The sequence below is a fragment of the Narcine bancroftii genome, chromosome 6, assembly GCF_036971445.1.
Source record: "Narcine bancroftii isolate sNarBan1 chromosome 6, sNarBan1.hap1, whole genome shotgun sequence".
Lineage (NCBI taxonomy): Eukaryota > Metazoa > Chordata > Chondrichthyes > Torpediniformes > Narcinidae > Narcine > Narcine bancroftii.
Genome location: NC_091474.1, coordinates 152,909,256 through 153,197,613, shown reverse-complemented (window position 1 = coordinate 153,197,613; position 288,358 = coordinate 152,909,256). Strand labels below are relative to the sequence as shown.

At 40.8% G+C, this 288,358-nt stretch overlaps 5 protein-coding genes and 3 long non-coding RNA genes across 12 annotated transcripts; 5 read left to right on the top strand and 3 right to left on the bottom strand.

The window, feature by feature from the left end:
• Nucleotides 1-54,630: 54,630 nt before the first annotated feature.
• Nucleotides 54,631-55,726, bottom strand: LOC138736606 (uncharacterized). Its single transcript, XR_011340432.1, has 2 exons — nucleotides 55,411-55,726; nucleotides 54,631-54,838 (listed from the first exon to the last, which is right to left on the bottom strand). It is a non-coding gene; the product is annotated as an uncharacterized lncRNA (long non-coding RNA).
• Nucleotides 55,613-57,967, top strand: sf3b6 (splicing factor 3b, subunit 6). Its single transcript, XM_069886390.1, has 4 exons — nucleotides 55,613-55,719; nucleotides 56,055-56,173; nucleotides 56,865-57,003; nucleotides 57,508-57,967. Exons 1-4 carry the CDS (start codon nucleotides 55,690-55,692, stop codon nucleotides 57,592-57,594), a joined length of 375 nt encoding a protein of 124 aa, XP_069742491.1. The 5' UTR covers nucleotides 55,613-55,689; the 3' UTR covers nucleotides 57,595-57,967.
• Nucleotides 57,968-128,954: 70,987 nt separating this feature from the next.
• Nucleotides 128,955-138,861, bottom strand: LOC138736602 (uncharacterized). Of its 2 annotated transcripts, none has more exons than XR_011340430.1 (2): nucleotides 137,574-138,861; nucleotides 128,955-131,583 (listed from the first exon to the last, which is right to left on the bottom strand). It is a non-coding gene; the product is annotated as an uncharacterized lncRNA (long non-coding RNA). The 2 variants fall into 2 exon arrangements; XR_011340431.1 differs by lacking the exon at nucleotides 137,574-138,861 and adding an exon at nucleotides 137,006-137,448.
• Nucleotides 137,619-160,983, top strand: LOC138736600 (tudor domain-containing protein 6-like). Its single transcript, XM_069886380.1, has 2 exons — nucleotides 137,619-144,055; nucleotides 158,824-160,983. Exons 1-2 carry the CDS (start codon nucleotides 137,674-137,676, stop codon nucleotides 160,212-160,214), a joined length of 7,773 nt encoding a protein of 2,590 aa, XP_069742481.1. The 5' UTR covers nucleotides 137,619-137,673; the 3' UTR covers nucleotides 160,215-160,983.
• Nucleotides 158,939-248,682, bottom strand: pla2g7 (phospholipase A2, group VII (platelet-activating factor acetylhydrolase, plasma)). Of its 4 annotated transcripts, XM_069886384.1 has the most exons (12): nucleotides 234,912-235,026; nucleotides 228,172-228,288; nucleotides 221,266-221,416; nucleotides 213,192-213,285; nucleotides 195,195-195,263; nucleotides 180,044-180,215; nucleotides 177,743-177,856; nucleotides 173,315-173,406; nucleotides 168,167-168,337; nucleotides 165,742-165,890; nucleotides 165,224-165,289; nucleotides 158,939-164,243 (listed from the first exon to the last, which is right to left on the bottom strand). In XM_069886384.1, exons 2-12 carry the CDS (start codon nucleotides 228,265-228,267, stop codon nucleotides 164,218-164,220), a joined length of 1,200 nt encoding a protein of 399 aa, XP_069742485.1. In that variant the 5' UTR covers nucleotides 228,268-228,288; nucleotides 234,912-235,026; the 3' UTR covers nucleotides 158,939-164,217. The 4 variants fall into 4 exon arrangements, with proteins under 4 accessions (XP_069742485.1, XP_069742484.1, XP_069742482.1 ...); XM_069886383.1 differs by lacking the exons at nucleotides 158,939-164,243; nucleotides 234,912-235,026 and adding an exon at nucleotides 248,560-248,682 and having other exon boundaries at nucleotides 164,268-165,289; XM_069886381.1 differs by lacking the exon at nucleotides 158,939-164,243 and having other exon boundaries at nucleotides 164,268-165,289; nucleotides 234,912-235,025.
• A 296-nt stretch (nucleotides 248,683-248,978) lies between these two features.
• Nucleotides 248,979-254,836, top strand: LOC138737635 (ankyrin repeat domain-containing protein 66). Its single transcript, XM_069888265.1, has 3 exons — nucleotides 248,979-249,118; nucleotides 251,082-251,310; nucleotides 253,123-254,836. The coding sequence occupies exons 1-3, from the start codon at nucleotides 248,980-248,982 to the stop codon at nucleotides 253,349-253,351; spliced, it is 597 nt and encodes a 198-aa protein (XP_069744366.1). The 5' UTR covers nucleotide 248,979; the 3' UTR covers nucleotides 253,352-254,836.
• Nucleotides 254,837-256,700: 1,864 nt separating this feature from the next.
• Nucleotides 256,701-261,716, top strand: LOC138737634 (uncharacterized). The gene is made up of 3 exons (XR_011341096.1): nucleotides 256,701-256,843; nucleotides 261,529-261,553; nucleotides 261,663-261,716. It is a non-coding gene; the product is annotated as an uncharacterized lncRNA (long non-coding RNA).
• A 185-nt stretch (nucleotides 261,717-261,901) lies between these two features.
• Nucleotides 261,902-285,019, top strand: LOC138737633 (meprin A subunit alpha-like). Its single transcript, XM_069888264.1, has 11 exons — nucleotides 261,902-261,938; nucleotides 262,032-262,107; nucleotides 263,185-263,302; nucleotides 266,215-266,390; nucleotides 266,900-267,121; nucleotides 267,223-267,369; nucleotides 271,357-271,572; nucleotides 278,926-279,387; nucleotides 281,565-281,738; nucleotides 283,555-283,738; nucleotides 284,845-285,019. Exons 2-11 carry the CDS (start codon nucleotides 262,062-262,064, stop codon nucleotides 284,996-284,998), a joined length of 1,899 nt encoding a protein of 632 aa, XP_069744365.1. The 5' UTR covers nucleotides 261,902-261,938; nucleotides 262,032-262,061; the 3' UTR covers nucleotides 284,999-285,019.
• The last annotated feature ends 3,339 nt before the right edge of the window (nucleotides 285,020-288,358 follow it).

Here is a 288,358-nt window from a genome sequence, read left to right as displayed (position 1 = left end):
CTCAGAAAAAGAAGATTTGAGCCTTGTTGTAGCATTAGATGATCTTTTCACTCATGGCTATTGATAAAATAACAATTACAGATGACTCCATTTAAAGGGGTGGTGCTCCCAGAAAACCATCCATAGTGCATTTTTCTGTCCTGTGCACTCCCATTTGTCACTGAATTCCTTGTAAGAAAGAGATGTGTTCCCAAGGGATGTTTTTCTCTCATGTTAAGCTCTTTTATTGGAATTGATAAAGTGACCCACTACAATTATTTACTAGCTAAGGCCAACATTAGACTTGAGGATTGAAAAACACAACAAATTTTGTCCATTATTATTTTTATTCACTAAATACTGTGGGGCAGTAAGAAGTGGATATAACTTCACTACATAATAAATTACTTTATGGAGCAGGGCATGGCCTGCTCCTGCTTTTCATAATGCAATGCACTGTTATTTGTTTCACATTTCATGTTTGTTTATTTATTTACCACATTAATTCCATAAGAGTAAATTTAATTCCATATTTCAAATTAATTGGGGTATGATTTGTGAATTCTGTGGGGGTGCATTTCTGAACAACTATAACAAGAGGGTTGTCTGTAAACTGTTATTTTCTATAGCTGTTCAGTATGAGACAAATTATTTTAAAATTACATTAAAATAACCAAATATAATTAATTTACAATGATTTACTCTGATGCCAAGTCCATTTATTTGTAACACTTTCGACTGTTCAAGTAAATTTATCGATATAGTTTATCTATTTGTTTATTTTCACACAGATTTACCTTTTAAAAATGTTGCAAAAATACATTCCCACAGTAGTATATTCTCTGCTTTGAATGTTTGTACTTTCCTTATAAAAATATGAACCATCCTTTGCTTTGAGAATGCCACAGGAAATCCTGAAGCAGTGCAGCATACTTCATTGCTGAATAAACATCCTCATCCAGCACTCTCTCTGGCAATGGACATTCTGACACTTGCCAAGTCTCCAAGGAAACTTTGTGGTTGAGAGTCAGCAGCATGATTGGCAAGTGCTGGAGGCAATCATGTGACTTGTAATCAAAAGCTCTATAGGAACAGAGTTTGGATATTGAAAATATATTAGCCATCAACAAAACCACGAAACCTCATGCTGATCCCAGCTGGACTGCTCTGGTGCTCCATTGGTCTTCTTGTTAAGGAAACAATAGCAACTTGACTTGTAAAGAGCCTTTAACATAATAAAACATATCAAGGCACTTCACAGCCTTAAAGGATTCTTTCTACTCCTCTGATCCCACTCTGGTGCCAAAGAGAACCTTGTCCTTGTTGGTGATTTCTAGCCGGTCCCTATTCACAATTTTTCACAGTAAGATTTTTAATATCAACAATCTTTGGCAAGGATTTATGGCACCAAAGCTGTGTACACATTACCCATGACAGAAGTTCAAAAGCGTAGGAACTCTTCAGCAGTTTTATTTTAGTTAGTCTTCCCTTTCCTGTATTTGTGTTCACTAACTCTTTGGTTTTTTGCTCTCTCTTGCAGAGTTCCTGCATCCAATTCTGCTCACATATGTACAGTATTCTTTTTTCCCCTTATTTTAATTGTCTGCCTAAGATAATCCTTGTATTTCTACCATGTAAGAATTACTTTAGATTCTGATGGTTTGTTTCCAATGAAATTCATACCCACTGCATTCATACATCGATGGAGATTAGACCATTTTGTATATAGATGCATAGCCTGTACACATTAGTCATTAGTTTCAAAAATTAATGTTTTTTTCTCATTCAACAGCACCACTTATGTTAAATATGAGAATATTCCTTACATCACTTAGTGCCAAGCATGAACTTTGCTGTCATAGGTCATTCTAAGCCATTTTAACCTGGTCAGTCCATCACAGATTTTGTCCTAATTTGTATAAACGTTTGAATTTCTGGCTACATAAGTCCCTTGGATATTTGCCAATCATGAACAGTACACACAGAAAACACAGACACACTCACCATGTTAAGTAGCATCAACGGAGAGAGAAAAACAGAGTACCAATTCAAGTGAGTGACTTATAAGGACTGGAAAAAGCTGCAGTAAAAGTGGAGGGTTATGAAGTGGAGAGGACAAGAAGTCTGTGAGAAACCAGGAGAGACTGAATGACATAAATGGTGATGGTGCTGGGTGAAGGATAGTGAATAACAAGTGCTGTGTCTGGAGAAGGGGGAAACAAGAGGAGACAAATTAAATCTGAAATACTAGATAAGGAGAAAGAGGAAGAAATTGAATGTGAGATGGAGGAGTAGAAAGTGAAATTGCTAAATCCTGAAGTCAAGTGAGAACATGAGGTGAAGACACAGGACAGAGGAGGAGCCTAAAGATGGAAAGGCCAGACTAGAACTGATATGGGGAATCAAAGAGACCACATCATGACTCTGAATCATCGAAGTAACATTGTTTCATCTGTGACTTCCAGAGGGAAGTGGCACCAGATGAGATAGGGAGTAGGTGTTAATGGAGATGGAAGAATGAGCCAAAGCACCATGGAGATTGCTTTAAAATGCTAAAAGAGGAAGGAATGGGAAGGAATGTCTGGTGCTGTAGAGCCAGTCATTTTAAATACTTACACATTGAAGTAATTTTCTGATCTTATGTTACCAGTGAGAAACTCAAATATTAACAAAGTATTTTCAAAAGTTAGTACATTCTGGTACATTTGCCAATAATTTATGTTCATTGTCACATAATTATGCCCTGAACCTGGACACCCACCAGGAAAAACACCCCACTAGTAATATGTAGGTGAGAAGTTAAGACATATACAGTATAAATAAATAAGGAGCCCAGTGATCCAAAAATCATAGAAAATTAGATATGTAAAAATAAATTGATTTGATGTAAGATCACGAACACCAACTTCAGAATCAGAATTTATGGTTGTGAGAAAGTCATGAAATTTGTTTTTTTTTGTGGCAGCATCATCGTGCAAACATTCATATTATAACCATCTTACAACATTACAATAAATAAAAAAACAAAAATAGTAATTCACGAAAAGTAAGGCAGTGTCTTTGGTTCATTAGTTATTCAGGAATCTGATGGCAGTGGGGAAGAAGCTGTCCTTGTGCCATTGAATGCTCATCATAGCAAAGCAAAAAGGACATGGCATGGGTGATGAGGGTATTTGAGGATAGTGACCGCTTTTTTAAGACACCACCTCATGTAGATATCCTCGATGGAGTGAAGTCTGGTGCCTGTGATGTCCTGAGAATTGGCGCCTCCATACGAGGCAGTGGTGCGACCAGCCAGAATGTTCTCCACGGTACACCTGTGGAAGTTTACGAGAGTCTTGGTGACATACCAAATCTCCTCAGACACCTCACAAAGTATAGCCGCCAGCGAGCCTTCATTGTGATTCCATCAACGTAGAGGCTCCAGGACAAATCATTGGAGATGTTGACAGCTAGAAATTTTAAGTTATTGACCCTCTCTACTACTGAGCCTTCGATGAGGACTGGGTCGTATTCCCTGACTTCCTCCTGAAGTCCACAATCATCTTGGTTTTGCTGACGTGGAGTGCAAGGTTGTTGTTACACCATTCAACAAGCTGATCTATCTGCCTCCTGCACGCTTCCATTGAAACTGTTTTTAAATTTCCAATGGTATTTGTAGTTGCAAATTCATTTTTAAGAGAATAAAATCTCTGGACTAAATTACAGTAGAGACGTGAGTTTCTTTTGCACCTAATGGACTGCACATTTGGTAATTATGAGGGCACTGCTGGATGGACTCTGAGGGATATCATATCGACTAACCCTCACCACTTGAAATACACATCATCTAGTCAAAATGAAAATGCAGTGTCTGTAATTGCTTTGGCAGAATAAGGATAATGAAATTGGGCAGTGCTTCAAGCTACAAAGTGCAAAACCATTTTGCTCCATTGTTTGGTTGCTGTTGCAGTGAGTATTGAAAAGGAACAGCTCTCATAGCTCCTCCAAAGCAAATGGAGCATTCACTTACATATTCATTCATCTGCATAACAACTCAATTTTAAAATCTCTGCAACACTGCTCAAATCTTTTCATGATTGTTTTTGCTTTTCACATCTGTTCTAAACAGGTATATATTATAACAGATACAACTTAAACATTGCAAGATACAGTTGAATTCTGTGATTTTGTTTCTTTCATGCTTTACAATCTTAAAGCTTGTCGGGTGTTGTGTGCGAACGCAGTGAAAGAACTGAGGCAGCAGGCTGTGATCTCGTCTAGCACAACTGATCCACTTTGAAGTTCGCGCTGCAATCTTTAAGGCCATTCCAAGCCCACCCCTCATGTCCCGGAACATATGCCACACTAACATAAGCACGTATGTGCACTTCTGGACTGCACCGGAAGAGACAGACCCGCAATACCATCTTTGCCGTAGCTACCCCGCTGACCACGCGTGACAAGCGGGGCCGGTTCACCGCTGCAATTACGTGCACTGCCACCAAGCAACTATTTTACTCTGAGGATTTGCTAGATATATCTGAAGATTTAAATCCCATTTTGTCATACAGTGGAATTGAATTTCCTTTCTGTTTAGTACCTCTGGAACTTTAATCAGAGAAAATGCATTTTAAAAAAAACAAGAAACACCACAAATGCAGATTCAGTTAACCAGCAAGTGGTACATGTCTCAATGAATAATAAATGATGAGATACATAAAAGGCAGAAATATAATAAAAATTAAAAAATATAAGAAAATATCATTGCAGTTTTGAAATTTATGATCCATTCTCCCACCTGTTCTATCTGCCCATCATATATATTTTCTAATGTACATATGAACTGAAATCCCTACTTGCTGCAGCTGAATAGGTACTTTGTTAAAATAACTAAAATAAATACAATAGTGTACTTGATTTAATTTAAAATAGATAATAAATACAAAAAAAAGCATAATAAATATTCAGTTATTCCAGTGCAGAAAAGTGGCTTAGCAATAATGGAGACAGTCCTTTGGTGGTGTTGGAGCAATCTATGATTAGTTTAACAAGAGAAGGTGCAGGAGTCTCATAGCTGTTGGAAAGAAATTGTTTTTGAACCTAGAGAAGCTGCTGTAGCTTCTACCCAAACGTAGCAGTGAGAAGAGATTGATGGGGCCCTTTATGACGTTGGCTGCCTTCTCATGGCAGTGCCTCAGGTTGATGCATTCCATGGATGGGAACCTCTGATGGACCTGCCTATGTTTGTATTCTTTATGCAGCCTTCTGCATTCCTACGCAGTCTAATTCCCAAACAAGGCTGTGATGTAACCAGTCTATAATTTCTAGTTATTTGGTCAACAATGGTGTTGCTGTCAGCAAATTTATAGATTGAATTGAAGCTGAACTTGGCTACACAGTAATAGCTTTATTGGGAATAGAGGAGGGAAATGAACAGACAATTTTGAGGTATCCCTGTGTTGATGGTCAGCTTGGAGAATGTGATGTTGCCAATTCTCTCTGATTGCTGTTCACCAAAGAGCAAGTCAAGGATTCAATTGCAGAGGGTCAAATGTAGTCCCAGATCCTTTAGTTTGATGATGTTTTGCTGCTATGATGACATTATCCCATGTACTTATTTACCCAAGTTTTCTTTCCCTTGGTTCTCCTTTTCCTCCTTCCTGGTTCCATCTGTTCACCATACCTTCCTTAACTGTTTCCACCTAACACCTACCAGCCACCATCAACACAGCTCATTTCCCCTTCCCCATCCCCTATCTGACTTCATCTGTCTGCTCATCATTCCCCTATTTGGTCTATCTGTCCTAATTCAAGATTCATTGTCATGTAATAAAACAGGCATAATATTACATGAAATTTCCTTTAATCTGCAGTAAGACAGACAGATTCACCTTCAGCAGAAATTGCCAGGTGCCTCTCACAGTCAAAGAAAGAGAAGTAAAAGAAAGCCCCTGTGCCCCCCGCCCCTCCTCCCCCCCCCCCCCATGTCATTGCATGTGCATGGACTAGCCTCCAGAGTAAATGCATCCTCTGCAACCACACAGAACCCAGTCCAAACCATCAGCAACCTGAGTTCCAGATCCAAACCGACACAATCAGGAAGCCTTCAGCGCCCTCAGCACCCTCTCGCATCTTGAATCCGATCGATATCTGGTACCCCTTTAGCCAGTGCTTGAGCTAGTCTCTTGCAGTCTACAGCCTGGTGTGAGTGCTATGACAGCGGTTCCCAGTAGAAGCAGCCTGAATAGGTTCCTCGCTTCGAGTTACCAACAACCTGCAGATCATGTTTCAGCAGCAGAGCTCCTCACTAGTCTGCCACTGTAGTCACCGTCCAGTAGGCTCGTCTCCTCTGCTTCTTTCCAAATGGGAGGTGGTCTCCCCATTTTCTGGTGCCCTGTGCCAGTTCTGTACTTCTCTAGGTCTGCAACCCCTCAGGGCTGCTGCCAAACATAGGCACTCTCATCTTGGGCCCAGATCCCATGGTTGCAGGATTTTAGAATAAACCACTGTCAGCTCCTTTAAAAGAATGTTTAAAGCTGCATGGAGCCATCGGTATGTGGACTGGGCAGTAGAAACCTGCAGAGGAGTGCTGTGTCTCCCCTCTTCGCTCTTCACAGATCTGCAACAGTGCCAGTGCTGCTGTTACAGCGCCACCCATTTTTTTTAGACTTACCAGTCTGCCTCACCCCTTTCTCTCTCTTCTATATATAATCTTCGCCCTACACGCTCAGTCCTGATGCAGGATCTTGACCCAGAAAGTCAATCGATCCTTTGCCTCAATAGATGCTGCTTGAGTTCCATTGGAGTCAGCTGAAATGCTAATTTTATTGTATTGGTAAAGAAAGGTCATTAGATGTTGAGTCAGCCTGAAAATCTCTGGTAACAGTCGTTAAAGATGTGGCATGACATTTAGGTGGGTCGTATTTGTCTTAAATTCATTTTAAACACTCTATTTCTGTTTGGATGCAAAAGCATTGGCTTAGAAATTGGATCCACACCATTTCTAAAAACTGTTAAGGGATAGTAACCACTGTGGTGCGCTGTTGGCCAGAATCAGACACACACAAGGTAAAGACTGTACAACAGGCCTCAATCCACAAAGGCTTCCTCAGAGGCAGTGGCTGTGGCTGCAGCAACTCTGAGTAAGGCCTCAGGAGGCCAGCGCAGGCTTATATCCCGGAGGGTGATTGACGCCTGACTGGGTGGGGCTTGATCCATTCAGGCCGACTGATTGACAGCCAGCCAGGTGTTGTCCTGTCCCATTACACTCCTGCAGGTACAGAGGTTGCCCCCTGCAGTAGGCCGGTGGTGTACCACCACAACCACTTCCTATTGAAATCTAGTGTTTCAGAAATTTGCTTCAGGCACATTTCACCTTGGTATGGTTAATGTTTATCAGGCATCATTCACACACATACATTTACTTCATGTTTATATCTGGAAACTGGAGCAATGTTGTACAACCGCAACCTTTGTTTTAACTGCCGTTGAACCAAAGAGCAAAGCTGAAAGGAAAGCTGCAAGGAAACATGAATTGAACAGTTCCAACTGGGAACTCGATCTGTAGCTGTCTGCATCAGCCTGCCTGAGTTCTTAATGCTCTGCATATTTCACATTTTATTGCTATGGCTCACAGCACTTATTGTTGCAAAGAGTACCAGAGATACTTCATGCAATCACTGCAGATTGATGGGCGCACAGTGCCTTAGGGCTACTCGTGGCGGATGCAAGATCAGTTAACCAAAAGACTGAAGTAACAGGAACTGAAGGCTTTCATTGGCAAGAGATGGACAGCATCCCTTGAGTTGCTGCCTCACACTGTCCCGGGCTTGAGCTGGGCGCAGGGTTGTGGCATGACAGCCTCTATGGGGAATAAAGGGGAGGAGTCATGAGCCAGCCAGTGAGAGCTGGGTCAAACATATAAGGTCATGGCATTTACATATGCAAGTGGTTTCACCACATTGGCAAAGGATTTAATGTGTGTTGATCTGGAGAATTGGGAGAAGTAAATGTTGTGATCATGCACAATGTTGGCATGTGTCCACAACTTCCTTGTGACTTTCCACACCTCTAAGCCAATCGTTTAATGCAGCTGCACTGAGCCTGCCATGAAGAAATAACATTACTAATATATATTTCTGCAGTAAAGACATGATAGCTGTAATCTCTATGGGGTGTTATTGTCAGGAACTGTGTAAATCACCATTAATGCAGCGACATGGGTGAAAGCCACCTGAAAATTTTCAAAGGTAAGCATTCACAATTTGATTTTTTTTTTCAGATCCCTTCTTGGGCTTTAAATCTAAATGCAGCAACAAGTTTGTGCAACAAATAACATTGGTCATTCACTCCAAATTCCAGGCAATTATTGACCTCAGTTTCAAACATTCTGTGATGGGATATTTACTGACTGTTCACTGGTTATTGGAATTATAGACAGCGTCAATGAAATATATTGGAAGACTCTCTGGGACATTTTCTGAAGGTCTGGACATAACTTTTCAAACATTTATTGCAAATGGTCTGGGAGGACCTCTGAGAAAAGACCATCTTTTGTGCTGTTCCATTTTATCAGTTATCTAATAGGTGTCATCAGGGAAAAGGGATGCTCTTATTTTAGGTATCATCATCATTTTGATCAAATGGCTTGTACCAAGGGGAGGAGAAAAGAGGGCAATATGATTCCAACTATTGCAATGGAGCCATAGAGAGAGGCAGTGGTGACATCAGGGCTGCCTCTTGCACCCAAAATAGGCTTGTCAGGTTCATCCACTTCACGTCCAACTTCCACCTCAATCTCAAACTCATCTGGTCCATCTCTGATAACACTCTCCCCTTTCTGTATCTCTCTGTCTCCATCTTGGGAAAGCTGCATCTTGGGAGACAAGCTTTCCACTGACATACACTACAAGCCCTTTAACTCCCACAACTACCTGGACTACACTTCCTCACACCCTGCCCTCTGCAAGGATTCCATCCCCTTCTCTCAATTTCTCCATCTCCACTGCATCTGTTCCCAAGATGAAGTCTTCCAGTCCAGAGCTTCTGAAATGTCTGCCTTCTTCCATAAACGTAACTTCCCCTCCACCACCATCATCTCAGCCCTCAATCGCTTCTCCTCCATCTTCCGATCATTTGCCCTGGCCCCCTCTGCCCCCCAGACACAACAAACATAGAATTCCTCTCATTATCACCTACCACCCCACCAGCCTCTGCATACAAAACATCATCTGCTGGAATTTCTGGCACTTACTGCAGGATCCCACCAGACACATTTTTCCCTCTCCTCCCTTCTTGGCTTTCATGATTCCATCATGCACTCATCCCTCCCCATCCACTGCACCCCCAGCATCTTCCTCTGTCCCCACAGGAGGTGCAACATTTGAGCCCACACCTCCTCCCTCACCACAGTCCGGTGCAAAACAGGCCTTTTTGTGAAGCAAAACTTCACTTGTACATCCAGAGGACTTATTAATTGCATCCGGTGCAACCTTTGTGGCATTCTCCATATCAGAGAGACCAGTCACAGACTGGGAGATTGCTTCATTCGCAACCACAGCGATTTCAACTCCAGGTCACACTCCTGCACTCATATGTCTGTCCATGGCCTTATGATCTGTCCCACCCTGATTCTTTGTAATAGACTTTGTAAAAGCACATTTGAAGTTAAAGAAAGATTGGGTTAGTTGTGTAGTAGCTTATTTTTTTTTAACTCTCAGGCAAGAGGTGTGGTTATTTTAGTTAAGAAGTATATTCCAATTAAAATACAGAATATTATGACAGATCCTGCTGGAAGATATTTGATGGTACATTATCAAGTATTTTCAGAATTATGGACACTTCTTAATCGGTATGCACCAAATATAGATGATGAGAGATTTATTCAAGGAACCTTTTGAATTTAGCAGAAGCCCATGATAATATTTTGATAGGAGGAGATTTTAACTTTTGTTTGAACTCAATTTTAGACAAAACTACAAGAGGTGCAATAAGAACCAAAGCAGCCAAAGCAACTCTGATTTTAATGAGAGATTTGAATTTGATAGGTGCTTGGAGAAGAGTCCATCCTGGAGAAAGACATGATTCTTATCCTAAAAAAATTGACTTATTTTTAATATCTGCACAAATACAAGGGTGGATATTGATTGCTGAATATAAAACGAGGATATTATCGGACCATTCACCTTTGTATATAGATGGAGATTGAACTCAACATTATTAAAAAGGAAAGATAGCTGTGATTTTATTAGAAGGCAAATTCATTTATTTTGTGATACAAATCTGAACTTGGTGAATGATATATTTGTAATAGGGAATGCCTTGAAACCTTGTCTGAGAGGGCAAATCATAAATTCACTACTAAAATTAAGAATGATTATATGAAAGTAGATCAGTTGGAGCAAGAAAAAACATTATTGGAAAAAGATCTTCGGAAGCAAAGCTGAGAGGATAGCATAGGCAATTGATTAATTAAAAACTTTAAAATAATACATTACAAACTTCAAGAACTGAAAAAAATATTTCAAAAATGATAAATATTATGAATTGGGTGAACGAGCACATAAAGTACTTGCATGGCAATTGAAATCTGACCAGGCCTCAAGAACAATTAATGCAGTTGAAAATGATTTGAATGTGATTAGTTATAAACCTTGAGAAATAAATGAAACTTTCAAAAACTTTTATTCTAAACTATATAGTTCAGAGTCTTTAGAAGACTCTGAATAGCTTGATACTTATCAAGGATGAACTTACCTACACTTGTCATGATAATGAATATGTATGAGATGTACCGGAAGTCACGTGGTAAGAGAGAGAGATATGAACACAAGCAGGAGAACAAAGGAAACGGGAAAATAAAGCCACTGAGAAGTTTACCTGATAAAACTTGTGTTTAGTGTTTCATTAACTTCACATTTCGGGCCACAAATGTGACATTGGCGACGAGGATGAAAGAAGCTTGAAGAAAATTAAAGACTAAACAAGATTACAGAGGATTACAGACAACTTCAAGGTGATAAGAATTTTCTCTTTGTCTCAGTACTTTTGGGGCTGAAATATTTCCTCATGGCTGGGGCAGATGGTGACTTTCTAACACATAGTGGAATTGCTCATTTTGACCCAACGGGTGATGCAAGCACTGTAAGTGTGAAGTGGAAGGCATGGCTGGAAGAATTTGAATCCTACGCTGACAGTCGTGGCCTATTTCTAGATACCGGTACAGTTGAACAAAAAGCGCAGAGGAGGGCATTACTTCTTTTCACTGCAGGACCCGCAGTTCGGGAAACATTTAAGACACTTTTGAATACTGGAAGAAAGGATGAGTACCGGAAAGCAGTAGATGCATTAAATGCACACTATGTAGTGACACCGAATGCTACATTTCAACGCCATTTGTTTTGGAGAACGAGACAAGAAGATGGCCAGACAATTGCTCAGTACGTGACGAGACTACGCCAGCTAGCTGTTGGATGCAATTACATGCCAGCTGATTTGGACAACCAATTATTGGATCAAGTCGTACAGCACTGTAGATCAGATAAACTCAGAAGACGTCTACTGGAAAGAGGGAGTGAGTTGGAACTCACCAATGCTTTAACCATTGCTGCTGCATTAGAGGGTGTTGAAGGGCAATTTCATACCATGACCCTGAAAGACAACTCAAGCCAGCAAATTAAGAGGCTCTCACATCGACATAACCAGCCAAGATATACGTCGACACATGACGTGGAGTGTTATCGATGTGGAAACCGAGGTCACTTTGGAAAAGACCCATATTGCCCGGCCAAAGGCAAAGTTTGCAGAAAGTGCGGAGGTAAGGACCACTTTGTAAAGAAGTGCAAAAGCAAGTCCAATGCAGACCAGAAGAGGAAGAGAACAACTTCCAAAGGCAAAGCCTGGGGGAAAGGAAAGTATCCTGGAAAGAAAGATACCATTCGCCAGATAGACGGTGATGATGATGATACCCAGGAGGAACAGAGTTGTTACCAATTTACGTTGAATGAAGTACGTCATGAGAAGGTCCCAGTGATCATTGGTGGAGTGACAGTGCAGGTCATTGTAGACTCAGGCAGTGACAGTAATGTGATTGATCGACATTTATGGGAGAAGTTGAAAAGGAAAAAGATCATCTGTACCTCAAAGAAGTGTTCCAAGAAACTGTATCCATACACAGCAACCAAGCCATTGCAGACCATTGGATGTTTTACTGCAACTGTTGAAGCTGGAGATAAGTATACCGAAGCAGAGTTTATGGTCATAGAAGAGAGGGGAGAACCATTGCTGAGTAGAAGCACAGCGCAAGACCTGGCAATACTTCATATTGAAGCTTGTGTCAATTCAATTCAGTCATATGAGGATATGAAGCAAGAATTCCCCGCAGTCTTCCAAGGAGTAGGAAAGCTGAAAGGTCGACAATTGAAGCTAGCGGTAGATGAAACGGTCAAACCCAAGGCACAACCAATGCGCCAAACTCCGTTTGGACTTCGTGGGAAAGTCGAAGCCAAAATTAAAGAATTGATCGAACAAGACATTATTGAACCGGTGGAACATTCGACACAATGGGTCAGTCCCGTAGTGATTGTGCCCAAACCAAAGGGTGACATAAGACTATGTGTTGACATGAGAATGGCCAATGAAGCTATAATTAGAGAACGACATCCTATACCAACAGTGGAGGAAATACTTCAAGAACTAACTACCAGCAAGGTATTCTCAAAAATTGATCTGAAGTGGGTCTATCATCAATTAGAGCTGGATCCAGGTTCCCGAGATGTGACAACATTTGTGACTCACTGTGGATTGTATTATTACAAGGGACTATAATTTGGAATTAATGCAGCTTCGGAGATCTACCAGTATGAAATCCATCGAGTGATTCAAGGCATTCCTGGAGTTGCCAACATTTCTGACGACATCATAGTCCATGCACCAACGAAGGAAGAGCATGACAAACGGTTGAGGCGTGTACTATCTAGACTACAGGAGGCAGGCCTTACCGTGAATGGAAACAAGTGCCAGTTTGGTGTGTCAGAAATGGACTTCATGGGACACAGACTTACACGGAAAGGACTAAACCCTGCAGAGGCCAAGGTGAAAGCTATTGCAGAGGCACGTGCACCTCAGAACGCAACAGAGGTGAGGAGTTTCCTGGGATTGGTCAATTTTTGTGCAAAGTTCATTCCTAATTTTGTTACAGTGGCAGAACCACTAAGGAAACTAACCAGGAAAGGTGTACCATTTCATTTTGGATCTGAGCAGAAGAAAGCGTTCACAGCGCTGAAGCAAAGCCTGACAGATGCAAAAACTCTTGGATATTACGATCCGGCGGCATCAACCAAAGTCATAGCGGATGCCAGCCCGGTTGGTTTAGGAGCAGTGTTGGTCCAGATGCATGATGGAGGACCAAGAATCATTGCCTATGCCAGCAGATCGTTATCAGATGTGGAAAGAAGATACTCTCAGACAGAGAAAGAAGCACTCGGACTTGTATGGGCCTGTGAGAGGTTCCATGCATATTTATACGGCATTGAATTTGAACTCATCACAGATCATAAGCCATTAGAGGTGATCTATGCACCTAGATCCAAACCATGTGCCAGAATAGAGAGATGGGTACTCAGACTACAACCCTACAAATATAAAGTAATCCACATTGCAGGGAATGCAAACATTGCTGATCCGCTGTCCAGATTGGTGAAGGATGGAGGTCCACAATCCAAGTCAGAATTGGGAACAGAAACAGAGAGCTTTGTACGCTTCGTAGCTATTCAGTCGACACCGAAAGCTGTGACTACGAAGGAAGTCGAGAGAGAATCCGAACATGATCCAGAACTCATGGAAGTAAGAGAATGCATACAGAGTGGACAATGGGACAAGTGTACTCACAAGCTTACATTCCCATTAGAGACGAACTTTGTTGCATCGGACAGTGTGTATTAAGAGGTTGCAGATTGGTGATTCCGCAAAGATTGAGACCGAAGATCGTATCCTTAGCGCATGAAGGACACCTAGGCATTGTTGGTACCAAGCAAAACCTCAGGACCAAGGTATGGTGGCCAGGTTGTGATAAAGACGCAGAGAGATTTGTTAAAACTTGTCACGGATGTCAAATCACAAGTAGGAGTAATCCGCCAAAACTGATCCGGAGTACGCAACTCCCGACAGGACCATGGATCGACGTAGCTGTTGATTTTCTTGGACCTTTACCAACGGGTGAATCAATTATGGTAGTGATAGATTACTACAGCAGATACTATGAGTACGTGGTGTTGAAGTCCACAACCACTGAAAAAACAATACAAGCGTTAGCAGAGATATTCGCAAGATATGGATTACCTGTTACATTATACTCTGACAATGGTCCACAATTCATTTCAGAGACATTTGCGGAATATATGAGGACCACAGGTATCCACCATCATAAAGTAACACCGAAATGGCCGCAAGCCAACGGAGAAGTAGAAAGACAAAATCAATCCATTTAAGAACGATTGAGGATTGCACACGCAGAAGGACAAAATTGGCGAGAAGCATTGCTATCTTATGTGGCTGTCTATCGAGCAATGCCTCATGCAACCACTGGAAAAAGTCCTGCAGAAGCATTTTTTGGGAGAAAAATCCGCACAAAAATGCCAGAAATAAAGGAAATCTGAGACAACCAGGAGATGAGGGACCACGATGCTGAAAAGAAAGGTGCAGCAAAGCTGTACACAGATTCGAAACGTGGAGCCAAGTACTCAGACATCATGCCAGGAGATAATGTTCGAGTGAGGCATGAAACTGGTGGTAAGCTAGACACACCTTATTACCATCAACCCTATACTGTCGTATCCAGAAGTGGCAGTATGGTGACAGTCAAGTCTCCGACTGGAGTCCTGTATAAGAGAAATGTATCAGGTGTAAAAAGGTACCAGTCCAGAGATATATCGAGTGAAGAGGTTGAAAGGGCAATACGAGATGCTGAAACTGAGAGACCTGATGATGTTCCAGAGGCAGTTACCAGCACTCCTGATGAAGTGACTAGAGCGCCAGAAACACCCGAAGCCGTGGCGAGCAGTATTTACGACGCCGAGAGTGAACAACCGAGAAGCGACGACAATATCGCAGGCAGGCCGAATCGAAACCGGAAAGTGCCCAAACGAAACGAAGACTTTGTGCCATAGTTTTAATAAGAACTTTGGGACAGTATTTAATCTTATATCATAAAGTGCATGTATGAGTGCTGTAGGAAGTAAATTTTATGTAGTTGAGTTATAGTATTACCATTAGTTACGATGTTTGTAGGTTTCCGAGTGAAGGTAAAGTTTATTTCTGATTAAAGGAGGGATGTCATGATAATGAATATGTATGAGATGTACCGGAAGTCACGTGGTATGAGAGAGAGATATGAACACAAGCAGGAGAACAAAGGAAATGGGAAAATAAAGCCACTGAGAAGTTTACCTGATAAAACTTGTGTTTAATGTTTCATTAACTTCACATTTCGGGCCACAAATGTGACAACACTAACCTCGAAAAAACATATAGAAATGTGCACATTTTTCACAGTTAGAGGTAAAGGAAGTAATAAGTTCATTACAAAGTAATAAATCTCCAGGGGAGAATGGTTTACTACCTGAATTTTATGAAGAATTGATGAAATGTTGGATCAAGCATCAAGAACTCACTCTTTTCCAGATTCCTTTTTAACAGCAACAATTATTGTGAAACCAAAAAAAGATAGAGATCCTTTAAAACCCTCTTCTTACAGACCAATTTCATTAATGAATGCAGGTTATAAAATATTTGCGAACAGTTACTAAATTATTGCCTAAATTAATAAACATGGAATAGACAGGATTTGTTAAAAAGAGGCAGTTGGCAGATAATGTAGCCAGTGTAGCAGCGGCTACTCTGCTCCTGCAATAACACACGGAACCAGATGGGTTGAGCTCAGTGAGCAGACTAGTTTATTGCAGGCTGCTGGGCTGCACTTATACTCCCAGCCCGGACCTGGCCGAGAACCGCGCTGGAGGGCGCTGATGCCACCCGGGCATCACGTGGTCCCCAAGCATGGGTTTCTGAGCCCTGAGCTGGAAGGAAGGGAAACCCCCCCTCTAACGACACCATTTTGGCCGGCTGACAACTGTGTGGCTTACAAGTGGGGCCGGTTCGCCTGTCTTGTGGTGAGCCGCCACACAGCCTCCCCAGAACTGGCACCAATGTCCTTTTCTTGCCGGGCAGCTTCGTTTCTTGGGCTGGGCAATGGCCATGCTCAGTGGGATTGAGGTGCACTGGCTTCAGCCTGTCCATGGTAAACAGCTCATACCTGCCGTCCAAGTCCTGCATGAACATTGAGCTGGAATACTACATAACCCTGTACGGCCCCTCGTATGGTCGGTGAAGAGGTGCCGCGGTCGGGCCACGCTGAACGAAAATGAATTCTGCGGAAAGCAGCTCACCAGGAAGGTGAGTTGGGCAGGTGCAATGCCTGAGTGGTGGTAGGGGTTCGAAGGAGACCAAGCATGCCCTGAGGTGAGGAAGTAATTCATGCGGCGACTGCTGGGGATTGTGAGGTGCGTTGACGAACTCACCAGCTAGTGCCAGCGGCGCACCGTAGACCAGCTCAGCTGATGACACCTGCAGATCTTCCTTGGGAGTGGAGCGGATGCCCAGGAGCACCCAAGGCAGTTCGTCAATCCAGTCTGGACCGGTGAGGCGGGCCATGAGCGCCAACTTAAGGTGGAGACGTTCGACCAGTCCATTGGCCTGCGGGTGGTAGGCCATGGTGCAGTGTAGCCGTATCCTCAACCTGTTGGCGAGCTGTGCCCAGAGTGCAGATGTGAACCGGATGCCCTGATCGCTGGTGAGGTGAGCCAGGATGCTGAACCGGGCGACCCAACCATGCAACAGGGCTCGGGAGCAGGAGTCAGTGGAGGCGACTGGCATCAGGATCGCCTCGGGCCAGTAAGTGGTGCGGTCCACCACCGTAAACAGGTAATATTTGACCCGGGAAATGGGTAATGGCCCGATGATGTTCATGTGAAAGTGGCTGAACCATTCCCGGACGTGCCTGTGCACCTTGGACATCTGGCAATGGGTGCATGTTCTGGCCCAGCCCGCGATCTGCTTCCACAGCCCATGCCATACGAACCGTTCGGCCACCATCCGGACCATGGATTTGATGGACGGATGTGAAAGGTCGTGGATGTGACAGAAGACCTGCCTGCGCCACTGCTGTGGAACCACTGGCCGCAGGGTGCCCGAGGAGATATCGCACAGGATGGTGCCTTCGCCGCTCGGAGTCAGGAGTTCTCGGAACTGCAGGCCTGTGATGGCAGTCTTGAAGGCCCTTGTCTCCTTATTAGCTTCGTGGTCCCAGGCAAGCTGGTCGAAGTCGAGGCTGGGCGTCAGCACGCAGATGGCTGGTTGCAAGAGTGCTTCGGCAACCACATTGTCTTTCCCTGCCTTGTGCCTAATGAAAGTGGTAAACTCCGACACGAAGGAGAGGTGACGCTGCTGGCGGGCCGACCAGGAATCCTTTGCCATCATGAGCGCCTGGGTGAGGGGTTTGTAATCGGTGAAGATGGTAAAAGTTCTCCCCTCCAAAAATTAGCGGAAATGCTGCACCACCAGGTACATGCCCAGCAACTCATGGTCAAAGGCACTATACTTGCATTCCGGCGGGCGAAGCAGGCGGCGGAAGAATGCCAGCGGCTTCCAATGCCCATTCGCTTACTGTTCCAGGATGGCAATGACGGCTATGGTAGAGGCATCGACAGAGAGTGCCATATGCACTCTCTGGTGTGCGGGTGGGCGAGCATGGCGTCCTTCGCGAGAGCGTCCTTGATGGCCTCAAATGCAGTGCAGGCTTCTGGTTTCCAACCGAGCGTCTTGTGCTTGAGTGCAATGAGGGTGAACAGCGGCTGCATGATGTGCGCAGCTCCCGGGATGAAGCAGTTGTAAAGTTGACCACACCCACGAACTCCTGCAGCCCTTGAGGCTGTTCGGGCGTGGGAACTCCCTGATGGCATCAACCTTTGCAGCGGCGGGTGTGGCTCCTTCGGCCATGATGTTATGGCCCAGGAACTGCATGGATTCTCCCAAACTGGCACTTGGCCGGGTTGATGGTAAGGCCGAAGTTAGCCAGCCTGGAGAAAAGGGCACGTAGGTGGGCCTTGTGTTGCACTCGGTCCTTGCTGGCGACAAGGATGTCATCCAAATAAATAAAGACAAAATCCAAGTCCCTGCCCTCATGGACCCTATGAGGTGCTGGAAGGTCTGAACAGCATTCTTGAGCCTGAACGGCATGTGCAGGATTTCGAACAGGCCAAAGGGGGTGATGATGGCCGTCTTGGGTATGTCCTCAGGGTGGACCGGGATCTGGTGATATCCACGTACCAGGTCAACCTTGGAGAAGGCCCTCGCACCGTGCAGGTTGGCCGTAAAGTCCTGGATGTAAGGGATGGGGTAATGGTCAGGAACAGTTGCCTCGTTGAGCCGTCGATAGTCTCCGTAGGGATGCCAGCCGCTGGTGTCCCTACAGACAAAGTAGACCAGGTGGTGCAGCGAGGCCCATGGGCTGTTGGACTGCCAAATGATCCCCAGCTCCAACAGGTGCGAAAACTCCTCCTTCACTACCTGGAGCTTGTCAGGCGGGAGCCGGCGTGCCTTGACGTGAACCGACGGGCCCTGGGTGGGAATGTGGTGGAACACCCCGTGGTGCGGCAAGGCAGCAGAGAACTGTGGCTTGAGGAGTGTTGGGAACTTGTCCAGGATCTGCTGGAACTCGTCTATGGCGGGCTGATCAGGGCCATCTGCGGTTGCTCCGAGCAGGAGGGATCGAGGCGAATGGCCTGAAAGGTACGGGCATCCACCAGGCGCCTACCTTGAATGTCCGCCAGAAGCCCGTGTGTGAGGAGTAAGTCTGCACCCAGGATGGCAGTCGGGAGGGACGAGACAGTGAACCTCCACGTGAAATTCTGTTGGCCGAACTGAAAGTGGACTGTCTTGTCTCCATACTTCCGGATTGCCGTTGCGTTGGCCACACGGAGGGGATGTCCATGAGGTCGGTTCCTGGATTCGATGGCTGTGGCCGGTATGATGCTGATCTGGGCTCCAATGTCAATGAGGAACCGCCGGCCGCTGACTGAGTCCCGCAGGTAGAGAAGGCTGTGTCCTTGGCTGGCCGCCGCAGCCATTAACCGCAGCCAGCCTGGTCATTTCCTTGGAACTAGCAGGGCTGACGACACTTCCGAGCCTTGGCTCCCCAGCGCTGCTGGTAAAAGCAGAGGCCTGAAGTGGATGCTGTGGCCTTGGTTATGCTCTTGGGGTGGGCTTGGCATGATCGTGCCCATGCCAGTGCCTCGTGACCTGCTGGACTGCTGAGCCTTCCGTGAATCATGCAAGCCATAGCTCTTGGGCCTTCTGGGCAGCCTTCCTCGTGTCAGCAAAGCTCACCTGAACCAGCAGCGGGTGGATGTCCCTGGGCATATGTTTGAGGAAGATTCACTCGAAAAGTGGGCAGTTGGTGTGCTCACCCATGAGCGCGAGCATCACGTCCATCAGCTCTATTGGGGACTTGTCCCCCAGGGCATCGAAGTGCAGCACCCAAGTGGCACGCTGGTGTCTGGATAGTCCAAGGGACCCGGTAAGCACTCGCTTGATGGTCTCATACTTGACCTTGGCAGATGGGTGCTGAACATGGTGCAGCACTCGTCTGGCGGTGGCCTAGTCCAGGGCAGTGACCACATGGTAGAATTTGGTCATGTCGGACGAAATCTGGTGGAGGTGAAACTGGGCAAACCAGGTCTCTGGCTCATGAACGCAGAATTCAGGCAGTTTCACGGCTATAGCGCTGATCCCAAGCTCGCTCATGATGGATTCAAAGATGTTTGAACCAGTCGGAGTCACCAATTGTAGAGGCGGCTACACTGCTCTTGCAATACACACGCAACCAGATGGATTGAGCTCAGTGAGCAGACTAGTTTACTGCAGGCTGCTGGGCTGCACTTATACTCCTAGCCCGAACCTGGCTGAGAACTGCGCTGGAGGGTGCTGATGTCATCCGGGCATCAGGTGGTCCTCAAGCACAGGTTTCTGAGCCCCGAGCTGGAAGGAAGGGAAACCCCCGATGGCGCCATTTCGGCTGGCTGCCCCACCGCGTGGCTTACAAGCGGGGGCGGTTCACCTGCCTTGTGGTGTGTCACCACACCAGATTAATTAGTAGCACAAAAGAAGAAAGATCTAAGTGCAACAGTTGTATTAGATGTGGTTAAATCTTTTGATAGATTGTAATGGGGTATTTTGTTAAAGAACTAGATAAATTTGGGTTTGGACAAATTTTTATAAATTGGATCATTATATAAGAATCGAAGCAAAAGTAGTAACTAATGAACAAATGTCTGATCCATTTTACCTGGTGAGGTCTAGTAGGCAAAGATATCCTTTATCCCCAGCTTTGTTTATTTTAGCTGTTGAGCCACTGCCTGAAATAATTTCGAAATTAAGGGATTCAAGGTTGGTCATGAGGTGTATAAAATTAGTTTATTTGCCGACAATGTTTTGATCTATTTGACTGAACCAGAGACTCCTTCGTAAATTATATTTAAATTTCAGGTTATAAAATAAATTGAGATAAAAGTGACGAAGAGATTATACTCTTTGCCAAACACACGAGGGTGGCCATGTCCTTCGTTGCGATTGGCCAAAAGAGGAGATTAAATATTTAGGGATTTAGATAAACAATAATTTAAATCATTTACAAAAACTGAATTATTTACTATTGCTTAAAGAAATTGAAGATTTGAAAAAAAATGGACTACTTTGCCAATAACATTAGTAGGTAGGGTAAAATGTGTCAAGATAAATATCTTTCCGCAGATACAATATCTTTTGCAAACTTTACTCATATTATTACCACAAAAGACCTTTCAAGAATTAAGTAAACAGATAAGAAAATTTATTTGGAAGGGTAAAATGTCAAGTAGCTATAGAAAAATTAACATGGAAATATGAATTGGGAGGTTTGCAATTTCCTAACTTCAAGAATTATTATCAAGTGGCTCAATTGAGGTTTCTTACTTCTTTGAGGGATCAGAAAAACCAGCATGGGTCAAAATAGGAGAGAAATCAGCAGAGAAATGTATTTACAAATGGGATTCAAAGCTAATAACTGGTGTGAATGAGGCACCTTTGCTTAAACATTTGATAAATAATGAAACCGAAACACCTTTGATTCAAAATAATCTTTTACCTTTTAAAAGATAACCAATTGTAAAATGTTTGGTTTCACAATGGTATCAAAAATGTAGAAGATTATTATGAACAAGGTCAATTGATGTCATTCAACAGTTAAGAAATAAATATGGAATTACTCGAAATACGTTTTTTTGCTATCTTCATTTGAGGGGATATTTGCGGGAAGAATTAGGTCCAACAATGTACTTATCAGCTTGTGGTGAGCTGAAGGTTCTTATCAGAAGAGGTTACACAAAGAAATTTATTTCTGCAATGTATCTTTTACTACAAGCAGGCACTATTAAAAAGGGAATATATTATTCGAGACAGAAATGGGAGATTGATTTAGATATTACAATTGATGAGAAAAGATGAGCAGAATTCTGTCAAGACAGTATGACAAATATTATAAATGTTAGATACAGTTTAGTTCAATATAATTATTTACATCAATTATATTTAACACCACAAAAATGGCAAAAAATGAAATTAGACTTTTTTTTTGAAATTTATTTATAGTATCTCCATACATTCATTTCAAATTGACTTAGTATAATATTACATAATAGATACTAAATAATTTTCAAATTTTCACCCCCCCCACCTCCCCTAACCCCTTAGGAAACCACCTTGTGGTGGTTAATTCCCAAAAACCCAAATGGGTGTGGTATAAACCACAAGTGGCATATGTCTTTCGGGAGCAGAAGTACCACCCCCTCCCCCCCACCCCCAGGCAGACAAAATACACGTATAAACCGAAAAATCATCATTTCTTATATCCATAAAACCCCAGTCCATCAATTTAACCAATCTTATTCATAAATTCTTTTTTTTGAAAATCCAAACTTGATATTAAATTTTGCACCCTTTCCACCCTCCCAACATTGAGTTAAACATTGTTTACAATCAATAAAAGCTTTTTTTAAAATTTTTTTTCAAGTCTTCCTGAATTTCATCCACTGAATTAAAACACCTCTGAACATCCAAGTTCAACACCGAATCTTCCATTCTTCTCAGTCTCAAGTTGAATTTGTAGCTTACTTTCAAAAAAAGTTTTTTCAAATCTTTTAAAATTTTCTTGAACATAATTCCTTCGGTCTTGATCTTCTAAAGCATCAATGTTATTCATAAGTTCTTTCTTCTATGTTTCCCAATTTAATATCAAATTTTCCACTTTGTCAATCTTCTCAATGTTAAGTTGAAATTATTGTTTATTTTCAAGAAAAACTTATTCAAAAATTTTAACTCTTCTTGGACATTGCTCCTTCGACTTTAATTTTATAAATCATCAATCTTGTTCATAGTTTCTTTCTACAGAGTTTCCAAATTTAATAAAGTTTCCGTTTTTTCCAAATTTCTCAATATTAAACTGATCTTGTTGTTTAGTTTTAAAAAAAACCTTTCCAAAACTATTAAAATCTGTTTGCAATGTATGCATACTCACAGATAATAAATTCACTCTTCCAATATTCCATCCAAAAAAAATCACTGATAAACCTTATTGCAGGTCAAGGAGTTCCATATATATGTTTATCTTCAGAAAATATTTCAAATATTTCAAATCAACATTCGTCGCCATCTTTCAAAAAGGAGTCCGAAATCAACTTTAATAAGTTCTGTTCTTGAGAAAATTCCAGCACCAACTCCGGCTCTGTCTGGGCAAATAGGTCAAATTTCTTCCAAAGTCAAAGAATGTAATTTTGTTCTGTATTTATAGATAATAAGTTCATCCTTCCGATATTCCATCCAAAAAAAATCACTAATAAACTTTAATGTTATCTGGATTTTTAAAACTCACGGGCAACCAATGCCAATTACTGCAATTTATCTTCATAAAACATTTCAAATCAATATTCATCACCATCTTTCAGAGGGGTGTCCAAGGCCAGCTTATCCGACAGTCCAATTAATGAGCTCCGTTCTTAAGAAGATTCCAGCCTTGACTCCGTGGTTCTGTCTGGGCAAGTAGGCCGAGTTTCTTCCAAAGTCGGAGAGTGTAGTTTTGTTCTGTATTTGAACTCTATTTTCCTTAATCTTTGTTGCCATTTTAAACTAAAAACAATTGATAAACAAAACAAAGACTTTTAACAGAAAAGAAATATTCTTAAAACGGGTATTTATATAACTGCCTGGGGGAGACCGGGAAGGCACGTCCGCTCCCTACGCCATCTTGCCACGCCTCCCCAAAATTAGACTTATCAGATAAATGTTTTCAATGTGGTGAAGAAGCAAGAACATTTTTGCATTCTACTTGGTCATGTTCTAAAGTTAGAGCTTTGGAAAGGAAGGGTATTGCAGTGACTTGGAAATCAGATGCACATTTAGGTATGGAAAGATGACATGTGGAAATTCAAAGTCTGATTCCTTTGGAGAAAATTACATATAATTTGAGAAATAAATATTCATCTTTTGTTCAAATTTTGAGCCCGTATATGCAAAGTTTAGGGATAAATATGTAAAATGTATTTCCAGCTTCTTAAGACCTCCAATAATCTTCCCTAAAGTTGTTTAATAGAAATACTGTAAGATCCCAGCATGTGAGCTAATCCTTTATGCAATCCATACTAATATTATCTTTTCTTTCCTTATATAATTATTTTATATAATTATACATTATTTATTTTTATCATTGCAATTTTTATAGAGGGAGGGGAGGGCAGGTAAAGAGGAGGGGTTAATACCATGTAATCGTTGTAATTTTAAATTTAACTAAATATTGACTCTGTACAATATATAATTACATGGATGGAAATTTTAAAATAAAATATTCAAAAAAAGGAGTTTGGCAGTCTGGAGGAATTTTTGGAGGTTGGTGTCATGGTTCTGCAGATTGTGGCCGAAAATGGTGATGTTGCCCAGATATGGAGATGTGGCCTGCAGCACATACTGGTCTACCATTTGGTCCATTTCCCCATGGAAGACCGAAACCCCATTTGTAATGCTGAAGGGAAGCCTTAGGAAATGGTAGAGGCAGCCATCTGCATGGAAACCAGTGAATTGGCAGTCCTCCGGGTGAATGGGAAACTGGTGATAAGCTGACTTAAGGTCGATGGTGGAGAAAACCTGATATTGCAAGATTTGGTTTACCATATCGGACATGCGGGGAAGAAGGTACACATCCACCTGCGTGTATCTGTTAATGGTCTGACTGTAGTCAATAACCATCTTTTTTTTCTCTCCATTCATCACCACCACCACTTAGGCTCTCCAAGGACCTGTGCTAGCTTCGTGCATTGAGTATCGCTGCACATCCAACCTTATAAAGGCCCTTTCCCTGGCACTGTATACTCTTACTTTTGGTGGCAACAGGTTTGCAGTTAGGGGCGAGATTAGCAAACAGCAGTAGAGGAGTGATCTTGAGGGTTGAGAGTCCACAGATTGTGCACCATGGTCAATCTTCGGGTTGCTGGCTGGAAACTGTGGGGGTAGGGGCCGGGTTGTTCTTGCTGGTGGAGCGCAATGGGTGATTTAAGAACTGCAGGTTACAGACTGTGAGAGGGGTGTGTGTGGCCCATAATACTCTATCATCACGCTTTTAAGGTGGCATTGAAAGTCCAGTCCTAGTAGTACGGTGGCTATGGGACATGTCTGTGACATCACCAGGAGTTTAAAGTCTTTGTAGACTGTGCCCTGCACAGTCAGGGTTACTACACAGTAGGCACAGACATCAGTCATATGGGACTTTGAGGCCAAGGAGACTGTATGACTCAGTGGCCTAACCACGAGAGTATCGCTGCACTGTGTCCAGGTGGATGAAGCTCTCCGTGTTCCCACTATCGAACAGGAAGCTTTTATGTGGCTGTTTACCTGGATGTCCATGTCCATAGTGAGTTGGTGAGGACTACCTTGATCTAGTGTAATGGAGGCCAATGTCAGATCACTGACTGTAGCTGTGGTGGAGAGTTCATATGTTCAGTTGCAAGAAGGTGGCATCCAAGATGGCAGCCCCCACAGCTTGCATGAGGTGCTGCTGGTTCTTGGAGATGGTGACATCCAAAATGGTGACCCCCCCATGGACTGCACACAGTGCTGCTGGTTGGGGTGACTTGGACTTAAAATACGCTTTCACATCCTGCTCTTTCTTCCCACAGTTGGAACAGACCACATCTTTTGCCGGGCAGTGTTTCCTTAGGTGTTTTCCCAAGCCACAGAAGTAGCACTTTGGGTGCTTGCGGAGTACAGCGGCTGTGGTCAGGTCGCTGGCGGTATGTGGCATTAGCATAATTAGGTGCTTATAAAGTACAGCAGCCGGAGTCCGATCGCTGGTGTAGCATGGTGGTGGTGGCACATCCCAAGATGGTGGTGCCCGGGGCAGCCACGAGGTGGCCGCATTGTTGGCCAAATAAGGTTCCAACATCTGAAAGACCATCTCCTGCTTGCCCGCCAGTTCGTGCACACTCTGCAAATTGAGCTCACCTTGCTCCAACAGATTCTGGCAAGTGTATTAAATCTGATGCCTGCAACCGCAGCTGTCACAACCTCGCAGTCACAGGCCTGTCCAAGAGGTCATAGGGCCTGGAGGTACTCAGCGCTCAATTCCCCGGGTTGTTGTTTTTGAGTGGCCAGGAGGTGTCTCACATAGACCTCATTTACCTTCTTCAAGTACTGGCGCTTCAGAATGTCCATCGCCTCCGGATACAACTTGGCGTCCCTGATCATTGAGTACACCAGGGGCCTGACCCTGGAGTGTAATACCTGCAGCTTGTCGTTCTCTGATCAAACGATGGCAGATGATGTCTGCAGGAACACTTCAAAGCAATGCAGCCGGAGTTCATAGTTGGTGGAGGCTTCAGGTGATTGAGTGTCGATTTTCATCTTCTTTGACTTCAGGATCTGCTCCATTGTCAAAATTCATTGTGAATAAAATTGATGCACCATCAATAACTCCAAAAGACAGAAGTTATGTAAAATTGATAGGCTTTTATTCACAATAGAATGGAGGCATGTCCATGCTGGTTGACTGACCTGAACAGGGGAGGGGGCTGTGGAACAGTCACCTTTATTCAGGAGTCTGTGGGAGGGGCCACAGGTACAATCAGCAAACACGTGTGCCCAGACAGATAAATATAAAAACAGTGGTTTATCACACTTACCACCCACAGATTGGAGGAACACCTTATTTTCTGTCTGGGCATCCTCCAGCCACATGGTATGAACATTGACCTTACTGCCTTCCATAGAACCTGCTTGCCTTTTCTTTCCCATCCCCCCTTTTCCTGTCCTTCCAGTTCTTTCACCCACACAGGCAAGTCATCCCCCCCCTCCCCCTCATTGCTGCTGTCCCCTCCCTCCTTTCTCCACCTATCATCTCCTGCCTTGCCACTACCCCTCACTTCCCCTTCCTTTTGTTCAGACGCTTGCTGGCATTTTCTCATACTTTGGTGAAGGGCTCAAGCCCGAAATATCAGTTATGTATTTTTTACCTTTGCTACATAAAGGACTACACAAAAGAGTCTGGAAAAACAACCAACTGAAAAACCACACAAAGATAAGCGTATACAGAGCCGTTGTCATACCCACACTCCTGTTCGGCTCCGAATCATGGGTCCTCTACCGGCACCACCTACGGCTCCTAGAACGCTTCCACCAGCGTTGTCTCCGCTCCATCCTCAACATCCATTGGAGCGCTTACATCCCTAACGTCGAAGTACTCGAGATGGCAGAGGTCGACAGCATCGAGTCCACGCTGCTGAAGATCCAGCTGCGCTGGATGGGTCACGTCTCCAGAATGGAGGACCATCGCCTTCCCAAGATCGTGTTATATGGCGAGCTCTCCACTGGCCACCGTGACAGAGGTGCACCAAAGAAAAGGTACAAGGACTGCCTAAAGAAATCTCTTGGTGCCTGCCACATTGACCACCGCCAGTGGGCTGATATCGCCTCAAACCGTGCATCTTGGCGCCTCACAGTTTGGCGGGCAGCAACCTCCTTTGAAGAAGACCGCAGAGCCTACCTCACTGACAAAAGGCAAAGGAGGAAAAACCCAACACCCAACCCCAACCCACCAATTTTCCCCTGCAACCGCTGCAATCGTGTCTGCCTGTCCCGCATCGGACTTGTCAGCCACAAACGAGCCTGCAGCTGACGTGGACTTTTTACCCCCTCCATAAATCTTCGTCCGCGAAGCCAAGCCAAGCCACATAAAGGACACTGTTTGACCAGCTAAGCTTCTCCAGCAATTTTTGTTTTTACTTCAACCACAGTGTCTACAGAATTTTGTGATTTTCTTGTGACCAAGATGAAGATGGTAGATTCAGAGGCCAATACCACCAAGGAGAGAGAAATCCAGGACAGTTACATCAGCAATGGCACCCACTCTTACTGGGCCCATGCCCAGAGTATTGACAAGAAACCACGATGAATGTATTTGATTTTCCTGTTGAAGTTGAAATACTACCAATATCATGACTGCTTTTTTTCCTATTGTTTGCTTAGTCTGGACCAACAATTAGAAGTTTATTTGTGTTTGCCTCTCCATGAAATATTTTTGATGGAGGGAACCAAGGAAAATTAGTAATTTCCAAAACCATTAAAGGTAAATTAACATTTATAAATTAGGATACTTGCTTTAGTCAATTACTGTTGGGAATGAAATAGAAAAATACTTCTCTGCCCACTAAGCCTTAATGTAACGCAAATTAACTTTCATCCAACATGTATGCCTCTGTAATAGAGTTGGCACCAGAATGAATATTAGAGTGGGCATTAGCGTGTTGGGGGGGTGGGCATGGTGCATAGCTCACAAACTCGCTCATGCTGTTACCATCATCTACACTCTCTATTGTAGGTGCCAAGAGTACTGCTTTTATGGTGTCAGGTGTCATTAGCCACTTGTGTCACAGGCAGGGGTGGGTCTGACGGCGAGCAATAGCTGTGACCGTATGGGGGAGCACAGCACCTCACTTTGGGGGCAATGTCCACAGATGCCCCCCCCCCCCCCCCCCACCCCCCGGCGCCAACCCTGCTCTGTATTTTCTACAGTTGCAAAAATACGGCAGCTCTCAACCACAGTCAACCTTTGTCTGATGTATCGCAGAAATCAAGGCTGAAGGCTGAGTAATTCATTATATGGTCAGAAAATGACAGTGCAAATCTGAAAAACTGTAATCAAAGGAGAAGTTGCTGGAAGCAGTACAGAAAACATTTGTGGACAGAGAAATAGACCTATTGTATCAAATTAGGTTACAAGGGGGTGGGTGGGAGAGATAGAAAAAGTGAACAAATGAGAGAGATCCTGGATGGATGAGTGGGAGTGGGAATCGAAAAAAGTGGGTGTGGGTTTCCTGGTATTATTTGTAGGCAACTACATGGAATATCAGATGTGACTCTACTAGTTTAACTTTAGTCTCGCCTTTACAGTGGAAAAGTCTGATGATGGAAATGTCAGTGTTGGAAAGTGAAGGGAAGTTAAAGTGGCATGCACCCGGAAGCTTAAAGTGGCTGGTGTGGACAGAGTGAAAGTGCTCAGCAAAACTGTCGCCTCAACTGTTCTTGGAGGCTACATCAGTAGATCAAATACAATAAACAAGGTGGAAGGAGGTGCATGTTCATCTCTGCCTCATCAATGCAGCTGAAGGATGAGTTTGGTTTATCAAGTTTGAGTTTATTGTCATGTGACTGCATATATAACTGGGCAAAACAGCATTTTGCCAGATCAAACACAATACAGTGAAATCCCGATTTTATGTGCTCCGATAATTCAGATATTACACAATGAATCATTGGACTCGGGCATTGGGCTCCAGGCAGGAGCGGGGACATTGGGCTCCCAGCAGGAGCAGGAAACTCGGGTACACAGCAGGAGTGGGGACATCAGGCTGCTAGCAGGAGTGGTGACCTTGGGCTGCTGGCAGGAGCGTGGATGTTGGGCAAAATCCAAATACAGAGAAACCCCAATTTATTGCGACCCCGAGCCCGAGATCTGATGGACCCCAATGATCATATTATAGTGGGGTTTTACTGTACATAATAATCACACATCTACATATATAATTTAAAATAAATAAATATGAATATTTTGGGATCATTTACTTGGTTATAGGGTACAGTTCATCAATCTCACAACCTGTGGAAAGCCGCTATTTCCCAGCCTGGCAGTCTTGATTTTGATGCTCCTCTTCCTCTTTCTTGATGGTAGTAAGTCAAAAATACTGTGCACTGACTCATCATTGTTGCCATTGAGGCCAACTATTGTTTTTATCATCTGCAAATAATGATTCTGTTAGAACTGAATCTGGCAGTGCAGTCATAAGTTAGAAGGCTTAGTCGGTGTTGCACACAGAACTCAGATGTGCCAGTGCTTAGTGTGCTGGGACTTAAGACTTTTCCACCAGCCAAGACTGACTTTGGTCTTTTGGTCAAGAAGTCCAGAATTCCATTAAAAGTAATGGAATTAAATATGTAGTGCTGAATATAACAGGTGGTTGATCCAATACTATTTATTTGATGCTATTGTTATGGTCCATAGACTGACCTTTTGGACTGTGGATGGTCATTGTAAAGGATGGATTTCTGCTAAGAACTCTGTGCAACTTGTGGTACAGCTGAGTGCTGGCTCGCCAATTGCTTGGAACATTCAAGAACAAAGGGAGAATCCAGCTGAGATGCACTGGATTAGCCACTGAATTAGAATCAGAATTTATTGTCTTGAACATGTCACGAAGTTCATTGTTTTGCAGCAATATCACAAATGCAGCTATAAATCACATTAAAAATAAGAAGAGCAAGTGAAGTAGTGTCTGTAGTCCATTGTCCATTCAGAAATCTGTTGGAAGAGAGGAAGAAGCTGTTTTTGTACCATTGGGTTTCTATCATCTGCCTGATGATGGTGTGCATTAACCAAATTTTATAGCAAGCAAGCAAATTGCTCTATAAATCTCCAACTACATCCTCCGGTTGAAAAAAAGCATGAGTTTTCCAATGGAGACCCTTTGTAATTGTGTCCAGAAATAAACAAAAAATGCACTTTTAAATGAGCAACACATTGCTTTCATTAAACAAAAAAATAAAAAGGCTCCTCTCCAAATATCCTGAAAATGTCAGCACAGCCAAGCATTAAAATAATAACACCCTAAGCAGTTTCTGAGTTACTTTCTTGACCAATATATAATTAAAGTCAATCTTTTAGAAAGCACCACATATAGTTAGGGGTTGACTAGGTTTCTCGCTGCATAGTTAATCATTATTTAACTATCTTTTAAAAGTGAATTATAGGCTGAATTTTACTGCAATTTCAAACCTTTGCAGCTAAACAAGGGTAAAGTTGTTATTCTTGGCAAAAATGTAAGATTCCTTTGTTTGCAGCTTTTTGAGAGAGCTCACGAAAAGGAATTAATCACAGAACCATGTTGCCTGTTGCTGATTTGTGAGAAATCTTTATCTTTATCCAGCGTCCAGTGCATGAAAATCTAGACTGCTGTCCCACTCAGGGAATGCTAGATGTCAGAATTGCTCTTTCAGTTCGAAATTAAATCAGAGGCCATGCTTCCAGACCTGTCTTCATTTCTTAATGAAAGATAATGTCATTATGGACACATTGTTGTTTGTGAGAGCTTGTCTGTGTGTAAATTGACAACCATAATTCTTGCATCATTCCTAAGTATGCCATTAGCTTACCAGATTTTGGACTGTAAAAGCTGCTATCTACATGTATGTCTTTTTTTTTTAATTATGACTTTAAGCTTAACTCCTGCTAGTGAACAGCTTTCAAGAAAATTTCACGCAAACTTCAGCAAAGTAATAATATCCAGGAGTAATTATATTTTATTCAAGCTCCTGATACAGTACAACATTAAACACGCTGCTGAAGATCCAACTGCGCTGGGTAGGTCACGTCTCCAGAATGGAGGACCATTGCCTTCCCAAGATCGTGTTCTATGGCGAGCTCTCCACTGGCCACCGTGACAGAGGTGCACCAAAGAAGAGGTACAAGGACTGCCTAAAGAAAGCTCTTGGTGCCTGCCACATTGACCACCACCAGTGGGCTGATATCGCCTCAAACCGTGCATCTTGGCGCCTCACAGTTCGGCGGGCAGCAACCTCCTTGGAAGAAGACCGCAGAGCCCACCTCACTGATAAAAGACAAAGGAGGAAAAACCCAACACCCAACCCCAACCAACCAATTTTCCCTTGCAACCGTGTTTGCCCGTCCCGCATCGGACTTGTCAGCCACAAACGAGACTGCAGCTGACGTGGACATTACCCCTCCATAAATCTTCGTCCGTGAAGCCAAGCCAAAGAAAGAAAGAATGAAGGAAGTCGGATGAAATTGACAACTAAGTTAACAAGCAACAGGGTTTGTTAGAAAAAGTACAGAACATTGAAGTTGATGCTATAATCAAAGGAATGAGTTAAAGAAAAATTTGAACTTTAAAGATAAGGAAGACCAAGAATGAAAAAAGTTAACTTTAAAGATTGGGAGGAAGATGGTGAAGGAATATCTTGCTAAAGCACATTGTGATTCCTGGGCAATGTTTTCTGTATGTATCGCAAAAACGTAGAATGGCTGAAAATTCAAAACAAAAATAAAAATGTCTTATCATCGTTGCTTGCATAGAATGGTATCACAGAATGAACTCCCTCGGCCTTCCTTTCTTTAAATGTGTGATAATTGCAGCCTGAGGAAGTTTGGAAAGAGAAGCCTACGCACTTCCCAGCTGTGCTGCGTTTCACAGCCTGAGATAAATAAAGCACAATGCATTTATTTATTACTCGGAGAACAAATACTCGGCCATTCAAATCACTGACATCTTCTGGGTGTTTAGACTTCTAGTGTGAAGCTTGCCATAGATACAAATAATTACTTTTCATCTTGTGGGAAGGAAGCTGCTGCAATTTTCTTTGAGCAGGAATTAAAAAGAAATTTTAATCAATAGTTGTTAAAGTGAAATTCCAGGAGGTCTAAAACAATTAAAGTCTTTTGTTGATTTGGTTTTTGTTGTATTTTGTCATTTCTCTCAGAAATAAATGATGAACTAAACATGTCTAAATCCCTTTCAGATAATCCACAAATATCTGCATTTTTAACTTAGCTATTCAACTAAAATTGTCAGTGGCAAATCATCAAATAATTTAATGTTTTGAATATGATTTTGACAGCTAAAATCACAGAGGCTTACTGTAACCTTATTTTTAAAGACATTTCAGATTCAGATTCAGGTTGAGATTAGAATACCACCAACTGAATATCTCGAACTTATCTGTTCCAATCTCAGTTACAAGGGAATCAACCATTTCTGCTTATACCTGTATTAAATTGGGAGGATCCAGCTCAAAGAGGAAATCTGAGGGGGAATATTCCATGATGCGAATTCCACCCAGCCCTCAATCCAAATAAGATGGTCTCCATTACTGAAAGTGATCCCCCACCCAACTTACATACGTGTTCTGACCAGACATCCATGCTCAGTTACAATGGGAATAAAAATAAAATCTGCCAACGAAATTTAGTGGTCATTTCTAAATTATATCTCTGATAGATGTACAACAGCTAGATAGTAAGGACTACAGAGAGGAAGTGGATGAATGTAGGATTTTACCTTCTGTTTTGAGTTGTCATATGGCAGGGATCCCAGAGGGCATTTTTTTCAGGAAGGCTTTGAGATCATTGTTGAATATATTCATCTGTCTCTAATGGGCAATCAGACAGCATTCCTGGGGTAGAAATGGTCAGTCAACATTTTAGGTAGGGCCACATTGCAATTGGTAAGACAACAGACATTGACTAACAAATTAATTCTTAATCCTGCAAAATCCTCCTCCCTAATATCAGGGATAGTGCCTAAATTGAGAAAATTCTCCCTTAAAGCACCATGGTCAGGATTAACTTCAAGTTCTTTGGCATCCAAATATCTGAAGACCTCTTCTGAAGACAGCACATTGAAACAACCATGAAGAAGGCACACCAGTGCTTGTATTTGCTGAGGAGATTTGCCAAGTTGTTGAATTCTCAATTGAACTTCCACAGGTGGACTATGGAAAGTATATGGACTGGTTGCATCACAGCCTGGTTTGGAAACTTGAATGCCTGGGAATGCAGAAGGCTGGTGGAAATGGTAAACATAGCCAAGTCCATTACAAACATTGACCTCATGTCCAGAGAAGACAAGTAGGCATGCAACATCATAAATAATCCCGATAATCCTGGTCATCCTCTCTTCTCGCTTTTGAAGTCTACACTTCTTAGTTCAGGAAAAAAAAAATTTCCAACAACTATCAGGCTCTTGAATGTCGCTGTACTACCTGCACCATGAAAAACTGCATGATTGCCAAATATCTGCCTCCACTATTGCACTTCTGCAACTATGAATATTTTTCCTCTCATAGGGCATTGAGTGATTTTAATTCATCCTTATTGTTAGTGTTATCATTGTCCTGTGTAGAAGCAGTAAGCAAGAATCAGGCGAGGTACAAGTTAATTATATCTGTACGTTGCATTATGTATATGACAATAAATTCCCATCATCTTTTATTATATAGTCATATTTTCAAAATAACTGTTTTCAGGTAAGAGCTCAGCCTCCTCTTTATCATTCTTTGAATAAATCTTGTTCTACTTGCAGGACAGGTACACCAGAGATAGGGACACAATGTATACAAATATGAATGAAAGACCCTGGGGATTCTCAGAATTAACCTCTGTCTCACAACTCAGCTTAAACATGGACAAGGAAATCTCCTTTAGATTAATTCCTATTTCCCTTCCTCAATGATTGATTCCTCACTCCAAGTTGAAGCACTTGGAAGATGCACCATGAGCAGGAAGGACAAGTGAACAGAATCCATCAGTGAACCTCTATGTCTGTAACCAAAAGGGTTTGATGGTATCACCATTAATCAAGCCTCTAGAATGCTAAATGGCATGAATGCACCCGTGGAAGTTCATTGGAGTTCACTTAAATAGTGATCTATTATGGACACTCAACATCTCCTCACTTGTCAGGAAGGCTCAAGGCTACCAACCACTTTAGAGCTCGTTGAAAGAATCAAAGACTTGTTGATCCAAACCAAGGCTTTTATTAGCAAAAGACAGGAGCTCTTCACAGGTGGCCGACCAGTCCGGAATGATCCGACCTGGCTAGGGACACAACCCTTTAGGCCCAGATAATAGGTGTGGCTTAGCTCTCAGCCAATCGCTGTAAGCACAGTCTAGATACAGTAACTATATTCACTATGTACATTGGTGATAGATCTGTACTATCACAACCACCATCCTGTCAACTTTCTAGAGGAGCTCTATTGAAAGCGCCCTGGCCGATTGCATCACAGTTTGGTATGGTTGCTGCAGTGAAATAGATTGGAGGTGAATCCATGGGGCTATAAGCATAGCAAAGAAAATCACTGGAATCTCCCTGCGCCCCCCACCTTCAATGTGATCTACTGGGATTGTTGTCTGAAGAGGCCATGCAAAATCATTGAGACCCCTTCCATCCTGAACACATTGTCTTTCAGTTGCTCCCATTGGGAAAGAGATGCAGGAACATCAGAGCCAGCACCTACAGGCTGAGGAACAGCTTCTTCCCATGGGCAGTGAGAATGATGAACAACCGAAGGAACTGCTCACACTAACTATTCAAGTCTCTCATATTCATGAAACAATATTTATTTATTTGTATATATTAAAAAATACTTGCCCTGCATATGTTGTTTGCCTGTATGTGTTATGTCTGGTCACGTTTCTACATTTTTTTCACCAAGGACTGGAGAAAGCTATTTCGTCAGGTTGTATTTGTACAATCAGATGACAATAAAATTGACTTGACTTGATAAAAATGCTAAGGGAACAAGTATGAGAAGAAATCCTTACACTTAGCAACCTGTCTATAGTAGATGTATCTATTGTTAACAGTATAGTAGGAACGATTAGTAAAAAAACTATTATTAAAGCAACATCCTTTTGCATTAGGGCCTCTATTGTGATGTATAGGTATACAATTATCTGAACTGGGTAATCATTATGTACCTGGGTCATATGCAACACCAGGATTGAAATCCACCCCAAACTGTAACCTTGTGGCCTGAGATTTTCCTCACTCACCATCAAACCACTTCAAAAAAGAATACTGAAGAGTATGCTTGGAGCAGCACCAGCTGTTAAACTTGCAACACAACTTCCCCATTAACCAATGGAAGCAGCAAGCTCTTAAACTAAACTAACATATCTTACAGCTAAAGAATCTGTTCAAAGCTTTGCGTGATCCCACACTATGAATGGCAGCAGATAACTAAGTAGCGAATGTGATAAGAAACACAAAGTCTGCAGCTCCATGAACCTTGAATAAACAGAAAGAGGCTGAAAGGACTCAATGGATCAGGTAGCATCCATGGAGACAAATGGCATATCATATAATGTGATTATTAATAATTTGGCTCCACGATTATCCCCATACTTGACAATGGCAGACTCCATCAGAAAAATGCAAAAGCCAGAGGTTATGTGACTGCAGCCATCTTCAGAAAGAAGTTCCAACTGGATGATTCATATCAGCGTATTCCTAGGATCTTCACAACTCTATAGAGACAAGTCAATCAGATATCCACCTGATAACAGATGTAGTCAGGAGTAATATTCCTTAGGGCACTCTCCAACCAGATGGCATTAACATCGACTTCTCTGGTTTTTGCTAGACCACTCCCCATTCTCCTTCTCTTCCCTCTCGCCCTGTCTCCTTTCCTCCACCTCTCCATCCCTTTCACTCTCCATTCACAGAGACATCCCCTCCCATTTGCTGTTGTGCCCTCCTTCTGTCATCCACATTACTACTTGCCCATGGCTCTATGCTCCTCCCCCTCCCCATGTCATTTTATTCAGGTGCCTGTCTACATTTTGCTCATACCTTGATGAAGGGCTCATGCCAGAAACATTGGTTATGTATCTTCATCTTTGCTTTAAAGTGCTGTTTGACCTGCTGAGTTTCTCCAGCATTGTATTTTTACCAAATGTAGTCAATCAATTTAGTTCTCTCCAACTGATAACATGAAACAACTTACTGCAAGGGTTTTGGGCCAGAAAAATATTCCAGTTTTAGGGCTATGAATATACTTATGAACAGGCTGAGCCTTTGGCCCAACTTGTAGGACCACATGGCAGTTATCCAACAATGTGGAATATTTAACAGATATTTCTGCCTATAAAAAGCAGGACAAATCCAATCTAGTTAATTACTGCCCATTGATCTGTTTTTTTGTTATCACATAAAGTAGTGGACAATGTTGCACAGGGCACTGTCAAGCTTACCAATCCTTCTTTTAGATTATAATACTGATTCTAGGTTTTGATATAACTGATTCAAATACAGACAAAATTCTTAAATTGCAGAGGTGGATGAAGGTAGCCTTTCCTGAATGTCGTACTAATTTGAAATATCTGGACACTGAGGACAGAATTTACTGCAGGTTATGTTACACATAGCATTAAATGAAATGATTGTAATGGATGGTGGCCAATTCCTGGGATACTGCTGCAGGATCCTCTCCCCAAATAGTTTCAATTTTCTCATAATACGTAAATAGTCGCAGGAGTTGCTGATGCATCCCATCAAGCCTTCTCTATTATTCAATGTCATGGCTGATTCTACGTCTTGTCCACCATTTCCACCCTATTCCCATGTCTTTTGAATTGCTTTCTGTTCATGGATTTTTAACTCACCCTTGAGGTTATGCAACAATTAAGCACCCTCAGCCTCTGAGGAAGACCCAAGAGACTTGCAAATATCTGGAGCAAGAAAACAGTGCTGGAAGAACTCAGTAAGTCAAATAAGGTCTCAGCCTGAAATGTTGACTATCCATTTGTCTTCAAATATGCTCCTCTTGGCGCTGAGTTCCTCTAGCAGTTTGTTTTTCCTCTGAGATAGAATTTGGTTATTTATCAATGACGCTTCCTCCAGAATTATGCTAGAATTGGGTATTTTCCTGATTATTGCAGTGTCCAGCAAAATTTACAATCCTCAGATTATGAAATTATCTTAGCCCTGATGCAGAAAGATCTGAACAACAACCAAACTTGAGCTGAAAATATTCATGCCACACTAGCATAATAGCCAACAGAAAAGAGAAACTGACCACACATCTTTGACATTTAAAGAGATTCTAATCTCATTTCAACATATTTGATGTTTTGGAAAGTAGGGAAGGGATAGTAACTATTGGCCAGGTACTTAACAGTGTGGATGAACAAAGGCATCTTGGGTTCCAAATCCATACATCCCACAAGGTTGCCACACAGGTTGATAGGATAGTTGTTGTTTGGCTTCATTAATGGGGGATTGAGTTCAAGAGTTGAGAAGAACCCCAAACAATGCCTACTAGATTCCCTGAAAAGGCTGAGGACCCTGTGATATCTGTCTATGAGGGCAACGACAGAACATCATTCAAAAGGATGGACCCTCCTGAGGCATGAGCCCATGATGGTGTAACTGGCAGGATACTGAAAATCTACGCCAACCAACTAGCCAGAGTGTTCACAAACATTTTCAACCTCTCATTGTGGCAGTCATAGATTCCCACCAACTTCAAAAGAGCATCAATCATCCTAGCATCCAAGAAGAGTAGCATGGGCTGCCTCAATGACTACTGCCTAGTCGCACTGTGATGAAATGCTTCGAGAGGCTGGTCATGGCCAGAATTATCAATGAATAATCAATGAACCAAGGATACTGCCTTACTTTTCGTCCATTAATATTGATATTCAGTAATGTCATAAGATGGTTATAATATGTATGTTTGCACGATGATGCTGCCACAAAACACCAAGTTTCCTGACAATAAATTCTGATTCTGATTGTTTAGATCTATTTGCCCCTGTACACTGGAAACATGTTCCCAACACATTGTGAAAATTACTGCACTTTTTTATGGCTGCAGGTATCAGGATGTCTTGTTGCCCAGCCATGAGTGTACAGAATATTTCATTAACATAATCAAACTAAGGATCTCATCATGAAATTGTTACTGTTATGGGTAGATAGTCAAGAATTTTATTGTGGAATTTATTAGTCGTAAGACCTGAAATGAGGTTGTCAAATATCAATTAAAACTCGTTAAACTCGCTTTAGCAGAGGACAGGAAATGCATAGCACAGGTTTTGCCTGCTGGAAGATAGAAATGCATAATTGTGTTCCTCTGGAGAAGATCACCTATGATCTCAGAAACAGGTATCATGTATTTTCAAGAATATGGAATACATACCTCAGGTACATTGGGGTAAATCTTTAATGATTCCCTCCTCCTGTCTCATCCCCCCCCAGTGCTTGCATCGCTGAGGACCCTTGATGGGAGTGGAGTTTATCCTAGGTGAAGCCAACCTTTTCTTTCTCTTTTCTTACTTTTTCTTCTTTCTTCTTGTTTCTTGGGGGTGGGGGTGGGGGAAGGGTTCCTCTTATTTTGTTCTTCTTTCTCCCTATTATCTTTCTATTATCTTTTTCTCCCTTTGGTTCAACATGAACATTGAATTTGCATTTTTGTAGTATTTTTGTAATTTTACTTTCTTTATAATAATTGAATCACATGTTGACTATTCTTTTCTCTCACTTTCTTTAATATTGACATGCAGATCAATATTTGTATTAATTTGTTCTTTTTCTTTCTTTTCTTTGGCTTGGCTTCGCGGACGAAGATTTACGGAGGGGTAATGTCCACGTCAGCTGCAGGCTCGTTTGTGGCTGACAAGTCCGATGCGGGACAGGCAGACACGGTTGCAGAGGTTGCAAGGGAAAATTGGTTGGTTGGGGTTGGGTGTTGGGTTTTCCTCCTTTGTCTTTTGTCAGTGAGGTGGGCTCTGCAGTTTTCTTCAAAGGAGGTTGCAGCCCGCCGAACTGTGAGGCGCCAAGATGCACGGTTTGAGGCGATATCAGCCCACTGGTGGTGGTCAATGTGGCAGGCACCAAGAGCTTTCTTTAGGCAGTCCTTGTACCTCTTCTTTGGTGCACCTCTGTCTCGGTGGCAGTGGAGAGCTCACCATATAACACGATCTTGGGAAGGCGATGGTCCTCCAATCTGGAGACGTGACCTACCCAGCGCAGTTTGATCTTCAGCAGCGTGGATTCGATGCTGTTTGTCACATTTGTGGCCCGAAATGTGAAGTTAATAACACTAATAACGCAAGTTTTACCAGTTAAACATCTCCGTGTCTTTATTCTCCAGCTTTCATTGTTCCTCCATTTCGCGCTCTTCTCTCTCTCTCATACCACGTGACTTCCGGTCAGGTGAATACATCTCATGCATATTCATTATCATGACATCCCTCCTTTTACCAGAAATAAACTTTACACCTCAATGTTGAAATGTAAACACCGTCACCTTATCAATATCCCTCGGAACCAACGAACAATGTCCAACAAACAAACAAATTCAAACTCCTTCTACACATAATGTAACATGAACATGTTGTAACTAACTGTTATACAATAACTCAACTAACTAAAATGTACTACATACAGCACTCATACACGCACTTAGATATATAATTAAATCACTGTCCCAATGTTCTTTTATCAATCCAACTGTCACACACTTAGAAATACGGCACAAAGTCTTCGTATCGTTTAGGCGCTTTCCTGTCTCGTTTCGGCCTTCCTGCGACACTATCGTGGCTACTCGGTTGTTCACTCTCAGCGTCGGAAACACTGCTCGCCACGGCCTCGGGTGATCCTGGCCCTCTAGTCACTTCATCAGGAATGCTGGTAACCGCCTCGGGAACATCATCTGGTCTCTCAGGTTGAGCATCTCGTATTGGACATTCAACCTCCTCGCTCGATGTCTCTCTGGACTGGTACCTTTTTACACCTGACACATTTCTTTTGTACAGGACTCCAGTCGGAGACTTGACTGTTACCATACTGCCACTTCTGGATACGACAGTGTAGGGTTGATGGTAATAAGGTGTGTCTAGCTTACCACCATTCTCATGCCTCACCAGAACATTATCTCCGGGCATGATGTCTGAGTACCTGGCTCCACGTCTCGAGTCTGTGTACAGCTTTGCTGCTCCTTTCTTTTCAGCATCGTGGTCCCTCATCTCCTGGTCATCCCAGATTTCCTTTACTTTGGGCATTTTGGTGCACATTTTTCTCCCAAAAAATGCTTCTGCAGGACTTCTTCCTGTTGTTGCATGGGGCGTTGCCCGATAGACAGCCACATAAGATAGCAATGCTTCTCGCCAATTTTGTCCTTCTGCGTGAGCAATCCGTAATCGTTTTTCAATGGACTGATTTTGTCTCTCTACTTCCCCGTTGGCTTGCGGCCATTTTGGAGTTACTTTATGATGGTGGATACCTGTGGTCCTCATGTATTCAGCAAATGTCTCTGAAATGAATTGTGGACCATTGTCAGAGTATAGCGTAACAGGCAATCCATATCTTGCGAAGATCTCTGCTAATGCTTGTATTGTTTTTTCTGTGGTCGTGGATCTCATCACAACGTACTCATAGTATCTGCTGTAGTAATCTATCACTACCATGATTGATTCACCAGTCGGTAAAGGACCAAGAAAATCAACGGCTACGTCAATCCACGGTCCTGTCGGAAGTTGCGTATTCCGGATCGGCTCTGGAGGATTACTCCTACTTGTGATTTGACATCCATGGCAAATTTTGACGAATTTCTCTGCGTCTTTATCACAACCTGGCCACCATACTTTACTCCTGAGGTTTTGCTTGGTACCAACAATACCTAGGTGTCCTTCATGAGCTAAGGATACGATCTTCGGTCTCAACCTCTGTGGTATCACCAATCTACAACCTCTCAATACACACTGTCCGATGCAACAAAGTTCGTCTCTAATGGGAATGTAAGTCTTGTGAGTACACTTGTCCCATTGTCCACTCTGGATACACTTTCTCACTTCCATGAGTTCTGGGTCATGTTCGGACTCTCTCTCGACTTCCTTCGTGGTCACAGCTTTCGGTGTCGACTGAATAGCTACGAAGCATACAAAGCTCTCTGCTTCTGTCCCCAATTCTGACTTGGATTGTGGGCATCCATCCTTCACCAATCTGAACAGCGGATCAGCAATGTTTGCTTTGCCAGCAATGTGAACTACTTTGTACTTGTAGGGTTGGAGTCGGAGTACCCATCGCTCTATTCTGGCACACGGTTTGGATCTAGCGGCATAGATCACCTCTAATGGTTTATGATCTGTGATGAGTTCAAATTCAATGCCATACAAATATGCATGGAACCTCTCACAGGCCCATAAAGTCCGAGTGCTTCTTTCTCTGTCTGAGAATATCTTCTTTCCACATCTGACAACGATCTGCTGGCGTAGGCAACGATTCTTGGTCCTACATCATGTATCTGTACCAACACGGCTCCTAAACCAACAGGACTAGCATCCGCTATGACTTTGGTTGGTGCAGCCGGATCATAATATCCAAGAGTATCAGCATCTGTCAGACTTTGCTTCAGCGTTGTGAACGCTTTTTTCTGCTCCGATCCAAAATGAAATAGTACACCTTTCATGGTTAGTTTCCTTAGTGGTTCTGCCACTGTAGCAAAATTAGGGATAAACTTTGCGCAATAATTGACCAATCCTAGGAAACTCCTCACCTCCGTTGCGTTCTGGGGTGCACGTGCATCTGCAATAGCCTTCACCTTGGCCTCTGCTGGGTTTAGTCCTTCCTGTGTAAGTCTGTGTCCCATGAAGTCCATTTCTGACACACCGAACTGGCACTTGTTTCCATTCACGGTAAGGCCTGCCTCCTGTAGTCTAGATAGTACACGCCTCAACCGTCTGTCATGCTCCTCCTTGGTGGGTGCATGGACTATGATGTCGTCAGAAATGTTGGCAACTCCAGGAATGCCTTGAATCACTCGATGGATTTCATATTGGTAGATCTCAGAAGCTGCATTAATGCCGAACGATAGTCTTTTGTATCGGTACAATCCACAGTGAGTCACAAATGTTGTTACGTCTCGCGATTCTGGGTCCAGCTCTAATTGATGCTAGCCCCATTTTAAATCAATTTTTGAGAATATCTTACTGGTAGTTAACTCTTGAAGTATTTCTTTCACTGTTGGTATAGGGTGTCGTTCTCGAATTATAGCTTCATTGGCCATTCTCATATCAACACACAGTCTTATGTCACCATTTGGTTTGGGCACAATCACTACTGGGCTAACCCATTGTGTTGAATGTTCCACAGGTTCAATAATGTCTTGCTCTATCAACTCTTTAATTTTGGCTTCGACTTTCCCACGAGGTCCAAACGGAGTTCTGCGCACTGGCTGCGCCTTGGGTTTGACCGTTTTGTCTACCGCTAGCTTTAGTTGTCGACTTTTCAGCTTTCCTACTCCTTGGAAGACTGCGGGGAATTCTTGCTCCATATCCTCGTATGACTGAACTGAATTGACACGAGCTCCAATATGAAGTATTGCCAGGTCTTGCGCTGTGCGTCTACTCAGCAATGGTTCTCCCCTCTCGTCTATGACAACAAACTCTGCTTCGGTGTATTTATCACCAGCTTCAACAGTTGCAGTAAAACATCCAATGGTCTGCAATGGCTTGGTGGCTGTATATGGATACAGTTTCTTAGAGCACTTCCTTGAGGTACAGATGATCTTTTTCCTTTTCAATTTCTCCCACAAATGTCGATCAATTACATTACTGTCACTGCCTGAGTCTACAATGACCTGAACTGTCACACCACCAATGATCACTGGGACCTTCTCATGATGTACATCATTCAATGTAAATTGATAATATCTCTGTCCATCCTGGTTATCATCATCATCGTCACTTTCTGGGTCACCGTCTATATGGCGAATAGTGTCTTTCTTTCCAGGATACTTTCCTTTCCCCCAAGCTTTGCCTTTGGAAGCTGTGCTCTTCCCCTTCTGGTCTGCATTGGACTTGCTTTTGCACTTCCTTGCAAAGTGGTCTTTACCTCCACACTTTCTGCAAACTTTGCCTTTTGCTGGACAGCATGGGTCTTTTCCAAAATGACCTCTGTTTCCACATCGATAACACTCCACGTCATGTGTCGACGTATATCTTGGCTGGTTATGCGATAGCCTCTTAACTTGCTGGCTTGAGTTGTCCTTCAGGGTCATGGTATGAAATTGCCCCTCAACAGCCTCTAATGCAGCAGCAATAGCTAAAGCATCGGTGAGCTTCAACTCACTCCCTTTTTCCAGCAGACGTCTCCTGAGCTTGTCTGATCTGCAGTGCTGCACGACTTGATCCAATCATTGGTTGTCCAAATCAGCTGCCATGTAATTGCATCCAACAGCCAGCTGGCGCAATCTCGTCACGTACTGAGCAATTGTTTGTCCATCTTCTTGTTTCGTTCTCCGAAACAAATGGCGTTGAAATGTAGCATTCGGTGTCACTACATAGTGTGCATTCAATGCATCGACCACTTTCCGGTATTCTTCCTTCCTACCTGTAGTCAAAAGTGTCTTAAAAGTTTCCCGAACTGCGGGTCCTGTGGTGAAAAGCAGTAACGCCCTTCTCTGCGCTTTTTGTTCCACCGTACCGCTATCGAGAAATAGGCCACGACTGTCAGCGTAGGCTTCAAATTCTTCCAGCCATGCCTTCCACTTCACACTTACAGTGCTTGCATCACCAGTCAGGTCAAAATGAGGAACACCTCGAAGTGTTAAAAAATTAGCTTCTGCGCCAGCCATGAGGAAACTTTTTTCAGCCCAAAGCCACTGAATCAAAGATCAAAATTCTTATCACATTTAAGTTCTAAAATGTTGTTGTTTTAATTCTCGTCGCCAATGTCACATTTGTGGCCCGAAATGTGAAGTTAATAACACTAATAACGCAAGTTTTACCAGTTAAACATCTCCGTGTCTTTATTCTCCAGCTTTCATTGTTCCTCCATTTCGCGCTCTTCTCTCTCTCTCTCATACCACGTGACTTCCGGTCAGGTGAATACATCTCATGCATATTCATTATCATGACACTGTTGGCCTCTGCCAACTCGAGTACTTCGATGTTGGAGATGAAGTCACTCCAATGAATGTTGAGGATGGAGTGGAGACAACGCTGGTAAAAGCGTTCTAGGAGCCATAGGTGATGCCGGTAAAGGATCCATGATTTGGAGCTGAACAGGAGTGTGGGTATGACAATGGCTCTGTATACGCTAATCTTTGTGAGGTTTGTCATTTGGTTGTTTTTCCAGACTCTTTTGTGTAGCCTTCCAAAGGCGCTATTTGCCTTGGCGAGTCTGTTGTCTATCTCGTTGTCGATCCTTGCATCCGATGAATCCCATTTCATTAATTAGTTAATATTATTGATAATGATGTTTTTATTTTTTATTATTATTTGTTTTGATTGCATGTTGATTTAAAATTCTCAAAATAAAATATAAAAAAAAGATTTGTATAAATAAAGCCAGAGCCTCCATTGCCACAGATCAGTTAACTGAAAATGAATATAGGATGAATCTGGGAAACCAAGCTGCTTCATCTGAGCATCATGGAAACTAAATAAACCACCATTACTGCTCAAAATTCCCTGGTTAATAACAATTAAACTATTGTTTTCATTAATATTGACATTTTGTTGTAATCCTGTAAGCAACTTTTGTGAAGCAATCTATTTAGTATGCTATTCAGCTTTGTACAATTATTTTTAAAATTACAGTATATTTTAAAATGTAATTGAAATTGAAGTCATTTGTTTTCATGTTCGAACCACATTATTTTCTTTGCAAGGGAGCAATTCTGCTTGACATTTAATATGCCGTCAATAGTATTAACTACTGTTATTAGTCAAACATTAGGAAATGTTGTAAAGTTATCATGAAGAAATTGTTGCAAAGCTTCAACATCCAATAAAAGCTTTGAACTAAGATGAAAATGACTTATGTTACGAGCCCAGAGGACCCAAAACCCAGCAGCAATAGACATTCACCAAGACAAGTAGTTACTTAAACAAAAGTTGTTTTTAATTATCTTTAAACATGAAAACAGAATCAAACTTTAACTTATCTCTATTAACTTAACTAACCCAACTTAACCCCCTTCTAATTCTAAGCGCACGTGTATGTAATGTGTGTGTAAGTTCAGAAAAGTTTGATGGTTCACAGTCCAATCTCAGTCCTCCAAGTTCATTGGATGCAGGCAATTCTTATACTGTGCACAGAATTTAACATTTATAAAGTTCACCAGGCTTTGGTGCTTGAAAAGTAAATGGTTACCACTCAGGAAGGTTCTTGTCAGTTTTCAGAGAGAGATTTGTTGTACATTTACTTCCATCAGCCATTTGCTGAAGAAACTTTCCCTTCCAGGGTTCTCCAGATGATAACCTATTTCTTTCAGATCACCACAGAGTTTCTTCTTGTTTCTCTTATCCCAAGTGAATCATTAGACAGCCAGTCCTCTCCTCCTGCATGAACCACAAGGGCTTTGACCAGGCCATCTTCCAAATGGCTTTCCACAAGCTTGCCATCTTGTCCTGTACCAGTCCCAGCTACTTCTGCTGGCTGTAACACTGTGGAAGTGATCTCTGTATGTGTCTTTTTCTCTCTTTCTCTCTCTCTCTGAGAGAAAGCCTGTTTGACTCTCTCTTCTTGCAAAACCATATGATTCTCTTAGAACATTTCCAGACAGAAGGCAGCTCCCACAATATCTTTCATCTGTTGCCTTTTGTAAACAATAATCCATTAGTGAAGTCTCTTGAGCACACTTCAAAGCTCTTGCAAAAGCTATGAAGCCGATATGTCTAGCATTAGCAGAGCTCCAGTATTTCAAATAAGATCTATTTTAAAGTGTTTGTATGTAACCTACTCTAACAAACCTTTCCCAATTTATCTCCCAAAAACATTTCTATATACTCTGTCACACTTAAAAATCATCTTAATGTAAAATATCAGTCTTACATTGCATAATTTTAATCCAACTATGAATCAATATATCAGTGTTGGGATTCAAAAATTGAAATTAAAATACGAATTACAAGGAATGATCTTCTCCATGAACTCTTGTGAAGAAAGAAATTCTATCTTTGCCTCTAAAACAAAAATCAAGTATACACAAAAAAAATGACACAATGGAAACCTTCTTTTGAGTTGAAAATTACCTTCTCCAATATCTTCGGTAATTAATGCAGTCTCTGCAGTTTTTCTGTTGTAAATGAAAAGATGATAAATTGCAGCTGCTACATGCATGAATGCAAACTTTTCAACACTTAGACATTGCAGCAGGATATGCTTGTTTGAGACAGGTTCCATATGTGCACTGATGATTCCCAGCTCTATTTCACCATCTCCCATGACCCTTTCATATCCTGATCTGACATAAGGTCCTGGTTGACCTGCAGTTTCCTGCATTCAAACTCCTTCACTTTGCAGCTGAGTCGTCATCATTGCATCATGCTCTTTGCAACTTTAGCACTGTTTTTGTGTTTGAGCTGAGCTTCCAAGTCAGATACTCTCTTACACAACGGTTGGCATAAATCTTAGTAGATATTCATTTTAAAAACTTTCTTAAACTCACCTCAACATTAGTCAGTTTCTTTAATATCAGCTTTAATTATAATGTCAGTTTTTGTCCATGGCCAAAATCATATTTTATCCATGAAATACTCTGCAACAATTGAAGGATTGCTTCATCTGCATCTCATTTCGTGTCATATGGAAAGATAAGATCGGAAAGAATATAGGACAATCACCACCAAGTTCCCCATCAAAATACACACCATCTTAACTTGTTCTTCAATTATTAATTATTTCTTGTTGCTCAATCAGATTCATGGTCTGGTTTAACCTGTTCGATATTCAAGGTCCTGGTGAGTTCCTGCACTCTCGACCTGGAATATCTAACTGTGAAATGCTGTCCCTTCTACTTGCCATGGGAATTTATATCAGCAATACAGATAGGTCCACATTCTACCTGAAGTGAACACAAAATTAGTGTTGGAGGAATTATTCTCCTCTATCAACATCCTTGAAATAAAACAACCAAAGCCATGCTCATCATGGCTGGAGCATGCCACCAGCTCATCACCTGTCCCAAAAGAGGCCCAAACATCCTTGACCAATGTTATACATCTACCAAAGACACGTATTGCTGTCCTACGACCACTCTAGGAAACTGACTACCAGTCAGTGCTACTCCTACCTGTCTACAAGCAGTAGCTGAGATATGAGGACCTGGCAGTAAAAGTCAAACATCGCTGAAACTGAGGAAATAGAAGACATCCCATGCAACTGCTTTGAGTCAGTCAGGCAGTCTGTATTCAAAGACTTAGTAACTGACTTTAATGAACACATCACCACTGCCACTGAGAGTACAGAGTGTGATGATGGATAGATCCAGTAGATTTATAATGGTACATTGTCAAATATATTCAGAATCCTGGACCCTAATTAATTTTTAGGCCATCAATATAGATGATGAAAAATTCATACAAGATACTTTCCTGAGATTGGCAGAAGTGAAACAGAATATTCTAATTGGGGGAGATTTCAATTTTTGTCTGGATCATGTTTTGGACAAGTCAACAAAAAGATTAGTGAATACAAAGATGGTGTGTGCCACTATTGACGGTATGAAAGAGCTGACTTTGATAAACCTATGGAGATGGAAGCATCCATGAGAGACAGACTACCCCTTCTACTCAAGGCAACATGACTCCTAGTCTAGAATAGATGTTTTCCTGGCTTCAGCCCATATAGAGTGTAGGATCATGGAAGCTCAGTGCATGGCAAGGCTACTTAGATCATTTGCCTTTAGTAGTCAAAATCGAAACGCAGGATAAGCAGGAAATGGTATATAGATGGTGTCTTAATGCATTGCTGTTAAAGAGGCTAGAGTTTTGTAACTTTATAAGAGCACAGATAGATCTGTTCTGTGAGGCCAAATGCACCTCCACTCCAGTTAAATTCCTTTTATGGGTCACCCTCAAAGCGAATTTGAGGGGTCAAATAATTGGATATACTAAAACAATAAAGTAAGAATATGAGGGAGGTGGGAGAATTGGAACAAAAAATCGCTTGTTTCAAAAAGGATTTTCAAAAATCGGGCTCAGAATACCAACATAGGGTCCTAATCAATAAGAAGATGAAGTATAATATGCTCCAAACTTATAATATTGAAAAGGCAATACTATGGTCTTGGCACAAATATTACAAATTGGGGGAAGAGAGCCCATAAAAGTCCTGGCATGGCAGTTGAGAACAGAACAAGCCTCAAGAACGATCAATGCAATACAATGGGGGGGATGGCAGGATCTCTTATAAACCAAAGGAAATTAATGACACCTTCCAGGAATTTTATGAAGGTTTATATAAATTAGAATTGAAAGGGAGGCCGGTTAAAATGGCTGAGTTCTTGTCAAAGATAGAGTTGCCAAACTTGGATCTGGAAGGATAGAATGGCTTAGTACACTGAACTCATTGTAAGCCAACAGGTGTCCAGGGGAGGATGGGATTCCAGTTGAGTTCTATAGGGAATTTAAAGATTTGTTAATACCCCTTTATATGGAGGTGATAGACCAGACTTCTAGAATCTTTCTCGACAGTAATAACTTTGACAATTTTGAAGATAGATAAGGACCCATTAAAGCCATCCTCTTATAGACCTATTTTGCTATTAAACATGGATTATAAGATAAATCTCCACACACCTGGCAAATAGATTGGCGAAGTATCTGCCAGAAATAATTAACAAAGATCAAATGGGCTTTGACAAGCAGTGGATAACATGGGCAGACAGCTAAGCATAATGAACCTGGCACAAACTAGAAATGAAAAGGGTCTTGCCGTGACTCTCGATGCAGAAAAAGCATTTTATAGATTAGTGTAGGACTTTTTATTTAAAGTCCTGTAGAAAATTCAGCTGGGGCCAACTTTTATTAATTAGATAAGGGCGCTATATCATGCACCAAAGACGAAAGTTGTGACAAACGGGCAGATTTCAGCCTTCCCACTCACAAGATCAAGCAGATAGGGATGCCTGCTATCTCCAGCTCTGTTCATGCTGGCAATGGAGCCGTTGGCTGAGGCCATTCGCCAGGATCCAGACTAAAGGATTTCAAGGAACACAAGATTAGTTTATTTGCTGATGACGTATTGGTATATTTGACAGACCCCAGTAAGTTCGTTGCCCAAGCTGCGCTCTACTCTGGAGGACTATGGGGAGGTCACTGGGTACAAAATAAATTGGGATAAAAGTAAGATTATGCCACTTATGGGAGGGAATTATAGTCAATGCAAAAAAAAGTTATCTAAAGTGTCCCCAAAATGAGATTAAGTACTTAGGAGTCAAACTTGATAATGACTTAAACAACCTATCCCCCTTTGCTGAGAAAGATTGAGAAGGATTTAAGTAGATGGATGTCCCTGCCCATAACATTGGTGGGCAGGGTCAATTGTTTAAAAATGAATATGTTGCCAAGTGTCTCTTTCAGACCTTGCCTGTGGCATTGCCCAGGAGTTTTTTTCAAGCATTTCTCTCATGAAAACTTTACCTGGGACTATAGACTGGGCGGATTACAGTTGCCAGACTTTAAAAATACTATGGGGCAGCCCAGTCGAGGTACATCCCCTCACTCTTTGAGGGGGAGAGGTTCTGTCCAGGGTACAAACTGGACAGGACTTGTTGGGAAAGAGGGTAGCAGAGGACTTTATTTATAAATGGGATGCCAAATTACTATCTGGAAATTATTAGCCCCATTTTAAGACAAATTATTTGCATTTGGAGTGATAATAATTGATATTTAGGAATAAAATTGGGGCCGTCTCCAAAAACACCCGACTCTGATCCGTTTAATACCCTTGATGGTAGGTAACAAAATCCTAGACACCTGGCACAGGAACGGAATCAGGTGCATAGAGGACTGTTATAAGCAGGGACACTGTCGAGCAGCTTAGGCAGAAATATATTTGTCAAATAAGACATTCCATTGCTACCTTCAGATAAGATCTTTTCTCCAGGACAAACTAGAAATGAGAAGGGTCCATGGTTGGACTTATGACCCTGCCAAAGTGCAGCGACATAGAGACCAGGATTCGAAGGGAACACATGAAAATTCATTTCAGCAATGTATTTCCTGCTCCAAGCGGAAGAGCCTAAACGAGACGTTCATAAAGTGAGACAGAGGTGGAAGTCGGATCTGGGAACAATTGATGAGTGCTGGTCCGACCTGTGTCTGATCAGCATGACCACAGTAATCAATGCAAGATATAGACTGGTGCAATATAACTTCTTGCACCATCTATATCTAATGCCGCAAAGGATTAGCAGGTCCAAGCCAGAACAGTTGGATCAGTGCTTCAGATGCAGCATTGAGACAGAAACCTTTGTGCATGTGACCTGGATCTGTACCAAGGTGAGACCCGTCTAGGCAGAGCTAGGTGAAGTTCTAGGAAAAATTATAGGTAAAGAATTCCTGCAGGATCCTGAGTTGTTCCTTCTGGGTAACATGACAGACATAAGACTTACAATGAAGCTGTCCAAATTCAATTTGTAATGATCATATTGGCGGTGGCTTGGAAGTGGATAGCAGTTACCTGGAAATCCAACTCTTACCTGAGCATTACGCAATGGAGCAAGAAGATGCAAGCATGTGTTCCCTTGGAGAAGATTACCTATAACCTGAGGGGAAGACCTTTCAAAAAATTTGGCAGCTGTACCTGAACAACACAGGAGCGTGGCTGTGTAAAGTACAATCTTGCCTTGAGGCCTGACTCACCCTAAACAAGGGGCCTGCCTTAGCCCAGCCAGGAAAAGACAGTGAACAAAGGGAAATCGGCCAGGTTCCTCCCTGCTGCACTGGACCTGACCCATAATTCCCCAATATGATTTATCCCTATATTTTGGATGTTTTGATGTTTAAATCTCCTTTTTGGTTATCCACGTGTCTGTGTTTTGAGTGTTTGGAGTGGGGGGAAGAGAGAGGATAAGGGGTATTAGACTTAGACAATTGTAAATTTGTATAGTTATGACATGGATTAGTGGTAATTGATGTTGACTTGTAATGACTATTACTGACAAACTGTAAATTACTGTGTCTAAACCTGAAAAACTATAAATAAAATATTCAAAAAAAGAGGACTGTGATTTTGAAATCTATCCTTCCCCTTTATTAGAAGAAGATGCGTGTAGAAACCTTACTCTTTATTAGAGGGCATGACAAAAATGGCCTTTGCTTCTTTTAAAGAGGTAGATTTTGTCATTCATTCTTGTCCTTTATCCAAACATGGAGATAAATTGAAAGGAACCAACAGCATCTCCTCACTTGTCATGAAGGTGCAACAGCGCCTGCACTTCCTGAGAAGACTGAGGTGGGCAAGGATACTGGCCACCATTATGTCAACCTTCTACAGGAGTTCTATCGAGAGCGTACTGCATCACAGTGTGGTACGGTTGCTGCAGAGCATTGAATCGGAGGTCAATCCACAGGACCAATAAGAGCAGCAAAGAGGATCACTGGGGTCTCCCTCCCCATCCCCCCACAACCATTGTTGTGATCTACTGGGATTGTTGTTTGAAGAGGACTTGCAAAATCATTGAGAACCCGTACCACCCTGCACACAGCTATTCCAATTGAGAAAGAGATGCAGGAGTATCAGAGCCAGAACCATCAGACTAAGAAACACCTTCATCCCATAGGCTGTGTCTGCTAAATGACTGAAAGAAATACTCATTGAAACCCTCCGAGTCTACTATTTATTAAACAATATTTATTAAACAATATTTATTTATTTTATGTATACAGGTATATGTGCTGCCCATATGTCTGTATGTGTGTTTGCTGTTTCATCTGGTTGTCCTTGGACAATTGGATGACAAACTTGAATTTGGAATGGATTTATCCCTGTTCGTGATGAAATCAGTAACAGCGCATTATTAATTTTTTTTATGTTTGACGAAGGCTATTAATAGCTTTGTTCACTTCCATATACTATTCAAAAAATTCCTGCTGAACAGAACAGTCAGACTCCAAAACAAAAAAAAAATCATAACTTGCTTTCAGGAAATTTCACTCTCTTTCTGTGTAAAATTTTATTCTTCTGATTTTTCACCAACACTGGCCACTGAATAAGCAAGATGGTTAAGTTGTCCATGTTTGCTTTTTGCAAACCACGAGCAAAATGCCTGTTCAGCAATGTTGCATTTTATTGTCAATATGAAGTTTCCTAGGTGAAAATAATAGTTTTACAAATTATTCTTTTATCACCTTATTCGTGGTACCTGTGTGGGAATCCACCCTGTCAGAAAACAAAGTATCAAGAGGGTGAGTTTACAATCATAGATATTACAGATCACTAATTAGATAGGAAAATTCATGCAGTCAGTTTATGGGGACAGTAAGGTGGTTTCTGTAAGCTATAGCACGTCATGGGCTGTTGTAGTCTCGTGCAGATTTTGGGCTGTGCATTTTCTGGTGAAGGGGGCACAATTCCACATCATAACTCTTTACAGAGATATCAAGCATCAATTTAGAGCTCATCTGTTCTCCAAAGCTTACAAAATCTTCTCAGATTTCTTGAAAGTAGAGTTGTTGCTTTGATATGCTGGCTCCAGGAGAGATCCTCTGACATGAAGACTCCCTGGATCTTCAAGGTACTATCCCATCAATAAAGACAAGAGTATGGTCCCTTGGCCTCCCTAAATCCATCATAGGTTATTCTGGCACCACCTAAACAGATTCTTGAACTCCATCCTGTATTCTGATACCATTTCCTGTTATTCAAACAAGAATATCATCATTGAATTTATGAATTGCTAAAGCCTACCCTGGCTAAACAATCATGAGTATATTGAGAACAGAGCAGAGAATTAGGCACAGAGTCTGAAGGTTTCGCAGTGTTGATGGACAGCAAGGAAAAGGGAGTGTAAGGAATTTTAGTGCATCTGTACATTGCATTTATGTATGTGATATTAAACTCACATTGACCTCATTCATCTCTTCATTCACTCTCCACTTAACGATGAAAACATTCAGAATAATTTAATGTCTCCCATATTTTGATAAAATAGATTTAGACATTGGCATTCAATCTGATGGCAAAATAATGGTGTTAAGAATAATAAATTTTACATCCAGATAATTAACCAATAGCATTATTTCTAAAGAACATTTTTTAATTATTTTACTGATTTGAGATACTGCACTGGTGACATTAGCAGAACTGAAGATCACTATTTCTAATGTGGGAATGCCTAAGTTGGCATGGTCATGAGTTTCTCATGAACAAAATGTTGAAAGCAGATGTATGAAGATATTGAAATATTTGCCACTTAGTTTTATTACAGTAAATGTGTGCTTCTATGATACAAGGAGCACGTTTCAGATATTGGTGGAGGATATTTAACCAGTTCAATCTGATGCAACAACACTGTTTTTCTCTCTCTACATTTGCTACCTGCACTACTGAATGTTCCCAGCTTTTTCTGCTTTTCTTCAAAGCTCCTTTCCATTTTGGTCTTCTAATCTCTATCTCAAGGTTTCAATAAGATTGACTCTTATTTTTCTCAACTTATATAACCTTTTTGGTTGTAAGATAATCCTTCCGTACCCAGTATCACCTGAATGAATCACCTTCAATTATATGTTTTTAAACATTTTAGAGATACACAACAATAATAGCCCCTTCCAGCCCATGGGCCTAAGCTGTCCAAATACACTAATGTGACCAGTTAACTTTCAAACTCCTTCTAATGTGGGAGGAAACTGGAGCACCTGAAGGAAACCCATATGGACACAGGGAAAATGTGCAAACTACTTAGAGACAGCTGTGGATTCAAAGCTGGGTTAATGGCACTGTAATAGCTTTGTGCTAACCACTGCACCGTGCAGTCCTTTAATTACATGTGGGGAAATAAAACTGTTTAAAGTATTCCAAGTGCAGTTTCACTAGTGCATTGTACAGCTGCTGGAAGACTAAACATTTCTGTTGCAAGCTCCTTAATCTACTTGCCGATATTCCATTAGACTTCCATGTTACTTGGTTCCCTTGTGTGTTAGCTTTCAAGGGAATTTGCAAGTACTACACCCTCATTACATTTCCTTTAAGACTTTAGGTAAGAAGAATATACTGAAGTATGGTAGCAGAGTGGAATCAGTCATAAGACCAAGCCTACAGTCTGTTGTGCTGTTGTGATATCCACCTTCCTCTAGTGAGGCATGGATAGTATCTAGCAGTTATTCTCAACAGGGGCCTTTCTGAGGCATACTGAGGGCATCAACACATTTAAGTGGGGGGGGAGGACAGAAAAAATTATTAAAGGGGGGGAAACCAAAGTGTACACAGTGTTGAATAGAAGAATGGAAGAAACCAACTTAACTTGACTGCTTCGAAGAAAAGGGAGCTCATAAACTTTGAGCAGGGTTCTCTGGGGGTCATAGCTGAAAATGGTTGAGAATGGCTGGTATACAGCATTACCATCTGACCAAAATACTTCATATCAAGTGGAAAAGGCAAGATTCCAGAAACAGTTTTTGTTTCAGATAAAGCTTTCCAACACCTACACAGGACAGGAAAAGACTACAAAGAGATGTGAACTTGACTTGTGCCATCATGCGCATTAATTTTCACAACATTAAGGACATCTTTAAGAGGAGGTGTCTCAAGAAAGCAGCCTCTATCATCAAGGACCCTCATCGCCCAGGCCATGCGCTCTTCTCACTCCTGCCATCAGGAAGGAGTACAGGAGTCTGAAGACCCAACGTTACAAGAACACCTTCTTCCCCACCACCATCAGATTTCTGAAAAGACACAGACACGACCTAACTTTTTTCTCTTCTTTTGCACTGATTTATTTTTTATTATTTGTCATTATTTTTTAAATAGTGCCTTTACGGAAATGTAATTTACAACATGTTCAGGACAATAAATCTGATTCTGACACTACTGAAAGAATCAGTTGGGCAGGACATATTAGAAAAATCTGTGATGACAGAATACCACAATAGCTGTTTAATGGAGAAAGGAGTGAGGGCAAACATTCAGGCGGCGGTCAGAAGGAGCCATGTGTAGAAATGGTCAATGTTTCAAGATGAAAGTAAGCATCATATTTCTCCTGAACGGTCTTAAACTCAAAGGCCTGAACAACGACTTTTCTAACTTCAGGAAACCCCAATTAATCTTTATCCGATCCCATTGTTTCTATACTTTCTCTACTCACTTCTATTCTTTTCTCTCTAACACCTCCCCCACCTACCCTCCCTGCCCGTAACTCGCGGCCTCTATCACCTGTCTGAGACCCTCCCCATCTTCTCCCCTCCTTGATGTACATCACCGCTTCCTAATTTAGTCCCAGTTCAAAATATTAACTGACCATTTCTGCCGATTATCGCTGCCTAATCTGCAGGTTCTCGTTGTTTTCTTGTCGCATTTACTCATTAACTTCGAGTAACAAATTTTAAATGAACAACTCTGCAGATGTTGCCATCAACTTTCTGACATCCTCAGAGACCCTGGGATTGCCAGAAGTGTCAATCAACGAGAACAATGATGTCATGACGCGGGTGACGCAAGTGATTGTTGAGCTTGTGATTGGGTCGCGCGAGATCGAGGTTTCTTCGGTCGACGCAGCAAGGCCATCGGAGCGGGCAAGATGGCGATGCAAGCAGCAAAACGAGCGAATGTGAGTGGGATGGTTGGGGCGGCAGCAACGAGGCCCCTGACTGAGCCTGGTAGATCAGAGCCGTCAGCACGGAGTAGGAAAAAAAAGATAGCTTGTTCCTCTGGGGATCAGTCCTACATTCCGCGGCAACTCTTCCCCCACCAGGCGGCCATTCCCTTCCTTCCTTCACCCCAACCCCGGGCTACCCTTCCTTATCCACTTCATCACCCCTCTCCTTCGGCCACCCTTCCTCTGCCCTCTCCCGTCTTCCTCCCCCAACCTCGTCCATCTCCACACGCCCTCTCCCGCCCCTTCTCCAGACACTATGTTAGTTAACAACTTCCTTCCTATTTCAGATTCGTTTACCTCCTGAAGTAAACCGTATATTGTACATAAGAAATTTGCCTTACAAAATTACAGCAGAGGAAATGTATGATATATTTGGGAAGTACGGACCAATCAGACAAATCAGAGTGTAAGTAAAAATAAAAAATCCTTAAGGTATGAAATAATTGAAGGTTCAGTAGTATCCGTTGGAAGAGAAGCAGTTAATGTATCAGATCAAAGACCTTTTGTTTGAACCGAATAACTTTTTCCCTTCCTACCCAAAATCCTTCTGGCATGCATTCAAATACATTGAAATCAGCCAAATTCAGAGGCCTAGATCCCTAGGAACGATGGTTTGAAGGAGGAGCTGCAATCTATGATCAGAAGTCTGACATGGATGTCCTTGTCATCCATTTACATTCATAAACTTAAAAGACAGAATACTTTGGTATTCTGTGCAACCAGTTACTCTGGGGGCCTTACCACCACAGCAAGCAACTGTGATCTTGAATCCTACTGTTGCGAGTGTGAAGGTTGATGGGCTGGATATGAAATGCATTCAGTCCCCTAGATCAGGATGCTCATGCTTTGAGCCTGAACCCAGTTCTCTTTAAGTAAGGGGAAAGGTCTGATATGCAAACAATTGCCTTCTAGTTGGTCTTTAGATTCCATGATACATTATCAAAGTATAAAAATCACAGGTTAGCTGACTTTCAATGAGAGCATGGCCTAAAGTTCTTAATGGGACCATCAGAAGAAGTGAAGTTATGAAACTTTTATAACTGACACTAATTTTAGCAATGTTTAATATGCAAATGTCATTTTTAATTGCATTGCAGTGGAAATACGCCTGAGACGAGAGGAACTGCCTATGTAGTGTATGAAGACATTTTTGATGCCAAAAATGCTTGTGATCACTTATCTGGATTTAATGTTTGCAACAGATACCTTGTTGTTTTATACTACAATGCAAATAGGGTAAGTGTTTAATACTTGAATTACAATTTTAAATATCAGTTCAATTATACATTTATAAACTTCTATATACATTTCTACTTTAAAATTTAACAACATGGGTGTAAGGAAGAGAGAAAAAATCTAGGAAATTGAAGAGAAGTGATTGTTTCTGAGGTTTATATTGTGAAATAAACATTTGGAGAGAAATATCAAAGAATATAAAGTGGCTTGAAACCCTCCTGCAATAAAGGACAGACAGGGAGGGCTGAAGGCTATATCTGAAATTAATGTTTTATGTTAGTGAAGATCATAGTGTGGTGTGATGCTGTGGATGGATTTTGTGGTGGAAATTTAGGTAGTATTAAAATCTTTTTTGCTAGCATGCTGTTTTACATAAAATATAATGGTTAACAGTTGAAGCATTAATAGTGATAGCTCATTTTCCACTGACACTTGTACACATTTAATTGCTGAAGTCTGGTTATTTAGTATCTTTTAATTTTATTTATTTTACCATGTAAATAGGCTTTCCAGAAGATGGATACAAAGAAAAAGGAAGAACAACTCAAAATTCTCAAGGAAAAGTACGGAATCAACACAGAAACAAAATGAACCATTGAGCCTTTTCCTATTTTTTAGTTGTAAATATTGATGAAAAGATTCTGAAGTATTCTGAATAACTTGTGATTGGATAAGTCTCAACAATTTGATAATTCAAAAAAAATAATTTACTTAGAATAAAAGTGGATGGTTGTTTTAAAAAGTGCCATTTATTTTGGCTTTCATTTTCAGGTCAATTAACAATCTCCTCCACCGCCCCCCCCCCCCCCGTAACTTATCCTGATTTAAAAGTGTGACCAGTACAAAAGTCATTTGTATTTAAATTTCTTTTATTGAACGATCGTTTATGAACCTTTTCTTATTGTATGGAATGTGCACACTTGTACTTAGAAATATGTATATTAAAATATAATTCTTCTTTTGATTACAATTGCAGTTTTTTAAACAGTGTCGATGCATTGAATTAGGTAGTCATAATACAGGATCATTTGTTTCTTTAGGAAGTTGAAGAGGAAGTATATGTAATCTCAAACTACAGCTTATTATGACTGCATTATATTAATCACCAAATTTGTTTTCCTCAGCAAAATGATTTACTGAATCTTAGTAGTCCTTTTCAAGTAAGAATGTAATAGACATTTTATTGCATTGAGTTGCATTGTTAACCATTGACATACAGTTGTTGCACAAGAAACCCAGGAAAACAAGGCAAATTATGGCATTTTTAGATGGGAGCTAGGGGGAGATCATCGAGGACAGCTGTTAGTGGGCCAACTCACTACTAAATTGGGAGTTGTTTAAGGACTAATTAAAGTCCAGGACCTGAACGTTCCAGTATGAAGGAAGGGCACGGATGGTAGGATGATAACCTGTGATGATGAGAGTTTGTGAACTTAGTCAAAAGGAAAAGGAGGCAAATGTAACGATCAGGAAACTACAATCAGGCAGGGCCCTGAAATAATAGAAACACTGCAGGAAAGAACTCAAGCAGAGGACATTGAAATAAGTTTGGTGAACAATATTAAAAAGAATCACAGCATTTTGTACTTTAAAACAAAAGGGAGAGGATAGGATCATGTGAGGACAAAGGAAGGAATTTGTACTTGGAGTCAAAGGAAATGGGTGAGATACTAAATGAGGACTTTGCATCGATGTTTACCAAAGAGAAGAATGTGGACAGTGATAGGGGTCGTATCCAGAATCCTCATATAGGGATTTTGAGATCAAAAAGATGGTGCTGAATTTTGAGAAGTTCTTAGCTGGAAAAGGCCCCAGGCCTTGACAAAGATTTTTGCATCCTTACTAGTGAGTGAAAAATAATGCATCTCTGTTCAAACATGAAATTGTCAAGGAAGTTGTATGTCAGTAAGCCTCACATCAGGAAAATAACTGGAAAGGATAATTAGGGATATGATTTATGCATGTTTAGAGAGTCATCAACTATCGTGACAGTCAACATGGCTTTGTGAGTGGCAGGTTATGTCTTAACAAATTAGTTTTGATGAGGTGTCAAGGTGGTTGATTCAGGTAGGGCAGTGGATATTATCTATATGGACAAGTTAGTTCATGGAAGAGTTGAACCATAGAAGAGGGTAGTAGCAGTAAGGTCTTATTCTGGCTGTGACCAGTGGGGTGTTTCACAGGAATCGGTGTTTTGACCCCTGTTTTTTTTGTGATATTCTATATATAAATGACAAAAAGTGGCGGTGCTGTTGCTGGTACTCCAAAGCATTCAACTGCCTGGTCCTAATGCTGGTGCCTCTGTACGGGGATCAAATGAATAGTTACAGGAGCTGACTGTTTTTAAATGAAATCCTGCAACTGTGAAAGTCTGCCCAAGATGGCGATGCCTGAGTTTTGCTTTGCTTTGCAGTAACCACAGAGGTTGCAGATGCTGGAATAGAGCACAGTCAGGGAGAACACCCCTCACTGAGAAAAAGCAGAAGAAACTGTACAGCATGGTGAGAGGCTCAGTGGCTGAGAGACCCACACAGGCTGTGGGCGACTCATAGGACCTACATGGGCTGCTAAGAGAACTAGTTATCAGAGCCAGGATTTGAGAGGGTGCTGAGGGCAAGAAGGCCTCCTGAAAGGTCTCAGGTGCTGAATGTGTCCTGATTCTGTTGAAGGTTTGGATCTGGAACTCGGGGGGGGGGGGGGGGGGTTTAAAATTTAAATTTAGACGTACAGCATGGTAACAGGCCATTTTGGCCCACGAGTCAGTTCCACCCAATTTACATCCAATTAGCCTACACACCCAGAAAGTTTTGAATGGTGGAAGGAAACTGGAGCACCCGGGAATTGTAGAGGTTGGATATAATATTGGAATCCATGGCAAACTTCGACAGATGTGTAGTGGAAAGTGTACTGACCAGCTGCATCATAGCCTGGTATGGGGGCACCAATACCAATGAGTGGAAAGGCCTTCTAAAGGTAATGAACACAGCCCAGCACATCACAGGCAAAATTAACAACCACCAAGAAAATCTTCATGGAACACTGCTGTTGGAGACCAGCAGCAATCATCAAAGATCCACAACACCCAGGACATGCTGTGTTCTCACTGCTGACAGTTTAAGAGGTATAAGGTGCCACGAGACTCATACCATCAGGTCAGGAACAAGTGCATCTGATAGTCCACTATCAGACTCCTCAATGATAAATTTAATTAAAGGCTCATTTAAAGGGCTCTACTTTTGCATGTTATTTATTACTGAAATTATTTTCTGCATTGCACAGTTAGTTTGTTTACATTTCCCTCTTTGGATTATGTATCTTTTTGAGTGAAGTTCACCATTACAAATGAGTAGAAATTTTTCCTGGCCCACAGTAAAAATAATCTCAAGATTGTATTCTGAAAATACATTTTAATTTTTGAACTTTGACATTCTCAAGATAGAATTTTGGGGCATTACTGCTAACAAGTTAGAATGGCAATGAGCCAATTCTTTTGGGCTGCAATCTGAGATCTTACACAAGACAACTAGCAGATTTTCTTTATCTAGCCTTTTTTTTATGAGTTTAAGTTCAAGTTTATTTGTCATCCAATTGTACCAGTACAATCCGACGAAACAGCATTTTCTGGTCCATAGTGCAAAGCATATACACAGTACACACCTATATATATTTTATATACACATATACGCACACACCTACGTGCACGCGCATACATGCATATTTATGTGTGGGTATATGTGTATATTGGCATGAATGGCGTAGTGTTTAGCGCAATACCTTTACAGCACAAGCAATCAGGACCAGACCGGGGTTCGAATCCTGTGATGTCTGTAAGGGGTTTGTACGTTCTCATTGTGTCTGCGTGGTTTTCTCCGGGGGCTCCGGTTTCCTCCCACCATTCAAAACATACCACTAAGGGTGTAGGTTCGTGGGCTGTAAATTGGGTGGCATGGACTTGTGGGCCAAAATGGCCTGTTACCATGCTACTGTATGTCTAAATTTTAAAAATAAATAAATATTCTTAATAAACATTAGTGTTGCAGAGAGTTGTTTGAGCAGTCATTCAACAGTCTCACAGCCCATGGAAAGAAGGTGTTCCTCAACCTAATGGTTCTGGCCTGATACTCCTGTATCTTTTTCCCAATGCAAGTAGCTGGAAGATGCTGTGTGTGGGGTAGTAGGGGGTCCTCCCAGATCTTGTGACCCTCTTATAAACAACGATCCTGGTAAATCTGGGGAAGGGGTGTTGGGGGGGGGGGGGAATGGAGATCTGCTGCCTTGCAGATTCAAATTAATAAAAGTCTGAAAACACTTCATTCAAAGGCAGCAGAAGTAGAGACAGAAAATATGAGTGATCATTTGTGAAAAAAAAAGTTCAAAAGACGTGGGAAGGGGTTAGGGAAGGATTTAAAAAGATGTAAGGTTTATGATGGATTGGAATGAAAGATATGATAATACAAGTCAAATTGGGGAGGATGAGATCAGCAAATTATGCATTGTGCATTGTATAAAAATGACTGGAGGATACACAATATATGACAGTCAAATTAATTTTGAGAATAGTTGAAATGTGAATTTGCTTCTCATTTATTGGGATAATGTGGGAGGCTGAGGACAGGAAAGTCAGGGGAGTAGGACTGCAAATAAAGTTATAGGTGACTGAAAGCTCAAGTTCATGATTGTGGATTGGATGAATATAATCTGCAAAACTACTTGATCATTCTAGTGTTTGGTGTTTACATATAGAGGATACTAAATTGAGTACTCAATTAAAAGTACAAATAAATGTGCTTCATCCCAATCCCCGAAGGGTGAAAAGAGATGCAGATGTGCCTCTACCACTTGTGTAGGAAAATGTAATGAGAAGAATGGATGTTGAGAATGATTGAGGTGTGAGTCTATGTGTGGCAGAGGGAAGGTTCTCAGAATGCTGAAATGGGAGGGGAAAGGACAATGCAGCAGAAATGTGGTGACAAGTGAGTGGACATGGTTCAGAGAAGGAGTGGAAAGTGTGGGAGAAGAAATGTGAGAAATTGAATTCACATAGTGTCCATTTGAAACTTGATTGTAAAGCCTTCTAAAGGGAAACATTAAAGGAAAAGGAAAATACATCAAAACTTTTGGTATTGTAATTGGCACTGTTAGGTAGAATGGAGGCACAGAAGCTGTAGGGAGGGCAACTGTTGTATGTGTTGCTGGATCAGGACAGTGAAGCATATCCACCAGGTACCCTCTTTGTCCTATGGGAGGGGTGCCAATGTCTGCCACCCTGTGGGTGATATTTCCTGCTGTCTGATATGGGCAAATTCCTGCTGCAATGGGGCTCTCAGCTCTGCCCTAAAAGAGTCAGGGGCCACTATGGGTGGGGGAGGAGCTGAGGGAGGATTGTTCTGAGTTGTGAGTGGAGACTTTGGAGCTCCTCCCCAACAGGGCTCCCCCACCCCCACCCCCCACCCCCCCACAGTGCTCTTTCCAGAAAGCATACAAAGCAGAGGTGGGGATCCCATGAATGTGAGCACACTCCACGCCATCGCACACCAATGCCATGCCATAAATAACTCTTTGTGGGTAAACTGGGGGCCCTTGTTGCCCAACCTTATCTTGGCCTTGCAGACTTGACTGGGTGCACGCCACTCTATGTGTTCAAGTCCTTCTAATAATCTGATAGCTTCCTGGAGAGTGTTCCTGGTTGCAGAACCCATGAGGACAACTTATTTTAGGTCAGGGCACGCTGTGCTGACTATGTAGCCCTCTAGAGCACAAATGTCAAACTCTGGCCCGCGGGCCAAATTTGGCCCACGATATAATTATATTTGACCCGCAAGATCATTTCAAAAATGTATTAGAGGTGGCCCGCCCTGCAGCGAGAGCCGATGCTGTTTTTTGGTAATGTCACCCCCACCATCCTCCCCCTTCATTGCACATCCTTCCCCATTGTAACACGAGAAATTGTAACACGAGAAGTCTGTCGCTGTCATCAGCCGGCAAGCCAGTTGGAAGGCTCCCCGCACAACCAGTCACTTCTCCCATCTGTCGAGCGGTGTGGCGGATGGGCGAGCGCCTGTGATTGCCTGTCGGCGCGACAGACATGGCAGGCTGCGCACGGCCCCCGGGCAGCGCGAGCCCTGCACGACTGGCACCAGACAGCCCTTCCACAGCGCGAGCGCACTTCTCCCTGTCGCCACGGCCTTCAGCGCTTGCACCCGCGCGGACCCCAGGGACGGCTGGTTCGGCCCTGCACGTGAAGAGGGAGATGGTGGCTGTCCGCAAAGGCTGATCGGCAGCGAGCTGGGCCTGAGTGGGTGGGTAAGCAGGGGTGGGCAGAGGGTGTAGGTGAGGAGTAATGGGCAGGGGAAGTTATGGTGGTGCGAGGGGTAGTTAGAGGGAGGGATGAGTAGAAGGAGGGGTGGATAGGGAAGAGGTAAAAGGGGAGGGGCAGGGTGAGTAGGGGAGGGGTGATTAGAGGGTGAGAGACGGGTAGAGGAACAGGTTGAGGGGAGAGGCAGTAGAGGGGCGTGTATAGGATGGGGTGGGTAGAGGCAGAGCGAGTGGAGTGAGGGGTGAGTAGAGGTTGGGTAAAGGACTGGTCAGGTAGAGGGATGGTGGGCCGATGGTGAATAGAGGCCTAGAGCCTGAGGAATGAGCAGGAAATGCTGAGTCCTGATGCAGGCCAAAATGGACACAGCCTGTGAATGCTGACTACATCTCCACAGAGACCAAATATGTTTCCCTCAGGTCAAGCAAAGGGTGAACTTGAGTCACCTACTCCTGACCTGTAACATTATCCTCCTAAAGTTATATCCTAAAGTTTTACATTACATATGCTGAAAGAAGAGAAAACATGCAGATGTTGTTGAAAATTTTCAATAGATATTTAGTTCGGCCCTCGACTTAGTCCAAGTTTTTAATTTTGGCCCTCCGTGAATTTGAGTTTGATACCCCTGCTCTAAAGCATCAGTCACCCTCCTGCTCTTAGAAATGGTGGTCATAGGCTCCCAAATGTCTGCCCATAATTAAAGCTCATTTCCTGATGACCCTTGTCCCATTGTTAATCGGGTGCCACTATGGCCGGGGTACAGGTCCCATTCTAGCAGACTTGGGTATCGGGCTTTCATTGCTGTCACCACCTAATCCCACAGGGAGGTGACATTGCAGACCCCTTCAGGTGGCATCTGCAGGGGATTATTAATTATCTGCTAGTTTATTAATAATTACCAATGTGGAAAAGGTTCACATTGGGGGCAACCTCATCCCAGAGCCTGAGCAGCCACCAGTCAGGTGTTTGCTCAGCAGCTGGTGATATCTGTCTCCCAGCACTGTCAGCTCTTTGACTAGATATTCCTGTTTCACTGTGTTCACAGCACCCGCAGGCATGTCCACCCAAGGTCCCCCCATTCTCTGTTGCTTCCCAATTCTTTAGGGTCATTGGGGAGCCCTCTTGGCAGGTGTACGACCACATGGCCATCAGTCTAGCCTGCAGGTGCTCGGGTGTGATGGGAGAAGGACTCGTGGGGCAGGTTTCGTCCTCCTCACTCTCGTTACCACCCATTCACACATTCCCCTCCCCTGACCATGTGTCAAGCCCATTCCCTTGCTGGACAATGGCCTGGACCTTAACCGGGTCTATCTGCCAGCTGTACCAGCGAGCTGCACGGGCTTGGGCAGTCTGTGCTGCCTCTTGTAGTGCACAGCAGTGCTGCTGGAGTGTCTCCACCTCCTTATTTTTCCGGGCCCTCTCCAAATCTTTCTATGATCTCACATTGGTTTATCAGGAGACACTAGCAACCAAAAGGCACCTCTCTGACTCCCCTTAATTTTGGGAACCCCCAACATTTTGAACAGGAATTTCCCATTTCAGGGCAAGAATAGGGAGTGGAACCTGATCAATCGTCAATGTTCTGTAAAAAGGAGATGGAGAGAGGATGTTTGTTCCTAGACAGAAATAAAGATTGTTCAATATTTCCCACAACTCTTTGGGGTTCCTATAGCAACACCTTTGGAGAAAGGGAGTGAAGTCAAAGAGCTAAAATTATCTCTTCAAAACATGGATTTTTAGCTGACATAAGGATCACGATGAGCAGAGAATATTGCTGGCTTATTTAATATTTGCTGATTTGTAGCACAAAATTAAGCATGGCATCTCTTTTTCTGCTAACAAATCTGTGCATGGATCATTAAGTATTATGAATAAACACCTAGGTTACTCGTGAAAGCAAGAAAACTCCATATTGATCTCAAGACACACAATAATTCATTTTAGATAAAATGTATTATAGAGAGTCTATCCTGTGAATTACAATAGATGTCAGAGCCCCAACATTTAAATTTGTGAATGGATCAAAAGATGAGTAATTAACCATCTTTGTGTTCAGCACCAATGGGCATGAGGCAATATTCTTCATAAAGCTATGTAGGTACTAATTGATTAAACAAAATAAGGCTAAAGCATATTTTTGTTATGCTTTAGTAGTTAACATAAGAAAGTCCAAGACCTATTTAACCAATAATAAAACTGAAGTTTTTTGCTCCTTTCCACAAAGTAACATTGAGAACCTATAATTTTAAAAATTATTTTCAAAATTTGTAAGATTAATTATTTTCTGGTTTATGACCCCATTGGTAACCTTTTAATAAAATTTATCAGAAGTGGTCTGTTCATGTTAAGCCAATAGCCTCTGTCGAGTGAGGTTTAATAAATAGTTTAATTTTTTTTCAACTTTTTAATATAACATAGGTTACAATACCATTGTATTACTATATAAGATTTGATAATATTCTATTTTATTCTCATGTACCTATGTACCATTTATATGATGAAACTAATGAAAATATTGAAAATAACCTATTAATTGTCTTTATTTTATCTTCGGTTTGTTCCTGCCTGCAAAAAAATTACAGTGGAAAAGGCATTAAAGAGAACAACCTAAAGCACAGAAAACAAAAACATTGAGAGAAGCAATTAGTGAGGTCCAGATATTTTAAATATTAAATCTCATTTTAGCATTCTTTCTGTCACTTTGACAGAAGAATAGATATACAGTAAGTGTTGCTGAGAGCAAAAAATAGTTAAGTTAATGAATTCACCCATAAGGTAATAAGGCAACCATTACCCAGGACACCTGAGGTAATCAGAAAACTGCTGTATCATTTCAAAGACTGCTGTGAGATATGCAACAGATTGAGTTCTCAAAGTCTCAGTTTGAAACTGACAAGTAAACGTCCACTTCCTGCAGGGTAGATGTCATCTTAAAATACCAACTGGCCCATCTTTGGACAGAGAAATGGTAAGTGGTCAAAATGTCAACTTACTGTCAACCGAATACACCACATGTTTGAGAAAGGTCAGTTAAAAAATTATTGGGTGAGATAGAATTGAACAAAGGCTTGGATTACAATAAAGCTGGGGTTGACCTTAAATGAGTGAAAAATTGTATTTTTAGCTCACTAATCAGGATCACATTGATGATTGCTGTTTTTCATGGACTAGTAGGGCCGAACTGGCCTGTTCTGTCCTGTAAGTGGTTATATGGTTATATGGTTATAATACGTGTGAAATCAATAATTGCTACTCTTTTCAGTCCTCCCAGAAAATAAACCAGATTTACTAATGCTATCTCATTAAGATAGCTATTAAGTTACCTTCTGAAGGATTAAAGAAGAACATGACCACATAATGAACTCTATTGTTTCAGTCCACGGGTTTGCATTAGGTAGATCTATATAGGCAAATTTCTAAAATAGGTCTGCTCATAGTGCAGCTAAAGCCTGAAATTAACATTTATCTGAGAAATGTGCAGACATGACACATTTGTCTTTTAGTATTCAGATAAGAATACTCAACATTATTCACTTATCTTTAGGAGTGCATCTTTCAATGGCTTCATTAATTAATCCCCCACATATAATTGTATCAGAAAATGAAAACCTGGTGAAGAATATCGTGGATAAGTGCACAATATGCTAATTCCAAAACTAAAGTTCCTTTTTAACAAGGAAAATGATGCACAATGCAAAATAGTTCTTTGGTTGATGGCCATTATATAACTGTCACATTGTGTTATATAAGATGGTAATGTGTTGCTAGAAATATACAGTGTCTAATCGTCTGAGTCATATGGGTGTGATTGCTGTCACAGTTCTATCTGTAAGAGACATGACTAATTGCCAACTACCACAGGTGATCATTACCATTTCATATAATTATTCATGAGTTCATGTGAAGGTCAGCAGGGAAAATACATTAGAATCCTCTGTTATTGTAAGATGAAATGGCAGAGAGAAGATATTTACAGTTATTTGGCAGAAGCAGTATCCAGGGTGTTTGTAACACACAGGAATATGATCAATTATGCTAGTTAGAACTTTGCATGACAATCATTTGCTGACATCATTGTATCTGGGAAAAAATGTTTGATGATTATAATGTATGAAAACAACAGAAAGGATATCGTATATTCCAAGTGGAAAGATATATGCTGAAAAGTGGTCAGAATTCATTGTCCACGCTTTTTTTTGATTCAACATCCTATTTATTTCTGCTAAATGCTTTATTTGCAGAACGACTGAAACAGATCAAGGTTCATGGACAAAAATCTGAAACACAAGAAAAATAGCATGTAAGAGTTGGTCATAGTGAAATGGGGAACAAACTCCAGGTTCTTCTGAAGCTTCAGATAAAGGCTTTTTATTCACATCAAAAGGATTGAGAACTAGTCCCCAATCTGACCTCAATCACCTTTCATTAGATGGAATATCAACCAGAAACATTGGTCTTTCAGTGATGATTGAAAACAGGTTTTAGCTAACAGAATGTCCTTTACTTTCCAATTTATATAAGGTTAAAATTTTGACCACACCCAGTGTTCCCCAATTTTATTCCTGAAAGTTCTAATGCTCTGGTTATGATATCCATCCCTATTCGCTCGGAATCCAATAATATTCTGATAAAACTCATTACTGTGAACTAATTACTGCACCATTATATCTTTTCTGAAGTGTGGTGTCTAGAACTCTCAATGTGACCTGATTAGTACTTTGTTTTGCTATGGCATATCTTCTCTCCCCTAGCACTCCAGTCATCTGGAAATAAAGGTTAGCATTCTGTGACATTATTTTTGTTCTTCCCATTACATTTTAATAATTTATGTACAAAAAACTAATGATTTCTTGTACCTACGCTGCTTCCAGTATTTTTTTAACCATTTCAGATGACAGATTTCAGATTTATTGTCAGAGTACATATATGACGTCACATACAACCCTGAGATTCCTTTTCTTGCGGGTGAGGCACAATTACCAGTTGCTGATAGGGTAAAAAAAAAACTGTACACAACGTATACATGTAAAGAAATAAAGGACTGTAAATAGATTAAAAAATGTAAATAAACTGACTGTGCAATAGAGAGAGAATTTAAAATAATCAATAGAGTGCACAAGTAAGAGTCCTTAGATGATTTAGTTTGTTGTTGATGAGTCTAATTGTGCAGGGGTAGTAGCTGTTCATGAACCTCATGGTGCAAGTCTTGTGGCACCTCTACCTCTTTCCTGATGGCAGCAGCAAGAACAGAGCATGTGCTGGGTGATATAGATCCTTGATAATTGCTGTTGCTCTCCAGTGGCAGCGTCCTCTGTAGATGTTCTCGATAGTGGGTAGGATTTTGCCTGTAATGTCCTAGTCTGTGTCCAGTACCTTTCAGAGGGCTTTACTCTCAGAGGTATACCAGACCATGATGCAGCCAGTCAGCACACTTTCCACCAAACATCTGTAGAAATTTACAGCGTTTCTGGCATCATACCAAACCTCCGCAAAATCCTGAGGAAGTACAGGCACTGATACGCTTTCTTCCTGATGCCATTGGTGTGTTGGAAAGATCCTCCAAGATAGTGACTCCTAAGAACTTAAATTTGCTCACGCTCTCCATGTCTGATCCCCCATTGATCAATGGATTGTATACCTCTGGCTTGCCATTCCTGAAGTCAATAATCAGCTCTGTAGTTTTGGTGACATTGAGTACAAGGCTGTTGTTGGTGCCCCATTCAGCTACGTTTTCAGCCTCCATTCTGTATGCTGACTCATCACGTTCTTTATACATCCCACTATCATGGATTCATCAGCAAATTTGTAGATGGTGTTATTGTCGTACTGAGCCACACAGTCGTAGGTGTAAAATTAGTAGAGCAGGGGTTAAGAACACAGCCCTGTGCTGCTCCAGTACTGATGGAGATTGTGGAGATGTTCTTACCAGTACACACTGATTGTGCTCTGAAGATGAGGAAATCCATGATTGAATTACACAGTGGGGTGTTGAGTCCCAGGTCATGGAGTTTGCTGATCAGATTGTGGTGTGGTGTTAAATGCTGAACTGTAGTTGATAAAGAGCATCCTGATGAAGGCATCTTTACTGTCCAGGTGTTCCAGGGGTTCGTGTAGAGCCAGTGAAATGGCATCCACTACGATAGGCAAACTGGAGTGTATCCATGTCACTGCTCATACAGGAGCTTTCAATCAACCTTTTTGACCATCCTTTCAGAGCACTTAATCACTGTTGATGTAAATGCTACTGGTTGATAGTTATTAAATCAAGTTACTACACTCTTCATGAGCACCGGTATGATTGATGCCTGTTTGAAACAGTTGGGTACCACACCCTGCTGGAGTGAGACATTGAAGATATCCATGAATACCTTGGTAAGTTGGACAGCACAGATTTTTAATACTCAGTCAGGTACTCCATCCAGGCTGATGCTTTCCTCAGATTCACCCTCCTGAAGGCAGCATGCATGTCACCCTCAGATATGGACAAGATGGGATCATCAGCAAATGTGGGGGTGTGGAGGGATGGTTCTTCGCTGTTACTGTCATCAAATCAGGTGTAGAAGGCATTGAGTTCCTCTGGGAGCAAAGTTTTGCCATCTGCTACTTCACTGGAATTGGTTTTGTAGCAGGTTACGGCATTTAGGCCCTTCCATAGCTGTCAGGTGTCCTTTACTATTTCCATTTTCATCCGGAATCTCCACTTCACCTGAGACATTCTCCTTTTGTATTGATCTGAATCTCCGAGCTGGATCTAACTCTCGGCAGGTTCCAGATTTACTTGTTCATCCAGGGCTTCTGGTTGGGAAACCATTGGGGAATGACTCAATCGTGTGACAGAGAATATAGATATGTTTCTGGGAGATAAATTGCGAAAGGTTTGTTAGTTGTAGGTCACTCTAACACTCTAAAACAGATCTTATTTGAAATACTGGAGCTCTGCCCCATGCTAGACATGTCGGGGCCTCAGAGCCTTTGCAAAAGCTTTGGAGAGTGCCCAAGAGACTTCATGAATGGATTGTTGTTTACAAAAAGGCAACAGATGAAAGAGCTTGTCGGAGTCACATTCTGTCTGCAGAGGAACTTGCTGTTCTAAGAGGGTCATGTGGTTTTGCAAGCAGAGAGAGTCAAGCAGCTTTTCTCTCTGTGTGAGAGAGATAGACACACACACACAGATCACTTCTACAGTGTTACAGTCAGCAACAGCAACTGGGACTGGAACAGGACAAGCTGGCAAGCTTGTGGAAAACCTCATTTGGAAGACGGGTTGTGAGTTCTTGGTTCAGTCTGGTCAAAGCCCTTGTGGGTCATGCAAGAGGAAAGGACTGGCTGTCTAATGTTTCACTTGGAATAAGAGAAACAAGAAGGATCTCTGTGGTGACCTGAAAGAAAGAGGTTATCATCTGGAGAATCCTGAAGGGGCAGGTTTCTTCTGCAAGACACTGAAGTGGCCGATAGAAGTAAATCTACAACAAATCTCTCTCTAAAAACCAACAAGAACTTTCCTGAGAAGTAACCATTTACCTTTCAAGCATCAAAGCTTGGTGAACTTTACAAATGTTAAATTCTATACACAGTATGGAAAATTGCCTGATACCAGTGAACTCAGAAAAGTGAAAGGTGAATGATTGGACAGTGAAACAAAGAACTTCTCTGAATGCATACACATTACATACACATGTGGATAGAATTAGAAGGGGGTTAAGTTAATAAGTTAAATATTGATCTTATTATGTATGAAGAAAATTAAAAATGTTTTTGTTTAAGTAACCATTGTCTTGGTGAATTTCTGTTGCTGCTGGTTTTGGAGTCCTCCGGGCTCGTAACATTTCTAATAACTGGATGCATTCAACCCAGACTCTGGAAGTATCCCTAGCTACTCTCTATCTACAGAAGAAATGTTTCCAACACCAACTCCTTCTGTAAACTAACTCTCTCTCTAGGCTTCTTCAGGTGCATTCTCCGCTGACAATGCAGAAGCGGAAGTGGACCTGTAAATTGCCGTTCAGGTGGCAGCGCTAAAAGTGCAGCACTGGCCATCTGAAAGGGACACCTGCACGGGAGGCACCTCGGAGCTCCTGTCCTTTCAGGCTGTCAGGGTTAGGGTGGCGGGCTGTCAGTGCTGGGGCGGCCGGCATGGGCTGTCCCCATACTTATCCCACTTATGAGGGACAAATTAATTTGTTGGTTTCCAGTGCAGGCACCGAGCACCAAATGTTTGTTGATAATCTGCCCATAGCCATGCCAAAGCTTGAGTGTTCAGAGAGTTTTAACTAGCAGAGGCATTGGGAAAAATATATAACCACACAGGACTCGGTGGTACAGAACAATTTACACATGAACTAGTTAGCAAAAGACATGAGGATGGCAAATAAAAACTCAGGGAGTTTGTCAGAGGGAAATGCAAACACCAAATATAATGAATATCTAAAACAAAGAACAGTACAGCACAGGAACAGCCAGTTTGCCCACAATGTCTGCACCAAACATTATTCCCCTATTAAACTAGCCCCATGTCGGTCCCCACACTGATCCCACTACTCTGCTCTCTCCCCATAGCCCCATGTCGGTCCCCACACTGATCCCACTGCTCTGCCCACACCAGCTGCCCCAGCATCCCGCGCCGGCCGCCCCACAGTGTTGGGACTGATACAAGGCTGTGGGGAAAGCATGGGGCAGTGGGATCAGTATGGGGACTGACACGGGGCAATGGGGAGAGAGCAGAGCATCTACAGCCTGTGCTGGCCACCCCAACCCCTACAGCCCACGCCGGCCACACCAACCCCTACAGCCCGTGCCGGCTGCCCCTGCCCTAATGTCCCATGCCGGGGGCAGGGGCAGCGAGGAGGAGGGCTGTCAGGCACTCATCAGGTGATTGTTATCCCCTCAGCAGCCGCTTTCAGATGGTTGCATTCAGGGGCCGGGGGAAACCACTGTGCTGCGGCAATTATCCCTCCCAGAGGAGGGTTACAAAGTTTGCCTCACAGGTGCCTCCTGCGCTTTCAAGTGGCCTCCTGACAGCCATATTTGGGCATAGTATGTGGCTTTACATCGGGGCATTTTGGCCACCTAAAAGTGCCTTCTCTCTGTTTAAAAAAACCGGATTGTCCCCTCTTAGAACACCAGACTTTAAGCTGGCCCCAGTTTTAATAGGTAAAGATTTTTTTATCATTTTGAGCCTGGCCGTTTGTTCTTTCAAATTTCAATTCAATTCTACAACATCAGTTCCATTAAGTGAAGTCTTCATAGACACTCTTCGTGACTTCTGTAAAGACATTGGCAGAGGCAGACATGAAATCTAGGCTTAGACACATAACTCATCCATCTCAAATGAGATGTCTTTTGTGAAATGTTACTGAGATGTCTTTTGGTGAAGTGTACCCAAACTAATATCTAAACCCCACCCCCCCCCTCGCCGACAATCTAACCTTACCCCTTAAGATATATTTTATTCCACAATTGTATTAACCTATTCCATAACAGAAAAGTCTCAGTTTTTGAACTGGAGCTGAAGCCAGAGTTTCTGTGTAGCAAATGTGTCCTGAGCTCTTGGAGGTGAGCATCCTTAGGGAGGTGCTCCCAGGATAAGTTTGCACAAATAGGAAAATAATTTGTTAACTCCAGGAAGAGTAAGAGCCAGGTAGTACAGGAGCCCAATTTGGATATTCTTACAGTAGATGTTTTCTCAGGGGAAGGCAGCAAGAGCAAGGTCTATAGCATCCACCAGTGGCTCTACTGAGGAGGAGAGAAGGACACAGAGTGGAAGAGATGGGGGGATTTGATACATATGAGCATTTCTGTGGCTGCAAGTGTGACACCAGCATCATGTGTTGCCTCCCTCTATTAGGTATGGGGAGGAGTAATTGTCAAGGCACTTATCAGTATCAACAAAATATGTTAAAAACATTAGATTTTTCTAGCAGACGATAGGGAGTTAGAAGAAAAAGAGCTTTAATGGTCATAATCTCAGGGTAAGAGACCCTCCTCAGAAATCTGTCATCACAGCAAGATGAATTTGGCTTTCAGCTTGAAAGTGGAAAAATCTTGGTCTAGAGCAACTGTGTTAAACTTAAATAAGGTAAATTGTATAGGGTAGGGGAGATAATTGGCCAAAGTTAACTAAGCAAATATATTGGAAGGTAAAACAGAAGTAAACCAATGTCAGATATTTAAAAAAGTAATTCATGACAAAGCAAAAATATATTGTAATGAGGATGAGGATTTTTATGTGGTGGAGTAAATCAACCTGTGTAAATAAGTTAGAGGGCATTAAGTTGAAGAGAAAACTTTGAAGGAGGCAATAATGTTGGAACCATAGTTAGGGAAAATTCAGAATTCAATCAAGAGGACTAAAAAGGTAATAAGGTACATCAGACGGCAAACTAGTGACAAATATAAAAACTGACAATAAGATCACATAAAAAAAGAAAAGGGGGACCAAAGTCAACAGCAGCTCCCTGGGAAATGAGGCAGGAGAAATACTATGTGGAACAAGGAAGTAGCAGTGAAGCATATTTTACGAAATTTTTCCACCAAAATATACAATAAACATCCCATTAACATTAAAAGATATGGGAGGAGGATTTAATATTATTGCCATCAGCAGAGAATAAATAATAGGTTATCTAAAAGGGTCAAAAACTGACAAATCCATCAGACCTGTTGGTTTTACCCTTGGGTCCTAAATAAAGCAACTACTGTACATATATTGGTTGTAATGTTCCAAAAATCTTTAGATTTTGAGGAGTTGCCAGAAAATGTACAAACCGCCAATATGATATTGTAGCGGTAGCTTCAAGGAGCGAAATTGAAAGAAACCACAAGCTGAGGTGAGTTTCAGTTTCAACTGTTTAATTGAAAGCCCGCGCGCTGCCCTTTAAGAGGCAAGCGTAAAACACGTCACCACGTCGGCTGTGATGTCATGGTGCAGCTGAAAGGCATGCATGATGGCCGAGGCCATGAGGAATTCCCGAACCCAATCTTAACGTGGCTGCTCTGCTACCGTTACCATCACACGCGGAGCCAGTTAGCCTGTGTTGAAATGTGCACCGCCACACAACACCCCCCGCAGATCCGGCTTTAGTGTTCTGATGCTTTGGGTGGCCACCCCTGTTCTTTTGTTTGTGCGGTAATGGCCAAGTGGTCTGCTTTTAGTCTGTCCACCGTGAACAACTCCTCTTTTCCCCCAATGTCTAGAGTGAAAGTCTTGCCAGAATGACGTAGGACCTTTGACGGGCTTTCATAAGGCCATTGGAGGAGAGTTGGGTGTGGGCCACGCCGAACGAACACAAAGTCAGCCATGGATAAGTCTTTGGGATGCACGCCAGCCAGTTGTTATGGTGGGGAGGGGATGCCAATGCTGCCAACTTGTCCTGCAAGTCCTGTAGCAATGCCTTTTTTCCGGTGCCCGAGTTAGGAGTCGGGGAGAAAAACTCACCATAGACCAGTTCTGCAGAGGATGCCTGAAATTCCTCCTTGGGTGCCATTCTGATGCCCAGCAGGACCCAGGGGAGCTCATCCACCCAATTGGGGCCATCTAGCTGAGCCATGAGGGCTGATTTTAAGTGGTGGTGGAAACGTTCCACAAGCCCATTGGCCTGAGGGTGGTAGCCAGTGGTGTGGTGCAGGGTTGTGAGTTGTGTCCAGAGCGCAGATGTGAACTGTGCACCTTTGTCACTGGTCATGTGTGCCAGCACCCCAAACCTCGTGATCCAATTGGTTAGTAGAGCCCTGGTGCAGGAATCAGTCAAGGTGTCCTTGAGGGGAATGGGTTCTGGCCACCTTGTTGTGTGGTCGACTACCGTGAAGAGGTAACGGGCATCCCTGGAGACCGACAGCGGGCCCACGATGTCAACATGGATGTGCTCAAAACGTTTTGATGTGGGGGTCAAAGTGCTGAACCAGGGACCTGACGTGGCGGTGGACCTTGGCTACCTTGTATTGGGTGCAGTTGCATGCCATCTGCGCGACTTGCTTCCTCAGGCCATGCCACACAAACCTTTCCACTACCATGTGAACCATGGTTTTGGTGGATGGGGGTGCAAGGTTGTGGACCATTTTGAAGGCCTGCAGCCTCCATTGTTGTAGCACTACTAGACACAGTATGCCCTTGGAGATGTCACACAGAAGCGGGTCGGGGCTGTCCAGCAACTTGAGGTCCTTGAAGCGGAGGCCAGTGATGGCTGTGCGGAATGCGTGCATCTCCTTGTCCCCTTTCTGTGCCTGCGCTAAATGAGAGTAGTCCAGGATGGGGGATAAGATCTGGATGGTGGGTCACGAGAGCACATCGACGACATTGTCTTTGCCCACGAGGAGCTGGATGTTTGTGGTGAATTCTGAGATGTACAACAGGTGGCATTGTTGGTGCGCTGACCAGGGGTCCTTGGCCATGGCGAGGGCTTGGGTTAGTAGCTTGTGGTCTGTGAAGACCATAAATGGCCTGCCCTCTAGGAAGTACCAGAAGTGCCTGATGGCTAGGTAGAGAGCCAGGAGCTCCCTGTCAAATGTGCTATATTAGACCATGGGGGGCGCAGGTGGTGGCTGAAGAATGCCAGGGGTCTCCACTGACCTTGCACCGACTGCTCCAGGATGCCTCTGATGGCTGTGGCTAACGCATCTACGGAGAGCGTGATGTGTATGTCAGACTGTGGGTGGACCAGTAAGGTGGTGTTCACCAGGGCGTCCTTGGTAGTAGTGAAAGCTGCCTCGGCTTCCTCCATCCACACCAGAGTTTTGTTCTTGGTGGCTATCATGGCGAACAATGGTCACATGAAGCGGTTGTAAAAGTTAACCAACCCGGTGAGGTCTTTGAGGTTGTCCGGTGAATTGGCGTATGGCTGCCACCTTCTCTGCCAATGGTGCTGCTCCGTCTGCCATGATGGTGTGGCCTAAGAACTGCATGGAGTTCTTGCCAAACTGGCATTTCGCCACTTTGACAGTGAGCTCGAACTCTGCCAGGCAGGCAAACAGCCTGCAGAGGTGGGCCTTGTGCTCATCGTGGTCCATGCTGGCGTTGAGGATGTCATCAAAGTAGATGAACACAAAGTCCAGGTCTTTTCCCACTGTGTCCATCAGGCGCTGGAAAGTTTGTGCTGCGTTCTTGAGGCAGAAAGACATGCGCAGGAATTTGAAGAGTCCGAAAGGGGTAATGATGGCCGTCTTGCTGATGTCGTTGGGGTGTACGGGAATTTTGTGGTAGCCCCGCACTAGGTTGACCTTTGAAAACACCCTCACACCGTGGAGGTTGGCTGTAAAGTCCTGAATGTGGAGAATGGGGTAGCGGTTAGGCATGCTTGCGTCATTCAGATGGCAGTTGTCTCTGCAAGGCCACCAACTGCCTGAGGATTTGGGGACCATGTGCAGTGGAGATGCCCATGGGCTGTCAGATCTGAGGACTATCCCCAACTCCTGTATTTGGGAGAATTCTTCCTTGGTCAACAGCAGTCTGTCTGGAGGCAACCTTCTGGTTTTGGCTTGGAGTGGGGGGGGGTCATGGGTCGGAATTTGATGTAGCACCCCGTGTTGTGGCATGGTGGAGGTGAACTGCGGTTGGATGATCACCGGGAATTTGTTGAGGATGCAGCCGTACTCATCATTTGGGGCGCTGACTACGGCTACGCCTGGGCCGCGAGCGGTCGTGGCCTCGAGGTGGACTGTCTGGAAGGTCTGGGCATGTACCAGGCGTTTGCCTTTGAGGTTCACCAGCAGACTGTGTTCTCAGAGGAAGTCGGCGTTGAGGATCGCTGTGCCCACTGTGGATCTCCAACGGAATTTCTCGCTTCCTAGTTGAATGTGTACGTTGTGCATGGCTAAGGTCTGGATGTTGGTTCCGTTGGCTGCCCGTAGCATGGGGCCTCATTGCCGGGTGTGGGTCTCTATTGCGGTTGGCAGGATGACACTGAGTTCGGCGTTCGTGTCAACCAGGAACCGTCAGCCGCTCGCCTTGTCTGTCACATGGAGGAGCTGTTGATGTGGCCAGCCATCGCAGCCATTAACGGTGGCTGGTCTGGTCGTTTTACTGAAGCGAGCAGGGTTGTCTGTATTTGCGTGACTGGGCTCCCCAACGTTGATGATAGAAGCACCAGGTGTTCTTCGGAGCCTCTGTTTTTTTGCTGAGTTGCGGTTGTGTGTGGCTGGGGCTGGGGCGTGTGAAGTGCCAGTTAATGAAGTAGACAAAGGCGGCGTACAGAGCATAATCATGGCTTTTATTAGCAGAAACTAATGGTACAATAATGAAAGACAATGGGCACGTACACAGTTATGCCCAAGGGGAGTATTCCAAGTGGTAGAGATAATACACGTTTAATGTCAGTAAGGCAGGGCTAGGCAGAGTGTTAGACTGACAGCTCAACATAGATTCACCACAGTGCATCAACTGACTCATGGCTGCTTTGTTTTCGAACTTTGTGCGCCACAGCACGTCCGCTCGGGCCACAACCTTGCATGGATCCGAGAAGTCCTCATCCACCAACAATAGTTGGATGTCGTCCGGCATTTGTTCTAGGAAAGCCTGCTCAAACATGAGGCACGGCTTGTGGCCTTCTGCCAGGGCGAACATCTTGTCCTTGAGGGCAGATGGCACCCTGTCTCCTAGGCCATCCAGGTGCACGAGCTTGGTGGCACACTGGCGTCTGGACAGGGCGAAAGTTCTGAGGAGGAGCTATTTGAGAACTGGGTATTTACCCTCCTCTGAGGGGTCATTTAGGTCATCCACTCTGGCGGCAGTCTCCTAGTCGAGGGTGCTGACAACGTGGTAGAACATCGTCGAGTCAGACCTGATCTGCCGGAGGCGAAACTGTGCTTCCGCTTGCCCGAACCACGTGCGCGGGTGAAGCTTCCAAAAGGGTGGTAGTTTCACGGTGACTGCGTTTACTGCTGTAGTATCCATGATGTAGAGGCCAGAATCATCTGTCTCATCGGGGGTCACCAATTGTAGCGGTAGCTACAAGGAGTGAAATCGAAAGAAACCACAAGCTGAAGTGAGTTTCAGTTTCAACTGTTTATTTGAAAGCCCGAGCGCTGCCTTTTAAGAGGCGAGTGCAAAGCATGTCATCACGTCGTCTGTGACATCATGATGCAGCCAAAAGGTGTGCACGATGGCCGAGGCCACGAGGAATCCCTGAACCTGATAGCGCCATCTTAACGTGGCTTCTCTGCTACCATGGATATCACAAGCGGAGCCGGTTCGCCTGTGCTTTGTCACGATGTGTGCCGCCACAATATCCCTTTTAATTTTATCTACAGTATTACTATTATCTATTTATTATGGGGGCACCTTGTTTATGACAACCACATTTTTGCTAATGTGTGGTTTTGTGTTTTTATGAGACCTCTTGTAAGCTCATACATGTGGAATTTATCCTGAAATCTAGTTTTTTTAAACTTATTTTTCACTATAACTTCCCATCTACATGAATAGCTATTGCAACTGTTAAAGTTGATTTTTGAGTCCAAAAATTCTTTATATGCATTGAAACAACGCTATGAAGTTTTTTGTCTAAATCTGTGATACTATCTCGCTTGGTTGAAAGAACAGATTAATTTTTCATGACTTCTGAGAGGAGGCATTCCAGAAAAGCAGCTGGCATTTTTCTAGAAGCTAGTGAATGATTATGTTTCATCCAAAGATTAAAAGGTTTATATCAAAATTGGTGGTTCTGAAAAATATATAGCATTTTAGCTTCCAAGAGTAGCTTTCAAGAACAGCTGTGCTATTGTAATTTTAAGACACCATTGATTATTGGGACAATTAGTCTTAATGGAAGTAATAACATTTATTTGAGATTTTTGTGTTAGAATAAAATTATATCCTATGACTGCAGTTTTAACTTGATGTGTTTATCAACCTTTGTGGCTCACTTATTCTAACTAAATAAGCTTGTTCACTAATGTGGTGATATGTTTGAAAATAGAACTGATTCAAAGCACCAACAATTAGCTTCCACAGCCCACAGATGTATGAGCTGAGTGCATGTCTAATTTGTGGTACATTGATTTTTTTTTAATCTCTCCAGCATGCGCCCAATATTTAAACTTAACAAAGTAAGTTAAACACATTCATGTGTTGAAAATAAATCATTTTGATCTTTATTTTGGAAGGCAATAAGGTCAGTTGATGATTTAAAAAACAATTGGTAAGCAGTGACCATTTGACTAACATCACTCTTCTGCGGTGAAAGCACCGAAGTACAAAGGACACATGAAAAAGTCTAGAAATGCTGGAGGAACTCATCAGATTGAGCAGCATCATTGGGAGTAAATGAATGGTCATTGTTTTGTCAGAACCCTGCGTTAGAAGGAAGGGATCTGCTACAAGCCCAAAGGACCCCAAAACCCAGCAGCAATAGAGATTCACCAAGACAAGTAGTTACTTAAACAAAAGTTGCTTTTAATTATCTTTAAACATGAAAACAGAATCAAGCTTTGACTTATCTCTATTAACTTAACTAACCCAACTTAACCCCCTTCTAATTCTAAGCACACATGTATGTAATGTGTGTGTAAATTTAAGAAAAGTTATTTGGTTCACAGTTCAATCTCACTTCTCATTCTTCCAAGTTCTCTGGTTGCAGGCAATCACCATACTGTGCACAGAATTTACATGTATAAAGTTCACCAGGCTTTGGTGCTCAAAAGGTAATGTTTATCAGTCAGGAAGGTTCTTTGTAGGTTTGCAGAGAGAGATTTGTTGTTCCAGGATTTCCACAACTGAGGTACCCCCATTAGTCACCTTAATGTCTTGCTGATGAACCTTGCCTCATCAGGGTTCTCCAGATGATAACCTCTTTCTTTCAGGCTAGCACAAAGTTCCTTTCTGTTCCACTTATTCCAAGAGAAACATCAGACAGATAGCACTTCCAGCCATCAACCACTCTGGAGTTTTTGTTTCAGTTCCAACAAGCTTCTCCTGCTTGTTTCAGCTGAGACTTTCTCTCCCCATCTCAGATTCCAACTCCCAGCCACATGTCCTTCTCTCTCTCTCTCTCTCTCTCACTTGCTAAACCCCTCCTTCTCCAGCAAACAATAGGAGTTAGACTTCTGCTTCCATTTGTTGTTTTTAGGTAAACAAAAACCCAGGAATGACCTTTGAGTGAGCACTTTGCAGAAAGGTCAGAAGTCTTGTAAAAATGTTCAACACAGACGACCTGTCTCTAGTCCATTCATTTCATGACATCATTTCAATTAGCACCCACTTATGAAATGTGCATAGCATTCTCCATAGTTTCTGTAAAGTTACTGAATATGAATACTTCAGTATTTCAAATAAGATCTGTTTTAAAATGTGTGTATGTATGTAACCTACTCTAATTTTACCAATTTATCTCCCAAATACATCTACAAATATTACATCAAGATCAGAGAAGGATGTCAACCTGAAATGATGACCTAAATTTGTTTTATAGAATAATGGGGAAAAAGTTTAAGAATGTGATAGGATGTTACCAAATGTGGGCATAATTGATATGGGCAAACCCACAGGAACTGTTCAAGTAGGAATTTTTAACTGTAGGATGAGAGAGCTGCCTTGTTGGAGTGTCAGTACAGTGGGTTTCTAAGTTAGAAGGTTAATGGTGAATGAACACCCACTCTGGTGAATTAAGCATACAATCTTGGCTTACATAAAGATGTATGCAAAAAAACCTTGATAAGATTCTCCAAAAAGAATTCAGATACATTTTCTAGGGTTTGGATACATTTCCTAGTCTTCATCAACTGGACCAGATCCCACTTAAACTCACAGAAGTTAGTTAGCCCTTCTCCAGTTAAACATTTATTTATTTTACATGTAATGTCTCAGTCCTTTTCCATAACATAACACCTGTTTTCCATAACACCTGTTATTTGGCTCACTGCTCTTCAGATATTGTGCTACTGCTTCACTTTATTCTCAGAAATAGATACAGCACTTGCTTGTTTCCTAGATACAAATTAATTCCCTCATGCACATTAGAACTGTCTCTCATCCTTGACTTTTACCCTACAGCTGCAACTGTAAAATTGATAATTGTAAAGCATTTAGGTATGCTTAGGTTCTACTCCATTTATGGTCTAAACTAAAGCTTTGGAAATTAGGCCTTCTTGGGCAAAGTGCAGATTATGATAAATCTGACATTAAATTTATATTTGGTCATGAAGGACAGAATGTAAACATTTTCTGATATAATGGATATGAAATTTTCCATCAATAGCTAGAGCCGCAGTGATGTAGAATATACCATTTGATAGGGGTGTAGAAGTAGATTTAAAAAATGAGCAAAAGAAAATTTGTCTGAGGTACAGCGAAGTGGGACTAATTGGATTGACTTTCAGTCAGATTATAAAATGGTTCATTATGTGTAATTTTCACTAGCTATTTGTTTAATGTAAAGCATACTATTTTGAGGCATTTCATTTTAGTGGGACTGTCACTTTAAGGGTTAACAAATTGAGGGCTAGTATAAGCTGCAATCATTCACAACTGTGAAGACAACTGAGTTTGGCAGCAACAAGAATATTGGGTATCCACTGCTACTTTTGAAGAGAAGAGAGGAAATGTGTTGTTTTTATCCAGGCACATGTGTGGAGAGTCATGTGAGAGACACACTTAAACAAACAGCACATTTAGTGATCAGCAGCCATCTTAAAGGAAGAGCAATTTGAGCAACAGCATCTGAAGGGATTGTGCTGGAGTGGCTCTGTGTGGTAATGGTCAAATTGTTTGTTTCTCCTGGACTGGAGGAATTTGATCCCCATTGTAACCAAAGGAAATGTCATTTTTGAAGGGGAATTAGTGTACCTCACTATGACCAAAATAAAGGTAATTTTGTATGGGAATTATTAAATCCCACTGTGACAAAAGGGAAGGTCACTTTGACTGACCCATATTTGGGTACTAGAAGCAGGAGAAATACTACATTTGGATTGTGACCATTGTGGTGGACATTTTGGACTGACCAGTGTCTGGGCTCTGGAAGAATTGTTTTGGTTCCCATATGAAAGGAAAAGGGGAGTTGTGACTACCACTTGTCTGAAAGGATGATGTAGAGAAGAGACCGGTTGCAGATTAGGAGATCACTTCAGCCAGCACCTCCTCTCCGTCCACAGCAAAAGCGACCTCCATTTCAATTCTGAGTCACACGTCACACTCTCAAGCTCACATGTCTGTCCATGGTCTTTCACACTACCCCACCCTGACCACCCGCAGATTTGAGGAATGACACCTCATTCTTTCATCTGGGCACTTTCCAACCCCAGGGCATGAACACTGAGTTCACTGCATTCCACTAATTAGCTTGCTTTATCCCCCTCCCCCCCCCCACCTTTAACTAGTTATTCCAGTTCCTACTTCCTTTCTCTCTGCACCTAGCCTAGACTCCTCCCCCTGTGATGTTTTTCCCCCCCTCTCCACCTATCATCTCCCACCCTCACCACCCCTCCTTCCCCCTTTTGTTCAGACATCTTTCATGTTCCCCCACACCTTGATGATGGGCTCAAGCCTGAAACATTGGTGATGTATCTTCATAAAGGCCCTGTTTGACCTGCTGAGTTTCTCCAGCATTTGTGTGTTTTTTCAAGTTTACAGGTGGAGGGATTTTCATTATTATTGGGAAATGACCTTGCAAAGGATAAAGTTGTCCCTGCAATGAGGTGGACCGCTAAGCCAGTCATTGATAGACAAAGATAGATTTGGATATATACCCACTTATGCAGTGAGTCGAGCTATGGATAAGAAGTCTGCCAGTTCAGATTGTGCTGATCAGAATCTGTGAAAGTGCAAAACAGCACTCAGGTTGTAATAACCTGCCTTATTCGACCAGAGTTCTGGTGTTAAACCTGAGAATGGAGATTTGTCAATGTTCCGAAAAGAGTTTATAGCGGGGAAGAACAGGCATCCTGATCTTGCTGAAGTGAGAGAAAAGGCTCTCTCTGATAATGAAATTAAGAAAGTTCTAGTGGATATTACTTTAAGGAAAGTGTGCTAATGAGGAAGTGGAAACTTTTAACCTTGGCCCATAGCATGCCCTTGGGTGGTCATCTTGGTGTAAAAAAAACTATATATAAAATTATGAAACAATTCTATGGTCCAGTTTAAGAAAAGACATTGTTGTAGCAACAGTGTTGGAGTGCAAAAAGAATGAGAAAATGATCAGACGTAGTCTAGTCGAAGTTCAGTAGAAGTCATTTACTCAGTCACCTGCATCTTTTTAAAACCTTGTGCGTTCCAAATGATGTCATTGCATTATGACATCATGACAACACTCAGACCCTCCAAAACCAGTTCGATTGAGCCTCCAGTGAGCCGCTACATGCTTCCCCCCCCCCCATCCCCAGAACCAGCGATAGGAGGCTAAACCTCTGGTGCCATTAATGTCCACCGCTCTTGGGTGGTCATCCATGCCTTCGCAGGGGTCGTGGCAAGGGCCAATCAAGGTCAAGATGAGCGGAGTTTAATCAGTCAATTGTAAATGTCTCTGGTTGCCCCCCAATGCCCAGTACACAAGTACGATTGTTTCATAGCCCTCATGTGGCCTCTGAAAGGGTGGCCCAAACATAAGCTCACAGTCCTATTGGATGGAGGGTGTCATTTTTCCATGCCTTGATGTGGGAACTGGGGCCAAGTTTTCAAGCCGCTCCCGCAGTCTGCCTAAAATTTCAGTTGGTGGTGCCTCCTGTCCGTGTGCTGTGGGTATGAACTCCCCAGGTACAATAAGTGGGGCTCCATAAAGAAACGCGGCCAATGAGGAGCTGAGATCCTCCTTGGGTGTCATTCTTATTCCCAGGAGGATCCAGGGCAACTTGTCTGCCCAATCAGGTCCCTGGAGGCAGGCCATCAGTGCAGCCTTCATATGCCTATGGAACTGCTCCACCAGGCCATTCGACTGTGGGTGGTAGGCTGTTGTGTGATGGAGCTGCATTCCCAATAGTTATGGTGGTAAACTGTGGGCCTCTGTCAGAGGTGACATATGTGGGTAGACTAAACTGAGATACCCAGAAAGAAATAAAAGTTCTGATGCATAAATCAATCGATGAGTCCATCATAGGAACCACCTCTGGCCACCTAGAGAATCTGTCAATGACCGTTAACAAGTACCTAGACCCTGGTGACACCAGAAGCAGGCTGACAATGTTGACATGCACGTGGTTGAATCTGCACTGCAGCGGCTGCAAAGGCTGAAGTGGCGCCTTCATGCGTCTTTGCACTTTTGGAGATTGGCAGTCCATGCACATCTTTGCCCAGTATGTGACCTGCTTTTTGAGTCCATGCCATACAAACTTGTTGGCTATCAGGTGGATTGTCGCTCGAATTGAGGGGTGGGACAGTCCGTGAATGGCGTCGAAATGCAATGTCTCCATGCAGCATGGACGATAGGGTGTAGCTGACCTGTGGAAACAAAGCACAGGAGAGTGGTACCTTGCAGCCCAAAGGCTACATCCTCGAGTAGCAGGCTTATATGACTATAAGCTGGGATTTTGTCATCCTGGCACTGAGCTTTGATGAGTGCCATGTAGTCTATACCCAGAGAGAGAGAGCATGTACTGCTTGAATGAAGGAGGGAGACAGGGCATCAGCCACCACATTACTCTCACCAGAGATATGTTTAATCCTGGTTGAAAAATCAGATATGTAAGATAGGTGGTATTGCTGGTGGGCTGATCTGATGCCTTTGTGAAGGCAAACATGAGCAGTTTGTGATCAGTACAAACTGTGGTCCCTGCCTTCCAAAAAAATAGTGGATGTGTCTGACTGCTAGGTACAGCAGCCGCAATTCCCTATCGAATGTGCTGTATTTCATTTCTGGAGGGTGGAGGTGCCTACTAAAAAATGGTAGAGGCTTCTATTGTCTATTGGTGTACTGTTCCAAGACCCTGCCTACTTCCATGATGGATGCATCTATCATCAACGCAGTTGTGCATCCATTTGTGGATGGACCAGCAGTCTTGCTTTCGCTAAGGTGTCTTTTGTCTGCTGGAATGCTATCATCACCCCCTTTGTCCACTTGAATTCTTTGGCCATGATGGACAGGAGGTCGAAGAGGAATTTCATAATATGAGCTGCAGGGTAGAAAGCGACGATAGAAATTGACCATCCCCACAGATTCCTGGAGTCCTTTGATGGTATCAGGCCTTGTGAATTTGAGGATGGCTTCCACCTTGCTAGACAACGGAATGACACCCTGGCTACTGATCTGATGTCCCAAGAACTTGATTGAGGGCTGCCCAAATTTGGACTTGGCAGGGTTCACAGGTAGCCCGAACTCCTGTAGGTGGTGGCAGATAAACGCAGGTGCCGCAGGTGTTCTTTGTTGGAGTGGCTAGTGATGAGTGTTATATTTGCTGATATCATCCTTCCCTTAACTAACCTTCTGAAGAAGAGTGAAAAATTTGTTTGGACAGAACTTGTCAGGAAGCATTTGATAACCTGAAAGCTATTTTATGTCACCTGACTTTGAGAGGTCATTTTCTTTAACAGTAGATGCTGGTGGTGAAGCTGTGGGAGCAGTGTAATTACAAAAGAAGGGTGGTGATGATATTCACCATCCATTGGCTTACTTATCCAAGAAATTCAATAAACATCAACAAAATTATTCTACTATAGAGAAAGAATTATTGTTCCTTGTACTGGCTTTGTAGCATTTTGATGTTCATATCTGCACAGCTCAGGGATCACTTATTGTGTAGACTCAAGGTTGCTGCAAAGGAGGACATCCATGGGCATTGTCCCCCCAAGTAACTTGCTGTGCATGGCCATTGCTCTCTGTCAGAACTGCCCCGCCCCTTCATTGTCACTAGTGTCTAGCTTAACCATGCTAGCATCTCTTCACCAATGCCATAAAAGCAGTGGTCTCAGCACCTATATCTTAGGGCAGATTATGGTAACAGCACCCCTCTCCCCCCAAGCGATTTTATCAGCTTTGCACCATGCCACTCTAACACGCTAATGCCCCCTCTAATATTTGTTCTGTTGCCAATGCTGTGTATACCCACCATAATCCCTTAGTATTCTTCAGTAAAATGAAAAACAAAAATAGACAATTGTTAAACTGGAGGCTAATTCTGCAAGAATATGATTTAATGATAACTTGTATAAGACAAGGATAATGTATTTGCTGATTGCCTTTCAAGACGTCAAGTTTGAAACATTACTGAAAACGTTATATTTGTATTATATCATGTAAATAGTGAATATATTATTTCAAACATGGTTGGTTGCTGTTAAACTTTTGCTATTTCAGCTCAAAAGTTTCTTTGTTGATGCGAGGTATTATAAGGCATTTCATTTTAGTGGGACTCTCACTTTAAGGGTTAACAAAATGAGGGTTAGTATAAGCTGTGACAATTCTCAATTGTGGAGGCAACTGAGTTTAGTAGCAACTAGTATAGTGTGAACCCATTTTGCTACTTTTGAAGAGAAGAGAGGAAATGTGTTGCTTTTATCCAGGGACAGGTGTAAAGAGTCATGTGAGAGACACGCTTAAAGGAACAGCACATTTTGTGATTAGCAGCCATTTTAAATGAAGAGCATGTTGAGCAGCAGCAGCATCTGAAGGAATTGTGCTGGAATGGCTCTGTGTCATAATGGTCAATTTGTTTGTTTCTCCCTTTCCAGGGAAGTTTTGATCCCACCGTGATTAAAGGAAAGATCACTTTGACAAACCTGTATTTGGGTACTGGAAGCGGGAGAAATACTGCATTTGTATCATGACCATTGTGATGGTCATTTTGGACTAACCCGCATCTGGGTTCTGGAAGAATTTTGAAAGTCACTTGCTTCGGTTCCCAAACGAAAGGAAAAGGGGAGTTGTGACCACTACTCGACTGAAAGGACATTTGCTCTGGAAGTAACTTGTCAAGGTTTTGTGAGTTTTTGGCAGTCTGTCTCTCAGTCTCTCCCACCTCATTTGTAATCACTTCCTTAACTCAGTTTAAGTCTTTGTGTCAACATTGGAATTTCTAAGACTGACTTTGGAACAACTTATGATAATTATGCCTAAACTGTAATGGTTTTGGTATCACACACACAATTAAGTATATTTGCACATAGTTGGGTGAAAAGTTTAGATAAGTTTGATAACGTATTATATTATTAGTAATAAATAATAAAAATTTTTTAAAAAAGAACACTGTCTTGGTGAATTTATATTGCTGCCGATCTGTGATGTAACAATACTATAAATTCATCCAATTAATAAAACAACATCAGTATTCAATGGATATTTTTAAAAATCCACTGATCAGTATCATATATACAATTTACTTTATGCTATACCAAGTAGTACAATTGGAGTATCCTTATGCTAGTTACTTTGCCTTGTCTATATGTTGAAATTTGAACTAGTAACAATTTATTAAACCATTAAAACAAGGAGGATTGATGTCAAGAGTGCATAGATAAAAAATGTGAGGTTATCCACTTTGGTAATACAAACCGGAGGGCAGATTACTATTTGAATGGCAATAGATTGGGAGATGGGGAAGTGAAGAGAGACCTAGGGGTTCTTGTGCACCAGTCACTGAAGGCGAGCATGCAGGTACATCAGGCGGTTAAAAAGGCAAATGGTATGATGGCCTTCATATCAAGAGGGTTTGAGTATAGGAATAAGGATACTTTACTGCAGCTGTACAGAGCCTTGGTGAGAGCACAGCTGGAGTATTGTGTGCAGTTTTGGTCGCCTTATCTGAGGAAAGATGTTCTTGCAATGGAGGGAGTGCAAAGGCGATTCACCAGGCTGATACCTGGAATGGCAGGAATAACTTATGAGGAAAGATTGCGTAATTTGGGATTGTACTCACTGGAGTTTAGAAGATTGAGAGGGGATCTCATAGAGACATATAAAATTCTGGCAGGACTGGACAGAATGGATGCGGAAGGGATGTTTCCAATGGTGGGGGAGTCCAGAACCCGGGGCTATGGTTTGAGGATAATAGGGAAACCATTTAGAACCGAGATGAGGAGAAATTTCTTTATCCAGAGGGTGGTGAATCTGTGGAATTCATTGCCACAGAGAGCAGTAGAGGCAGGTTCATTGAATATATTATTTAAGAGGGAATTAGATACATTTCTTCAGTATAAGGGAATTAGGGGTTACGGAGAGAAGGCAGGGATGGGGTACTGAACTTTAAGATCAGCCATGATCTCATTGAATGATGGAGCAGGCTCGAAGGGCCGAATGACCTACTCCTGCTCCTATCTTTTATGTTTTTTCTATAAATTATGACACTAATTCACTCACCGGTATACCTCTCTATATGATAGAGCTTTGAAGCTGTGAGTCCCCAGCAGTGGAGTAGAAAAGCTTATGGATTTGTACCTGATCCCCAGAACTTTACTGATTTCCATATTTCATTGCTAGCAGGTGCCAGCTATCAGCAGTTCCATATCTGTTTGTGAATGGTTAAATGTAGAAAAGAACTGGAAGACAGACATTAGTGCATCTGCCCTTCTTCACATCAGGTTCAGCTGATTTATAGCAGTGGTTCTCAACCTTTTTCCTTCCACTCACATACCACTTTGAGTAAACTCTATGCCATCGGTGCTCTGTGATTAGTAATGGATTTCTTAAGGTAGTATGTGAGTGGAAGGGAAGGATGAGAATCACTGTTCTCGACCCAATTGTTATTGAAATATTTTGCTTGAGAAAAATTGTCATTAGCCCATTTCCTTTGGAGTTATGAAATCGTGCACATAACAAGTCAATGAGGTAAGATTAAATAAGTGGTTTTCAAACTTTTTCTTTTCACCCAAATACCACCTTAAGCAATCACTTACTAATCACAGAGCAGCTATGGCATAGGGAATACTTAAAGAGGTATGTGAGTGGAAAGAAGAAGGTTGAAAACCAATTCTATACATTAGATGCACTTTGCTTCTAGATCCTTAACTATGTGCATGAGGATATGGTAAATTAAGCTCTCTTTCATTTGAATGAGGTCACAGATCTTGGGAAAGTATTTCCAGATTAGAGTTTGAATTATTTTCATGTTTTTGGTTGTTTTCATATTTCAAATTTAATTGCTATTTTTACATATTTAGTTGTTGTTTACAATTCAAATCAAGTCTTATTGAATTGTTTTCCAAAGGCCTCCAGCAATCACAGACATTTAAAAGCTGTTCAAAAGGCTGGCACACTGTTCTTGCACAGGCCCCTTGTGATGTATCACCTGAGCCTAGTCAGCATCTCCCTTTCTTTTCAGATGCAATCAGTTTGTTTAATCCTCTGCACCTCATGAAAGTAATTCTAGGTGGATGGGAATGAGTCCAAGCAGTACAATCACAAATGAGATACTTAAAGGGTACAAAGGATATTGTCTTATCCTTGCTGAATGTGCAAATCTGGGAAGTACAAATAAAACACTAGTTCTGATGACAATGTTGATGGAAAATAAGAATACAGTACTAATGGTACTTTAAATGGAAAAGTTACAATTGGATCAACATTCAAAAATAAAATCTGGTGGTATTTTTGACCTAAAACACTTTGAAGTCTGGATAATGTGTCCAAGTGAATTACTATGCTGTTCAGAAAAGGGAAGTCCAAATCTATGGAGACTCAAGAACTTTAGATACCAGATGAACACATCTGATCTCACTGGCTTCCAGGAAATCTTAAAACAAGCAAAATCATAAAAATTACTTATCTTTGCATTCAATGACAAATGTCTTGTTTCTAGCCTAGTTTTGCTGGTGACTTTGACACTGTGTGGGTTTCCAAGGACAATTAAAATGAGGATTGAATCTTAAGTAGAATCCTCCTACCTGAAATTGGAAATGATTTTTATAAACATTAATTTGGTACATGGTAGGGCACCTTAATGAACTGGCTGCCTCATCTATGTTGCAGGCTACTAAAAGTTATGCTAGTGCCATATGAGAAAACTTAGCTTCTTCTAGGTATTATTTAAACACTCATTACTGTGGTAATAACATGGTAGAGTAAAATTAAATATTATATATTAACAACATTAAATTATTGATGTGGATATGTAGCATTATAAATAAAAGTAAAAACAATGCAGAACATTGCTATTAATATGCACACAATTTCATGAGCTGTCAAAAGTTCAATTGTATTTATTCCACTACAGTGATTTTACCCAGGAAAAGTATCACCCCAAACAAATATCTTAACTCATCAGAGAGCTTTTTTCCCCCACAGAGCCAAATTTCTATGTAACAAATCCCTTCAGTACAATATGATAGCCAACCTGATCCGATCAGAATTACTCCATGGGACCACAGAGAATATTGACTCACATTATAAAGCAGTGATTTCGGCTGAATATACAAAAGGATTGCTGCTTATGTCTGTGTTTGCAGGTTTCAGGAATTAAAATTGTACACCATTTTAATCAGTACCTATCAACCCTGATTTTGAAAGATCTCACAGCCAGTGGCAGCTACAGAATGGCGAATTACTGTAAATATTCGTGTATAATGCGTTTCGTGTATAATGCGACCCCCCATTTTTGAGGGGAAAAAGGGGGAATTTTTTAACCCCATGTATAATACGACCCCCCCACCCCTCGCCCACCCAAGTCACCCTGCCATCTCTCCCCCCGCCCCCCCCCACCAGTCGGCCTGCTGTCAACGTAAACGGCTGTTGATAATCTTATTTATCGTTAAAATTGGCAGAAACAAATTTTAAAATTATAACCTCATGTATAATGCGACCCCCCCCCTACTTTGGGCTCAAATTTCGGTACAAAGTTTTTGCATTATTTTCGAATACTTACGGTAGGTCCTTAACCTTTTATATGATTCTCTTACTGAATTATATGATTCATGATTATGATGTGAATACTTACAATTCATAGCATATTGAATTTCTAAATGGCTGCTTGGGGACAAATAATTAAACCATGCTATTATAGGTATAACCTCAATTTAATATGCAAATGAAATTATAGTGTTCGATTTTGTCCTTGAAAAACAAATATTTCACAATTTTAGAATTGGCTTTTAAAATTGAGTATTAGCAAACTCCAGGATTTATATCTGCCCAAGCAGCCTGCCTTGAAGGTAGTACCTGTATTTTGTTATATATATTTTTTTTAAATGGCAGCGCTGCCAGAGCTGCTGTAATGGGTACTCACCTGCGAGGAGCAGAGACACAGTACTCCTGCAGGGTTCAGCCGCCGAGTCCAACTGCTGTCAGCTTCATACAGGCTTTAAATGACCCGTTAAAAAGCCCAACAGTGGTTTTATTTAAAAATTCTGCGACTGCGGGGTTTGCGCCAAGGTGGTAGTGGTTATGATCGGCAGCAGCCATGAGGGGTTTCAAACTCTGGGGAAGCAAAGAACTGGCACAGAACACCAGAAAACAGGAAAACTTCCTCCCTTTTAAGAAAGGGAAGCCGGGGAGACAACCCACGAGAAGGTGACCACGGCTGTGGACCAGTGAGAGGTTCTATGGCTGAAGAACACACAGGCAGTGGGTTGTTGGCGACTCAAGATGAGGAACCTGTTCAAACTGCAGCTACTAGCGACTGTGGTCGAGGGAGAAAAACCAGGCAGCGGACTCCTGGAGGCTGGCTCGAGGCTCACTGAAGGGGTACCAGGTATTGGAACCGGGATGCGAGAAAGTGCCAAGGGCACTGAAGAGTTCCTAATTGTATCGGAGGTTCAGATCTGGAGCTTGGGCTGCTGATGGTTTGGACTAAATTCTTTGTGTCTCTGGTAGCACTGAGGGCGAATCCATGGACACACGGTGACTCTGTGGGAACTCTCTTTTGCTTCTCTTTCTCTGACCATAAGAGGCGTTCAGGCAATTTCTGCCGATGGCGATTCTGTCTGCCTTACGGCAGACTAAAACAAATTCCATGTAATATTACACTGTTTTTATTACAATAAAGGAATCTTGAATCTTGGTATTTCTTTAACATTTTGAATGGGTTTTGCTGCATTTTACTTCATGTACCAATGTTAGCTAACCTTCTCGTAAAATGTTCTTCTTTATTACAGATTGCTGTTTCTGGGCTTATTGGTGTATTTAATTAAACAGAGAATATGATCATAAATTTTGATCTTCCAGTACTGAAATATTGAGACAAAGAAACACTTGTAAATGCAAGTAAAATAATTCTTAAGCTCTTTTGATCAATATCCCCCAGAACACTAAATGTAAACCTGGGAATTATAGGCCCGTGAGTCTGACGTCTGTGGTGGGCAAGTTGATGGAAAGTGTTCTGAGGGATGGTATTTCCAAATATTTGGAGGTACAGGGATTGCTAGGGAGTAATCAGCATGGTTTTGTCAGGGGTAGATCATGCTTGACAAACCTGATTGAGTTTTTCGAGGGGGTTACAAAAAAGGTTGATGAAGGGAAAGCTGTGGATGGTGTCTATTTAGACTTTAGTAAAGCTTTTGACAAAGTTCCCCACAGGAGGTTAGGAAAAAAGGTGGAGGCATTAGGTATAAATGAGGAGGTAGTGAAATGGATTCAGCAATGGTTGGATGGGAGGTGTCAGAGAGTAGTGGTAGAAAATTGTTTGTCCAATTGGAGGCCGGTGACTAGTGGAGTTCCTCAGGGATCGGTCCTGGGTCCACTATTGTTTGTTATATATATTAACGATCTGGAAGTATGGGGTGGAGAATTGGATAAGCAAGTTTGCGGATGATACAAAGATTGGTGGTGTTGTGGACAGTGAGGAAGATTACCGTAGATTAAAAAGTGATTTAGGAAGGCTGGAGGTGTGGGCTGAGAAATGGCTGATGGAATTTAATACAGATAAGTGTGAGGTGTTACATTTTTGAAAGGCAAATCTAAATAGGTCATATGCATTAAATGGTAGGCTATTGAGATGTGGAGAGCAACAAAGGGATTTAGGAGTTGTGGTAAATAGTACCCTCAAGGCTGATACTCAGGTAGATGGTGTGGTGAAGAAGGCATTTGGAATGTTGGCCTTCATAAATCGGAGTATTGAATTCAAGAGAAGGGAGGTTATGATGAAATTGTACAAGGCATTGGTGAGGCCAAATTTGGAGTACTGTGTATAGTTTTGGTCACCAATTATAGGAAAGATATAAACAAAATAGAGAGAGTGCAGAGAAGGTTCATGAGAATGTTGACAGGATTTCAAGGTTTGAGTTACAGAGAAAGGTTGTGCAGACTGGGGCTTTTTTCTCTGGAGCGTAGAAGATTGAGAGGGGACTTGATAGAGGTGTTTAAGATTTTAAAAGGGACAGACAGAGTAAACGTGGATAAGCTTTTTCAATTAAGAGTGGGGGAGATTCAAACTAGAGGGCATGGTTTAAGATTGAAGGGGAAAAATTATAAGGGGAACATGAGGGGAAATTTCTTTACGCAAAGGGTGGTAGGGATGTGGAATGAGCTTCCGGCAGACGTGGTCGAGGCGGGATCATTGGTTACATTTAAGGAAAGACTGGATCGTTACATGGATAGGAGAAGACTGGAGGGGTATGGACCGGGTGCTGGTCAGTGGGACTAGGAGGGTGGGGATTTGTTACGGCATGGACTAGTAGGTCCGAACTGGCCTGTTCTGTGCTGTAAGTGGTTATATGGTTATATGGTTATATGGTTGTATAGTAATTGTAGTTTAACACATGCAGAGTTTGATTTTACAACATTTCTTTGCAAGATGGAATTGAGTTGTCTACTGCCTGACGAACTTCAGAAAATATTTTGATCAGAAGTTGTTCTTCAAATTGATAATTGAATATAGTTTCATGGGAATATATCTTTATAAGCATCCAAGGGGAAATTTGCTACATTGATCTGCAATGCACTCTTGTACCAAGGAAGTGTCAACACCAAATGTGTGAAGAGAAATCCTGTTAACACTTTGATTGAATGTGCATATAGATTTCAAATCTTCTCATGTTCCCATGAGGGCAGTTTTTGCATGTGATACTGTGTGAGTATAAAATTAATCCACTGGTTTTAAAGAAAGAGAAATGACTTGCAGTTAACTGATGTTCTCGTGGTAACTGGCCACCACCCTATTTTTATCATTACCCCATAAGCAGATCTGATAGCTTGATTGTGCAATAATCCAGATGCTCCCATTATTTGAATGTGAAATACTTTACTGATACCTTGATCTCTGGATCCATTTCTACTGAGCCCCACAAAGGCTCGAAGCACTTTATCTTGGTCACAACTGCATTGATCTTCGTGACACTGTGGGAGGTTTACCGTAATTATGTTTCCATCCAAATGTGAGGTATACACTCATCCTTTTCTTTTATGCCATACATTTCATTTTTTTCAACTGACATAAATAATTTAATTGGCTGCATTTCATCAGGCCTGCAAAAGGCTTTCCAACATTCAGCAACTGAGCTTTTATTTTCAACCCAGATAAGAACACTCTCTGTAATAGCAAATTGTACTGTGCCAAAACACATATCCGTGCTGTCCAACTACAAACAATCCATCCACATTTCTGACTCCACAAGAATGTTCTATTTTGGTTGCCTCCAATGTAGTTGGCCTTGATGAGATCCATCTGGAGGACTATGTTTACTTTTCTATAGACTAAAATATACAAAATATTGCTGATATAGGAAGTGGGAAAAAAAACAGAACATTTTATAAATACTCAGGTCAGGCGGTTTCCATGGAAAGAGAATAACGGTATGTCTTTTTGAGGCAAGTTGGTGAGGAAAGTAATGTCTTCCTATATTTCTGTCCATATTTTACTTTGTTGCAGGAGATGGCAAATATTGAGAATCAGTATGCAAATCAACATGCACCGCTTGATAAAAAAAGTATAATTCTACAAGACTAGTTGGCCTATCAGATGTTCTGTTAAATCTAATTAAATTAGATGTGCAGCACGGTAACAGGCCCTTCTGGCCCACAAGCCCATGCCGCCCAATTACACCCAATTAATATACAGCCCCATAAAATTTGAAGGGTGGGAGGAAACTGGTGCACATGGAGGAAATCCATACAGACAAGGGAAGAACATACAAACTCCTCACAGACAGCACTGTATTTGAACGCAGGTAGCTGGTGCTGTGATAGCATTGCACTAACTGCTGTCCTAACCATGCTGCCTCACTTGTCCTTGTCACATACCACAGATCAAACTATGCTGGGAGATTCACCTGTACTAATATTCCATAGAGAGAGATTGCGTTCAAAATACTATCAGGAAAAATGGAATAAACTTTTGTCGTTTACACTCGATAGGCAATGAGTAGAGAAAAAAGATACAATGGTTGTGAAAGGGTTTGAAGGTTCTGCTTCATGTCTGGACTCTTGTTTATCCCCACTGATCACTACCACACTCTTGTCAGCATGCCTACTAATGCTAAAACCTTACAAATCATTCTTTAAATTTCTTTGCCCTACTCATCTCCTTAAAATTACTTCAATCACTGATATATTAATACCTATTGTGATTTCACCTTTTGTATCTCTGTGCCAAATTTGGTAATAATAACAAACATTGAATGTTTTGCTTTTTGTGGAAACAGTTTTCAGATGAGGATATGAAGAACTGAATCATAACTTGTTTGTCAATAATAGATTGAGGTAAATAAAGAATTTAGATGGATTTTCTTCACATAGAGGACATGGAGATATAGAACTTGCTGTAGCTCAGTTGACAAAAGCTTTGCTTCTGAGACAGTAAGATGGATTCAACCAACTGTTCACGAGGATAAAGTAGAATATTAAGCTGACACAGTTTTGCAGTATTTTGGAGCTGCCAGCTTTCAACTGCCCTTGCCTTTCCTTCCAAGTCCTGTTGTTTTCAAGAAGAGCATGTAAGCTATACTTATTACCTTAAATATTTAACCTGAAACTAATAGCTGACTTTTTGCTGTTTGTAAAATGTTGCTATGTGTTAACTGGCTACCGCCTTTTCTCGATGATGATGGCACCTACACTTCAAAAATATGTTACTGGTTGAGGCTATGAAAGACACTAAATAAATTCAAGAGTTTATTTTTTGGCAGTGTTTGAAGAATATCAGTACACCCAGGAGAAAGCAAGAAGGTATAGAAGGAAGAGATAACTAGAATGGTATAAGGTTCATGTGGAACAAACAGTGTCTTTGATCAAAGTGGACTAAATTTATGATTTATAATCTATAGACATAGTGTACTTCTAAATGATAATATTTAACATTAGAGGCAAGAATATTGGCCTTAAGTTGCACTCTCCTCCTGCTTATTGGTTCCATTACGATGGAATCTAATGTTATCAGTTTCAGCGGCAGCAGATTTAGCATTTAGCACAAGACAAATTTTTCCTATGAAATGCATATCCTCTGCATGGAAGGTGCAAATGAAAAAAACCTATGGGCCGGACAGACATGATGTCTGTCTGTCTCTCCAAATCAGAATTACAATTATGCACAAGCTGGTTGTCAATTCCTGTAATCCTTGCATGTGAATATGCAATTTGTTTATTTTATATTTCATGTCATGCAAATATATTTGTGCGACCGTGGCTAAGGATAAATTATGTTTCCATCAAAAAGCAAGTCGTCTTTGAAATAGAACACTTATAGTTCGCTGGTAGAAAGAAATCAGTCCTCAATGTAAGATGAATTTACTGCTGCTTCTGATGTAATAAGTTTATTTGAGCTTTTCAAACTAGTTGTGCTTTTAATAATAATAATGTAAAAAAAAACAAGAATATAAGACAGTTATCTCTCAAGCTTATTATGTCATTTAATAAGACTAATGCTGATTCAATCTTGGCCTCAACATTATTTTCCTATGTGCTCCCTCCCCACACACATTAACACCCTCCTCATCTAAATTCTATTAATCCTTGTCTTTTTATTTGAATATTTTAATTACACTTCCATACATGTATTAATATCCAAATACAGAAAATAATGGTCATATATTTCAAATCAGTTACATATTATACCCTGCTGAACTCCCAAGAACCCTCTCCCCATATAATAATCCCAAAGAATAGAAAAAGCAAAAGTGAAGAAAGAAAAAGATAGAGATAAAAAGTATAGTTAAAAAGAAAAGAAAAAAGAAGAACAAAATATCACCACCATTCACTCAACTTCTCAATATCATTTATTTATTCATCCCAAGAAGTTATCAAGTTTCATGAGGTTCAGGGAAAACTCTTGATAAATTAATACCTACAGTATGTAAGTAGGGGAACCAAATTTTCAAAAAAGTATCATATTTATTCCTTAAATTATTTGTAATCTCCTTAAAAGGTAAACATTTATATATCTCCATATGCCATCTTTCCATCCCTAAATGGAAATCTGATTTCCATGTCCTGCCAAAATATTGTATTATTTTGTATCCTATATTTAATTTTTAATTGATCAAATAACATTAAATTTCCTCCTTCATAACAACCTGCTATATTTCTAATACCTTTAGAGAACCAAATATTAAAAAGTCGGTTATTCATAGTAAATAGTATAAGTCTATTTTGAATCAAAGGCATTGTTGATTCTTGCCTTGAATATATTTAATGACTCTGCCTCTACAAAGTTTCATCAATGAGACATTGAGGTGACTAATGGTGGTACCTCAGTTGTGGAAGTCCTGGAGAAACAAATATCTCTCTCTGCAAACCCTACCAGAACCTTCCTGAGCGGTAAACATTTACCTTTCAAGCACCAAGCCTGGTGAATTTTATACATTTTAAATTCTGTGCACAGTATGGTGATTGCCTGCAACCAGAGAACTTGGAAGAAGGAGAAGTGAGCTTGAACTGTGAACCAAATAACTTTTGTTGAATTTACACACACATTACATACACGTGCACTTTGAATTAGAAAAAGGGTAATTTGGGTTAGTATAGAGTATAGTATGGATCTTCAGCAACTGCTGAAGATCCAGCTGCGCTGGATGGGACACGTCTCCAGAATGGAGGACCATCGCCTTCCCAAGATCCTGTTATATGGTGAGCTCTCCACTGGCCACCGTGACAGAGATGCACCAAAGAAAAGGTACAAGGACTGCCTAAAGAAATCTCTTGGTGCCTGCCACATTGACCACCGCCAGTGGGCTGATATCGCCTCAAACCGTGCATCTTGGCGCCTCACAGTTTGGCGGGCAGCAACCTCCTTTGAAGAAGACCGCAGAGCCCACCTCACTGACTAAAGGCAAAGGAGGAAAAACCCAACACCCAACCCCAACCAACCAATTTTCCCCTGCAACCGCTGCAACCGTGTCTGCCTGTCCCGCATCGGACTTGTCAGCCACAAACGAGCCTGCAGCTGACGTGGACATTTACCCCCTCCATAAATCTTTGTCCGCGAAGCCAAGCCAAAGAAAGAGATTATAGTATAAGTATAGAGTTAAGTTAAAGTTTGATTCTATTTTCATGTTTGAAGTTAATTAAAAAGAACTTTTGTTTTGAAAGCCACTTGTCTTGGTGAATGTCTATTGCTGCTGGGTTTTGGGGTCCTTTGGGCTCGTAACATATGACAATTAGAAAAATCATAAATCATATTGTTATAAAACATAGATACATGTTGGGTTATATGGAAAAAAGAAGGGAAAAAATACAAAATAATTTTAAAAATCCATTTAATCCCCAACTAATCCCTACCTCCCATCCTAACCCCTACTAACAAAAATCTAATGACTAAAATATATAATAACATAGTTATATATTGAATTGGATTGCTTCAGAAGACATTCAAAGATTTAAAAAAAACATTCTTCTAAAAAAAGTTACTAATTTTAAGGGAGGACTCAAAGGAATTATTTATAATTTTGATTCCATTGTTCACGCATATGGGCTCCAAATCTATAAAATTACAGAATATTTACCCCTCAGATTATATGGGGTTTTTTTTCTAATGGAATACAACTTTGAATCTCTGTATGCCATCTTCCTAATGTCAATGAAACATCTGATTTCCAAATAACAGCAATCCATTTCCCTGCTGTCACCAAAGCTAAATTTTGTACATTTTTCTTATGTATATAACAATATATCCTCATAAACTCATACTCTCAACTTTGGCTCCAATATTGATGATACCATCATTGTTGACCAAATAACAGGAATTTTTAAATTACACCCAATTAATATACACCCCCCAGAACATTTTGAAAGGAGGGAGGAAACTGGAGTCCCCGGGGAAAACAGACACAAACACAGGGAAAACATACAAACTCATTACATAAAATGATGTCTCAGAATACAGAATGGAGATCAAGAATCTGATTGGCTGGTGCCAGAACAACAATCTTGCTTTCAACATCACCAACACATAAGAGATGACTGCTAATTTTAGGAGGAAAGGTGCCACTTTCCTGTCTACATTGCTAGGACAGAGGTGGAGAGGGTTAGGACCTTCAAGACCTTTCCTGGAGCCAGCATATCATGGCAACCCTGAAGAAAGGATATTTTTTAAAGACGTCAGAGGAGATTTAACATGTCATTGGACACTCTGCAGGTGCACTGTGGGAAGTATAATGACGAGTTGCATCACAGCCGGTTTTGGGATTTTCAGTCCCAGGAAAGCAGGAAGTAGCAAACCATTTCAGGCTCTGACCTCCCATCCATTGAAGACATCTATGTGAGTCGCTGTCTCAAGGTGACATTCAACATCATAAAGAACCTGATCACAACCTCTACTCACTCACTGCTGCCTTCAGGAGAAGGTACAAAAGCCTAAAGACCAGAACTTCTAGGTTCCAATGATTTTGTTTCTTTTTTTGCTGATAACATTGCTCTGAATGACTAATGGGTCCATAAACTTGATGATGGGTTATTATCTGGAAATATTTGGAGTCATTATAGTTTATCTAAAATATTATCATTTTTTATTAAGTACACCAAATTGTTAAATGTTTACCAGAACTTGGGACAAGCTGAAAAAGAATTACAAATACTGGAGATTCCTTTGCAATTTACTGATGATATAAGTACGAGGAAAGTACTGTTTCTGATTTTTTTCTCAGATTACCAATAAATATATAATTGATTTAGTTCCTTCCTTGCTCTCCTAATGTTCTCTTTTAGTTATGTTGCCAAACAACATTAAAGGATTGATACTTCAATAATATGGTTTAAACTTTTTGTATGTTATTTCCTCTCATCCAACCTCAATTAAAGTTATAGCACATCATATTAACAATCACATTTGCAAGATAGTAATCCTATCCAGAGTAGTGACTACAAATTTGTTGCTTTTAATACATTAACAGCTTGAAGGTGTGAGCATGGAAACATACTGTGTATTTTTTTGAAATGGAGAATGCATCCAATTAAGATTGAATAATCTGAACCTTAAAAACACCACAGTTTATTTTAACAATTCAGTCATAAAGGTCCAGATGTTAAATGAAAGGGAAGTAAACTAATACAACCCTAGACAAGAAAATGATCTAAGGTTTGGACAGGTGGATTTCATTCCAATAATAAAGTAAATAACTATTCCTGGGTCTGAAAAGCTCAAAATTATGTTGGGTTTCACTTATTTTACTAGATGTTTAAATTCTGTAGGAAGGTTGAGAACAAAAAAAACCCTGAATTAGATATTTAGATAGAGGCGTAATAGAGTAAAAACATTCAAGGCTCTTGACAAGAGAGTTATCAAAGAAAATTTCACCTTATGCCATGTCAGCCAGCCTCTATTAGCTAACCAAAGAATTATGTTCAAGGAGGGGGAGAGAGAGAGAGGAAAAGGTGTTCAAGGAACAAGTGATTAGATGAAGGAAACTAATGCATGAAAGTCAATATAGGTAGATTGTATGGAAAATAGGAAGTAGTGACAGAAATAGTGAGGGTGAGGTCATGAAGGATGAAAATCCTAATGTTAATTGTTGCTCATCCAGGAGCCATTACAATATGTCTATCACTTTTCCCATTCCTTTTATCAATGTGCCATTCCCTCTTGGTCTATGTTAATCAGTCCCCAATCTAATGTGGGCTAGGAAGTGGGGTAAAGTAGGTAATATTAGCAGAGTTAATTGAAGGGTACAGCATAGGACAGTCCTTCAGTTCACAATGTAACATAACACCTTTCCAGTTTACAGAAATGGTTGGTGTCAGTCTCAAGATATCTCTGCACACTAACTTCCACCAATCTCCCATCCCAGCTATGCATGTGACTCCCACTCCCAGGAATAGGAAGATGCTTTGTGACCTATTAAAAAGGGTGTCAGAGATTTTGTTGTGCCACATTTGATGGATTTTTATTGTGTCCCAGAAATTTATCTCAACAAGCAATAGGAGAATTTTCTCAAAATGTTTACATTAATGATAGATGATTTTCCATCAACACTCAGCATGAACCTTGAAAAATTACCCCAAATTGGATCCCTGAGTTATAACACATACATGAAATTGTGCAATTGCTGAATTACAATTTGGCTTCTTCATAGCTCCATGCACATATATGTTGCAGACATGAGCTGAATTTAAGGATTCTAAATGTGTAAATAATATAAAATGAATTAAAGGTGCAAAGGCACATTATTGCTGTTGTCTATATATTTTTTTAAAATACTTCCCCTTTTTACACTGATCATGGACTGCTCTGACACCACATAAAGATGACTGTCTGCATTATTGAACCTCAAGATGTAGGAGCAGAAGTAGGCCAATTGGCCCATTGAGTCTGCTCCACCATTCTATCATGAACTGATCCATCCTCCCACTCAGCCCCACTCCCCAGCCTTCTCCCCATTACCCTTAATGCCTTGACTTATAAAATGTTATATTTGCCAATCCTCCAAGACCACTTCAGAATCCAGGGGATTTTATTCATTTATAAACATTGGGAAGCATGATATATAATAGAGGATATTTTAACTATCCTGTATCTCTTTCCAAACCAGAGCAATTACAAGGAAATGCTGAATGAAGGCCTGAGTGGTGACAGCTCCAAAAGCAAAGCTTCATTTGTAATAGTGCTGATGAATTTCATAATCAAATCTAAATTAATCTCACAGTCCAAATCATACGAGAGAGAGGAAATGTGCTAGTAATGGTGTTCAATGTCATCTATTTTTTTTCTCCTCCTCTGATATTTGTTCTAATTTCCTTAAGTTAAACAGCTTTGGTATGTTGTATTCTGAAGAAGGTATTTATGGCATTTCCTTTGTGCCAATTTTATAACTTCCAGGTCATTGCTGTGAATCAGTGTATAATGCAGAGAACTTCATTGATTTTGACTGTTTAATGCTTTCCAGCACAGACAATACTTTGAATTTAAACACTACATGTCAGAACAGAAATAAACTATTCAGTCCCTCCTGCCAATTTCACCATTCAATTACATCAGAGATTATGCATAACTTCATCTATTTGCCTTTGTAGTTTTATCCCTCGATGGTAATCTATCTATTGTAATTGATTAATGAGATTCAGATTGTGGGCAATATCTAAATGAATATATCTCATCATTTGTAATGTGGAGGGTCATGTGGCCTTACCATCTGTAATCTGGTGGGAGTGAGGATAACATGGTCTATCTGGAATCTGGATTATGGAGAGTCACCTGATATCTGGCTGAAGCCTAGTTGGGGCACTCCTGCTTATCATGGTTAGATCTGCCAGGTGAGGCTGATGCATGATTGGCCCTTGCAGGTCACATGGACAGGTCTTGCATTGAAAAAGCCTAGCATGTGCTCTCTCTCTCTTTTTGTTTTCTGCTGCTGTATGGAGACCATCACTGAACTGCAGGCCACAGGCAGAATGTAATGGCCCTGTCCTGTTTTCCATGATGTAGGTGATACTGGAGACCAGGTTCATTTGATATACTTGTTAGTTGTAATTAATTTACTATTTGTTAGTGTGCTATGCCTACTAGGGTTCAGAGAGCTCATTGCTGTATCTGACCCGACCTTGTTGGTTTTCGTGCAGTTGGATAATCATGTTGAGGAACTTTGGGGGACATCCGATGCGCTCTAGTATTTGCCAAAGCCCTTTCCTGCTCACGGTGTCGAAGGCTTTGGTGAGGTCAACAAAGGTGATGTAGAGTCCTTTGTTTTGTTCTCTGCACTTTTCTTGGAGCTGTCTGAGGGCAAAGACCATGTCAGTGGTTCCTCTGTTTGCGCGAAAGCCGCACTGTGATTCTGGGAGAATATTCTCGGCGACACTAGGTATTATTCTATTTAGTAGAATCCTAGCGAAGATTTTGCCTGCAATGGAGAGCAACGTGATTCCCCTGTAGTTTGAGCAGTCTGATTTCTCGCCTTTGTTTTTGTACAGGGTTAACAATGGCGTGAAGCAAGGCTGTGTTCTCGCACCAACCCTCTTTTCAATCTTCTTCAGCATGATGCTGAACCAAGCCATGAAAGACCCCAACAATGAAGACGCTGTTTACATCCGGTACCGCACGGATGGCAGTCTCTTCAATCTGAGGCGCCTGCAAGCTCACACCAAGACACAAGAGAAACTTGTCCGTGAACTACTCTTTGCAGATGATGCCGCTTTAGTTGCCCATTCAGAGCCAGCTCTTCAGCGCTTGACGTCCTGCTTTGCGGAAACTGCCAAAATGTTTGGCCTGGAAGTCAGCCTGAAGAAAACTGAGGTCCTCCATCAGCCAGCTCCCCACCATGACTACCAGCCCCCCCACATCTCCATCGGGCACACAAAACTCAAAACGGTCAACCAGTTTACCTATCTCGGCTGCACCATTTCATCAGATGCAAGGATCGACAATGAGATAGACAACAGACTCGCCAAGGCAAATAGCGCCTTTGGAAGACTACACAAAAGAGTCTGGAAAAACAACCAACTGAAAAACCTCACAAAGATAAGCGTATACAGAGCCGTTGTCATACCCACACTCCTGTTCGGCTCCGAATCATGGGTCCTCTACCGGCACCACCTACGGCTCCTTGAACGCTTCCACCAGCGTTGTCTCCGCTCCATCCTCAACATCCATTGGAGCGCTTACACCCCTAACGTCGAAGTACTCGAGATGGCAGAGGTCGACAGCATCGAGTCCATGCTGCTGAAGATCCAGCTGCGCTGGATGGGTCACGTCTCCAGAATGGAGGACCATCGCCTTCCCAAGATTGTGTTATATGGCGAGCTCTCCACTGGCCACCGTGACAGAGGTGCACCAAAGAAAAGGTACAAGGACTGCCTAAAGAAATCTCTTGGTGCCTGCCACATTGACCACCGCCAGTGGGCTGATAACGCCTCAAACCGTGCATCTTGGCGCCTCACAGTTTGGCGGGCAGCAACCTCCTTTGAAGAAGACCGCAGAGCCCACCTCACTGACAAAAGGCAAAGGAGGAAAAACCCAACACCCAACCCCAACCAACCAATTTTCCCTTGCAACCGCTGCAATCGTGTCTGCCTGTCCCGCATCGGACTTGTCAGCCACAAACGAGCCTGCAGCTGACGTGGACTTTTTACCCCCTCCATAAATCTTCGTCCGCGAAGCCAAGCCAAAGATGCCTACTAGAATTAGCTGAGAGTTGATGGTGCTGTTTGTTTAACCCTTGAATTCCCAATTGGGAATTGAGCATGTTTAACAGTGATTTATTCACTCCCAATATGTAGTTATTGCTGTGAATGTGTTTGTAAGTTGTGACCATTGGTGAACTCTAGGTTGTGAGCCAAAGGTGGCTCTGGTGGGCTGACTACAATGGGTTTGTACCAGATCCCAAGTAGCAGCAACACTGGTTTATGTGAATGTACTTGTTTAGTTATGTGCTATACTGTGGATGGTGGGTGCTGAAGAAGTTAAACCCTTGTTTCTCAATATACTACAGCTGTTTGCTGTGTACGTTAGTCTGTGAGTGTGTTCTTGTTTGTGAATTCTGGTGCATAACTAAAGCCCACTGTTTCTTGATAACATGTGTCCAACCTTGATTCTCTTTGAACCCATTGAACCTATTCTAGCATGCAACATTTGTATTTTCCAAAGGAACTTGAAAGATGGTGATTTCTGGGAGTGATTACTGTCCAGACATTAAAAAGATGGAGATGCTTGGTGATTTATAATCCATAAGGGTGGACAAATCCCCAGAATACTAGGCTGAAAAAGGAAGGCGATTGGTAGATATTATTCCATCTTTGTATCAGAAGTGTAGAGGATGTTCCTTTATTGAAGAAGGGCAACTGGGATAAGCTTGGTTACAACAACTGATGAGCCATATGGCAGTGGCAGGGAAATTATTGGAGAAAATTCTAAGCGATTAAGATTTATGTACATTTGGAAAGGCAAGGACTGATTGGGGATAGTCAGCATAGATTTGTGATGGGAAATTCCTGACTTGCTAATTACATCGAGATTTATGAGGAGATAGTATAGGCCGCAGCACATTTAAGTAAAAGCCTTGTTTTCTTGTCACCTCATTTAACATAATTTTTAAATATTTTATGTAGTCAGTACGAGAGAAATACAGAGGAAACCAAAACTCGAATGTTTCACAGGGAAGAGGCCCAATAAACTTTGAGCAGAGTCCTAAGAGGCCCAGTGCCAAAAGAAAGTTCGATAATGGCGGCTCTACATTACTGCATGTCCCCTCAGCATAATTATTAACTAGACTAGATCACAAAGGATAACCATTCTGCTCTTCTTCCAAGAGCCATTGGATCTTCTTTGTGCACTTCTGAGAGCAAATGGAGATCTTAACATTCCCTGTTTTTTATTCAGAGTTCCATAATCTGCAGTTTATTATTTTTCTTAATTATCCAAATATGCATTCCTGACAGGAAACTTTGTCCACAGGCAGTGCAATGATCAATGACCAGGACTTTCAAAAGATGTATTAAAATGTTAGGAAAACATGTGTTGTGTCCAATTGATCAGAATTAAGTTTATTGTCTATTACATAAGTACTATGTACAGATGTAATGGAATTATTACTTGCTGTAGCTTCCCAGACACACAAAACACACATCAGAGAAAAAAAATAACCTAAATGGAAGAATGACAAATAAATAAAATTCACAATTGGTTGCAGTGCCAAAAAATGAGTGGAGTTACTAGAGAAGACAGAGCTTTGGTCTTCAAATAGTATTGTGGTTCTGGTAGGGGAGCATAGTTGGCAAAGCAATTAGTGCAATGCCTTTACAGCACCAGCAACTGGGATCGTGGTTTGAATCCCGTGCTGACTGTAAGGAGTTTGCACATTCTCCCCATGTCTGCGAAGGTTTTCTCCCACTGTTCAAAATGTACCAGGGATGTGAGTTAAATAAGTGTAAATTGGACGGCATGGATACTTGGCCAAAATGGCCTGTTACTATGCAGTATGTATAAATTTAAATTTTAGGATGAAGCAGTTTAACAGCCTGATAGATGTTGGGTGGGGGGGGGGGGGTGTGTGTGTATTTGTATATACACGTATATGTATGTGTATATACATGTATATGTATGTGCGCGCGTATGCAAATTCATGTTAACAGCCTTCCTATTTGGGTTGTATCAATGAAGCTTTTATGTTGTTTAAAAGCAGAGTTGCTGGAACTGTGTGGTACATGGTCCCTAATTAAATCTTCTAATTCAAACCTTTCTTTTATCTTGATTTTTAGTTTGGTTTTTTTTTGTTTATTCTGTTCTACCTTGGACATACCATTTTCTCACAAATTCCTTTCAAAAAATGAGGTACTACAGGGTATAAAAGTAAATTATACTCAGCTGATGTTCACCAACTGAACTTTGTGAATAAGTTATGTATGTTCATTTGTATGCTTATTTAAATCCAACAACATTTAACATAATACTGATATGATGATTAACATTTCATAAATCCTATCTCTTGCTGGCATATATGCTTCCACATGAGAATGATGAATAAGGTGCACAGCACAAAAGATGTGATGGTGATCTGTATGAAAAAAATCTAACCATTTTCAATATGTACTTTTCAAAGATATCATTGCAAAATGCTTTACAGAAGAATGAGGCAAAGAAAGTAATTTTACATATTAAATTTGAGCCACTGCAGAGGCTGGATGGTGCTGTATAAGATATCATTCAGAGATCTGATCAATTTAAGTTTAGAGCTGAGAATTCAGAGTGGACAGCATTTGAGTAAACGTGGCAGACAATTAAAATATAGATTATAATGGGCGATGGATTGAGGGCAGGTTGTGAAATATTAGGAGATGAAGATCACAAAGATTCAGATATCGAGTTCAGAATTGAATACGATCCCAAGGTCTCAACCGTCCACTGGTTGCAACATGGGAATCTCGTATTTAATTTGAGCATTTCAGCAGATTGGGTTGATGAAATAGCAATTTAAATGTGTTAACTTTCAATAATGCAACATTTCATTTCACATTCAAATATAACAGCACCTGCAGAGGTATTCTGATCTTCCAGAAACTTACCATTGAAAGTGAGAAGGAAACAAATTCATTAAGCTAATTAAAGATCAGGCAAGTGCAGCAATAAGTGCTGTGTTCACAGCTGCTTCCTTGCTTCCACTGGGGAAAGCTTGTTGGGAAGACTCATTGTGGGGAGGTTAATTTCTGCAATTTTTAGGCACTGTGCCAAGTTTTAACTCGTCACCAGGAGAATGGCAGCTGCCTTGTATTATACTTTCATCACAGAGCAGACAAATAGATTGCTGTGAGAAACTGGCTTGAGTTTAGCAAAGAGGGGAACAGTGGAGAAAATTTGAATGGGCAAGTTCACAGGATGGAGCAGTTTCAGATGGAAGTTGGGATGCAAAACAAATTTTTCACTGTATCTTGGTACACCTGACAATCAACAATTTAATTCCAGTTCAGTCTCTGTGTTGTGAAGGGTTGTGGCTGTCATGTAACATCTCTACTCACTTCCTGTTCGGAAGACACCACCTGGCAATCAAGGTTTGGCCCTGCCCCACTCATTAGTGCACACTTTGTCACTGGCCAATTTAAATTCCTTTGTACTTGGCCTTGGGCCACTGGCCTTTGTAATCACCTTAACTTTGCTGGCACAGAGCCATTAGTCCCCAGTAAATTACCTGGCTGGACTCTTCAGCCTTCCTGTATTTGGACTTGGGCCATTGGCACCAGATTAACCTTGCTGGCTCTGGCCCATGAATGACCTGGGCTAGAAACCCCAGCCCTCCAACACTCTAAAGGACACTGTGTGCTTCGTTCTTCCTCTTTACTTGCGACCACCATGCTCTATTCCAGGCCTAGAACCGTAGGGTTGGGACCGTGTTTAATTGGTGTCCCTAGTAGAATAGAGCTGTGCCTTCGCTGACTCAAGGGATAGTGGGTATCGTATTGGTTTTTCCTTCATTATTATGTGTATGCAGTTCTTTGTGTGTATATTTCACCCAGCTGTGATTTTCCCATGCTTGTTATTAATTATCTGTGTGCTTTATTGCAGATCCAACTTTCCCCATGCCCAATTACTGGTGCAACTTTCCCATGCTCACTATAAATTGTGTACGTATGTTTAATTGCTGCTACTACTATCCCATGTTCATTTTAAATTGTACGCATATAATGGGCTGAGCGACTGCACAGTTAGATGGGCTGAATTGCCACCCCAGTTGGTTGATACAAATGGTGCAGATCCCTTCCCTTCTCAGAAGCCCGCGTTTGGCAACGTGCATTGCCTGGGAGATGTTGCCGCTTCCTGGTTGTATGCTGCTGGGCAGGCAATGACTGCAACATGCTGACTTCACTCCCATAGACCAGTGCACCTGAGACAGGAAGTGGGTCGTCCCATAAAAGAAGAGCGAGAGATTCAAATAAAGTCAGTTGTTGGTTCATTCGCGTGTTGTGGGGACAAGCTTTGTTTTGGTAACGCTGCCATCAGCAGCCGCTAAAGCGGTGACCCCGAAGGTGCCAATGTATTTGGAACCCACCTTGAACGTGACAAAATGCAGGATGCTGCTACCGCTATAGCCCCAACAGCTGTGACCAATGGTGTGGGCATGCATTTGCTACCCTTCTGAGCCAACCAGCCCAGGAACTGGTTACAACTGGCTGAGTCACAGTTCCAGGTTAGAGGCATTGTCTTGGAGGATACCAAGTTCTGTTCTGGTACTTCATCAGTGCCCTGGATGCTGCTACCATAGCCAAAGTAAGCTCCTTCATAGAAAATCCTCCAATGGAGCACAAGTATCAACAATTCTAGTGTTTCCTCCTCTATTTCCTGGTAATCGCATAGCATCAAAAGAAGACCTGCCTTCGTTGTCTGCTGAGATAGTGTATGGTTCCCTGCTTATCCTCCTAGGGGACATTCACTTCAACCCTCCCAGCCCACAACCCAGTGCCTTAGATGTCCTCCAGCGCTTAAGGGAAGAGATGAGTACGCTGAAACCTCTGCCTCTTTCCCCAACACAGCTCTCTATCCTGCCTACCCCTGTAGATCTACAGTTCACTGATCTTGTTTTAGTTTGCAGCAAGAAACACCCCTGCAATGCCCCCAAGAAGGCCCATTCAAGGTGTTATTGTATAGTTCACACCCTGAACATTGGGCAATGGCCAGATGTTTGCCATTGACCACCTCAAGGCAGTGCATATGGACTCAGGCTAGCCTCTCCTGGCTCCCCAGGTCAGACACAGAGGCCACCTGCCTCATGACAGTACTGTGCCTTGCTGAAAGGGTGGCAGTGATTTTGGGGGTGGGGAGGTGGTGGTGTAGTGGGCTGAGCAACCGTGTGATTAGATGGGCCAAATTTCCGCCCCATTTGGATCCTACTTTTCCCATGGCTGCTGTAAATTTTGCATGTATGCGTCCTTGTTGCCATTTTCCCATGTTTGCCTTCTGTCAATAAAATCCTTTACTTCCAAAAATGTGTCCAGAGTTCTTGCTTTTGAGACCTACTGAATCTATTTCCTCACTTATAACAATATCTGAGGTTATAGAAATTTTCTGTAACTTATGGATCTGATGTCCACGGATATACAAAAACCTGCCAAAGTGACCTGCCCTCAACTTTTTTTGCCCTAGAAGAAAAATAATAATAGAAGCTTGAGACATTCTGGATCACCCAATTTGACCACACACAAATGCATGAGGTTAGTTACTGATGGATGATGCAGGCATACTAAATGAACATAGTTAGGTTCATCTCTCTGGCAGGTTTCCTGAAATGATGCTATATAAGTAGTTGGAATAATGTGATGTAGGTTAATTGGAGAAAATCAATGTTTCTGATCTATGAAGAAATTCTCTTGCAGATATTTTTCAGGAATGGAACCCTTAGGTGCCATGAAGACTACCTGTGAATGAAAATTCTTTAGTTTCTGTTTTAATTAAAATAAACCACAGAACCATAGAATATTACAGCACAGAAACAAAGCCTCTGGTCCTTCTAGTCTGTGCCAAACTATTATTCCGTCTAGTCCCACTGATCTGCACCCAGTCCATATCCCTCCATACCCTTCCCATCCATGTACCTGTCCAAAATTTTCTTAAATTTTAAAATTGAGCCTGCTTTTGCCTCTATCCACATCCTTTTTGTATACCTCTCAAATCTCCCCTCATTCATGCATGGTCCAGGGAATTACCAGCTTAACCTTTCCCTGTTACTCATTTCCTTTAGTCCCTGAAACATAGTATTTTCTCTGCATTCTTTCAATCTTATTGATATCTTTCCTGCAGTTAAGGAACCAAAACTACACAAAATACTCCAAATTTGGCTTTGCCAACATCTTGTACAACTTCAATATAATATCCCAAATTCTGTACTCAAAACTTTGATTTATGAAGGCCAATGTGCTGTTGTGGATCCTGAACAATTTTATTATCTGAACCCAAGGTGGGGTGGAGAGAGGTTCATGCGCTGCCATGAAGCACTGAAGTAGTGATGGGAAGACTGACAGCTGCATGGGAAGTGCTGAAGCAGTGCTGGGAGAAATGACAGCTGTCAGAAGCACGAGACCCACGTGATAGAAGCCGGTGGACTTGTAGAGAGCGCACCCAGTGTTTCAATCTCGCAACATATCAGGAGTGCTGAAGCCATGTGCTGGGGCAGTTTAAGAGCTCAGCGCATGGATTTCTGCAGGTTGGTTGGAGGGGAGTCAGTTAGATGATCGGTTTGTGTCTGTGTGTGCTCACCCGGCAGCTTCAGCAAACAATAGACTGAGTTGCTTTGTTCATAGGTGCTAGCACTGTCATCCATAATTGTCTGTCCGTGTGCTCACACAGAGGTTTCAGTGGGAGAAAGACTGAGCTACTTTGTCCATGGGTGCTTGCACTGTGGTCCCGACAGCAATTTGTGTCACTACTCTAAATGTCCCCAACCTGGGCTTCCCCAGTCCCCTTCCAAAAGAAGGACTTTGTGTGTCAGGAGTCACTTGACAACCCAAAACATGGTATTTAGAGGGGAAAACTTGTGTTACAGAAGATCTCTTGTTAACCCTAAGGTGGGCTTCTTGTGCATGAACCTCGTGTAGTGACTAGGTCACTGGGTGAAAATTCCTGTGTGAAGAAATTAAAGGTGTATTTGAAACTCAGGAAAGTCTTAAGTCTACAGTGATCAAGGCCATCTGTCCCCATGTCCAACTAAAAGACCAGTGTGTGGTGCACTGTTAGCCAGAATCAGACACACACAAGGTAAAGACTGTACAACAGGCTTTAATCCACAAAGACTTCCACAGAGCCAGGCTGGCTGTAGCTGCAGTAACTCTGAGTGAGACTTCAGGAGGCCGGCGCAGGTTTATAATCGCGGAGGGTGATTGTCACCTGACTGGGTGGGGCTTGATCCATTCAGGCTGACTGATTGACAGCCAGCCAGGTGTTGTCCTGTCCCCTTACACTCCTGCAGGTACAGAGGTTGCCCCCTGCAGTAGGCTGGTGGGAAACCACCACACAGTGTGCAACTGAACAAAGAATCCCAAGCCTGAAGACTAGACTCTGCTAACTGTTCCTTTTTGACTGATGGACTTGACGTGACTGCCTTGAGGTTTTTCTTTTGGGCTTGGACTGTAATGGTCTGGGTCTTGTATGTTATAAATATCAGTTGTTATTATATAGTTCCCATAAAGGTTTATGTTTGGGTGTAAAGTTTATTGAGTTAATTCTATTATTGACAATTGTTAATAAATTTTGAGTTAAACTTAACCCATCTGTTTGTGCTTCTCTCAATTGCTGCTGGTGAGGTGTAACATGTGGCAAAAGCTCTCTTTACTACCCTATCATCTGTAATGCCACTTTTAGGGAATTATATCACTGTATTCCCAGATTACTTTGTTCTACCGCACTCCTCAGTGCCCTACCATTTACTATGTATGTCCTACCTTGGTTTGTGCTTCCAAAATGCAGTACCTCACACTTATTTGCATTAAATTCTATCTGCCATATTGTAGCCCATTTTTCTAGCTGGTCCAGATTCCTCTGCAAGCTTTGAAATCCTTTCTCGCTACCCACTACACTACTAATCTTTGTGCCATCTGTAAACTTGCCGTTTCAATTTACTTCATTATCATCCACATCATTTTGTATAGATGACAAACCATAATGGACCCAGCACAGATCCCCAAGGCACAGGCCTCCAATCTGAGAGGTAATCATCCACTACCGCTCTATTGGCTTCTCCCCCAAAGCCAATGTTGAAACCAGTTTACTCCCGTCTTCTTTACCACCCAATATGGCTAAAATCTTTAAATCAAATGTGTCTCAAATCAGATCTAGCACTATAGGATCATTCCCTATCAAAATTTGGCCCAATGTTGATAGGACATAGATTTATCAACCTGAATTATTTTTAAGATAAAACAGCAGTCATATTTATTGGTCAAGCTTTTTTTATGCAATAAAATAAACTACAAACAAGAAGCCAAAATATTCAAATTTCTGAAATGTTTTATTTATATGGTTCCAAAATCTGTTTATTGGTTTGTCGAGAATAAATATAAGCTCCAGGTAGCAAAATGACTCCACAGTTGGGTTCAGTCTCATAGGTTCAGAAATCTGGGTTCAACTTGACTTTATGATTCAAATAAGAATTATGTATTTGTATATTTCTTTATAAAATAAGTTAAAAATATAGAAAACTATTTTTATTCAAAATATTTTTTACTACCATGTGGGTTTTCTCCAAGTGCTTTAGTTTCCTCCACATGGTGATAGATTAATCAGCAGCTGTAAATCTCCCTAAAGGTAGGAAAATAACAAAAAGGAATCAGGGATGTTGATGGGTGGATGTGAGTGAGAAAATAAGTTCCAGAGTCACAAGGAAATAAGGAAAGGAAATGAGATTGATGAAATTGTTCCCCTGGCAGCAAGCATGGACCTCTAAGCCAAATGGCCTTCTGGCTTGTTACACTTAAGATATTAGACAGAACAGCATTACATATTGTTTTCTGGGCTGATGGACACTGACCTCTTGTGGTGAATGTATTTTATGTCTACTTCTGAATGTTATAAAAAGCTAGAAGCACATTTATGAATTGCCTCACACTATATTATTGATGGAATTTCAGTACATGCAACAAATACTTGCCATAAGTTTGAAGAGCATGACTTCAGAGTGCAATGCTGATTTGACATAACTTACATTCTAGTAAAGCTTGAGTGCTTCACCATGTCAGGTAGCTTCAATGGAGAGATGTGGCTGTCATTGTTCTCAATCTTTCAGGCTAAGACCCCTTTTCAACAGGACAATATTTCAGGTTGGGGCCTTTTCAATTCTTCCATGCTTCTCTCAAATTCAGTTGGGCATTTTCTGAGACATCTCTCCCCTTTGTCTCAATCTCAGGAGATATTTATTACCCATTAATTTCTAAGATGGATGCCTATTTTTTTAGCTTAATGCTCCAATTGGGTGCATGTTTTTGAACAGAGTTAATCAGCAATAGGATTGACCATTATTGCTAATTAAAGAACTCCAAAACTACATATTAGTAGGTGGCTGGCTAATTAATAGCTGTTACAATTACCCTTGAAATGTTTGATGCTTTCTTTAAACTTCAATATCATTTATAAACTTAATTCCCATTCGTAAAGTGTGAAACAAGAAAGTCTATGGACATTGTGATTATAGTAAATATCCCAAATTACTGGAGGAAAAGATGTATTTAAAGAATGGTGGCATTGCCAGAGCTACTGTATCAGCAGCACTGCCGCTGGTGTGCATCCAGGAGAGCAGAATGGAGACATAGCACTGCAGGGACCTACCAGTCCTATTTCCAATGGGCTGATGTATTTTTAAAATCTTGCAACCACAGCATCTGTGCCCAAGTTGGTAATGCCTGTGCTGAGCAGCATATCATGACAGGTTGCAGACTCTGGGAGAGCAGTGGAATAGAGCAGGCAACCAGAAATGGGGAGAACTCCTATTGAGAAGTATGGCAGCTGACCCAACAGGGAAGGTGCTCATGGCAGCAGACAAGCAATGCGGTCAGCAGCTGAAGGACCCACACAGGCTGTGGGAGCTGGCCATGTGCTAGAGGACTGAGGTTGTGTGCTGCTATAGATTGGATCATGAGAACCAGGTACTGGAGCTAGAATTAGAGAGTGCTGAGGGCAACAGGACTCCTGAAGGGCCTTGGGCGCTGAAGGCTACCCAAATGTTTTAGGGGTATGGGTCTGGAGCTCTGGTTTGAACTGGAGTTCGTGTAGCTGCAGAGGCGGTGGAAGCACTATAGGCGAATCCATTGTCACTCCATATCTCTGAAGGGACTCATTTTTTTCTTCTTTCTCCTATTGTTCGGGGCACTGGGCAATGCTAATGTGACTTTGTTTGCCTTCTGGCAGACCAAAGTTAATTCATACTCTCATTACATTTTTAATGCACTACAGGACAATAAAAGGAACCGGAACCATTGAATCTATAACAAAAGGCCGTGTTATGAAAAGTTGATTATATATCGTTGCTTCCTGTGGGCAGTGAGGGACCTGCTGATTTTCTCCAGCAATGTTTACGTATTTACAAGAGTCTAAAGTTATTCCTTGCATTATTCCCTCTAATGTTTAATAGACACACCTGGCACAGTTGAGATTACTATAATTATGCTTTTAAAATGTTTGCCAGTTTCCTCTATACTTGTATGCATAATATTTTGTGGTATGAGAGAACATTGCAAGGCAGCAGGACCAGACAACATACCTAGTCAGGTATTGAAGGATTGAGGAGACCAATTAACAGAGGTATTCACAGACATGTTCAACACCTCACTGAAACAGACTATTATTCATGCAGTAGTCAAGAATACTACTATCCTCCTGGTACCCAAGAGGGTAACAATAACAGGCCTCAAGGTCTGACATCCACCATTACGAAATGCTTTGAGCATCTGATGATGGAATGCATCAAAGCATACCTCCCAGAAACTCTGGACCCATTTCAATTCGCCTATAGAAGAAACTATTCTATTGACGACGTTATAGCCTTGTCCCTTTACTCCACCCTGACCCATCTGGAGAACAACGCCTAATATGCCAGGCTGTGTTCTTCAACTTCAGCTCAGAGGGTGGTGGAGAAGCTGTCCTCACTGAGACTCAACACCCCTCTCTGGGATCATCTATATGGAGTCATCCTATACAATGGCATATAAGGTAACTGGCCTATAGTTCTCTGCCTTTTGCTTACATCCCTTTTCAAATAATGGCGTGACATTCACTGTCGTTGAAGCTGCTGGGACCTGTCCAGAGTCCCAAGAAATTTGGTTAATTATCACTAGAGGCTCTACTAAAACTTCTGCCATTTCTCTCAGTACCCTGGCGTGCATTCCATCAGGACCAGGGGACTTGTCTATCTTTAGACCCTCAAGTTTTCTCAGTAGCACCTCTTTAGTGATAATCATTATATCTAGGACTTCACCTCCCACCTGTCTTTGGCATGGTAGAAGTGTCCTCCACCATGAAGACTGACACAAAATAGTCATTCAAAGCCTGTCATTTCCTCATTACCCAATATCATTCCCCCTTCTCATCCCCCAAGGGACCAACTTTCTCTTTAGCCACCATTTTTGTTTTATATAATAAAATTTTTTACTGTTTTTGTATTTTTTGCAATCCTTTTTGTTTACCTTCCCTCCCTTTATTGCTCGCTTCGTGGTTAGTTGTTGCTTTTAAAGTTTTCCCAATGTTGCAGTTTCCCACTGGTCTTGGTGACTGTACACACGAGCTTTTAATTTGATGCCTTCCTTTATTCGCTTAGTTATCCAAGGCTGGCTGTACCCACCCTTACTGTCTGTTGGGTGCTACCAGTTGCCCCAATAATTACAGAGACAAAGACTGAGGGGAACGATAGTCTCTTGTGTTATAAAGACTGCTGGCCCGGGTCAAGGGTAGAGAAAATGAGGAGAGGAAGAGGGGACTCGACCTTTATGGCCTGAGTCACTTGGGAGGAGTCTAGGAGAGGATGTCATCAGGAGGGCAGGCCAGCCTGTACATATAACCATATCATTACATTCACCCCCTCTTTTTAGATAGAAACCACTGGGAACAATTAGAGAAAAAGGGGGGGGAGAGAGGGAAAAAACAGACGGAAAGGTGGATGCTCCCTTCGACTAGAGGTTTAGTCACACAGGCGACTTCCTCCTTCTGCCAGACAGCCGAGGGGCAGGCATGTCCATGCGTCACTCCTCCAGAGAGGAGGCCGTTGCGGGAGAGTCCGAGGCAGGAACAGTCTGGGTCAGGGTGCTGGCGGGGGGACTCCTGGGGGTAGGAGGTAGGTTCCTGGATGTCCAGCAGTGAGACAGGCAACTCGGACTCCAGGGTCGTGCTCTGGTGCAGCGCGATCAGATCCGTGGTCTGGTCGGTGGCTAGCAAATCCATTTCAGGGTCTCCAGCCCTCGCCAGGTCTCAAATCAGCAGTGTCCTCGTGGCCATCAGGGTACCTCACAAACACATACTGGGGGTTGGCATGAATGAGGTGCACTGTTTCCACCAGTGGGTCCATCTTATGGATCCTGGGGTTGCCAACCAGGGAGGGATGGACGAACTGTTCGCCGATCTCCTAGGGAAAGCAAAGAGGCGTTCATGCGGGGTGGTGTTAGTAGCGGTGCATAGCAATGACCGGATGGCGTGGTGAGCCTTGGTCAAAACGTCCTGCCAGCGGGACACTGGCATGTTCTTAGACCTGAGGGCCAGGAGCACTGCCTTCCAGATGGTGGCATTCACCCTTTCCACCTGGCCATTACCCCTGGGATTATAGCTGGTGGTCCTGCTGGTGGCTATGCCTCTGGTTAGGAAGTACTGTCACAGCACCTCACTCATGAACGAGGACCCCCGGTCACTATGAATGTAGTTGGGGTACCCGAACAGGGTGAAGATGCTGCCTTAATAACCGTCGTCGAGGTCATATCCGGGCAGGGGATAGCAAAAGGAAATCTGGAGAATTTGTCCACCACCGTCAGGAAGTAGGCATTCCTATTGGAGTTTGGGAGGGGGCCCTTGAAATCAACACTGAGTCGTTCGAAGGGGCGTTTGGCCTTAGAGGTGTGCCTTTTCTGGCCAGTAAAACTGTGGCTTACACTCGGCACAGATTTGGCAGCGTCTGGTTGTGGACTGGACGTCCTCAATGGAGTATGGGAGGTTCTGAGTCTTAACGAAATGGTACAGCCTCGTGACTCCGGGGTGGCACAGATTGTCATGCAGGGCCAAGAGACGGTCAAGATGTGCGCTGGTGCATGTCCCTCGGGATAAGGCATCTGGGGGATCATTGAGTTTACCCAACCGATACAAGATACCGTAATTATAGGTGGATAACTCGATCCTCCACCTAAGAATCTTGGCATTTTTGATTTTACCCTGCTGTTTTGTATTGAACGTGAAGGCCACTGCCCTCTGGTCAGTCAGCAGGGGAAACCTTTTACCAACCAGGTAATGCCGCCAGTGGTGCACTGGCTCAACGATTGTTTGTGCTTCCTTCTCAACAGAGGAGTTCTGTACTTCAGGACCGTGAAGAGTGCTGAAGAAAAACGCTACCTTCCTGCCAGTGTGAAGTCAGAGGCATCGCTCTCCACCTGGAAGGGGACAGATTCATCCATGGCATGTATCGTGGCCTTTGCGATATCTCCTTGGATCTGGTGAAATGCAGCCTGGGCTTCTGTCGATAATGGGAAAGTTGTGGACTTAAGCAGGGGGTGGGCTTTAGCGGCGTAATTGGGCACCCATTGTGCATAATAGGAAAACAGCCCCAGGAACCTATTCAGTGCCTTTAGGGAGTTTGGGACTGGGAGCTCCATGAGGGGGTCGCATGTGGTCAGGGTCCAGGACAATGACACCATGTGCCACGACGCATCCAAGAAGGGCCAGGCCTTTCAAGTATTAAACACACTTGTCCTTATTGTACGTCAAGTTGAGGGACTTGGTCGTACGTAAGAACTTGGCGAGGTTAGTATCGTGGTCCTGCTGGTTGTGGCTGCAGATGGTGACATTGTTGAGATATGGGAACGTTGCCGTCAGCTTGTGCACCTCCACCATCCCTCTGAAAAGCAGAGACACCGTTAGTCACACCAAAAGGCACCCGCGGGAAGTGGAAATGTTTGCCATCGGCCTCGAATCCTGTGCAAATTCAATCGCTCGGGCGGAAGGTAAGTCGATGGTAAGCCGACTTAAGGCCACTGGTCAAAAAACTTTATATTGTGCGACCTTATTGACCAAGTCGGCTATCCAGGGTAGTGGGTATGCGTCCAACTGGGTGAAGTGGTTGATGGTTTGACTATAGTCGATCACCATCCGGGGCTTGTCCGCCCCTCTGACCACGAGGACCTGAGCCTTCTAGGGGCTGGAGTTAGGGGTGATGATCCCCTCCGCCAGAAGTCGCTTAACCTCAGCCCGGATGAACTGCATATCCTCTGTGCTATAGCGCCCACTCTTGGTGGAGATCGGTTTACAGTCCGGGGTGAGGTTCACGAATAATGACAGAGGGGCCACCCGTGAGACTATAGGACGGTGGTGAGACTATAGGACGGTGCCGGAGACTGGGTGCTTGGTTCGGAGGAGGGTCCGAGAGCTGGGGGGTTGTGAATAGTCAGCAGCGGTTGGGGGCCCACCCAAACACCTTCGTCACTCCTAAATTGACTCTGAAAGTTGAGGCCCAGGAGGATCGGCGTGCAGAGCTGGGGGATGATCAACAATACAAAATAATTGTAACTTTTTCTCTTCCCACCCCCCCCCCAACACCATTAAAGATGTTACACAGTACCCCTAGATACAAGTCTGTTTGTCCTTCGCTGCCATTGGCACTGGTCGTTGGCCTGACAGGAAGAGAGAGTCTGCAGACCATGTCGGGATGGACAAAACTTTCGGTACCGCCGCTATCAAAATGGCAGTTAGTCTTGTGCCTATTCACCTCGATCTGCATCATGGCGTTCAAGATGGGATGAGGGCTGGCTTGGTTCAGGATTACCGATGCCAGGACAGACATCTCTTAGTAGTCATCATCACCAGTGGCCGCCCAAGATGGCTACCTCGCTGCCCTCGTCGGAAAAGAGGGAAATGGAGTCATGGGCGGAAGTGACGTCATCGTTGTGGTAGGCCATGTCAATATTAGAGAAGGCACCCCCCCTTACTGCACATGCGCTAAGGTACTGTAAGTTCCTTGGGCACACACGCTGCTCCTGGACAGGGGTCTGGACCTACAGACCTTCTGGTAATGGCCCTTTCACGGGGCAGAGGAGTCTCGAGTGCCTAGCCTGCCCACAGAAGTTGCATCTTGACGATGGTGTCACCACAGTGGTGGCCGGGTCGGTAACCCCCGACGCTGAATCCCAGGACAGCGGCCCTCATGGCGGGACGTACATGGTAGGCCCGCTTCTGCCTGCAATTGACTCTGTGTGGTGTTGGGCCGAGTCTAGAGTTTTGATCAGGCGGATCGCCTTTTTTAGCAGGAGTCGATCCTCCTCGAGGAGACGTTGTCGGATATAGTCCGACCTCCATTCTGACACGCAGGCATCTTGGACCAGATTTTCCACGCACTGGTTCAACGTTATTGTGGCCGTGAGATTCCCCAAACAGTCTTTTCCCAGTGCGACCAAGGATCGGACGTACTCTTCAGTGGACTCACCAAGCTGTTGTTTTCGGGACACCAGCAGGTAACAGGAGTTGACTTCGTTCACCTTTGGCTTGTACAGCGTCCACAGCTCAGCCATCGCCTAGATGTAGGTCATACTGCCTTGGATGGCCAAGAAAGCCCTCTGGCCAACTTGTGCCTGTAGGACTTTCAGCTCCTTCTCGTCGGAATCGACCACTTCAGCGTCGTCGTTGAGGAAATTATTAAAGCAGTTCACCCACTGTTTGAAGAGAAGAAGCACCTGGGACTTGGGGGTCAACCTCTAGCCGATCGGGATGCAGCAATTTCTCCATTACCCGAGACCTTCAAAATCTTGTGTAATAAATTGTTGGGCGCTACCAGTTGCACCAATAATTACAGAGACAAAGACTAAGGGGAACGATAGGCTTTATTATACAAGAGACTGCGGGCCCGGGTCAAGGTTAGGGAAAATGAGGAGAGGAAGAGGGGACTCGACCTTTATGGCCTGGGTCACATGGGAGGAGTCTAGGAGAGGATGTCATCAGGAGGGAGGGCCAGCTTGTACATATAACCAAATAATTACACTCCTTGCTTTTAACTGGTATTTTACTTTTGTGGAACACCATTTTTATTAAAAAAAACCTCTTTGAAAGTCTTCCACTGTTCCTCAACTGTTCCTCCATAAGGCCTGTGTTCCAAGTCTATCCTGGCCAACTCCTCACTCATCCCCTTATAGTTTCCCTTGTTTATACATAATACCCTAATTTTAGATGGATCTATTGTACCCTCATTTTTATGAGAAACTCAATCATACTGTGATTGCTCTTTCCAACCCTAAACACACTGAACAGGACCAGATCCAAGATCGAATGTTCCCTTGTAGGTTCAGTAACATGCTGTTCAGGAAAGGCATCACACATGCATTCTAGGAAATCCTCTTCAAGGTTGCCTTAAACAACCTAATTTACCCAGTCAATGTGTTACAATTCCCCATGATAACTGCTGTTTGACCTTTGCATGCCTCCATTATCTGTTGGTTTATTGCCTGTGCCACTGTGATGTTATTATTGGGTGGCCTATAGACAACCCCCACTAGTGATCTTTCCATTTATTACCCAGATGGATTTGACATATTTGTCCTTAGATGTTGCATCATCTCTCATTATTGCCATAATCTTATCCTTAACTAAGAGTGTTGTCCCACCTGCTTACCTTTCTGGCTAACCTTCCATATTACCTAATCTCCTTGGATATTTAATTACCAATACTCTTCACCCTGCAACCACATTATTGTAATGGCCACTAAATCATACCCCTTTTTACTGATTTGTGCCACAAGTTCACTGACCTTGTTTCTAATGCCACAGGCATTCAGATAAGTTTCTTATACTCTGGTAATAGCCCTTAAAATCTGGTAATCTTTGCCTCTTTTACACTTGACCTTTATGCACTCTACTGTTACTTTTCCTTTTTAACTTTTGCTTTTACTTAACTCTTCTCTTTTACTTTATCCATCATCCAACTATTTGGTTTAAAACCCTATCCACAGTCCTAGTTATGAGATTCACCAGGATCCAAGTCCCATCATGATTCAGATGTAGCCTGTCCCCTTTCTTCTCCAATACTGATGCACTCTTTCAATACTTGGTTTGGGCTGTGAGTCGGAGGAGGCGGCGACTGGAGTTCAGGCAACTATCTGGAGGAGGAGGAGCTTGGAGAGAGTGACGGGCAGGTAAGCCATTAAATTTCAGGGCATACCGGGGCTTGGGCCTACTTGGTTCGGGCTGTGAGTCAGAGGAGGCAGTGACTGGAGTTCAAGCGACTATCTGGAGGAGGAAGAGCTTGGAGAGAGTGAGGGGGTTAATTGGTCAAGGGACCAATAAAAGAAGGGTAAGTATAGGGGAGCAGCCAACGAGGAGTGGCCCAGTGAATGAGTGGGTCTTTGAGGCTTTGGTTCGAGAGGCTTTGGTTCGAGAGGCTTTGGTTCGAGAGGCTTTGGTTCGAGAGGCTTTGGTTCGAGAGGCTTTGGTTCGAGAGGCTTTGGTTCGAGAGGCTTTGGTTCGAGAGGCTTTGGTTCGAGAGGCTTTGGTTCGAGAGGCTTTGGTTCGAGAGGCTTTGGTTCGAGAGGCTTTGGTTCGAGAGGCTTTGGTTCGAGAGGCTTTGGTTCGAGAGGCTTTGGTTCGAGAGGCTTTGGTTCGAGAGGCTTTGGTTCGAGAGGCTTTGGTTCGAGAGGCTTTGGTTCGAGAGGCTTTGGTTCGAGAGGCTTTGGTTCGAGAGGCTTTGGTTCGAGAGGCTTTGGTTCGAGAGGCTTTGGTTCGAGAGGCTTTGGTTCGAGAGGCTTTGGTTCGAGAGGCTTTGGTTCGAGAGGCTTTGGTTCGAGAGGCTTTGGTTCGAGAGGCTTTGGTTCGAGAGGCTTTGGTTCGAGAGGCTTTGGTTCGAGAGGCTTTGGTTCGAGAGGCTTTGGTTCGAGAGGCTTTGGTTCGAGAGGCTTTGGTTCGAGAGGCTTTGGTTCGAGAGGCTTTGGTTCGAGAGGCTTTGGTTCGAGAGGCTTTGGTTCGAGAGGCTTTGGTTCGAGAGGCTTTGGTTCGAGAGGCTTTGGTTCGAGAGGCTTTGGTTCGAGAGGCTTTGGTTCGAGAGGCTTTGGTTCGAGAGGCTTTGGTTCGAGCAAAGGCTGAGGACGAGCATTCTTGGCTAAAGGTAAGACATTCACAGCTAATTTAATGTTTTTTTTATCTTTGTAAGGTGTGAGGAGAAGGAGGAAGGATGAGTGTGAGGGCAGTTTTCTGCTCTCATTGTCACATATGGGAAGTCATGGAGTCTTCATGTCTCACGGACATCCACGTGTGCATAAAGTGGACTGAGCTGCAGCGCCTATAGGACCGAGTCAGGGAACTTGAGCTGCAGCTCGATGACCTCACTCTGGTTAGGGAGAATGAGGCTATTGTAGACAAGAACTACAGGCAGGTGGTCGCACAGGGGCCACGGGAGGAGAGGCAGTGGGTTACCATTAGGAGGAGGAAAGGGAGTGGTCAGGTTCATGTGCAAGCACCTGAGTCTGTAATCTTCAGAAATAGGTACTCCACCTTGAGTACTGAGGAGGGGGATAGTCAGACTATGGTGGGCAGAGGTGTGGTGTCAACCTCTGTGACCCAGAAAGGTAGGGATAAAAGGAAAAGGGTGATAGTTATAGGGGATTCAATGGTTAGGAAGACGGACAGAGGTTTTTGTGGACGCAATAATGAAAACCGGATGGTGGTTTACCTCCCTGGTGCCATGGTCCAGGATGTGACTATGCGCATTCAGAACTTCCTAAGGGGAGGGTAAGGAGCCTGAGGTTGTGGTATATGTTGGTACCAATGATGTTGGAAGGAAGGAGGAAGTGGTCCTGCAGAATGAGTATAGGGAGTTGGGTAGGGAGCTTAAAAGGAGAACCTCTAAAGGGGTAATCTCTGGATTGCTTCCTGTGCCATTGGACAGTGAGGGCAGAAATAAAATTAGGTGGAGGTTAAATGCGTGGCTAAAGGGGTGGAGTAAGAGGCAAGGTTTCAAGTTCTTGGACCAATGGGACCTTTTTTGGGGAAGATGGGACCTATACCATAATGATGGGTTGCATCTTAATTCCAGAGGGACCAGTCTTCTGGTGGAGGCATTTGCTAGGGCTGTCGGTGGGGAGGGGGGGCGGGGGGAGGGTTAAACTAGTATGGTTGGGGACAGGGTTTCAAGTTGGGCAGGACAGCAGGGTGAGGGTTTGTAGGCTAAGGAAAGAGACCAGTTTAAATAATTTGAGGGAGGAAAAGCAGGAAGCAGTGAAAATTGTGAGAATGGAAGAGAGAGGATATGCAGAAGGTAGGATGTAGGGGATCTCAGAGATGTATTTATTTTAATGTGAGGAGCTTAGTAGTGGATTGACATGTGGCATTATGATGTGGCCATTAGTGAGACATGGTTGAAGGAAGATTGTGACTGGCAGTTGAATGTTCCAGGATTTTGCTGCTTTAGATGTGACAGAGTTGGTGGATTAAGAGGGGGAGGTGTGGCATTACTTGTCAGGAAGGATATTACAGCAGTGCTGAGACAAGATAGACTGGAGGGCTCGTTGAGTGAGGCAGTGTGGGTAGAGCTGAAAAATAAGAAGGGTGAGGTTACTATTATGGAGGTATATTATAGGCCTCCAAATGGGGATAGGGAACTAGAAGAGCAAAATGTGGAAGGAAATAGGTGAGATGTGCAGTAGAAATAGGGTGGTATTTCGACATTTCAATTTTCCAAGCATAGATTGGGAAACGCAGTCAGTAAAAGGGCAGGATGGCTTAGTATTTATGCATTGTGTTCAGGATTACTTTTTGCAGCAATAGTTTGAGACGCCAACTAGAGGGGGAGCGGTGTTAGATGTATTGTTTGGGAATGCAATGGGGCAGGTGACGGAGTTAAGCGTTGGAGAGAACCTCGGATCCAGTGATCATGGGTCGATTAGTTTTAGCTTAATGATGGAAAGGGATAAGTTGGGTCCGAGGTTGAAGGTCTTCGAGTTGGGTGGGGGGGGAGGGGGGGGAGGGGATGCCAGATTGGGAGAAATGAGAAGGGATTTGCAGAGTTGTGTGGGCTGATCCTTTTGTCGGAAAGAATGTAGAGGAAATTTGGGGGGCATTTAGGGGTGCGATTTTGAGAGTACAGAATCTTTATGTTCCAGTCAGGCTAAAGGGGAAGACTAAAAGTTCGAGGGAGATGTGGCTTTCTGGTGAAATTAAGAAATTAGTTCGGGACAAGAGGGAGGTCTATACCAAATATTAAAAAAAAACAAGGGATTGAGATGTATGGTTGTTACTTAGATTGCAGGAAGAACCTTGAGGGAAATTAGAAAAGCAAAAATAAGGTATGTGGTGTCCATAGCTAATAAGGTGAAGGTGAATTCTAAGGGTTTTTACAAATATGTGAACAGTAAAAGGAGGATGATGGGACCGGTGAACTATATCAGGAACCGTATGAGGTGGGAGAAATATTGAACAATTTTTTCTCGTCCATATTCACGAGGGAAAGGGACATTGGGCTATTTGAGATAAGAGAGGCAAAGAGCTTAGTTTTGGAAAGGATAGGGATTAGTAAAGCAAGAGTTTTGGAGCTTCTAGGGTCACTGAAGGTGGACAAGTCTCCTGGTCCTGATGGGATTTTCCCCAGGACTTTAAGGGAGGTCAGGGAACAAATAGTAGGGGCACCGACAGTGATTTTTCAAAGTTCACTGGAGGAGGTGGTGGTACCACAGGATTGGAGGGTTGCAAATGTAGTTCCATTGTTCATAAAAGATAGTAGGTGTAGGCCAAGTAATAATTGGGCAGAAAGCTTGACTTCGGTGATGGGGAAAGTTATGGAGGGTATTCTTCAAGGTAGTATATATGCATATCTGGATAGGCAGGGATTGATTAGGGGCACCCAGCATGGGTTTGTAAAAGGAAAGTCATGTTTGACGAACCTTGTTGAATTTTTTGAGGAAGTGACAAAAAAGGTGGATGAAGGTAGAGTGGTTGATGAGATCTATTTGGATTTTAGTAAGGCTTTTGATAAGGTTCTGCATGGAAGGTTCAGTCACTAGGAATTAGTAGAGAGATTGTGACATGGGTTCAGAGGTGGCTGGGAGATAGACAGAGTCATGGTGGACAACTGTATGTCAGGTTGGAAGCCTGTGATAAGCAGGGTGCCTCAGGGATCGGTGCTGGGTCCGTTGTTGTTTATCATTTATATTAATGATTTAGAGGAGGGTGTGGTTAACTAGGAAGGCAAATATGTGGATGATACGAAAATAGGGGGAGTGGTGGATAGTGAGGTAGATTTTCTTGGATTACAGAAGGATTTGGTTTGTTTGGAAGAGTGGGCTGAAAGATGGCAGATGGAATTCAATGTAGACAAGTGTGAGGTGTTGGATTTCAGTAAAAATAACCAGAATAGGTTATACAGTTAAGGGGAGGGCATTGAGGCACACAGAGGAGTAAAGGGACCTGAAGGTTATGGTACAGAGTTCACTGAAGGTGGATTCCCATGTAGACAGGATGGTTAAGAAGGCATATGGTGTGCTGACCTTCATAAATCATAGTATATTGGAGCTGGGAGGTAATGCTGCAGCTGTTTAAGGCATTGGTGAGGCCAGGTTTTGAGTACTGTGCTCAGTTCTGGTCTCCAAATTATAGAAAGGATATAGATAAGGTGGAGAGGGTGCAGAGAAGGTTTTCAAGGATGTTGCCTGGCTTACAGCATCTGGATTACAGAGAGAGATTAAGGAAACTGGGACTTTATTCACTGGAATGTAGATGACTGAGAGGGGAGTTGATAGAGGTATTTAAAATTATGAAAGGAATAGATAGACAAGACATAAACAGACTCTTTCCCCTGAGGGCAGGGGAGGTTGGAACAATAGGCCATGAGTTAAGGGTAAGGCGTCAACACTTTAGGAGAAATATTAGAGGTGGCTTTTTCACTCAGCGAGTGGTGGCAGAATGGAATGATCTTCCAAATGAGGTAGTTGCGGCAGGGTCCCTTCTATCATTTTATAGAAGGTTGGATGTGTACATGGAGGTGAGGGGTTCGAGGATTATTGGCGGAGAGCGGGAGGTCTGAGCTAGTGGAGATGTTCTAGTGAACTGGTGCGGACTTGAAAGGCCAACATGGCCTGTTTCCGCTCCGTAAATGGTTATATGACCTACCACACATACCGCCATGTTGACTATCCCTAATCAGTCCCAGCTATCCAAATACTTGTATATCCAATCTCTTAGAACACCTTCCAATAATTTACCTATTACTGACATCAGACTCACCAGCCTATAATTTCCTGGATTACTTTTGGAGCCTTATTCAAATAATGGAACATGAACCAACCTCCAATTCTCCAGCACCACACCTATGGCAATGGACATTTTAAATATTTCTGCTAGAACCCCTGCAATTTCTACACTAGCCTCAACTAAGGTCCAAGGGAATATCTTGTCATGCCCTTGGGATTTATCCACACTTACTTGCTTTAAGACATCAAGCACCTCCTCCTCCTCTTTAATCTATAAAGGTTCCATGACCTTCACTGCTTGACTCCTTACTTCCCACAACTCTATGTTCATTGCCGGAGTGAATACCGATGCAAAAAAACACATTGACAATCTCCCCGATCTCTTCAGGCTCCATACATAGTCGACAACTCTGATTTTTTAAAAGGAACAATTTTGTCATTTATTATCCTTTTGCTCTTGAGATACCTGTATGAACCCTGTGGATTTTCTTTCACCTTATCTGTCAAAGTAACCTCGTGTCTTAGCCTTCCTGATTTCTTTCTTCACAAGTTTTTCTTGCATTTTTGTACCCTCTGTTGCCTATATCTGCTATACAGCTCTCTTCTTCCAAACCAAATCCCCAATATCCCTTGAAAACCAAGGTAGCCCATGCCTGTTAACTTTTCCTTTAATCCTAACAGGAACATACAAACTGTACTCTCAAAATTTAACCTTTGAAGGTCTTCCATTTACTTAGCACATCCTTTCCAGAAAACAACTTATCCCAATCCATGGTTTCTAGATCCTTTCTCATTTCTTCAAAATTGGCCTTTTTCCAATTTAGAATCTCAAACTGAGGCCCAGACTATCCTTTTCCCTAATTAACTCAAAACTAATGGGATTATGACTATTGGACTCAAAATGTTCCCCTACACATACTTCTGTCACCTGTCCTGTCTCATTTGCTAATAAGAGATACAGTATTGCACTCTCTCTAGTTGATGCCTCTGTATATTGATTTAGAAAACTTTCCAGAACAGTTTTGCCAAACTCCAAGCCATACATCTCTTTTACAGTATGGGAGTCAATTTGTGGAAAATTAAAACCTCCCACTATCACATATTTCCTGCTGCTGTCTGCTATCTCTGCAGATTTGCTTCTCCAATCTGAATGACTATTGGGCGGTCTATAATACAACCCCATTGTGTGGTCATACCTTTCCTGTTCCTCAGCTCCACCCATATAGCCTCGGTAGATGATCCCTCTGGTCTGACCTGTCTAACTAAGCATGGATGTGATTTTTTTTTTCCCTGATGAGCAATGCTATGTGTCCCCCTTATCCTTCCTGCTCTATCATGCCTGAAACCACAGCCTGGAACAGGAGGCTGTGCTTCTTCCCTGCCCTTCCTCCCTTCTCGTCTCCTCCCAGTTTAATCAGGTGTCTGTCTGTTTTTTTGGGCTGAAATATTGATTAACCTTTACTTCCTATAAACTCTGACCTGCTGAGTTTCTTCAGCACTTCTGTGTATTGCTCTAAAGACTCTGTTACCTATTTGTTTGTTACTGTTTGTGATTTCTTTATATCAACCTGATTCACTAGCCAAGTTTATTTTCCCCCATATTCCATGGCATTTATCCATTTCGGGCAGGGAGTGTGTATATAGAGAATACTTCAGTTCACTGGCTAAAATTATACAATAAAAACTAACAATGTTTTCTCTATTTGAACAGAACTGTCATTATGATGAATTCAGGAGTAATATTGGTGGTTTTTCTTTCTTTTGGTACAATCTAACTTGCTGGACATTCATCCAACTGTTAGAAAATGAAGTGTAATTATGCTCCAGGTTGCCCTATAAATCTATATGACCTGTCCTCACCCTATCAGATATCCCCTTTATCCTTTCCATCACCTTTTCTACAACTTAATTTTTTTAACCTCTCGTTACCAGTATTGAAAAATAGTTCCCAACTTAAAACATTAATTGCTTCTCTTTCCAAGGATGCTACCAGGCCTACTGAGAGCTTCCAATATTTTCTTTTTGTTGCGCAGTAATAAGTTACTTCGGTGAAGACTGGTGACTTTCCTGCAGCCACAGAAATGTACCTCCTTAGAAGAATTTAATAACATATCTGAAGCTTCAAATCATTTTCAACATCAAATTTAATGAACTTGTATTTGTTGAGGATTCCATTGTAATACAGAACTATATTCTCCATTGTCTGGCTAAAGCTTTTGTATCATTTAAAAATAATACCTTGTGAATTTTGAATGCTACTTTCTGAACATCACCATTCTTTGTTCTCATTCCTAACGTGCTTATTCTTCTACTGCCAAATAAGAAATTCATGATTCCAAAATGACTTGTGGGTAGGAGTATGTCAAAGTTCATTTCCAGATTTAAGTTACATATTGGTAGCAAGTTATTTGAGCAACTGGACTGATGTTTTTGGTGCTATCTGTGTAGAAGTTGGTTCTAGAGTAAGCATTATTTTGAAGGGGTTAACCCACAAATTGTTGAATGAGTATAAAATTTTTAATAATTTGTAAATTTTTTTGCATGGCAATTGTAAAATTATGTAAAGATTTGAAATTCATCTTGCTTATCACATTTTAAGTACAAGAGAAGATCTCAAGTGTTTAGCATCTTCATGAGTTTACCAGCTAAGACTTGTAAATGGATTCAATTATCTCTCTTAACATTGTTTGAAAATTCATGAATAAATGGAAAGTCAGCCCTTAAAAAGTGATTAGTACAGGAATTCCAGGAATGTGACATTAGTAAAGTTAGGCAATTAAGTGGTACAAAATTTCACGTTGAATATTTCACTCCAAAGGGAGTAAATGGCACCTCGGGGGAGGTGAAGTAATATAACCATATAACAATTACGGTATGGAAACAGGCCATCTTGGCCCCTCTGGTCTGCACCAATTTAAGTGATATCCTCTAGTCCCACCTACCTGTCCATAACCCTCCAATCCACTCATATCCATGCACTATCCAACCTTCTCTTAAATGACAAAATTGACCCTGCTACCACCACCTCTTCTGGTAGGTCATTCCACTCAGCCACCACTCTGAGTGAAGAAGCTTCCTCTCATGTTACTTCTAAACTTTTGCCCCATAACCTTTAACTTATGACCACTCGTTCGAATCTCACTTCCCCTATAAGCTCCTATATTCTATGCTTTGATTTATAAAGGCCAGCATACCAAAATCCTTCTTTACCACCCTATCTACATGAGAATCCACTTTCAAAGAACGATGAACTGTTATTCTGAGATCTCTGTTCCTCTGTATTCTTCAATGCTCTCCCCTTCACTGCATATGTCCTGTTTTGATTATTCCTCCCAAAATGAAGCACTTCACACTTATCAATATTGAACACCATCTGCCATCTTTCAGCCCACTCTTCCATGCAGTCCAAATCCTTTTGCAGTCCCTGAAAACCATCTTCACTATCCATAACTCCCCCCATTTTTATATCATCTGCATATTTACTAACCCAATTTACCACTCCATCATCCAAATCATTAAATGACAAACAACAAGGGACCCAACACCGAGCCCTGAGGCACACCGCTCGTCACCGGCCTCCTTCCTGACAGACAGTTGTCCATCATATCGTTCTGGCATCTACCTTCTAGCCACTGTTGAACCCATCTGACTATTTCAACATTAATACCTAGCGACTGAACCTTCCTTACCAACCTTCCATGTTGAACCTTATCGAAGGCCTTACTGAAATCCAGATAGACTACATCTACTGATCTACCCTCATCAATCTTCCTAGTCACTTCATCAAAAAATTTAACAAGATTTGTCAAACATAACCTTCCCTGCACAAACCCATGTTGGGTGTCCCTGATCAGTCCCTGCCCCTCTAGATACTTACACATATTATCTCTAAGAATACTTTCCTTAGTCTACCAACCACTGACGTCAAACTTACTGGCCTATAATCGCTGGGCCAACACCTGGAGCCCTTTTTAAAGAGAGGAACCACATTTGTGACACGCCAATCCTGTGGCACCATGGCCCCCTCCAGTAAGTGTTGGATAATCACTGTCAGAGCCTCAGCTATTTCCTTCTTGACTTCCCTCAAGGTCCTGGGGAAAATCCCATTGGGACCCAGAGACTTATCCACCTTTATATGCCTCTCATGGTACACCACTGGCCTACTGCAGGGGGCAACCTCTGTACCTGCAGAAGAGCACAGGGACAAGACCTGGTCGGCTATCAATCACCCTCCAAGATATAAGCCAGAGCCAGCCCTTCGAAGACTCTCTGAGCTTGTAACAGCACTCCTCACAGCTAGCTCTGTGGAAGTTTGTCGAATAAACCCTGTTGAATACTTTGTTTTGTTTGCTTCTGTTCAATAGCACACCACAATTTATTCAACATAAAATTTTAAAGCTGCCATGGAAAAGCTCCTGAGCACCGGGAGCCTTGAAATCGACCCATGCCACCCGGAAGCACAAACATGCTTTGAGATCTGGAAGCACATGGTCGAAGTGATCATCGAGGCACACGCCAATGACATCCTGGATTCCGAATAAAAGAGGCTCATCTTACTCCAATCGAAGCTGGGTCCCTGAGCCTTCCAGGACTCAAAGACTGGACCAGGTACTCGGAAGTGATGAACACCCTCGAGACCATGTATAAACCTCCCATGATTTGCATGGTACCTCCTAAATATCCATGTTCAGCTGTCCGGGGAGATGACGAGTCCCACCTGGGAGCCCTGCGTCAGTTGGCCCGACCTGGCTGAACCTGGGGTAAATGAAAGGGAGGTTGAGAGACTGATCAGAGACATCTATGTCTGAGGGCTGTCAGGCAGAAGCTGCTAGAGGACAATATCTACTCCCTGGCCAAAACAGTGGAGGTAGTCCAAACCCTGGAGGGAACAGCCCTGCACACCAAAGCCTTCGACTCCAGGTTTCCTCAGGCCTCCGTGTGGTCAGCACATTCAGGTGCTGTGGTCCTAGACCAGACTGGGGCGCCCAGCATCCTTGTAAGTACTGAGGGTCCTGATGTGGGTCTGATCATCGATCGTGCCAAAACTGCCCAGCCAAAAACCAGTACTGTTCGAGATGTGGCAAGAAAGGCCATTTCGCCAAAGTATGTCTCTCAAAGCCCACCGGCCCTCAGCAGCCCTCTATGACCTGACCCCTCCCTCATGATCCCCACCACATGCCATTGCCTCTGAAGCCACCCCAACCCCGGCAGCCCAACTTCCAGCCTCGCCGGCAATGATTGCTGAGAGCGCACCATTGCACCTGGACCAGCTCTCACCAGCGCCACCTCCTGAAGTCTACAACAATGTCACTTCCGCCCCACCTGTGATGACGTCGCCCTCACTGACAGCCGGTGGCGTGACATCTCTTCCCCGGCGCAACTAGAGCAGCCGGGGAAGAAGGCCAGCCATGCCTCACCCTCCCATGCAGTGCCGCCATCTTGGGCCGGTCAGACGCGGGTGCCACTGCCACCCAGGCCTCTGAAGACTGGACCGACAACTATGATAACATGGCCCTTTCATGGGGCTAACCGCTGCACCCAACAACTACAGAGAACACCACCAGTTGACACTCACCTCGCCCGACACCTGCAGAGGATATCGACAGCCACGACTCTCCTCCACTGTTGGGGAATGACAACATGGACCCTGAGAAAGTCCTAGCAGCCACCACCCTGACTAGGAACATCCCCCACGACCTCAGGCACTCCATGATGATGTTAAAATCAATGGGCAGGTAATAAAGTGCCTAATCGACAGTGGCAGCACCAAGAGCTTTATTCACTTGAGCGTGGCCCACTCCCTAAAGCTAAACATCCATCCCACCACCTTCTCTTTCACCTTGCTACCAAGGATAGGACTAGCAGTACCCTCGGGCGCTGCTCGGCCGATCTGACTGTGGGAGGGGAGACATACACTGGGTTCAGATTCTTGGTCATGCCCAAATTCCACATTTCAATCCTCCGAGACTGACTTTCAATACCACCTGCAGAGCATCACCCCTCTTGCGGTTTTCTCACACCTCACGCCATAATGTAAGCTGATAGCTCCCAGAAGTAGGCACAATTGCACTGCGGACAGAGACTTCATCAGGCAGAAGTGCGGGGGCTTCTGGCGGAAGGTGGCATAGAGCCCAGCAACAGCCCTGATGGTCAAAGGGGGCAGCAATCTGAGGATGGTCATGGATTACACCCAGACCATCAACTGGTACACCCAGATGGATGCCTACCCCTTAATGAGGATAGCCGACATGGTCAATGAGATAGCCCGCTACCGGGTCTTCGCCACAAATTACCTGAAGTCGGCCTATCACCAATTCCCCATCCACCCGTGGGACAAGCTTTATACCGCCTTTGAGGTGGACAGGCGTCTGCACCAGTTCCATTTGGGGTCACAAATGGGGTCTCTGTCTTCCAGCGGGAGATGGATCATATGGTAGACTTGTACCTGGATAACATTGCCATCTGTGGCCACTACCAGCAGGACCACGATACCCACCTAGAGAAATTTCTCCTGTTGGCCGAGGAGCTGAACTTCACTTACAACAAAGAGAAGTGTGTGTTTCGCACCACCTGCCTCATCATCCTGGGGTACATCGTGTCACATGGTGTCATCGGCCCAGATCCAGAATGGATGCACCCATTAATGTAGCTGTCTCTCCTCCTCTCCCCCCCCCCCCACGCTAAAAGCCCTCTGTAGGTGCCTTGGCTTATTCTTTTACTACTCACAGTAGGTTACCCACTTCTCAGACAAGGTCCGCCCACTGCCCCAGGCCACAACCTTTCCTCTCCCATGCAAGGCACAGGCAGCCTTCACACGCATCAGGCAGGAATCACAGACGCCATGATGCATGCCGTAGATGAGGACTCCCCTTTCCAGGTGGAGTGCGATGCCTCCGATGTAGCAGCCCTCGCCACTTCCCTCAACCAAGGGGGGCACCCGGTTGCCTTCTTCTCCAGGACCCTCCACGGCTCCGAGTTAGGGCACTCAGCCATTGAAAAGAAGGCCCAGGCGATCATGGAAGCGGTCTGCCACTGGTGCCACTATCTGGTCGGCAGTAGGTTCACCCTCCTCACCACCCAGATGTTCATGTTCAACACCATCCACAGGGGCCTGATCAAGAACAAGATCTTGCACTGGAGAGTCGAGCTGGCAACATGCAGCTACTACATCCAGTATCGCTCGGGGAAGTTCAACGACTCCCCCAACGCCCTCTCCTGGACCTGCGTGTCGCTCCACAATGACCAGCTGCAGGCACTGCATGAGTCCCTCTGCCACCCAGGCATCACCCACTTATACCATTTCATAAAGTCCCGGAACCTCCCATACACCGTCAGGGATGTCAGGACCATGACCGAGGCATGTTGGGTCTGCGCAGAATGCAAACCTCGCTTCTTCCGCCCGCCCAAGTCTCATGTCATAAAGGCCCTTCAAGTGCCTCAGCATGGACTTCAAGAGCCCCTGCCTTCCACAAATCGGAATCTATTTTCTCAAGGTCATAGATGAGTACTCCCGCTTCCCTTTCACTATCCCTTGCTCAGACACCTCCACGGCCACCATCAGGGCACTGACACAGATTTTCACCATGTTTGGCTACCCTGCATTTTCCACAGCGACTGGGGGGCGTCTAGCTTCATGAGTGAGGAGCTATACCAGTACCTGACAGCAAGGGGCATCACGACTAGTCGCACGACTAGTTACAACCCAAGAGGTAATGGGCAAGTGGAACATGAAAATGGGGTGATCTGGAAGGCAGTCCCCCTGGCCCTTAAGTCAAAGGGATGATCCGTAGAATACTGACAGGATGCTCTTCCCAGGGCGCTTCATGCCATTAGGTCACTCTTGTGCACGGCTACCAACAAGACCCCTCACGAATGCCCATTTTCGTCCCCAGGAAATCAGCGATTGGAACATCTCTCCCAGCATGGCTCACATCCCCCGGACCAGTGCTCCTGCGTAGACACGTGCGGGCACACAAGGCTGAACCCCTGGTCATGCAGGTGTTCCTTCTACACGCGAACCACAACTATTCCTACGTTAAGTTCAGCAGTGGCAGGGAGGACACCATCTCAACCAGGGACCTGGCGCCAGCAGGAGCACACACCTCAGCACAGCATCCTCCAGCCCAGGACCACACTGGCCTGACATCCCCCCCCCCCCTCACAGCTATGGGGCACTCAAGATCTCCTTGGGCACCAAGCACTCACTACAACCATGGGGGATGAACCTGCACCCCACCCATCCAATGCAACATACACACCTCAACCCCAGCCCCCCTCCGCGCTGCACCTCGCCAGCCGTTCCAGCCCCTACCCCCACATACTCTCACCGACTAGTGGCCAGCAGCCAGTCCTGTGACAGTCGACAGGCGCCGGACCATCTCAATCTATAAATAATGTGTATATGTTTTGGGGCTCTGGGTATACCACAGACTGCAAACCCCCCCTGCCCCCAGGTCAATTTTAAAGAAGGGGGTGAATGAGGTGGTACACCACTGGCCTACTGCAGGGGGCAACCTCTGTACCTGCAGAAGAGCACAAGCACAAGACAACACCTGGCTGGCTGTCAATCAGCTAACCTGAATGGACCAAGCCCCACCTGGTTGACTGTCAATCACCCTCTAGGATACAAGCCAGAGCTGGCCCTTCAAAGACACTCCCAGAGCTTGCAACAGCATTTCTCACAGCTAGCTCTGTGGAAGTTTGTCGAATAAAGCCTATTGAACAGACTTTGTTTTGTGTGTTTGCTTCTGTTCAATAGTGCACCACAACCTCCCAATACCCCTAATCCCTATTTTCCATAATTACCCCTTTTGCTTCTCTTATCCTACACGAATTCCTTATCCTTTTTTTTCCTAGTGAATACCAAAAAGAACTCATTCAATATCTTCCCCAGCTCATTCGGCTCTGCACACATTTGTCTGCTCTGATTCTCTAATGGACCAATTTTATCCTTTCACTCTCTTTTTGCTATTCACATATTTGTAAGAACCCTTCCGATTTACTTTCAGCCAGATCGCTATAGCCACCTCGTACCTTCTTTTCGCTATCCTAATTTCTTTCTTAAATTTTTTTTAACAATCCATGTATTTTCCAAGCATCTCATCCATACCTTCTTGTATTTAATGGAAGCCTCCTTTTATTTCGAACCAACTTTCTAATTTCCCTTGAAAACTCTCTCCAACTTTTGGCCCTGCCTTTTTCATCTGCACCCTCAAAATCTCACCTTTAAATGCCCTCATCCCCATAAAACTATCAGCCCAAACCACTCCTTGCAAATCCCTTCTTATTACATTTTGCCTCCGAGCTATACTTGCCACACTCCTGTTCGGCTCCGAATCATGGGTCCTCTACCGGCACCACCTACGGCTCCTAGAACGCTTCCACCAGCGTTGTCTCCGCTCCATCCTCAACATCCATTGGAGCGCTTACACCCCTAACGTCGAAGTACTCGAGATGGCAGAGGTCGACAGCATCGAGTCCACGCTGCTGAAGATCCAGCTGCGGTGGATGGGTCACGTCTCCAGAATGGAGGACCATCGCCTTCCCAAGATCGTGTTATATGGCGAGCTCTCCACTGGCCACCGTGACAGAGGTGCACCAAAGAAAAGGTACAAGGACTGCCTAAAGAAATCTCTTGGTGCCTGCCACATTGACCACCGCCAGTGGGCTGATAACGCCTCAAACCGTGCATCTTGGCGCCTCACAGTTTGGCGGGCAGCAACCTCCTTTGAAGAAGACCGCAGAGCCCACCTCACTGACAAAAGGCAAAGGAGGAAAAACCCAACACCCAACCCCAACCAACCAATTTTCCCCTGCAACCGCTGCAACCGTGTCTGCCTGTCCCGCATCGGACTTGTCAGCCACAAACGAGTCTGCAGCTGACGTGGACTTTTTACCCCCTCCATAAATCTTCGTCCGCGAAGCCAAGCCAAAGAAAAAGAATACTTGCTAATGGAAAACTTAAAAAAAAACCCAGGATTACATTTAGAGCCAGACACGACCTTCTCTAGCACTTTTGTGAATTCCCTGCTTGTGTACCAGTGTTTCTAAATATCTTTCTTATCCATGTACCTATCGAAATAGCTTTTTGTAAACCTTGATTGTGCCCGACCCATCACCTCCTCTGGCAGCTCTTATTCTATTACACGCACCGTGTGTCGACCCTTTTCCTGCCCACCTGAGTGGTCTATGGAGTCCTGCTGGGGACTTGTTTCCCCCCGCCTTTCGGGGGAGAGGCCACTTTTGTTCCCAAGCTGGAAGGATTGTAATGGACAACGTTTGCATTGAGATTGATCACTTCCCCTCAGAACCGTAAACTTTCAACTCGGTCCAGACATAAACACCCACAAATTGCATCTTATTGTAAAGACAATTGGAAGGGTTTTTTTTTCCTGCCAAAGTTAGGGGCAGTTGACGAGAACAATTGCTGGCTTTTCCGCAGATCCACGTCGGTCACACCAATGAACTTGCTACATGATCGCTGCCGCTTAAAAAAAACAATAGTACTTAATAACAAAATAATATGATGTAAAACATGGAAAAACTATAAGTAAAAACGAGACAAGAGTCAGCTCGTTTCCCTTTCTCTCCACCCCCCTCGATATCAAGGCGGCGGCTCGTTCGGTGAGCGAAGATCATTAACGCATGCGCAGAAACTCCGTTTTTTTAAAAAAAGAGCGGTTACCGCGCGTCACGTTCCGACTGCACGCCCATTGTTGGCTGCGCGCGCACAGGGGCGTTCTCACCCGATTCAAACGCGAACGGCCTTTCGCACGTGAACGCTTTATGAGTCAAAACCCGGTCGCGCTGGCAGAAACCAGCGAGACGTCGTGGGCGGTGGAAGCAATGGGTTCTACCGGTGGGCTCCCGCCCACGGGCGCTTGCCTGGCTCTCCGGGTGACCCGAGTGGACCCAGCCCGACCCGACTCCGTGTTGGTCAGGCTGTGGGGCCGTTTTCAACAGCGCGAAAGGCAGCCAGAGTACCAGAGGCTGCACTGCGAGATACAGAACTGGGCGCAGACGCACCGCCTGGGCGGCGGCGCTGGGCCCCTGGACACCAACGACCGTTGTTTGGCCGAGATTTGCGGCGAATGGCACCGTGCTCGGGTGCTGAGCCGTACAGGCGACGACTACACCGTCTTCACGCTGGACGAAGGGCGGGTACTGTCGGCGCGGGCTCAGAGCCTGGACCGGGGCAGGAAGGAGTTCTTCCAACTGCCCCCCGAGGTGGTCTGCTGCATCCTGGCCAACTTAGTCCCGGCGACCGGGCCGGGGGATGTTGCCGACGCCCAGGAAGAAAGGAGGCGCAAACGTCCACCGCCGCGGGATGACGACGAGGAGGCCACGACCGCCGAGGAGGTGGGCACCAGGCTGCGAGGGGCCGCCATCTGCTCCTGGCCGCCGGGAGCGCTCTCCTTCTTCCGCGCGTTGCAGGGGCGCACGCTGGACGCGCGGGTTGAGGCCGTGCTGCCCCACCGCTTGGTTCTGGTGGAGGTAGCGATGGTGTCGCGGCAGCTGTGCGACCTGGGCCTGGCGCGGACCCTCGACGCCGCCGCCTTCCGGCTCCTGGTGGAGGTGTCCACCTCGCGGCCTCGCGCGGCGCTCAAGAAAGAGCGCCCGAGCCCGCTGTCCCCGCCGCCCTCCTCCGCCGGGTCGGACCATAGCCTGGGTGGAGCCGAGGCCCTGCAGCCGCCCAACGAAGCGGGCTACAACCCCAACTACTTCTACCCGCTACTGCAGGTGGGCGAGACGGTGGCGGTGAGGGTGATGCACGTACGCTTCCCGGACCGCTTCTTCTGCCAGCTGAGGTGCCACTGCCCCGAGCTGGAGCGGTTGCACGACAGCATGCACCGCCATTACGATAGCGGGAGCGTGGCCGACTTTCCGCTCCAATTGGGTATGCCTTGTGCGGCCAAGAGTGCGGACGGCCGCTGGCACCGCGCCGTCATTCAGCACACGCTGTCCGACGGTGTCTTGGAGGTCTACTACGTCGACTATGGCGACCGCGAAGTGGTTCCGTCCCGCGCCGTGCGCCGTCTCAGCCCAGGCTACTTTAAAATGCCCGTTGTTACCTACCCGTTTGCGTTACGCGACGTCTCCGACTACGGCCGCGGCTGGACAGCGCGTCACGTCGAGCTGCTGAAATCTCTGATCCTGTGCAAAGTGTTGCAGGCCAGGGTGGATTTTTACAACTCGGTGGAGAACGTCTATCATGTCACGCTCTACCAGGAAGATGGGCCCACTATCAATGCTGCTTTCTGCGCTCAAGCCGAGGGGCTGTTATCTGGCTGTTACATCGAGGAACGAAGAATCGGACATGAGTGCCACAAATTGACCGCTCTTCAATGCGGTGGTGACTATCTCAAGAGGATAGAAGGAGTCTCCAAAGACAAAGATCGGATTCCTCTACTCAAGACTGCAAATCTGAAACTCAACTCATTTTATGACGTTCTGGTTGAATTTGTAAAAGATCTTCAAGAGTTTTGGATCCGAACCATGGAAACTGCTGGCGAGTTTGAAAAGCTCATGAATAGTATGACCAAAAAATATGGACATTTGGGTCGAAATGAAGGACTGATTAAGAGGCCAGAGCCTGGTTTGTTGTGTTGTGCTAAATTCAAGGCTGACAATTTGTTCTATAGAGCTGTTATTACTGAGATTCTTGATGGACAATTCAGGGTTTTTTTCATTGATTATGGAAACATGGAAGTTGTTGGCTGGCATGATGTTAAGGAATTGCTTCCAGAATACACAAAACTTCCTGCTTTAGCTATTAAGTGCTGCCTTGCTGACCTGGTTCCTAAAGAAGGAACTTGGAGTAGAGAAGCTGTGGCCTATTTTGAAAAGGCTGTGTTTGAAAAACATCTTGTAGTTCATGTCTTGGAGAAGGAAATGGACAAATATTTGATTGAACTCCTTGACGTGGAAAATGAGGTGGAGCCCAGTGTGAACAAATTAATTTTGCAATCGGGTTATGCTGATCATCAAGACCTTCGTATTTCAAACTTCAGATCCACGAATATAGATTTTTTGGGCCATTTGCATATTCCACATTCATCTGGAGAAAAATTTTCTGTAGTTGGCAGAAGCAAAACAGATAAATTTGAGCAAAGGCCAGTGACTCCAGAGGTAGTTGAGCCATTCACAGATTACTATGGTTCAGCAGCACTGGACTCGAGTGATTCCCTCACTTCATTACTTTCTGATCAGGAAGAATTTGAAGATGATGCTAGAACAGAAATAATGGAATCAGTAATTACAGAATCTCCCTATAAACAAGAATATCTTAAAGTGGGAAGCACTGTTGATGTACAAGTTTCTTACATTGATGAGCCTGGGAGCTTTTGGTGTCAAATGACTAAAAATACACATGAATTGAAAATATTAATGAATAAAATACAGGAATATTATAACACACATGATGATCCATTTCAGCCTGGTCAGTCTGCTTGCATTGTAAATTATTCTGAAGATGGCAAGTGGTATAGGGCACTGATCCTTGGAAAAGTAATTTTGATGGAAGTCGATGTGTTGTACATAGATTATGGAAATAGAGAGAGAGTGCATTTAAGTGAGCTACGTGCAATAAGACCAGAGTTTCTTCTTTACAAGGGTCAGGCATTTAGGTGCAGTCTTTATAACATAATTCAGCCCATAGGTCCTGATCCATTTTTGTGGAATGAAGATTCAATTGCTGCATTCCATGAATTTATTGATAATACCTTAAGCTCGTATATGGGGTTGAAATGCACCGTGTATGCATTAACTATTGTGGATGCCAAAGGACTCTGTAATGTTGTAGATTTGAACACCCCATTCCAGAGTGCTTGCCAGTTACTTATTGAGCGTGGCTTGGCCAAATTTGTGGGATCACCTAGTATTCTTGCTCCTTCTGTCAGTCTGTATACCTATTACTATTCAACTCATGATGTGAAAATTGGTAGTGAAGAAGAAATGTATGTGAGTCATGTTGTAAACCCAACAAAATTCTACTGTCTACTTAGTAGAAACTTAGGCATTCTTGATAAACTTGCAGACCAAGTTAATAAACTCTCTTCTACGTTGCAAGGCTACAGTTTTTCACAGTGTATGGATCCTATTTGTCTTGCTAAATACACAGATAATCAATGGTATCGTGCTTTAGCATGGCCTGTACAAAATAGAGTTCGAGTCTCTTTCGTGGACTATGGAAACAAGCTAGACGTAGACAATAATAACTTGCTGCCTATACCTGACCATGCCAAAGATGTTAAATTCTTACCCATGCAAGCAATTAAATGCGGTTTGTCAGACATACCAACTGACTTGTCCCTTGACATTATTGGCTGGTTTAAAAAAATTGTGACAGATAAGCCTTTAAAAGCTGTAGTAGTTGCAAAAGAGACAGATGGAAAACTTATTATTGAACTCTATGATGGAAACCTGCAACTTAATGCAAAAATTAAAGAAGAACTGCGCTTGCAGAGCACAAGTGAAACAAAAACTAATGGAAATGCAGGAAAACAAAAAAGCAAGAATGAAAAGTCATGTTCTTATTTGACAAAGATTGATTATGAGTCATTGCCTCTCAAAAGGCATATCATTGAAGATTTGAAAGATGGCCATGAAACTGAAAAATTAACTGGTTCTATTTCCAAGCAGAACAGATGGAAGAATAGGATGGAGGTTGCTTCACAGATTGAAGAGGCTGGATTAAAAAATTATATCAACTACAAAATGGATGCAATGTGTACAAAAGAATCTTCAGATACAACATCCTGTGTTGAAATAGAATTTTGTAATGTAATCACAACATGGCCAAAGATGTTGCATGTTCCTCTGACTGTATTGAATGTTGGATTTAAGAGTGAAGTTTCTGTTTCGCATGTCATCAGTCCATTACACTTTTTTGTTCAGCTTTCTGAGAATGAAGATAAACTAAAAGCAATGGAAGAAAAATTAAACGCATATAATACAAAGGATAGAAATGTTAGAACCTTTCAAGTGGGAGATGTAGTCTGTGCAGAGTTCCCTGAAGGTACCTCTCAGTGTAGAGCTGTTGTAACTGAAATTCACAATGATTTGGTTTCGGTGGAATATATAGATTATGGTTATACAGCAACAGTTGATGCTTCTAAAATCTTTCCCCTTCCGACAGATTGCTTGGAAGTTCAGCGACTCAGCATACTTTGCTCTCTTGCTGGATTTCAAGATGCAACTTTCAGATACAGCAAAGCAATGCTATCTGAATTTGTAAAGAAAACAGAAACTAGACTATCCTGTGAATTTGTGCAGCAGTTTGGACAATTATGGGAAGTTAACCTCTATGTTGACCAGAGACTGTTGACTGACTTGTTGAAAGACCTCACCTATAAAAATCTACAATATTCTCAGCAATCAACTGAATATCCTGTAATTGATGTAAGACCTGCTTCAAAATTCAATGCATATGTTCTTGCAGTACGATCTCCTCAACAATTTTGGTGTCAGTTCAAGACTACGGGTGATGGCATTTTTATTGAATCGCTTGAAAAAAATAATCATGAGCATAAATTTAAGTTCAATGATGATTTACCTCTTAAAGCTGGCAATCTCTGTATGGTGAGAAATAAAGATCACAATAGTTGGTCCACTTGTGAAATTGTGCAAATTACTAATCGTGGTGTTGAGGTCCTCTTTCTGAAGGAGGGTGTTAAGGAAGAAGTAAGAAGTGAAGATATAAAAGAAGTAGCAGCTACATTTGCATTAATTTATGAATGTAAATTGTATGGTTTGGTTCCAAGTGATGGGAATAGCTGGTCTGAAAAAGCTATCAAACTTTTTAAAACTTCAGTTTTGAAGAAAACTGTAACTGTGAAAGTGTTTAGTGTTTCTGAGGATAATATATTAGATGTGGCTATATATGAGAACTTGGATAATGTGGTGAGAAAGAAATTGACTGCTTCAGGTTTTGGTGTTGAAAAATTGAACGAGAGCTCATCTAACGTCGGCTTTGGGCGCTACATAAGAAAAATTCCTTTAATAGGGCAAACCATTGAAGGATATATCACAACAGTGGAAAGTCCTAGCTATTTCTGGTGTCAATACTCAACAGATGAAATTCATATGCTGTCTAAAAAGATGGAAGAAGTTGGAGTTCTTAATATCACCAATAGAGAATTACCTTCCAGTATTTCAATTGGTGATGGTTGTGTTAGTAAGTACTCTGAAGATGAACTATGGTATAGAGCTGAAGTAATAAATATAAATGGAAACATTCTTACCTTGCAGTATGTTGACTATGGGAATGAAGATTATGTTAAAATAGAGCAAATTAAAAGGATACCTAAAGAGCTGCTGAAGATTCCTACCCAATGTTTTCCATGTTGCCTTTTGGGATATGATTTGTCAAGAGGTTCTTGGAAAGATGGTGCCATGGATGCACTTCTTCAATATTCAGATCAGTTGTTGAGTGTTTCTGTGATAGAAAATGGATATGGCAACAACAAAGGTGCTCCATTCTTATCATATGTCCAAGTTCAATGCGCTGATGGTACACTCAATGAAGTTGTGAGAGACTTGTGGAATCCACAAATTGATGAATGTAACAGAAGTGATCAGATTAATGATGATTCATTAAATGGTGAGCAGTCAAGTTCTAAAGGCCTGAACACTGAAGATGAGCCTTTACAGCCTATACCTCTGAAAGCATCAAATAAAGACAACATTGTCTTTGTAGAGACTGAAAACAGGGAAAAGATGGATACTGAAATTCCACCTGAACATGTAAAAAAGGAAGAATGTATAATTAATATTCAGTGTATGGAGTCATTTCCAGTAGTGGGTAATGTGAGCAATGGAATGATAAATGCTCTAAATGAGCACAAACTTGCTGCACTGACTTCAGTTCCTGCTGAGGGCAATTTTAATAATATCTATTCAAGGTCAGCTAAAGTTGAATCTTCAGTAGAAAATTGTGAGGAAGTAAACACATCAAACCATCAATCTGAAGATACACATCTTAAAATGGAATCATCTTCCTTTGAACAAGAAACAAGTGAAGTTGAAGATTTGCAGGGTTCTGTTCAGTCTATTGACTTGTATGAAGAGATCTTTAAATGTGAAAATGATCAGCCTTTTACTGAGGAGATTGGTGATGATTCAATTACCTGTATTCTCATATCCCATGATGAAGAGGATTACTATGAAGATTCAAACTTGTCAGAACCTGAAGAAAATAGCCATGAAATGGAGGAACACTTTGTGTCAGGTGGGTAAGAAGGCACGGCAATTTCCAAGTTGAAGTAGACTCTTTAAAAACAAGCCCAAAGTGTAAGAGTAACATGTGATTTAATTAAGATTCCCACTAAGTAGCATTGAATGCAGTTCTGTGGACTTTGATTGGAAATGTAGAACTTTGAGGATGGAGTAAAATTAATATGTACAGATGATCTTCCTGTTTCTTTTGGTATTTAAGATTCACTTGTCAAGAAATCATTAAATGTTGGCTTAATCTTTTTCCCCCATTCAAACAGATCAAGGTGTTTTATGCCAAAATTGCTTTGGATATGCAAAATATTTTGGAATTTTTCAATGTTACATGATGTCATGTCTGAACCAATATTTATCCTTCAGTAGTGTTATTGAAACAATAATAGTCATTTAACATTGTTAATAATTGTGCATTACAGAAGTGCTACTTGGGAATGTTTCATAAAATCTTCCTACCAGTTTTTCATAAGTTTTGAGTCATGAGTAAGATCTTGTTTAATTTGAAGCAAGAGAATTGCATAGTAATTTTGAACAGCTGCATGAAATTTAAAAAAAAATCTCAACCTGAAATCAAATAGAAAATAAGCATCAGGTCAGGTAGTATTTGGAGAAAGATGAAAACGTTCCATGTCGAAAACCACATGGGAATGATAAAACAAGTGTCAGGTGCAGAAAATTTGTAGTGGGTCAAAGGGAGCAAATTTTCATCTGGAAGGCTGCAGCACGCTTGGACAAAAAATAAGATGCAGTTCCTTTATTTTTGCCATAATTTTGGTTGTGCAGAAAACCACAAATGGGTCAGCATGAGAATCGGATAGACAATAAAAGTGGTGCCACGTGGATAAAAAAGATGATTTGTAAGGTGGTGCTGCCCAATTGACTTACGTTTTGAATGTTGGGAGAAAACCGGAGCACCAGGAGAGAACCCATGCAGACATGGGGAGATGTGCAAACTCCTTTGAGACAACGCAGGATTTGATCTCCAGTCCTGATTGCTGCGCTGTAACAGTGTTATGCCACCCCAAAGCTATCACCCAATGGGCTCAAACCAGTGATGCTGGGATTAACAGTCCCATTCTCCACTGACTGCTAGCTGGGCTACCTTTTATATGAACTAGAGGTCTTCAAAAAAAAAAAAAAAAATCCCCCTTTGAAATGCTTATATGGGGAAAATGTATCTGGAAGTGGGTACAACTTGCCCCTGAGGCAGTCTAATGTAGCTTATAAACAGAGGGTTTTTTTTGCCTTATCTATACCTGCTCCTCTTCTTCCCCACCCAAACCTTCCATGCATTTTTTAAACTATATTTTTCCTTCTGAGAGAACTTGACCAGAATTCTGTCTGATTTGTTAAATGTTTTCAGCATTTTCACTTTTTATTTAAACTGCTACATATTATAGTTTTCATTTATTTATTTGACTTGTCTGTTGATAAAAATCAATTTAAATAATGAAGTTGAATTTGGAATGTATCTCATGACACACCCAAGAGACAAATTATTCTTACAATTTTGAAGCTTTAAGAGTTCATCTTTGTGAATGCCAAGATTGTAGTTCCCTAATTGATCTGATGAATATTTCTAGTGACTTGGCACAACTTTAGAATTCAAGGAAAATTGGCTTGATCTTAATTTGCAATGAGGATCCTTGTGGTTTGTCAGAATGAAAGTGAGATTCTATAAACATCAAAATTTTATTACATTGTGCTCAACTTTGCAGAGAAGCTAGAGTTACTGTTTTGGATCAATGAACTTGATTTAAATTATGGAGGAGAAAAATTAAAGCAGCTTTTGATGCATAGAATGGAATGGTAGTTTTGCAAAAACAGGACAATGTAAAAGGACATGGGTGCAGGAGAGGTGTAATGATGAGTAACTGAGATAAATTCTGTAATTATGCAAAGTAGAACCATAGAACATTACAAAACAGAAACGGGCCCTTTTGGTCTATACCTAACCATTTTTCTGCCTAGTCTCACTGATTTGCAACTAGTCCATATCCCTCTATATCTCTCCAATCCATGTACCTGTCTAAGTTCTTCTTAAATGTTAAAATTAAGCCCACATTCACCATTTAAGCTGGCAGCTTGTTCCACACTCCCACCACTCTCTGTGTGAAGAAGTTCCCCACTCCCACCACTCTCTGTGTGAAGAAGTTCCCCCTTGTGTTCCTTTAAACTTTTCCAGTTTCACTCAACCCATTGTTATGTTGAAAAGTATCCGGTTCGGTGGGTTAACAGAGAGATGAGACTGGACAAGTGTTACAATGACACTAAACTTTTATTACACATGGGGGAGAACCTTAAAAGGGACTTGATCACTAATTCACAAGTAACGTTATAGACATTCACTTCAGACTTCGGTTGGACTCAGAAAATGGTAAACCTATTCTTGACCGCCAACGGGGTCATGGCTCTGCAAATACCAACCTATTATAGTAGTAACAGCTCATCTTCAATGTAGTGCCCTTTACCTGCAACGCTTCCAGCGATGTCCACCGTAGCAACCTGTCATGGACCAATGTCCAGGGCTTGGATCATGAGGCAGAGAGAAAGAATGTGCTGTGCATTGGTGCTAATATACAGTGCTAATCTGTGCTAGCCAATAATGACCCTAGGTGATTTAAATTAGCTAACAGCAAGGTGTGCACTAATGGGTAGCTGGAGTCCAACCTTAATTGACAGGTTATGTGACTTCTGAATAAGTTTCACCTGCAATACACACATTCCAGACAGGCAGGGAAGGCCACGTTTCCTCCACACACAACACCCATGTCCTCTGGTTTGTATCTCATCTATCCTCAGTGGAAAAAGCCTACCTATATTTACTGTCTATTCCTTTCATCATTTTAAATGCTTCTATCAATTTCCCCTTATTATGCCCTGGAGCACAGAAGAGAGTCCTAAGTTGTTTAACCTTTCCCTGTAACTCAGTTCCTCAAGTCCAGACAACATCCTAGTAAATCTCTGCGCTCTTTCTATCTTTACTGATATTTTTCCTGTAATTAGGTGACCATAACTGCACACAATACTCCAAATTTGGCCTCACCAGTGTCTTGTACAACTTTACCATAACATCCCAACTAATGTACTAAATGGGGTGGCATGATTGGCATAGCAGTTAGTGCAATCCCTTCACAGTGCCAGTAATCAGGACCAGGATTCAAATCCCGTGCTCCCTGTCACGAGTTTGTACATTCTACCTGTGTTTTAATGGGTTTCCCCCAGGGGGAGGTGGGCTCTGGTTTCCTCTCACAGTTCAAAATATACTGGGGCATGTAGGTTAATTGGGTGTAAATTGGGCAGCATGGACTCATTGGCTGAAATGGCCTGTTACTATGCTGCATGTCTAAATTAAAAATAACTTTGATTTATGAAACCCAATATGTCAAAAGTTCTTTACAGCCCTTTCCACCTGTGATACCACTTTCAGAGAGTTGTGTATCTGTATTCCCAGTGCCCTACCATTTATCGTGTATGTCCCTTCTTGGTTTGTCCTTCCAAAATGCAACACCTCACCTTTGTCTGCATTAAATTCCATTTGCCCTTTTTTAAGCGCATTTTTCTAGCTGGTCCATGTCTCTCTCCGAGCTTTGAAAACCATTTTTGCTGTCAACAATGCTTTCAATCTTAGTGCCATCTTCAAACTTGCTGATTCAATTTACCATAAGTAATTGAGACCCAATTTCCTTGGAATGCATTTAGTGGAAGGGAAATAATAATTCATAATAAATAAAATCTGTTTAGGAGAGCTGTGAACTGACAACTGGGGAATCTGAAGTAAAACGAGCAATTTTATGAAGTGCAATTTAAATGGAAGAGGCAACTAAATTACATATTGGGTTTGTTTTTTTAAAAAAATTCAATCTCAAGCAAGTTTCTGTCTCTGTTAAATGTCTATTTTAAAATATCTTTTTAAAAACTGGCAAAGATGTTCAGAGTTTTAAAGAATGCTTTGGCAGAAATCAGCTGAAGTAGGAAGGGAGCATCTCAAGGAATGCTCTTAACAGTTAAGAATTTAGTAATTAAAATATGTAGATTATAACTTTTCTACCAATGTTGTTGACATTTGTATTGCTGGCATTTAAGACAAGATAACAGGGACTGGGTTGATCCAAGGTGAGGCCTTTGGTTTCCTCATTGGCAGGTGCCAAATTCTGTGATTGGGAAACCTTAATGGAAATAGATTATCACATACTGATTTTTTTTTAAACTTGAAATTTCTCATTTTCCCTCCCCCCCCCCCCCACCCCAAACCTACTCACTGCTTCTGATTCTTAAGGTCACATAATTTTTCTGGTTGAAACCCGGTAGAAACTTATCCAATTTTTCAAATCTTTATCGAAAGATGCACTCATCTCTAATCGTAGCAATTTCCTTGAAGTCAAAGATGTATAATTATTGTTTGGTTGAGCTAATGCTTGATATCAACCAGTATTCCTTAAAAACAAAATATAATGATAACAGTTTATTATTGTACGATGTACAAATGCACTGAAATTACTTGGGTGAAAAACGAAAGCCTGCAGATGCTACAATTGCAGTAAAATCACATTGAAATGCTGGAGAACTCTACCAGTTTTCCACTGTCCATTGGAGAGAAAGGAATGTTGCCAATGTTTCTGAGCTGAGCCCTTCAAGGAAAAAGCAAAGAATAAGCCTTATTCTTTGCTTATTCCTTGAAGGGTATAGACTCCAAGTCAGTAGTATATCTTTATCTCCTATTGATGCTGCAAGACTTGTTGAGTTCTTCCAGCATTTCAGTATGATTTTACTGGCATTACTTGGTTTAGCTGAGCAGGTAATTCATAATGCACTTTAAAGTTGTGTGATCAGCCTACTACTGTTCATGCTGTTGGCTCATGATTGCACTGCCAGATTTTGTTCAAACAGAATGATCAAGTTTGCAGATGATACAACAATAGTTGACCTCATTGGCAACAATAATGAGTTAGTTTACAGAGAAGAGGGTGGGAGACTCGTCATATGGTATAAGAACAACTACCTATGTCTCAACAAGGATAAGACAAAGCAGATGAATGTGGACTTAGAAAGATTGGCCACTCTCCACTACATGGGTCGTGGAGACAGAAGTGAGCACAAAGTTCCTTGGTGTACATAAAACAGGCAACCTATCTAAACTAAAGGGGAAAAAAACTTTGGACTTTTCTGTTTCTAAGTAATGTGAATAAAGTCTATTTTTGGGTTTTTTTTAAAAAAAAAGTCACGTGGTATGGTAGCTTCAAAACATCAGACTGGAAATCAAAACAGAGATCATTAAAACAGCTGGGAAGATCACTGGAATCTCTATTGATGACATTCATTGGAGGTGTTGCTTCAACAGGGCTCAAAGAAATATTGAGAACTACCATGCATACTGTATCTGAGCAACTACCATAACGAAGGAGGTACAGGAGCATCAAAATCAGGACTTTCAGTCTAGTTTTCTTATAAATTAGTTTTCTTATAAATGAAATGAGTAAATTAGACCATAAGATATATGAGCAGAGGTAGGCCATTCAGCTCATTGAGTCTGCTCTATCATTCTATCAATCAGTCCTACTCCCTTCTCCCTATGATCTTTGATGCCCTGACTATTAGATAGCCATTAATCTCTGCCTTAAATGTACCCTTTGAATGGCCTCAACAGCAACCTGTGGTCGAAAGGTCCAGAGGTTCACCATTCTGGCTAAAAAAATTCTATTGCATCTCTGTCTTAATGGGTGCCCTTTTATCCTGGAGTTCTGTCCTCTTGTCCAAGACTCCCCCTTCTATTGGAAATATTTTGACACATTACTCTCTCCTTGCGGTTCAACTTTTGAAATGCTTCTGTGGGGCTCCCCCTCATTCTGAACTTCAAAGGGTACAGGCCAAGAGCTGTCAAAGGTCCTCCTGTGCTAATCCCTTCATCACAGAAATCATGCTTGTGAAATTTCTCTGAGCGTCTCTCTGATACCTGCATGTCCTTTCTTAAATAAGGAGTCTGAAGCTCTATTCTGTACTTCCAAGTGAGGCCCTGCTGGTGCCTTTATAAAGACTCAACATCACATCCCTTCTCTTTTATCCTATTTGTCTAGATATAAATATCAATATTGTATTTGCATTCACTATCGACTCAACCTGGAGGTTAACCTTCAGGGTATCCTGCATGAGGAATCCCAAGTCCCTTTGCACCTTTGAAAATTGAATTTTCTTCCCATCCAAATAATAGTCTGCCTTTTTATTCATTCTACCAAAGTGCATAACCGTACACTTTCCAATATTGTATTTCATTTACCACTTTGCTCATTTTCCTGTCTTTCTGCAGCCTCTTTCCTCTTCAATTACTGCCCATCCACCATCTGCAATCATAGCCACAAAGGTATTTATTCTGCAATCCAAATCATTAACATACTACATAAAAAGATGTTGCTTCAACACTGACCTCTTCAGGACACCACTGGTAACCAATAGTCAACCAGAATAGGATCCCTTCATTCTTGCTCTTGTTTCCTGCTGATCAGCCAATACTCTACCCACAGTTGCATCTTTCCTGTAATTCCATGAGCTCTTGTTAAGCAGCCTCATGTGGCACCTTGTCAAAGGCCTTTTGATAATCAAAATGTACAACATCAAATGCATCTCCTTTGTCTAGTCTGCTCATGGTTTCCTCAAAAAATTGTAGTAGGTTTGTTAAGCAAAATTTTCCCTTGAGAAAACCATGCTGGCTTTGACCTATCTTGTAATTACACCTCCAGGTATTCTTAACTTCATCCTTGACAATTGATTCCAACAACATACCAACCACCAATATTAGGCTAACAGGTCTATAATTTCTGTTGCCACCCTTTTTAAATGAAGTGATCTTTGCAATTTTTCAATCCTCTGATGCCATGCCAGCCACGATTGATTATTGGAAGATCATTACTAATGCCCCCACAATTACTACAACTAATTTTTTCACCCAAGGATGCATTCTATCTGGTCCAGAAATTTATCTACCTTTAGACCAGTGGTTCTCAAGCTTTTTCTTTCCACTTGCATACCATTTTAAGTATTCCCTATGCCATAGGTGCTCTGTGATTAGTAAGGGATTGCTTAAGGTGGGATGTGAGTGGGAAGGGAAAGTTGAGAATCACTGCTCTAGACCCAATTGTTACTGAAATATTTTGATTGACAAAAATTATTATTGGCCCATTTCCTTTGGAGTTGTGAAAAAGTGCATACAACGAGTTTATTAGGTACAATTAAAACAGTGGTTTTCAAACTTTTTCTTTCCACCCATATACCACCTTAAGCAATCCCTTACTAATCACAGAGCACCAGTGGCATAGGGAATACCGAAAGTGAGTGGAAAGAAAAAGCTTGAGAACCACTGCTTTAGACCATTCAGGTTCCCAAAGTCCTTCTCTCTGGTGATCGTGACCGTACTCGCCTCTCTTCCCTGAAACCCTTGAAAGTCCGGTATACTTTTAATGTCTTCCACAGTAAAGTCTGATGCAAGCTACTAATTCTGAAATATTTGTAGATTTTATATTATTACTTGTAATAATTGTGTGCTGTTTATTATGTGTGTGCACCATTGTCTGGAGAAACACTGTTTCATCTGATTGTGTATATCCAACCAGATTCTTGATTTCCATCCTGTAATTTGACTTGTCATTTCTAATTATATGGCCACAACAGTGGTGTCATCAGCAAATTTGTTGATTGAGTTGAACCAAACTTAACTATGCAGTCTTCTATACTGGGAATGGAGTAGGGGGACGAAGCACACACACTTGACATGCCTCTGTTGATTGTTAACATTTTGGAGCAAGTTTGAGGAGAAGGTTTAATATTTGATCAAAAGTTAGCTGGCTTTACAAACATTGCAGTTTTTGCCTTGTACCCTGTTGCATACAAGTCTAGGTGTTGTGACAGAATATAGATGTTTTTGGGTTTGTTAGTGTGGGTCACAGTCCCAGTTGCTGCTGCTGACTGTAAAACTGTAGAACTGATCTCTATTTCTCTCTCCCTCTCACACAGAGAGAGAAAAGCTGCTTGACTCTCTGCTTGCAAAACCACATGACCCTCTTAGAACAGCAAGTTCCCATCCAGACAGAATGTGGCTCCAACAAGCACTTTCATCTGTTGCCTTTTTGTAAACAACAATCCATTAGTGAAGTCTCTTGGTCACTCCAAAACTTTTGCAAAGGCTCTGAGGCCCCGACATGTCTAGCATGAGCAGACCTACAGTATTTTAAATAAGATGTTTTAAAGAGTTTATATGTGACCTACACTAACAACACAACAAACTCTGCCCCAATTTATCTCCAAAAACATCTATATTCTGTCACAGTGTCTCTAAATAACAAGTTTATCTCCTGTTTAATTCAATTAGCTTTTACTTCCATCTTTGTTTCCTTTACCATTGCTTTTTAAAATTTTGAGTACTGCATTATCAATTTGACATATCTCCACTTTGAAAATTTGAACCTGACTAGGATTTCACTGGTCGTAATTGCTGCTACTTGGTTTGAACACTAGTGGATTACAGAATTGATCTTTTAAATCTTTTGTAACAGCTGTTGGGTTAAGTATTGGGGAAAAAAAAAGCAGAATTGCTTTTGGTGCAAGTCTTGGTGGAGTTATGAATGAAAGTATGTGATCCTCCATAAAACTGGAATTTGAGATAGGTGACAGTTTAAATTGATGTGTAAGTGATAGCTATAGTAAAAGCACAAAATCATTGCTGAAACAAATATGTTGGTAGAGAGGGGTATTTGAAAGAAATGGAACAAAAGTACTTGTAAATTATTTTGAGCTGCAGCTAACCTTTTAAAAATTTGCATCACTTACTTTGGGTTCTGAAGAGAATAACTGGTTATTGTCCAGTTGATTAAAGTTATTAAAAATATCCTCGAGGCTCTATCCATGTTGCATGTGTTGTATTTTGTGTGCTTGTTCTTGTAATGATGTTACTTAATTATTTTTTCTCGTGTAATTGCAAAAAGATAATATTGAAAAAGATGGTGAATGCCAAAAACATTCTTGTAGAAGATCCATTAACTGGCATTTTATCCCATGGCAGCATGGGAAAAAGTATGAAAAAAAATCCTTATTTTGTATCAACGCATTGCTGTAATGAAATGTGATTTGTCATTGAATTACATGTTCATTTTGGCAGGGTATCCATTGCATTTGCTTAACAAGTATTCTTGGCTCATATTTATAATTGTAGTCTTCAAATTTCAAGTTTACATGGATTACAGCTTGTACCTTGTTATGATCTCAATTATTTTCAGATCTTAGAAAATTAACTGTCACATTTAGCAGGTAAGGAAGGACATTTGATCTTGTGATTCTTTTTGAAGTTTCAAAGTTGTTTGGCCCTTTTAGCAATTATACATCTACTACATGGAACTAATTTCTTACATGGGATTTGGCATTTCTTGGTTACATTCAGTACGATTGTATATAACAGTTTTGGTTCACTTTGAATTTCTGTGAAGAAGCTTGGTCAGGATCTTGGTAGCATCCATGATTAATATTGACATTGTGTGAGAAGATGAATAATTCTTGTATGATTAAACAAAAAAATGGATGCTGATAAGAAAACAAAAATTTTTAAGGTTTATGATTCAACATTTTTGGTAGTCACAAGGAAGTTCTGGTTTCTTTTTCTTGACAGCAGCTTTGGTATTTCAGCTTAAGAGCCCACTGTCAAGTATTTTCCCCATATGTTTTTGGTTCTGCCTTAAGGTTATATCTTCAAATGTAATGACCAAGTTGGCTTGCACCAGGATAGTGCCCATTGAGGACTTCTCAATAAACAAGATCCTGGTAATTGACAGTGCCTTGGTTGGTGAATCACTAAAAACCAGATCTTAGAATGTCCTAATATGTTTCACAGGATAGTTACAGAAAGCAAATCTGTGAAAACATGAGCTTACATTAACCTGCTAGTTGTAGTAAATTCAAGTTATGTAAATCTCAGACCTGTACTCTATGATCTGAAGTGAATTGGCCAATTCCAACAGAATCCTGATTTTCATCCTATTTAATTTGGATAGAAAATGTAATATAAACCATATAACAATTACAATATGGAAATAGGCCACCTTGTCCCCTCTAGTCCGTACCAATTAAGTGATCTCCTCTAGTTCCTCTTACCTGCACCCTGCCCATGACCCTCATAATCCATGCACTTATCCAACTTTTTCTTAAATGACAAAATTGACTTTACTGCAACCACCTCTTCTGGAAGGTCATTCCACTCAGCCTCCACTCTCTTGAGTGAAGAAGCTCCCTCTCATGTTACTTCTAAACTTTTGCCCCCTAACCCTTAACTTATGACCACTCATTCCAATCTCACTTCCTCTCAAGGGGAAGTCTATTCACATCTATTCTATCTAACCCACATAATTTTAAATACTTCTATCAAAAACCCCCCTCAACCTTGTACACTCCAATGAATAAAGACCCAGTCAAATCAATCTTTTTGTATTCAGGCAACATTTTAGTAAATCTTCTCTGCACCCTCTCTACCTTACTGTTATCCTTCCTATCATTTGGGAACCAGAACTGCACACAGTATTCCAAATTTGGTCCCACCAATGCCTTGAATAGTCTCAACATCACTTTCCAACTCTTATATTGTATGCTTTGATTTATAAAAGGCCAGCATACCAAAGGCCTTCTTTACCACTCTATAGACTCCAAGCATGTAAAGATGCACATCTAATTTTATTATATGACAGAATAAGGCATCTTCAGGAATAGAAAATCCTGTTTTGCTTCCTTTTGCAGCACTCAATAAACAAGGGTCTAATGACACTTGTATTGGGTCCATTGTATCATCTGCAGGAAATGCAGTTAATATTCCTGGCTATCACTTGAAATCCATGTGTAGTGTCTTAAATTTAGCATTACCCATGTAAATTCAGGATTGACTGATTAGGGAATGGCTGAATGCTGGTTGCTCCCTTTGAAACTGACAGTGGTTGGATGCAGGATAGCAAATATAAAAACAACCTTTCTAATTTTGTTTTTGAATGTGTGTAAAGTAAAAGCTGGGCTACCTCTAAGATTGCTGCCTAATTCTAGCAGGTCTGTTTTCTAGAAGAAGCTGCTTATTGAGAATGGAATGAAGTGTTGATGGAACAAATCACAATTCTGCACAACTCCTAAGAGTTCTTTTGGTGACCTTGATTTTTATTGATATTTTGAAGCATTTTATACTTTAAACATTTAGAGCTACAATTGAGTTTGCTTGTAATTCCTAGTTAATTACTACTAAAATCACAACTGTTTGGTTAGAATTCAACACAATCTGTTTCTTTAGAACTTTTATGTTGGTAATTGGTTTAATCTTCAATTGCTATGTAGTGGAGCACATAATGATTTTGTTTTACAAGTTGGTAATCCAAGTAACAAAATTTAAAATTTGTAAAGATTGGAGATGCCATTACCTATGAAATTAGTTTATACTGAATCAAAGCCTGTGTAAGATTATAATATTTGTAGTTCCTAACATGGATGATTCCAACATTTATTTTTTGCAACTTGACAATTGGATAACCTGCTGTAGAAATATTATGCGATCATTTCACTTAAGAATTTGAACGTAATAAGCCAATTGGCTTGTTGAGCTTGCTTGGCTATTCAATATTGCAATGGCTATTCTATATCTGTCCATTTCTTTGCAAAATTTGTTGATCTCTCTGTTAAATCTACTCATCAACTGCATAACATTTCAAACATTCATTGCATACAGAAGTTTGTACTCTCCAGCCAAGGTAAATTGTTTCTTGGAATTTGTATTGTATGAATATAAGAAAGCCTCTTGTACTAAAGTTCGTCATACAAGGTCTATTCTGTGTACTCTCTCAAAATGGCCTCTAAACTGAGCACAACTTTCTTTGACTAAGGAAAAGCTACACAGTACTCACAGATTAGATCTTTAAAGTCCTGCATAATTGGCTTTATTATGTTTATATTCTAGATGCCTTGCAATGTAGGCTAAAATGTGTGTTTTTAATGAAAATACTGTATCTGCATGTTGACTGCATCCCTTTTTCTCCTACACCACCTGTCAGCATAGTTTCCCTGGTCCTTGCCTTCAAGCCCACCAGAATCTATATGCAATTGGTCATCCTTCAGGGCATTTTGTGTCTTACTTCTCTCTTTATGAGCATACCTGAGCTGTTGGATATGTCCTAAGCCCTTTATTTTGCAACTTCTACATTTCTTTTCATTCTAGCCTTTGACAGCCTTCATTCGATAGCTTTTGCTTATATTCCCCTTTCTAACTGACCCAATTAACCTACGGAGTTGATGAATTGTCTGTTCAGACAAAATGCCCAATTATGATACAGACAAGAAAATGGATTACCGCAAGTTGTATAATTTATTGTCAACTGGAGAATACTACAACATGGCACATGGAAGATAACACATTGTTCCTGAGACTTGTATCAAGCCTTGTTTTAACAGTTTGAAGGCCACAGATAGACCAGCACAAGAGTGGAAAGGAGAATTAAAGTAAATTTAATTAAAAGCAACAGGGAGCTCAGTCACCCCTGCAGATCAAATGAGGCACTCTACAAGTTGTCAATCAATCTATTTTTAATTCCACAGCCCCCCCCCCCCCCCAAAGAGACCAAATTATGAAGATCAAATGCATTAGTCCATATTGTAAGTGCAAGTGAATCACCGTTGCATTTTGTAGGACTGCATAGGTCCTTGATGGCAAGAAGTGGTAAAAGGGAAAACATTGATCTCCTACAGCAGGGGTTTCAAACTCAAATTCACAGTGGGCCAAAATTAAAAACTTGGACTAAGTCGTGGGCCAAACTAAATATTTATTGAAAATTTTCAACAACATCTGCATGTTTTCTCTTCTTTCAACATATGTAATGTTAAACTTTTTCTTATTAAAATAAATGTTTAATAATAGTTTTGGTTAAACTCTTTCCAGAAGAAGCATTAACAAATGAGAAATAAAATATTCAATAAATAATATTTCTCTATAGCCTTTAAGCTCCTTTTAAATGTATTTTTTTTACACAAGCCAACAAGTCAAAAAAATAACAACTTGCTTCAATGACAAACAGGTTAGTCTTGTAAAATGATGAACATATAGTCTGCCTCCCACCTGTCTTGAAAGGTCCTGTTTTCTGTCTTTCGTTTGGCCATTTTTCGTAAGGGGTTTATTACATGTGAGTTGGGCGACAGGTCGCAGATGCTAATGAAAGTAAAGAGAGGAGGTGGGGGCGATTAGCGGGCTGACGGGCCGGCGCCAACGCATTTGCAAAGCATTCTGGGATTTGTAGTATTAGTTGTGCATGCGCTATACTGGCGCGGCGGCCAGCGGGTCAGCTCTAATATATATTTGATATGATCTTGAGGGCAAAATATAATGATATCATGGGCCAAATTTGGCCCGCGGGCCTGAGTTTGACATGTGTGTCCTACAGTTTCAAAGGAAAGTGCTACAAGGAGAGAAAGTAAGGGATCTCCCCTTTCATTATTTCAAACAGAAAATGTGTCTGGTGATGGTCTCCTTGAAGTTGTAAAAAATTGGCCAATTGCATATAGATTCTGGTGGGCTTGAAGGCAAGAACCAGAGAAACTGCTGACAGGTGGTGTAGGAGAACAGTATTTTCATTAAAAACACAAATTTTAGCCTATATTACAAGGCACCTAGAATTTAAACATAATAAAGCCAATTATACAGGATTTTAAAGATCTAATCTGGGAGTATTGTGTAGCTTTTCCTTCATTAAAGAAAGTTGTGCTCAGTTTTGGGGCCATTTTGAGAGAGTACACAGACTAGACCTTGTATGAACTTTAGTACAAGAGACTTTCTTATTTATACAAGAATACAAATTCCAAGAAACAATTTACCTTGGCTGGAGAGTACGAACTTTTGTGTGCAATGAATGTTTGAAATATTATGCAATTGATGAGTACATTTAAGACAGAGATCAACAAATTTTGCAAGAGAATGAACAGATATTGAAGAGCTATTGCTCTATACCCATTATTTTTCTCCCTATCCATACAAATTTTGTATCCATATTTTCCCTAAATGAGGCAACAAATCTATCAAATAGGCCCAAAATGTCGACTGCCTTTTTATATGAATGACTTGTGATCTGTTGAGTTTCTCCAATGCATGTTTACTCCACATTTGCCTATCTTAATAGCTTTGGCCTTTCTTGAACTCTCATCACCTTGAGCTATGATTTCTGCTTTTCCTCTTTAAAGAAAAAAACATTTTTCATAATAAGTGATAATTTGTAATCATTTGTATCCTGCTTTCATGATTCTCTTGCCTTTGTAATCTTCATTCCTGAACAATTGGTTTGGATGATTACAGAAAAAAAATCTTAAATTTTGAGTTAATTTCCTTGTATTTAAACATTTTTTTAATGCCTTCTGAGATGGACTGTTATCATTGCTTATGAATGCTTGGAACTTGTTCCAAATGTGTGATGCTATTTGAAATACTCCTTTTTTTTAATCCAATGCATTTGTTCATTAATCTTAGCATGTTCTTCTGCAGGTAAGTAACTTGGGGTTAAGTGGTTAAATAGTTAATGTGAGGTTTGAGCAAAGATCAATATAATTTTGAACTACATCACCAGTTTTGGAGTTTGTGATCTTTTATAGTTATCAGAACTTAAGATTACAACTCTGGTACTATTTTCTGCTAAAACAATGATACCATCCACATGTATGCTTCATTCAAAAAAGCAAATGACTAAAATTTGACTTTAAAATATCTTGTTGTTTTTAAATTAGGATCATCGATATCGATACCTCAATCTGAATTTGAACTTCCACACCAGTTCCATCAATGTGAAAATGAAGGTCCAGTCACTAAGCCAAGCTGCTGTAAAAACAACACAGAAATCGCTGAAAAGGAAATGGTTGCTTCTGAAGTCCATCAATGTGAAAATGAAGGTCCAGTCACTAAGCCAAGCTGCTGTAAAAACAACACAGAAATCGCTGAAAAGGAAATGGTTGCTTCTGAAGTCCATCAACGTGAAAATGAAGGTCCAGTCACTAAGCCAAGCTGCTGTAAAAACAACACAGAAATCGCTGAAAAGGAAATGGTTGCTTCTGAAGTCCATCAATGTGAAAATGAAGGTCCAGTCACTAAGCCAAGCTGCTGTAAAAACAACACAGAAATCGCTGAAAAGGAAATGGTTGCTTCTGAAGTCCATCAATGTGAAAATGAAGGTCCAGTCACTAAGCCAAGCTGCTGTAAAAACAACACAGAAATCGCTGAAAAGGAAATGGTTGCTTCTGAAGTCCATCAATGTGAAAATGAAGGTCCAGTCACTAAGCCAAGCTGCTGTAAAAACAACACAGAAATCGCTGAAAAGGAAATGGTTGCTTCTGAAGTCCATCAATGTGAAAATGAAGGTCCAGTCACTAAGCCAAGCTGCTGTAAAAACAACACAGAAATCGCTGAAAAGGAAATGGTTGCTTCTGAAGTCCATCAACGTGAAAATGAAGGTCCAGTCACTAAGCCAAGCTGCTGTAAAAACAACACAGAAATCGCTGAAAAGGAAATGGTTGCTTCTGAAGTCCATCAATGTGAAAATGAAGGTCCAGTCACTAAGCCAAGCTGCTGTAAAAACAACACAGAAATCGCTGAAAAGGAAATGGTTGCTTCTGAAGTCCATCAATGTGAAAATGAAGGTCCAGTCACTAAGCCAAGCTGCTGTAAAAACAACACAGAAATTGCTGAAAAGAAAATGGTTGCTTCTGAAGTCCATCAACGTGAAAATGAAGGTCCAGTCACTAAGCCAAGCTGCTGTAAAAACAACACAGAAATTGCTGAAAAGAAAATGGTTGCTTCTGAAGTACATTGTGAAAGAGATGATGGTAAAATTGTGCCTTCCATTACTGGTCTTAAACTGAATAAAGAGCAATTGATCCATGATGCCAGTATTCAGTTTAATGATGCTGTGCTTCATTCTATGGAGTCGGATGTTACATTGCTTGAACGCTTCATAGATCAAAATAACCAGCTTCAACCGGTGTCTTTTGCACCATTTTCAGCATCAAAAAAAAAATGTGAAAATCTGTCAGACGGAAATTTGAAAGCTAATGTCTGCACCACACTAGAAGACACATCAGTAGATTACATTATTGGTAGTCAAACCTCTGATGAAGATCCATAACAAATATACTGGTTCCTGATACTGAAGACTTTTGTTAAACTATTACAGGTAAAATTCTAGGAAATGAGTGGAATTCTTATTTTAGTCCCTTGTGTTGCTCTACCGATTTTTTTTTTTTTAAAAACAAATGTTAAAGGATACAGTTGTCTCGAATGAATCCTGAAGTCTTTCATACAGAAACTTTCATGAGGCTAGAAAAAAATGATTCGTCAGATATTTATTTTGAGTAAATAAGGTATTTCATCCTATGGAAAGTTTAATTTGAGGATTTAGCATGCATCCAGTACACTTGGTAAACTTTTCATGAAGATGCTTAAATTGTGGGGGAGGGGTGCAGGAGAATTGATGGGGGAATGAGAGATTCTAATTAGTGGACATTAATGCCTGTTGCCTGGAATTTAAAGGTTACCACTGGTACCAGTCAGTTGGAAAATTAACCATATTTCATCTATAATGATGAACATAGATCGTTGAAGTTGTAAAAGAAGATAAAATCTATTAAGCAGATATTGTATGAAACAAACCTTGCTGAAACCATGATCAGTATGCAAGAATGTCAATACCTTTGAATTGTTTCTGTATGTACATTACAGCCAAAGTAATCAATCACCTGTGGTTCCTGAAAAAGTTCTTTACAAGTTCTAATTTATGGATTATAACTCCAGCCTAGAACCCAAAAAGATGTTTCTAACACTAAAAGTATTTGTTTACACTGCAACCTGTTTACAAAAATGTTTAATTAAAATGACAATAAAGGCTTGTTTCTCCATTTTTTTGAGAGTTCAAAATTTAAATTGATCAGTGCAAGTTTGATTTAAATAAATAGAGGATTGTTCCATGAATTAAATGCAAAATGGTTAATTTCCTTGTAAACATATTCTTTCATTGTGGTATTTGAAATTTCAATTGCTCTTTATCCTTGATAACCTCTCCCTCATGTTCTTGTCAGTTCTTGATATTTCTGCATGTTTTTCCTTTTGAATGTTCCAAATGTTTAATTTCAAGCAAGTTACTCATTTATCATTTTTAAATTATTTTCTGTATATAATGAAACTCCTTTGGAGGAGAAAAGGATGTAGAATTGAACAAAATGTATTGAGGATGGAACTGCAACTAGTTATGGTCTGGAGTTCACTGTTCCATTGTGTCAAAAGAATTGAATCAATATGGTGGAGAATTTCTGGATCTTGGGAAGCCAGGGACAGGACTATCTGGAAGGTAAAAGTAAGAGAATCATGAAAGCTTGTGCTTTGGATTTGAGAGGCTAAATTGTATTTGGGTTATAATGATTCTGACTCTTAACTATAAGAACTTGGCTGAATCATGTTGGAGAAGATGAAAAGTTCAGACATTCTAATCAAATATTGATTGCAAACTAGATTCAGGTGAGTGTACAGGGAGCCCCTCACTGGGATCCATGTTGGTTAACAGGGACAGGCTCTCTGCCGACTTGCTGGTGCCCCAGATATTATAGGCCTGGTCATAGTACAGGCAGTCCAGCCACTCTTTCCATTGTGATCCATAACCTACAGAAACTTCCTCCGAAGAGTCTTCAGCCCCTGTCTGGCTGCGATTTGTTCGTAAAATGGGTCATCCTTAATGGTTCCTGTTAATTTGAATAATTCAGCCTCCTCTAACCTCTATGAGAAGAGCTCCTGCACCTCGCTATCTCTCTCTCTCTCTCTCTCTTTTCCCCCCCCCCCAAAGTTTGCAACAATAATTTTTAATTAAATTTAAATTGAATCAAGTTGACTCACCCTGTACCTCATCTGAAGACTAAACACGCAGATACACACTCACACTTAAAAACGTCATCAGCACATCACTAATTTGTTCCAGGATACCCCACATCCCCTTCAAACTGGGCTAATTAGCACGTGGGCATCAGATGATGCCGGGGATGATTCAACCTACATAAGCAGTCCATTCCTGGCATGATTTGATGCCTGCGTGCTGATCAAGGACCTTTCACACTGGATCTTTAACTGGTAGATTGGCTGTCAATTACTAGGATAAGGTGCCAGTGTGATATGGGTTATAGTCTGCTACTAAGTGTCCTTTCATGATATTTGAATAATATTGCCACAAGTTGGGGCTAAAATAGATTTTTTTAAATAAAGTTTATTCCTTTTCCTGGGATTTGGGGGGGGGTCACTGGCAATGGCAGTATTTATTGTCCATCCTTAATGTTGATGATCATTGAATTGCTGTTTACTCATTAAGATACCCCACAGTACATTTGGATAGAGTTCATTATTTAGAGCAATGATGATGGGAAGTCCACAATATTTCCAAGACTAGATAATGTGTGATTGGAGGGGAGATTGTAAGCTATTTTGCATTCCTGTGTGTCTACATCGGTATTAGAAGTTGCATGATTGGGGGATAATGCTGGAGATGGTAATTGTCTGGCACATTTGTATGCAATGATAGGCTGCATCATTTTCTGAGTTGAAATTATAGTCTCTTATTTCACTGTTGTTGGTGGAAATTAGCTCCATCAAATGTGTTGTGCTTTTTGTGACCAGGACATATCTGGGTTGTTCTCCATTGTCTGCTAGATGCCAGTCTTTTAATTACACTTGAAGAGCTTAGTGAGAGGTGCATCTGATTATGGATCATGTGCCTTGAGTACTACAACCAAGCTGATGTTTGGTCCCATGACTTTGAATCAATCGCCCAGCAATTTAAAAAAAATCTGTTAAATTGGCTGGAGTTCAGCTTCTGTGGTAGGAAACTCTTGAAAATGGACAATCTATTCAGTACTAGATGAATGTGATTGTGAATGTTTTAGCTGCATTTAGCTCTAATGCTTATCATCATTAAGAATTGAAATATTGTTGGAGCTGCCACCTGCTTGAAACTCAAATGTCTATCACTATTCATAACCAATGTGGTAGGATCACAGTGCTTCTGATCCATTGGTTATGAGATTGTTTCGGCTGCTAGAAACGACAAGGACAGTTTGGATAAACTTGGGTTATTTTCTCTGGAGTGAGAGGTTGAGCAGAGATGTGATAATTTATTAAATTAAGGGATAGTTGTAATGCATAGTCCATGTTTTTTTAACCAGGGTAAAAATGTGAAATACAAGATGTTTTAAAGATGGGAGTTTTATTTTAAAATACAGAATGGTAGGAGCCTGGAATTGACTGCAGAGGTAATGGTACAGTAGCAGTATTCAGAAGGTTTGAGAAATATATTCAAATACAGGGAATGGAGCAGGCAGAAAATAGCAAGTTTAATTTGGCAATAATTTGATGTAGATATCATGAGCCAAAGGGCCTGTTTCTGTACTGACCTACTGCACTAGCATAATTGAATTGAAATGTTTATAAAATTAAAAATGTCAGTAGGTGATTGTTCAACTCTACAAAATGAAGTCATTCATTTGGTTGACCTTCTGTTGTAACAATTATTACTAGTTGGAGGGCAGTGATATTCTGTTCAGAAGTAGGAAGGAAAATGGCTTCTATTTTACAGCAAGTGCTGCAGGAACTCCAGTCACATTACTGTTGAGAGATGCCACCAGGAACGTATTACTGAGTTAAGAAGATAGTTACAGAAAGCAATTCTGTCAAAATATGAGCTTGAACCTGCTAGTCTTACTAAACTCAAGTTTATGTAAATCTCAGACCTGCACTGTGATCTGAAGTGAACTGGCCAATTCCAACAGAACCCTAATTTTCATCCTATTTAATTTAGATATGAAAATGTAATAGATTCCAAGCATGTAAAGATGCACATCTAGTTTTATTATATGACAGAATAAGGCAGCTTCAAGAATAGAAAATCCTCTTTTGCTTCCTTTTGCAACACATCATAAACGAGTGTCTAATCGCACTTGTGTATCATCTGCAGAAAATGCAGTTAATGTTCTGGGCTATCACTTGAAATGAGACTGGTATGTGTGCAGTTGTAGTGATAAAGCAATCTACTAATAATGAAACAGTACTTGCAACTTAAGAACATATTTTCAGTAATTTTGAACAAAAAGCAGTCATCAACTAACCAGCTGGATGCAAAGTTCTAATATGAAAAGAGAAAACAGAGTCTTAATCAAAAATTTCATTGGGAGAAGGTAACAAGATTAAATTAATAATTTAAGTTTACATCTTAGCAAATATTTCAGAGAAAAACCATAATCACTCTATTGCAGTTTTACCTTTATTGCCTATGCCCTCTACCCCAGACTCTGCACATTTTCTGAGTTGAAATTATAGTCTCTTATTTCACTATTGTTGGTGGAAATTAGCTCCATCAAATGTGTTGTGCTTTTTGTGACCAGGACATATCTGGGTTGTTCTCCATTGTCTGCTAGATGCCAGTCTTTTAATTACACTTGAAGAGCTTAGTGAGAGGTGCATCTGATTATGGATCATGTTTGTGACCTTCCCTGTGAAGGAGTTATTTTGGTTTCTTCCATACTTCTACCAACTAGATTTAAAAAAAAAATGGTTACGTGAGAGTAAAAGAAAACAAGGCTTTTGCTTGTATTTGCTGTGCCCTCCAGGGGTTCTCCATTGAGAATGGCTGCTCTACAGGAACCAAAATTGAATATTCAGATTCAAGTTTTAAGTCTGATTGAGAATGAACTGATACATTCAGAACAATGAGGTTAGTAAAAGAAAGATCGGTGTTGTACTTTAGCTTTAAGCAATTGAGTTGTCAAAATATTGAATGGAATAATGCACCATCTTAAAATCTGTGGAAACTCTACGTGAAACTTCAATTAAAGGAATAAACATTCAGGTAACTAACACTTGCATTGCACTCAATACTAGACTTGGACTACTTAAAATTAGTGTTGTCAGAAATCTACAAAAAGTTTTAAAAATATGGAGGTAATTGTTTTGTATGGCTGAAATTTGAATAATATAAATGGCAAATATTTTGCACAATAGTGAATATTTGCTACAGGTAAATCTGGACACTTTCTGGTGTACAGCCTTCAAAAAAAAATCATTGTTTAAATTTTGAATTTGATTGAGGCAGATTAATATTGGTACCAGGTATAACATGTTCTCCTTTCCCATCAATAAGAGGGTCCCATTGATCAAAATCTTGCTGAAGACCTGGAAAATAAATGGTGTTCAGATAATCTAGAAACAATTACTCAAGGAAGAATGAATATTTATTACATGGGGAAATTTCTCCCCATACTTGCTTTTACAAAATCATTCTGGATTGAGTTTTGGCATTTAAACGAGTAAGCTTCCCTTTATAAGTTCTTGAACTCTGAACCTGGATATGTACTTAAGCCACACACGGCATCATTGAATTTCATACCACTGATGTAACATATTCATACCATTTCTCCCATGGAAATTATGAAAAAAATTCAATTAATTCAAAATTCCAATGTATTAAAAAGACTTTTTCATAATGTTCTTTAAAATCTAAATTTCATTGTAGTGCCTCCCAAACACTATATGTAAAATTAATGGTTCTCTGATACCTGGAATTATAAAACTTAATCATGACTCTTTAGTTATATTTCAATAAGCAATTGGTATTAGTAACTTACCCAAGTGTCTTTGCATGAATGCTAAAGCAGCTTTGTTGCTTATATCAATTGCTATATGGGGATCAATTGTTCCTTTCAGTCCAAATAGCTTTCCAAAGAAATGACCAGTCAAAAATGTAAAATCAGGAAAGCTCTGATGTACTGTACCCCTGTGGAAAAAATCAGTAAATGAAGTAAACTTAATTGCATTGAATAAAAGGACTATAATAAATTTCCTACTTGTTCAATAAAGAAAAAAAAACTTTGGGCGGGGTTTGCAAGTTTTTTTTTATATTTGGACAGGCCTTTTTGGCCAAAGAGTCCATGCTGCTCAATTTACATCCAATTAACCTACATTTCGAATGGTGGGAGGAAATCAGAGCCCCCAGGGAAACCCCAAACAGACACTGAGAATGTGCAAGCTCCTTACAGACAGCGTGGGAGTCAAACCTTGGTCCTAATAGTTGGCGCTGTAAAGGTAATGCTCTAACTGCTACACCAACCATGCTGCCCACTGTTCTCAAATTCATTTGAAAACAAACAATTGTAAGTCACTTGTTTTATTTTGCACACCTGTTACGAGCCCAAAGGTCCCCAAAACCCAGCAGCAATAGACATTCACCAAGACGCGGCTTTCAAAACAAAAGTTAATTTTAATCAACTTCAAACATGAAAATAGAATCAAACTTTAATTTAACTCTATTCTTATACTATACTAATCCAAATTACCCCCTTCTAATTCTAAGTGCATGTGTGTGTAAATTTTAAGAAAAGTTCTTTGGTTCACAGTTCAACCTCACTTCTTCCAAGTTCTCTGGTTGCAGGCAATCACCATACTGTCCACAGAATTTAACATGTATAAAGTTTACCAGGCTTGGTGCTTGAAAGGTAAATGTTTACTGCTCAAGAAGGTTCTTGTAGGGTTTGCAGAGAGTGATATTTGTTGCTCCAGGATTTCCACAACTGAGGTACCACCACTAGTCAGTCACCTCAGGGTCTCCCAGATGGTAACCTCTTTCTTCAAGCTACCACAAGGTTTTATTCCTTCCTCTAATTCAAGAGAAACATCTAGTCATCTACTACTCTGGAACTTGTTTTCATCAGTTTCCATTTTTCCTGGATTGCACTTTTCAGCTACTTGTCAGGGTCCCACACACTGACTGACTGAGCTGTTAACTCTCTCTTTTCCAACTCCAAAGAGAGCATGTGACTTGTGTCTTGCAAAACCCCCCACCTTCTCCAGCAAACAACAGGAGTTCTTTCTTAAGTTGTTATCTTAGGTAAACAAAATCCAGACTTGACCTTTCTGTGAGCACTTTGCAGAAAGGGTATTGATAGGCAGCATGTCAATGGTCAAGCAGTTCAATTAACACCTACTTGTGAAAGGTGCTTACATTCTCCAGAGATATTCAGTATTTCTTCAGTCTTTCAAATAAGATCTGTTTTAAAATGTGTGCATGTACGTGACCTACTCTAAATCTTATAAATTCTCCCCAAATATTAATATTGTTACACACCACTGTTAATTATAAAAATTAAAAACAATTCTGCAAGTGTATGATAGTTCTGGTTGAATGTGAATGAGAACCATTGAGTTATTAACCTTGTGTTCAGGAAAGCTTTTACAGCATGCAACATATTTAAATAAGGATTTTCTTTTGAGTAATTTTTCCCAGTGTTCTGCAAGATCACAATTTGGAAATATTGAGATGCAAGAAGAAATTCTATTTTAAAGTACTGTGGAACAAATAATTTTTCTAACATGGCTTTAGAATTGTGGATAATTTTCTGCCTGGCATGACAGTGAGTTGAAATCTAGCATGTGTTGACAACCTATGGAGAATAGAATCAGTGATTTTAAAATGTATCAATTGCATCAGAAGCAACAGCAAGAAACTAATGGTTACTGCTTTTATCCTTACAATTCCTTCAGTAGAATTATTTTTGGATTATAAAATAAAACCAATGTCATAAATTTGTACAAAACAAGCCCAGTGTTACCCAGTTTCCCTCATCTCTCCCACCTCATTCATCTCCCCAGCACCCACACACTCAATCCATTGGATCTCAACCTTTTCCATTGTTTTCATCTGCCCATCATCTTTCCTTTCTCTGGTATCACTCATCACCTTACCCAATTCCATAATCTGCAGTCCTTTATTGGCTCTATGTTACATCTCCCTTTTTCAGTGGCTATCTCTGCCTTTATGCATAGTTCCATATGCCCATTAACTCTTCATCTAGGGGAATCATCACTTCCTTGCTCCTGCTTCACACCTCCCGCCCTGATTCATACTCTTCACCAGAGTGTGATTGTTCAAAAGTTTGACTATTTTAGACCATTTATCTTCCATGTATTCAATAAGCAATTAGAAACTTATTGATTTAGTTTTTGCAATTAAACTAGATTTGAACTCACTGATTTGCTTAATTTACAGTTACTCACATGATTGTTATCATCTTTCGCTGTACATTGTTTGAATCAAGTTTTTTAATTTTCAGGATATTTGAAAGCCACTGAAATTTTTCAGAGTTGATGAACAATACTGGCTTCTGTATCTTTGCATGCATCTCATCTTCTAGTGGGAACATCCATGCATCCAATGCCACTCCACAACTATATGTGGAAAAAATGCACTGCAATGTAGTTGATGAATGCAACAGTCATGTACATTCAGCAGTCATTTAACAAACACAGTTTATGGTTGCAATTGCTATTTAACTCAGATATTTCTTTCATCTGAAAACAAGTTAATATTTCATTTAAAAAAAAAACCATGAAATAAGCCATTCACCACTTACAGCTCACTCCCTTGTATATTTATTACACTATCTTGTATTTGGAATGTTTTCTTCTGGTAGATTCTAACTACTTCAAATTAAGATGCTAAATCAACTTTACCTACTTAAACTGATCATAATTGAGAAACAATAGTAGTTGAGAGGACAAAACAATTGCATTTTGTGGCAAATCTAAAGATTTAAGATAAACTTGTTCTGGGAGCAAAGTGGTACACGAGGAAATTTGAAAGAGATGCAAGATCCTAATTGGTGTTGATATACGGACTAGAAAGCTGCCTTTATTAATGAAAAAGGAATATTGCCTTAACTTTCAAAATACTTTTGTTCAGCACTTTATAAACACTAGCCCTCAGTTTTTAAAATTAGGTGCATAATAACTGGACTACCATTCTCTCAAGTGATTCTGTCTGTAAAAATGAAATTGATTACTGATTTCTATTAATCTTTTAAAATTCTATCATTGCTATCTCAGTCTTCAGCACCTAAAGAACTGCACTCTAAAGACTACAATGAGCATTCACCAACTGGAAATCACAGTTGAATTGAGTGATCCACTCCTTTCTGAAACTAGTCAGCCGATTGATCTATGCAAGAAATCCAGGTATGACCTTTGCAAGACTGCCAGGCACACTAATGGATAATACAGATGGTGAATGGTGGAGTCCTGAGGAATGTTATAGAACAAAGATATTTGGGATGCAGGTACATTGTTCTATGAAAGCAACAATACAGCTAGACAGGGTGAAGGTAGCATTTGATATGCTTCCCTTTATCAGGACATTAAGAACAGGAGCAGGGGCATCATGTTATAACTGCAAGTCATTGGTGAATTGCACTTGGATTACTGCAGCTCAGAAAGAGAGAGAGGAGTCTTGTCTGAATTTGGAAAATTCAAGGCTCATACTATTGGGCTGTGGAGTACATGGATGGAATATGAGGTTTTGTTCTGCTAGTTTAGTGGACATCAATGTGGAAGGGAAGTTGAAATAGCATTAAACCAGGAGTCCAGGATGGCAAGATGCTCTTAAGTCCCCAGGCTTGTGCTTGATCTCACAGGTAGAGGAGGCCATGTCAGGTGTGCCTAATGCAGTTGAAGGTCCATGTAAAATTTTTCACTATCACAGTATGTGGCAATAAGTCCGTTTTTCAGGCTGTGTAATGTGAGGGTGTAATAGTGTAACCACTATTTTCTAATATTTTCTGACTTCCTATTTCACTCAATAATTAGGTTTCACATGTTATATCTTTAAACTTAATTGTAATATTGTTTTTATGTAATTTTTCAATTGCATCACTTTAAACTGGAGATAACAGTTTAATAAAAATTATTTCATTGTGCTAGCAAAAATAAAATTACATTCAAGTTCAAATAAATTATACTTCAGTTAACAACCTTGTACAGGTACTCCCTGACTTACAATCGATATAAATGATTAGGATGTATCTCGGAATGGACGCATGTCAGAATTGCATACTTACCTTGGTAGTTGGTGTCCCTGGGTTCCACAAGCTGGGCGCGGCCATCTCGAGTCTTCGGTTGGTGCATGTACAAGAGTTAATTGCCCTAACTATATTAAATTTGTGCCCTTATGCATGCACCAACAGACCAACGAACCAAAGACTCGCACACAAGAATTAAGGTGGCTACACCCAGCCTATGGACCCCGGGATGCTGACTGACAGGATAAGTCTGCCCATTTTGGCTCTTACATGCCCTGTATCCCTGCTATAGTTTGTCAAATAGAACAAACAGCGTAAATTTTATAATTTTTAACAAATTTTCGATCGTATGTGCGGATGGACAGAAGTTGCATAGGTGGTAAGTCGGGGAGTACTTGTATTACGGAAACAACTTTTATTGTTAACTCCTTAACTGCAGATAAATGAGTAATTTTGGTTAAAATCATTCTAAAAGTTGTACAATGAATAAACTAGTACTTTATTGTCAGTTTTACATATTTCTAATCATTTTATCTGAACTTCACTACACTCTTATGATACAGCCATGGTATGGCCGTAGACCTGATGTATTTTTGCTGTCTTTTAATAATGTATGTTGATTGTGACATCTATTATAATCACTAAATTTCCAAATCTTTTAGTTTATCATGTGAGACTTGTTCAACTGTTTACCTTTAAAGCATTCAATATATTTTATCTGCAATACTCATTAAACCTTACTGCAAGTTTTCTGCCCACACCTGATTGCTATTGCGTGATTGTGGTAATTTTTCTACCATCAAGAATGCAATCCAATGGGATTGATTTATTTTTAATTTATCTGGAAATGAATGAGTAGAGGCGAAGATTTTTTTATAGACACTTTTTTACAAGTGGTAGATTCTGAAACTTCTGGCCTGGGAATGTTTGCTCGAATTTGTGATGAGGGCTTCCCTGTCAGTTAATGTGTTGCAAGCTACATGGCAATTGCAAGAAGGGAATCCATGGGGAAAATAGTTTTCCATGACGACAGTGTATATGATCTCACCCATTTTATCTCTCTTCCCTTCCATATTACCTTTTGCTTCCTTCATCTAGGTTCAATGATCCTATCACAATAATTGATTAATACATATATTTGGTTTTCAGTTCCTCATACAGGTCACCAAGGAAGATCACTGAAGAATAAAGACAATTCAGTAAAGGTAAAAGAAGCAAGGGCCTCAGTACAAATGCAATCAGTAAAGAGGCAGTGCTGGGAAAACTGCTAGGCCTGAAGATAAACAAGTCCCTTGCTCCAGGGTACTGTAAGAAATGGAAGAAGTTATAGTAAATGAGTTTGTGGTAGTTTATAAAAATTATTTGGACCCTGGAGAGGTCCCAATAGTTTGGAAGAACTCCACTATTGAAAAAAAAAGAGGTAGACAAAGGCATGCAATGTAGATCAGTTCAAATTTGAGAAAATGTTTGAAACTGTGGCGGCCTGCAATTGAGGACATCGGGCCAGCACATCGTGCGGCAGCAGATGCGGACAGAGATCGCTGAAGTGACTCCCAGGACAACGAACCGGCTGGGGGTAGAAGCTGGGCAGCATCAGACCAACAGCCTAAAATGGCATTGGTTAAACTGCCCAGCTAACTCAACAGAAACAGGCTGGGGAAGAAGGGCATTCATATGCATGGAAGTTCCCACCCGCTATTGTTATTCATATGGATGACTCAGTCAATCAGCAAAAAACGGCAGGAACTTGAACAGTATAAAAGCAGCCTTTCCAGCCCTAATAAAGGAGTGAGCTTTTTAACCTGCCACACTGTGTTTCTTTGTAGCAGTCGGCTACAAAACTATCATTAAAGAAGAAATAGCAAGAGATCTATATAGAAATTGATCCATCAGGAAGACACAGCATGGATTCCATAAGAGCAGGTCATGTTTACAAATTTACTTGAGTTCTTTGAGGAAATAATGAGTGTAGTGGGGAACAGGAAGATAGTAGTTGTATTTGCAGAGGGCATTTGATAAGGTGCAACACAAAAGACATACATAAGCATGCTTGGAGTTGGGGGTTAATGTATTGGCATGAATATAGGACTGGGTAACAAACAGAAGGCAGAGAGTTGAGATAAATGGGTGTTTGATTGGCAATCAGTGGTGCAAGGATTGGTGGTAGTCTCACAACTGTTCACAATGTACATGAGTGATTTGGAGGAGGGGACCAAATGTGCATCCAAATTTGTTGATGACATAAGGTAGAGTGGAAATGCAAATAATGGAGAGGATGCAGAAAGTCTGCATTGAGATAAAGTACTCCATCAATAAATGTGACGTCATTCACTTGGAAAGAAAAACAACTATTTAAATGATGAAGATTGCAGTATGTTTCACAGAGAGACTTGGTAATGCTTGTGCATGAATTGTAGATGCTTAATTTGCAGGTGCAATAGGAAATCAAAGCAGCTAATTGGATGTTGCCCTTCATTGCGAGAGGGATTGAATTTATGAGCAGGAGGTTCTGGTGAGGGTGCACCTGGAATACTGTGCAGTTAAGGTCTCCTTACTCAAGGACAAATCAACTTCAAGCTTCATTAGGTTGATTCTAGAAATTAAGGTTAGTTTATAAGGAGAAATTTGATGAGACTGACTATACTCATTGCGATTTAGAAGGATAAGAGGCAATCTAAAAAATATTTAAGGATTATGAGAACTGGCTGATAAGTGGTTCCAAGTCCATAGTCAGATCAGCACTGAGGAGTAAACAATGTCTTCTCAACACCAATCACCTCCTGTATTTGCGATCGTATTTTCCCCTTTCCTTTTTGTTTGGACGCCTGTTGACATTTTTCCATACCTTGTTGAAGGGGCCAAGCCCAAAACAGATTATATTTTTATCTTTGCTATATAAAGGACACTATTTGACCTGCTGAGTTTCTCCAGCATTGTGTTTTTACTTCAACCAGTATCTGCAGACTTTTGTTTTACTAATGATTTTGCTCTCATGTACATTGGTTTAAAAATATTTATAAAATATTTTGACTGGTTGTAGCATTTAATTAATCTGAGAGTTAAAAAAAATCAACACTGATGGGAAATGAAACAGGTTTTCTAAACAGATCACTCATGTATTAATTTTATAAGATTTAAAAAAATTAGGTTAGGCATTGGGCAAATTTATTTAATTTGGATGAGATTTTACAAAAGACTGTCTATTAACAGTAATTATAGAGTCTGGTGTAAAGCACAAAAGTCTGCAGACACCATGGTTCAAGTAAAGGCTACCCTGGACACTATACCTTGAATTACTAATAATTTACCACGTAATTTTCACTGTATACTGCTGAGATTTACCAAGACTTACCCAAATCGAACCTCCTTGCTAAGTGAATCAAGAACTGTGGCACCACCAAATGAGTGGCCCATGATAGCAACTTTACACAGATCGAGACAATCCTACAAAAAAGTGGTATAAATTGTAAAAGATTTTTTTACATTTTTTAAAAACTTTTAAAAAATGCTCTAAATTTACATTTGTTTAGAATCTATGATTAATATATTTCCTTCAGTGCAATACATAACTTTTACAGGCAAATATACTTAAGAGAACCAATAGATCTATGGAATACATAACCAGAAGTCATAGTCAAATGCAATCAACCTATCTTTGAGGGGCCTAGAAGAAGGCGACTGTAGAACCTGATTACTTTCTGTGGAGCTCATTTACCTGACCCAACAGTATGTCTTAAAAAAAAAGGATCTTGCTTGGACTTTGGTCTATTAAGAGCGAGCTTTCCACTAGGTTCGAGATACCTATATGATATTCATTATTAGACTATGTATCACTATGAAACACAAGTGAAAAATAAACCATTCATATTATTTTTAATATTTCATGGGATGATGCTGATTCTTGATCATTTTTATTTACTAAGATGGTTTTTAAAAAATTGAAAAAATGAAGTTTTGATGTAGGTGAGAGAGCAGAGGTGGATGAATAATATGCAATAGGGCTAAAGAATAATAATAAAATGGTCTGGTTCAAAGGAGGAACAACAGCTAAGAGGGGAAAGAGTGAAGGAAGCAGAAAGATGAGAAAATATCCATGACACTGAACAGATGGTTGAACTTCTGCATAAAAGAAAACAAATTTGGTTGTAAATAAAAATACATCTGGGTGAATGGGATGCAGAGAATTAATGTACTGACATGATACGACAGAAAATCGTCAGCAAGATCCTAAAAACTGCACCACTGATATCAACCCTATGATCTTATCATGATCTTTCCTTAAACTGATTTCAAGAGGTAGGTTCTTAATTACATTTAAACAGAAATACAAATTAGAAAGAACAAGGCATGCAGCTGCTGGAACCTACTTCATTTATTAAGATCAAGGCTGATTGAACACATCCCAATTCTGCTTTCCTATCCACTAACAGTGCTCTTTCTTGGTATCCAATTCTGCCTTTAAAATATTCAAAGATGCTTCCACCACTCTGGAGGAAGGAACTTACAATATCTCAGAACTCTCAAGAAAAATTTCACTCGACCTTGGTTAAAAATAAGTGTAAGGTAAAGGTTTCATTATTGTTACATAATACTGCATTTAGAATGTTACATACAAACTCCTTAATTACAAATCATTGACTTCCATTTCTCAATTCATCCTTTAGGATGGAAATGAAAAGCATCAAATTCTAGTAGATACCCCCTTAGCCTTCCTGCCTTTCCCCATAAGACAACCACCTCACTCCAAGTAGGTTAAGTAAATAAATGAATTGCTTCAAATACATGAATATCTTCTTTAAAATAAACCACTAATATGCTGCTGCTTCTTTTCTTTGGCTCGGCTTCGCGGACAAAGATTTATGGAGGGGTATGTCCACGTCTGCTCCAGGCTCGTTGGTGACTGACAAATCCGATGCGGGACAGGCAGGCACGGTTGCAGCGGTTGCAAGGGAAAATTGGTTGGTTGGGGTTGGGTGTTGGATTTTTCCTCCTTTGTCTTTTATCAGTGAGGTGGGCTCTGCAGTCTTCTTCAAAGGAGGTTGCTGCTCGCCGAACTGTGAGGCGCCAAGATCCACGGTTGGAGACGATATCAGCCCACTGGTGGTGGTCAATGTGTCAGGCACCAAGAGATTTCTTTAAGCAGTCCTTGTACCTCTTCTTTGGTGCACCTCTGTCACAATGGCCAGTGGAGAGCTCGCCATATAAACACGATCTTGGGAAGGTGGTGGTCATCCATTCTGGAGACGTGACCCACCCAGCGCAGTTGGGTCTTCAGCAGCGTGGATTTGATGCTTGCGGACTCTGCCAGCTCGAGTACTTCGATGTTGGTGATGAAGTCACTCCAATGAATGTTGAGGATGGAGCGGAGACAGCGCTGATGGAAGCGTTCTAGGAGCCGTAGGTGTTGCCGGTAGAGAATCCATGATTCAGAGCCGAACAGGAGCGTGGTTATGACAACAGCTCTGTACACGCTGATCTTTGTGTTTCTTCATGTGGTTGTTTTTCCAGACTCTTGTGTAGTCTTCCAAAGGTGCTATTTGCCTTGGCGAGTCTGTTGTCTATCTCGTTGTCGATCCTTGCATCAGATGAAATGGTCCAGCTGAGGTAGGTAAACTGGTTGACCGTTTTGAGTTCTGTGTGCCCGATGGAGATGGGGGCTGGTAGTCATGGTGGGGAGCTGGCTGATGGAGGACCTCAGTTTTCTTCAGGCTGACTTCCAGGCCAAATATTTTGGCAGTTTCTGCAAAACAGGATGTCATGCGCTGGAGAGCTGGCTCTGAATGGGCAACTAAAGCGGCATCGTTTGCAAAGAGTAGTTCATGGACAAGTTGCTCTTGTGTCTTGGTGTGAGCTTGCAGGTGCCTCAGATTGAAGAGACTGCCATCCGTGCAGTACCGGATGTAAACAGCATCTTCATTGTTGAGGTCTTTCATGGCTTGTTTCAGCATCATGCTGAAGAAGATAGTAAAGAGGGTTGGTGCGAGGTCGCAGCCTTGCTTCACACCGTTGTCAAGGGAGAAAGGTTCTGCTCCATTCATCTGCTGATGAAGTGTTGCCAATGCAATTTATAACTGAATTACAACCTTTTGTATTCAATTTCTCTGGGAATAAATAACAACTTTTGAGCTTTCGTAATATCTTGGAGAAGCTGCATATGAACATTTTGAGAATTATGCATGCGGACATAAAGATCCCCTTGAATCACAGAACTACGTAATCTTTCACTGTTTTAATTTTTTTAAAATCTTGTCAAAGTGGACAATTTTACAGTTTCCCACATAATACTCCATTTGTCTGATCTTTGCCCACTTACTGAACAGATCTATATTGCTTTGTGGGCTCCTTTTGTTTTCTTTATATCCTACTTTGTGTCATCAGAAATGTTAGTAATCACATATTCAGAGCTTTCATTCAAATATTAATTCAAATTGTAGATTAATCCATGACACACCACATTACATTTTGCCAACCAGAGAAAAGATCCATTTAAGCCAGTTTCTTCAAAGACTGGAGATATAACGTAGTCTGAATGTACAGTAAAACATCCGGATAACTGGCACCCTATTGGGATTGGTACATGCCAGGTGGGTGTATTTGCCAGTTGCTTGAGATTGTGTGTTGCATGATTGGTGAGCTAACTGCTAAAACTTTTTTAACCCATTTTCCACTATTTTTATGCCAGTTGCTTGAATTCCAAATAATAGGGTTTTACTGTATTGTATTGGTGGAATATAAAGAAATGCATGAATAATAAGAGGAAAGCATTGGGTACAAATAAAGTAGTGAGACAGGCAAATACTACATTTTGGTTTAAAAAAAGCAAAAAAAATTTAGAAGATCAGGTAGAATGTGTGGAAAGAGAAATAGAGTGAGCCATATCAGCTTGATGAGCCATTTCAGAACGGAAATAAAACCAGAAAATGCTGTAAGCACTCAGAAGATGGTACTTATTTATGGAAAGAGAAAGAGGACCCTTCCACAATGGGAATCTTCATCTGATGATACATTGACACCTCCTCTTTCTAAGTCTAACCTGTTGAGGGTTTTGAGCAATTTCTGTTTACATTTCAGATATGAATGTACCTCCCACCACCCCCCACATCCGCCCTCCCCAGATTCTTCCAAATGTGGCTTAAGGAAAGTTGCACTGCACTGGCACTTTTTTGAAAACTAAGAGCACTTTATGAGCAAGTTTCAAGAAAAGTTCTGCTCAAAATGCTCAATTAGTATTTTTGTGTAAATATATGGCAAAATGATTACAAATCTGCGATTGCAGCATATTGCCTCAGAACTTCCAATTAGTGGCACATTGATAGTGGTTACTGTAGGCACACTGGAAATTCTATTTCCCTTGCATGGTTTGGTTGATGAAATTTATGGAAAGACGATGGACACTCTGCAATTATCAGAATGCTCAGTGAATCTTGTGGAATGTCAACTGCACTCCAGCCTCTGTGGTTTGAATGTCCTATTCATCTGTAAACCATAAATGTGGTTGTAATCCCATTATTTGAACAAAAAAATATTTTTTGATGCAACTAAGTGGTTCTGCTGCTTCAGTATAATTAAGATTTAGTCATATTGATGTGGGTTTGTGTACAGGTCAGACAAGGCAAGGACAAGCAGTTTCCTTCTGTAAAGGCCAGAGGTGATCCAAGATGAGTCTTTATATGACCATTATTTGAAGATTTTAAATCCTGATATCAAATTCTTGAAGTGGTTTGGTAGAATTCAAAAACATGCTCTCTATATAGTAATAAAGATAAAAACATGGCCATACCTTCATTTTTGTGAAATCAAAGTCTAATGGAAATACATTCTGGAAAGTTTTTCCCTTATTTATATCAGTAAGCAGATTTAAGGCCTTGGTACATTCTTCTGCTCGTTGATGTACCTGTATATCACATGCAAAAAGAGAAAAAGTTTTCATATTGTTACAAATTACTTCGTTATTAAATTAGGAAACCTGTTCAGATACAGTTAATGATTAACCTATTCCATACCATTATTTACTGAATAGAATCAAAATTAATGAGTGGTAACTACAGATTTCATCTTGAATTGTTATCTCAGAATTGTGCCGTCTCCCATCCAATTTTTCTATTTAATTTTTCATTAATGGCCTGATGATACCCAACACACAACAGCCCACAAAATTAGAAAAATAGAGTGGAAGTAAACCTTTATAATTTATCTGTCTTGTTCAGACCTAAATGCTGGATCTGATTAAGATCACTAACAATAGCAGTAAGAATTCAGGTCTCGGAAAGTATCATTCCAAAACTCCTGGCAAAAATTGAGAATACCTTGTGGAATATACCATTGTTCAATATTTTTTCTTTATCAGACAGGTAGAGTTTGCAGAAGGGATTTTCCATCTGTTTTATAGATGAAAAATGAGGGAAGGGCTACTGGTCATAACATGATACTAGATGTCTTTTGCACCAAAATTTTCGATCACAAACAGAAATGCTCAATTTGCAGAAAATCTGCTGCATGCACATACTTCACTTCCCAGGACAAGTTTTGCAACAGAGTGCAAGAAGATTAAAATGGGATGAAAAGCCCATTTGTTAAAACCAGAATAATTGGGAAACATCAGGGGTCTGAAGTCATAAATTCTAGAATGAAAATACCAATTTACTGCAAAGATACTTGCATACAACACAATGCCTGTCACTAATTAGCAAATGATATTAGCCTTCAGCTTCTGGTTTTTCTTCACTCAACTCACACATTCCTCCAGATATGCAGTGTACAAATTCACATATTCTGCGACTTCAATTTCCCTTACACTGTTTTATTGCATCAGAGGCCTTCTCTGCTTTTCTTCTGATATTGACATTATTAATAAAGCAAGCCTCAGAATGTTAATACATTAATAAGATGAAATGTCACATTTTGACATTTGATGTTACTGATGGCTTTAATGTGTATTCAGTGTTTCTCCAAGCAAAATCCAAACCAATGAGCTTTAAGATTACAAAACATTATCTCTGCATTTTGACAACATACAGATTATTATTGTCAGGTTTTCCTAATCAGTTATCTTTTTCTTCTAAGAAATTGAAGGAGCCAAATGTCAACATGAATTTATTCTTCTTAAATCCTATCTGGATTTCTGTGGGATATTTTGACTAAAGGGATGCAAGAATAATTAACTTTGTATTTCATTAACACTCCACAGCTGAAAGCCATGACCTTGTTTTTACTCCAAGACTAGATATTGTTAGGTCTGCTTTGTTCATGAATGAGTGAGACAAACACCAGGCTGAGTCGAAATCAGGGTTCTTTGTTCTTTATTACCGGATTGTAACACTTGCGACTAACAAAGTTAGTCGGAGAATGCATTCTGCCGTTATCAGCAAAATGGTGATTTTTTATACCCTTGGATATGTGCTTAGAACATCATCATATCATTACTTGTCCAATGACTAAAACTGTTGCTATCCTTTCCCTGCTAGCTTCCTGCCTCTCAATCCATCAATGTCTCTCTTATCTTGTAAGTACAAGGATGCATTCTGTTACTCCTTAGTACTGGGTGACTCCTTCTCCGGTCCCATCTCATGATGTTTTACCTAACAGGAGTACAAGGACACCTCCCCTTCTTGTTACTGCCCTGTACAGGGTAACTCCCTACACATTCCCATCTCATGATGTTTTACCTTACAATACACAAACCTGCTGGCTACTCTGCATGTTAAAATACTGTACAAATTATACTGGTATTTAAATGGAATAAAATTAGTTGTTTCTGATAGTGTTACTTTTGTTCAATTTGTAGTGATGCAAGGTCGAATTTCTTCCAGTACACATCTTAAAACATTTAGGATTAATTGTTAGCTGAAGAGAAAAGCACATTTCAAAAGGGAGGAAAGAAAAACACAGATTTTCAGAGGTGATTTTGGAAATAGTCACCAGGATAACCAAATCCAAAGATAATTTTACACAGCTTTGTACTAAACACCCTCCAAAGTTTTAACATTTTAAAGTATTAAATTGTCTGCCCAGGATATTTTGCATTTAATCTCTTCTCAACCAAAACAAAATTAACTGAAAGGACAATTCGATGTCAACTTACCTGGAGATTTCGGAATGGGAATTCTTTTTCTCCCATTTTATGAGGCTGATAGTAAAGCCATTTCTCCTCTAATTGATCCAGTGTAAGTGTTGAGCTGCTGGACAAGGCAGGTTCTTTCACTTCACAAGCTGTTTTATCTTCAAAGTAGTGGGTTGCTGAAGCTGATCCATCCCTGAAAATGAACAAAGATCATAATTTTATTGAAAGTACATAAAAATAAAACCCAGGTGTTATATTTTCAAATTAACATTTTATAATATAGATATACATTCTTCTTCAGATTTTTGTTGAAAGCTGAAATGCTATTAAATCAAACTACTCCTTAACCAATACAGATCAGATACTATTTTTTGTCATCTAATATTACGTTACTTTTAGTCTGTCCCAAAGCAAAGATTTTCCATTAGCATTGCTTGGTGCCCCTGAGAGACAGAGAAAGAGAAGCAAAACAGAATCCCCTCAGAGACAGTGTCCATGGATTTGCATCCAGCACCCCCGTTACCTTTTCAGCCGCACAAGACTCCAGTTTAGTTCAATCCATTGGCAAACCGAACTAGATCCAAACCTACAACAATGATGAGGAAGCCTTCAGGAGTCCTCCTTACCCTCAACACCCTCTCGATTCATTGTACTGATACCCAGTCCTCATGAGCCAGTCTCCCATAGCCTGTGTGATTCCCTTGTCTCAAGTCACTAGCAGCCCAAAGCCTATGGGGGTTCCTCGCTCACAAGTCACCAACAGTTTGCTGCCTGTGTGTTCCTTTAGCCACTGAACCCCTTGCTGGTCCACCACTGTGGTCACAATACTTCTCATTCTCAACATGGGATGTTTTCCCTGTTTCTGGTGCCCTGAGTCAGTCTGCTACTCCCCCAGAGTTTGCAACCCCTTGAGGCTGCTGTTGAACACAGGCTTTACCATCTTGAGCTAAGATCCCATGGTGGCAGGATTTTAAATAAAACACCGTTGGTTCCTTTAAAATGCTGTTTAGAGCCTGTACAGAGGTGTCCGTAATAGGACTGGATGGTAGGTCACTTCGGGGGAGTGCTGTGTCTCCACGCCCCATTCTCCCAGAGTCTAACGCTAATGCAGCCAGTCACAACTCTGCTACGAAATACAATCTGTTGGAGGAGCTCAGTAGATTGAGCAGCATCAGTAGGAGTTAAAGAACGGTCGATATTTCAGGCCTGAACCCGCTATGAAGAGTTCTTGCCTGAATCATCAGCCATTCATTTCTCCCACTGATACTGCTTAACCCACTGATTTCCTCCTCCTACAGATAGGGTTTTGTTTCAGATTCCAGCATCTCCATTCTCCTACATGTCTACACCTTGGCTACATGTGCACAAGCTTACTAAAATCCTTTTTTGTATACTGATGTGAAAAAAAAATTCTTCACTGTTGTAATTCTTGAAAAATTTACTGTGAGTATCCATTAATTTACTAACACTGGATGCAGTATAAATTTAAAACACTGTCAAATATATACAGAAAAAAATCAGTTTTCATTCTATTTTCATTTTTTGTGAAGATCTGCAAATATAAACAAATCTTGCTGACTGTAAAGTGAACCATTTGTTTTTTTCTAAATATTTTATTTAACAAACATATCATAATATTTCAAACTTAATCCAAATACATGTGTTATTTTATATAAAATAAAGTTAAAAATAATGCAAAAGAAAAACCTCCTCTAAATCCCCCCACCCCCTATAAACTTAAAAAAAAGAGAACAAGAAAACCACTACAGAAGCAATTCACTTTCCAATATTTATATTCCTATAAGAGAAAAGGAATGTTTGAGATTCATTCAAATTTTTATATCCAAAATCTGTAATAAGTGCTCCATATTTCACAAAAAATATATTTATCTCTTAAATTGTAAGTAATTGTCTCAACTGAAATACAACTTTGCCATCTATCCATTCCCAGATCCACATCCAACTTCCAAGTTATAGTAATACATTTAAATCAAGCCAAAAGCTTTAATTGTGGAACACTGCCAAGTCGAATGCAAAAAAGTACCAATTTCTTGGCAACATCTAAAATATAAATTCATATTATGCAACTTTTATGCAACTAACTGATCTCACATTTATTGTACTTTTCATGCTCTCTCTACATATCTGAATTCATCTATGTTCATCTATTTGCTTATTTAAATCTACCTCCCATTTATGTCTTGATTTATGAACTCCTTTTCAAGCCTTCTTTTGTAATAATTTATACATCTCTGAAATAAATTTCTTTAGATCCCTTTTTTCTTAATAAAAATTCTACTTCTGTCTCTACTGGTAATACTAAATCGTGACCAAAAATTTCACAAAAGAATCTCTTAACTTGATAATAACAAAATTATGTATTTTCCAATAACTTAAATTTTTCTTTCATTCTACTAAAAGTAATGAATTTCCCAGCTTCAAAACAATTTTTAATTTTCATAATACCATAATTTTTCCAGATTTTTAAAAACTTATTTTTCATAAAAAATGGAATAATTCTATTTTGAAACAAAGATGTTCTTCCAGACATTAAACCTCTTCCTCCAATCTCTTTATCAATTTTATTCCAAAGTTCAATTAAATGTTTCAGCGTGGTTGTTTATTTATTTCCTATTAACAATCTTGCATTCCATTTATAAATAAAGTGGTGTGGATCAGTTTCTCCTATTTTATCAAGTTCTCTATTTACCCATGTTGGAACATTATTTAACTCATACATTAATAAATCTCAACCATGCTGCTTTAAATTTCATAAAATTGGGGAACTGTAAACATCCTAAATAGTATTTCCATGACAATTTCTCCAAAGAAACCCTAGCCATTTTTCCTTTCCATCCATAAAAATTTTCTAACACACATTTAATACCTTAATTTTTTTTTGAGTAATTGAGATTGGAATACATACTGTATTTGAGGAAAAACATTTATCTTAATATGGTTTACTCTACCTATCAAAGTATTCCATTTTTCAAAATCTTCTTTAATTTTTTTTAAAATAAAAATAAATAATTTAATTTTTTTTGTCAAATCTGATGCATGCAAATACCTAAATATTTTATTTCAAAATCTGGCCATCTAGATTCAATTACTTCCTTACATTTTTGATAATCTCTATTAACTAAAGACATAATTTCACTCCCCTCCCAATTTATTTTTCATCCCAATTTATCTCCATTTTCTTTTATTCTAATTTTAAGTTGTTGCAAAGAAATTAAAGGATTTGTTAAATCAATCAAAACATCATCTTCAAATAAATATATTTTATATTCTTGTTTCACCTTAATACTCACAATCTTTGAATTTTGTCTTATTAATTCAGCTAACAATTCTATTGCTAAAACAAATAAAGCTGGTGACAATGGGCAACCTTGTCTATTTGAGCTCATTAATTCAAAAGATGTTGAAATCTATCCATTTGTCACTACCTTTGCAATAGGTTTTTTTAAAATATTTCATTCTAACCCAATCTATAAACATTGAATCCAAATTACATTTCTCTAAAACTTTAAAGAGGAAATCCCATTCTAATCCTTCTAAAATGCCTTTTCAGCATCCAAAGTAACTGCCACACTCAGGTCTTGCCTTTTTTTGAACTAAATGTATCAAACTAAGAATCCTCGCTACATTATCTGTAGTTTTCTGACCCTTAACAAATCCAGTTTGATCCATATGTATTAATTTCAATAAATATTTTGCCAATCTTTTTGCTAATATTTTATAATCAACATTTAATCATGAAATTGGTCGATAAGATGCTGGTTTCATTGGATCTCTATCTTTTTTCATAATTACTGTAATGATTCTCATTAGAAAGGATTCTGACAGAGAATGTACCTTCATAGCATAATTTAATACTCCCATCAAAGGGAGGTATTAAATTCTACAGGAAATCCGTCTTCTGGCGATTTACTATTTTGCACTGAACTCATTACCCCTTGCTGTAAATACGACATTCAAATCTTTCTGTTCCCCATCATTCAGACGAGGTAGAGTAATTTGAGATAAAAATTTATCAATCTTATTTTCATCATGTACTGATTCCGAATGACATAATTCAAAATAAAATTCCCTAAATACATCATATAGTTCTTGTGGTTTATATGCAATAGTCCCCAAGTATTTTTTAACTACATTAATGACTCTAGGTGCGTGTTCCACTTTCAATTGCCATGCTAAAATTTTATGAGCTCTTTCTCCTAATTCATACTATCTCTGTTTAGTTTTTTGAATTATTATTTTCAGTTCTGTTTGTCTGGATAGTTGTTTTATTGAAATTTTTTTTATTAATTAATTGTTATTTCCTTTCTTAGGAAAGATTATTTTGTAGATTTTTTTCTAATTTACCCATGTTCTGTTCTGATTGATTAGTCTCTATTACATATTCCTTTGTTGTGGCACGTCGCCATGTCAATTGGACAAGTGCTCCAGGCAGTGAGCACACAGCGGCATGGGCCCCAGCAAGTGAACTGGCAGTCATATAGCTAAGGCAGCATAGGGGCCAGCATCCCCAACATGGCGCTGGCCCCTGTCTTTCTTCGAGTAGCTTGTGGCTACACCTTTTTAAGTTTAGCCGAGTAACTTATTATTTGACCTCTTATGTATGCTTTTCCTGTGCTTCCGCCAAGAGTAAACAAGTATTCTATATAAAATCTCCATCATCTACATTTGGTGCATAAATATTCATAAGTTCCACATTTCCGAATAAATCTGGCAATTAATCAAAACATATCTCCCCACAGGATCTATTATAGTATCAAAAAGTTTTTACTGATAATTTTTAAAAAATTAATATCGCCACTCCTCTTGCTTTAGAATTAAAAGATGAACCAATAACTTGGCCCACTCAATCCCTTTTTAATTTAAAATGTTCCTTTTCTGTCAAATGAGTTTCTTGTAAAAATGCAAAATCAACCTTCATCTTTTTCCATATAATGTAATATTCTCTTCCTTTTAATTTTAGTATTTGGCCCATTAACACTAAAGCTAAAAAAAAAATAATTTATTTTTATCATCCATTATCCCAAATCAAAATCTATTCCAATTCTGTTCTCTCAGGTCTCTTTATCATCTCAAAATGACTCCCTTAAAAAGAAAATAGAAAAAGAATTAAAAGAAGAAAAATCCATTAATAACCAAACAAAAGAAATACTTTAAAAACTATAGAGTGCAGAATAAAAATATAACAGCACTATCTCCCTCCACTGTATGGGCTGTGGCACCTGCCACGATATGGCACATAATAGTTCGAGCAAGCAAGGAAGAACACTCAATGCTTCCCCCCCCAGGGAAAGAATTAATTATACATTAGGAAATGATAAATCACCCGCTCTTCAAGGTCCACATTAACTTGATTATCGTCAATTAAGGATGTTACCATCTGAATTTCCAGCTTCAGCTGAGGCTCCTTTTGACAGCTTGCAATCTGCTTCATCACAGCTTTTTTCCAATGTAATTTGGACCCACAGCACCTCTCTTTGAACTTCTTGTTGAGGACTTAAACTCAACCATTCTTGCTGCTCTTCTTTAATAGTAGGAAGTGATTCTGCAAATCTTTGTGCTGCTTCTTCATCCATAAAGAACTTTCGTTCGTTCACCAAAAATACCTTCAACGTAGCTGGATATCTAAAAGTAAACTTACAGCCTTTCTTCTAAAGAATTGTCTTCACTGGATTGAATTGTTTTCTTCTACCCATCACTGCTTTACTTAAATCCGCATAAAGGAAAATTTTAAGGGAACCATTTATGTTCAGCCATCTGAATTGAAATCATGGAACATCTAACATGCTCTCTGATCCATTAGTATTTGTTATTATATCCAACTGTTGGACTCCCGGAAAATTGAGCAGAAACTGTCCTGTTATGCTGAGAAACTGAATCACAGACCCTTTACCCATCAGACCTCACACAGGAACCGAGCCCTTTAATGAAACCAATGGCAATTCCAGGCCCCCAAATTAGGAGGAAACAAAGTGATTATATTTGCTTTAATTTTTCATCAGTCAGAAATTAAAAAACTTAAAAATCTATGACAGTTCTGATGGAAGCCAAAACTCTATCTTGACTTTACTTATTGTCAAGGATGTTGTTCGTGGACACCTCCTGCCCATCCTTCTCATAGCCCAAGTAGGCATGTAGGAAGCGAGGGCTAGGGTTCCAAAGGGTGAGACTTATCCAACAAGATATGGCCTATGGCCACAGTCTAGAGTCCTCTCATTACCTGGCATTGAGGGGTTGAGACTGAGGGGAAGTCACTCTACCTACAAAGATGGGGAGGACAAGAAATGACAAGGTGCCAAAGGGGTGGTAACAGTGTATTGAGAGAACAAATGTAACAATGTACATCAGTGAGAATGTCTAGATATGACTGGCATTGTGAGTGTAAAAGACTTTAACGGTTTTCTTGTTTGTAAATAATTTATTTGTGAATAAAGTACAGTTTTGGTGTAAAGAAACCAATATCAGGCCCATTGCAATTGATGTTTGTTTCCTTTTATGGGAAGTTAACATTACTGTGAAGGCAGCAACTTCAAATCATTGGAACCAAATAACAAAAAGGTACTGAATAATTCTCCAGGAAATCATTTGATGACCTTGTGGTGGTATGTCATGCATGATGTCATTTCACCACTAGGTGGTTCACCTGGTGACCTTGAAAATAAGCCCTTCCTCCTCATTCTGGCCTAGGCTTGTACAGAGGCAAGACCAAGGCTTCAAAGCCTAGCTGTATACCAGTCTATTAAAACTAGTGTTTTACCTGCACTCTGCCTCATGTGGTTTGATGCTACTAGCCTACAGACCTAAGATCAGGAAAATTTTAAACTGGTGTTGCTCAGCCAACTCTACAGTGTAATATTTGCAAACTCTATTCATTGACTCATCAGGGTCACCATTGTAAAATTGATTAGGGTTTAGGTCCAATTAGGGATTGACAATGTTGCCAAAGCAGCCCATGCAAAACTCATATACTGTATATTTTGGCATACAAGTTGACTGGTAGATAGATTGACCCCTTTTTTTTTAACCTCACCTATTGGTTTTATGGTATATCTGGCATATAAGTCAACCTCCATTTTTCAGGCTGTCTAGGCCTTCCAGAACAACCCAAAACATTTTAAAACATCCCAATCGCAAGTAACAAAGCTGCAAATTAAGTAAGTAAAAAAAAAATCCTCAGCCGACTGGCTAGGAGCTGGAGCACCGACATCATGCTCCTGGCAGGAGCAGGAACCTCGGCCTACCAGGCAGGAGTGGCAATGGCGACGTCAGGGTCCCAGGTAGGAGCAGTGGGGAGGTGTCAGGGTGCGGTGGCGCCGGCAGTGGGAGGTGCTTCCAACATCAACCATGCCAAATTGACTTCAATCTTTTTTTCTCCAGTGAATTTAAGGTCTTAAGTATATCTGGCGTATAAGTCAACCCCCATTTTTTGAGATTAGACTTATTCACTGAAATATAATCTACAAAATTTAGTTTAAAGGATGAGAAAAACGTGCAGTGCTTAAGCCAGTCATCCACTTATTTTAAGAAAAGGAAGAGTAAAGTTGGCATTAGCAGCTCTATAATAATTTATAAAGCAGAATAAATAGTTTTAGACATTGCTTATCATGCATTTATAAATTTCCCTTGCAAACAATATTACCTGGAGATCTGCACAAGTCCAAATGCACATTAAAAATTACACTTGCTGAAACTTAGTTTGGCTGAACAGAAACAATGTAACATTTTTCTACAGTTTTCCACACTCCAAACATACTAGGATCAAATCGGAGGTGTGCTGTTGTGTGGATTGTGCTTCACCCCACCTACTACTTCACATTCAACTTTAATTTGCAACCTTCTGTTTAATCCAAAGTGTAATTGTAATGTGTGTAATCAAACTCCATACTTTCTCACTTCAGCAGTCCTTGGTGGTGGGGTGTCCTGAACAGAGACTGGGCTCAAATGTATTTAAGTAACTGTTTAGAAACATCTCAAATGATCACATTCAAGAACAGTTAAAATAGATTTAAACAACTTTAACATTTGTAAATACATTTAGCAAATGAAAATTAATTCAAAACATTTTAAATTTGAATAAACTACATTTTTTCATTCAGTTTCAAATGAATGGAAGCATGCTACTTCCACCAGTCATACCTGGCCCATAAACAAAATGTTATTTATTGCTCTCAGCTGACCATGATGTAATTCTGCCCTTGGATTGTGTGCAATACTGCAGTAGACCATCAGCCTCTTGATTTCCAGTTTACTCAAATTCCCTGCATGAGTGCTGAAGTCAGGGACAGACCTTGCTCATGGTTTCCTTCTGAACCACTCGCTGAAGTTTATTTGGTTTCAACTCCTCATTTCAATTGCATTAGACTCATTGTCTGTCAGCAGGGGGTACTATAGGCTGCACCTTGAGAGTACAGACAAGAGATTGCAGATGCTGCAAGCCAGCAAAAATTCAACCTGCTGGAGTTAAACAAGAAAATGCAGATGCTGTCAAGTGCAAGACACAAATATGCAGGAGCAATTTACACAGCATCCATCAGAAGTAAAAGGTAACCAACCTTTCAGGCCTAAGCCTTTCAAACAGGAATGAGAAAAAAAGGTAGATGCCTGGAAAAGGTGAGGGGGGGGGGGGGGAGGGAGGAAGGCGAAGGGGTGGAGCACAAGCTAACATCATGTTTGCATTATAATGCTGCTGCAAAACACTGAATTTCACGACATCACAGTGGAGACAGGTGGGAGGATAGAAGAGAAAAAGGGTGAGAAGTGATGGGGAGAAGGCAGAGGGATAAGGGTAACTCTCTGAGAGGAGAAGGAAGGAGACAGGGGGATAGGGAAAGATATGGGAAAGGGCTGGAGTTAACAGAAATTGGAGGTCGATATTAATGCTGACTGGTTGGAGACTTCCAAGACCGAACACAAGGTATTGTTCCTCCATTTTACAGGTGGTCTCAGTTTGCAAGTACACGAGGCCATGGACAGACATGTCTGAGGCAATGGAATATAGAAATAAAATTGTTGGTCACCAGGAGGTCCTTGCTCCAGGACTCCTCATCCACTCATCCCTTCCCACCAACAGTACTTCCAAGTGAAGTAAAAACACAGTGCTGTAGAAACTCAGCAGTTTAAACAGCATATTGTGAGAGATGGTACCTTCTGATGCTGGTTGAATGCTGGCTTGGCGTTCTTTGGTACGATCCTGTTGCAGAAGTAAGAGGTGGTACCTGAGAGCTGTCATCTGGCCTCAGCAATGTCAGTACAACCGACCACAATAGCACAACTCTCGTCTTCATTTGTGAATCTGTTGGGGTCATTTACTGTGCTCCTGATCTGTGATGTTGTAATTCATTTAATTTTGTTATTGCCATTTGTGAAATCATGACCTAAAATTTTGGGCAACTTGGTACCTACTACACAGTTCCTAATGGGCTGACTTATTTATGGACAAGATCTAGATTGGCAGATTTATTTCATAAGAACCTTACTCAGAAATTTTATTGGAACCAACACATTATTTTCTATCACAATAAATCACGTCATCTGTACATGCAACAAGTAAACGAGAATTGAAAAACAATTCATTTTGTGTTCATTTATTTAACTTTAATTTCTACATAAAATCGGAATGCAAGTTTTATTTAAAAATTTGGTTAATGATTTATGAATTCTGCAAGGGTAAATTTACATTATCCAAATGGTTATGTTCACTTTATAAGGGGATAGAAATGTTGGAAAACAGGCACCTTGAACTTTAAAGCCCCATGCATTGAATTAATTCAGATACGTTTAACGATTGTGTGCTGCTCCACCATTGACTCAGATTGATGACCTTGCAATTCTATTATTGTCTGGATGTACTTGCTATCCATTATTCCAGAACAAACTGTGTGTACAAGACAACTAATTTAAACACAGAGGTTTAATGCCTTTTTCTAGCTAGTTTGGCAGTGAACCATAAAATATTGTCTGCCCCCTTTGCAACATCACACATCAGCAAAATATTTCAGCTAGAAAGTCACAATGTTCAATGAACTTTTTTTTCTTTGCTTTTATTATTTTTAAAAATAATCCCAAATATACTTTTATACTAATCTCAATGATACTCCATGTGCCTTATTTTAATAAGGATATGAAATAGGTGACAGGACAGATAAACTTGTGGCTAAAGACCTGTTGCAGAGGGATGGTCTTAGGTACTATTATCACTGAGATTGCTTCTGGAGTTGATAGAAGCTATACGAGAAGAACTCTTTGCACCTCAACTGGGGGACCAATATCCCTGCAGAGAGGTTTTTCTTCACCTCTTTGGAGGGTTTAAATTAATTTAGTAAAGGGAAGAATAGTCATCCCAACAGTGGAGAGAAAAATTAGGATAAATCAAGCAGACCCAATAGTCAGAGCAAACAGGCAGGTTAGGAACATGAAAGAGCCAGCAGGTTCATCTACATTTACTTTAATGCAAGGAGCCTCACAGTCATCAGATAAGCTAAATGATTCACCAAATTATGGTGTTACTGCAGTCATAGAAGTGTGGTTATTATTTTTCACACCATAAACCATATTGACCAAAATACACATAAATATTTCCCTCTTGAATATACAGTGTCATTTTCTTCCCTTTTTCCCCCCTCCCTTCCCACCCCCCTCCCCACCCACTAAACATTCAACATATACATTAAACCCATTAAACAATGTCATCACACAATGAAAATAAACAAGAAAATTGTGTCATCTACTTTTACATACTGGGTCAGTTCATTTCATCTTCTTCTCATTCTGTCATTTTAGGGAGTGGAGGTCCACGGTAGGACTTCTCTGTTGTGTTCCATGTACGGTTCCCAAATTTATTCGAATACTGTGATGTTATTTCTTAAATTATATGTTATTTTTTCCAATGGAATACATTTATTAATTTCTATGTACCATTACTGTATTCTCAGGCTATCTTCTGATTTCCAGGTTGACATAATACATTTTTTTGCTACAGCCAAGGCTATCATAATAAATCTTTTTTGTGCTCCATCCAAATTGAGTCCAAGTTCTTTACTTCTTATATTACTTAGAAGAAAGATCTCTGGATTTTTTGGTATGTTGCTTTTTATGATTTTATTTAATACCTGATTTAGATCTTCCCAAAACTTATCCACTTTCTCACATGCCCAAACTGCATGTACTGTTGTTCCCGTTTCTTCCTTACAGCGAAAACATCTATCTGATACTATTGGGTCCCATTTATTTATCTTTTGGGGTGTGGTGTAGAGCCTATGTAACCAATTATATTGTTTCATGCGTAACCTCGTGTTTATTGTATTTCTCATAGTTCCAGAGCATAGCTTTTCCCATGTTTCATTCTTTATCTTGGTTGATGAAAGGGAACGGCAGGTCTTCAGCTTGGAGACAGAAGTTTTAGAATGAGAGGGGAATCCAAAAGGAGGGCAAGCTGTATTATCATTAGAAAGAACATAAAAAGCAGTTCTTAGAGAGGATATCCTAAGGTGTGTGTGTGTGTGTGGGGGGGGGGGGGGGGGACCACACAACCTTTTACCATGCGTGGACCAGATTATGTGTCAGTAGTTGAATGGTGGGCTGCACTGATGCTACCATTAATGAAATAAATAAATAAATTGATGATTAGATTGAATGAATAAATAGATAGATAAATGGAATAAATACGATAATGCATTTCAGGTCAGGGAAGGCATTTTCAAATCTGGAAATGCACCACAAATCACTAGTTAGTCATTAAAATGACACAATTAAAAAAAGTCAAAAAGGAGAAAAATTAGTCACACTGAAAACAAAATAACCCCAAAAATAAACAGCAGTGAGAGGGGGAGCAAAAGATGGGCAGAATTTAAGTGTGTCCAGTGAAGTGTTGGGGAAAATATTGGAAACTACTACTGGGGAAGAAAACTGGGCAAGTAATAAAAGTATTGGTGGGAACAGTGACTAGAATTCTTCAAGTTTCAAGGTAGTTAATGAAGCCAGATGTTGTGGAGAAGGTCTTAATAAAGTCTCATCTGTATCCATCCAGGAATAGCAGAGAGTGTTTGGGGAGGTGCCTGATCTGGAGCAGGTCACTATCAAAAAAAGAGAGATGTTAATATCATGGGATGCCAAAACATTGATGAATCTCCAGGGCCAAATGAGATGCACTCCAGGTTGCTCTGGGGGGTGGTTGGGGGGGGGGGGGGGGGTGAGAGAAAGTAGGAGATATCTGGGGTTCTAACAGAGATTTTTCCATATTCATTAGCCACAGATGAGACACCAGATGATAGGAGGATAATTAATGTTGTTCCTTTATTCAAAAAGCACAGTGGGGATTGGTCCTGTAACTACAGGCCAGAGAGCCTTACATCAGTCATAGAAATATTGTTGGAGAAAACCTACAGGGGTAGTATTCATGTGGAATGTCAGGGGTTTATTAGAGGTAGTCTTCTTGGTTTTCTGTAGGAACAATCCTATTTCACTAATTTTGTTGATGATCCCCCCCCACCCCCCCCCAGAAAAGTCATATAGCATAGAAACCATTTGGTCCTCTTGTTTTATTTCCCTCTGATATGGAGAAAAGTTTATTGAAGTTACTCTTTTTGTATTTTTTTGATACCTCAATCATATTTTCTCACATCCTTCATTCCAGGGAAAGCAGACTCAACCTCACCCATCTCTCCTTGTAACTGAAATTCCAGGCAACATCTTAGTGAATCTCCTTTGTACTCTCCACAGTGCTATCACATCATTTTGAGGAGGCAACAAAGAAGATTGAGAGTTATCTGTGTTAACATTGATAAGATCCTTGACAAGTCTTTTCCAGATGGTTGGTCTGGAAAGTTAAGGTGCATAATATTTAAGGCAAGGTATCTAATTGCATCCAAAATTGGTTTGGTGATATGAAGCAAGGGATAGTGGCAAAAGAATGCTTTAATTATTAAAAGTTCATGACCACTGTTGTGCCACAGATCAGTGATGGGTCTTGTGATAATATATTAACGACTTGAATCATTTGGATAATTGGATGTGTACAAGAGACTGTTTGCAAGTTTGTGGATGACACAAAAGCTGGTGTTGGTGTGGTTGTCTAAACCTGCGGCAGGATACAGGTCAGATACAAAGTTGGGAAGATTGTCAGCAGATAAGATTTAATCCTGACAAGTGAGGTGACTTTTGGGAAGACAAATTGGAATGGGACATTTACAGTAAATGACAGGACACTAAGGAATGTTGCTGAACAGAAAGAACAAGGGATTCAGGTAGAGGGCGATAAAATTGGATGCTAGCCTTCATAGGTTTAAGCATAGGATATTTTAAAAAATGGGACTTTAAGCTGCAACATGACAGTAGAGCAGCAGGACCACTCCTAGATATTGTTGCAGATATATATTGTTGCAGTTCTGTAGGATAGGAAGGATGTGGTTGTGCTGGAGATTGAGAAGAAGTGTACCAAGATGTTATCTCGATTGTGGGGAGAGATTGGACAGGCTGATTTTGATTTTTCTGGAGCAAAGGAGGTGGTGGGGGGTTTCACCTGATAGGGGTTTATAATATTACAAGAGGTGCAAATAGGGTGGATAGTCAAAATCTTTCTTTCCTCATGGCAGAGGCGTCAAAATAAGAAGGCATTTCAAAAAGCTTGAGAGGAAAGTATTTTTTAAATCACTGTGGTTTATATTTGGAATTCCCTGCCAGAGGTGGTGGAGTCAGATACAATTACAGTACAACTCCAATTATCCGAAAAGGTCAGGACTGGGCCTATGTCAGATGAACTTTTTTTTCGACGAACTGCTCTTTTTTTTTTAAAAACAGCCCAGTAGCAACAGCAAATCATTTGTATCAATTTTTAACTACCAACAAACAACAGGGGAAGGCTATTTAAGCATTAAAATGTTTAATTTCGACAAAAAAATGCTGGCCGCAACACCACCACTGATTATCGAGACCTCTCAACCCCTGCAGCTCATCTCCAACACATCACCACCACTGCTGTTGATCCCAGGGAAGGCTTCCTGGGCCAGTGGAACACTCACTGATGAGTCGGTGGGTTCCTGTCTCCCCAGTCATTGGAGAAGCTGACACCCGAGTCCTGACTCCAAATCCTCCCTTAGGCCTACTGCACATGCACACTGAGGAGTCTGGTGTGCGTGTGCGGTAGTAGGCCAAGGGGAGGGCTTGGCATTGGGAATTGTGGTGTGCTGAGGAGAGAAGTAGGGAAGAGGAGGGGAGGAAATGCCACTGAGCCCAAGGTCCTGCTCCTGACTCAGAGCCTGAGGCCCCCACTCCGGCTCAGGAGGCCGCTCTCCTTGAGGACGCCGGGAGAGGGGATTCTTCTGACTGCTTGAGAGGGAGAGTTGGAGAAAAAAGTCAATAGGGGAAGGTAAAGAAGAAATTGAAAGAGAGAGGTGAGGGAGTTAACTGAAACTAGGACAATTGTCATTCTACTTTCCATGTCGGGTAAAGTATTTTTCAACCTGTGAAGTCAGATTTCTGATCTGTTTTGATATCCTTATTTATAGGAAATTTAACATTTTATTTTGGATATTGATGAATCCGATTTCAGATCATTGGAGTTGTACTGTACTTCATTTAAGCAACCTTAAGAAGGGCACTTAGATAGGCAAGGCATGGCTCTAATGCAGGCACATAGCATTAATATAGAAGGATAAAAAGGTCAGCAATGACATAGTGGGCCAAAAGAACCATTTCTGTACTGGAGAACAGTTAATGTTGGGAATTTGATGTTACAATAGTGTTGTGAGATAATGAATGTTATAAATATTGCTGACCATCCTTGGCTCTTTGCAATCAAATTGCAAGTTTAAAGTCAACAATCTGCTGCAATTTAATTGAAAAGAAAACCTAAAATCTTGCAACTGATAAGGAGTAGAAGGCAGAAGCCATTCTCAAATAATATTTAAAAAAAAAACATTATTTCATAATCTACCTGTCTTGATTCATATAATGAGATGACCAACCCATCCTACCCATGAAATCTGTCAAATTCCTTGTATGTGCTTGCAAGCAAGATAGACCGTTAATCATAACAACCCACTAGGGCGAGATTAACCAAGCAAAACCATTCCACACCTTCTTATTTTATGTGGTACTTTCTATCAGGTATTATTCAGATAATTGCTTTAATATTAGGAAGTAAAATGTTATTCTTTACCTGTGTTCCACAGCAGCAACTACAAATCCCGAAGAAGCCACTTCAATGCATATAGCTGAATAAAGAGTCCTACAAAGAGATGAAATTCAAATTAAAGAGCTTGATCTAAAATACATTAACCCAGCAATCTTTAACCTTGCACTGGAAACATCAATAGCTCAAACTAATTACAGAAAAATCCCTGGTATCTGGCACCTATGGGGATTGTGGATGCCTGATTTGCAAATTTTCCGGTTGCCTAACCAATAGGCCAGCATTAAGAATGATAAAAGACAAAAGACAGTGTAAAATGTAAAGTAATTTGTAAAACAAAATCAGTATTGTAGTTCTTAATAATGTAAAATTCACTTTAATCAGGTAATTCTCATAGTTTACAAAATTTAAATTCGAACCCCAGTCGCTGACACGGTAACAGCACTGTGCTAACCGCTATACCAACCATGCCACCATCACTATCAACTCCCCTTCCCCCCAAGTTACAAATAAAACCTTACTAATATACTGTGACAAATTATGTTATATTTTATATTGTATATAGATAGGTTTTAAAAGGAGATAAATTGTGTGGGGGTTTCTAGTTAGGTCATGCACAGATACAAACACTTCAAAACAGATCTCAAGCCAGACAGTCCAGGCTCCGAGTGCCTTTGCAAAAACTTTGAAGAATGCCTATAAGGACTTCACAAGTAGGTGTTAATTGGACTTGCTGTGGAGTCATGGATTATTGTTTTAGAAAGCAACAGATGAACAAACTCAGAAGACTGGGTCTGGTGCCGCAGTCTGAGAGCAGTTTGCTGTTCTCAGAGGGTTATGTGGTTTTCTCTGAGGGGGGGGGAAGAGAGAGAGAGAGAGAGTTTCTTCGGCAAGACACTGAAGTGTCTGATCAAAAGGAATCAGTTGTGGATGTCGAACAAGCAACAAATCTCTCTCTGAAAACCGACAAGAAACGTCCTGAGTGGTAACCATTTACCTTTCAAGCACCAAAGCCTGGTGAAATTCATAAATGTTAAATTCTGTGCACAGTACAATAATTGCCTGATACCCGTGAACTTGAAGGAATGAGAAATGAGATTGGACTGTGAATTAAAGAATTTTTCTGAACTTATACACACATTACATACACGTGCACTTAGAATTAGAAGGGGTTTAAGTTAAATAGTAATAAGTTAAAGTTTGATCCTGTTTTCATGTTTAAAGAATTAAAAGCAATTTTTGTTTAAGTAACTATTTGTCTTGGTGAATTTGTATCACTGCTGGGTTTTGGGGACCTCTGAGCCTATAACAATACTTAATACTAATAAAAATAAAGACTTACCAGGCAGGGATAGGAAGACACTTTGGGAGAGTTGCCCCAGCAGGCCTTCATCCTGGGCAACTCCATTTTATTCAAATATAACTTTAATCAAACAGCTTTGCGGGCATGACACGACAGGGACGCTCCCACCTTTACCAAGAGGTTGTGTGTTGCTTCAGAGAACATTTACTTTTACAATTATAAACTTTTATTTAAATTTTAAATTGTTTAAATATTTATTTATTTATTTATTCTCAATTTTGATTCTGCCAGTTGCTTAGGATGGCCGGTTGCTTGAATTACAGATACTGGGGATTTTACAGAAAGAGCACTAGAAAGTTCATTTTTGACCATTAATACTGGCACACTGACTAGCCATTCTGGAAACTTATCCCTAGTTGGTGCAACAGATCATTGCATCAGCATATTGAACCCTGCATCTGAAAATCAATCCATTGACTACAATGACAGAGTACAATGTGCTGATGCAACCAAAAGGTGTGTACAATGCTACTGACCATAGAAAACAACAGTACAGAAAACAGGCCATCGGCCCTTCTAGTCTGTGCCAAATCATCAATCCTCTAGTCCTACTGATCCGCACCCATTCCATAACCCTCCAGTCCTCTCCCATCCATGTATCTATCCAATTTATTCTTAAAACTTAAGAGTGAGCCCGCATTTACCAAGTCAGATGCCAGCTCATTCCAAACTCCAACCATTCTCTGAGTGAAATTCCTCCAAATGTTCCCCTAAATCCATGTCCTCTCGTATGTATCTCCCCCAATCTAAGTGGAAAGAGCCAATTTGCTTTTACTCTGTCTATTCCCCTCATAATTTTTTAAACCTCTAGCAAATCTCCTCATTCTTCTACACTCTAAACCTGTTTAATCTTTCTCCTGAAGACCCAGCAGCATCCTAGTAAATCTCTGCACTCTTTCGATCTTACTGATATCCTTCCTGTAGTTTGGCAACCAGAAAGAACTGCGCATATTACTCCAAATTTGGCCTCACCGATTTCATATACAACCTTACCATAACATCCCAACTCCTGTACTTAATACTTTGATTTATGAAGGCCAAGATGCTAAAAGCTTTTTTTTTTTACAACCCTGTCTACATGTGATGCCACTTTCAGAGAATTATGTATCTGTATTCCCAGATCCCTTTGTTCCTCTGCACTCCTTAGTGCCCTACCATTTACTGTGTATGTCCCACCTTGGTTAATCCTTCCAAAATGCCACACTTTACACTTGTCTGGATTAAATTCCATCTGCCATTATTCAGTCCATACTTCCAGATGGTCCACATCCCTCTGAAGGTTTTAAAAGCCTTCCTCACTGTCCACCTCGCCTCCAATCTTAGTGTCATCAGAAAACTTGCTGATCCAATTTCCCACATTATCATCCAGATTATTGAAATCAAAAACAAACAAAAATGGTCCTAACACCAATCCCTGGGGCACACCATGAATCATAGGCCTCCAGTCTGAGAAGCAATCATCCACTACCACCCTCTGTCTTCTCCCATTCAACCAATTTCAAATCCAGTTTACAACCTCTCCATGAATCCCTAGTGTCTGAAACTTCTGAACTAACTTCCCATGCGGGACCTGTCAAAGGCTTTACTAAATTCCATATAAACAACATCCACAGCCTTTCCTCCATCTAATGTCTTGGAACCTCCTCAAAAAACTCAGTTAAACATGACCTACCAAGCACAAAGCCATGCTGACTATCCTAGACAGCCCTTGGTTGTCCAAATACTTGTATTCCCAATCTCTCAGAACACCCCAATAATATACCCACCTCTGATGTCAGGCTCACTGGCCTATAATTTCCTGGTTTACTTTTGGGGCCTTTTTTAAACAATAGAACAAAATGAGCTACCCTCCAATCCTCTGGCACTTCACCCGTGTCTAAGGACATATCTCTGCCATGGCCCCTGTAATTTCTACACTAGTCTAATTCAAACTCTGAGGGAATATCATGTCAGGCCCAGGGGATTTTTCTACCTTTATTCACTGTAAGGCAGCAAGCACCTCCTCCTCCTTAATCTCTATATGTTCCATGACACTACTGCTTGTTTCCTTTCCTTCCTTACACACCACGCTAATTTCCTGAGTAAATACTGATGCAAAAAACTGGTTAGGCTCCACACGTAGACAACCAATTTGTTCTTCTAAGGGACCAATGTTGTACCTTACTATCCTTTTACTTTTAACATACTTGTAGAAACCCTTCGTGTTTACCTTCACATTATCTGCCAAAGCAACCTCATGTCTTCTTTATGCCTTCCTGATTTTTTTCTTAAGTATTTTCTTACCTTTTCTATATCTATTTGCTCCTTGTTGCCTATGCCTGCCATACATCCCCCATTTCTCTTTATGAGATTGCTAATATTCCTTGAAAACCAGTTCTCTAAGCCTGTTAACTTTGCCTTTAATCCTGACAGGAACATACAAACTCGGCACTCTCCCTGTTTTTTAGTGCCCTACACCAGCTTCCTCAATCCCTCATGGCCACTGTCGATCATAGGCACTGCCATTTTGGGCCCAGCCTCGCAGTCATGGGCTTTTAAAATAAACCACCGTTGGCTCCTATAATGGGCCATTTAAAGCCTATGCGGAGCTGATGGCAGTTGGACAGCGCAGTTGGACCCTGTAGAGGAGCGTGTGACTTTGCTCCCTGCAGGTCCACACCAGTGGCAGCGTTGCCATTACAGCCACACCAGCAGAGCCACCATTGTTTCATATTTCTATTAATTTGAAGGTAATTTTTTCTTAAATCTAACACTTCCTGCTTTTCACTATATATACTTCCCTGCAGTGGAATAGTGAACATGCTCTCTTGGATGGGAATAATAAGACTGCTTTTCAGATATTTCTGCATATAATACCCACTAGCACATAATGGCTTTTCAGAATATAATTAAATATTTTGCCATTCAGGATAATTGGAAAACAAGGTTCTACTCATTTTCCCCACACACAATGATAATCAGTTATGTTGATATGGAGAAACATCGGAAAAGAGAAGTGGCATGTGAAGTGCACCAGTCACATTGATCTTTGGGAACACATCTATCATCAACAAGCTGTAGGGAAACAAGAAAAAAGGACTTGGTTTGTAATCTAGGAGCAAAATATTGAAAGGGCTGGATAGAATGGACATGTAGAAGATGTTTCCATTAGTGGGAGAGTCTAGAACTAGAGGGCACAGCCTCGGAATAAAGGACATCCTTTAGGACAGAGTTAAGGAGAAATTTCTTCGGCCAGAGGGTGCTGAATCTGTGGGATTCATTGCCACAGACTGCTACAGAGTCCGTCATTGGGAGTATTTATAGCAAACATTGATAGGTTCTTAATTAGTAAGGGTGTCAAAGCTTATGGGGAGAAGACAGGAGGATGAGGTCAAATCAAGTATGATTCGAATTACAGAGACTCAAAGGCCCAATTCTGCTCCTGCATCCTATGAGCTAACTCCTGAAAATCTGAAATAAAAACAGAAATTCTAGAAATATTCAGGAAGTCAAGAATTATATTTGGAAAGGGAAATTGGAGTAAAAGGTCAGCTCAAAACTTTCCTCATCTTTATAGAATCATACGAATTAGGTGCTGAAGTAGGCGCCAAAGTAGGCCAGTCAAACTCTCAAACTGTGCCCCCATTTTATAAAATCATAGCTGATCTAATTGTAATCTCATCCCTACCCGTCTGTGTTAACCTTTCACCCACTTACTTGCTTATTAAAACATCAATCAACTTAAGGCAACTCAGTTTCTGTATCTGCTCTCAACCCTCTTAAAGAAATATTTTCACCTCAGTGTTAAGCAGTACCCTAACTAGATTCAGTATATTTCACAAAGAAACATGCTCTCCACATCCACCACAGCAAGACCCCTCAGGACCTTCCAAGGCTCACTCCAGTTCCTTCTTGCTCTTCTAAACATCTAGCCTAGACTAGCCAATCTTTGTCAAAAGATGACACAGCCATTCCAGCTATCAGTCAAAGAAGATGCACCAGGACTCACTGATACCTATAAAATGAAAACATAAGCTCCTGCTTTGTATAGAATTCTCTATCAAAAATAATAATAGTTAGCTTTCATGCATTTCCTTACAATACATACAGTGGGGATTGGTGGCAGACAAGGATCCATTGAGAATCTCCCAACTTTTAACTATTGAACAATATTTCTCTGACGTTAACAAACTGCATAGAGCACAATTCCAAATTTCAATGCTGGTTCTGTCACAGTAGGCAAACTTGTGGAAATTCTCCTATGGGCCATAATGCTCCTTAGCTAGAAAGTTCAAAGAAAATTAACTTGAACTCTCCCATTTACTTGTTTTACAATGAAATTCATGTGTGTGATTGTGATGGCAACATAATTAGAATTTCTGAACTGTAATTAATGAATGAATTAAGATATGGAAAATACATTCTTTTACATAGTAGTAATAATTTCAAAATGAACTCATTATGTCGGACCAAATTCAATATCCATAGCTATTAGTACATAGATACTCCTTCATCTTGTAGTTTTGGGTTTTTTTTGATGTTACCATAATTTTTTGAATATTTTATTTTTGTTTTTGTCCATAAATATACATACCAGTTTTCAAGAAGTAGTGGTAAGAGAGAGATTAGAAAGATTAGGTATATAAATAACATTTTTTAAACAAAAAAAATCCCTTTCCTCCTACCCCCTTCACAGTATAAATCCAACTTACAGTTGGATTTAAAAAAAAGAAAGTTTCCATTGGGGAGGTCACTTATTTTTAATAAATTGTAAATTATTATTATTTAAATTATTAAATTAATAACTTTTTAAAAATATTATATTTGGGCCACTATATAGTCCAAATATGGTTGCCATATTTTTATAAATACATCATATTTGTCCTTTAAATTATATGAGATTTTTTTCCATAGGTATACAGCTATTCATCTCTGTGTTCCATCGTGCTATCTGTAGAGGAGAATCGGATTTCCAATTAATCGCAATACATTTCTTAGCCACAGCTACAGCTATTTTAACAAATAAAAATAGGAATTTAGTTAGTTTGTTATCTATTCAATAAAATTGAATAGCCCACCGCCAGTGGGCTGATAACGCCTCAAACCGTGCATCTTGGCGCCTCACAGTTTGGCGGGCAGCAACCTCCTTTGAAGAAGACCGCAGAGCCCACCTCACTGACAAAAGGCAAAGGAGGAAAAACCCAACACCCAACCCCAACCAACCAATTTTCCCTTGCAACCGCTGCAATCGTGTCTGCCTGTCCCGCATCGGATTTGTCAGCCACAAACGAGCCTGCAGCTGACGTGGACTTTTTACCCCCTCCATAAATCTTCGTCCGCGAAGCCAAGCCAAAGAAGAAAATTGCCCAAAAGATAAAGTTCCGAGTCATCCATGAAGGCCACCCTATTATTCTTGTTAGTATTTCAGTAATATCCTGCCCAAAAGTTCTCACCTTCTCACGCAACCACGTAACGTACCAACATTCTTATTTCTATTCCACATCTAAAAGACATCTCTGATATTTCCAATTTTGATTTATGTAATTTTTGTGGTGTGAGATATAATTGGTGTAGGAAATTATATTGCATCAATCCGTATCTTGCATTTATAATTGCTATCCAAAGACCAATTAGAGCAGCATCTTTCCATTATTGTAACTCCTAACTCCTTTCTCTTTTTTTTGGCATATTTTATTTAAAATTCCATACATGCAATCACTATAGTTATTGCAATAACAGACATCAAAAAAACAAATTGATTATATACATGATGGTTTTTACCCCACCCCAAAAATTCCTCCCACCCAACCACCAAAGAAACAATATACAAAATTATAAAAATTATAGGTATAAAAAGAAAGGAAAAGAAAGAAAGAGAAAAAAAATCTTTGGATTGCAGAGAAAGATGTTGTCCAGATCTAACATAAATATACAGAGGAGAATCCCACAGGTCTAGAGGGTATCACTACAAATTTAATCCCATTATTTGAGTGTATGAAAACCAAATTTGTAAAAACATAGGGTATTTATTTCTGAAATCATAAGTGATTTTTTTTTAAAGGAATAAAACTTTGAATTTCAGCATGCCACCTTGGCATAGTCAAAGATGCATCTGATTTCCAATTAATTGCAATACGTTTCATTCCATTTAACAAATTTCAGTTGATAAATTGACAGTTTCAATTTAGGTCTTATACCTTCAACATTTTCTAATAAAAATAAATCAGGACTTTGCTGAAAAGCATTTTCTATAACTTGTTCCAAAAAGTTGCAAAAACCGCCCAAAAAGGACAAGACCACGTTGAATCCTACATCTTCACCACACCTAAAACATTGGTCTGATAAATCTGATTTCAATCTATTCAAGTTCAGTGGTGTAAGATATAACTGATGTAAAAAATTGTATTGAACTAATCTATATCTTAAATAGTATTAATCTCTACATAAATTTTCCTATGTTTCTTGATCAATTATAATATTTAAGACTGTTTCCCATCCTTGTCTAGATGTAATCCTAGTTTGGAAGTTCCTGCTTATAATAATGAATATATAAAAGAAGTGAATTTTTTTAATAATCGCACTCCTGAAGTTCTACTTCAGTACAATTACACAGAAGCATAGTTGGTCCAAGCTTATGCCTCAAATATGCTCTTAATTGAAAATAACAAAAAATAGTATTTGGTGGTATAACATATTTGTTTCTCAATTGCTCAAATGACACTAATTGACCTCTTTCAACTCCTTTCTCTCAATCCAGTTTTGCACTTTCATTTTGGAGAGCAAAACTTTTAGATATAAATTTAGGCGTGTTCCCCAGCCAAATCACTTTTTCCATCTCATTAATTTCAGGTGGGGCCAAGTTTGGTCCCCACCTTTCTCTAAGAATGATCCTAACTGGAGAAAGCAAACGGATGACCCATTAGCTACTCCATACTTACTACTTAATTGTTCAAAGGACACAAGAGATCCTTCCATATAGCAGTCATCAACATATCTTATTCCTTTGTCTTATCATGAATTCAATATTTTGTTACCCAGATTCATCAGCAGTAGTACATTTATATATAATGATGTCCTCAGTGATATACCTGCTTTTTCCCAATACATTCATTTTTTGCCATATTCTAATCGTGTGTATTAATATAGGATTGTCCTATATTTTTTTTATTGACTTAACATTCCACTTATAAAGTCCTTAATTGTTTCCTCTTTTATTGCATTCAGTCCTATTCGAATCCACGAAGGGGGAGTTTTTTCTTCAAAGAAAGATAGAAATCTTGCTTGTGCTGGTAGATAATACTTAAAATCCAGAAGTCTAAGTCCTCCCAATTTGTAATCCCATGTTAACTTTTCCAGTGCAATTCTTGGTACTTTGTTATTCCATAGGAATTGTCTTAAACAATTACATAATAATTTAAAGAAATATTTAGTTAGTGCAATAGGCAACGATTGAAAGAGATACTGTAGTCTTGAAATTACCTTCATTTTTATACAACATACCCTTCCTATTAATATAGTCAGGAATCATTCCATTTTTGTAATTTTTTTCTAATAAAGGGGTATTATTAAGCTTGTACAAATTCTGTAAATTATTATCCTCTAAAGGCCCGCGACATGGGCCAAATACAGGAAACAGCTGTCGAACACTGTGATTGAACAAACAGCACGCGGGAAGAGATGCCCACTCCCATAAGCTGCAGCAGGAATGGTGATTGAATTGACCAATCACAGCAAGTAAATTGCAAGGGGTCCAATCCAGGCATGAATCTGGGACATCCAATCGACAGCCAGCCCCTCTCAAGCCATCTCCCGGTGGTGATGCGCCCGGTTGCCTATAAAAGGCAGAACTGCAGCCCAATAAAGTCAGTGTCGATTACACTCCCTTTGTGTGAGAGTCTTCTTTCTTCAACCTCATGATACCTTGAGCTATAACCATAGCGACCCTGCTACAATGCATCATTATTCTTAAATATTTAATTCCATCCTTCTTCCATTTTGGTATCTTTCATAATCAAAATTCTGCAATGGTATTATCTCACTTTTCTCCATATTTATTTTATATCCCAATATTCTTCCATATTCTTATAATATTGTTTGTAATCTTATCAATGATTCTGTTGATTCTTATATATAATAGCACATCATCAACAAATAAGCTAATTTTATGTTCTTTCTGTCCAACTTTGAGGCCCTTAATATCTGGATCTCTTATAATCTCTGCCAGAGGTTCATTATCAAAAAGGAGCTGAATGTCCAAGGACATACAGCGTATCAAAAGGATATGCAGGTAAGCAGAGAGGGCAGAGTGGCCCTTTTGGTAAGGAACAGCCTTAAACCATTAGAAAGAGGTAACATAGGATCAGAAGATATAGAATCATTGTGGATGGAGTTAAGAAATGCCAAGGGTAAAAAGACACTGTGGGTTATGTACGCAGACCTCCAACAGTAGCCATAATGTGGACAAAGATTTGCAACATCAACAGAAAAGGTGTGTCAGAAGGGCAATGTTATGGTAATCATGGGGCATTTTAACATGCAAATAAATTGGGAAAACCAGGTTGGACTGGATCTCAAGAGAGAGAATTTGTAGAAACCCTATGATTTGGTTTTTTAGAGCAGCATGTTGATGAGCCCACTGTGGGATCGGCTGATCTGGATTGGGTGTTGTGTAATGCACCAGAGGTGATTAGAGATCTTAGATTAAAGGAATCATTAGGGGCAGTGATCACAATATGATTGAGTTCAATTTGAGATTTAACAAGGAGAAAATAAAGTCAGTGTTTCAGTAAAGTAAAAGGAATTACAGTGGGCATGTGAGAGGAAGGAGGCATTAGAAGGGAAGACAACAAAGCACCAATGGGCAGGGTTTCTGCAAGAAATGGAAGGTACAGGATAAATGTCACAATTTTGTGGAAAAATGTCAGATCTGTGGTTAAATATGGAAATCAAAGTCAACATGAAAGCAAAAGAGTGGGCATACAAGGAAGAAAAAATAGTGGGAAGGTGGAGTATGTGGAATTTTTTTAAAGCAGAAGGTAACTAAAAAATAAGGAGGGAAAAGATGAAGTGTGAAAGTGGGCTAACAAATAATATCAAAGAAGATACAAAAAGCTTCTTCGAGTATATAAAGAGTAAAAGAGAGGTGAGAGTAAATATAGGACCATTAGAAAATGATGCCAAAGAAATAATAGGAAAAAAGAAGCTGGCAGAGGAACTAAATGAGTATTCTGCATCAGTGTTCATTGTGGAAAACACTAGCAGTGTGCCAGATGTCAAAAGAATCAAGAATGAGAAGCGAGTACAGTTACTATTTCAAGGGAGAAAGTACACTGAAAGCTGAATGGTCTAAAGGAGGAAACATCTCCTGGACCAGATGGATGGTACCCTCGGCTCCCGAAAGAGGTAGTGGTAGAGATTTTGGAGGCATTGGTAATGATCTTCCAGAAATCAATAGATACTGGCATGGTTCCAGAGGGCTGGAAAATCACAAATGTCACTCCACTATTTAGGAATGGAGGGAGGCAGCAGAAAGGCAATTTAGGCTGGTTAGTCTGACATCAGTGGTTGCAAAGATGTTAGAGTCGATTGTAAAGGATGAGATTACAGAGTACTTGGAGGCACCTGACAGCCCAAAGTCAGCATGGTTTCCATAAGGGATAATTTTGCTTGACAAACCTATTGGAATTCTTTGAGCAAGCAATAAGCAGGCTGGATAAGGGAAATGTAGTGGATGTTGTGTATTTGGATTTTTAGAAGGCATTTGATAAGGTGTTGTACATGAGGTTTCTTAACAAGAGCCCATAGTATTACATGAAACATACTAGTTTGGGTAGAGTAATGGCTGATTGGCAGAAAGTTGGATTCCAAGGATCATATTCTGATTGGCTGACAGTTGCTAGTGGTGTGTGTTGGAACTGCTGTTTTTTAAGTTGCATATTAATGATTTGGATTATGGAATGAATGACTTTATAGCCAATTTTGCAGATGATATGAAGGTAGGTGGCGAACCAGGTAGCCTAGAGGAAACACGGAAACTGCAGAAGGGTTTAGACAGATTAGGAGAATGGGCAGAGAAGTGGCAAATAAAATATAATATCAGAAAGCATACAGTCATGCGCTTTGGTAGATAAAATGAATGTACAGTCTATTTTTTTTTTAAATGGGGAAAACATTTGAAAAAACCCAGATGCAAAGGGACTTGTGAGTCCTCATGCAGGATAGCTTAAAGGTAAACTAGCAGGTTGAGATGGTGCTGAAAAAGGCTTTGGAAATGTGGACATTTTTGTATTTGTATGCTCCAAATATTGACAAAAAAAATTATTCAAGATACTTTTTAAAAAAATTACCAGAGACACATGAAAATATTTTAATAGGAGGAGATTTCAATTTTTTTTTAAGATGCCTTGCTAAATAGGTCTACTCAACTAACAATGAGAATGAAAGCTGCTAAAGCGACATTGGGTTTGATGAGAGACTTGAATTTGATAAATATATGGAGAAGAATCCACTCTCGAGAGAAAGATTATTCATTTTATTTTAGCAGGTTTGATTCTTATTCTAGAATTGGTTTATTTTTGGTTTTGGCTCAAATACAAACTAGGATTTTTGAAGTGGATTATATTTCAAGGATTTTATCTGATCATTCGCCTTTGTTAATAACAATGGAAATGTCTGATAAGGAGAGGTCAATATACAAGTCGAGATTAAATTTTTTGTTGTTGAAAAGGAAAGATTTTTGTGATTTTGTTTGAAATTGTATTAGAATATATTATGATACAAATTTGAATTCAATAAATGATAAATTTATTATATGGGATGCTTTAAAGGGCATATTGGTGAGGCAAGTTATAGGTTTTACATCCAAAATTAAAAAGGATTGTATGAAAGTAGATCAATTATAAAAATAAATTACAGTTTTGGAAAAAGACCTTCAAAAGTCAGTTTCTGAAGATAAAAATAGACAATTGATTAATAAAAAAATTCTTTACAAACTTATAGGACTGAGAAGGCTATTAGGACGAGGTAAAGATATGAATTGGGTGAGGGATTGCATAAAGTTTTGGCTTGGCAATTAAAAGCAGAACAAATTTTGAGAATAATAAATGCAATAAAAAAAGACACAAACATAATTACATATAAACCTCAAAAAAATAAATGAACCTTTTAGGAAATTTTATATGAAATTATATGCTTTGGAATCTTTAGGAGATGAAACTAAAATAAATGATTATTTATCACAGATAATATTTCCTAGGTTAAGTTTAGAAGAACAAACTGATCTTGATGTGCCATTTACTGAGTCAAAAGTAAGAGAAGCAATGAACTCCTTACATAGTAATAAATCTCCCAGACTCCAGTTCAAATCACCAGCATCCCGAGCTCCAGATCGAAATCTCTGTTGTGCTCAGGAAGACTTCAGCCCTTTCAAAATGCATTTATGATACCTGGATCCCATAAGCTACTCACCAGCTGCCCTCAGCCTGTGGGGATCCTTCGACCACGTTGCCAGCAGACCTCTCACTGTTTCTGGTGCCCTGTGCCAATTCACTGCTCTCCCTGAGTCTGCAACCCCTTATGGTATGCTGTCCACTGTTCAACACATTAATATCCTATTCTCACTCCATAAGACCATCAGACATAGGAGCAGAAATAGGCTATTCAGAACATCGAATCTGTCCCACCATTTAATCATGAGCTGATCCATTTTTCCATTCGGCCTCACTGCCTGGCCTTCTCCTTTGATGCTGTGGCTAGTCAAGATCTTATCAATCTCTGTCTTAAATACACCCAATGACTTGGCCTGCACAACTGCCTGTAGCAAAAAATCAACAAATTCCAAAGATATACTACCCTCTGTCTGAAGAAATTATTATACATTTCTTTTCTAAGCAGATTCCCTTCAATTCTGAAGTTGTGCCCATTGAATTAGACTCTACCACCATGGAACTAACCTTTCCACATCTACTCTGTTCATGTCTTTCAACATTCAAACCCTCCCCCCCCGCCCATTCTCCTAGATCCCAAAAAATAAAGGCAAGAGCCGTCAAACACTCTTCATATTATGACCCTTTCTTTCCTGAATTCATCCTAATGAATCCTATCGATATTATCAATAATAATTCTTAAATTGGGAAACTGTAGTCCTCCTAATTCATATTTACACATCAACTTCTCAATAGAAACTCTTTTCATTTGACCTTTCCAGAGAAATTTCCTTATTTGTTTATTTAATTCTTGAGGAATTAATATTGGTAACATCTGAAAAAGATATTTTATCTTTATTTTATTCATCTTTATACTATTCACCCTTCCAATTAAAATTGTAGGTAAATTTATCCAGCTTTTAAAGTGTTCTTCAATCTTTTTAAGTGAAGACAAATTATTTATATAAATTCTTTGAATTGTTATCTGTACGTATTACTTTTTTTAAAAATTACCATTTGCATCAAACACTTTCTTTATCTTGAACAATACATTATAATAAAAACAATGTAAAATGATTCATAATTTTGTTTTTATCCCCCTACCCCCCAAAAAGGAAAAAAACAAAGGAAGAAAGAAAGCACAAAAGAAGATTACATAAATCAACATATTTATAACATCCAAATATGTAAATCTTATGTTTTAAATCCATTCTCAATGTTAAATTTCATTATATCTAATATTAATCCTAATTAATCATATATCAAGAATCTCATATCCCTTACTTCATCCAGTTTAAATTCCATGTTAAATCAATTCTCTAAAATAAAATAAAGCATCAATGCCATCGATATAACTCCATTCATAAACATATATTTAAGAAATAATAGATCTCCCTCTATGACATTAAGTTCAAATTCCAATATATCTAATAATAATCCCAATTAATCATATATCCAATAAAAATCTCACATCTCTCCCAACATCCAATTTAAATTCAATATTGAATTAATTCTCTAAAGTAAAATAAAACATCAATACCACTCCATGTATAGATATATATAATAATAGAAACACTTCCACCCCCCCCCCCCCCACATCATTGGCACTAAAGAAAAAAAAGGAACACCCCCTTCTACTAAAAAGTAAATGGACTATTCTTATATTCTTCCTTCGTATTTTAATCTGTTTACTTTAGCTAAATAATAATTTTCTTCTATTTTCCCAGGAGTTTTAGGATCCTTTTGATTCTCTTTCTTCTATTGAGCATTCTACTAATGCTAATGGTGACTCTATTTGTATTACAGCAAACAAAAGTTAAAGTCTATCATGTATGTCACATTTTAAATATATTATTACATGACAATAGCATCCTCTAATCTTATTTTCTCTGACGATCATTTGTGAAAATTCTAATTTTAGCTCAGAGAGAGAAACACATTTTAAACCATATGTTAATGCATTCCTCTGTGTGGAATGTGAAATTCATGATACAGTGGGCACGGCTCTTTAAATAAATGGCTTTATTAGTGCTCCACCATTTTACAGGCAGAGAGAACAGGTGGTTCTGCACATAAAACAAACTGCCAGCAATAAACTTGGTTTCTGCTGTATGTAAAGCACCTTTCACCTTTAGCAATCGTCACGAATAACATGAACTTCACAGTTCAGCAACTGACAAGAATTGTAGATAAGCAATACAAATATTCTCTCTCTAACTTGTGGCCTAATATGACCAGAATTGCCACATGCTGGTTTCTGGTCCAACAAGTTCCATGAAATCATAGCAGTGGGAAGTTAGAATAAGCAAAAGCTCTATTATAGGCCGGGTTGTCTTGCACAAGCACTGATGAAATCAGAGATAAATGTTTTCATATTGCACATGGCAACTATTCTCTCAACCCAAGGGATAGATTTATGATTTGGGGCATCAGGTATAAGAAATATGGACAATGTAACATTCTTAAAACTATTAAATTCAGTAAGTTGATACCCATCAGAATATCTAGATGATCCCTTCTATTCCTCCAAAAAGAAAATTACTTTAATATTGCTTAATTATACCACTTTTATTTTGGAATTTGTATGGCACATTCATAGGGTACAACTGAATAAAAATATGATTGAATTACAAAGAGAGGTTGGATGGACTTTTCACTCCAGGGTGTAGGAGGCTGAGTGATTGCCTTATAGAGGTTTATAAGGTAAATAATAAGTCTGTTTTTTTGCCAGGATAAGGGAGTCTAAAACTACAGAGTATTGGTTTAAAGTGAGAGGGGAAAAGAGCTAAAGTAGACCAGAAGGGCAATTTCACCCATACAGAGGGTTGTACGTATTTAGAATGAGTGGTAGAGGTTTTATAATTGCAACCTTTAAAAAGATATTTAGACAGGCATGGATCAAACTTAAGCAAGTGGTACTAACTTGGCTGGCCTGAGTATGCTGCTACAGGAATTAATCATGTGATTTAATCAAAACTTTGAATGACTACATCGGAAAGTTAATGTTATCATTTTATTTGCCCCCATAAACTTAGTGGAATGGAGGGTTCCCAATACAAAGCAGTAAAAAATACCAAATACCAGATGAATAATACCTGAAGCATTGTATAACTAAGGAAAGTGCATGTGAACAGAAACTAGATTCACTACAAAGTGGATTTAATACATTGTATTTCATTCAATTGTTTTCAATCATAATCAGAGACTGGTTGCTGGGATGATTAGGCACATTAAAACAATGGCTTGGCTCTCTTTGGTGGAATTCTAAGCATTTGGACAATATCCTGATAATCAGCAATGTTTAAAAGCAGATGAAAAAGTTCCATAAGAAGAATGAAATGAGGTCAAGAATAAAAATAGATAAGAGTTGGATACAATAGTGGAAAAACATTGAATTCAGTGGGTTGGAATGCATCAACCAGAGATTCAGGATGGGTTGAGCAAAAGAAGGCGTAAACAGTATGCAACTTATTTGGCAGTAGACAACTTCGTGCAAATGAGGGTAGACTGCTCAATAAATCTTGAACTTTATCAGTCAAATGGCAAAGTTCCCAAAACCTCTGAAACATTAAAGCAGTCAATGGGCGATTGCCAAAACCTCTGAAATATTAAAGCAGTCAATGGGCGATTGGAATGGGGAAGGGTGCCTGCAATTTTTGCAAGGGGAAATTGTTGAATTGCATACAAATTACAATCAATGTCATCTTTGGAATCAGCCACAGCCATACAATTACTAATCAAATTATTTTGGAAATTCAAATATGTGGCATGTATAGTTAAAATTATCTTTCCAAAATGCATCTTATAATACCACAGCTTAGAAAGAAAATGGTCTTCCTTTGAGACTGAGACTGCTCTCTGTACCAATGAGATAGCAAATGTCACACCCAGCCTTATTCATGTGGCTGCATTTTTTCTTTAAAGTACTGATCTAATATCCTGTCGAAAGCCACAATTACATCTGCCTTCACCATCCTGTCAGGCAAACCATTTAAGCTTTGTGAATGTGGTCTTGAAATTGCACGCATTTTCCCCTTTTTTCAACCAAAGATCGGATTAATACAATTTATATTACCATACCGATTAATTTTAATTGATACTGCTCACTGTGAATTGCAGAATAGAAATGATGTTTCTGAAAGCCTACAAGCTGAAAACAAGAATCTTAAATTGGAGAGCGACTTTCTTTGAACTACTGTTAAGTGGAAAGATTCTTATTACATGCAATGTGCAAAGTTAACAAAATTACCTTGGCATCAATAACTAAACTTAAAAGATAATGAGAATTTAAAACAATCATAGAACAGCTTCAATGGAACTAAAGGAAGATTTTGATTCAAGTGAATCATAATATTTTATTACTACTGTTAGGATAAGTAAACTAGAGGACATGAATTACAGATTTCCATCATTTTATCAGATTTATCTTTGGTTAAAGACGAAACAATGATTATACCAAACAAAGATTTTGCTTCCTGAACATTTTTGAGTGTATTTTATGAATTTTAGGCTGCTGATCAAGAAAAATCACCTTAAATTTTCCTATCACATACTTTTTTTTAGATACAGGAATACTTGAATTACAAAAATTTGCTTTTATGAAGAAAGCCATGTTCACTTTTACAAAAGGATTTGAATGGGTTTTCTCTTTTATGAAAATAGCCTTCATTAGGAATGACTAATGACTGGGTCTTTGCTTTATGCAATTTAGGATTATAAAAGGTTTCATTGGAATGCTCTAGTTTCGTAAAGCAGGGTATACCTGTTTAATCTAATTTTGTGATTTTCTGTTATATTTTTAATATGCTTCAAGCAGACAACACCATGCCATTGAAAATTCATTTTCTGCATTCACACTTAGACTTCATCCCTGCTAATCTTGGTGCAGTCAGTGATGAACATGGTGAAAGGCTTCACCAGGGCATTGCGACCATAGAAAAGCAATATCAGGGCAACTGGAATTTATCAATGCTGGCCAACTATTGTTGGACACTGACATGAATGGCATCAGATGCTGAGTACAACTGAAAATCAGCAGCAAATCATTTTTGGTCAGTTGAACTAACCCAATGTGTCAGCATTATTACGTGATTAAACATACTAAATTCAATAAATGTTAATTAAATGTTTCTCCAATGAAATCGGAAATGATCTTTGTGTAGCTTGATCATAATCCTTAATTTTTCTTCAGGAAGCATACCTTTTGAAAGCAAAATTATTGTCCAGTGTTAAACGATCTTAAAATGCAAATAATTTTACCTGAATGCTCCCAGACCATGGGAGAAGATAACTAAGGGATATTTTCCATCCGATTTAAATGGGGCATTCCATTCTGCAGGAACTCTATACGACCCTGGCAAGAAAACAAATGTTTCATCTCTACTGCCAAGTCAAAGGTAGTGCTACAATGTTCTCTCTGCCTTTGATTGAATGCAAAAGAGAACAAAATCTTATCTTCCATTACTGAAAATAACTTTAGTTTTAAAACTGAGCTTTAGCTCAGTTTACTTAAGGATCTTTATTTTATTTTCCACAGAACCCAACTAATTATTAGAAAACAAAACTAAAATGCTAGTGACCTGGCAGTACACAGTAAAACATATAATTTAGTCACCTTTTCAAATAATTTTCAAACCACTTAATGTTGAAGTTATCTGTTTTGTTATCAGAGTAGATGTGGTCAGCTTAAAATGCAGCCCCAGACAAGTTTTCAACCTCTAGTGAGCAATTGACTTTTTTTTAAGTTTAGCCATCCATTTCAAACTCCAAATCTCTTTTATTTGGCAGTCCATAGACGAGTAGCAACCTTGCACAAATTTATCCTGGATCAATTTGTAAATACTAATGCGCAGATAAAGCTAGAACATTTCTTATTAAAACATCTTTCTGATAACATTGAACAGAATGACAATTTCTTCATGGTAATGTCCAGGTTCACTGAAATCTGCTCTTTCATGTCTGTTTTTTTTTACCAAAAATGAGACAAAGATGTTGCAACCAAACCGTAGTAGCAAAATTGCCATGAAGACAGGCAAGCAGGATTTATCATGACTACTTCATCAGAAGTCAAAGCAAATGTGGATTGTCCCCAATGTCTTTTACCAATATTATTTTTCTACAGATGCTCTATGGAAAGTATTCTGTCCAGATGCATCACAGCTTAACATGGGAATAGTATAGCCCAAGACCACAAGAAACTGCAGAGAGAGGTGTGTCGTAGATAAAAGCTCACACTCGATTGGAGGAAAAACAAATGCTTTTATTAGCTTACAGCAGGTTTACAGAGGGGGTCAGGGTTTAGGCAGGAAACCAGGGTTAAATATAGGCCCCAGGGGGAGAAGCCAGGAGGCAGGACCAGGACCAGTCATCAGTACAGGACACTTCTACTGATTCCCAATTCACTACATTACCCCTTCCTTCAGAATTAAGGGTCTGTGGATGAAGAGAACAAGGATCAGAAGACGACAATAGACACAGGAGAGAAATACTTACAATACTATTTACAGATTCAGGTGGTCTGGGGATCCTGGTGGAGCGCCTTGAGCTCCTTGAATCTCTTGGTCCACCTGTGATGAAAGGGTAGTGGGCTGGGGCTCCAGCTCAATGATAGAGGGGGTTCACTCTCCTCTTGAACCGGGTCACCTGAGGCCCTTAAAGGGGATGGGGAGAAAAAGCACAGTAGCTCATGGGGCTCTTTGCTTCAGGGCAAGTTTGACAGCCTTCCAGATTATGGCATTCTCCTTTTCAACCTGCCTGTTTCCCTGGAGGTTGTTACGGTTAGTCCTGCTGGATGCAATGCCCCTCACCAGCAGACACTGACACAGCTCGTCACTCATGAAGGCTGAGCCCAGTCACTATGAATTTTGCTGGGATACCCAATCAATGTGAAAATGGAGTATAGGGCCTTCATAATGGTGAACGGGAAGCGGGAGTACTCATCGATGACCGAGAGAAAGTAGATGTTCCCGTTTGTGGAGGGAAGAGGTCCCTTAAAAATCAATGTTGAGCCATTCGAAGGGCCTAGATGACTTAATCAGGTGTGCTTTGCAGGGTGAAAAAAGTACGGCTTGCACTCAGCGCAGACCTGGCATGACCTGGTCATTTCCCTGATGTCTCCTATTGAGTAGGACAAGTTGCAGGACTTGAAAAAATGAGCCATGAGGGTGACCCCTGGATGGCAGAGCTCATTGTGTGTGGTCTGCAGTTGACCGGTGTGTGCAGAGGCACAACATCTCCTGGACAAAGCATCTGGAGGCTCATTAAGGGCCCCTGGCCGGCAGGTGATGTCAAAACTGTAGGTGGAGAGTTCGATCCTCCACCTAGCAATTTTGTCATTCTTGATTTTTCCCCTCTTGGCATTGCTGAACATGATTGTGATAGAGCACTGGACCATGAATCTTCTACCAGCCAGGTAGTGCCTCCAGTGCCTTATGGCTTCTACAATGGCCTGAGCCTCCTTTTCCACAGACGGGTTCCGGAGCTCATGGCCTTGATGCATCTGTGAGAAAAATGCAACTGGCCTGCCCATCTGATTGAGAGTAGCTGCCAGGGCCACGTCTGAAGCTTCACTTTCCACTTGGAAAGGTACATTCTCATCTACCACGTGCATGGCAGCTTTTGCAATGCAACTTCGGAGGTAATTAAAAGCCATCTGGGCTTCGGCCGAAAGGGGGAAAGTGGTGGGCTTTAAGAGGGGACAAACCTTGTCAGCGTATTGAGGGACCCACTGGGTGTAATATGGGGAAAAAACCCCAAATATCTCCTCAAAGCCTTTGTGGTCCTGGGGAGGGGAAGCTCAAACAGGGGTTGCATCCTATCAGGGTTGGGGTCAATTATGCCATTTTCCACCACAAAGCCAAGGATAGCCAGTCGTGTAGTGCTGAATACACACTTGTTAGCCTCAATGCTGTGTCCAGATGGTCCTTGGAACAGATTGGCAGCTGGTAATAGGAAGCTTTCAGATCGATGGTCAAATATACCCGAAACTGCGCGATATTGTTCACCGTATTCAAAATGCAAGGGAGGGGGTATGCGTCCAGAAGTGTGTGTCTGTTAATTGTTTGGCTATAGTCAACCACTAACCTGGACTTGTTTTCCCCCTTTACTATCACCATGTGCCTCCACAGGCTGTTGCTGGGTTCAATGATCCCCTCCTCCAGTAGGCGCTGGATCTTTCACACTGTACCTCCTGCTCTTGGTGACGATGGGCTTACAGTTGGCAGACAGGTTTGGGAATGGGGGGGCTGGGGGTTGGGGGAGAGGTTGATGTTCAGCATGGAGAGCCTGCAAGTGGGTCCTGGTTTCGAGGGCTCTCCGTGCCAAACCATTGCCTGAGGAATAGGACCGAAAACTCCAAGGACACACTTTTAAGGTGACACAGGAAGTCCAGACCCAACAATATTGGAGCACACAATTCATCTAAAATGTACATGCAAAATTTACAAAATCCACCCCCCCTTTCAAATGACAGATAAACTATGCAATGTTTTTGTACACACGCCGAATGGGACTGGGATGCTAGGAAGATTCTGTAATTAGATGGGTACATTTTTGTTATATTTTTGCACAGTCCGTGAGTCTATGAAACTTTTTGAGGAGCTTGTGTCAATCATGAACTTGGTTGAATGTCCGTTTACCTTCACCGCCACCATCGAGTTGCTGAGCTGGTAAGATCTGTTCTGGTGGAGGACCAGTGATGCCAGGTCGCTGGAAATATTGTGTTCTTCCCTGAAGTGGCCACCTCTGTCCTGAGTCAATCTGTGCAGGTAAGAGGGCATTGGCATCGTGGCTCGGCAAGATGGCCACTGAGCCTTTTCACACCATTTCCGTAGGTGGCGGGTTGCGCAATAGGCAATCTTGGTCAAGTCTGGGGCAGACGGCTTGGGGCTGGAATTGGATCCAGGAGTGGTACAGGCCGTGGACTTTACCAGACCTCCCTTTGTGCAGCAGACCCTTGCCTAATATCCCTTCTTCCCATAGCTGGAGTACGCAGAGTCTTTGGCTGGACAGCAGGTACAGGGTGCTGTCCCTGGCCACAGAAAAAGCACTCCCATGCTCAGGAAGCAGCAGCTGTTGGAGCAGGGACCACTGTAGCAGAAGCAGCTGGTCCTTGGAGGTGCTCACCCGACAGTGCGAGTTCGCTGGCCTCGAGGTCGTCATTCTCAAGATTGGCCTGTTCCAGTGATTTGGCTAGCTCAACGTGGCTAGCAATGTCCTTCCTTCCCGACTCAAGCAGTCTCTGCCTCACGTACCTTGAGCGGACCCCTGCAACCAGGGTGTTCCCAATCTGTTCATCTTCCCAGACGCAGCCTGAGGTGGCCTCATATGTCTGCAGATCCAGCAGGTAGCTGTCAATTGACTCTCCAGGCCGTTGCGGCATAGGGTGAGCCGGTGCCTCACTAGGACCTCGTTCGGATCCTTCATGTAGCGGGCCTTCAGCACCTCGACAGCGACCTCGTACGTTGGACAGTTTCAGACGACTGTATACCCCTTCATCCCTACTCTTAAGATGAATGCCGACCTCTGGAGCTTATCTGTATGGAAGACGTCCCTGATCACGTTCAGGTAGGCTTGCAAGCAGTCTAGCCAATTTGCAAACTCCTCAGCCACGTCAGAGGACTGGGGGGTTTATTAACAGCATACTGAGCTTGAGTAACACCTCCATCCTTGTTTGTTAAGCTAATAAAATTGTGGCTTAGATAAAAGCTCACACTCGACTGGAGGGAGAACGCTTTTATTAGCTTACAACACAGGTAGGGTTCATGAATAGACTTCATAGGGGTCTGGGTTTAGGCAGGAAACCAGGGTTATATACGGGTCCCAGGGGGAGGAGCTGTGAGGCAGGACCAGTTGTCAGTACAGCACACTTCTAGTGAATCCCAGTTCACTAAAAGAGGTGAGTGGAGATTAGGCCATTACACAAACCAGCCTCTCCTCCATCGAGTCAGTCGATACCTCCTGCTGTCTCAGGAAAGCTGCCAACATATTAAGAGAACTATCCCACCTGTTCACACTCTCTTCTCCCCCTTCAGATAGAAGATCCATGAGCTTGAAAATATGTACCTTCATATTTCAGGGCAATTTCTTTCCTAATGTTGTCAGACTTTTGCATGGATTTATCATTGGAAAATTATACTGTTCTTCTCAATTATACTTTTTTTCTCATTACCCTGTACTGTCCTAGTAATAATATACCCTGCATTTTTGTTTTATTATTGCATGACCCGCTTTTCTTAAGTTGGATTGACTTGCCTGGATAGCATGCAAAACTTTTTTTTATTGTATCTTGGTACACATGACATTTAACAATTCAAGTGTAACTTGATTTTGTCAGTTATCTACTGAATTATGCCAAGACAGATGTAAGGCTGATTTAGTCTAGCTAATGAGATTGGAGCCAAACTTATGCATTCAAAGTTGGAGTTCCAGAGACTTGGGAATCAACAAATGAGATTGGCAGGCTAAGAGAAGATTATACAAGTGGGTAAGAACAAAGCTGTGAAGACTATTGATAATGACTTAGCAGAGTTAGGTCTTAAGCAAAATGACTGTCACTTTTGAAGGCATTTCAGTCAAGAACAAATCACCTGGTCAGTCACCAGTCACTATGCAAGAATGACCACATGGATGGCCTGGAGTTAAGATGATAGCTTAGATAGAAAAGTAGCAGAAGTTATTGTCATAGATATTTAGAAATGGTAATTTCTCAACTTGAATAAAAGGTAGATCATCACTGAATAAAAACTGGTTTGTCACTACTTATTAAATTGTAGAATAAAATACTTGTATAGCCAGGAGCAGTTCAATTTCCACTCATTGTCATTGTTGGTAGAAGCAGTGAAGAGGCCTTGCCTGACATCGTTTATCCTGAAAAGATTTGAAATACTTCTATCATATCCCTTCTCTATCCCTATTCCAGGGAAAGCAACCTGGCTTCTCCAGTTTATCCATATTTCCATAGTCCTTCAACCTTGAAATATTTCTGGTAGCATTTAAGCCCTCACTAAATTTTCTAGTGAGCAAGGGAAGTTCAAAAGGAGAACAGGAGCCAGGGTTCCCCTGCACATGATGTTACACTGAAGGGATTTCCTAACAATCACATGTCTGACAGTGTTTCATGGACTGATGTGGCTTGTATTGAGGATAGTTACAGTTCTGTGCTGGAATTATTTGATTACATAGAATACACCTTTTTTTTAATTCAAGTAATATTTTGAAATATGTATCCCACATCAAGGCATCAGGTTCTGATGAAACAGGTTATTCTCATAATTAAAGCTGCATACATTTCCCCCACAGAGAAGGTAATTTACACTTATGAAGAGGTGTATCTAGGTAAAATAATGCCTATGGTAAGCACTGAAATTGTGCCCCCCCATTAAAAAAGTGCAAATAAAGTTGCCATTTGGGTGATTTCCATGCACAATTGAGCTAGCTTTGAAGATTGGCTGTGAGTATATTTGGCATTGTTTATTTTTACATCAGCCAAAACTGCTAAAAGTAATAAAAAGCCCTTTTTTGAGGAGCACACACTCCCTTGAACAATGCTACCATTCTGTTTGTCTGCTGGCCACTATAGTGCAGGCAAATGCCATGGTGTATAAACAGCTTGTGGTCTATAATACTTGTCTCTCACTTCATTTAGGGGCAAAAAAGAGAGGGATTTCTAATGCAATTGTCTAAGGACAACATCTTAAATTGGGAGATTATATGAGCTGGATCACCTGTAAGGCATTCATAGGGATTTCTATATGTTCAAGCCTCTGTCTTACTGCTTGCAGTCTGATCGTCTTACTGCTTGCAGTCTGATCAACTATAGAAAAAAGCTGTTTAAAAGATTGTTCTACTTTTCCTTCATGCTCACTATCCGTTACAATTCGCAACCCTGTTTAAACGAACCTCAAAATGGCTCTTTTAATTAATTTTCAGGCAGCACATTGGCTGGTGATCTTGTAACCCAAGGGGAGAGGGAGAGGGAAAGGGAGATAAATGGTGGTTGTGGGCAAGTGGGGGGGAATACTTTAAGCTTGGAAACGAGACATCAAAATACTTCGATTCAAAAGACTCACTCCCATGGATGACCTTATTGAATTGGCCTTCATTGAAGAAATTATGTACTTAGCTATTGGGCAGCCAGGTAAAAAGTTCAACAATTACCAAAACAAATTTTCTCCTAAATCAACATCTCTGGACATGCTACCCACAATTAAAGCATACAGGATTCCTAAAGACATGAGAGCCCAAGAGTGTTTGCAAATGTGATCAAATCAAAAGTTGTTTTATTGTCAAAATAGAATAATTGCTTCAAATAGTTGTTGCTCTACTGATGCAACCACTAAACATTTTTCAATGCAAATATTTACATACTCTGCAGGGGTGCTTAACAGGCCACTCTGTCGCTTCATCAGGCCACTCCAGCATCTCATGGGCAGGACGGCAGCAGCTCAATGCAGGATCAATGGCAGTATTCACTACCCATAATCCCCCACGCAGCTGGAACTGCTCTTCCAGGTAAATGTGAATGCCTGTCGCGCAACCCCCTCCCCCTCACTGAGCTCCGGCTCTCCGCCTAGCGGCTCCCCAGGATAGTGGCAGCTCCCAGCTCAGCCGGCTGCAGTCATTCAAAGTCCTCTGCAGTGTGTGTGGCTAGAGGGGGCCAGGACTGGGTAAACTGCTCATTGGCACCCCCTTCAAGAGGTGCCCAGAGCACACACCATGGCTGCCATACCCTAGAAACGCCTATGACTCCATAGAAAATATACCTGAAGATATTACAAGAAAGGTTTTAAGTACAATACCACTACAGCAATGTCATTTGCATTAGATTTGTAGCACAAAATTACATCTGGGTTTCTTGTAATGTGTTCCGGGTTTTAAAAACATAATAGCTTACATTACCGAGTCATTAATTGCTTTCATGCAAATTTATCAAGGATATATTTTCAGTTCACTAATGCTATTCATTTTAGTGAATTCAACAGACATCAAACTACACACAAATATTATCCTTCCCTCCAATTTTTCTGAACTATAATTAGGATTATGATTGACATTTTGAGCTTAACTTTCACCCAAATGTAGTTTCATACTTGGTGACAGTAATAATGTAGCCTTAGAAAAACAGCATGCATCACCAACTAAGGCAAATGGTCCATGAAGGGAAAAGATGAGAGTTGATTTCAGCCAATCCAGACCAACCCCCTACACTGCAACTCAGATTTAGGCTTTTTACAACTGACAATTTATATGAAGCACCAACTGCAAATGTTTACATGTAAAAACTGATTTTTAAGAAACAGACGTCTAAAAACATGTCATGGAAAATATTTCCTACCATACATATACTTTAAAAAATAATCCACAGTTTTTCTGTTGTATTTAAGAAAGTCTGCGAGTCCACTGTAATATTCATGTCTGGGAATCCACAATGGCCGTTGATTCTTTTCACCCTGAATACAGGGGTAGTACAGGCGTAAAAAACTTCCCTGTTGGGGAAAGAAAAGGGAATCCAAAGCATAAAAACATACCAGCTTTGAAGTTTTCAAATTAATAACACAACAGTAAAAATGGAAACTAATGAAGATTATAGCTGAAGGACATTGTATTAGGTCCATAAATACCCAAAGTTACATTGAAAAAGTAAACGTGGGCATAGTATTTATTGGCGGCCAACGTCCAGAACCGCATTAGCTCACAAATCACACATCCTTTCATTTTCAGTACATCAGAACTGTGATCCAGAACTTTAAGGCTAATACTAGTTAATCAAAGCCCTTTCCTGCTCACGGTGTCGAAGGCTTTGGTGAGGTCAACAAAGGTGATGTAGAGTCCTTTGTTTTGTTCTCTGCACTTTTCTTGGAGCTGTCTGAGGGCAAAGACCATGTCAGTGGTTCCTCTGTTTGCGCGAAAGCCGCACTGTGATTCTGGGAGAATATTCTCAGCGACACTAGGTATTATTCTATTTAGTAGAATCCTAGCGAAGATTTTGCCTGCAATGGAGAGCAACGTGATTCCCCTGTAGTTTGAGCAGTCTGATTTCTCGCCTTTGTTTTTGTACAGGGTGATGATGGTGGCATCACGAAGATCCTGAGGCAGTTTACCTTGGTCCCAACAAAGCTTGAAAAACTCATGCAGTTTGGCATGCAGAGTTTTGCCGCCAGCCTTCCAGACTTCTGGGGGGATTCCATCCATACCTGCTGCTTTGCCACTTTTCAGTTGTTCGATTGCCTTATATGTCTCATCCAGGGTGGGAACCTCATCCAGCTCTAGCCTTAGGGGCTGTTGAGGGAGCTGGAGCAGGGCGGAATCTTGGACTGAGCGGTTGGTACTGAAAAGAGATTGGAAGTGTTCTGACCATCGGTTGAGGATGGAGATCTTGTCGCTGAGGAGGACTTTGCCGTCTGAGCTGCGCAGCGGGCTTTGGACTTGGGGTGAGGGGCCGTACACAGCCTTTAGAGCCTCGTAGAAACCCCTGAAGTCGCCAATGTCCGCGCTGAGCTGTGTTCGTTTGGCGAGGCTAGTCCACCACTCATTTTGGATCTCCCGGAGTTTGCGCTGAAGATGGCTGCATGCGCGACGGAAGGCTTGTTTCTTCTAAATACTAGAGCGCATCGGATGTCCCCCAAAGTTCCTCAACATGATTATCCAACTGCACGAAAACCAACAAGGTCGGGTCAGATACAGCAATGAGCTCTCTGAACCCTTCTCCATTAACAATGGCGTGAAGCAAGGCTGTGTTCTCGCACCAACCCTCTTTTCAATCTTCTTCAGCATGATGCTGAACCAAGCCATGAAAGACCCCAACAATGAAGACGCTGTTTACATCCGGTACCGCACGGATGGCAGTCTCTTCAATCTGAGGCGCCTGCAAGCTCACACCAAGACACAAGAGAAACTTGTCCGTGAACTACTCTTTGCAGATGATGCCGCTTTAGTTGCCCATTCAGAGCCAGCTCTTCAGCGCTTGACGTCCTGCTTTGCGGAAACTGCCAAAATGTTTGGCCTGGAAGTCAGCCTGAAGAAAACTGAGGTCCTCCATCAGCCAGCTCCCCACCATGACTACCAGCCCCCCCACATCTCCATCGGGCACACAAAACTCAAAACGGTCAACCAGTTTACCTATCTCGGCTGCACCATTTCATCAGATGCAAGGATCGACAATGAGATAGACAACAGACTCGCCAAGGCAAATAGCGCCTTTGGAAGACTACACAAAAGAGTCTGGAAAAACAACCAACTGAAAAACCTCACAAAGATAAGCGTATACAGAGCCGTTGTCATACCCACACTCCTGTTCGGCTCCGAATCATGGGTCCTCTACCGGCACCACCTACGGCTCCTAGAACGCTTCCACCAGCGTTGTCTCCGCTCCATCCTCAACATCCATTGGAGCGCTCACACCCCTAACGTCGAGGTACTCGAGATGGCAGAGGTCGACAGCATCGAGTCCACGCTGCTGAAGATCCAGCTGCGCTGGATGGGTCACGTCTCCAGAATGGAGGACCATCGCCTTCCCAAGATCGTATTATATGGCGAGCTCTCCACTGGCCACCGTGACAGAGGTGCACCAAAGAAAAGGTACAAGGACTGCCTAAAGAAATCTCTTGGTGCCTGCCACATTGACCACCGCCAGTGGGCTGATAACGCCTCAAACCGTGCATCTTGGCGCTTCACAGTTTGGCGGGCAGCAACCTCCTTTGAAGAAGACCGCAGAGCCCACCTCACTGACAAAAGGCAAAGGAGGAAAAACCCAACCCCAACCAACCAATTTTCCCTTGCAACCGCTGCAATCGTGTCTGCCTGTCCCGCATCGGACTGGTCAGCCACAAACGAGCCTGCAGCTGACGTGGACTTTTTTTACCCCCTCCATAAATCTTCGTCCGCGAAGCCAAGCCAAAGAAAGAATCAGTAACGAGGAGGATCTAAAGTATACATATAGAAATTTTTCATATAAATAACACAATGAACATACAGAGGGTATCAAAATATTTACATTCCAGCATTGATATTCAAAAAAAGCAGTTGTGGGCTTTACTTTTCAACTTTTATTACAGAATAACTCCAGTTGAATTGTTTTCCATTCCATTAGACAGAGCATCTACAGATTTTATGACTTTTGATTTTAGAAGAATAAAATATTCAAATAGCCAAACAGCAGCACAGCAGTTGCTATTTCAGAGATCCAGAGATATCCGATCTTAATTTTATGTACTGCCTGTAGGAATTTTGTTCATTATTCCTGTTACTGCACAAGTTTCCCCCAAGAGCTCCAGTTTTCTTTTACGTGCAAAAGATCTGCTCATTGTTACATTAATGGGCAATGTAAAATTGCACTTGGCATTGTTTTAAGTTGGGGCATTTGGGGGATCGCAGGGGGAAGGAAGTGGAGAGCGGTGGGGGGGGTGTGGTTTGTGGTGGAAAGGAATCCATTGGGATGCAAGAGGAAATGTAGAGTTACAATTCTATACCTATCGCGCCAGAACCCCATTACCCATTTTCATCCCATTCATGATTCTATTTATCTATTACCCACCAGATCCCCTCTCCCGTCTAGTTAGAGGGGTCATACAAGATCTAGTACTAAGAACTAAACCTGGTCAGATGACATATGTCTCGGTAAGGGAGCATTTTGGTGATAGTGACCATAACTCCCTGAGCTTTACCATAGCTATGGACAGATAGAAGCAGACAAAATGGTACGGTTTAATTGGGGAAGGCCTAATTACAATGGGATGAGGCAGGAACTAGGGAGAATAAAATGAGAATAGATGTTCTCTGGAGAAAGCACAGAAGTAACGTGGAGGACGTTTAGGGACTACTTACACAGTGTTCAGGATAGGTTTGTCCCATTGAGGAAGGAAAAGGGAATCATGGTTGACAAAGCAGGTAAGGCTGCTAGGTGAATCTAGCACTGTCTGTAAGGACTTTGTATTGGGGGTGTCAATTAATTGGGCAGCTCAGGCTTGTGGGCTGAAAAAGCTTTATTACTGTGCTGTGTGTCTAAATTAAATTAAAAGGAAGAAGGAAACATATTAGATTTAGGAAGCAAAAATCAGGAAGGGCTAATGAGAATTATATCGTAGCCAGGAAGGAACTTAAGGAAGGATTTTACAGAGCAGGAAGGAGGCGCAAGAAGACCTTGGTGAACAGGATCAATGAAAACAGACCACCCCATTCCAGGTGGAGTGCGATGCCTCTGACATGGCCCTCGCTGCCACTCTCAATCAAGGGGACAGACCCATGGCCTTTTTTTCCAGGGGACCTTCCACGATTCCGAGCTCGGATACTCCACCATTGAAAAGGAGGCCCGGCAATCATAGAAGCATTCCCCCACTGGTTCTGATGTACTGAAAATGAAAGGATGTGTGATTTGTGAGCTAGTGCGGTTCTGGACGTTGGCCGCCAATAAATACTATGCCCACGTTTACTCTTTCAATGTAACTTTGGGTGTTTATGGACCTGATACAATGTCCTTCAGCTATAATCAGCAGAGGCCTAGCCCCACCCCACCCCAGGTACCCCTGGACCATCCAAAATTCCCCTAGGGACAGCACCTTCTCTCTGCCTCTCCAGAGAGCTGCACTCCCTTTGACCCTCCCTCCACTTCCACCCCCACTCTGCCAGACACCATCCCATCTGCACCGCCAGCTGCCCTGACCACCCTAGACCCAGGTGGCCCTGCCCCCACTGACCCAGTGGGAAGTTTGTCGGAGATTAGGTACAATATTGCAATAGGAAAGATTGGGTTAAAAAATGGGTAGCCACAAAGCCATGTTTAACCACAATCTACACTGGGATTGGCTGTCGGTTAGAATTATTGTTCGTACGCCACCACAGAATTATATAATCACAATGCAAAGCATTCTTGGATTGCAAACTCCATGTCTGAAAGGAAAGCAATAATTGTACAGACACTTTCAAGCAGAGATCCAATAAAATAACCAAAGCCATGTGCATGGGGTTCAGGAGAGCTAGCTGATAATCATGACATACTTGCATTCCTCACTGTCAAAACCATCTGCAATCTGAACCCCCTTCTGTGAATCATGAACAGCAGGAAACTTGATAAAGAGAGAAACACAGAATACACCTGCTGAAAGGAGCATTTTAACAATCTTCTCAAACACGACCATCATTAACATTGCTTATATTGACTTTGTGGCATGTTGTCTAGTCCAGTCTCAAAAAGAAATGAAAAAGACTACACATCTCTGGTGCCGATGGTATCCTTGCTGAAGTTCTGAAACTTTGAAGATAAAGTTCTAGAGATTCAGAGCCTCATCTCCCACATGGAGATGCAAGGGAATCTCACAAACACTGGAAACCTGATCAGCATCCAGAATAAATAGAGACAAACTTGCTGGCAGTGTTAAGAAAAAAAATTTTTTGGAGGAACTCAGTAGGTCATGCAGCATCATATGAGGTAAAGATATATAACCAACATTTCAGGCCTGAGCCCTTCTTCAAGGTACGAGCAAAAAACAGGCAAGTGCCTGAATAAAAAGGCTGGGGAAAGAGTGAAGAAAGGGAAAGGGGAGGAGAACAAGTCAACCGGCAAAGGACCATAATTAGTCATAGATAGGAGAAAAGGTGAGGATGGTGGCTCTGTATACGGAGCTGAAGGAGATAGAGGGAGAGGGAAAGAGAGAGGCAGAACTAGAGGAAAGGAGACATAGGGATGGGGGAAGGGGAGAGATGGGAAGCGGGGCTATCAAAACTGAAGAAGTCAATGCCATCTGGTTGGAGGGTCCCCAGATGGGACCTTCTGGGAAAGTCTATCACATTATCGCAGTAGCTGAATAACATTATGGATTGTTTTCATCAAAAGGCACAATGGACAATTTTCATCACATGACAATGCCATGGAAAATGAAGGCAGCAGCGTAAACTTTTCATGGCCTTTTTTCACAACCTAAAGAAATTTGACAAACTAATTTCTCCTTTGGATGCCCTCAATAATAACAACACAGAACAGAGAGGTAACTGTTAATCTCCATGCCATAAGCAATATCACTCTAAGCTTGATCATCAAGTTGCAACACACAGATGTACACAATCTACATGCCCATTTAGAGGCCAAACTCCAAGTCCTCATGAATCTTTTCACTGAATCATACAGGGATGGGCCTTGCATTAAGCACCCACAAAAGAGCCTGTACCAAATGTTCCTACTGCTTAACCTTAATTTGTCATGCTGGACTGGCTTGGTGAAGGGATGGAGTGGAAAGTTGCTGCTAAGGCCAGCATTTACTACCCAAGGCTAATTACTGTTGAGCAGGTAGTGGTAAGCCACAATTTTCAACAATTGCGATGTTGGGTAAGGAGTGAAATACAGTTCAGCAACTGAAAAACCTCAACACTTTCTACCACTTAATTATTCATTTCCTCTACCACTAGCACCAACTGCAAAATACCATGAAAGAAAAGTTCCACTAGCCTTTGCAGATTGGGGAGGGGAAGATGTGTCCATGATGAGTCTCTGTGAAACCTTCCAGATCTTGCAAGATACTTCCCTGCAAAGGCTAACATCAATGATGAAATTCACCAGGACCTCAAGCACATTTAAGGAAGTGTTTGCAGATGAAAATTAGTACCAATGCAACAGTTATCCCCACAGTCCTGCATGCTTTGTAACACTACCTACAGCAGGCACTTCAAAACTCTGGACGACTCTCAGTAGCAGTTAGTGCAATGCTATTACAGTGCCAGCGGTTGGCTATAAGTACATTCTCCCCGTGTTTGGATAAGTTTCCTCTAGGTGCTCCAGTTTCCTCCCACCCTTCAAAAATATAGCAAGGTTATAGGTTAATTGGTGTTATTGGGCAGCACAGGAAGGGTCTGTTACCGTGTTGTATGTCTAAATTTTAAAAATTAAAATTGTTACTTCCTCAATGAGTCCATAGAATCCATGGCCTGAGTGATCAATGTAGTACCTAATCAAATGATGTCAGGAAATCTGATTATTAGCACATTCACCAAAAGTATCAATACCACATTCTCCTGACCTCGTTATCATTTGCATACACAGTAAACATTGGTGCTTTTAAAATTATAGCTAATATTGACAATTTAATATTAAATAAATCAAACAACATTGCAGACAAAATGAAAATGAAAAATGAAGCTTAGTGTTATTTTATTTAATTTCTACAAATTTGTGAATTTTCTTCTCAGCATTTTGGTTTCTGTGTTTTGTGATGGTCATGCTTTCTTGGAGATCACACATCTTAGAGCTCCTTACCTGAATTGTGTGATCAGCCATAATATCTATACATCCAACAACATGTGGCCCCTTTCCAGCAGGGATCCCAAGACTGCGACTGCTGCCATGTCCCATCTTCTATTCAATTATAAAAATCTGCAAGAAAGAAAGCATTTAAATTAGATCCACTGTGAAGCATTAACTTCTGATAGATCATTTTCTGCAATATTTATGTTGGAATTATTTTGCTGATACTCACTAGTTTTATCAATCTATTTCAATCGCTAGAAGGGGCATTTATCACATGCAATGCCATTTTTTTCTTATTAAGTCTTTGGTAAGATCAGTATTTCTTGTGCATGAGAATGTAGTTTTGAGCCATCTTCTTTAATCGCTGTGATACTCCAGGATTCAGATCCACAGACAATCAGCAAATACATTTACAAGTCCTGATGGTGTGTAACTTGGAGGACAATCTGCAAGGGCTAGTAGAACTTTTCTTTCATGGTATTTTGCAGTTGGTGCTAGTGATAGAGTAAATGAATAATTATGTGGTAGAAAGTGTTGAGGTTTTTCAGTTACTGAACTGTATTTCACTCCTTACCCAACATCGCAATTGTTGAAAATTGTGGCTTATCACTACCTGCTCAACAGCAATTAGCCTTGGGTAGTAAGTGCTGGCCTTAGCAGCAAATTTCTACTCCTTCCCTTCACCAAGCCAAAGTTCAGCATGACAAATGAAAAGAATTTAAATTCAGTCAATTAAATAAATATCGTTGTATGAGTAATGTTGATTAGGAGTCGCACAAGGGCAAAGGCAATGCAGGTAATTGATTCAACGGCCACTATTTCAAGGGAAACTGGTAACTGAGATGATGACTTACAAGGGGAAGTGTTGATATGTCTACAACATTTCATTGGTTTGTGTAAGCCTGAGGCACTTAAGTATTCCAAGTATTTCAAATTAACAGCTTAAAAGGTAGCTACAAATGTCAATCAAAGTGTGGCATTGGAGATTTGTGGAATTGGATTACCCTCAAGCTTGTAGCAGGCCTGCTTCAAATCCCTCTGGCTCAATAACCAGGGTAATATGAAAGTAGCAAATAGGCAAAAACAAAGAGGCTATTTGTGAAATTGATTGGCTAGGGCCAATGCAGAATCACAAGAGGATTCATGTACCATAAAGCATACAGAAAGAGCGAGAACCAGGATCCAGAGAACCTGATCCAATCCATTTGGTGCAATGTACAGAAGAAAAGGGTAAAATGCTTTGGAAGGTAGGCAAATCATTGATTTGGACATCTGCCCTTGCCTCTCCCCCACCCCCCCCAATAAGGAACAGGTTTGCCTGGTCTTCTCCGACTATCCCGACCAGCCTCCACATTCAATAACCCACCACCGGACACAACTTCCCCTCCCCATTTTCTGCAGGAATTGCTCCATCTGTGACCACCGTTGTCCATTCATTCTTTCCCACCAATCACCAACCCACCTCCAGTGCCTACCTGTGTGTCTGCAAGAAGTTCTATACTTAAACCTCATCCCTCACCACTATTCAGAGCCTTAGACCTTCCTTCCAAGTGACCTGCATTTACTGCATCCAGTTCCTAATACAGCCTTATCTGCATTAGGCAGACTGGGTGCAAATTGGGAGATCACTTCATTGAGCGTCTTCACTCTATTGACTGCAATAGTAATGACCTTGCTGTGGCCAACCACCCCTTGCTCCACTGACATGTCTGTCTATGGCCTTGCATACTTCCAGATTGAAGCCACTCTCAAATTGGAAGAATACCTTGCATTCCAGCTCTGCAGGCTCCAACCAGGTGGCATCAATATCAACTTTTCCAATTTCTGTTAACACTCTTTCCCCCCCCCCCACTACAATTTACATTTTGGATTCCTCTCATGCCCCCAACCATTTTGACAACTTCAGAATTATTCTCTTCTTTGCTTTGATACATGCTGTTCTTCCAAAAGTTTTTTTTCTTTCTGCCCCAGATTCTAATCTCGTGTCTTCAATAAAGAAATGTATTTGACACATACATAATGAAGATAGAATTCAATTCACAGTATTCAATCATGACTCAAATGATCCCAAGCCTTTGCAATATAATAAATAGCTTCCACAGTTTTATTTTAGAGTTTTGATTTAAGTGGCGGTTTTAGCTAGGCATTTCATTATTACATGCACAGAGTGTGGAAACAGGTCCTTTGACCCAACATGCCCACACAGATCAAAAATGTCCCAGCCACACTAGTCCCACGTGTGGCCCATATCCCTCTAAACCTATTTAATCCATGTATCCATCTAAACTTTTCTTAAACATTGCAATAGTACCAGCCTTAATGCAAACAAAGTTACCCCTCAGGTTTCTCCCGGTTTTTCATTCCCCTATTGAACAAAAGGCTCTGTGCATTCACCCAATTTGTTTACTTGTTTGCAAAAATTGTATTTTATTTTCCCCACAAAAAAAAACAAAATAAGTGAAGCTTCCAACAGCTTTTGCATCCCTTTTCTACATGCAGGACTCTCCATAATGTTTGGGACAAAGACATTTTTTTTTCCTTTATTTGCCTCTGTGCTTCATTTTAAAATTTCTCATTAAACAATTCACCTGTGGTTAAAGTGCACATTCCAGATTTTATTCAAGGTAATTTGTCTACATTTTGGTTTGACCATGTACCAATTACAGCACTTTGTATGCATAGTTCCCTTATTTCAGGGCACTACAATATTTGGGACACAGCAATGGTGTGTATATTGGTCATGTTTAGTACTTGGTAATTTATAGACATCACCAGGGGCTGAGTAGCTTCTCTGGTGATGCTTTGGCAGGCTTCTACTGCAACCATCTTCAGCTCTGCTTGCTCTGGAGTCATGTCCCCTTAAATTTTCCTCTTCAGAATATGAAAAGCATGGTCATTTGGATTTAGGTCAGGAGACCAACTTGGCTATTCAAGAATTTTCCAGTTTTTAACCTTTGGAAAGACTCTTGTTGATTTAGCGCAGTGGTTCTTGAGCTTTTTCTTTCTACTCACATACCACTTTTAAGTATTCTCTATGCCATGGGTGCTCTGTGATTAGTGAGGGATTGCTTCAGGTGGTATGTGGGTGGAAAGAAAAAGTTTGAAAACCACAGTTTTAATCATACCTAATGGACTCGTTATGTGCAGTTTCATAACTTCAAAGGAAGTGGCCCAATGACAATTTTTCTCAAGCAAAATATTTCAGTAACAATTGGGTCTAGAGCAATGATTCTCAACCTTCCATTTCCACCCACATACAACCTGAAGCAATCCCTTACTAATCACAGAGCACTTATGGCATAGGGAATATTTAAGGTGGTATGGGAGTGGAAAAAAAAGGTTGAGAACCACTGTTTTAGCAGCATGATTGGGATCATTATCTTGCTGTAGGATGAAGTGCTGTCCAAAGAGTTTGGAGTGTTATGAGCCTAAAGGACCCCAAAACCCAGCAGCAATAGACATTCACCTAGACAAGTAGTTACTTAAACAAAAGTTGTTTTTAATAATCTTTAAACGTGAAAACAGAATCAAACTTTTACTTATCTCTATATTTAACTAACCCAAATTAACCCCCTTCTAATTCTAAGCGCACGTGTATGATGTGTGTGTAAATTTAAGAAAGGTTCTTTGATTTACAGTTCAATCACTTCTCCTTCTTCCAAGTTCTCTGGTTGCAGGCAATTCTTATATGGTGCACAGAATTTAACATGTATAAAGTTCACCAGGCTTTGCTGCTTGAAAGGTAAATGTTTACTGCTCAGGAACGTTCTTGTATTTTGTTGTTCCAGGATGTCCACAACTGAGGTACCACCATTAGTCACCTCAATGTCTTGCTGATGAAACTTGCCCCATCAGGGTTCTCCAGATGATAACCTCTTTCTTTCAGGCTATCACAAAGTTCCTTTCTGTTCCACTTATTCCAAGAGAAACACCAGATAGATAGCACTTTCAGCCATTCACCACTCTGGAACTTTCTGTTTCCCACCAGCTTTAACCTGGCTTGTTTCAGCCGTGACTGTTCAGTCTCTTTCAGTGTCACACACACTGGCTGAGAGAGCTTGTTGAGCTTGTCTTCTCTCTCTCTCTCTCTCTCTCTCCAACTGCCAGAAAGCCCATGTGACTCTCTCACTTGCAAAACCCCCCACCTTCTTCAGCAAACCACAGGAGTTCTCCCTCTTGGTCTTAGGTAAACAAAACTCAGGAGTGACCTTTCTGTGAGCACTCTGTAGGTACTTGCAAACAGCCAGTTTGTCTCCTCCAAGTCAATGGTCTATTCATTTCATGACATAATTTCAATTAGCACCTACTTGTGAAATTGCATATCATTCTTCAAAGTTTTTGCAATTTTCCTGAATATGAATTCTTCAGTATTTCAAATAAAATCTGTTTTAAAATGTGTGTGCCTATGTTACCCACTCTAATCTTACCAAATTCCTCCCAATATTTATCCATTACAGGAGGCATTTGCTCAGACTTGAGCAGATGTTCGTATACATGTCAGAATTCATTTTGTTACTGTCATCAGCAGTTACATCATCAATTAAGATAAGTGTGCCAGTATCTGTGGCAACCAAACATGCCCAGACCACGACACCCTCACCACCATGTTACACAGATGAGGTGTTATGGTTTGGATCATCGGCAGTTCACGATGCTCTTGTCATCTCTCTGATACGTTAATCTTGATCCCATCTGTCCAGAAGTCCTTTTTTCCAGAATTCTGCAGGTTCTTTTAAATAATTGTTTTCAAACTGTATTCTGGCCAATTTCTTTCTATGGCTATTTAATAGATTTCATCTTGCAGTGGAGTCTCTGTATCTCTGTTCATTAAGTCTTCTGCAGATAGTAGTCCAATGACAATCCACCCCTGCCTCCTGAAGAATGTTTCTGATCTGTCAGATAGTTGAGGAATTTTCATTTCATAATGATGAGAATTCCACCCCCTTGGCCTTCCAGTCCTTTTGCAATTACGGAGCTCACCAGTATAAAGATGTTCCAAACAGTAGATTTTAGTGATCCTAAGGCTTGGGCGATGTCTCTTACTGTTTTATTCTGGTTTTTCTGCCTCATAATGGCTTATTTCACCTTCAACTTTGGTCCTCATATTGAAAAATGGCAACTACAGACTCCAAAGCAGATCAGAAGCTGAGAAGCAAGCCTAGCTCTCTTTAATCACACGTGGATTGTTTGATTATAAATTTAAAACTGTGGAGCACGGGGAAAATAAAGGTAAAAAGCTTCTTTGTACCAAACATCATGGAGGACACTGTACCTCAACCATTGGGAGGGCACGGAGGGTATTGGGAGGGCACGGAGGGTATTGGGAGGGCACGGAGGGTATTGGGAGGGCACGGAGGGTATTGGGAGGGCACGGAGGGTATTGGGAGGGCACGGAGGGTATTGGGAGGGCACGGAGGGTATTGGGAGGGCACGGAGGGTATTGGGAGGGCACGGAGGGTATTGGGAGGGCACGGAGGGTATTGGGAGGGCACGGAGGGTATTGGGAGGGCACGGAGGGTATTGGGAGGGCACGGAGGGTATTGGGAGGGCACGGAGGGTATTGGGAGGGCACGGAGGGTATTGGGAGGGCACGGAGGGTATTGGGAGGGCACGGAGGGTATTGGGAGGGCACGGAGGGTATTGGGAGGGCACGGAGGGTATTGGGAGGGCACGGAGGGTATTGGGAGGGCACGGAGGGTATTGGGAGGGCACGGAGGGTATTGGGAGGGCACGGAGGGTATTGGGAGGGCACGGAGGGTATTGGGAGGGCACGGAGGGTATTGGGAGGGCACGGAGGGTATTGGGAGGGCACGGAGGGTATTGGGAGGGCACGGAGGGTATTGGGAGGGCACGGAGGGTATTGGGAGGGCACGGAGGGTATTGGGAGGGCACGGAGTAATTTGTAGCCTGCTGATATGAAAACTAGAAAATATTTGTGGGGGGGGGGAAAGAAACTCAGCAAGTCACTTAATATCTTTGCTGAGACAGACTTGACCGCTCAAGTTGGCTACTTTGGGCCTTGCCTTGCCTTATCCATTTACCCAGATAACTGAACGCTAGTTGATTAAAGTCAGAAACGGCTTATTTATTTCACCTGCAGTTCCCCTTTTTTTTTTAAACAAGTTTCGCAAATTACTGGTCACGTTCTGTTCTGAATTACAATTTTATGCGGTCATACAAATTTCATCAAACCAGTGTTGATAAATTCCACGTCTTCTCTCCTCCCTCGTCGGTTTCGAAACCTTCTCACAAGTGTCAAGTTAAAACGAAGAGTCTAAAACTTGGTTGACAAAAGCGTAAACAGGAACTCTCCAACATCCAGTCCACGGGGGCCGGGACTGTACGAGCCCCCACCCCAGCATTTGCAGTTTTCCTTCTTTAATCCCGAGTGCACCCCTGCGGGACGTTTCCAGGCAATGTGGCCGGCACCAAATCGCTGCTGCCCGCTTCAGGCGCCGTCTCCATCTCTCCGCAGACCCGTGTTCAATCCGCTGTTCAATTCACACCAGGGACTATTGGCACCTGAAAGGATTCTTGAACCGAAGTGCCGCTCACCGTTTGCAGCACCGCCAACTCTTGCTCGCTCTTTCTCAGTGTGGGACATTACCCCCGAGGTTGTTTACTGCCTTTGTCATAACTTTCACAGCCCCTTCATTCGGGCTCAGTTGGCGTCGCCCTGAAAGGCTGAGTGCGCGAAGTGTTTCATTCGGTCCTGACAGCTAGACATTAATAAAGGCAACATTTCTTACCGCTTCGACCCCTGGCACTTTAATCCGGAGCTGACGTGACGCCGTCCCAATGAACGAACCGGCCACGTCCCTACCCTCCAATCACTGCGCTGGGGTTGGATCCCGCACTCATTGGTCCAGCCGAGCCCGCTGCTCTCGGTTCGACGATGTCTCCCCCGCCCCCGCCCGCCCCAAACTTTTGGATTCGTTTCGCAATTCCCTGCGGAAGGAGTTCGGTGTTGACGTCCAGTATCAAAGCCAAGTCAACTGCACAGGCTGGAGATGCTGAACCTTTTCTAATGCACTGGTGATCAGAGGCCAGTTTTCTTTGGGGTCGACGATTTGGCGTAACTGTTAAATTGGAGGGGGGGGGGGGCTTAAATATTATTAGTCTGTGACCACCAAGCCGTTGCTTGCAGGAAAATACTAATCTCATAGTGGACTTTAAGATCATGTAAAGTGTGGAAATCAATGAACGAGAGGCACCAATACATTCACTAAGAAGCCGGGTGGAAAGCTACAATATGAGTGGCTACACTGTAGACTTGGCATCAGACTCTCAGGTGGGACACAGCACCAGTAAACATCTATTGGATTGAGTCATAATATTTTGTCCTGCATGCAAGTGGGATTCGAGAAGGCGATCTTTAATGATCTCTAACATACAACCACCCCCACAACAAAAACAAATCACCCGTAGGACCACTGGTATATTCCACACGCATCTGCACGCACTTCTTATTCACAATCGGTTTGTCAGGGTGGCTCTCTGTGTAAGCATTGTTCCTTTGTCAATTTGGGTTTTGGAAACAAAAGTGTCCGCGCTGATGTGTTTTGGGCAGTGGTACAATTATTATAGAATGTCATCCATCTTAATTCAGCCAAATTTAAAAACAATACACGTTGATTGAGGTCTACCACTTATGTGCAATACTGCAGTCCACTGACACAAGGCTGCAGGGGAGCTGGAGATTTCAATAAGTTCGGGGGGGGGGGTACAGGGTGTGGAAGAGAGGATTGCTTTTATTTTGGTGTTTGCTGATGCATCGAATAACCAAACACAAAACGGCAACCTCTGACGAATGTTTATTGTTAAATTCAACAATACATTGTATAATGGGAGCCCCTGGAAATGGCATCCTTTTTCAACTAGAGCGTTTTGCGGGAACTTGTACAATAGCATCGTAGCGAGTACAGTGGCTGCAGCGGGTGCAGAGAGCCAATAAAAGCGGCTGTCTCCATCCCCTTTGTTGGGCAACCCCTTCACATACCACAATCCATGTAGTGTCGTACATAATTATAGTTCAGCTGTGAACGGTCAGCCCAGTTTAATCCTGATATTTTGGGTTGGGTTGGGCGTACATGTGCGCCCAAAGTGTGTTATTTAGTACTCATTGGTGCAAGTGGATGCTTGGGGTGCCATTTGGGGTGCTTCAACTTGAAAGAATGTGCCATCTGTAGTCTTGGGGTTGTGGCCATTTGTTTCATAGGTTGTTACTGAGGGAGCTCTGCCTACCCTGGGTTCATGTTCCAGATCCTGGTTTGTAGTTCCATCAGGAATGGTTCAGATGGGGGAGGCTTCCTTACAGGTAGGATGTGTCGACGGTTTCTCCGATACACCCTTCCTTCTGATATTACCAGGGATGACCTGAGCTCCTGGCAGCTCCTTTCGTCTATGGCCATATAATCATAGTCCTGTTGAGTCCGCATCCTTATGACTTGCCCTTCTGCTAATGGCACGAGTGGCCAGCTGTTTCTGTCATAGCACCTTTTCTGTGTCAGCCTCCTGTTCAGCAGTTGGGATTTAATTTCCTGTGGGTTCTTTAGCTGAGGCTCCAAGAGTCTCCTTGCCACAGGCAGAGTCGTTTGTGTCTGCCTGGACATGAGTTGTGCCGGAGAATCCAATACAGTATCGCCGGGCATGTTCCTTAGGTTCAGCAGGTTTAGGAACATGTCCGTATTTTCCCTGTGGGACTTCTCCATGAGTTGCTTTGCACTCCTCACGGCTCTTTCAGCCAACCCTTTTGACTGTGGGTATTCTAGGCTGCTAGTGATGTGCTTGAAATCCTATTTGTTGCAGTGTCTGAATTTCTCACTGGTGAACTGGGTGCTATTGTCTGACAGCAGAGTGTAGGGGGCCCCATGCACTGAAATATCTCTTTTTAACTTGATAATGGCAGCTGACGAAGTGACATTGAGTAAAAGGTCTATCTCAATCCATCCAAACTATGAATCGACAAGAACCAAATACTGTTGATCGTGCTATTTGAAGATGTTCTTTGCCACTGTTGACCAGAGAAGGTCCGGCATCACGTGAAGCTGCAGTGGCTCTTTCTGTTGGTGTGGTCTGGTGCTATTGCACAACAAACAAGCTTGTAGCTCCTGGTCTATGTTCTCAGTCATCCCTTGCCAAAAATCTATGTCTCTACTCCTGCGTTTGCCCCTGGATTCCCTCTACGCAGGATGTTGACTTAAATGTTTTGCATTGAACTCAGAACTATTGCTCTCAGGCCTTTCATTGTGATTCCATCATCGATGAGTAATTCGTCCCAGAATGGGAAGTAGGGTTGCATTTCAGGAGGTAGGCTGCATTGCTTTTCAGGCCAGCCGCCCTTGATAAAAGAGCTCAGGGTCCTCAAAGATGTATCTTCAGTCATGTGCTGTCTCAGGTCTTCCAACTGGGAGGAGGAGATGTGCATTACTGTCATTATATCAAACATGTCCTCTTCCCCATCTTGCTGTATCATGCAGTTCCTGGGAGCATCGGCTAAGTGCATTTCTTTTCTGCATTTGTAAGTTAAAGTCACGTTGTATTTCTGAAATCTGAACATCATTCTCTGTAATCGTGCACGGGCTCATGGATTTGCTTTTTCAGAATTGCGACCAGAGGTAAATGATCTGACTCTATGGTCACTGGTCTACCATAAATATAGTCGTTAAATTTTGAGCAGGCGAAAACTACAGCCAATAACTCCTCTATTTGGGTGTATCTGGTCTCTGTGGAGGTGAGTGACATGGATGCATAGGCCACTGGTTTCCCATCCTGCAGGCATGCTGCACCCAGACTATACTGTGATGCATCACAGGTTCAAATGACTTGTATGATAGAACAGGTGGGCATTGCAAATGTCTTTTTAGTGTGTGGAATGCATTTTGTTGTTGCTCCTGCCAGGACCAAACCACATCTTTAGTGGGGCGATAAGATCACTGGTATTCAGAATGAACTTGCTCAGGTAGTTGACCATGCCCAGAAAACGTTGTAGCACTGTCACGTCTGTCGGTACCGGCATTTCACTGATTGCTCTAGTCTTTGAAGGGTCTACCTTCAGGCCTTCTCCTGTGAAAACATGGCCTACATAACTGACCTGGTTCAGCTGAAACCTGCACTTACAGGGATTGAGCTTAAGATTAACCTTCTGAGCTTTGCAAGTACCTTTTTAAAATTTGTGTTGTTCTTCCAAGTTTTTGCCACCTACGAGTAAGTCATCAACAATGATGAAACAGAGATACCCTGCAAAGATTTGCTCTATTGATCTTTAAAATACTTCACTGGCAGAATTGATTCCAAATGGCATTCGCAAGAATCTGTATCGGCCAAAACTCGTGCTGAATGTGGTCAGCAGTGATGATTTGTAGTCAAGTTTGATTTGCCAGAAGGGATTCTTTGCATCCAAAACCAAATAAACTGTTGTGTCGGCCATCTGTGTGGCAACTTCCTCCACAGTATGCATTGGATAGTGTGGTCATTTTAAAGCTGTATTGAGGTCTCTCAGGTTGATGCAGGTCCGGATCCCCTGTCCATCTTTTATCTTAGCAGCCACTGGGGTACTAAGTGGCTGGGGTAATCACGCCCAGGTCCTGCATCCTGTCCTTCATTGCTATCGATATACGATGTGCCGGTCGAACCACGGGCCTCACTTCTGGGTCGAGCTGTATGGAGTATGTCACTGACAGTTTTCCCAGTTCTTCCATAAAAAGGTCATTGTACTCAGAGACGATTCTGTGCATCAGATAATCTTCAGCCAGACTTGTCTGGTGTACCTCTCTGCTGAACGAAACAAGTCCTATGTCCATGCTTGTGCTCAGGCCCAGCAGAGGTAGGACATTTTCTTGGATTATGAAAAAAGTTGGTATGTGGAGCTGTCCTTGAATGTAGCACCACAGTCGGACTATGCCGTTGGTTCTAATTTTGCTGCCCCCCATATGCCACTAGACTTGTGGACTTGGAGCACGGTACGACCTGTTCTGACTTCCTCAGTAGGTTGAACGTTCTTCGTGACATGACGTTGCACTTGGCTTCAGTGTCAACTTTCATTTCTGTTGTTTTAGCATTGATCTTCATTGTTACAAATGCTTTGTTATTCCTTCTAATTCTTGTTGGGTCTCCTGCCATCTGCAGATTCAATCCATTAACGTAATACAGGTCATCTGAGTTGGTTTGTCCTTGCTCAGGTTCCAACTGGTTAATCATCCTTCTGTATCTAGGTCTTGGGGTGAGTGGCTGCCAAGCTCTGCAGCATGAAATGGTTCCATTTCTGGCATGCTGTGCACTGCTGGCTGAATGCCGGGCACATCTCTCATTTTGCCACATGGTCGCCACTGCAGTTGCCACACTCTGTCTTGGGTGAGAGCGTAGCAAGGCTTGGTTGGCTTCATCTTCTTCTGGCTTCCGGCCACTACCTATTTGCAGGTCCTGCCTGGACTGCGCCTATGCTCATGCCTTGCTGCTGTGGAGGGGCTAGCTTTCTGCTGTTCTCTTCCATGGTTTTGTAAGCCAGACATGTGGAGATGGCATTTGCGAGCATTAGTTCGTTATCTCACAGCAGTGCCTTTCTCATGCTTTTGTTACAGATGCCGCAGACCATCCTGTCTTTAATCAACTCATCACAGTGCACTCCGAAGTCGCAGGTCCTTGCCCTGATTTTTAGGTAGCTGACATACAATTGAATTGACTCACCAGGCCTCTGGTTTCTGGTATTAAATCTGTGCTTTTCCATCATTCAGTTCTTTTATGGATTGCACATTTCTCAAATTTTTCTTTTTAAACACTCCGGGTCCTCTCTTGACTCAGCAGGGCTGATAACGATGCCCCTTCATGCACCTCGTTTGCATATACGAATGACCTTTTCCTTTCGATGACCTCAGACCCCGCTAAATTTAGTAAAATGTACACTTTGACTCAGACAGACTTATCATTATGTGCCGCCTGCAATGAAAATGTCAGATTCTTGTTCAAATACTCACCAATTCTTGGCCACATTGCCTTCAAACACGAGCGGGTCAAGCCTTCTGAATCCGTCTGCCATTATGGTGCAGTCATAAATGTGTCGCAAACATGGCATTGGTTACTCACTTTTTACTGGAAGGCTTCAGGTTCAGACTTCTGACACTATGTTTATTAATGCATCGAATAACCAGACTACACAAAACGGCAACCTCTGACTTTACTGTTAAATTCAACAATATTGTATACTGGAAATGGCTTCCGCCACCAGCTAAGCTCCATCTCCTTTTTCAACTAGTGCGCTTCATGGGGACTCGAGCATGCACAATAGCATTGCAGAGAACCAATAAAAGCGGCTATCTACAATTGGGTTGAAATCTTCACTGATTTGCCAAAATGTTAACATCAACCACCTAAAATGTTAGGACAATCATTAATAGCTTCAACAGTTGCAGACCTAAGCACTGCCTACAAGGCCCAAGACTTCAAGCAATTTACTGTCTTGGGTGATCATGGTCTCATCTATAATGAGAATAAAGCCAATCTCCTCTTAAAACTAGAGTATTTCACTGTAGGCAACATCTAGGTGAATCTTTTCTGCAACGTCTCTATTTCTATTACATCCTCCCACCAGCACTGTACATAATACATCAAGCATGGTCTAACCCACATATTGCACAGTGGCCTCTACAAGCAAGCATTCTAAATGCATTTTTCATTACCCTACCGATCCATGTCACCACTTAAGAATGTTTTACATCTGTAATTTACTCAATACACCTTATTACAATTTGATTTCCCACTCTGCATTAACTTAGACACATCTGAATTAAATTCAATCTGCTGTTCTCCAATCCAACAGCAGACTTCTGTTCCTTGTATTATAGGCAATCTTTTTTGCTATCTGAATTCACTATTTAATTTATGAGCGTCTCTCACTGCTCTTCTGCAGGCTTACAGTAACTGCTAATTACACACAGTCCTCCTCTGCCAGATCCCATTTCTTCATATTAAAAACAGCTTTCCCACAATTTAGAACTTTAATTTGTACTCCATATTTATGCTTCTCCATAACAATCTTAAAACTTAGAGATTTATGGTCATTATCTCTGATGTGCACTTCCAAATACAGTCTTTCCACTTGCTTGGCAATATTCCTAAAGATTAGATTTGGTATTGCCCGTTCTCTAGCAAGAGTTTCCATGTACTGCATTGAAAAACTGACTAGAATACACTTAGAAATATAACCCCTTTATGCCTTTGGATATAAGGTGATTCAATTAATAATGGGGAAGATAAAATTTGTTATTATCCTATAATTTTTTATACTCTGTGATTTTCTGCCATATCTGCTCATCTACTATTTGGAGGCCTACCAAAGTGATCACCCTTGGTTTGTTTCTAAGCTCTGCCCAAATGGCCTAATTTGAAGAACTTTCATGGATATTCTTCCTCTTTACTGCAGTAAAGGACACGTTTAATAATGTGATGGCACTGCCCTTTTAGATGGCCCACCTATCCTACCTGAATATTCTATATCCTAGAATGCTGAGTTGTTGGAGATGCCCATCTTTTACTCCAACGTGTTTATATTCCCATGTGTTGATCATCAGCCTTGTGTTCAATCAGATGAAATCTTTCCATCACATTCCATCCATTGGTGCTCTGTGGTTAGTAAGGGAATACTTAAGGTGGTATGTAAGTGAAAAAGGTTGAGAACCACTGGCATAGAATTATACACACAGGAAGATCTCTTTTGGCCCATCATGTTTATGATGATCATCAAATACCCATTGATATTAATCCTATTTTCCATCCATCATTTACTTGGCCCCTAGCCTTCTATGCCTTGGCTGTGTGTGCTTATCTGGATCCTTTTGAAATGTTATTGGTGTTAAAAAAGGAAGAAATTGTAGTGCAAACCCTTGATGAAGATGCTTAGGCCCGAAACGTTGGTTACCCTTTAGCGTGATCTGCTGAGTTTCTCCAGCATGTTATTGTAAATGGTATTGGTGTCTCTTTCTCCAACATTACCATAAGCACTGCCTTCCAGGTTCTAACCACTTGCTGTGTTTAAAAAAAAATCCTCTCAACCTTCTAACTCAATTGTTTTAAAAAGTCCTTTGGTTATAGCGATCTCTGCAATGGGATTAAATTTCTTACTATTTCTGCCTCCATAATTTTGTATCCCTCATCCCTCAGCCTCTTTCCATCCAAGAAAAGCAAGGCCATCAATCAGCCCCTACTCATAGAATAGCTGAATTGCTCCATCTCAGGCAATATGCTGGTAAACAACCCCAGGACCTTCACTATACAATCAAATCCTTCCTCCAGTGGGGAACATAAATTGCACACAGTTCTCTAGCTGTAGCCGAGCCAAAGATTTATAAAATTGCACCAGAAGCTTTCTGCTCTTACATTGAATACACTAGCTGATAAAAGAAAACCTATTTACCTGTGCTGCCATCTTCAGAAAAGAATGTATATATTTTGAAACCAAAAATAGACTTTATTCATGATCATTTATTTGTAAAAAGTGTTCAAAGTCTCTTCTCACCCTTACTTTCGTACCCATACATTGTACATTGTTACAGTCATTTTATATTTATCATCATTGCCACCACTGTGGCATCTTGGTGTTCCTTTTCCTCTGTTGTTTTAGAGGCTTCTCCTTGGTCTCAGCCCCTTAGTACCCAGTGACAGAAGGAATCTAGAGAGTGGTCCTTCCCCACAGGGCCCTCTCATTGGCTGCACCAAGCCTCAGCCTGTCCCTCAGCAAGTACTCGTTCACCTGGCAGCATTCCCTCACCGGCGTCTCTGTGCGCTGAATGACCAGTAGGTTTTGGGTAGACTAAATGCCATCTTTTAACTAGTTGATGATCTTCCAGCAGTTCTGGAATGTCTGAGTCTGTGTACATCTCTGGGAACAGCCCGTAAATTAGAGTCCTCTGTCACGCTGCTGCTGGGGATGAACCATGACAAGTACACTTGCATCCTTCTCCATACACTCTTAGTGAATCTGCAAAGAAGTGAAAGACTGTTTCTACTCCACCACAGTCATCTCAAGGACAACATACTGTACAGGAAGGACCGAACCTCTCACCAGGAGGGCTCATCTCACCGCCAGCCAGGCCAAGTCTTGGTGCTTGTTTGTGAGCACTGGCAATGAGGCATTCTGCTTAATGATCTGGACGGTCTACTCAGGGAACCATGTCATCGAGTCCTTCTCTCCCATTGTCTGCAGGACTTCTGTGTTGATCATTGCCTAATGAACTTGTGTCAAAGGTGTTTGTCTGGAAAAACTTTTCCACAAAGGATAGCTGGTGTGGCAATGCCCAACCTTCGCCACACCTGGGACAAGTAGAACCTCAGCACCTAGCAGCATTTGTTATCCTTGTACTTTGGTTCCATGCATAGCCTGATGCAGCCACGTACAAAGGTGGTAATTAAGATGAGGGCCACATTGGTTATGCCCTTGCCCTTGTTTTCTGGTGACATACATGGCAGCCTTTCAAACCCTTTCCATCTCAGATCACCATATGAACCAAAAGAAAGCTCTAATGGTTGCCAGGGCAGAGGTGTGGGGGAAGGGCCAGACCTGCACCACGTACAGCAGTACTGAGAGCATTGCATCTGATGACCAAGTTCCACCCCATTATTGAGAGGGAGCTGTGCATTCACAGACCTAGTTTTTGGTGGACTTTTGCGATCTGTTATGACCAATTTTTGTTGCACTTCTCAGCCCCTCCAAACCAGATCCACAACACCTTCAGGTAGTCAGATCTGACTGTGAAGGGGATAATGGACTGATTAGACGAGTTACTGAAGAGCACTGCTTCCCTCTTTTTCCAGTTTATCTTGGTGCCCAATGTAGTTTGTGGACAGATCACGTCTCCAAATAGAAGATGGCGATGTCATCCATGTACAGGGAGGCCTTGCTGTGAGTGCCTCCACTACCTGGCAATGTTACTCCTCTTATGCCCTCATCCTTGCTGATGGATTCAGCAAAGGGCTCTATGCAGCACATAAATAAGACTCGAGAGAGAGAGAGAGCAGACAGCCTCTGCTCTGCCTGACTCCAGATTTGATGGGGATGCTATCTGTTTCCCACCTATTGATTTGGACTGCACTACAGATGTCCATGTAGAACAGTTTAATTCCATTTCGGATTCCTTCTTCAAAGCCCATTTTGGAGAGCACATCCATCATATAAATGTGTGATATCCAGTCAAAAGCCTTTTCCTGGTAAAGCTGACCAGGCAGGTCTTCACATAGATTATGGTATCACTGCACGAGGTTGTCAGAGATCTTCCTTGCCAGAACCTTACAGGTTTGCTCTGGATGGATCACCTGCTCCATGATAGACTTGACTCGATTAGAGATGGCTTTGGACGAGATTTTGTAGTCGATGTTTAACAATGATATCCAATTCCTGATATGCTCCCTCTCCCCATTCTGTTTGAAGATGAAGGCAATGATGCTCTTCCTCATGGAATCTGAAATGCTGCTTGCCAGGAGCATAGCATTGTATACTTCCAGCAGGTCTGGGTGTACCCAGTCCCATGGAACTATGTACAACTCAGCCAGCAGGACATCGCTTCAGGCAGCCTTATTCCGACCCAAAGGAATGGATGCGATCTGTCAGCTCCCCCAGAGTAATTGGCTATATCCGATATTCCTGCTTTTGATGTTCTCCTTGGTCACTTCCCAGCAGTATATTGGGGAAATCAAAGAAGGGTTTCACAGCTTTCCAACCAGCATACTCCTTCATTAGTTTCTCTATGTTCTTTGGGGAAGCAACGTCATGTTCAGGTTCCACATTCCCCTGCATACCTTCTGGTCCTTCTGTAGGTGCGAAGAAGACAGTGGTCAGAGATAAACACCAGTGTGACATCAATGGCTCTGACTGACGGCCTACAACATGAAGAGAAAGTCTATCCGAGACAGGGTTGAGCCATCCAATGTTGACCAGTTGGGCTGTGGATATACTCCACCTCCAGGGTAGCTGAAGCTGTGTGTCCATTACCATTCCATCAGGAGTTTAGAGGAGCTGTCCAATCTGATGTTGGCACTTCTGGATCATTCAGTAGCATTGATGATGAGGCGGAAGTCACTGACCACAATGACATTGCCAGCAATGGTGGGAGCTGCTAGAAAATGGCCACCCTCTGACTCTGCATGGGCAAGGCATACACATTGACCAGGTGGTGCGGGGTGTCAAGGTACTTTAGATCCACCAACCACCTCCTTAACCTCATTGATGACAAATTTGCCTCCCCGCAGCAAGATACCCAGACTGGAGGCACGACAATCATCCCTTCCCATCCTCCCCCCGATCATACCAGCAGCTCATTATCACAACCACATCTGAATATTCCTGAGGTGTGGTAGCTCACACTCTTGTATGAAAGTCACATCTGCCTTGACATTTGCAAGGTATTGCAAGGCATTTACATAGTGCATTTGACACTGCAGACATTGAGGGTTATCTCCCTTGCTGTTTATTGGAGTTTCCAATTCACAATCCTTACACTAACGAAACAAGTCTCTCTTCCTCAATTTTGCCTTGGCTCCTGACATTCCTGATGATAATGAGTTTATTGTCACATACATTGTATAATGTACATGCATAAAAATTCTTACTTGCTGTAGCTGAACAGGTACATCATTAAAAAAACTACAATAGTATGTATTAAATTAAATTGAAAAAGAGATCATAATTACAACTGATAGTTAATAAATATTGTTACCATAGGTGCATAAAAAAGAGGTGTTAAGTGTCAACAGCTCTTTTGCGATTTTGAGCAGTCCACAATCAGGGTTGCAAGGGAAAGAAGAAAGCCTGATAGCTGTTAAAAATAAGCAATTCTTCAACTAGAGATGCTTGTCTTCAGGCTTCTGTGCCTTTTATCCACAGGTAAGTGAGACGGGGTTGTGACCAGGATGATCCAGACCCTTTATGCATTTGACTGTCTTCTTGAGTCAGCACCTCACATTGATGGCTTCAGTGAATGGGAGGTCAGATTCTTAACGAAACTGGCTATATTTTGTTACCAACTATAGCCTCCTGAGTTTTTAACAGATAATGAAATACCAAACCAGGCTGTGATGCAACCAGTCAGTATACTTTGGTATTCCGTACATATACATCTCAATTGTACATCTTTTCTGTGGTCCAATCCTTGACAAACTAGTTTAAAGTCTTCCCTACATTAGTAAAGGACCTTGCAAAGATATTTGAATATATTCTTGTCCAGGGGCCCAACCGTACAAGTTGTACATTATATACTTTCAAGTTCAGATTTATTGTCAGAGTGTGGTGATACGACTATCAGCCTACAGCAGGGGGTGATTTCTGTATCTGAGAAAGACCACCTAAGGGGCTGACTCCACTCCAATCAGCCGACCTGAGTATAAACCTGAGCAGGCCCCTCCTGAGCCAGTCACACGGGGAGCCACCAAGGATTGAACTGGTGTTCAGACTTTTACTGGAATAAAGCCTTTTTTAATGCAGTCTTTTGAGTTTGTGCTTACCTCAGCAGACCAGAGTACACACATATCACATATATCCCTGAGATATTTTTCCTGTGGGCGATGCAGCATTACCACTTATTGATAGTGTAAGAAAAACTGTACTTAATGCCCATATGTAAACAAATAAAGAAATATAAACAAATTGTGTAATACAGAGAGGAAAAAAATCAACAAAGTGCAAAAGTACAGTAAAAGTGCTTAAAGGACTCCCTGATTGAGTTTGCTGTTGAGGAGTCTGATGGTGGAGGGGTAATAGCTGTTCCTGAACCTAATGGTGCAAGTCTTGTGGCACACATACCTCTTTCCTGATGGCAGCAGAGAGAACTGAGTGGTGCAGATCCTTGATGATTGCTGCTGCTCACTGACAGCAGTATACCCTGTAGATGTTCTCAATGGTAGGAAGGGGTTTGATCATCAGAGATGGTCCCAATTATCCAGAAATTCAAAGCCCTTCTGCACCCCTTACCAGTGTCCTCAACCTTTTTTTTCCCCTGCTCACATACTACTTTAAGTGATCCCTTACAAACCACAGAGCACCTATGACATTGGATACCATAGGTCGGTGGTTTTCAACCTTTTTCTTTCCACTCACATACCACTTTAAGTATTCCCTATGCCACACGTCCTCTGAGATTAGTAAGGGATTACTTAAATTGGTATGTGGGTGGAAAGAAAAAATTTTAATTGTACCCCAATGACTCATTGTGTGTACAGTTTCATAACTCCAAAGGAAATGGCCCAATGACAATTTTTCCTCAAGCAAAATATTTCAGTAACAATTGGGTCAAGAGCAGTGATTCTCAACCTTCCCTTCCCACTCACATACCACCTTAAGCAATCCCTTACTAATCACAGAGCACCAATAGCAAAGGGATTACTTAAAGTGGTATGTGAGTGGAAAGAAAAAAAGTTGAGAACCACTGCCATAGGTGCTCTGTGGTAAGTACTGTAAAGGATTACTTAGAGCAGTATCCACTGCCTTAGCTACTCATTCATATCACCTATCCTCATTCTTTTACCCACTAGCAGGTATCATTTTTCTTTTCTTTGGCTTGGCTTCGCGGACGAAGATTTATGGAGGGGTAAATGTCCACGTCAGCTGCAGGCTCGTTTGTGGCTGACAAGTCCGATGCGGGACAGGTAGACACGGTTGCAGGGGAAAATTGGTTGGTTGGGGTTGGGCGTTGGGTTTTTCCTCCTTTGTCTTTTGTCAGTGAGGTGGGCTCTGCGGTCTTCTTCAAAGGAGGTTGCTGCCCGCCGAACTGTGAGGCGCCAAGATGCACGGTTTGAGGCGAGATCAGCCCACTGGCGGGGGTCAATGTGGCAGGCACCAAGAGATTTCTTTAGGCAGTCCTTGTACCTCTTCTTTGGTGCACCTCTGACACGATGGCCAGTGGAGAGCTCGCCATATAACACGATCTTGGGGAGGCGATGGTCCTCCATTCTGGAGACGTGACCTACCCAGCGCAGTTGGATCTTCAGCAGCGTGGATTCGATGCTGTCGGCCTCTGCCATCTCAAGTACTTCGACGTTAGGGATGAAGTCACTCCAATGAATGTTGAGGATGGAGCAGAGACAACGCTGGTGGAAGCGTGATGCCGGAAGAGGACCCATGATTCGGAGCCGAACAGGAGTGTGGGTATGACAACGGCTCTGTATACGCTTATCTTTGTGAGGTTTGTCAGTTGGTTGTTTTTCCAGACTCTTTTGTGTAGTCTTCCAAAGGCGCTATTTGCCTTGGCGAGTCTGTTGTCTATCTCGTTGTCGATCCTTGCATCCGATGAAATGGTGCAGCTGAGATAGGTATCATAAATAAACCATAAATTACAAATTTAAAAAGTTCTGAATGCTTTCATACATTCATGTCGTTATAATATATCCCATTTTAAAAAACCTGTAGTCAATACTAACGTGAAGTCTCCTCAATTAGAATGCCCTCCAGCGATTCGGTGGCATCAGGGAATCAACACCCCATCCACGACTGCCAAAGCAGCTGCTTATATCTCTCGCTATCGAATTGGGTGCTACTACTACCCTTGGACTCTCGCTCCCCCGCTGTTGTATCTAAGCAGCCACAAAAATGGATCAACCCCCCACCCCCAAGCTATATCACCCCCGTTATCCTCCAGCAGGGAGACGGCCAGTCTGCCTGGCTCCTTTCCTCCATCTCGTCGTCAGTTAGTCACCCTTCCTACTCGACCACGCTGTGTCCGACGAGCTGGACTCCCTTTCAACCCAACTTCGGCCTTCCCGTTCCTGAGTTCATGCACTGTCCTGCGCGTGCGTGCAGCGAGGCGAGGTGTTACACGGGTTGCCGGGGCGACGCCGGGGATGTCGGCGCTGCACGAGGCGGCGGCGGCGGGGGACGCCGAGTTGGTGGAGCAGATCCTGCACCAAGGGACGTGCGACCCGAGCATGAAGGACCTGGACTGGAGCGAGCGCACCCCGCTGCACTGGGCAGCGGCGAAAGGTTGGGCAGTCGGCAGAGGGAGCCCGCAGACAAGACCCTTCCTTCTCCCTGACCTCGAGACCCTTCGCCCTCGGCAGCTCTGTGCCCCCCCCCCCCACCCGCTGCAGCGCCAGCAGGAGTTACTCACTTCCCACGCCCCGGGTCGCTCCCTCTTTCCCCGGATCCACAGTCACTTCCCACCCCTGTGATGAGAGACGCGCCCTTTTAGTTTTCGATACATTTGCCATCTTTTGGTTTCCCTCTCTTTCTTTATCTCCAGAAGGATACATTGATTCTTGAGGATACCTTCCCCACTCTAACCCAGCGATATATTAGTGCTGATGTAGAAGTGATAGCGATGGATATAATTTTTAAAAACCGTCTGGACAGGTGCGTGGATAGGAAACGTTTAGTGGGATACAAGCCAAATGGGACCAGCTTAGATTGGCACTTTGGTCAGCATGGACCCGTCGGGCCAAATGGCCTTTTTCCATGCTGTCAAACTCTGACATCTCAGGCTCATCTCAGATACAGACCAGTTATAGAATTCCTATTGGATCTGGAATAGAAGAAGATGAGGTGTTGCTCTTCAAGTTTATGTTGGAGCTCATTGTAACAGTGCAGGAAGCCAAGGACAAGGAATTAAAGTTCCAGGCAACAGGAAACACTGATTTGCACTGGTGCAGAGTAATGATCCGACGCTTGCTTGGTTTCTGTGAAGTATTGTGATCATCAAATGCAAGACACTAGATATGAAGAAATATAAATGAACATTCTTTGGCCTGAATCATTAACTTTGTTTTTCCACCATGGACCTTATGAGCATTTCCAACAAATTCCTTTAAAAAACATCGAATGTTCAAACAACATGTTGAGAGATTCCAAATATTTTTGTTTAATTTATCTTTCCAAATGAACCATTCCAGGCATTTGACAGATTTTGCTTGATATAATATATCCTGGGATTTTTTTTTTTAAACTTAGTTTGGGTTTCTTTGTTTTCCAGCAATATAACTTACAATTGTAAAAATGCCCTTGTTAAAACTAATTAAACCAGGGAGCATAGTTTTAAGGAGCTTGGGCGTAAGTGCAGGAGGGATGTAAGAGGCAGATTCATTGGTGGTGGAGTCAGGTACAATAGGATATTTTAAGAGAGTATTAAATAGAACAGTAAATGGAACAGAAAAATAGAGGATTAATACAGGACAGAAATTCTAGGCAGTTGATGGAGTAGCTTATTATATCAGCACAAAACTGTGCTGTAAATTTCTATGTCCAAATTTCTGTCATCTGGTATTTAATAAGTTGAAGAATTCAATTTTTACTTCCTTTTCTTTTGGACTATAATTTGCTTTTGCAGTGTTTGCTAGTTTTGGTCCTTAGTGACCAAATTTCAACATTTTCAACCTATATGGATTATATCCAGGCAGGAGGTGGGGATTGGTGGGAAAGTTGGTGCAGTCCTTACAAAAAATATTAAGGTGGCCCTTCAAAGTATATTCCTCACATGGTTTTGTAGGTCAACTCACCTTATGTAGCTGCATTTTAAACACTAGGGGGCATATTTTTGTTTATTGTTGTGCTTTTGAGATCTGAGAATCTCTGTATCTTCTCTGTTTCTTCAGTTTTAAATCTCTCTTTTGTCCATTGACTTTCAGACAGTCTGACACAAATGAAAATTGCCCATACACGATTACTCGTATAATGCAATGAAAACTTCATTTTAAATATTATCTGGAGAAGCACCAAAGTACAGGTATAGCTTTTGTTTTTCCCCATCTGCTGAACAAAAGCTAAATACTTTTTAACTAAGGTTTTTTGAAATAAAACTGTTGAACTTCCTGTTATATTAGGATTTTCTTTCGTCAGGTATCTTTAACGATTGTACACATTGCAAATCTTAGTTCAATTGAGCAGTTATTTGTCCATAGAAAACAGAAGACTTCCATGCTTTATGAGTATATTATTTGGATTTTTTTGACAGGGAAAGCAGACATGATTAAACTGCTTATAGCAAATGGGTCTCGGCCCGGTTTGAGAACTGCGACTGGGTGGACTCCTGCACATTTTGCTGCAGAATCTGGAAAACTTTCTGCCCTTCGAATGCTTCATTCACTGCATGCTCCTGTGGACAAAGCAGACCTGTATGGGGACACCCCTAGAAGAATTGCAGAGATATATGGTCAGGGAGACTGTGTTAAGTTTCTTGAAATGTAAGTAGTTGCCTGAAAATTTAATAGGTTTTGCAGTGTTTGTGATGATAGAATGAAAGTCACTGGGAGATGGAATCTTTCTGGATATTTTGGGAAATTGTACAAATCCAATAATCAGATTGAACTGTTAAGGAAATTACCTTGCGTAGACCTATGCAATGGGTCAGATTGCCTGACAGCCTAAAGAAATTTTGGCTGTAAATGCCCACATTAGCATTTTATAGATTTTTATGTGAAATGCTGGAGTATTGTGACGTGCACTGGTGGTCAGATAGCATCTGCAGTGCTTTAATACACTTTCTATCTGTCCTGTCAACTTTTTACAGTGATTGCTGGGAGGGAAAGCAGACATGATTAAACTGCTCATAGCAAATGGGTCTCAGCCTGGTTTGAGAACTGCGACTGGGTGAACTCCTGCACATTTGCTGCAGAATCTAGAAAACTTTTTTGTCCTTCATCTTGTGGGTCCATCCATTTAAATGATCTTGGTGACCTTAAATAAAAAAGTGTTTCTTTTTTACTTTAATTAATTTATATAAACTGTATGCGTATCTGAATATTTTTACTTTTAATGATTTACTGTATGTACGCATGTAATAGTTGATACCATGTAAAAGTCAGACCCCCCTATTTTTGGCTCTGGCCACCCACCCATTGGAGCTCTGATGCCCTGATCATAGATCCTCGCCCCTGCCTCCTGGCAACTGGAGCTCCCAATGCTTTGCCTCGACCATCCGTCCATCAAAACTCCCAACTGCGGATTATCCCCCAGGGTCACGGATGCCCGGCCATTCAAGCTCCCAACGCCCCAACGGTGGAATCTTCCCTTGGCCTTTCACCCAATTGAACTCTCAACCGCAGACTATTGGCACGGCTTCCCGACCACTGGAGCTCCCGATAATCCAACGGCGGACTCTTGCCTCAGCCTCCTGTCCACTTGAACTCCCAACTGCAGACACTCTCCTTGGCTGCCTATCCATCTGAACTCCCAACCACAGACTCTTGCCCAGGCCGCCCACCTATCTGAGCTCCCATTGCCCCAACGGCAGACTCTTATCTTGGCTGCCTGCACATCCACACTCATGACCGCTGATTCTCGCCTCAGCAGCCTGCCCATCCGAACTCCCGCCTGCCCATCAAAACTCCCGCTTGTGGACCCTTGAGCTTGGCCGCCTGCCCATCCAAGCTCCCTACACCCCATATGCAGACTTACCATTTGTTCCCGGCCACCTGCCCGCCCATCCGAGGTCCCGATACCTTGAACGACGCAGGTACTTACCATGGTCAAAAGTAATAGTTGATCCCCTAAATTTTGCCCTAAAAAATTGGTCCACAATATTCAACTATTACATGTGTATATACTGTACTATAAATAGTTTTTAACTAGTGTGTGATGTTCAGTAAAGCCCTTTTACAATGTAAACAGAAAGCAGTCTGGGCAAGGCCATGGTTTCCACATTGCCACTCATTGCCTGCTACACCTTGAGCAGTCATTGCATCAGTGAGGCTGCGACACATTTGGAGTCATATGACTGCAAAGATAAGTGAATCTTTGGACTGAATGATCAAATGTGAGGTGTGTCCAAACTTGATGGGAATTGCATGTGGCAAGTCTTCTAAATGGCACTTCTTCAACATAGAATATTACAAGATCTTCGGCCCATGATCTTGTAAACCTACTTCACAATAATTTAATCCTTCCCTACAAGATATCCTAACCCTCTATTTTTCTTATTATCATGCGCCTATCTTTATTAGAGTTGATTATTCACTTTTTAATATGTATCTTTGAAATGTTCTATTTGTTTTCAGAGCTGAGCAAGAGTGTTCCAATTACAGAAAGGTTGCTGAAACAAAAGGCATTTTATTAGATGACACAGATGAAGAGTGGGAAAGACAGAAGGAAAGTGAAATGGCTGAAAGAAGGGAAACTGCCAATAACAAGAGTAACAGTACTTGTAAACTTCAACAAAGCCAAAAAAACTACACTTGCATGATAAGAGTCAATAAAATGCCCAAGAAAGGAAAATTATCAAAATAAATAAAGTTTGCAAAAAAGAGATAAAATAAAATTTTGTCCAGGTGAGAAAAAAGTAATGTAATGACCTGAACTTACTTAAACTGATGGTTTTGTTTGGATTGAATCGATCAGTCTCCAAGGCACAAATTTTATGTTCCTGCAGAATCATGCTCTCTTCCAAATAAACCTTGGGCTGAAACTATTGGGTACATTTAAACCAAAGATTGATTGGTTCTTGATTAGTAAGAATGTCAAAGATTATGAGAATAAGGCAGGAGAATGGAGTTGAAAGGTAAAATACTGTACATCAGCCATGAATTGAATAAGGAGCAGAGTCAATGGATGGGATTGCCTAATTCTGCCCCTACTTATAATGGTCTTAAAGCAATGCAACAGCTTGACACCAGTGAATTTGGTATTTTCTGGAAAAGTGTAACTGGAAAAATTGTGACACAAGATGAATTTCTCAATGGAATTTTGATATAACATTACTTTCAAACATTTCATTGCTGCTTTCAAGATGTGAAAGACCAACTCCCAACATTCCAAGATTCTAATAAATACTGGGTATATGTTGCATGCATGATGCGTGGATTTCACACAAATGACTTCTTTGCAGTGGTATTGCAATTTTATTATCTTATTTCTAGTTCTCAATGCACAATCTCCTAATCTGTTTAACGTTGGAAGTGGAGGAGACAGTGGAAGCACATGGCTCTGAAGTAAGAAACTTGGCAGATGAATGCCAGTTATTGGAGTTGAAGTTGCAATTACAGTACTTAACCCTTGTGCAAAACTGAATTTGGTTGGTTGGTAATTTTGTAAAGTGGACTGGCATTTGACACTAATGTTGGATATGCCAAGTAGTACAAATTCACCTTTGTTACTGTATTTAACAACTGAGCCATTTCCTTTTTTGGATCCATTTGGAAATTAAAGAAAATCTCTAGTCAGCCTTATTGTAAAATAGCAGAAAAAAATGATTCCTCTCATTATACATAGTTTTTTTTTTTGCCAGTCTATAAAGTGATGCAGCCCTGCTGCTGTGCAGATGAAAATTTCCTTAATTTGGGATCTAAGTTTGCACATAGATTGACAATTTGGTGGTGAGGAACATATAAAATGTTTCATTGGTTCTTGCACCATTTATTGCTATTCTTTGGAGAATTGTTCCATCATTTTCACAATGTCAACCTTTGTTTAAAGGTGCAAGAAATAACTCTAATACATTTAAGAACATAAGAATTAGGAGCAAGAGTAGGGTATCCGACCCATTGACTCTGCTCCATTTACCTACCTATTCCCCATTAATTTAATTCTCCTGTTAGTCAAAAATCTATAATTTGACTGAAAGAGTTGTCACCTGATGGTCATTTAAGATTACAATTTCTTTACCCCATGGAATACTGAGATATTGAAACTCAAGTATATCTCGTATTCAAACAATTTAGCAATACAGTTTTGCAAATTGAATTTTAACCTAGCTGTAATTGAATACTGCTTACTGTGTACTGATTTTTACACTAAAATTGATGTATTTGTAGATTTGTAGCTTATGCAGTTTTAAAATGTTTAGAATGAAATAAATTTGTAATTTTATTAAATGATTAAAACTACAATATGTGAAGTAATTTTAAGACTGCTGCCTCCCTTGGCATCTACCCTCCTTTAATCTCTCTTACTATCAGTCTTTGCTATCACTGAATCTACCTTTAGTCACCACCTAAACTGACAAAATAGAGTACAGTCGAGAAAAAGAGGGACGTGGCTTAGTGCAAAGGCAATAACATCTCCCTTTACGCCAGCAAGAACAAAGGGTTGGTTAAAGACTTCCAGAGGAGGGGTGAAGCTCACTCCCTAGTCTACACCAATGGGCCTGAGGTAGAGATAGTAGACCACTTTAAGTTCCTGGGAGTAATCATCTCCAATGACTTGTTCTGTCCACCCACATCAATGCAATTGCCAAAAAGCACACAAGCACCTCTATTTCCTCAGAAACCTAAGGGAATTTGGCATCTCACATTGAAAGCATCTTAACAAGGTGCATCATTGTGTGCATGGGAACTGCTTTGCCCAAGATGGCAAGAAACCTCAGAATGATGTGAGCATGGCTCCATCCATCATACACACCTCTGCCCCCTGCATGATACTGTTCTTAACCCCTGCTGCTTTGGAAAAGCAGTCAACGTGCTTAAAGGCTCATCTCACCTCAGCCACACTCTTCACCTCTCCAGTCAGGAAGAATATTCATAAGTGTGAGATCATGCGCCACCAGATTCAAGGACTGTTTATTTTCCACTATTATAAGCCTCCTGAATGAATCTAAAGTACAAAAATTATATTGCCTTTATTTCTCATCATTTGATGTCTATCCATATCTCTGCAAGCTTTTACTATCTTACTAATTATACTATATCCTGGCTGTTCACAAAACAGCCTTTATTACTGATCTTTGTACATGAGCTAGAAAGAGAAAAAGTGGACCAAAATAAGCCATTCAGCCCTTTGAGGCTGCACTACTATTCAATACGATTATGAGGATTCGTTAAATCAGCTCTCAGCCTATTCTAGCCACAGATCTTTGCTGACCATAGATTACCAATAACAAATCCATGGACCACTAGTTGGGGGGGAGGAGATGGGAATGGCAAGGTTAAGCCTTTTTCCAGTTGACCAACAGGAGCTTTGTTTAGGTGTGAATATTTTTGGAGAAATTTTGTCATTAAAATTACAATCATGTATATATTACATGTTTATTGCATCATTAATGTCCTGTTTTGTCACATCACCTTGAGCGACCTATAATAAACCACCAGCATTTCAGATCTTCTGTTCTAGATCAATGCCATATTCCTACCTCTTGATGATTTTTGAGTCCATTCAAGAACCTTGGCCTCTTCAGATTTGTGAGAAGAATATGACAGGATTATCAGACTGAAGAAATGTTTCTTCTTCTCAGATCTAAATGTCATACCCTGTTACCTAAGACAGCCCCCCACCCCCGCCCCATCCCTACATCCAACCTGTGAAACCCTGTAAGAATTTTGTAAGTGAAACAAGGAAGTCTGAAAATGCTATGATTGTATTTAACAAAAGAGCTAGAGAAACTCAGGAGGTCCTGCAGCATCCATTGGAGGGAAATATATATTACCCAACATTTCTTGTCCAAGTATAGCAGAATTCTGTATGTTGCATTTCACTCCATCCTCCACCATCCATCATTATCCCACCTTCATTTACTCACACCCTACTATTTACACCTCCTTTTCTTGAAGATGTTTATGTCAACTCTTGGGTCCTAGAGATCTCCTATTTTGTTAGATGTAAAAATGTAGATTTATGAATGCAGTTTTTCTGCAGATTTAGAAGTGCCCTTTCAGTTGGAATATGACCTTGCCGACTGGCAGGAAAGCTGGACTGAAGAAATTGTTACCAGATGAAAGCATGGGTGCTAACCTGAAGGAGTGTGATCTCACATTTGTTGAAGAAGTCATCACAACATTCTTCCACCATGTATGTGTTCACTGCCTCTGTGCCCCTGGTTAAGCTCACCATCCTGGGTCATCAGTGGGGTGGATCCTGAGTTTTTGAGTTCTGTCAGCACTGAAGAACCAGTTCATGTTATGAATGCCAGTGAATTTCTGGCCCTCCAGCACTGTTTTACTTATTACCTGTTCTTCAGATGAAGGGTTTTCTGCTGGACTGCTGCATTCAGGTTCCTGTGGAGCTGTTTTTTTTTCTTTGAAGAATGGTAGAGTTTATAGAAACATAGAAGATAGGAGCAGGAGTAGATCATTCGGCCCTTCAAGCCTGCTCCGGCATTCAATGAGATCATGGCTGATCTTAAAGTTCAGTACCCCGTCCTCACCTTCTCTCCATAACCCCTAATTCCCTTATACTGAAGAAATATATCTAATTCCCTCTTAAATATATTCAATGAACCTGCCTCTACTGCTCTCTGTGGCAATGAATTGCACAGATTCACCACCCTTTGGGTAAAGAAATTCCTCCTCATCTCGGTCCTAAATGGTTGGCCTATTATCCTTGAACCATGGCCCCGGGTTCTGGACTCCCCCACCATTGGAAACATCCCTTCCACATCCATTCTGTCCTGTCCTGCCAGAATTTTATGTCTCTATGAGATCCCCTCTCAATTTTATAAACTCCAGTGAGTACAATCCCAAATTGCGCAATCTTTCCTCATAAGTCATTCCTGCCCTTCCAGGTATCAGCCTGGTGAATCGCCTTTGCACTCCCTCCATTGCAAGAACATCCTTCCTCAGATAAGGCGACCAAAATTGCACACAATACTCCAGGTGTGGTCTCACCAAGGCTCTGTAAAGTATCCTTATTCCTATACTCAAACCCTCTTGATATGAAGGCCAACATACCATTTGCCTTTTTAACCACCTGCTGTACCTGCATGCTCGCCTTCAGTGACTGGTGCACAAGAAACCCTAGGTCTCTCTGAACTTCCCCATCTCCCAATCTATTGCCATTCAAATAGTAATCTGACCTCCGGTTATTGTAGTGCATTTGCCATGTATCTGCCCAATTTATCCAAATCACACTGGAGCTTCCTGACCCCCTCTTAACCACAACCCTTCCTAGCTTAGGGTTGTGTGCAAATTTGGAGATATTACATCCAATCCCCTCATCTAGATCATTAATGTAAATTGTGAACAGCTGGGGTCCCAGTACAGATCCCTGTTGCACCCCACTGGTCACCACCTGCCACTCAGAAAACGAGCCATTTATCTCAACTCTCTGTCTTCTATCTGCCAGCCAGTTCTCAATCCACATCAATACCTTGCCCCCAATCCCATGAGCCTTGATTTTGCATGCCAGTCATTTATGTGGGACCTTATCGAAGGCCTTTTGGAAATCCAGGTACACCACATCCACTGACTCTCCCCCATCAATTTTACCTGTCACCATCTCAAAGAATTCCAATAGACTTGTCAAGCATGATTTACCTTTTGTAAATCCATGTTGACTCTGTCCGATCCCTTCTCTGCTAGTTATATGCTCCGCTATTACATCCTTAATAATGGATTCCATCATTTTGCCCACTACTGATGTAAGGCTCAACGGCCTATAATTCCCCGCTTTTTCTCTACCCCCCTTTTTAAATAGTGGGGTAACATTAGCTACCCTCCAATCCATGGGTACTGATCCTGAGTCTATCGAGTTCTGGAAAATAATTCTTAAAGTATCTGCTATCTGAATGTCCACTTCCTTAAGTACACTAGGATGTAGATTATCAGGCCCTTGGGATTTATCTGCCTTCAATCCCTTCAATTTCCCCAAGACCATGTCCTTAGAGATACTGATTTCTTTCAACTAAAGTAAGAATTTAATTGGTCTGCCATTTCCTTATTCCCCATTATATTATTCCCCTGATTCTGACTGCAAGGGACCTACTCTGGATTTCACCAATCTTTTCCTCTTGACATATCTATAAACAATCTACCATTGTTTTTCATTAATTAACTCCTTCATAACCTGTTTATTCTCATCAGACCAGTTCTGGTTCTTCTTGATAGAGAAACATGGAATATCTTCCTCAGTACAAATTATGGAAGACTTTAGGGTAGTTAATAAGCCATGGACACCCTATGGCTTCTCTTGGCAGATAATTAACAGTTTGTCTGTGATATGTGGCCGTTGCGTTTGATGGGTCCTTGATAGCTCTAACATTGACTTTCTTGCAATATTTTTCTTGCTGCTGATGTTTTAGGGCCAGTTTGATGAAGACAAAAGAGTAGCTTTGACAGTAATTAGTCCAGCCATCATTTCTGCTGTCATGGCAGGAATGATGTGTACATTCTTGTAGTTAATGATGTATGTAATCTATCATGTGTTCATGTCTGGACTTCTGGTGTTGCCATACACACACACACACACACACTCAGTCCCACCACTCTCCCCCCCAACACAAACACAAGCACAGGAGCCCTCATCGACTGCCTCCCTCCCCACTTCTAACCTTCCCTTACACACCCATGCTCCCAGTCTCTCGTTCCCAATGTTACACATGTTCCTGATCTCTGGCTTTGCCTAGATCAGGAAAGCTTTGACTCACATCTTTTTAAAAATATCTTATTTTTGATTTTTTCCATAAATGTACATAGAAAAACCTTCCAATATTAAAAAAAATATATTATATATAAATTTTTTTAACCAAAAAACAAACAAAATATCCCCCCCCCCCCCCTTTCATAGTATAAATCCACACACTGTCGGGACTCACATTTATGCTGATCATTGAGAATTCTATATGGGGAAGTCACTGGCATTTATACTTTAGCAGCATTTATTATTATCTTTTTTAAAATTATATTTATAATTACAAATGGGATCCTAAATGATCCATATATGGCTGCCATACCTTAATAAATATGTCATATTTGTTCTTTAAGTTGTATGTAATTTTTTTCCATGGGTATATGGAAAAAATCATTTCAGCAGTCCATTGTGTTATACGTAGAGGGGAGTTAAATTTCCAAGTTATTGCAATACATTTCTTAGCCACTGCTAAGACTATTGGAATTTAGATAATTACTTATTTCAATGAATTGAAATTATTTATTTCAATGAAATTTCCCAAAAGGTAGATTTATGAATGCAATTTTCTTCTGAAGATTTAGAAGTCCCCTTTCAGTTGGAATATGACCTCGTGAAGGCCTCCCCTGTTATTCTTGTTAATATTTCAGTAATATCTGCCAGAAAGGTCTCACCTTCACACATGACCACGTCGCATATAAGAACATTCCTATTTCTATCCCATGCCTAAAACACATCTGTGATATTTCAGATTTTGATTTATGCAACTTATGTGGTGGGAGGTATAATTGGTGCAGGAAATTATATTGGACTAATCTGCATCTTGCATTTATAGTTGATGTCATGCTATCCAAACACCAATCAGACCAACCTTTCCATTATTGCAACACCTGGATCCGACTCCCATCTCTCTCTCGATCTCTATAATCCTAGTTTCACACTTTCATTCTGGAGAGCATAGTAGATCTTAGTTATAAATTTAGGTGTATTCCCGAGCCAAATCGTTTGTTCCATTTCACTTATTTCAAGTGAGGATAGACTTGGCTCCAATTTTTCTCTCAGGAACAATCTTAGCTGGAGAAAACAAAACAAAAAGCCCCATTAAGCACTTGGTATACATCTCTTAATTGTTCAAAAGACATAAGAGATCTCTCCATATAGCAATCATGACCTCACATCTGATCACATTCCCAAATTCCCTAGCCATGAACTGTGCCACACATCCAATCTCTCGATCCAGCCACACATCTGACCCAATCTCCAGGTCTGGCCATAAAACTGTCTACGTCCCAAACATCCAACTCTGACTATATACCTGCACAACATTTCTACACGCCCCTGATTCCTACCTTTTGTGACACATCTGTCCATAAACCCGAACTCTAGTGCCCACTACACTCTTGTTCCTGACACCTTGGCTTGAATATACTCAGCCACTCAGGGATAGAGGATGATAAAGCTGTAATATCCTCTGCATGAAAAAAATGCATCCCTATCTCTACCTCTGCCCTCAGTTTTAATATGTGGTCCCCAATTCTAAGCAACGAAGCCAGAAAATTATCAACTCTATATCTCCACTCAGAATTTTGTACATTTCATCACGCAGCAGGCTCAGAATGGAAATTAAAATATGTTAGTCATATTTGAATTGCTTCATGAATGATATATAAACCCTATGTCAGCAGTTTTATTTGGAGAGATAGCAAACACTGTTCAATTTTCTGAGTGAATTATTCACTATCCTGTTGAATTATCTTAATAATTTACTAGACAGAAAACAAGGCTCAAAATAATATTCTTAAACCTATGAAGGTGGTACTAGAAGAAAGATTGTTGGACTATTGCTCTCATTACATGTTTATTAATGTAGATTTGTACCCCAATCATCCTATAAAGTGCTATCTGTACAAAGACCAAGTTGAAAATTGAATTTAACAGTGCCCACGTAAAACAGGCACTGAATTGAAGGATTTGCTCTCCACTGATAAACATGAACTCTTCTGCAGTGTTTTCCTTTTCTTTAATAGTTTTGTTTGCTTATTGTAATACTTTAGTGGTAAGTTACACTACTTTCAGATTCAAATAATTTTTTTTAATGTTGTTACACCACTTATACATATTTTTTTTTCCAGATCAAAGAGATTCCTTCTAAAAATGGTAAAGATTGTGATATTTTGTCTTTTTGATTTTCCACATATTTTAAAAGCTTTTTCACAAGTTGTCCTTTAATATTTAACACATTAATTTCTAATTCTCTGTTAATTAGATTATGAAGTAGATGTTGGGGATTTTAGGGAGGACATCCCACAAATAAATGCAGGTGAGTTTAAAAGTAATCTTAACGAATGCATTCTCTAGCATCTTTCTAGTTATGTCTTTTAAAAATGACTATATATCTCCAGTTAAATTTCTTGGGATTATTGTAAATTATTTATTTCATTACTTCTTTAATCACCATGCATATATCTTATAATGGATTTCTCCGATTACCTTTCTCATAGCTTCGCAAAGGTTTTTGTTTCAAGGAGACATTGTATTGCCTGTAAGTAAGTTAATCAAATTGACTCATAATATATTAAGATATAGTACCATGTTTTCATCTTTCATGTCTTACTAATTCCTCACTTTGTTTCAGAAAAAACGAAATGCTCTTAAAGATCCAACAATGAGATGGACATTTCCTATTCCATATATTTTGAATGATTCCCTTGGTAACATTTTATTTATAAATTTATAAATAATCTGAAGGTATTCAAACACTGTGATTAATATACTGATTAAAGAATCCATTGTTAACAATGTATCATCATTATCTTGTTATTGCATGTTTGTATAATGCTTCAAAACATGACACTTTGAAATGTTGACATTAACAATTTTATTTAGGACAAGCTACTAGAATTCAAAAGTGAAATGGGCATTTCACAGCTGTATAGCTTTTCACTTTAGGGCCTAATAACATATTTATTCATTGTTGTTTAATGTAAAAGCAGAATAACATTGAGTCAAGTATAGAAGGTGACCACTGGAGCACGTATCAGCCTCGTGGTCAATCATTTAGTTCTCTTAACTTCATTTATTGCAATTAGTTTTGATGTGACATTCTGTAATAAATATTAAGCCCAATGTTAGATAACTCTAGACTAAAGTCAGCTTCATGTTCCAAAACAGTATAAAAGCAAAACCCCCATCTGCTTGTATTTTTTCAAACTCATAATTTGTTATCTATCATTTAGTAAGTAAAGTTAGACCAAAATAAGTGAACATGAATAGCCACATTGGAAATTTAAGCAAGGTTTTTAAAAAATCAGCATTTGCTGCATTGAAGATGTGTGCCTTTTTCTGTTTTGAGCGAGATGTTCATTCATACAAAAATAAAGAGATTGATACTTAGTCTGTTAACATATTTATTCAATATTGTTGTTTAATGTAAAATTTAAAACAGAATATTTGATTTGGACCTGGAATAGAAGATGACTACTAAATTACATCTTAGCCTCATAGACTATCATTTAGGTTCATTATTCCATTTATTAGCCTGAAATTAAATAATGAGATTAAAACAGATCAGTGCTTCATGTGCCACTTTTAGAGGGAGTGGTCAATATATTTATTCTCTTTATATATAATATATAGTATATAGAGTGCACTTTTAAAACACTAAACATCTCATGTACATTTTATGTATGTTTATCTAATACAAACTAAAAGATTTATAATTTTTTTTCATTTGGGAATTGTAATTAATGTTGGTTTGCTGTATAAATAATTTCAATTTTTCTTTTCAGAACTAAATGCCAAGGGTGTTATCTTGCTTGCATTTGAGCAATATCGCTTGAAATCATGCATTGACTTTAAACCATATGAAGGAGAAGAAACATTTCTGTCTTTTCAAAAGTTAGATGGGTATGTAGAAAATCACACAACTTTATGATTTTATAAAAGGAGAAATCATTAATGTAATTGATAAACAAACATAAAATCTCCACTTACCAAATTATTTAGTGTGCTCTTTAACTGCAGATGGGAATCTGGTCTTTGTGTTTGGGAAGGGAGCCAAGAATTTTTTCTCGCTTGCAGTAACTCTGTGAGTGTGACAGCTCCAATCTCCATAACATTACATAACCTACTATCAACCCACTTCTTATTGACTGCCACTCTGAATTCTAAATCCACATTGGGCAGATGGTTGGCATAGCAGTTAGCACAATGCCTTTACAGCACCAATGATTGGGACTGGACCGGGGTTTGAATCCCGTGAAGTCTGTTTGTACTCTAATGAGTTTGTACATTTTTCCTGTGTTTGCGTGGGTTTTCTCCGGGGGTTCCGGATTCCACCCATCATTCAAAACGTACCGGGGATGTAGGTTCATGGAGTATAAATTGGGCGGCATGGACTCATGGGCTGAAATTGCCTGTTACCGTGTTGTATGTCTAAATTTTAAAAAATAATTACAAATATTCCTTGAGAAATATTCTCTTTGTACTATGCACAATACATTTCATAAAGACATGGGCATAATCAGCAACTTAAATGGCACATTAAGTAATTTGGTCTCACACTATCACAGATATTCCATTTGTCCATCATCCATCCACCCATCCATCACTGAAAACATACTTGCTTTCTCTCTTTCCTAGTTATCATTCTCATGTCTTCCTTAGCTTGTAGCAAATCATTAACAGCCCTGAAGCCACATTCTACCAAATAATACAATGGAAAATGTATCAATAGTTCCCTTGCTATAGTAGTTAAATTTGGGTATTTTTTTTTGATCTCATTAGATAGCCGCATCATGGTTCCTTTCACAGTTCCATACACATTTTGAAGCAGTTTCCCTTTGACAACCACCTTACTTTAGTGGGAAGCAATAATCTCACTTGTTCTGAATTTTTAGCAAAACAAAGTTACTTAAACAGACGTTCACATTTAGCATTAGCTTCGCTGGCGTTGATACACAGAATACAGTATCAGGGGAAACTTTCTTGGCAACTAAGTTTCCTTGGTGGATAACACAATGCACAACCAACATGTTTGGATTTTCATCCTTCATTAATTTAAAACCACAGGTGCACCATCTGCAGCACCATGTTTTCTTTTGGCATTTCATTTTCATCCAAATAATTTTTGAGCTTGCTGTAGATATCAACTACAATGGTGGTTGTTTCCAATGATACACAAAAAAACATTTCTTCTTGAAACTCTTCCTGATCAATCTATCTCACGTATGCCAATACAAAGCCTCACTGTCATGTACAGTCGATTCATCCAGTTGTATTGAGAACTTTCATGATTTCAACTTCTCAATAAGCTGTTTTTCAACATCTTGACCCATGTCATTTATTCTGATGCAAACAGTACTATGACTCAATGGACATTGCTCAGACATCCTTTTGCAGAACTGTTTTGAGAAACAATGATACTGTGGGTTTAATCAGTTCCTCCCCAATCATATGATTCTTTCCATGTTTTGCTATCAGCGGGGAAATTTCAAGGGTACAATTCAGGGCTGTAGGTAGCGCAGCGAATAATGAAGTGATTTTTAATCTATTTTCAAATTTCTCTTTCAGTGATTTAAAATATTCCAATTTCAAATTGACATAGTTAGGAGGTTTTACCCTCAAATGAACTTCAAGACCACCTGCTTTCATTGATTCATTTGTTAAAGTCTGTTGGCATAATAGGCAAAAAGGTACACATTCATCGTGTACACCAGGAATAAACTCAAACTTCAAGAACTCCACTGAATATTGAAGAACTTATTGCTTGCTTTGTCTGCTCATTTTGAATATACAACAGTGCGAGCTCCCTTAAACAGATTAATCAATATTTTATTTTGTCTTAGATTTGAAAAATGTAATAAAAGTAATGATTAAATCAAAGGAAGAATACTGACCCTAAAAAAAATGTGGAAAAAAAAACACTAGCGCAGTTTTTGACATTTTTTCTCACAGAGATTGCATCAAAATTGTGCTAGCCTCATGCTTCACTTTCTGGGGTCTCTATTTTCTGATTTTGGCATCCCCCTCAGACTGGCACTTGGGGAAGACTGCCCTCCTATCAATACACTGGTGCACACAGTACAGGTCTCACTCACTACTGAACTGAAAAAGTAAAGGGGTATGGACGGAGACATGATTGTTGAGATCATTTTAAATCCTCATCGCCAATGAGATCATTTGACATGGATGATAATAAAACTGGTCAGAAAAAATATAATTATATTGTTAATCAAGAATATCAATAGTTAAAATAAGAAAAACAACAGAGAAACATCGGAAGAGCAAAAACACATTATGAAAATAAAAAGAACAAAGTGATTTTACTTGGAAGTTACCACACAGACAGTACATTTTTCACACCAACATAACAACTTCATTTTTTCAAACCAACTTTTTAATTATTTCTCCAAATATTCATATTCCCTATTAAAATATTCTTAAGCCCCACGCCCCACCGGTGGAGCATACGCCCTACTTTCAGAATCTATGCTATAGGCAGTGTAGAAACGAGAATTGTTGAAACAGTTCAAAGGAATTAACAAGGTACTTTTAAATGACTTGTTTAAATCACTGTTAGTGTATTTTGGTTCAGGGGAAGAAATGACCCTGGGAGACAATTGTTAATGGGTTATTCTTTTTTAAGATCATAAAAGAAACATAAATGAAGGCCACGGCTGAGTTTGTGGCATTTCTCATGGCACCTTATAGGAATATTATACACATTACTTCAAAGATTTCAGAAGTACCATCTAGATTCTAAACTACCTATTTTTCTCCTAATATATAATCTTCTAAATTTGGTCTTAATTGAAAAGGTGCTGGTCTTTTGTTGGTGACCAACACAGTGGCCAAGAACTGTCCATTGGTGAACGGTGTGACTCAAAAGCTATTGTTGAGCATGAACTTTTGCATGCCCTTGGATTCTACCATGAGCAATCAAGAACAGACCGCGATGATTATGTTAACATTTGGTGGAATGAAATTATTCCAGGTAAGATTTCAATTCAGGAATCTCGCAGACATATTGCATTGGTTGAGCGTATGTTGACTATAGATCAAGAGATCTGGGGTTGATCCTGTCCTCGGATGCTGCACTCTTTCTCTGTGAGGATGTGGATTTCCTCTCACATCCCAGACTTGCAGGTAGATTAATTAGCTCCTGCCAGTGGCAGCCTCTTAGTGATGTATAATGACAAAAAGAATCAAAGAGCAATTGATGAGTAATCATTTCAAATGTTTAGGGAAATAAAAAAAGAAGGAATGGACAAAATGGATATCTTCTATGTCATCTAACCACAAGATAGTATAATTATTTTTAAACTGATCCTTTAATGCCAGTCGGAGAAAAATGGGATTTCATCATTATTAGTATTATGTCTGAGCTATAGTTCCAACATAATTGTACAGTATTCTAATGAAGGAAATTTAAGATTGAATCTAATTTTAAACATAAATTGCCCCTCACTACAGCTGACTCTCAACTGTCATACTTTTATTTAGGTATGGAGCACAATTTTGTGGTATATGATGATAACTATATTACTGACCTGAATACTCCATATGATTATGAATCTGTGATGCATTATGCACCATTCTCCTTCAACAAAAATGTTAGTTTTCCAACCATCACTACAAAGATACCAGCTTTTGATGAAATCATTGGACAGCGATTGGACTTCAGTGCCATTGATTTGCTGAGGTTAAATCGGATGTATAATTGCAGTAAGTTCCATTTTAATTGTTGCCACTTGAAGTAATTAATGCTCTTCAAAGAGTTCAGCATTGATTAATTAAATTGATTTTCATATGAACCCTTTCCTCAGCTTCCACTCTGACACTTTTGGACCAGTGTGCATTTGAGTTCATTAATATCTGCGGCATGATCCAGGGAGAAGAAGAAGATGCTGATTGGATTCATGTGCAGAGCAGTCCTGGAAATGAGGATCATACTGTAAATGGCAAATGCAGAGGTATGTGTGTACCCCCAAATGTTTTCAGTTTACCATTGTCAGCATATCAATTACCTAATCTATCATTCAGATTTTTAATTTAATTTAGAGATACAGCACGGTAAAAGGTCCTCTGCTTCTCAAGCCTGTACCATCTAATTACACGCATGTGACTAATTAATCCCTTAATCCTGCTCACCAAGGACATTTCATCGTTCCCTTTGGCCTTCCTAATACCTTCTTGAGCTCTTTCCTGCAATCTTTATATTCATCGAGGGAATAGCTTCCTGATTCCTTACATATGCCTCCTTTCTCTTTTTGACTAAGTTCATCTCTTGTCATCCAAGATTCTCTCACCTTGCCGTCCCTCTCCATCCTTTGCACAGGATCATGCCAATTAGTTGGTCCTTAAACATCTCCTACCTGTGAATTGGTTACTTTCCCAAAAGCAGCTGCTCCGTTTGCTCCCCCTAACTCCTGTTTAAATATGTCATAATTTTACCTCCCCACAATTTAGTTCTTTCTACAAGGCCCAAGTTTATCCTTGGCAATAACTGTCTTGAAACTTAAGGAAGAGTGATCACTACACCCAAAATATTTCACCAGTGAAACTCATATCACCTGGTTTGGCCCTTGGGCCAATCAAGTTCAAAATTCAAAGTCCAAAGTTCAGATTTATTGTCAAAGTACATACAGGACATCACATACAAGATTCTTTTTCCTGCAGACAAGGCAGAATTTCCTCTTAACGGTAACTGTACACTGTACTTAGGTAAGTATACATAAGGGAGAAATGTAAACAACGAATGAAAGAATTATGAACAAAATATAAGGTCTAGTATGTTCCCTTCCAGGTTAGCTATGTACTTGTTGTTTTAACTCTCCTGGAAGCATTTAACAAACTCTACCCCATCTAAGTCTCTGGCATGTAGGACGTTCCAGTCAATATATGTTAAATAGGGAGTTGATGCACATTAACCTTTAATGTGATTCAGTCCACAGTAAAAAAAAGAATAATATCAATTTCTCTTGCCAGGTATCAAATAACATCTAATCTTCAGATAAGAGTTGTGAATGGTGAAAATCCAGTGTCTGGATGATTAAACATTATATCCAAATAAAAAGGATGCAATAAAAAACTGTATAATTGTTTTGTGGTACAATAAACTCTCTAGCAGTTCTAAAATGGTGACATATTTTCATGTTATTATCTAAGTGCGTCCAAAGAGTGCTGAGATTAAAAAATGTAGTTTACTTATTAAAAGACTTTGTTCACTAATGTTAGTTCAAAACATTTGAAGAATCCTTGAACATTGTGAAGATGTGTCAGCGTTTAATTTGGTTAGAGTTCTCCCAAGCTCTGAACCCCCTATAGGAAAAGACAGGATCTTTAATTATTTTTTCTAAAGAATGGATATTGGTTTAACTCTGCTTGAACAGTGATATTCTTTTCCAATCTTGCACAAATTAAAAAATAGTCTCTTCAATCCATTTTACAAGCATGTCTTTGAGCCTATATAGTCAACCCTATGGGAAATACTGGGGCAAATCTGATGCTGACTGGCAAGTTTCTGAGATTTCCAGTTGCATGGTCTTTGGAGCACAGAATTTATTCCAGGTGACTTTGTGTGCGTTTTGTCTTGCATGAGGCTAGTCCTAGAAAATGAATGGAACAGGTTATTTCTGAATTTAAGTAGCAATTAAACTTGATAATCAATTACTGCACCACCCCCCCCCCCCCCCACCCCCCCACCCCTTTTAGTTCATCTGCTAACTTTGGTTGATTTCCTGCTTAGGAGAAAATGTTTTGATTTGTAATGAAAGTTGTCAAGTTTTGATGTATCGCACAGCAGTTTGTGTCCTCATTGGCCATTTCTAACTCAGAGACAGCAATGACTATCTATACTGTGACTAAAGTTAACCTGCAACCAAGATTGCCTGCTTTGATGTGGCTCAATGTTCTGTGGCTCTGATTTATTCATGTAGCTGAATATTGGATAACTGATATTGACTGGCTATGAGGTTAGGTCACTAAAGATGGTCTCTGGAGTAGCAGGGTTTTGAGCCCACGACAATCCAGATCTAAGATCAGGACAGCCTGATGAAGTCCTGATGGACTGATTGAGATCATTGCTGTTGAGATTTCCAGCAGTAGATACCATCCATGGACACAACAGCTGAAAAAACCCAATCAGCAAATTGAGATTTATGGAAAGCTCAACATTGCAGTGAAGCAATCAAAAGGATTGATCAAAAGGAGGCTATTTAAATGTAGAAAAATGATCATTTAAACCTGTTTACCTACCTTCCTGTAAGGAAACCCTACAAATGTCAAAGGCTAGAGAAGTAACTACTGATACTGATAGGCAATTACATGACTAGTCCATTTAAAATTGGAGAATAGATAGGGCGTCTCCAAAGGGAATCCATTTAATTCCTGATGAAAGCAAAAAGATCTTGTCATAGTGACATACTCATGCACAAGCCAGCAATGGAACTAATATATAACTATTATATCAGATACTTACAGTATTTCAGCAATTCTGTAACATCAACATCCTTAAATGGTCAAGCAATTGCTGAAAGATGTCTACTGCATTGTTATACTCCATTATATAAACATCTGTAACTTATACAGATGAATTGTTGTTCTATCAAAAGAGCATTGTCTTCAAATTAAATGCAAATCAATTATTTGTTTAATTGCAGATTAAGAATTTGATTTGAAGTATGTTTCAACCTGAAATGTGTGATTTGACATATCTAAATGGCCCTTTCTCCTCACAATAAAAGCACAGAAATGCTGGAGGAACTCAACAGGGTTTGCAGCGTCCTTAGGAGGTAAAGATATATTGCCAATTGTTCAGCTGGAGCTCTCTTACAAGGTTTGAGTAAAAACAGATGGGGATCTGTATTAAAGGACCATTGAAAAGAATAGCAGGGGGAGGAGATAGACCAACAAACAAAAGTTGTTAATTGGATATGATAAGGGGACAGGAGAGAGGAAAGATGAGAATTGATGGGAAGGGGGATGGTTGTTTTTGGCTCTGTGAAAGGAGGCAGAGGGAAAAGGAGAGAGAGAGAGGTAGAGGAAAGGAGAGATAGGCAAAGATGGGTTGGGGGTCTATCGGAAAGCGGAGAAGTTAATGTGAATGCTATGCGGTTGGAGGGTGCTGAGACATAATATGAGTGTTGTTGCTGCAATTTGCAAGTGGTCTCAGTCTGGATAATGATGTTGGCCACTGGGAGATCCCCACTATTGCAGCAGACAGAGCCAAGGTGCTCAACGAAGTTATCTCCCAGTCTGAATTCAGTCTCTCCGATGTAAGAGACCACAATGGGAGCACATGACAATGTTTGTCTGTGGTCTCAAGCACTGCCAGACTGAGACCACCTGAAAACTGGAGGAATAATACCTCATATTCTGTCTGGGCACACTCCAACTGGATGGCTTTCACATCGACTTCTCTGGTTTCCACTAGCTCCCCCACCTCATCTTCCCCTATGATTCATTTCCTTTATCTCTCTCTCTCTCTCTCTCTCTCTCTCTCTCTCTCTCTCCTCTTTTCTTTCTGTCTCCTTTCATAGACCCAAAAACAATCCCCCTCCTTCAATCAACTCTTTCCTTTCCTCTTTTCTGTCCTCTTATCATATTCAATTAACATCTTTTGTATGTTGGTCTGTTCTCCTCCCCCTTCCCATTCTTCCCTTTTCAACAGTCTTTTAATACTGATGTACCTTAAGGAAGGGCTCAGGCCAAAGCATCAGTAATATATCTTTACCTCCCATGGACACTGTGAGACCTCCTGAGTTCTCCTTAGAATTTCTGTGTTTTTACTATAATCACAGCATCTGCAAACTTTTGCATTTCACTCTTTTTTCCTTACTGGCAATTCCTACATCTTAACTTGTCATGCTGTGGTAAAACAGTAAATCAACTTTTTTCTTTTTTTACATTTAAAAATAATTCCCCTTCCTTCAGTTGCTAACAAATTATTTACATTTTAGATGCTGGATACTTCATGTACTTTGACACTGAGAATGGCACAAAAGATGAAACTGCTATTTTGGAGTCCAGGATACTTTACCCCAAAAAAGTCGAGCAGTGTCTTCAGTTCTTCTATAAAATGACAGGGAGTCCTTTGGATAAGCTCGTTGTATGGATGAAAATGGATGATGGAACTGGTGCTGTTCGAAAACTAGTTAAAATTGAGACATTACAAGGTATGAACATTTGAGGTTGTAAAGAACATGGTACATGCTTTGATATTTTGCCCCAACAATATTAAAGATCTCAATAGGATGAATATATATGTTAAGAATGAATGTTGGAAATCATTTTTGGATGCAGCATGTCCAATAATATCAAATATCCCTGATTTGATGGCCAATCTATGATCTTAGATTATTTCATTGAGTGAGATAATAAGAATCTTACAATTAACCATGCAGACGCTGAAGAGAGGATTTAAATATTATAATTTGAGGACATTGGCAAAGTCAAATCAATGCTACAATTTCTTGTATGTTTTTTTTTCAGCATTGGGATGATGACCTATGTGAAAAGTATGATTCAAAACTGTACAGATATCATCTATTTTTAAGAAAATGTCAATGACTTGAAATATTTCCATAGTGAATTATAAATTACATTTCATAAATGATCGTATGTGTATCCCTTAGTCCTTGATAATAAGAAGGGAAATCAGGATTAGGGTATTCAGACCCTCATGACTGTTTCACCTTTCAAAAGGTTATGGCTCATCAATTATTGCAACATCATTTTGCTGCATTATCCCCATACCCCTGATTCCTGAACACTGACAAATCTATCAACCTCTGTTTTTGTATAATCAGGGACCGGACTGCATATTTCGTACACCTGTGTGAAGAAAATTCTTCTAAAGTCTGCCTTGACCACCCTCTGTTTATTTTAAGGGCATGACATTACCACATATCCCAGCTAGGGGAATTATCTACCCCACATCTACCCTGTTAAGGCCTATACTTCAAAATGTGATCATTCGAAATATTGGCTGTCTTAATCCCTCATCATATTACCAAGCCTGATACTAGTGAATCTTTATGTGAACTGTACATAATTCCAAATGCATTCTCACCAGAGCCCCACATAATTGCAGAAAGACTGCTGTTGTTTCCAATAAAGGTTCACATGCTATTTGCCTTCCTAATTGTTCATTGCACCTGTACATTTTCTACATATCGATACCCAGATCTCTCTTAACAGCAAAATCTTTCAATCTCTCACCATTGAAAAACACCCTGCCTTTCTATTTTTTTTCTGCTTAATTATTTGAAACTCGTACTTTTCCTCAACCTCTTCCATCTGACCCAACTTAAAAATTCTGTCAACCTTTCTATGTCCTGTTGAAGCCTTATTATATGTATGTGTATAGCTGGAACAACAGCAGCATTCCCCACAATCACCATTCTCAGCATCAATATCAAGAAACTAACCATTCACTATTTTTCTTTGTGTCCATTGAGTCCAACAATAATAATTTTTTACTCATGAATTATTTACTTTCACCTCTCTTTTTTAATCTAGCCCAAACATTAAGCATATTTCTGTGAGGTTTTCCTTTCATTTTTGAAGACTGATGGAAAATGTGTGTCTAATTTCACTAACATTCCTTTGTCAATATGAGAGGACCCCACATGAATTTTGGTTAATCTTGTTTAATATATCAATGGCTTGACGAAAAATCAGTCAGCTGACGAGAGGTTGTGAGAGTGAATAAGCATACAAGTTTTTGTCCAATGGATAAAGTGTGAATTTGGAAAAGGACTAAGGATAGCCAGAATGCAAACAAAACCATTATGTAAGAGTCTGTCCAAAGGAAGGAGGAGTAGAGTAGAAAGTCTCTAGTCCAGTGGTTCTCAACCTATTTTTTTCCACTCACATGCCACCTTATGGAATCCCTTACTAACCATAGAGCACCTATGATCATTCTGCTCTGTCTGAGTAGAAGCCAAATGACAACACTCAGCTCAGCTCTGATATTCTGGTATGGCTGATATGTGAATGAAACAGGTATTTCTCGAAAGTTTCATTTTTCTTTGGTGAACACTGATCACTAAACATCTTGATAACCTTATCGAACTTGCCCTCGTCTTCTGCCTTGGCAAAAATAAATGTATGGAAAACCTCTAGTGCTTGAGGTCCCACCATGGTAAGTAGCAGTGGAATCCTCCATGCATCAGGTTTGATACTGAGTCCAATGGCTTGCAAGTACAGCATGAATTTGGTTTTAACAACCTCCACTCATAGTCAAAATTTTCAGTCCAATTTACAGTATCAGGATTTTTCACACTTTCCATTTCTCTGATGATATCGACTGATTCTCGCTCCTGGTACATGTGATGTTTCTTTTATTGTAATAAAGAAACTTGGGTTCTTTTAAAACAACTCTACTTTATTAGCTATAGAACTCATGACCATGTAGAGGCATCCATCTTGAATTCCCCCTAAGCTGCAACAAACTAGTCTCTGACTCACTCTAGTAGTCAGGTGTATCTCTAGCGCTCCATCACTATAAGAAGCAATGGTATGTAAAGGATATAGTTGGGACAAAAGAACATAAGAAATAGGAACAGGAGTAGCCCATCTGACCCATTGTGTCTGCTCCAGCATTCAATATGACCATGGATGATCTGGCCTTGGACTCAGTGCAACTGCCTGCCTTTTCTTCATAACTCTTATTTCCTCTATTATGCAACAGGTTAATTCTTGGGCAGAGAATTCCACACTGCTGTCTGCGAAAAGCAGTTCCTCCTCTGTCTTAAATCTACTTCCCTGATTCTTGAGGCTATGCCCCATAGTTCCAGTCGCATCTACCAGTGCAGTCAACTATCCTGTCTCTTATTAGATCCCTTTCATAATTTTATTCATTTTTACACGATCCCCTCTCATTCTTCTGGACAGATGTGAAAAAGATGAGCAGCTGGGGTAAAACAAATAGTGTGGTCCTTGTAGGAACTGTGATGAGAGGAAGTATGGCCAAGGCAGCTGGGAGACTGTTGTCTTTTAATGAATGTTGAATGCTAATCTATCCCTAAAATGGAGAAGGCAATGCTGAGAAAGGGAAAGGAAGATTCTGATTTGGACTGTGTAACGATTTGGGCCAGAAAATAGATATAACTGCAAGTCAGGGTGAGAGCAGGAAATTAGTCCAATTTCTGTACTGGGAGAAGAGATTAATGAGGGACTTGAGAATTATTAGATGATAGAATATTCCACAAAACTAGAACATATATAGGTTCCCATGCTAACTCCTATTATTTGGAGAATGAGAGGAGTTAAAGTTGAAGTTTTCGAATATAATGATGGAACCCATCAATGAACGGAATAGAAGTAAAATTGCTAACTTAAATAGAAACCATAAAAAACTTCAGCACAGAAATCAGGCCATTCTGCCCTTCTATTTTATGAAACATCATTCCTCTAGTAGTTTCACTGACATGCATCCATTCCAAAACCCTTGTTGCCGATTTCTTCGGGACTCTATAATTATTTAAATAGAAAACACAGCCCAGGAGATCATTTCAGAAGAGTTTATTGAGAAGGTTAACCTTGGAGAGTCCACAACAGAGACTCTGCCCTGTATCAGGAAGAGAACAAGCTTTTATAACCCGAAACAAACAAGTCTTCAATCAGTTGCTACAGGATATGTACTCCCTCTCACACAGTATGGTTACAAGACAGATTGAAAAGCAGAAAACAGTTAAGGATTGAGCTGGTATTCACCACATCAGATGGTAGCTCATTCCACACTCCCACCACTCTTGAGTGAAGAATTTCCCTCTAATGTTCCCTCTAAACATTTCCCCTTTCATCTGAAATCTATGAGCTCTCATATTTATATTCCCCAATCTAAGTGGAAAGAACTCTGTCGACTCTCCTCAGAATTTTGTAAATTATCATACTCCCCTCATTCTTCTATGTTTTAAGGAATAAAGTCCCAGCCTGTTTAATCTTTCCCTGTAACTTAACTTCTGAAGACCTGGCAACATCCTAGTAAATCTTCTCTGCACTCTTTCAATTTTACTGATATCCTTCCTGCAGTTTGGCGGCCAGAACTGCACACAATACTCAAATTTTGGCCTCATCAATGCCTTATACAACCTTACCATAACATTCCAACTCCTGTACTTAATACTTTGATTTATGAAGGCCAAGATGCCAAAAGCTTTCTTTCCAACCCTGTCTACAGGTGATGTCACTTTCATGGAATGATGTTTCGGTATTCCCAGATGAATTTGTTCCTCTGCACTCCTTGGTGCCCTACCATTTACTGAGTATGTCCTACCTTGGTTTGTCCTTCCAAATGCAGCATATCACACTCATCAGGATTAATTCCATCTGCCATTTTCTGGCCCATATTTCCAGTTGGTCCAAATCCCTCTGTAAGCTTTGAAAGCCTTCCTCGCTGTCCACAACCCTCAACTCTTAGTGTTATCAGCAAACTTGGTGATCCAATTTCCTACATTATCATCCAGACCATTGATATAGACAACAAACAACAATGGTCCCAGCCCCAATCCCTGAGGCATACTACTCATCACAGGCCTCCGGACTGAGAAGCAATCATCCACTACCACTCTCTGTCTTCTCCTATTCAGCCAATTTCAAATCCATTTTATGACCTCTCCATGGATCCCTAGTGTCTTAACCTTATAAATTAACCTCCCATGTGGAATCTTGTCAAAGGTTCTACTAAATTCCATATAGACAAGATACACAGACTTTCCTTCATCTACTTTCTTCATAATCTCCTCAAAAAAATTCTATAAGATTCATTAAACATGACCTACCATGCACAAAGCCTTGCTGACTATCCATAATCACCCCTTGTCTGTATATCCTATCTTACCCTCCAATAATTGACCCAATACTGATATCAGGTGAACCAACATGTAATTTCCTTGTTTACTTTTGGAGCCTTATTTAAACAACAGAACAGCACAAGCTACCCTTCAATCCTCTGGCACCTCACTTGTGGCTAAGGACATTTCATATATTTCTGCCAGGGCCCCTGCAATTTCTACATTAGTCTCATTCAAAGTCTGAGGGAATGTCAGGTCTGGCCCAAGGGATTTATCTACCTTTATTTGCTGTAAGACAGCAAACACCTCCTCCTTCTTTATCTCTATATTTTCCATGCCACTACTGCTTGTTTCCCTTTCTTCTTTTTGCACTAAGCCAGTTTCCTGAGTAAATACTGATGCAAAAAACTGTTTAAGATCCCCTCCATTTTGTTTGGCTCCACACATAGACAACCACTCTGATCTTCTAGGGGATCAATTTTGCCCCTTACTATCCTTTTACTCTTAAAGTACTTGTAGAAACCCTTTGGGCTTAGCTTCACATTATCTGCCAAAGCAACTTCATGTCTTCTTTTGCCTTCCTGATTTCCTTCTTTTCTTACTTTTTCTGTACTCTTCTAGTACCTCTAGTATCTAATTTTCTCCTTGTTGCCTGTAGCTGCTATACATCTCTCTCTTCTTCTTAACCAGATTGCTAATATCCCTTGAAAACCAAAGTTCCCTATGCCTGTTAACTTTGCCTTTAATCCTGACATGAAGATGCAAACTCTGCACTCTCAAACTTTCACCTTTGAAGGCCTTCTGCATCCTTGGCAGAAAACAATTTATCCCAATCCACTCTTCCTTAATCCTTTCTCATTTCCACAAAATTAGCCTTTCTCCAATTTAGAATTGCAGCTCAAGGACCAACCTATCCTTATCCATAATTATCTTGAAACTAATGACAAAATGTTCACCCACACATATTTCTGTCACCTGACCTATCTGGTTTCCTAATAAGAGATTAAGTAATGCATCCTCTCTCATTGGTACTTCTATATTGATTTATAAAACTTTCCTGAATGCATATAACACAAGCCATCCAGCCCTTTTACAGTATGTGAGTCCCAGTCAATATGTGCAAAGTTAAAATCTCCTATTATCACAACTTTCTGTTTCTTTTTCTTTTTAAAATATTTTTATTGAGTTTAACATAAAAATCCTATATAGAAAGTCTTCTAATATAATAAACAACAGGCCATATCATTTACATAACACAAATTAAATATAAATGTAAATAGAAAACCTATCCATATTTATTTATGTAACAATATTTCTTTAAAACATTAAATCCTATCAATATAGCAATTAACAATTTATCTCTTTGCCCTAATATATTCCAAAATAGTTCTGGATAGAAAATAAGTAAGACTGAATTAAACAATTCCTTGATCTAAATAAAGGGTAAATTCTGTCTTATTTATGATATGATTATTGACAACAATATTTAAACCCATATTTAACAAATTAAACTACAAAAAAAGAAAACAAAACCCTAAAACTAATCTAATCTATCCCCCTTCCTTAGTTAAGGTTACTTTGTAAAAAATTCTAAAGATATGGATCGAATAGCGACCTTCAGACACTAAACAAAGAGTCTCCGGAGCATCAAGATTTCTTAAATCTTCCAATCGTGATTATAATCTATGAATTGGCCCCATGTCTTGTCAAATTGAAACTTTCTATCTTTAATGTTGTATCAAATTTTCTCCAAACTTAAATATATTAAATCTGTAACCACTGTGCATGAGTAGGTGAAGAGTCATCTTTCCATTTCATTAGAATTGCTTGTCTGGCTATCAACATGCTAAAAGCTATAAGTTTCTCTTGGGTTGCAGACAGAGGTATATTAGGTTCACAAGAAAACCCTACAAAGCAATTAAAGGGCATGATTCTCTTTTGATCTTAAAAATCATTGATAAAGTTTGTAAAATATATTTCCCAAAATGTTCCTAAATTGAGGCACTCCCAAAACATATGAATCAGTGAAGCTTCAAAAATGTTACACTTATCACATAGTGGATCAACACATCTGCATAAAACTGAGAACTTTCTGTGTCTTACATTAGTCTGCTATCTCTCTACAGATTTGCTCCTGCAATTCTCTCTGACTTTTGGGCGGTCTATAATACGGTCTTTCCTGTTCCTCAGCTCCATCCATATGGCCTCTGTAGACGAACTGTGATATTTACACTGACTACCAATGCCACTCCTTTCATCCCCCCTCCCCTTCTATCATGTCTGAAACAACAGAACTCTGGAATTATTCCAACAATACTCATTGCATTGAAATAAATGCACCCAGGAACATTTCTATCATGTACAAACCTTTGATTTCTCTCTCTACATGCAGTCCTTGCATGACCTTTATCCTCCTCCACCTCACTATCTATTCTAACACAAAATGTTTAAGTGTTTTCAATAAATAATTACATTAAAATTAATAGTGTGCATATTTAACTACTTGTTAGAAATAATATTTTCTGTTTTGATGTTTAAGAGTCAAGACATTATTAAGTTCCAGATTGATGTACTGTTTATGTCATTTCATCTTGATTTACTTTAATTCTTTGAGTTTTCAGCAGTATAAAACATCCACACTTTCAACCTCAATAGCAAGTTATGATAAGTAATTCTAACAGAGAAATGTTAAAAGATGTTTCAATTTGTTATCTTCCATTTGTTCTTTAGCTGATGGCACCCATACATGGAACATCGCTCATGTGACTTTTCATGCGACAGCCAAGTTGCGTTATGTTTTCCAAGGAATAATTGGCAACTCCAATAATTCTCCAGGTGGTATTTTCCTGGATGATATCACTTTTACTGAGACCAAATGCCCCTATGGTGTCTGGCATGTGAAGAACTTCACCAGCAAGCTTCAAGATATGAAATATAATGAGACCATAAACAGTCCATGCTTCACTAGCCCAGAAGGATATAAATATGGCTTAGTTTTATATCCTAATTACTATGATAAAAATTACACAGGACTCTTTTTCCACCTGTGCAGTGGTGAAAATGATGGTATTCTTGAATGGCCAGCTGGAAACAGACAGGCCATCGTTACAATAATGGATCAAGATCCTGATATGAAACTTAGAATGTCATCCACTCAAAGCTTTACTACAAATGGAAGTCTTGTTATATCAGGTGAGGAAATAAAATGCAAAATCTCTGTTATAATGCAAGCATCATAAAAGTTCTGTTTGGACCCCAGCAGAATAGACAGGCACATTTAACCAAAAGGTCTCTCCTTTTTCTCAGTTAATATGAAATATCACATAATCATATCCATGTGAGAAAATATCAAAGTAATTTTGTGCTTCATGAGTGAAAATAATCAGGCAACAATAATTGAAGACAAAAATATATTTTTGTTTCATATAGAAAGACCCTATCCAATTTGACATCATTCACTAGTTTGCCTATTTCAGAATCATATGTACTCCATGTTCATCGAGTACTTGTTACCTAGTACTTGTCTCCAGCTTTTTTACCTATTCCCACCAACCTATTGAATACTCAATGATCTTTGCTTTTGATCTATTTGTTTGTAAATTGTGCAAGGCCACTGTTTATTGCCTATCTGTAATCATCCCCAGGAAAATAGATAATTAATAATCAAACACTTTGGTGTAGATCTGAAGTCACATAGAATGCTAACTAGGGTAAAAATTACTTTTACTTTCCCAAATGGGCCTTTGTGTATTCGGTGTTTATTTAATCAAATAGTCTTACCGTCTCCTGCAATGTTTGTTTTCATTATTGTTCTTCTCTTGAATTATGGGAATTCTATTCCCTTTTCAAAAGAACATCTTTAACTCTTCTGACTTCTGATCTAGTTGTCTCTTATTCATCCTTCTGTCTCTGAAATCATTGCTTAAACATTGCCACGTGTCTTCATTTTTTTAATTGAATGGTTATTGATCATGATTCTGAATCAGGTGTGGTGTGGAGTTACAGAGGCCTATTAGAGATCCTCGTAGGCCCTGGATAACATGGGAATCAGGAAGGAACACTACTAGAGAATCAAGGATGAGATTGGCGTGCATTCATGTAGAAGAGTTGGCCAAGTGATAAGATAAGCATAAAGTGAGCATGCTATTCAGAGTATCATGGCAGAAAAGTAGATCAATACATTCCAGAGGAACTAGATAGTTGGGTTCAAGGCCATTGAGATATTTGATAATTGGTTCTCATGGCTCAGGAAGTGAACCAATGGGTGGGCATAAAACTGCTGGTGGTAAGCTGTTTAAAGTTCATTAACTCTTAGTCTTATGCACATACCTCAAATCTGTCCATTCACCCTGCTGCTGTCCTCCATTGGGAGTTAGCAGTGGAATACAGTGTTGCTAGGATTCTCCTATCATTACATTTTGAAACTCCTCTTGGATCCCGCACCAGTTCTAACCCAGCACAGGATATGAGACTGCATTGATATCAATGGCAAAGGTATTGGATGACAATGAAAGTTAAATTCCTTTATTTTGAATTATTTATCTGCAATATTTTCAAACACTTCTATATTTTTAGTTGCTTTTATCTAAATCACCTACTTTTTAATTTTGAGAATTTAAATTTAGACCTACTGCACATTAACTGTCCCTTCTGGCCCATGAGCCAGTGTTGCCCAAATATATCGATTAACCTGCAAACCACTACAACCCTGTACGTTTCGAAGGGTGAGATAAACTGGAGCTCCCGGAGGAAACCCACAGAGACATGGGGAGAATGTACAAACTCCTTACAGACAACACCAGATTCTAACCCAGGTCACTGGCTCTGTAATTGGATTATGCTAACTGTAACACTAACTGTGCTAATTTTGATAAAGTAATTACAATAAAATTATACATTTTGCCATGAAAAGCAAGCTGGTGAATTCAGAGATGATATATGGGACCCACATTTAGATCAAGTAAATTGGGTGTTGCTGTGATAGAATATTGAATTGTATTGAACTATTATTCTAATAAAATATCCTTAATCTTACATTTTATAAGAATACATATATTAATTTCATTTTCTATTTCTCTTCAGTAATCTATGAAAAAAATTTGCAATATACTATTATAAGCGCAATATCCAAAGGTCAAATGCAACCATAGTTTTAGAATCAAATAAATCAGCACTTTTTAATTCCAAAGTTTAACCAAATGATTTTTAAAAATAATAATGTAAAACCCAGATTATTTGTGAAATTGAAAACTGGCATGCTATTGTGTGACTGGAATTGCTTTAAATTTCCCACAAACAGGATTCTACATCCTGATTTTTTTATTTAGAACTGATTTACTATGTATGAAACTTTATCAATTTCATTACAGAAAGAAATGATACCTTCTTTTGGGACAAGCCTACATTGACTGGTTTCTATGATCCAGACTGCAACTGTTACCGAAGTAGATCATGGGGATGGTCAAAATTCATATCACATAAGCAACTTCATCGTAAAAGTTTCTTAAAAGATGGCAACCTCATTATTTTTGTTGAGTTCAATGGTAATGTTTCTTGTATTTTCTCTTTCTTTGATGGTTAACATTCCTTCCCAAAGTTCAAATCTGGTTAAAAAGCTTATTTCTGTTTGTGGTTACAATAATAAGAGTGGGACTTTACTCATTTAATTTAAAAGTATTTAGAGCTTCTTACAGAGAAATTCTGTGCTCATTTAATATGGTGATTACAGTCAAAGTAATGAGGAAAACTCTTAGCAAGGGTTTCCAGTTCAAATAAACAGGTAAATGAGAAATTTCTAAGCTAAATATTATTGCTGGGTGTGTTTCATTAAAACTAATGACTGTAAAATTTCAAAGACTGTGATTGGACCCTCTGACCTCCACAACCAGTTCTCTCATCTATTGCCTTGGGCAGCAAAACTCAGTGATGGTGTGAAACGATTGTAAGTTTTCCTTTTAATTTTGTCTTGTTAAAAAAAATGCTAAACAATTAATGTTCTCTATTATGAATAATTACTGTCACAACCTGGAGAGAAAAATGTATGTGTGAGAGTCCACCTCCAATCACTTCTTTACATGTGCTGATGTTTATGTATAGTAAAATCCCCATTATCTGACACCTATGGGGATAGCAGATACCAGAAATGCAAATTTTCTGGTTGACAGAGCCTCAATCTTCCAATACCTGTATTAAGAATACACTATTTAAAAGTCAAAAGACAGTGCAAAATGTAAAGTAATTTGGGGGAAAAAAATCAGTATTGCAGCCTTTAATTATGTAAAGTTCACTTTAATTATGTAATTCCCGTAACTTACAAAATTTAAATTCAAACCCTGATTGCTGGCATTATAACAGCGTTGCTCTAGCTGTTACACTAACTGTGCCGCCACCATAATTAACCCCCCTCCCCCAAGTTTACAGATATATCTAATGCTAATAAAGATAAAAGAGTTTTACCAGGCACTTTGGGAGAGTTGCCCCAGTGGCAAGGGGCACCGGCCAGCTTTTCATCCTGGGCATCACCATTTCATTATGAAGAGTGGTTTTAGCTGTGGAAGCACATAATGATAAAGACATAAATTAGAAGGGAAATCAGAAATTTGGCAAGAGATTTGTGCTATGGCATGGCTTGACACTGGGACTTGTTTGTTCTGGAATATAAATATTGACTCGCAATGAGGCTGTCGGTATAATAGAGAATAATTTAGTGGTGATTTTGAAATTACTAACATTTAAATGAATAATCTTAGGAATTCCTTTATATGTAATACTGATGTATGAACTCTTATCCCTAGAAATTCAACTTTTTGGCATAAAGCATTTCAAATCCTTTTTTACTAAATGAAGTATGATACCGACCATTTCCCGATCATTTTGCACTATATTTGGAGTTAACTGGAGCTATTGCTGTTTGCCAAACTTACAAGCATGATGTGGTTTCTGAGTCAGGGCCACATGGGATCACATCAACAATAATGACTGCTAGATACGTTGCTGCTCTCTAAATCATGGAGGGGCACATACATTCTCGTGTTTGTTGAACTTGTCCCCGGATGGGGTAGGATAGATTAGGCACTGTTTATAATCCTTATTATTCTCCAGATTGTCTTGTATGCATAATAATGGTGATAATAAATCTTGGATGTGATGGAAGCCACATTTTTAATGCATTTTTCTTTCCATAGCCAGATTCCTGTTTAACCTGTTACTTGTAAAAGATGAAAAGAGGGGCTGTTGGCCAATGGAGCAAACGTCAAGGAGATTAACTTAGGAAAGCAATGAAGCTATAAGGGAGGGGATAAAATTATCAAAAGGTGCAAATCAAACATTGAACTCAACAAATCTTTTTCTTTTTGAAAGATTTGACTCCTCTGATCAATACTGAAGTGCCAGTTCATCGTCCCAGCCTTCCAGCAAGGCATCGTCGAGCAGCTGAACAGACTGAATACTTGGAAAATCATCAGCTACAAAGTGAGAAGTGCAGCCCTGGCTATTGTCTGAATGGTGGATTATGTGTTATTGAGAATGGGAAAGCAAGGTGCAGGTAGGTGAAGCTTCTTCAACTTAACTGCGGGTACTTTGAGGCTGGAAAGTAGTTAACATCTGACTGGTGTATAATATAATTACTTCCTGACTCAGTAAGGACTCTGAAATCTGACTTCTCTGACTCATTTTATACAAGAGCACCATAAACTGTAAGACTTGTTGCCTAGAAATGATCTGCCAACTTTTGAATTGAAAATGGTTTCTTGATGAAAGCCAGTCTCAATTATATCTGAATGTACTTCACCACATGAAAATAGGATGCAGATCCATTTTAATAAAAATTAGATTTATAGAATTATACAGCATGGAAACAGGCCCTTTGGCCCAACTCATCCACGCCAGCCAAGATGTCTATCTATGCTAATCCAATTTGCCTGCACTTGGCCCATATCTCTCGAAAACCTTTCCTATCCATGTACCTATCCAAATGTCTTTTAAATGTTGTAATTGTACCTGCCTCTAATTTCTCCTCACTCATTCAATGAACCCACCACCTTTTGTGTAAAAAAAACCTACCCCTCAATTCCTCTTTAAATATTTTCCTCTCACTTTAAATCATTTCCTTCTGGTATTAGATAAGTGGGGGGGGGGGGGGGTATCCGTCCACCCTGAGAAGAAGGCTCTGACTATCTATCCTAACTATGCTCCTCTATAAGGTCACGCATCAGACTACTTTGCTCCAGGGGAAAATATCCCAGCCATTCACACATTATAACTCATGTTGGTGGCATAGCCCTCCTGCCCCAAATTACCTCCACACTCTGTTGCCTGATACCCTTTCCTGATTTCAAATTCAAATAGGATTCAGAACATGAACATTAGTATGATCAAAAATAATTAATTGTGACCTCAAAAATGACTCATCTAGAGCAGGGTCACTGGGTAAAACTGCTGGTCATAATCTGGAAGCATATTCTCAGACTTGCACCATTGGTGTGGTAGAGAACATTTTTCATTGTTAAACCTAGGGTTTGGAAGAGATGTGTTGATGGCTTGGATGCTGGCAGAAGGGAGGAGATAGGCAGTAGAATTGAACTGTTGGACTAATGGCCTTTGTTTGTGCTTTAATGCTATGTAATACTCTGCAATGTGGTTCCTTTTCAGGTGTGCATCGACTCAGATACACCAACACTTTGGTGATCGTTGTGAGAGAGTGCAGGTTCATGGTACTCTCTTTGGAGTTATGATTGGTGCCACTGCAGGTGTACTGGCCTTGACTATTGCAATTATTAACATGCTTGTAAGAAGACAAAATTAAAGCATTAGGGTGTCAAGCTGTTCATAAAGTGACTTTTCCACTAATATACAAATCTTTTCATACTTTGCAAGAATTTGCTGGGATAGTGTAACTTTTGTATTCAATGGCAATTCTAAGTTTGGAATATATTTGTGTTTAATCACATCAGACATGACTAATTTTCATCATTATAGTATATAATAGAGTATATAATAGATGGATGGCAATAGTGGGTCAACTTGTTATCAAACTCTTGTCTGAAGCTTTTAAATCATCATTCCTGTTTGCAGCAATGGAGTTTGTGTGAATTTATTCAGAACCTCATCTCAGAGTTAGAGATCCCAGCCAGACTCTACATACATGGATGGGATACTAATGGAGTTCAGGACCATAAAAAATTAAGTTTAGGTGAGCTGAGAAATGTTTCAAGAAAACAGTACAGAGGTCACATCACAGGAAAGCCAATTAAGATTCAAGATTCAAGACTCCTTTACTGTCATCTAACAGTATACAGCATGTAATATTACACATTCTTGCCTTCTGCCTTCCTTGAGCAGACCATTAGTGTTGCCTGGCACCCCTTACGGTAAGAGAGAAAGAGAAGCAAAGGAGAGACCCTTCAGAGTCACTGAATGTCCTTGGACTCGCCTCCAGCAGCTCCAGCAGCCACACAGACTCCTCTTCGATTCAATTAAAAAGAAAAGGTACAAAAGACAACTTGTGTAAAATAGCAGATCAAATACATGCTGGATGCATTGGAAAGATTGATGAGTACAAAAGGATCCAAGAAGGATTCAGTACTTGCTCATGAAAATGTTCTTTTGTGCCAGTGGCATCTCAGAGATAGTGGGAAGAAATGGTTGGCCATTCAGGTGCAAACCAAAACCATTTCCTGGAACTAGTTTTGATTTCATGACATTCCATAGGACAATCAACATTCTAATTTAACAGTTTTTGAGAATTTTTGCAGTAACTTTAATCTGCACTTTAGGTATCGGCTATGGTTTTTTTTTTCACAGTTGGTGCGTAATGGGAAATTATTGCAAAATTCCCGCAGCGCAGGCTGTGTAAAAAGTTCAGAACAGAAATTAATGACTCATTCCCGTTCCGAAATCTTTCCTGTGGCAGCCCTAGACAATTTTGCGGGCTTCCTACAGTCTAGACTGAACTGCAGGCTGTCCGCAACAATGGGTTAATGATAGAGCCCGTATTTGGAAGTCCCGCCTCTTTACTTACCGCACTTCTCTTGTAAAATCACGTAAGGGACTGGAGATTTTGTGTTTTGGTGGTTTGTGTGTGAACAGCCACACTGGAATGTAGGAAAAATATTTTGAACAGAAAAAAACATAATTTTGATGTAAAAAAAATTGAAAGTTACAAATTTGCCAAGTGCAGCCAAAGGCTCAAAAATGCAATCAACGAACACATGGGTGAATTAATGCTTACCTTGTATCTCGGTACATAGACGGAAAAGCAAGTTTGAAGTTCCACTCACATCCACATTTTAATGGCAAAGCAGGTTTAAGAAAAGTATCTCACTTTTGCTGCAACTTATGTCAATATCCCTGTCCTTCTGACCCATCCTAAATCCATCCCTTGTATTTTCTGCTTTACTAAAAAACTTTGGGGTTCTGGGTCTTACATTTACAGGTGTACAGAAGCAACAGAAAAGTGGATTTTCAAAAAGAAAGGTGCAAGGAAGTCCGTGGCAGATATAGAAATGAGCCAGAGTATTTACTGACAAGCCATTATACCCATTGCAAAGGCTCATGACTCCACCCACAAACATTGAAAGGCCATATCGAGGGTTTTCATCTCATGTATGAGATTATTATTTTTCACGTTAAGTCATAGGCAATTTCCTGCAAAGGTATCACTATTACATGACTGAAAATATGTGCTTACAGTTATTTTGCATACAGGTTTGGGCAGAAAAATATTGCGTTCTCTTGAAAGCTCTACACACAATTAATTTTCCTTGCAATTTTTTTAGTATATTTTATTTAAATTGAATATTTTGCTCTCTATGATACTACTAAAGGAAACGCATAATAGGTTATTACCTCACATAGTAACATTTTTCATTAAACATGGCTGAATGGCATATTTCGCTGCACATTAAGAACATGACCAAACATTATTTTATATGAATTTTAAACTTTTATATTATTATTAACAAAGTTCAATGAACTGATAAAGAAATTTACCTCACAATAGTTTTGTATTAGTTACAAGTAATCTTATTTCTATCTTCTTTGGCTTGGCTTCGCGGACGATGATTTATGGAGGGGGTAAAAGTCCACGTCAGCTGCAGGCTCGTTGGTGGCTGACAAGTCCCATGCGAGACAGGCAGGCACGGTTGCAGCGGTTGCAAGGGAAAGTGGATGGGTTGGAGTTGGGTTTTTCCTCCTTTGTCTTTTGACAGTGATTCTATAGAATCAGAGTAACACACTAACTCCACAATTAACTTTGAGTTTATATTCGCCCTTTGCTATTGATTTGTACACAGTCTACTTTCTCCACAATTGCCTCTGCTGCAGTAACAATTTCCAGGCCTGAAGCATCAATTGCATTTTAATTTCAATGGATACTGCGTAACCTGTATAGAATAGAAAGTTTCTCACACACTTTTTGACTGCTGCTCCAATCACATTGTTTCTGATTGCTTGACACTGCATATGAAATGCAAGGTGCAGACAAATTGGTTATCCAAATCTAAAATCACAGAAACTATTCAAACTAGCCAATTTCTTTTTACTCCAAAACTGAAAACAGTTCTGAATACGCTCATCACCGATGGAATTTCTGTATGGCTCAGATTTCCCCTTGAGATTGTAAATTGAAGGACTTTGAATGGATTTCTATTTTCAACCAGATATTCTCCAGTGGTGTATTGTTGATATAAAATTGCATGAGCCTTATTAACAACTCAATTAAAAGTCAAATCAAGTACTGAAACAATTTTATTGTATGAGAAGTATTGGGAGAATAAGTATAGTAGTGTTTAAATTTTGCTGAATTCCTTGTTTAAAATTCTTTATTTTCAAAGACCATATTGGAAATACAGAGCATAAATTTTCACAAAGAATAATCTTCAAATAAACTAATAAATTAATTGCTGCAGAATTTCTGGTGTTCTATTCTTTGTAACATGGTGGAAAAGTCATTTATTTGAATTTCAAAAGTTAATACATTTTTAGCTATTCAAAAATACAACATAATTTTCAGAGAAGGTTATAACTCCACTGATATAACCTTGGGAATTAGATCAGAGAAAATGAATTTGCATCCATATTTATGCATAATGATTTTAGGCATGATTTGCAGTATATGCACATGGACAGCAAAGATGCATACAAGTTCTTTATTGACTACAGTTTG

Excerpts from the sequence above, each read along its gene's own strand:
- sf3b6 (XM_069886390.1), top strand. The coding sequence starts at position 55,690 with ATGGCGATGCAAGCAGCAAAACGAGCGAAT. Across the intron at positions 55,720-56,054 it reads AAGCAGCAAAACGAGCGAAT|ATTCGTTTACCTCCTGAAGT; the intron begins GTGAGTGGGATG and ends TTCCTATTTCAG. Across the intron at positions 57,004-57,507 it reads TATACTACAATGCAAATAGG|GCTTTCCAGAAGATGGATAC; the intron begins GTAAGTGTTTAA and ends CCATGTAAATAG.
- LOC138736600 (XM_069886380.1), top strand. The coding sequence starts at position 137,674 with ATGGGTTCTACCGGTGGGCTCCCGCCCACGGGCGCTTGCCTGGCTCTC. Across the intron at positions 144,056-158,823 it reads GGAGGAACACTTTGTGTCAG|GATCATCGATATCGATACCT; the intron begins GTGGGTAAGAAG and ends TTTTTAAATTAG.
- pla2g7 (XM_069886383.1), bottom strand. The coding sequence starts at position 228,267 with ATGGGACATGGCAGCAGTCGCAGTCTTGGGATCCCTGCTGGAAAGGGG. Across the intron at positions 195,264-213,191 it reads CATGGTCTGGGAGCATTCAG|GACTCTTTATTCAGCTATAT; the intron begins GTAAAATTATTT and ends ATCTCTTTGTAG. Across the intron at positions 177,857-180,043 it reads TCCCATTCCGAAATCTCCAG|GTACATCAACGAGCAGAAGA; the intron begins GTAAGTTGACAT and ends TGTGATATACAG.
- LOC138737635 (XM_069888265.1), top strand. The coding sequence starts at position 248,980 with ATGTCGGCGCTGCACGAGGCGGCGGCGGCGGGGGACGCCGAGTTGGTG. Across the intron at positions 249,119-251,081 it reads GCACTGGGCAGCGGCGAAAG|GGAAAGCAGACATGATTAAA; the intron begins GTTGGGCAGTCG and ends TTTTTTTGACAG. Across the intron at positions 251,311-253,122 it reads TGTGTTAAGTTTCTTGAAAT|AGCTGAGCAAGAGTGTTCCA; the intron begins GTAAGTAGTTGC and ends ATTTGTTTTCAG.
- LOC138737633 (XM_069888264.1), top strand. The coding sequence starts at position 262,062 with ATGAGATGGACATTTCCTATTCCATATATTTTGAATGATTCCCTTG. Across the intron at positions 263,303-266,214 it reads TCTTTTCAAAAGTTAGATGG|GTGCTGGTCTTTTGTTGGTG; the intron begins GTATGTAGAAAA and ends TTAATTGAAAAG. Across the intron at positions 281,739-283,554 it reads TATTTTTGTTGAGTTCAATG|ATTTGACTCCTCTGATCAAT; the intron begins GTAATGTTTCTT and ends TCTTTTTGAAAG.